At 38.8% G+C, this 287,260-nt stretch overlaps 18 protein-coding genes, 1 long non-coding RNA gene and 1 pseudogene across 28 annotated transcripts; 13 read left to right on the top strand and 7 right to left on the bottom strand.

Moving 5' to 3' along the window:
* Window positions 1-1,742: 1,742 nt before the first annotated feature.
* Window positions 1,743-11,184, top strand: LOC143848192 (kinetochore protein). The gene is made up of 4 exons (XM_077357075.1): window positions 1,743-2,980; window positions 3,440-3,686; window positions 10,163-10,309; window positions 10,636-11,184. Exons 1-4 carry the CDS (start codon window positions 1,881-1,883, stop codon window positions 10,921-10,923), a joined length of 1,782 nt encoding a protein of 593 aa, XP_077213190.1. The 5' UTR covers window positions 1,743-1,880; the 3' UTR covers window positions 10,924-11,184.
* Window positions 11,185-13,515: 2,331 nt separating this feature from the next.
* LOC143848234 (uncharacterized) lies at window positions 13,516-46,486 on the bottom strand. Of its 2 annotated transcripts, none has more exons than XM_077357118.1 (14): window positions 46,137-46,486; window positions 36,777-36,853; window positions 33,443-33,601; window positions 30,305-30,518; window positions 27,966-28,052; window positions 27,695-27,834; window positions 20,882-20,962; window positions 18,893-18,957; window positions 18,478-18,653; window positions 16,300-16,430; window positions 16,109-16,193; window positions 15,654-15,867; window positions 14,933-15,039; window positions 13,516-14,800 (listed from the first exon to the last, which is right to left on the bottom strand). In XM_077357118.1, the coding sequence occupies exons 1-14, from the start codon at window positions 46,302-46,304 to the stop codon at window positions 14,237-14,239; spliced, it is 2,268 nt and encodes a 755-aa protein (XP_077213233.1). In that variant the 5' UTR covers window positions 46,305-46,486; the 3' UTR covers window positions 13,516-14,236. The 2 variants fall into 2 exon arrangements, with proteins under 2 accessions (XP_077213233.1, XP_077213234.1); XM_077357119.1 differs by having other exon boundaries at window positions 13,516-14,770; window positions 46,137-46,481.
* Window positions 46,487-61,126: 14,640 nt separating this feature from the next.
* LOC143848541 (uncharacterized) lies at window positions 61,127-79,200 on the top strand. Of its 2 annotated transcripts, none has more exons than XM_077357492.1 (9): window positions 61,127-61,811; window positions 65,963-66,175; window positions 66,363-66,605; window positions 67,548-67,614; window positions 67,705-67,896; window positions 68,161-68,252; window positions 73,902-74,084; window positions 74,167-74,303; window positions 78,664-79,200. In XM_077357492.1, the coding sequence occupies exons 1-9, from the start codon at window positions 61,317-61,319 to the stop codon at window positions 78,860-78,862; spliced, it is 1,821 nt and encodes a 606-aa protein (XP_077213607.1). In that variant the 5' UTR covers window positions 61,127-61,316; the 3' UTR covers window positions 78,863-79,200. The 2 variants fall into 2 exon arrangements, with proteins under 2 accessions (XP_077213607.1, XP_077213608.1); XM_077357493.1 differs by having other exon boundaries at window positions 74,167-74,253; window positions 78,664-78,849.
* A 1,577-nt stretch (window positions 79,201-80,777) lies between these two features.
* LOC143848907 (uncharacterized) lies at window positions 80,778-83,010 on the top strand. The gene is made up of 2 exons (XR_013235505.1): window positions 80,778-81,175; window positions 81,297-83,010. It is a non-coding gene; the product is annotated as an uncharacterized LOC143848907 (long non-coding RNA).
* A 4,477-nt stretch (window positions 83,011-87,487) lies between these two features.
* On the top strand, window positions 87,488-98,626 carry LOC143848148 (O-fucosyltransferase family protein). 2 transcript variants are annotated; one of them, XM_077356996.1, is made up of 12 exons: window positions 87,488-87,831; window positions 88,285-88,383; window positions 88,667-88,766; window positions 88,906-88,973; window positions 92,199-92,287; window positions 92,383-92,563; window positions 92,679-92,807; window positions 92,910-93,043; window positions 93,156-93,369; window positions 97,600-97,784; window positions 97,909-97,977; window positions 98,057-98,626. In XM_077356996.1, exons 1-12 carry the CDS (start codon window positions 87,679-87,681, stop codon window positions 98,208-98,210), a joined length of 1,575 nt encoding a protein of 524 aa, XP_077213111.1. In that variant the 5' UTR covers window positions 87,488-87,678; the 3' UTR covers window positions 98,211-98,626. The 2 variants fall into 2 exon arrangements, with proteins under 2 accessions (XP_077213111.1, XP_077213110.1); XM_077356995.1 differs by having other exon boundaries at window positions 87,490-87,831; window positions 97,882-97,977.
* A 2,224-nt stretch (window positions 98,627-100,850) lies between these two features.
* On the bottom strand, window positions 100,851-106,384 carry LOC143848133 (histone H3.3). The gene is made up of 5 exons (XM_077356967.1): window positions 106,170-106,384; window positions 105,458-105,529; window positions 105,265-105,341; window positions 101,413-101,503; window positions 100,851-101,327 (listed from the first exon to the last, which is right to left on the bottom strand). Exons 2-5 carry the CDS (start codon window positions 105,527-105,529, stop codon window positions 101,157-101,159), a joined length of 411 nt encoding a protein of 136 aa, XP_077213082.1. The 5' UTR covers window positions 106,170-106,384; the 3' UTR covers window positions 100,851-101,156.
* A 1,496-nt stretch (window positions 106,385-107,880) lies between these two features.
* On the top strand, window positions 107,881-111,712 carry LOC143848287 (pentatricopeptide repeat-containing protein At1g20230-like). Its single transcript, XM_077357190.1, has 2 exons — window positions 107,881-109,119; window positions 109,772-111,712. The coding sequence occupies exons 1-2, from the start codon at window positions 108,315-108,317 to the stop codon at window positions 110,731-110,733; spliced, it is 1,767 nt and encodes a 588-aa protein (XP_077213305.1). The 5' UTR covers window positions 107,881-108,314; the 3' UTR covers window positions 110,734-111,712.
* Window positions 111,713-113,685: 1,973 nt separating this feature from the next.
* Window positions 113,686-123,355, top strand: LOC143848458 (protease Do-like 1, chloroplastic). Of its 2 annotated transcripts, XM_077357412.1 has the most exons (8): window positions 113,687-114,168; window positions 114,527-114,649; window positions 116,155-116,326; window positions 117,477-117,514; window positions 121,958-122,156; window positions 122,304-122,456; window positions 122,654-122,788; window positions 123,005-123,355. In XM_077357412.1, exons 1-8 carry the CDS (start codon window positions 113,729-113,731, stop codon window positions 123,080-123,082), a joined length of 1,338 nt encoding a protein of 445 aa, XP_077213527.1. In that variant the 5' UTR covers window positions 113,687-113,728; the 3' UTR covers window positions 123,083-123,355. The 2 variants fall into 2 exon arrangements, with proteins under 2 accessions (XP_077213528.1, XP_077213527.1); XM_077357413.1 differs by lacking the exon at window positions 114,527-114,649 and having other exon boundaries at window positions 113,686-114,168.
* Window positions 123,356-124,399: 1,044 nt separating this feature from the next.
* Window positions 124,400-126,205, top strand: LOC143847871 (pentatricopeptide repeat-containing protein At5g66520 pseudogene; annotated as a pseudogene).
* Window positions 126,206-131,143: 4,938 nt separating this feature from the next.
* On the bottom strand, window positions 131,144-134,860 carry LOC143848491 (WEB family protein At3g02930, chloroplastic-like). The gene is made up of 3 exons (XM_077357446.1): window positions 134,534-134,860; window positions 133,686-133,812; window positions 131,144-133,573 (listed from the first exon to the last, which is right to left on the bottom strand). Exons 1-3 carry the CDS (start codon window positions 134,548-134,550, stop codon window positions 131,468-131,470), a joined length of 2,250 nt encoding a protein of 749 aa, XP_077213561.1. The 5' UTR covers window positions 134,551-134,860; the 3' UTR covers window positions 131,144-131,467.
* Window positions 134,861-139,843: 4,983 nt separating this feature from the next.
* On the bottom strand, window positions 139,844-146,943 carry LOC143848925 (alcohol dehydrogenase-like 1). The gene is made up of 10 exons (XM_077357973.1): window positions 146,707-146,943; window positions 146,412-146,548; window positions 146,257-146,303; window positions 145,834-146,159; window positions 145,304-145,386; window positions 144,814-144,889; window positions 143,485-143,549; window positions 143,271-143,366; window positions 141,130-141,291; window positions 139,844-140,125 (listed from the first exon to the last, which is right to left on the bottom strand). Exons 1-10 carry the CDS (start codon window positions 146,747-146,749, stop codon window positions 140,009-140,011), a joined length of 1,152 nt encoding a protein of 383 aa, XP_077214088.1. The 5' UTR covers window positions 146,750-146,943; the 3' UTR covers window positions 139,844-140,008.
* A 9,033-nt stretch (window positions 146,944-155,976) lies between these two features.
* LOC143848583 (VQ motif-containing protein 9-like) lies at window positions 155,977-163,589 on the top strand. Of its 4 annotated transcripts, none has more exons than XR_013235423.1 (3): window positions 155,977-156,991; window positions 163,223-163,280; window positions 163,361-163,589. XR_013235423.1 is itself a non-coding variant. In XM_077357547.1 (2 exons), the coding sequence occupies exon 1, from the start codon at window positions 156,196-156,198 to the stop codon at window positions 156,982-156,984; it is 789 nt and encodes a 262-aa protein (XP_077213662.1). In that variant the 5' UTR covers window positions 155,977-156,195; the 3' UTR covers window positions 156,985-156,991; window positions 163,361-163,589. The 4 variants fall into 4 exon arrangements, 1 of the variants encoding a protein (XP_077213662.1); XR_013235422.1 differs by having other exon boundaries at window positions 163,211-163,280; XR_013235421.1 differs by having other exon boundaries at window positions 163,168-163,280.
* Window positions 163,590-169,791: 6,202 nt separating this feature from the next.
* On the bottom strand, window positions 169,792-172,140 carry LOC143848314 (14-3-3-like protein). The gene is made up of 4 exons (XM_077357222.1): window positions 171,546-172,140; window positions 171,356-171,478; window positions 170,312-170,428; window positions 169,792-170,225 (listed from the first exon to the last, which is right to left on the bottom strand). The coding sequence occupies exons 1-4, from the start codon at window positions 172,014-172,016 to the stop codon at window positions 170,175-170,177; spliced, it is 762 nt and encodes a 253-aa protein (XP_077213337.1). The 5' UTR covers window positions 172,017-172,140; the 3' UTR covers window positions 169,792-170,174.
* Window positions 172,141-179,730: 7,590 nt separating this feature from the next.
* On the top strand, window positions 179,731-195,975 carry LOC143848311 (serine/threonine-protein kinase SAPK2-like). Of its 2 annotated transcripts, none has more exons than XM_077357221.1 (11): window positions 179,731-179,842; window positions 179,964-180,158; window positions 180,271-180,345; window positions 185,013-185,114; window positions 185,243-185,296; window positions 185,399-185,491; window positions 185,565-185,657; window positions 185,759-185,863; window positions 185,983-186,081; window positions 186,172-186,460; window positions 195,596-195,975. In XM_077357221.1, the coding sequence occupies exons 2-10, from the start codon at window positions 180,039-180,041 to the stop codon at window positions 186,451-186,453; spliced, it is 1,023 nt and encodes a 340-aa protein (XP_077213336.1). In that variant the 5' UTR covers window positions 179,731-179,842; window positions 179,964-180,038; the 3' UTR covers window positions 186,454-186,460; window positions 195,596-195,975. The 2 variants fall into 2 exon arrangements, with proteins under 2 accessions (XP_077213336.1, XP_077213335.1); XM_077357220.1 differs by having other exon boundaries at window positions 186,172-186,465.
* A 626-nt stretch (window positions 195,976-196,601) lies between these two features.
* Window positions 196,602-200,440, top strand: LOC143848357 (small ribosomal subunit protein eS6-like). Its single transcript, XM_077357282.1, has 6 exons — window positions 196,602-196,759; window positions 196,842-196,906; window positions 198,938-198,995; window positions 199,073-199,181; window positions 199,428-199,700; window positions 200,045-200,440. Exons 1-6 carry the CDS (start codon window positions 196,754-196,756, stop codon window positions 200,281-200,283), a joined length of 750 nt encoding a protein of 249 aa, XP_077213397.1. The 5' UTR covers window positions 196,602-196,753; the 3' UTR covers window positions 200,284-200,440.
* Window positions 200,441-202,897: 2,457 nt separating this feature from the next.
* LOC143848035 (uncharacterized) lies at window positions 202,898-209,993 on the top strand. The gene is made up of 11 exons (XM_077356808.1): window positions 202,898-203,244; window positions 203,777-204,288; window positions 204,473-204,562; window positions 204,679-204,918; window positions 205,202-205,423; window positions 206,776-207,091; window positions 207,167-207,471; window positions 207,733-207,851; window positions 207,981-208,087; window positions 208,437-208,510; window positions 208,636-209,993. The coding sequence occupies exons 1-11, from the start codon at window positions 203,079-203,081 to the stop codon at window positions 208,723-208,725; spliced, it is 2,241 nt and encodes a 746-aa protein (XP_077212923.1). The 5' UTR covers window positions 202,898-203,078; the 3' UTR covers window positions 208,726-209,993.
* Window positions 209,994-211,446: 1,453 nt separating this feature from the next.
* Window positions 211,447-214,901, bottom strand: ABC4 (UbiA prenyltransferase family protein). 2 transcript variants are annotated; one of them, XM_077357042.1, is made up of 10 exons: window positions 214,586-214,901; window positions 213,745-213,848; window positions 213,529-213,600; window positions 213,293-213,431; window positions 212,900-213,006; window positions 212,715-212,814; window positions 212,589-212,627; window positions 212,375-212,485; window positions 212,206-212,271; window positions 211,447-212,106 (listed from the first exon to the last, which is right to left on the bottom strand). In XM_077357042.1, exons 1-10 carry the CDS (start codon window positions 214,883-214,885, stop codon window positions 211,972-211,974), a joined length of 1,173 nt encoding a protein of 390 aa, XP_077213157.1. In that variant the 5' UTR covers window positions 214,886-214,901; the 3' UTR covers window positions 211,447-211,971. The 2 variants fall into 2 exon arrangements, with proteins under 2 accessions (XP_077213157.1, XP_077213158.1); XM_077357043.1 differs by lacking the exon at window positions 212,206-212,271.
* Window positions 214,902-217,128: 2,227 nt separating this feature from the next.
* On the top strand, window positions 217,129-235,077 carry LOC143848230 (uncharacterized). The gene is made up of 15 exons (XM_077357116.1): window positions 217,129-217,313; window positions 217,561-217,649; window positions 218,715-218,781; window positions 218,873-218,988; window positions 221,855-221,921; window positions 222,124-222,172; window positions 223,644-223,729; window positions 223,961-224,265; window positions 224,764-224,819; window positions 227,204-227,289; window positions 230,935-231,027; window positions 232,019-232,442; window positions 233,043-233,629; window positions 234,369-234,600; window positions 234,705-235,077. Exons 1-15 carry the CDS (start codon window positions 217,149-217,151, stop codon window positions 234,974-234,976), a joined length of 2,694 nt encoding a protein of 897 aa, XP_077213231.1. The 5' UTR covers window positions 217,129-217,148; the 3' UTR covers window positions 234,977-235,077.
* A 1,095-nt stretch (window positions 235,078-236,172) lies between these two features.
* Window positions 236,173-241,561, bottom strand: LOC143848231 (ras-related protein Rab11D-like). The gene is made up of 3 exons (XM_077357117.1): window positions 241,431-241,561; window positions 241,057-241,293; window positions 236,173-236,782 (listed from the first exon to the last, which is right to left on the bottom strand). The coding sequence occupies exons 1-3, from the start codon at window positions 241,478-241,480 to the stop codon at window positions 236,338-236,340; spliced, it is 732 nt and encodes a 243-aa protein (XP_077213232.1). The 5' UTR covers window positions 241,481-241,561; the 3' UTR covers window positions 236,173-236,337.
* A 9,178-nt stretch (window positions 241,562-250,739) lies between these two features.
* Window positions 250,740-285,789, top strand: LOC143847870 (uncharacterized). The gene is made up of 17 exons (XM_077356667.1): window positions 250,740-251,729; window positions 253,640-253,719; window positions 254,171-254,635; window positions 256,442-256,528; window positions 256,626-256,748; window positions 256,961-257,155; window positions 257,495-257,581; window positions 258,681-259,355; window positions 261,889-262,103; window positions 277,307-277,758; window positions 278,000-278,079; window positions 278,398-278,862; window positions 282,738-282,824; window positions 282,921-283,043; window positions 283,253-283,447; window positions 283,786-283,872; window positions 284,974-285,789. The coding sequence occupies exons 1-17, from the start codon at window positions 251,396-251,398 to the stop codon at window positions 285,652-285,654; spliced, it is 4,431 nt and encodes a 1,476-aa protein (XP_077212782.1). The 5' UTR covers window positions 250,740-251,395; the 3' UTR covers window positions 285,655-285,789.
* Window positions 285,790-287,260: the final 1,471 nt, after the last annotated feature.

The following is a 287,260-nucleotide window of genomic DNA, read 5'->3' as shown; positions in this document are numbered from 1 at the left end:
GAAGGAATTTTGGGATTTCTATGGTACCGTAATAGTCTAAATGTAACCATAGTATAAAATATGGTCAATTGACTCGTTCTAATTCATTTGTTTAATCCAGTATAAATCTAAGAATAAGATGGGATCTTCCTACAAACATGTATAGATAGATACTATATTTTTTTTGTTCTAAATCTTTTTAAGAAGATAAAAAAAAAAGATAAGAAAAAAATATTTTTTTATCCCCCAATCATCGAAGGAAGATATTTCTTTAATGAAAGTATTGTATTTTCTATTTAGAATTGATTGGTCTTACCTGTACTGTAATAATAACCCCTCTCTCATAGCTTGGAGACACTAGTTTATCATGGAAAAAATTCTTGGTAGCCAAGGCTACCATGATTTTTTTTAATGACGAATCGGTGCCTCCAAGTGGCGATGAGGGTGAACTAGTGGCTAACAATCGGGAAACAAAACACAGGAAAGTAGTGTCTTCAAGTGATGAGAAGTGGCAAAAATTAGGAAACAAAAACTCTACTCAAATCGGAGCGGCTTTTTCCTGAATAACTGCCATTTCACACGCTCATCTCAATCGTGCCCTCTCAAAACTCTCTCCTTCTCCCACTGCCCTACCCCTCTCTCACCACTTGGAGAGACCGATTCATCATGAAAACATATTCCTTGCATCCAGACATGGCCTAAGTGTATGTAGTAGAGAAAAACTCAGCCACCAAGAGTTCACGACAAGAGGGAGAAAGTGATGAAGAGTTGGAGGCTCAAACCATGGTTTTAAATTTCGACCGAAATTTCGGATTTTGGTTCTGAAATTTGATATTTCGCGAAATACCAAATTTCAGCCGAAATTTGATATTTCGCGAAATACCAAATTTCAGCCGAAATTTTGAGAAACTGGCATTTTTTTTAAAAAAATAATAAATAAATGTTACAAAATTTCGGCCAAAATTTTGGAATTTCGGATTCCAATTCGAAGCTTAATACCAAATTTCGGGGTCTGAAATAGGTACTGAAACCGAAATTTAAAACCTTGGCTCAAACATCATTTGAAGTTAATATTGCTGTGAGATTCTTTTACGACTGTGGAAGATGTGGATTTTTCATGAGTACCATGGCAGAGGAGACTCTATGGATCAATGCTTTAGGATTTTGCACCAATGCTCTATGTGCGAAGATTGACCATAATAAGGATTGAATCTTGAATTATAGTTGCCCAAACTAATATGATGGGTGATGAGAATAAAGATTTAAACATGCGTCTATATGATGGGAACCAATCTGTAGTGACTGCCGATGATTCACATATGAGAGATGTAAAGATTGCTAAAAGATTTTTTTGGAAAATGATAAATTCGCCCCTTTTCTTTACATGGGACAGGCAGCTGCAGTGTATGTGGCAATCAAGAATGTTGAATCCTTCCAACATGAAGTACATCATATCAGCCCCTTTTCAGTCATAGATACACTGGAGCTGGCTATCCCAAGTAAAATAAGGAGCGGATATATCACTTCCTTTTAAAAAAAGGTCAACAGCAGTGCCTCTCCAATGAACGGTTTGGATCAATCGAAGGTGCGACCCACAGTTAATGAAAGGTTTGGATCAAATCAAAGAGGAAATGATATATCACTTCCCTATCATCTCACTGTTTTTTATAACATGCCACTCCTTTCTTTATTTTACGTTGCTCTAATTATATGTCAAGAGCCCTTATAATTCCCAAAGATCTATCAACAGCAATGAACCCGTTGGCAATTTTCATATTTCGGTGTCACCCATTGGTAATTTTCCCTTCACTCCCAACATTTGAAAACTAGGGTAGTCTAGAAAAAACTCTCAGGCGGGAAAATTAGTTCAGATAGAGAGAGTCAGAGAACCATCACCAACCATGAAGGGACGTCGACCGGGAAAATCTACCGCCGGCACAACTCAGGCAGCACCCCAACCGTCCAAGTTCTTCTCCGCCCGTGACTCAGACGCGAGCTACAGTAGCCGTCCATCCTCAATAGGCCCCACACGCTCCTCTTCCATCATCCCTCCGATCAATGATCGCTCCTACCAAACCTCCGCCATCCGCACCATCAATAATTATCTCTCCTCCCACTCCTCTTCTTTCCTCCTTCGCCCCCCTCTTCCTTCCGCTCGCGAAATCACCGAAACCCTAAAATTCATCCTCTTCCATCTCAACTTCACAGAAACCCTAAATTCAAAACTCGAAGATGAACTCCCAATCATCCTTCGTCTCCTCTCTTGCCCTTACCCTCTCAAACCCTCACTCCTCAAAACCCCTTCTACCCCACACGCTTGGCCCCACCTCCTCCCCATCATCCATTGGCTCGTTGAAATCGCACGATTCTCCGATCACCGTTCATCTGATCCCCCCAATTTTTATTCCGACGGTAATGATCTCCTCCCTTACATCCTCCAAGCCTACTCGCATTTCATCCATGGGGATGATGATTCCATGACTGCCCTAGACGAAATGTACATCGGAAACCTTCGCGAACAAACGCTAGATGCATCAAATACTGCCAATTCCCTATTTGCCACTGTACAAACCCTAGAAAACCAGATCCAGAACATCAGATCTACGCCGTCCAATCGGCAGAAGCTCGAAAACGAGAAATTAAATCTCATAGAAGATGAACAAAAATTCCATTCGATTGTTGATAGTTATTCGGCGAGTTGTGTTGCGAAGGAGAAAGAGTTGAAGGAGAGGGAAGAGGAGTTGGTGGTGAAGGAGGAGGAGATTTTGAAAATTGGGGAGGAGAATAAGGAGTTGAGGAAGCAGAGAGAGATGCAGAGTTTCGAGGTGAGGGATGCGGAGAGGATGAGAAGGGAGATGCAGGCGGTGGAGCGCGAGATTGATGAGGCAAAAGATGGGAGGGATGCGTGGGAGGGGAAGGTGTTGGATCTTGATGCGACTATTAGGCATAAGTTAAAGGAGCTTGAGAGCCTCGTCGATGATTGTAATCAGGCTGTTCGACGGTGAATTATTACTATCTTTTGCTTTTACTAAGGATAGATTGAATTTTAGAATTTTGTATGATTCTCATTTGTGCATTTTGATAAAATTGCTATTGTGGTTGTTGTATTTATTTTTTTCTATTAGGGAAGTAATCACCATGTGAGTTGATTGCAATGCAGGTTGATATTCGAGTCCGTAGTGGTTTTAATGGGCTCTTCTCCCCTTTGATTGAACTAAATGTTCAGTATTTAATCCATTGAACCTTATATTTCTGTTGGCTCCACTTTACTGATGATGTTCTCCAATGTTGAAGTATAAATTGATTAAATAACACCAACTCTAACCGCTTATGCTTTTGGAGTAATCGATTGATTCATATACAAGACCTTTCTACTCTGTATTTTTGTTCATCCCTGGATTTTTTTGTGTTTTTATTCATTGTCATTGAGTAAGAGCCTATTTCAATGGATATTTTATAGGTTGAAGCTTAGAGGTGATTTTCAGTACTTGTTGAATCCCAAAGGATCAACACGTGCCGAAGTATTGGGGATTGATTACAAGTCGACGCTTGAACCTGCATTTGCTGCTATGGCTGATGATCTCCAGAAAAACAAATTGGTGAAATCACAAGAATTGATTTCCCTTGAACAACAGTTGCAGGACTATGAGAAAAAGTTAAAAGTGGAAAGAGAACGCCTTGTCCATCTTGAATCCAAAATTGACGAAGTAAGTACACAAGAGTAGTAGGCACCAGTGGCCATTGCTCTTTTAATGAATGGCCAATCTTGCACATAGAATGTTTGTCTTTCCTGGTTTTTTATGCATAGATATAACAGTAGACTCACCATACTTCGTTTGGAATTGTTCAATTTACACTGCATTGACTTTACTTGAAACTGCTTATACCATTATAGCGTATGCAATGCTTGGTGTCCTCTACATGCAATTGCAAATAATTGTTATAGATTATCCAACTACATAAGTGCAAGATTTGGAACCCAAAAAGCATTAGTATTAACTCCACTCCCTTTGCCATTAAGGCTGCAAAAGTTTAACTGTGTTTGGATGGATTTGATTGATTGGTACCTGCTCAACTCAACTCAACTAAGCCTTTGTCCCAAAGTAGTTGGGGTCGGCTAATGAATCCTTTAGCTTTGTTCACTTGTTTTCCCGGCAAAGGAAAGGAATCTGACGTGGCGAAAAGGAAAGGAAAGGAAAAGAAACTGTGATTTTCCCTTGCTTTCTCGCTCTTCACCTGCGAAGAAAGCGAGGGAAAATATGCAGGAAAGTTATTTTCTCACTGTTCACTTGCCCAGAAAGCAAGGGAAAATATACAGAAACCCATATTAAACTTATTTTGCACAAGATTTTTTTTTTGTCATTAAATGCTACCACATAAACAACACGTACATAGTATGATCCGAAATTAAACATAAGTTATAACATTTCTACCAAAGTCTTGGTACACCCAAAATATAGATATACACACATTTTTTGACATATATAGACGGTTCAACAAAAAATACATAAACATCACAAAGCCAAACGGCGCAGAATGCGCCTTAACATCTCCACTCGATCCATCTCGTCCAGAGAAAGGAAGGCCTCAGCTTCCTTCTGATGCCCATGCAGGTGAACATAAGCATCAATGAGCTCACCTCTAGCAAAACCATCAATGTTCAACACGGCATCTTTGAGGTCAGGGAGGCTGTGTACCTCACAAGTAGTAATTTTGGCATCAACAACCATTTTAATGCCCAGTCTGCATATAAAACCATAATGTGAGTCAACATACCTCATAAACAAGTGGAAAAAAGTATAAAATGCTACTGTCATAGGTACTAACCCCACACCAATGGCTAACCCCAAAAACCAAGGAACACTGTTGATGTCTTCTTCACGCTTGTCTTTCAAATCCTCATGGCGCTCAATATATGCATTTAAGGCTGCTTCTGCCTCCTTCCTTATGGCATAGGAGCAATAAGATGCTCCACTATACCTGTTCACTTGAATGTGACAGTCTGCCCAACTCTCGAATATGCCCACCTGTCGTCCCTTGAAAACCACATAAAACTTATCCTTCGCCATTACCTGGTACCACATAAACAACACATAATATGGACTTTTTCCAACAACAAATGGTAGATAGACAACGTTTACTTAGATGAGAGGCAAATATCATCCATAGATAAACAATGTTTAGCCAAAGATCCCAATCTTCACATAAATCTAATATATCTAAACATTACACCCATCCATAAAACCAATAGTTTCATCAAACTATTACACCCATAGTTCCATCCATAAAACGTAGTTCCATCCACAAAACCAACAACACATAGTTCCATCAAACAAATACACCCAAAATATATATAAAGATAACACATACATAGTTCATAAGTAAAAGGTTCATAAGTAACTCATAGTTCCATCCATAAAAAGACCCAAGAACCAAAAAAACCATCAACCGAAACGTTTCAAGACATAGACCCAGCCAAACGGCGCAGAATGCGCCCCACCATCTCCACTCGGTCCATCTCCTCCAGAGAAAGGAATGCCTCAACTTCCTTGTGATGCCCGTGCAGGTACACATAAGCATCAACGACCTCACGTGCGTAATCATCATCGCAGACAGCTTTCATTTCTTCGTAGAGGGGATACCGTTTGCTAAAGAAGCGTTGGTGTTCTGGATGCAACTGTAAAAAAAGAAAGGAATTGTCACGGAATATTATTTAAACATGTAACTTATAAATGGAGGAAGCGATATATGAAAAATAAATATTACCCTCAATTATTCATTCTTCACTTCTTCGTCAACCGATAACTTGCATATGGTTTCATCCCAGCCAAAGCCACTGAGATTTATGATAGAGTTCAGAGTCCTGTACGTTGTCTTCAGTGTCTTCAACCGATTTTTCGCATGCTCTTTCGTTAGGGTCATGTTCAGGACAGTAACCAGTTCCTGCGCAACAGCAAAATAAGCGCACTCTTTGAACCCAGCACCGGTCTTCTGCCCCTCCGCTATCTGATTCTTAAGGGCTGCCAAGAGAGCCCCATCCATAGTCTGATTCCATGAGACATTGACCTTCTTATCCGCTGTACCTGCAGTTGCTGCCATCTCACCTGCAAATTTTCGAAACACTTCATATAAAAAATATTCAATCATAGAATTATAGATAACCAATAGGCATAAGTAATCATAGAAGTTACATTAACCAATACTGTAGCAAACATAGAAATTACATAAACAGATCTCAACCAAGCACACCAAATGAGTATCTATAAAAATAGTACACCACAAAGAAAGGAATATAAGCTACAATTCCAACAAAGTACACATCGAAAATGTAAACAGAAGTGTGCAACTGTTGCGTCGTCGCCGTTTCCTAACGACGACGTGCTTGGAAATCATTCCACATCTGATTCATGATTGTGGTTCAAATGCTACGACCTTCCCGTAAATCCTCGGCCCTGGTCATAGGAGGAGGAGGAACAGGTCCCTTCCTCCTCTTCCTCTTCAGGTGGAAGCAATGCCAGCTCATTATCAACATCCTGAATGTAGGCATCATCAGGCATCTCCCTCCTAATGTGGTTGTGGACGCAGCAACATGCCAACACTATGTCAATCTGCTTGTCATATGAGTACATGGGTGCTGAATTTAATATGCTGAATCGCTTCTTCAGGACACCAAAAGTTCGCTCGATTACATTCCTCGCCGAAGAATGCCTTTGGTTATACAACTCCTCGGGTTTTCACGTTTGGCCCTCTAATCTGATTGAGATGGTAACCAATTCCTCGGATTGGAGTTATAAAATGGGACAGGCACGGATACCCTGCATCACCAAGGTAAAACTTTCCTACAATCAAAGAAAGGATTATACTTTAATTAGCTATGTACTACGGGAACTGCATCGGTAGAAACGAAATAATAAGGTAACTATTACCTGGCAAAATAGGAATCCCGTTCTGCTTTGATATGGCAGATGCTAACACCGTTAGTCCGATGCCGACCCCTCCCACCCACAAAGGACGTACGTAAACTTTAGGTCAAAGTCAGACACCCACATTAAAACCCCCGAAAAAATACAAAACCCTTCTTTACCAATTGCCGAATAAAACGGCAAGTAAACTGAAAAATGCAAGCAAGCATCCACCGAGGTATTATATATTGAGAACCATGAAAGAGGCATTATATATTGACACCCCTAATTGAAGCCTTATTTTCCAAAGTACTGTAAAAAAAATTAACAGATAAACACTACAATAAACTTCAAAAAAACCGAGCCCCTACTAAAATCAGTACAATGAAAGCCTAATTGAAGCCCTATTTTCCAAATTCCGAGCCCAGATTTCCCAAATGCAAGCCCTATTTTCCCGTTTGCTAACCAACCCACGTTCAATCCTAACACAAACATGGAAAAAATGAAAAAAAAAACACAGAAAGGCGTATTTGCAAAAAATAGGAAAAAAAAAGAGAAAAGGAGGGGCGGGAGACGAGATCTAACCTGTTTTTAGTTGGCCGGAGGGGAGAGCTCGTCGAAGAAGGTGATAGCACCGGCCGGATTCGTCGAGAAGAGGACGACCTCGTCGAGAAGAGGACGACCGTACAAATCCAAATCCTATGAACCGTAAAAAAACAACACTCAAATCTGGATTTGCAGAAAAAAGGAAAAAAAATGACAAAAGGAGGTAGAGCTATACGAGATCTAACCTTTTTTTGGTTGGCCGGAGGGGAGAGCTCGCCGGAGAAGGTGATATCGCCGGCCGGATTTGCGAAACCTTTTTTTGGTTGTCAAAACCCTAATGAAAAAAATACCCAAAACCAAACTCTCAAAGCAGAATAAACCCTAAAAGATTACAAATCGGAGCCCTAACAACCTTAAAAGCTTATAAAACTTTTAAAAAAATCAGCACTAACCCCACAGAAATGAAAAAAACAATAAGGCATTCCACATTTGAAGAAGAAAGAGGAAAAAAAGGAGTAAATGAGAGAGAGGGAGAGGAGATCTAACCTTTTTTTCCTCGCCGGAGGGGAGAGCTCGCCGGAGATGGTGACGGAGCCAGTGGGTTTCGTCGGAGGGTTGTAGCGAGAACGAATGTTTCGAGGAGGGGAGCCCGACGGATTTTCCCGAGAGTTTATCCCTCCCTTTTTCCCATCTATTTCGTGGGAAAATTGCAAAGGAGTTGGAGAGAAAATTTGACTTTCCACGTCAATTTTTTACGTTTCATACATTTTCCACGTCCTCCTACCTACTTTCTCAAGAAAGCACGCGAACATACGAAAAAATGGTTTCTCGAGAAATTTTGGGTTACTTTCCCATCCTTTCTTTTCTTGAGAATACAAGTGAATAGAGCCTTAGAGAATTTTCATGAAGATTTGATTGATTGGAATGCGGATAAGAAATTGTCCAACCTTTTCTTTTCTTGTTTCTGTTTACTGTGTTTTCTCTGTTATTTTTTTGGGGCTTGAGCAATTGTCATCGTAGTAAAATAATTTCTACATACTCATGTATTTGTATGTTCATGCATTGCAGCATGTAGAGGAAATATACCCAGCAAGACAAATAGACAAATAAGTAGAGGGAACACCTATATATTCTTATGAATAATACCATCCCAGACTTTAATTAGACTACGTATTGTGAAATATGAAATTGGCCTTTTACAGCTTCCAGACACCTCTAATCATCTACCCTCCAATATTAACTGCAAACTATTGGGTAGTCAAGTGGTTTTCCTACCAACTGCTGCTTTTGTTAATAAAAATCCATCAATTAATTTGCTTTTTGTTGGTCACTTGGGAAAGAAAATTGGAAAAAAAAAAATGCTTGCAGTGGATTCCTTGTCAAATTGACGATCGACTTAAATATGCTTTGTTATCTTGTGGAAAACCTATTTGTTTAACTGAGCTTTTATTATCACTGAAAATGTTCTACATATTATGGACACCATGACCAGCTGGAATAACCAGACACTAGTGTGTTGACAAAGTTGCTTTACACTTCGTTATTTAAATAAAAATCATAAATTTCATGTTTTATTCTTATTGATGAGCAAGTCACAAGTAAACACTGAGAAATTTTTTCTCAACCATCTGGTGTCAAAGTTCCATTGTGCTTAGCATCACCACAGCCATAGTTCTATGTATACAATAGTATGGAATACTAAGACATTGACTGTACAAAAGGATGGGATAGTATGATTCTGAGGTCTAAGATTTTATGCATTTACCATGGATACTAAGAATTAAGATCGACCATTGCTTATCAAATAGCAGCTTTGATATGGTATCATTAATTTTACCTGCATATCTAAGCTCTAGCCCTCTAGGCTCCAATTTAGAGGTTTTGCATACATTTATATCCACTGAACTGTCATTATTTTCATTTCTCATATTTATTTGTCAAATTCCATGAGCCCAGAGGCTTCTATGGAAGTGAAGTTCTGCATTATGTATTCTTCAGCTATAGGTTTAGTAGGTGACGACCTTCTATCATCCATAATATGAACATTAAAAGAAAAATGATATCAGCACAACCATTCTAAATATGTTTCAAGATGGAACTCCTAAAAAGTTGTCATAATTGTATTTCACATCTTTGTACCTTTATTTGTTGATTGCTCCTGAAAATAGTTACATGTGATGCTCCTAAAAGGTCAAATAGGATCAAGGTGAATACCTAAAATTGCCCCATAATAATAAGCTAAAATGCCGGATTGCTTGGTTCACATTCTAGAACGTGAATCCAAACTTGGAATGATAGAGTCCAAGGAGTATGGTCTGAAATGGTTTTTATTCTGCTGGGTGGGTAATTCAGGTGATTATCACAACTACGGAAGTATATTATTGTTTGTTTTGCAAGGTTAAGCTAGATTATTTAACAGCTCTTTTTATCTTTAACCTTGAGTTTAATATTCCAAATCTCCACTTAGCAGTTCAGAACTGTATATATACTAAGGAGTGAAACTTTAATGACAAGGATTGGGTGTATGGATCCCTCTAAATTCAGTGTTATCTGAAATTATCCATGTCTGGGATTTAATATGATATCTCAGATACTCCGGTGTTTTAAGGATCTGCATATAATATATTTGGAGAAACCATTACTGAAAGTAATTTTTATTTCCAATTGTGCTGTCTGTCAGTTGCACATTGAACTTTCACTTGTTAATCCTACCGTAAATCACTGATATTTGTCAGGTTGAAGCTCAAGTGAACTTGATGAAGAAGGAAATTGAAGATCACTTATATAAATGTGCAACAGAAGCTGAAAGACTACATAAAACTGTTGAGGTAGAGACACACAACTTGGTCATAACAGAAAGAGAAGCAGAAGAGACTCTAAAGGTATTTTGCTCATTTTGGTCATTGTACTTATCAGAACCTTTTTTTGTCCTGGGCTATGCCTAGGATGTTAGACCAATGTAGTTTTAGGGTTTCTTTGAACTTTCCTAGGCAATCTCAGGCTCAGTTATAACCATGGTTTGAAATTTCGGATTTTTTTTATTCAAAAATTTACTAATGTTCCAAAATTTCATTAATTTCTTCCGAAATTTTGAGATCGTGGCCGAATTTTTACCAAAAACAAAATTTAAAACCTTGGTTATAACTAATGGAAACGATAGAATGGATAGAGCTGATTCTGATTAACCCAAGTTTTGTTTGATGTACAGAACTGTCAACAAAAATTGCAGTATACAATCAAACAAAGCGATGAAGACGTTCAGATGTGTGCTCAGGAGCTCCTGGCTCTGATTGATGCGGTGTCCCAGTACAAAGAGCACATGGAGTCACTAGTCTCAACAATGAGGACAGAGCTCTCCGAAACTGCAAGATATGTTGCAGACAAAGCGGAGGCTTATAAGAACTCCTTGACAGCAATGTTGCTTACTGACAAGAAACTAACCCCAAACATTCAGCAAATAGACAACAAAGCGGCAGGTGCTCTGCATGTTCTGTGACCACCTCACTTGCTCAACTCAACAAGTCTGCGTCCTCTCACCATTTTGTACAGAGGAAAAATCTGTAAGGCAATTGGATAGGACCCTCACAGGTCTATCTAAAGTTCTTTGATGGATTTGAAATACATCTAGTGGCTTTTAAATGTTTTATGAAAAATCTAATGTTTTCTCTGACTAGTTATGGCTACGATAACTCTATTCTTGCAGACATCACTTTCTTTCTCTTCTATATTTAATTAACATGTATGTCTTGAATTCTCATTTCTTGCTCTTAGCTTTCTTAGAATAGAACTCTTACATGTTAGTTGCTCTGATTTTCCTTCTTTCTACATATTCAGCTTACTGGACGACTTATTAAAACAATACTTTTTGTATTTTGTTTTTTGTTAGAAAACTGATACTGGTACTGGCACCCCTGTTGTTTTGAGTTTCCTTCTATTTTAAGCGTCCTCATTGGCTGTTAAACTTTGCGACAGGCTATAAATTAGTCAATTATTCAAGTTAAAATAGATTGGGTCCTGATATCAAAACAAGGGTTAGGCCTATCAACTAGTTTTTACTGTGGATTGTAAACAGGTGCAGTCCTCCACCTGGCCCCACCATCTCCCATTTTCGAGTGAACACCTAACTTTTGTTAAATGGGAAGATTTTTTTTTTTTAATTCCCCATTGATTATTAGTTTTCTGTGTTCATTTATCAGATAGTTAATCTTCAAAGCATCTTATACACAAGCTTTGCATTTCTTCTACATCTTTGTTTTATGCATGAATATTTGAAACAACACAGAAAGAAAAACACATTAGTTGTTAATGTCCTTTGTATAAAATAATGCTACTTAGGTATGGATTTATGTATAGGTAGTAGATTCCCAAGCGAATCTCTCTTTGTTTTAATGTATAAAGAAATTGGGGAAGTGCCATGTGCGAGTGACATGCACGAGGGTCTTGATTCTCTTAATTTAGTTGTTTGTTAAGTTATTTACAAGGGGTCCACCTTTATGGGCGGGTGCGGGGCGTGAGGAGGCTACCAGATAGATCCCTTCACCTTCATGAAAATTTTCTTAAGTATTCATTAGCCAACCCCAAGTAGTTTGGGACAAAGGCTTAGTTGAGTTGAGCTGAGTTGAGTTATTTACAAGGGATTGCTAGGGACCATCGCAAAAGGCATTTCTCGGAGCGGCTGTTGCACGAGAGCAGCCGCATAGAATGAATAATACAAAAGGTGGCCTATGTGGTTGCTCTCTCATGCAACAGCCGGTCCAAGTCTGTGTTGGTCCCTGGCAAATCCCTATTTATAATTAACTTAACAAACAATCAAAAAAACAAAGATGCTCTCAAACGCCACTAATTACTCATTCCTAGTCAACTTATAGTATTACAATTTGTGAGAAACTCAATTTATGCTACCTGATTTATTAGCTCGAGTTTGGGATTTGTGATTTGCCTCTGAGAGAATTTTTTTTCCTTTCCAAACTTTTCCAGAAAATTCCTGCAATTAAACAGGGCCTTTAGATTTTACTTGAGTTTCCGTGGATGGGTTTTGTAAAGTCCTTTAAATGAGTTTTGAATATAAGGAAACATGTGTATAAAGCTGGAAATTGATGCTCCGGTGCTCGTGACGGAGTAAGCTAGAGATATTGAATCTCCAAGATCAATGAGAAAGATCATCTCAGATATTAAGAACTTAATTTTCTCATGGACACTGATTTGCGAGGCCTTCAGATAAATTTCTTAAGAAAATAGATGGAGATTAGCTACAGCAAGAAGCACAAAGAGAAGATAGTGGTCTAGTGGAATGCACCCCTCTCCACTGTTAAGCTAAATTTTGGGCCATAGTTCTGGCCCGGGGAGGCTCACACATCAGATAGATAGAACCTTCAATATGTGCAGAGGAAAGGATTGTTTTTTTCTAGAAAAATTCTTTCCCTGTAATAATTCTGTTTTTCATGTTAATGAATAAGTTCATTGTTCGAAAAAGAAGAAGAAGAAATAAAACATGGAGCCAACCCTGGCGGAAGGGGCAGCCGCATTGTAACCAAGGTTTTAAATTTCGATTTCGGCAAAATTTCGGTTCCCACCGAAACCATAGAGGATTAAAATAATAATATTTTATAGCAAATTTCGGCAAAATTACCAGCCGAAATTTCCAAAATTTCGACCAAAATAATTTACATTTCACCAATTTCAGATTTCACCAATTTTGATTTTGGTCTTGGGCGAAATCCGAAATTTCAGATTTCGGTCGAAATTTAAAACCTTGATTGTAACCATGGTTGAAAATTTCGGTTTCGGTACCGGTTTCGGACCCCTGGAATTTCGAAATTTCGGCCGAAATCCGGTACCACAAAGAAAAGGGTATCTATTTAATATTAAATTTCGGCCGAAATTACCAAAATTTCGGTAAAATTTTTAAATAATTAAAAAAAAAGATTTTTTTGGTTTAAATTTCGGGCAAAAACAAAATTTCGGCCGAAATAAATGACCATTTCGGGGAAAGGCCATTTCCGTGTCGGTCTCCCTCCACCGAAATCCAAACTTTCGGTCCAAATTTAAAACCATGATTGTAACTACAAACATCAACATATATAGAAGGTACCTCGTAGAGATGAAAGCTTTCCTCTTTGAGCTCAAATCTTCTGGACAAACAAAAATACTCACACCTACAATATTGGCTGTAACTTAGATTTGGACAAATTCCAACAAATTTTAGGCTACAAAGATATCCATCAAAAGCGATCTTGCTTCAAGAAGGATCACAGCGATCCAAACAGCCACTTATCTAAAAGTTCAGAAGAGTTACAAGAAAGTAATTTCAATTTTTGCATTCTACACTTTCCCTGTATATTTAGGGAGTAATATCAAGTAAAGAACCATACACTATAACAAGATACTTCATTTCCTGGACGAAACAATTCACGGCCGTGTTCAACTCCAGCATAAGATGAGATGACAGTTGCCAAAGCGTAAATGCTGATTTGGAGTTTCATTGCCAAATTTACAAATTACAACCCATTCAATTGGTTCACGGCACAGACAGAGGGTCATCAAAAAGTACGTAGGTGGGATATCAGAACCCTGTTGTATTCTCTGCTACAAAAGCTGTTTCTATATGTAAGTTTAGTATAGCAGAACCTCATCTGTGGCAGCAAATCCAGAGCAAAGAATATGGCAAATGGCAATTCGTCTCTGAAACTGTACACATCTCGTCGCGTTTATGAGATCAAAACTGATTTTCATCCGAATTTGATTTCTCGAACGTTGACATCCAAATAACAAAGTGGGCTAATTTAATTTGCAACTGAGAATGGCCGGTATTATCCGCTTGGCCCTGAATTCCTCAACTCCACGTCACTGACATTGGCATCACTGTAATCTCCATTGTGGTCATTATTTGGGCGCTGTTTCAATCTCAGAAAAATTTCATCTAAGGACTCCGAGGAAGAGACGCGCGAATGAAGATTTGGTTCCTGAACCTGACGCAAAGGAAGGAATTTCTTGGCCCCAATATTAGTTTTGAAACTTTGGAAACTTGTCTTCATTGATACCCATGTTGAGGCTAATCCATAGGGGGGCCTCCCCATAGTGTTAACAGAGTTATTCTGGGTCTGAGAGTTGCCTGTATCAAGCAAAGATATTGTAGCTGGAGAGAGACTGCTTTTTTCTGCTGACCCTGTTGTGGATGATTGTCTCCCTTGATGTTCTCTTATAGTCGCATATTTGTTTGCAATAGTTTCTTTGTTGTTTCCATATTTCCGGTTCTCTTCTTTTGAAGGTTTTGTTCGAATCCCATTTCCTCTCTCCTTGTTGGATAAACTGGCCGTTCCATTCATTTCCACAGCACTCTTATCCTGAATAAAATTTTCACCTTTAGCAGTTCTCTGACAAAAAATTGACTGAGTTATCATGTAATAAATTAGTAAAATAAAAATTTACACTTTCTAATAGATGATTAAAGAAATAGTATGTCCATGATACCACCATAAAAAAGTATGAAGCTAAGGGTGACATACCAGGGGCATGCTGCTAGATTCAACATCCACACTCACACTGTGAAAGTTTCTTGCCAATGGGATAACGTGTTCACCAACATTAAGCCCTTGTTCAATCCAAGATCGCTCTGAAAAGGTCACATAAACAAATCAAATATAAATCTATTTAAGTATCATTAAGCAAATCAAATGAGTGCACAAGTTGAGTCCTGAAGCTCTGCACAGCCTCACGCTAAAAAATTAGAGTTTGTCATTTAATAAACACAGCCCTACCCATGGTTTTAAATTTCAGCCGAAATGAAACAAAATGGCCGAAATATTTCAGCCGAAACGAAATTTACATGAAATCATTAATTTACAAGACTTCGGCGAAATTTAGCAAAATTTTACTGAAATGTCGCCGAAAACTTAAATTTCGTTTTTACCCCTTCTTACAAAATTTCCAGCGAAATTTTAAATATGACCTTCAAAACTTTAAAAATGTGCACTGAAATGTCATGATTTCTACCGAAATTTAGACATTTCAGTGCAAATTAAAAAAAAACGAAATTATTATCCTATTTTTACATGATTTCGGCCAAAAATTCCACCGAAACAGAAATTTAAAACCTTGGCCCTACCCAATCCACACAGACACAGACACCAGAAAAGAAGAGAGCAGGACAATGTGGCGCTTCACAAGTGAACCCATCCATTGAAACAAGAAAGTTGGGGCTACAACTGATGAAAATTATATTATCACCTTTTTGGAGGATAATTAGACCAGATGGATCAAATCCATCCATATCATCTGCTTCATTTTGGAACCTGAACCTTTTCCAGCTTCCGAAAAAATCAATCACTCGATCAAAGAAATTGCTTGCAACCAGCAATGTGTATATAACCATAATCAGTGGATATATTCTGTTAAAGCCTCGTCCAAAGAAAGGGACAGCATCATCAATATTCCCCATTCTCTGCATCAAATCAAAAGATCATCACCCTATAGTTTAACTAAATGTTTTCCATGTTGTAATATTTCAACAATTTAAAACTATCTATCATTAGTTGAGGAAGCAAACATTTATTTATCAATTAACTCAGAAAAACTGGTGCACTGACAGAAATAGGATTGCCATTTCCATTTTTTGAGTGTGAGTAGCGTTTTGCACACAAAAGAAAATAGTAATAATAGAAATTATGATATAAAAAGCTCACCTTTTCAAAGATGGTCTTGGTTCCACCAAGACGAATGAGATTTAGGAAGTTGTAAGAAATTGGAGGTGCATATCGAGCAACCATTCTAGCAGAGAAGTTAGATTGATTTTCAATTGTCAATTTTTATTCAAGTACAATGATCATAAAACACAATTGATGTTGCAATCAAACAGCGGATCGGAAAAACTTACGAGCATATCATAAGCAAGCTGACTGAGCTTGTTTGTCTTGGAGTTAGTGAGTAAAACATGAGCATTCCAATCTTGAACAAAGAATAATATGTGCAAATGCACATGTACATCAGAGGAACAAATGCTGCTATCTGCAGAATATATAAAATAAGTAAAATATGTAATAAAAAAAAACATGATATTGTCAGAAGATGTGGACTGAAGACTTGAAACATCAACATCAATTAAATTTAACCCGTGAAGAATCAAGGCACTTTACGCCAGGGTTCAAAAACTGAATCTACATCTGATTAGATGACTCGAGTTTGGATAGAATTCAAACCTATGTCACAAATATCGTTCTTGGGAATTTCTCGGCAAAGCGAAAATCTCAGGATTTTTTTTTATTTTTTTGGGGGTTTATATTGGAAAAAATGCTAAAAATAAATTAATTTACAAATATAAAATATGAAATATATAAAAAAAAAATTAATTCGGAATTAGAGTTAGGTAGAAGGTTTTAGGATGTTTGAGAGATTTTTAGAGTGAATGAGAAGTCCAAGATAATTTTTTCAAGTCAACTCCCTAATTTATCGCTATAATTCACGATAAAATCGTGAGAAATTCTTTCTCGCTATATAATTCATGATAAAATCGCGAGAAATTCCTCTCGCGAGAAATTCAATTTCTCACAATAAAAATGTATTTCATCGTCTAATCAAAATATCGCAATTTTCTCACGAGAAATTGATTCAATTTCTCGCCGCCAATATTTGTGACAGAGATTCAGAGACCAAAAACTCGATCAGCTGTGGAGTTTTAGCTGCAAATTCGTAAAAAAAATGAACAAAAATAATTAAGCACAAGAATCTAGCATAGCAGGAGTGAAGTATAGGACCACCAATTGTTACGTTTATGACTGTATTATTATCTGTACTACTAATCAAGAAAAAACTAGAATCCTTAACCAATGAACATCATCAGTTTGATTAATCATAATTCATTCCCTAAACAATGCAGAGTCAAAATATTTGTGATAAATACCATTAGTTGAAGTTCAGAGAGAGTTAGTTAATGGAATGTTTTTTACTGAATTCCCTTACTTCGGGCTGAATTTCGATTGCTGATTGTAAAAATCAAACTCCAAATCATAATTCTGTTATGCCACTTCTTGTTGAAATTTGTAGACAAAGCTTTTACTTGACCCAAATTAACAGTTTCCCAGCCTTAAAAATAATAGAAAGCTGAAATCTGCTTGTTCCCATTCATTCCACCATCTCATACTGATATGCCACATGAAGACCCATTTGAGTTTAAATTCAGCCATCCATTTTCAAGTTTGATCCATTTAACCTGAAAGATATGAGGAGTTGTCTTTCCTTGGTTTACAAACAAAAAAAACATAATGAGTTGTTTTCTTCTGATCCTTCCTCGAGCTGACACAATATTTGTGCACTAGATAACATTACCTGAAGGGCATGTGATTTGGCATTCTATATTTTCCATGAGTAAATGAGGTTGAGATCCCCTTGATTTTTTCCTCTTTTTATCTCGCTTTGTATCCCATTTTTGTTGTAGTTCTTTCTTTGACCTTCTCTGTCGTTTTTAATGAAATTATTTTACCGTTAAAAAAATGAGGTTGAGATCCAAATGTATTCAGAGTTTCCCCAAAGAAAAAGATGCAGAATTTCCCCCTCCCCATATGCATAGAAGGCATTTGGATACAAGATTGACAACCTTTATATTTGATGCAAGTAAATCTACTAGAAATTCACCAAGATTGACAGCCTTAAAAATAATATAACGCTCATGCATGTTCATGCAAAACAGTAGCATAAAAACACAAGCACGTGTGCAGATATATATATATTATAATTATATATAGGGTAAACATTTGGCCCAGATGGAAGTCAAAGGTATTTGGGCGAAAACTAACAAAAAAAATCATTTTAGCAGCACAAAATAAGCTTCAGATATAAAATCTTTGAGGAAGTCTTAAACTGAAGGGCGCCCTTGCATAAATAAGGTGAAAGGGCGCCCCCATTGGTTGAAAGTTGTCAGAGGGCATTTATGATACAACAGAAAATGTAAAGCATTAAATGCACTCTGACAACTTTCAACAAATGGGGGCGCCCTTTCACCCTATTTATGCAAGGGTGCCCTTCAGTTTCGACTACCTCAAAATCTTTTTACAATTACCTGCACAAGCACCTCTTGCTTCCCAACGGCATTTATAAGAATGGAGAAAAGAGACAAATCAACTCCCCTTGGCAAAAGTGTAGCCTCTGCTAAAAGAATAGCGGCTGACATGCAACCAAGTATAATGGCCAAAAGTTTCTCAAGCTGCTTCCTAAGTATACAACGCCAAACCAACTCTGCAAGACCCACCAATTACCAAAATTTCCAGTTAAACATAAGAAACATCTCTCAGAATTACTTGGTAACACATTTTCTGTTTATATCATTTCACATAACACTATGAAATAGAAAATAGTAAATCCTGTCATGTAAAATTATCCAATCATCAGAAGAAAGAAATCACAAGCATCAATAATAATTTAAATATGTCTATTTAATAAAACACAACAATTTTAATAATTGAGTGGAAGATTACCCATCGTATCAAACAGTGCCCCTATTTTGCCAGTACGACCAGCTCTGAAACTTGAAACATATTTCCTACAACAATAAGATTATGGAAGATTTATAATTAAAAAAATAGTTTTTTTAATGGAAGCAAAAAAAATAGTTATAAGCAAAAAAAATATCATAAAGTAATTATACCAGTTCATGACTAACTAATAACCTTTTTGTTAAATACAAATGATAAAGATTAGGGAGATGATATTTTCACTCTCCCTGCATTACATGCACGCTCCCCTTATAAACTGATTTGACGTGAAAAGTGGGCAACTTTATGTCAAATCACGTTATAAGGGGAGCGTGCAAGTAATGCAGGGGGAGGTGAAAATATCATCACCCTTAAGAATGCAAGGGGGGTGCAAGTAATGCAGGTATGCCTATTAGCACTTGTTCTGTATCACGGGGTGCAAGTACTTGCACCCTTAAGTAATGCAGGGGGGGGTGAAAATATCATCACCCTTAAGAATGCAAGGGGGGTGTGCAAGTAATGCAGGTATGCCTATTAGCACTTGTTCTGTATCACAGGATCCATGCAAAGAATAGTTTCTAATCAGAAGCAAAATCCTACAACTTTGACAATAATACTGCATAAGATTAAGCAAAGTGGAAGCAGCAGTGAAAAGAAAAGAAATGATTCCAGAACGCACTTTAATAAATTTATGCAGAAAGTCACTAAAGTGAAAAAAATAGAAGTACGGTTCATTATATATTATCTGACTTGTAGCATAGGCAACTATTACTCCGTTCTGAATTTAAATGGGACTGACAAAAGAGGATTTCTCATGTAATGAACATCATGCACCTCATAAAAATTTATTGAACACGAAATTATACCCTCTAAAATTGTAAGACTGAATGAGAATTATTCATGAAATGAGTCGGGAATGAAAACCAGCTTTCATCAAACTAGTAATGAATAGACATCCATGCATAATATATTTATAATAACAAAACTAAATATTTGAAATAATGAAAAAAAAAAAAAAGAGAAAAGAAAAAAGAAGTAATTTTGTTTGAAAGAAAAGAATGGGTACATTTGGACATAGAACTAATAAAAATACATTTACCATAGAAAAACATAAAATAAACAAACAAGCAGAAAATTACATATGATATTAAAACATGAGATTTAATATATTGCTCTCATGTAAGCGGCTATGTCACAAATATCTCCGATATTTTCAAAATATAGCGAATTTATCGCGATATTTTGATAAAACGACTAAATTTCAAAATAATCTTGAGAATTTTTTAAAAAATAGCGATAATATCACGATATTTTTACTATATTTTTTACTTTTTTATTTTTTCTTAATTTATATATTATTAAGTTATTTTATTTTATTTTTTTCCAGATATAAACACGAAAAAATAAAATAAAATTATGATATCCCGAGATTTACCCTTGCCGAGAATTCCCGAGAACGATATTTGTGACATAGGTAAGCGGTACAATGGAAGCCACCCTTGATATTTGATCCAACAGCAGCCTCTTAAAAACTGCGTTGCTGTTGGATCAAATATCAAGGGTGGTGCCTCTTACACGAGCATGCCCGCTCGAGCACCATATAATTTCTCTTAAAACATAACCTTCATATAACTATAGTTAAACTTTTGTCCTGCAATGAAGCTCAAAAATAAGAGAACCAGGTTTCCCCCATGCCTCTTAAGTGAATAATAAGCCAGTTTATCAATTGAAAAAACAAAGCGCTCATAGTAAATTCAAAGTATTCATCTAGCTTCTAACTTAAACAAATCTGATTTTACTTATCCCAAAATTGGGTAAATGTTTCCAATATGTTATCTCAACCAAGTTTTATTCTAATAAGTTGAATATAATATTATTGATTGATAGAGAAGGATGTTAGGAAGCTGAAGGGCATACACAAACAGAATGGAACTTTATCAAAAGAAATAAAAAAAGTGAAAAAACTGTTGAGCATGTAGGTGAAGAACAAACCATCCAGTAGAACTGCGGCGCTCATAGTTTTTAATAGTATCTTCCAGCTCAAGGGCCTCCAAGACATAGGTCATATACTCACTGTAAAATATTAAGAAAGTATATCAGATAAAGCTGTTAAAGAAATGAAGCAGCACCACGAGTGTAGGTATTAAAATAATAAAGATTGTTTTCCTTGACATTTATATCATGAAGATAGAATGCTTTTCAATTGATAGATGAATGCTCCAAACCAGTAGAAGTGTTATCAAATGAATATACTAAGGACTAATGATACAACACAGTACCATCTTTTAAAATCATAACCCCTAGTGGAGCTTTTGAAAGGAAACAAACATGAGCTGACACATTGATGGGGACTATCATAGGGCTTACATTTTGATTTTACATGTTTGTTAAAGAAGGGGTGTCAATATCAATTAAGGAAGGAGCATTAGAGCACCTTTGGGGTGTCCTTATCAAATTTACTAAAAATAGTAATTCCGTGTTTACTAAAATAGTAAGTTCTCGGGTTGAATAAAAAATGGCAAGTTCGGGTTTTACTAAAAATAGTAAATGTGGGTTACTAAAAATGGTAAGTTTCAACTAGGAGTTTTAATTTGTGTTGAGTTGTTATTTAAGTCATAATTCGATTAGGAGTTCCAGTTAGACTAGAAATCCAAGTTTTATTAGAAATAGGGGGTTTCTTTGTCTACAAATGCAAGGCCTTTGGCCACTTTTGAGATAGAATAGAAGATTGATTTTTGCTCCCAGCATTGGCGTTACCTTGCTTAGGAGAAGACGACTCATGGGTGACTCTTCTCTCTCCCCTCTTCTCTCTCCCCTCTTTTTATTTTTTCCAATGTGCAACCTACAGTTCTGAAACTTACAAAGTCAAGGGAGATCTCAAGGACCATGAGATAGCCGGTCTATCCCACGTCCCCCCAATTGGATGGCTAAAACTCACCGGCTGACATTATTCGGAATTGTGGCATCATATACTACCGGTTGACAACATTCGGAATTGTTGCACCATATACTCACTGGTTGACATCATTCGGAATTGGTGGCCAGTTATATGGGACCGAAGCGTCAAAACTCAAAATCTAGACCATCTCCTTGCTAAAACACCACCCTATTCGATGGCTAAAACTCAACTTCAACGACGGCGCAAAAGGCAAACCGAGTCAGGCAGGAATTGGAGGTCTCATTAGGGATTCAGATGGCCATACCTTGCTCCCCATTTTCCGGCTCCACCAGGATTGTGAATCAAACAAGATGGAAGCGAGAGAGCCTTATTATGGGGCCTCGGTAGGTCCGTATCTCAGCTCTCTTGCCTTTTGATCATGGAGGGAGACGACTCCAATGTCATAGCTTGGGCATCTGGGGCGGCGGCGGGTCCTTGGAAGTTGGCCAGCATTATATCCAAAATCCATGACTATTGCAAGACCATTCGCCTCGTATTTTGCACATGTTCATGTCCGCTACCTAAAAGTGGATGAATGGCTAAGGCTGGAGTTGACAAACCACAGATAGAGGTGATCCACCCATGTACTGTCTAGTTGTTCGTGGCAGCAGTGGGAGGATTTTTCAACCCTCACCGTTTTTCCATTGTGATTATTTTTAAGGTTTTTTTTTTTTTTTTTGGGCGGGGGGAGCATCTTGTCCCCTGCATCTCTTTGTATTCATAAATCTTAATAAAGTTACTACTTTCAAGAAAAAAAGAGCATATCTTGTAATTCAGCTTCTCAAGCATGGAAGAGCTTTCATGCGTATCCATTCGAGGTGTTCATAGATTGTTTGTTCCACTATATATGGATGTATGCACACAACATAAACATAAACAGACCCAAGGCTATAGCAAATTTAGTCATGTAGAAAAATATACCCAGAAAATCACACAGAAGGTGAAATGACATCCCAATACAAGCAATGACCTCAAATCAAGGGAGTCAACATGTCATTCACCTCTCTTACAAGATTGTAAAAAGAAACATTTAAAATATAGAATTCAACATCGTGAAAAGAAATCTAAATTGACCCAAAAACCGCATCTTATCACATTTAGCGAGTTGCCCTTTGCAATAAGAGATCTCAACAAGGCCGAATAGAAAATTGTTATTTGTTAAACCCCCAAATAAAATTCTACCTTCCACTTCATTATAGTCCTCAAGCTCCCAACCAGAATTTACCAACTTTCCTCTTTCACCTCTTATTCTTCTCCCACTAGCAGCCACTATCTTTCAATCTCTCCTATGACCCCATGGATAATGGAAATTTTGACTTGTTCCACTATCACCTATACAATTCCTATCACTCCTTTCCTTCTGAAGGGCCACACATAAACTCAAAACTTTAAAATACAACCTTTGACATGAAACAGACCTTTTGTCCAACCACCAATCCAATACCTTTGACCACTAACACTAAAAAACACTTTTGACCACTATGCAATGAATAAATCAATTATTCATAAATTCCTTCATCCCTTTGCTGATATTCACATGTAATAAACCTTGCTTCCTATGCTAGAAATAATCAAGAGTGAGAATGTTGTCAGAAGGGCCTCTCCTTCCCCAGCCAACCTACCTTTAATCACGTTAAAGGTTCAATTTCAGAATAGTATAGTTCCAAGGTTTTTGTTAGAAGGTGTATATGTTCCTAAGGGTACTCTTGTCTTTGTACTCATTCTCTCTTTATATAAATACATAAGTGAGGGGGAATTCTCTCCAACCCACTCTCTTCTTCCCAAATTTCTATCCCAACATGGTATCAGAGCTCGCCCTCCTAATGCGGGCTTTGCACACCCAAGTAGTTCACCTACTACCCTTATTTCTAGCTCTGGGTCCTGGATTATTGATTCGGGGGCCTCAAACCACATGACTAGTAACTCTTCTCAGCTTACCACTTTTCAAGCTTTTCATTCTGTCTCTCAATCAATTACACTTGCTGATGGGACTACTACTCCCATCTCTGGTGTTGGTAGTATTTCTCCTCATCCTAGCCTTCCGTTATCTTCGGTTTTATATGTTCCCAAGTCTCCTTTCAGTTTACCTTCTGTTAGTCAACTTACTAAAAGTCTCAATTGCTCAGTCGCATTTTACCCCTCTTATTGTTTCTTTCAGTTTCAGGATCTCTCGACCAGGAGGAAGATTGGCTCGGGACGTGAGGTGGATGGGCTCTACCGTCTGGATTGTAGCACGCCTACAGCTGCCTTACATAGTTCTATCAATGCCTATCGGCGGCTGCAGCAGACGCATATTGTTCCGGGACTTGTTTCTCATTTTCAGTGCGAGTCATGTGAACTCAAGAAACACCATTGTGTGTCTTTTCCACCCCGAGTAGTCAGTAGAGTATCGAGTCCTTTTCAGTTAGTTCATTCTTATGTATGGGGACCCTCTAGGGTCGTGTCTTCTTCTGGTTACAAGTACTTTATTATTTTTATTGACGACTATTTGCCTATGACGTGGCTATTTTTACTTAAAGATCGTTCTGAGACTTTTTCTGTCTTTCGTGCTTTTCATGTTGAAATTACAAACCAATATGATTGCAATCTCAAATGTCTACGAACTGATAATGCTAGAGAACATTTTTCTCGGTCGAATGGTTTCCAGGACTACCTCTCCACTCATGGCATCCTTCATCATTCATCTTGTTGCTACACCTCTCAACAAAATGGTGTTGCAGAGAGGAAACTACGATACTTATTGAGGTGGCCCGCACTTAGAAGCACGAAGCGGGTGCGGGGGCGGGAGCGGAGGCGGGAGCGGGGGCGGGGAAGCGTGGGGTCTAGAAGAGTCTAAGTTTGGGAGCGCCGTGGGAGCGTGCATGTAATATTTTCTTTATATACCTTTCAAAATTCAAGTACATAAAAAAATAATAGTTTCTAACCATTTTTCATTTGTATCTTTCAAAATTTAAGTACATCTAAAAGCTAATTTCTAACCATCTTCACCATCTTCATTTGTGTGCACTCGTTCCTTGTGCCTTCTGAAGATGTACAAGCCTTTGTGCTTGCTCAAATGAAGTACTTTGAAGAGTTGGAGGAGTTTGATATAAGGAAGTTGGTGATGGTGGGACTTATAGAGTAATAGAAGCAGACTGATGCGTCATTAGAGCGGTTCCCGTCTCTCTGGGGTCGCGTTCCCTGGAAGCTCCTTCCTAAGGAGCGCCGAATCGAGGTTCCGAGGTGGGAGCGGCACCCCGAGAGGAGGTTCCTGCTTCTAAGGGCCCGCACCTATCTTTTCAATGCAAGAGCCTAAAACCTATTGGAGTGATGTTATCCTTATTGCAGTCTTTCTCACTAATCGTCTCCCGCCATCGGTCTTTAATGGTGACTCCCCCTTCATGGCCTTACATCCTGACCGGGACGCTTTCCCTCCTACCCCTCGGGTATTTGGCTGTGTTTGCTTTGTTCACAATTTAGGTCCTGGTCGTGATAAGTTAGACCCGCGGTCGGAGCGTTGTGTCTTTCTAGGTTACTCTCGTACCCAGAAGGGATATCGTTGCTACAATCCTTGTCTTCGACAATGGTTTGTGTCAGCTGACGTGACCTTCTTTGAGTCTGAGCCCTTCTTTGCTTAGTCACATGAGTCTCGTCTTGTTCTTGAGTCGACGCCTTCTCTTCGTCTTCCGGTTATACCTAACCCGGTTGTCCTGCCTCCTCCGCCTCTATCTGTGTCAATGGATGCACACACATTGACCCCTATACCTACACCAGTTTCGACCGCACCAGGACCTCCTGCTACTACAAAAAACTATCATCAATGTCGGCGTGCAGATCCCACCCCACCTCCTCTCGAGGCGTCTTCTCTCCAGCCAGTGATCCTGGCATCTAACCCTCAGGTATCATCTCTTCCTTCTTCTGTTGAGCTATCTGATTCTCCTATTGCATCACGTATCTGTTCTTATTCTACTACGCATCCTATTTCTAACTTTGTCTCTTATGATAATCTAACCCCCCTCCTTCGAGGCTTTGTCTCTTTTTTGGCTTCTATCTCTTTACCACAGTATGTGGCCAAGGCTCTTGCTCAACTTAGCTGGCGCACAGATATGGATCTAGAGATGGGTGCATTTCACACCGATCAGACTGGGATTTGGTTCCCTGCCTTCTAGTGCTCGTCCTGTGGGATGTCGATGGGTTTTCCCTATTAAGTATTTGTCATATGGTACTGTTGAGTGTTTGAAAGCACGATTAGTGGTTAAAGGGTATACTCAAACTTTTGGTGTTGATTACACTGAGACGTTCTCTCCTGTTGTGTGTTACTTTCTTTGGCTATTAATCATGGCTGGCCCCTATATCAATTAGATGTGAAGAATGCCTTTGTCCATGGCGACCTCACTGAGGAGATGTACATGGAGCAACCTCCAGGATATGTTGCTCAGGGGGAGATGTCCTAATATGCGTGTCGCCTGCGGAAATCTCTCTATGGTTTGAAGCAATCTCCAAGAGCATGGTTTGGGAGGTTCGTTGAAGCCATCATGCGTTTTGGCATGAAACAATACGCCGTAGACCATTCATTTTTCAGTTATCAGTCTGCGGCTGGTTGTATATTGTTGAGGACATTATCATCACTGGCAGTAATTCAGGGGGCATAAAGAAATTGAAGAGCTTCTTGCAGAAAGAGTTCTCCATCAAGGATCTGGGTCACCTAAGGTACTTTCTTTGGATAGAGGTAGCATATTCTTCTCGAGGTCTCTCTCTATCACAAAGAAAGTATGTGTTGGATTTATTAGATGAGATAAGAAACCTTGGAGTGAAACCTGCATCTGTTCTAATGGACCCCAATGTAAATCTTATTCCATAAGAGGGGGGACTTGTTGGACGACCCAGGCAGATATAGGAGACCAGTTGGTAAGCTCATATACCTCATTGTCACTCGCCCAGACATCTCATATGCCGTAGGGGTAGGTAGTCTATCGGTATATGAGCTCCACACGTACCTCTCACTGGGTTGTAGTAGTCCACATTCTCAATTACTTGAAAGGCGCTCCAGGGAGAGGCGTGTTGCTTAAAAGGCATGGTCATATGAAGATTGAAGGCTTTTCTGATGCAGATTGGGCTGGATCTCCAGCAGATAGGAGATCAACCACTAGGTATTGCACCTTTGTAGAAGGAAACTCGGTATCGTGGAGAAGCAAGAAACAAGATGGCATAGCCAAGTCCAGTGCTGAAGCCGAATATAGAGCCATGGCACACACGAGTACAAAGCTTATCTAGCTACGTTCATTGCTCACTCTAATGTGAGATTGGTATTGTTCCCTCTTCGCATTCTCGATTGTATTGTGATAACAAGGCTGCCAAACATATTGCTAACAATCCAGTCTTCCATGAACGAACATAACATATTGAGGTGGACTGCCATTTTATTCGTCAAAGAATCCAGAAGAGGGAGATATGAACTGTTTTTACTAGATCAGTGGATCAGTTGGCTGGTATGTTTACCAAGCCCTTAAGTAAAGCCTAGTTGAGTGACATTTGTAACAAGCTAGGAATGTATGATAAATACATTCCAGCTTGAGGGGAGTGTTAGGTGTATATGTGCCTAAGGGCACTCTTGTCTTTGTACTCATTCTCTCTTTATATAAACACATAAGTGAGGGGGAGTTCTCTCCAACTCACTTTCTTCTTCCCTCATTTCTATCTCAACAGTTTTCATGTATCTCAATTTTCCTTTCAAAATACCTAAATAACATATTTAGTCGCTGACATGCACTCTAAAATGGATGTGAAATGAAATTTCGATCTCTAAAATGGATGTGAAGAAAAATTTCGATAGATAGATGGAAACAGTCCACAACCTTTATATCTTCACCGAATGAAATAATGCATACCTTTTGTATCGGTAGTACTCCTCACGAGCTCTCCTAAGCTGACGTCTAAGTGTAGCCATTGATTTCTCATCCGTATCATAGTCCATATCATTTTCTCCCAATCTTCCCCCTGAGGGTTTGAAGGATGGATCTTCTTTTAACTGGAAAAAGGGAATCAAATATTTTTTCAAAGAAGGAAGATTGAACTGTAGGAAATCACAAAAAAAAAAAAACACCATATTACAGTGTTGTATTTTATTAACAATAAACTTTGTAAAGCCAGCAAAAGTACCATCTGATGCAACATGTTGTCAATCACATCCATATAGGGTCTCAAAGGATCACGCTTGGACATTTGATTGGACGTTGCTTGAGCGACCTAGTGAAAAATACCAACATTAAGTGAGAAGCACTAAAAACTTACCAAGCAATGATATTTGATGCATATCAACAAGATAATCGAGAATGGCACCAATATTTGGAAATCAATGACGTGTCGCTAATTATTACTTTGATACAAGTTGAGACACATGTTTAATGAGAAGCACAAAAAACTTACCAAGCAATGATATCTGATGCATATCAACAAGATAATAGAGAATGGCACCAATATTTGGAAATCAATGGCGTGTCGCTAATTATTACTTTGATACAAGTTGAGACACATGCAATATTAATATACTTACATGCATACAACCAATCAGGTGCAATATTAATATACTTGCATACGACGAACGCAATATAGTATAATTCAGATTATATAAAAGGTCCACAGCAGGATTCTAAAGTGATTTTCTTTGTCTAATTCTTAGATATATACCCTATCAGACTTCTTTTTAGGAGCTGGAAATGCAGAGAGCTTGGTAAAAAGTGTAAGATCTTGAGGACCGTCAGTCCCTTTGCAATCCTTTGGATTTATTTGGAACAAACACAAAAGTATTCGACCTCTGAGAAGGAATCTAAGTTCGGTCAAATGCTTATTAAATTTTATTTTTTTTGAATGGAATAAATTTCATTAAAAGAAGACCGAGATGGTCCAGAACAGAGAAAAAGACAAAGAATATAGAATACAATGGAAAGGAAACAAAGAACTAAGGAGGCAAAAAGTCAGAGATCTCCAAGCCATCCTTTTCAGCCCCTTCCCTAGCTAACTTATCAGCTACTCCATTTGCAGTACGACGCACATGCTATAAGACAATTGAAGAATTCCTCACCCGGTCTTGAATTTCAATAAAAAAAACTAGCAAAACCACCAAGGGCAACGCCGAGTTCCTTTAACCCATCGGATCACATTTAGAGAAACTCCTTCCACAATCACCTTAGCAGGCTATAATTCTCAAGCATTTTACAACCTTGATGCACCACCCGAACCTCAGCATCATTTGAGTCTGTTATACCAAACTGGACAGATTCGGCCATTGATAACTTAAGATGTTGGAAGGAAAATCACCTCTATCAAAATGAACTTTGATGGTAGTTCAAAAGGAAATCCTGGTATGGTTGGGATAGACGGCAAGATCGGAAATGAGAAGGGGGAGGTGAGCAAAGCTTTTTCAGGCCACATCGACATCGCAGACTCTAATGAGGCTAAAATCAAAGCTCTTCTTCAAGGTCATATCTTGCTCAAGACCTCTCAAAATATGGACATTTGGATGGACATTTGGGTGGAAGCTGATTTTTCTATTGCGAGTTCTTGGGCTTCGAATACCAAGACCGGTCCCTGAGGTTTCTGAAGATCATTTCAAACATTAGAGACCTGTGCCAGTCTATGCGTGTTACTTATAATCTGATTCCAAGATCGGCCAACGTTAATGCTAATGAGTAATCTAAAATCTAAATCAGGTTCTGACTGTGACAGTCTTTTATTTCTGATTGTGTTATTCTTGTTATTTAGGGTCAATGTGCCCTCCTTCTATAAACCTAGGGCCACATCGTCCCTAGCCTTTTTGCTTCTTTGGTTTAATAAAATTTCATTTTTTTTCGAAAAAATAAAAAGGAACTTGCATCATTACAATTTGCTCTTCCTAGCATACACTCTTTATTATACATTCCCAATCCCATTGCTACCAATCAATTATTCAAGTATCAAAGGTCCGGAATCTCGTCAGAATTAGTTCAAATGGTGAATATAGTACCTCTTTGCCAAGTAAATAAATTGTAAACAAAAACATAAGTGAATTTATGGGTAGACACACACAACAATAGAAGCAAAACTATTCTTTCATCATTCTCTACCTTCATTCCTTCTAACCTTTCTTTCCAAATTTTTTTAATATTTTTCTTTGATTTGCTATAGTCTACTGCATTTACTTGCCCAGGCCTGTAGGTAATGTCCATTCCAAATTCTGGTTCTTAAACAAAAATTAGAAAAAGCTTTACTGTCTAAATTATGAAACTCATAAATAAACCGGGAGGAAATACGAACCAAAAACTCATGGTAATCATAGAAACATTAAAATACAGATCGAGGCAGCATGATAATAACAGCACATTATGAGTGCAAGAGAGAACATGTTGTCCTTGCCAATGCAAGAAAAAAAAAACGCTAGCGAGGGTAGTAAGTTTAAATTTGAATGTGCTCGCATAAAATTAAATATAAAAGACTTTAGTCCATTAAGGAAATATACTTACTACGATTGCATTTGAAAGTTCTTGATGAGCATTGTCAAGATTTAAAGCCATTTTAGCAACCCTATGAGAAAGAACCTTTTGGCGATTGCTCCAATCTGCATTTCTCCAAATGCTCTTCGGGATTTCGCTCAAACCAAAACCAAGAAGAAATGCACCTGTAACAAGTCCGAAAGTATTTGAGCAGGCCATGGCTAAGCCTACAAAACCTCCACTCCTGCCAATCAAGAAATCTGGCTTAAAGAAGTTGAAACTTGAAACAAAAGAAAATAATCAAGGTTTTAAAGACAACAATGGGAACCATAAAAATTGGGTTAAAACATGTGATCATCGAGGTTAGGAGGGAAATGAAAGTTTTCAAAAGAACAAGAGAGATGTTACTTAATATAACAAAGTTCTTTGACAGCCAGGTAGGTTTCTATAAAGATTTAGCTAACAATTTTTTATTTTTTTTGATATAGAAGATTTAGCTAACAATTTTTAGAACCATATTATCAACCACAGGACGTAAGCATTTGGTCGGAGGTCAGAAACAATGGTAATGGCAACCATGGTTTTAAAATTCGAAATTTCGGGTTTTGGTCATGACCGACACCAAAATCACAAATACCCGAAAAAAGACTTCATTTCGACCGAAATTTCGAATTCCGAAATTTCGTCCAAAATTTTAGGAAATTCAACGAAAAATCTTGATTTTTTATTTTTTATTAATTTCCTCAAATTTCGGCAGAAATTTTGTAATAAGGAAAATATTATTTTAAAAATTTCGACAAATTTCGGCCGAAATTTCAAAAATTCGGCTAAAATTTCAGTTTCGGTGAGGTCCAAAACCAAAATTTAAAACCATGATGGCAACACTGCCTTGACGGCACAGCCTAGAAGGAACTGATTATTTTCTTCAAGAATTTCTTACATAGACCTGGTCATTCATTTTGCAAAAAATTGCACAGCAATCCTAGAAAGAATATGAAGGCATGGATCGAACTAAGAACAATTCTCAAAAGAAACAATAATAAATTAATTTACTTCAGAACTGATTTCTTATTCATTCAATCATGTATTGTAAGGCACATGATGAATGCCTAAATCCACTTCCAATTCTCATTATGCTGCTCCAATAATGTTGCTCTCACAGCCTCAGACAAGCTGTTGCTCAAAGTAGTCTTTTTTTCTGAATAGTAGCAGATTCACAATCTTTAAAAAAAAGTAGCAGATTCATTCAAAATAAATGGGAAGACCGAGGTGGTCAACCAAATTACAAAGGAAAAAACAAAGCAAGAAACAAACAAGATACAAAGAAAAGAAGAAAAAGATTAGGGAGATAGAAAATCAAACATCTCCAACTCCTGTTTCCCCACACCATCCCTGGCCAATCTGTCTGCCACAAAGTTGGCGGACCTTCTAGTATGCTTAAAGATATGGAAGACCCTTCTAGTATGCTTAAAGATATGTAAGACCCTTCTATCTGATCTTGGATCTCGTCAAAGAACTGGGCGAACCTCCAAGGAGGAACAACCGACCCGCTAAGCCACCTGATGACATTCATGGAGTCTCCCTCCACGATCGTCACATCCATGCACTCTTTATTCAAGCATTTTATCCCATGGTGAACGGCTCTAACCTCCGCTTCACAATCATCTACTCTCCTAATAGGACCAGAGAAGGCCCAAATGACCTCGTCATTAGAATCTCTTAATAGCCCCAGGAAATATAGAAATTTCGTAGGACTTTTATAAAGAAATATGTCAAATAAATATCAAGATGAGCACAAAATAAAACACACGCGCACGCGCGCGCACACATGATATTTCAAAAGTGCTACCTAAGTTACACACATAATTGTTTTTATTCAAAACGAACGTAGCATCATATTTCATGGGAAACCCCAAGAAAAACAAATGCCATTTAAGAATCAAAAGATAGTATTTTGAGTACTTCATGAAAGATTAGAAAACATTTTGTTTTAAAAAAGAAGGCCGCATCTATCAATGCAGGCCTTGGGGGAGAAAATAATGCTTTTTTTTTTAATGGTGAGACAAAATAATGCTTGAAAATACAAAAAACTAACAACAAAGTATTAAAAAAAAGGGAATTGCTAGCGTCCATCGCAAAAGGCATTTCACAGCTGGTCTGTCGCATGTCAGATCAGCCACCTCGTGAATGGAGACAAAAGCTGTTGTCTTCATTCATGAGGTGGCTGGCCTGACATGCGATGGACCCTAGGAAATCCCTAAAAAAACCTATTTGACAGGACAAAAGGATTGAGCATAACATAAAAGTAGAAAAATATTAAACAATATACATCATTAAAATTTAACCAGATTGATGAATAACATCAGGAGGCACGTCAAGGCGTACCAACATTCATATCCAGGTTAATACTTATTGTCGCAGCAGAAAAAAAAAATAGAAGGGGCATTTCATTGCAACATAGATGTCTAGCTCAATATGTAACAGCCATGATGAATCATGAAGGGAAAGCTTGGAAGTGTGGCCTCGTTACTCTGAAAAAACAGATGTCAAGCTCTAAATGGAACAGCCAATCACTTAATCCCTGCTGCACCTGCAGTGCTAAGAGAGCAATATTTGATGTTGAGATTTAAGGAGACCCACAGAGTCGTTTTTCATCTCTCCATCACTTCCTTAGTATTAGATCACTCCTGAAAATTTCAAACCAAATTCTTCAAATTCCTTCCCTACCCACCCATTTTTCCTCAATATGGTCCTTCCCATTTCCTAGCTTATTGCCTGGCAGAGCTCTGCTATATTTTTTTTTTTGAATGGAGAGCAGAGCTTTGCTATTTGTGATGAAAATCTGAATGTCTCCACCCTTTCCAAATAGATCACAGTCTACCTCAAACTTATTCAGAATGCTTTAATCTGAATTTCAGTTATCTGAATAGTTCGTAGTCATATTGACATACTCAAAAAGATAAAAAAAATATGACCAGGGGTACAGGCGTACAGCTATAATGAGATGAGTGAACTTCTAAGGTGAAATGTAGTATGACAATTTAAAATATACTGTCTTGTCGTTGATGCTTCTAGAGAATTCCTAATTCAACAATCTAAAGGTGACATAGCTACAAACAAGGATCCACATTTTACAAAGAGAAATTTAAAGAGGGTTGAGAAACAAACCATTTTCTGTGCATAATAATGAGGAGAGCAAGTCCAAAAAGGCCAATAAACCCCACACTAAGATAGAAGACTAGGTTCCCCTGTATACTAGTCTTCAACCTTTCCGTCACTGTGAAATCTCCAGCATCTTCGTAACCCTGGATAGTGGGCACCACAGCCCTGCTTAGAGAAATAAGGTAATATAAACAATGAGGACATGCAATATGTGCATCATTGAGTTACAAAATAATTATAACATTTCCTAAATCACTAAAGGAATATAACCAACTTATACAGATAAAAAAAGCAGAAAGCAGAACCTAAAACCATACCAGATTATATAGAACAACAAAAAAAAAAACATAATACATTAGTTCCTATGAATTTCTCCAGAGCTTGCGGCAGATATACATAATGCCGGTCCATAGAGCAGTAAAGAACAAAATAAAATTTTCCTGAACTTTGCCAGAAAAACCACTTCAAAAATCATATCTTGATTTCAAACATCACTTGGCTATATAAAACAGGAAGGAAAACAATGCACGAATATGGTGCTACTAATAATTTCTAAAACAAATAAAAAATATTTTTTCTAAAATAAAGATGTGCACCATTCAACCCTCTTCAACACCTATTTTAGCACAACACAGGTGAATTTCGCCTGTGCTTTTCATTGTTTTGTCCATCACTGGGAAGACAAAGCTGTCTGCTATTGTCACGCTCATGCCCATTTTCCAGTCAAATACGAAGCCATGGGCAGGATTACAAAATGTAGCCTACAAAAAAAACAATTAAAAAATGCCTATTGCAATCTGAATTCTTGTACTGCAACTGAAGATTCAAGTTTGTCGAATTGGTGTGCAAGAAAAAGAGGCCAACACAACCAGATCTCAACAACAACATCAAGCATCTAAATTCTGAACAAATCAAATCACGGAATTATTGATCCTCAGAACAATAAACGTGTTCAGATTTACAAACCAAACATAAGAAATATTGAAAGAGAAAACCAAGTAGAACCTAGTGCAAGGACACATCTTCGAATAAAATTGGTGTGATAAAATAAAAAAGGTCAAGTGATGGATTAGTGCATATTTTTGTTTAGCATTTCTTGCACAGAAAAACAAATTAGCATGTGCTATCTATTGTTAAGATATTAACAATCAATCTCTCATCATTGTCCTCCAGCCAAAGGCCTCAACTTAAGGAGGAGCATGAGCACCCCACACCATCAAGCAAGGAAAAGGAACAACCCACCCTAAAGGATTGAGCATGAAAGAAAGAGTTGACAGACAGTGAATCACGACTCCCAAATCCAAACCCTCATATCGCTCCCTAGACCTAGTAATATAATTCATAAAATCTTCCTGAGAACTCCATTGATCTTTGGAAGTAATAAACATCATTTCACTGTGTAATTTAATGGTGGAGATTAAACTGTGGAATGATGCTTCTTGCCCCCTAATCATTGTCCCCACTCGATATCAAGTTTTCATGGTATTTTATCTTTTGCAAAGAGTAAATTGCCAACTCTAGAGAAAATAAAAGACAACGAAGTTTGTTTTTTTTTGAAAAATGTAAAAGACAACGAAGTATGAAAATGCCAAGCTCACAAAACTTATAATTTATTGGAATAGGACAGACATTTATATTACAAAGCGTACATGCATACATTTCCAATGCATCAGTCATCATCTCATTCACAAAATGTACCAAAAACAAGCATGCATGTATTTTAATAAAATATACACAATAAAGAAAAAAGAAACATAAAAAGCAAAAAAGTGGGAAAAGGATAAAAGAAAAGATTACAAAATAATATGAACCAAAAATCCATGTAGAGACTATGGCTGGAACCATATACTCATAAATTCTTAGTAGATAAGCGTGAAGATTGAATACTGTGTTGTATACATAAGGCCATCACCGGTGGGCAAAGGATAAAAAATCATAGAAAATAGCACACAAGGGCATGGTGAAAATAATGTAACAATGTGCACTAGAAGTAGTGTAAAACATGAATTGGAAAAAGAATGTATTCTGTAATCAGGTACTAAAAGGGTAAAGCAGTAAAAAAGCAAGAGCAAACATGATACATGGTTTGACCTAGCCCAAAATATAATTTTTTGATATGTCAAAAATGAATTTGAAAGATAGCATAATATGTGAGTAAAACGGAAAAAAAAAAAAAAAAAAACAAAGAACGAAACATGGATCTACCACAAACATGCATGGAGCTTGCCCAAGGGGGATCAGCGTGTATTTGGAAAAAATAACATAAATAGCATCTATATATATGCAACTATATACATATGTAAAAGAAAAGGGGGCAAAACATAGACCTAGCGCACAAATGATTGTCTGAATGTTTTAAAAAAAAAAAAAAAAAAAAAAACTATTGAAGAAATACAAGTGAGAGAGGTAGACTTGTAAATGAAAAAAACACATATCATGAAATGTATGATCCAACTTCAATCCATGTTCCCACCCCTTTTCCTTCTCAGCTTCAAGTAAGCGGAGAAAACCGACTTAGAGATCATTTTTTACCATGCATGTTACCCCAGATATGCAGCGGATGAGTCATGTGTCACTCGTTCCAGAACAAACATCTATTGCCCCATGTACAACAATATCTGTTTCATAATGAGTAAGTCCTAGCAGCCTAAATTGGAGCTGATATATATGGTGCTTCCGACTAGCTTGGATAAAGTTCCAGTACAACTCACCCAATAAGAATCTTATCAAGAGTTTAATCCTTGTTATCTTGCTCTCATATATTTTAGCTTAAACCTGTTATTTTTGCTCCAAAATATCAGGATTCTTCATTTACTTCAGTAACAAAGTTTCAGAGTAATGCCTACCATGGATTCCAAATTAAAAGCTTATTATGCACTCACCCGCAAATCCGCAAAGGGTGAGTGGTTGACTAGTTTATCTGTAATTCATATGCATCAAGATGATATTAAAAGGTTTAAACTCCAAAAGCCAACTGTGCAAATATCAGTATGTAGAACAGATGCAGAGCCTGCAGCCGACCATCCATAACAAAAACAGGCATTATGAATAATTAATCAAATTCGATGAACAGAAAAGGTATAAAAAAGATAATCTTAAAGATATGGACCACAATAGGACATATAAAATGCTCAATAGGCAGGTCAGTTATTAAAAGGAGCATATTTGTCTAAGAACACGTCTAATAGATATATAGTCCATCTAAGGACAACTCGTTGCTATGAATCCAAGAATCCACTTGATCAAATGAATGTTGATAATTTCTTGCCATAGTGGCAGCATTGCTATGAGCTTATCGTGAAAAACTAAATATGGAACTCTGAGTTCATATGAAGTATACCATGTAAGTGCAAAAGTACTCCAATATGACCAGCTCCAAAAGAAAGCAATGCCCCCTTTCTCATGACCAACTATTGTCTGTATAACAAATAAGACAACCAATTAATCCCCACCATTGAGAGAGAGAGAGAGAGAGAGAGCAAATTAATCCCATTAAACCACAGAAACTCTTTTAGCAAAAAAAAAGGTTAATTTCAAGAGTTATGGATGTTTCGGAATGAAACCAATCATAAATATCAGTTCTAGTATCATATACACATGTATGTACATTGCAAAATTTACTTAATAAAACAAGAGGAAGTCTAAACTGAAGGGAGCCCTTGCAAAAAAGAGGTGAAAGGGCTCCCCCATTGGCTGCAAATCACCATCATGTTTGACTTTTCGGCAGTTATTAATGCATGATGGTGATGTGCAGCCAATGGGAGAGCCCTTTCACCTCTTTTTTGCAAGGGCTCCCTTCAGTCTAGAATTCCTCATAAAATAAACATGACAGAAAATGAGTTTACACTTTACAGCAAAAGGCAAAAATGTAATGTATAGGACATCCACAACAAACAGCATGCATGAAATCATCAGATTTTGAATCCCAAATTCATTTTGAACAAAATCCACCTAAGTACGATCTGCCAGAGAAGATACCCAAAAGGAACAGATCTTTAGTACCAACAAGTGAAAAATTATAGCTCCATAATGTTTGAGAATTTGTGTCATTAAGGTTACTTTTGTAATTATGTATGCCATTAATATGTGTAGTAGCACTTGGTCAAGTTAATGAGAAACGCACTCCACACTCCATGATTTGGGTCTCCTTCATCCTGCTCGTGTTCTACACATGGATTGAAATGTCGGTTTCGGTGTCAGTTTCGTCCACAACCGAAACCGAAATTTTTCAGTTTCGGACGAAATTTCGGCCGAAATTATGAAAAAAAAAATAACAAATTTTGGTTTTTTAATTTCTAAAAAAATCAAAAATGAATTTCAGCCAAAATTTCAGAAATTGAGGCCGAAATCCGGACCGATATCTTTCATCTTTCCCCATCTCTTCCGGATTATTTGAAACCCTAATATTCTTCTTCTACCCTCCAAAAATCCTAATTTCAATCATCTCACTTTTCAAACTCCCAATCATTCTGTTTTTATCAGTAACCTTAAATCAACCCACTTAAAAAAGGATCAAATGTCCCAATAACAAGCCCTAGATAGCTCTAGCTTCACTTCAAAACCCCTTATTTCCTTCCCCCCTCCCCCCATTTCTCACCTTCAAACACCATAACCCCTGTTACCTATCCTCAAAATCACAATCTTCACTAATGGCTGCATCTTCACCCCCGCCCACTCCCCTCCCCTACTTCCTTTCCTATCCTCTCTCTACTCATCACCATTAAGCTTACCAGTGATAACTATCTTCCTTGGACAGGTTAGATCCTACTGCTACGCATCCTTGCACATCTTGAGGGTCTCACCATTCACATAGAAATCTATGTGAAGGAGCTGATACAAAGGAACTTGTGATAGGAATCAGAAGGCACTAAAAACATACCAGAGGAGGTCCAAAGATGCTACAGGTCATACTCGTTTGGCATGAAGATGAAGCTAGAGGAGAGTTTTGTTGACGTATGGGTGCCATTATCAAATTGGGCATCAAATGGCAATGGGTGCCATTATTAAAAATGGGCCATAGGTTTTTGACACTTAAAACCACTTAATTGCACGTGGGCTCACTAACTATTTTAGTTGGAGACTTTGTGAGGAGCCCAAATTAAGTTTCGAAGGTGCCCTAATTGTGTTGGTTTTGTTAATTAAGTCTTAATAGGATTAGTAGTTTAGAATCCACCAAAAAAAATATCATTAAAAAAAAAGGATTAGTAGTTTAGCCCTTGTCATAGTAGGATTAGTAGTTTAGCCCTTGTCATAGTAGGATGAGTAGGTTAGCCCTTGTCATTGTAGGATTACAGTTCTACGGTCCTTTTGAGATATTAGAATGAAATGAGATTTGAGTTGCTCCTAAGCTTTGGTGACGGCCAAGCCAGGAGAACAACTCAGTTATAGCTTTTCTTTAGCCCTCTTCCTCTCCTCTTCTCCTCTCACCCTCCTATTTTCTTTTTTCTTTTTTTTTGCACGACTGCAAGCCCAAGACGCCCTCTTCCTCTCCTCTTCTCCTCTCACCCTCCCACTTTCTTTTTTATTTTTTTGCACAACTGCAGGCCCAAGACTGCTACATGCTGCCTTCACCCTTACCCCAACACCTAAAGGCTACGACCAAGATTTTAAATTTCAGTTTCAGTTTCAATTGGAAGTTTTGGTGCAAATCCTACAAAACCAAGGAAACATACGAAAAGATACCATTCAAAAAAAAACATATGAAAAGATATGCCAATGATAGAATTTTAGGCTGTAACCTTGGAAATGCTAGAATAATAACAAATACACACTTAGAAATCATTACATAAGCAAGAAAACCACTCCCGATGGTTTAATAACATCGAATGCCTATTGACCCGCGAGACAACGCATGTCAGATAATTCAATAATATCACTTATATATTTAATTCTTATAAATATTTATACATAATACATTCACCACATTTCACATGCAATTCAAATAAGAATAATTATGTAACATGTACTGATATAATATACCACTGATGCACTTAAGATTTTGGTTTTAGTATGCGTTATGATTTCAATGTTGTTTCGATGGGGATGGAAATGGAAATATTTTTGTCATTTTGTCGGTTTTAATGGAAAGTTAAAACCATTCCTATGAATGCCCTCTAGCTTTCCCACCTTCCATTGCTAATTATCGACCTGCAACACTATTCCAATTCACCATGCCTTATACCCCTAAGTCTTGCACCTATATACTATCTTAGAACCCTTCAACCTAACCCTTTTCTAACCAACAGTCAAACTAGACCTCTTTTCCCTCCTAAACCCACATCAAGATCATCCTGAACCAAAACCTTATTTCCGAGGACCTTTCTCCCAACTAATCCAGCCTCCAGCAACCTTAATTAATTCTATACCGGAAACCCTAAGGCAACCTGAACTTCACCCGTCTCATCATGAACCTCTACAGCTTTCAAGAATCGACCTGAAACCACCCCACGCTCCCACCCCCCCCCCCCCCCCCCCAACCAACCAATCCATCACCTTTGTAACCTCACAAGTCACAACAGCTCTGCAAATTCAACTTTGTGAACTGCCCAGACTATAAAACCTGCAATCAGTTCTCGTGTAATCCGTAAACACACTAAAGACCCTAGATAATCCCTTAAAAGCCTTTCTCATTGAACCTTGAACCAGTAACCTTCCTATTAACCTACAAGCCCTTGCAGTTCATATTCATTAACTGTTACCAGTTTTCTCCTAGAAATCCATCATGTACCCACCAATCATCTTGCTGAATGTAAATCGGTCTAGAATTATTTTCTTCTGTGTAACCTTGTAATTATGTGTTGTAAACTTGTAATATGGTAAGAGTGTCATTTGTCGTGTGTCCAACTCTTATTAAAGGGGAGCATCCAAATAGTTATGTCGTGCCATAACCATCCATTTTCCAGTGTCATTCTCTCTTTTAAAGAGAGAGTCTCAAGCAGTTGCCCAAGTAGTTATGTCCAATAAAAAGATACCTTTGCCATGTGTCATTCTCTCTTTTAAAGGGAGTCCAAAGTAGTTACCTAAGTAGTTGTGTAACCACCAGAGCCTCTAATCTAACTACTATATATAAAGGCAAAATGATGGGTTAAGTTCTTCCACCCTTTGCCGTTATTTCCGCCTGTGTCCCACTGCCATAATTCCAATTGTATCCCACATGTAAGGGCATTTGTGTCATTTGCCGTTATTTCCCTTGTGTCCCACCTTTTGATCCACACGTCAGCATTACTCCTTTACCATTAACTCCTTTGTTGATATCCAACATCTGTCTCTATGACAAATTATGTGAGCGTAAAATCGTAATCTACATACGCAAAGTACCGACATAGGGTCCTGTCTATGACAATTATGGTAAAAAACTACCAAGTAGAGGTAAAGACATATGGCAATGACGAAAGAACCACTTTATATTACTCATGCAGGACAATTGCAAAATATTGATGGATTTCGGGCACCTGAAGAGGAACAACAATTATGGAAACCCCTATCGATTGGAGGGCTAGGATCAACCTACGGAAATGGTTTTACGGGCACAACCGATTGATGTTGTGTGCCATCACATGGACGGTTTAGATCAACCTATAACCCTCTATAGATCGGACGGTTCGGATCAACCTATGAAAATTATTTTTGGGGCACAACCTATGTAGAAAGTGGCCCATCAAAAAGAAATTTCTTTTCTTTTTATCTGGGATTTACACGTCAGCATTACTGTTTTACCATTAACCCCTTTGCTGATATCTAACAGCTATCTCTATGAGAAATTATTTCAGGGTAAAATCGTAATCTACATACGAAAAGTACCGACACAGGGTACAGGTCATACCGTAAATTTTAATAGAGTGAGGAGTGCAATCATCAAAATACGGTGAGTAGTGCCATTATAAAATATGGTAGTAAGGACATTAGCACTATATATATGTGCCCGTAAAACCATTTCCATAGGTTGACCTTAGCCCTCCAATCGATACAAGCTGATCCTAGCCCTCCAATCGATAGAGGTTTCCATAATTGTTGTTCCTCTTCAGGTGCCCGGAATCCATCAATATTTTGCAAGTGTCCTGCATGAGTAATATAAAGTAGTTCTTTCGTCATTGTCATATGTCTTTACCTCTTCTTGGTAGTTTTTTACCGTAATTGTCATAGACAGGTACCCTATGTCGGTACTTTGCGTATGTAGATTACGATTTTACCCTCACATAATTTGTCATAGAGACAGATGTTGGATATCAGCAAAGGGGTTAATGGTAAAAGAGTAATGCTAACGTGTGGATCAAAAGGTGGGACACAAGCGGAAATAACGGCAAATGACACAAATGCCCTTACATGTGGGATACAATTGAAATTATGGCAGTGGGACACAAGCGGAAATAACGGCAAGGGGTGGAAGAACTTAACCCGTCATTTTGCCTTTATATATAGTAGTTAGATTTCAAACCGTCGTTCTTACTTGAATGTTCCCACATAGGTCGGGTTCAACTAACCCGAATTTGGGTTGGGTCGGGTTAAGCTTTTTCGCAAATCGGGTTGGGTTGGGTTGGGAAAAATCAACCCCAATTGGAAATCGGGTTGGGTTGTCGGGCAACCCGACCCGACCCGAAACCCGAATTTGGGTTCCATCTGAAGAAGTTTTGTATATGTGTGTTTTTCTTTTCCAACATTCAAATAGTCTCCACAGTCCACAACGGACGGTTTGGATAATCCTAAGGTGCGGCCCATACCGTACTTGAAAAAGTGAGGAGTGTGATCATCAAAATATAGTAGTGCGTATAATATTTCCCATTGTTAATTGTTAGTCCCTGTTTGGCTTGGATTTTGAGAACCGATTGTGAGTTAAAAACTGATTATTGGTGACTCACTATTGGTTCTCAAAATCCAAAACAACCCGGCTTGAGTTGAGGTGGTAAACAATTGGTACCATATCAAATCGGGTCAGCCCGACCCAACCCAACCCGAATTGGGTCGGGTTGACACCCAAGTTGCACCCCTAACGATGACGAAAAAAGTACTTTTCCTTATCCACTATGTGCGGGTAAAATTACAGAAATGTCGATATTACGAATGCAGGACACCAGTAAAAATATTAACGAATTCTAGGCACCTTAAGAGGAACAACAATCATGGAAACCTCTATAGATTGGAGGGCTAGGATCAGCCTATGGAAATGATTTTACAGCCACAACCTATTGATGTTGTGTTCCATCACATGGACCGTTTAGATCAACCTGTGATGTGGTCTGTACAATTTTAAATGGATAGCACGTGCATTGCCCGTGCATTTTTACTAGTCACTTAAAAGAGAAAGTCTTGCACATTGTGAAAATAGGATGGAATGAAATAAAGAAGCTTTTGCTCTTGGTAGATGTGACTTCCATTGTTCAGACATGGGTGTGATGCTCATGTTACAGTCATTGGTATGATACCTTCAGTGTCATTGCTGTGAAGCCTTTGGCTAGTTAGTGGTTCGACGCCCCAACTCCTATCCTTTCTTAAGTTCGTTCTATTTTCTTTTCTCCAATCACTATTTCTCTTCTATTCAAGCATACTATCTTTTATGGCCTCCAATATATTAATTCCTTCTTGTTGTTTAAAATTCAAGCACTTACGATCATTGTCAACTATTGATTTCATGCAATCAAATTCAATAAATTGATCATAGTTGTTGATCTAATGGTCAGATCTCCAAGAAATTAACCATCCCCCAAGCTGTCCTACATCATCGACTTTGATTTCCGATATAATCCATGTCAATAGCTTTGTCTTCGAAGATCCTAGCATTCCTTTCCAAATGTGTCAAATAATTGCAAAAGGGACTAGTCCCCAAAGGGAACGACCCATATTGCCGAAAGGGCCACCGTTCCAACATAAGATAGTCTTCCTATTGGAACTATGAAAAACCCCACACCATCCCAAAAAAAAATTAAAATGGTTCACCAAATTCTTTGCGCAAACGGGCAATTTAGAAGAGCATGGTCGAGGGATACTGCTTACAAAGGATACACTAGCTACCCATATGAAATTTTCTTCTTTTGAGGAGCTCTTCGGTCGCTAGACAACCAGTTAAAGAAAGAGCGAATGGATAAATAATCAGAAACAGCAGGGGTCCAAAATCTATGGTCTGACCAGGGGGTGAATGATAATTGGATGAAAGGAGACCTAACAATGAAGGAAAGGTGACAACCTCAATATCCTTAAGGTTTCTTCTAAGTTTGATAAACCATATACTTCTCTCCATGTAATCGCACACTCTAGTCTCTCTATAAAGTCGCTAACAAGTATTGGTACCGGAAAGCATGGCATAATATGGACTCACCTAACCAGAGATCTACCCAAAAAATGAATCCCTTCTCCCTTCCTCACTCTGAATCTGATATGGGGCTGAAACAAGGGTTTGAACACAAAAATGGACTTTTATGCTCCCGAACGTTTGCCTAAACCAGGATTCCTACACTCCCAATCCCCCAACCTCACCCATACGTATCCCCGATGATTTTATACCACAGTGCCTCTTTCTCCCCATATCTCTGGAGCCATTTCCCCTACAAAGCTTTATTTCTCAATCTTATTCTTCCAATTCCAAGGCCTCCCAACTTTTTTTATCAACACGCCTTCTCCCAACCCATAAGATGTTTTAACTTACTCCTCGATTCGCCATATTCTCATAGGAAATCCTTTGGAGCTTTACAATTCTTTTCACTACCTTGGACAGTATTTTGTACAGTGACATAATACACCAGCAAATTTACAAGTGCTGCCTTGAGGAGGGTGATCCTTCCCCCAAGGATAAATAGTTCTTCTATGTAGCCACTTTCTTTCCATTCACTCGGTCACCAAATCCCACAATACTGCTTTGGGAATACCATATCCCAACAGTAATCCCAACTACATAATGGCCCAATTTTCCTTCCTGCAACCAACTATTGAAGCATGATCTCACACCTCCTCTTCGTGCATATTGATCCCTACTAGAAGGCTTTTGCAGAAATTGATTTTTAAACCTTATGTCATTTCAACAGTAATCCCAAATACATAAAGACCATTTTTAGATTTCTGGATAATCTGGATCCTCTTGAAGGAAAATGAGTGCATCATCGGCCGACTGAACATTCCTGGTAGGCTTCAGTCCCTTGATATCCGATGCTGAAAATAAACATGTTTTTATCCATTTCCTCCATATCCCTCCAAAACCGATTCTTTCTTGGACAAACTCCAAGAAATTCCAATATACATGACCATATGCCTTCTCCATATCAATCTTGCACATTACCCCCTTCTCCTCCTCCTGTTAATAACTTCATTGGATACGAGAATTCCATAAAGAATCTGTCAGACTTATGAAAGCCCCTTGAAATTGTGAGATTGTGTCTCCCATTATTTTTTTAAGCCTTCTCGCTAGAACCTTTGCCAAGATTTTGTATGCACTGTGGAAATATTTTAGTTCCGAAGCACCCATTTTTTCCGAATAAAAGTGATGAATGTTGTATTCATCTTCAAACCCAGCTTTCCTCTGCAATGGAATTCCAGCATGAATGATAGAACATCATTTTTAATCGCTTCCCAATAATTCTGATAAAAAACCACTGGAAAGCCATCCGGACCAAGGGCCTTATCTTCTTCATGCTGAAAATACTGGCGCGGATCTCCTCATCTGCAAACTCTCTTTCAAGCCATTTAACTTGACCGTGTTTTGGCTGCTTTAACACCAAGCCCCAAAGCTTGGGTCTCCAGTCATGATCCTTGGCATACAGCTTGGAAAAAATTTGCATGATCAAACTCTTTACCGGCTCTTTCAATCCTACTATTCTGGATTTATGCATCTTCAACATGAGTGCGAGACAGCTTGTGCAAACAATTGTTAGTCATGGCCAACTCCCTGAATTACAATCTCTTGAAGTGGGAACTCAAATACGTACACAAGCAACAATTAATGCTACACCTCCGTCTACACAGAACACGGTATTCATTGCACAAGGTGATAAGAGACAGCCTTGTCCGTGCGATTTATGTAAAAACCAATGTTATGAATGGAAAGAGCTTGAACATCTGTCCTTAGAAAGGTCAATATTGCAATCTCAAGCTAAGGCCAAGATGTAAGCCTTGTTGAAGCCCCTCCGAAATGTCGGAATAACCAACAACTAACATCACCAACCATTATATCTAGAATCTCAAAATCAATTAGGAACGCACACCAATACAGTTAAGAACACAGGCACTTAGTTACATGTGTCCTTTGGATGCCCAATTTTCTTAAAAGGCCGTTAATTTTAACATACCAACTCAAAATGTCTGCCCAAAACACCACTCATTCAAACTGGATCAACATTGTTTCCCAAAAATTAACATACAACAAAATCCAAACCTCTCCATCCTATTCTAACATTAGAAAAGTATCAAATGCACTAAAGAAAACTACATTACAACGTAATCCAACTAAGACTTCATCGACCAATGAAACCCTAACCGACAATTAAGGGGAAAAAATTCAAAACTGAATTTCCCAAATTCGCACAACATGCAACCGATCAATTCCAGCAAAGAATTTTAAAATAATAAAAAAAAAAAAAAACAATCCCAATAGAATTAACAATCAACCTTTGCATGCTTTGAAAACAAGAAAACGAAGACAAAGATAATTCTATTGGTCCGATCTGCCATAAAATGGGAAATTCGAATAGAAAAAGGAAAGTGGGGAAGCGAATCTGACCGTCCATATATCAGCGGGGACGAGGATGATGATGGAAAGGGAGCAGAACCAGGCGTATCCGACGGTGAAGATTACGTATCGGGGGATGTAGGGTCCGGCAAAATACTTGAGCGTCACGGTAACCATGCCAAGGGTTAGGGGAAGCGATATTAGGTAGAAAACCCACATATCTCTCTCTCTCTCTCTCTCTCTCTCTCTCTCTCTGGGGGGAGAAAGAAAGGGAAAACAAGAGGAAGAAGGGTAGGTTTCAGAGGTTTTTTTTAAGAGGAGGACCCGGTCAAGCGGATCCAAAAGCGAGCGAAATTGCGTGTGTAATTGTGTATAGGTAGGAGAAGCTCTGTGTTGGGGGACAAAGGGGGAGATTTAGTGGTTTAGAAGTCTACCAATTGAGGTAGTCTTCTTGCTTCTCATTGGTTAGAAGATAGTATTTATGAAATGGAATATTGTATTTCCACCCCCACATTTGGCTACCATGAATTTTTTTAAAAAACTTGCTAAAATCACGAAACTAGCGATCAAGTGGTGAGAAGTAGCTAAAAATCAGCGGATTTTAGAATCCAAGTTTTTAGTTTGAAAACAGTGTAAAGAGGGTTCATGATCAAGCTGTTGTATGCTGTCTTGATAGAGTTTCTTAGATTTTAATTGAGAAATTCATGTTTTAAAAATCTCTCGTGCATCCTGAGATTTCTAAAACCTAAAAATATTGGAGGATCTGCTACTCTATTGCTGAGGGAAAGAAGGTCGAGAGGTCAAAAATGACGGCCGGTCCGCTTCTTCTCTTGTTTCTTAGCTACAATTTTAAAGAAATCCCGGATTCTAAAATCTGCGTATCCAAACGGCCCCTAATTAAAATAGGATCAACTTTTTATTGTTTTTTAGCTAATTCTTAGGCTCATCTCAATCGTGCCCTACCAAATCTCTCACCTTCTCCCTGTGCCGGTAAAAAAGAACAAACAAAAGGAGGTGGAAACGAAGTCATTTCTAGATGAGGAGAGAGATTGTTATTTGTTGGGCTCCTTCCTAAAAGCACTTATCAGCCCCACAACTGTGTCATATACCTGATCAGATCAGATCCGTTGGATCAACGGTAACTATAAAATCCGGTCAATCACCTGTGAGAACAGGCTAATATTATCAGCCTAGGTTCTTGATCCATCAAGCCTCATTTTTGGGTTCTGTCAAGAAAAATTAAGTAGATGATTTTTGTAGTCTTAGGATGTGATGGGACCAGCGGGCAAGACAATACAAGATCAACGGTCTTGAATTCACATACATCTCCCCGTGGGACCCAAATTTTGTCTTTTACCAACGATGCTAAAAGTGACTTCCTGCATAGCTGGTTTCGTCACATTTTCGGTAACTCCATGATGCTCTTTTCAATCCATGTGATAAGAGACTTCCAATGTCCTCGAGGTGATCAGGGAGAGGGACAAAGTGCCGACCCAAATAGGAGCACTGTCGACGTATTTAGAACATATGACATGCATGAAAAACTATGTTGCATGTGTAGGACAATTTCTCCATATTAGAAGAGCTCCAGTAAAGTTTGAGTCGTACTAAAATTATAAGATCTAATAAGAGTTACATTAGGACTTATCTTAGATGGAGTTTGAGCATCCAATTGGATTCGAACTCACTTAATTAATGATTTTTAGTGAGTAATTTTACTATTTTTGAAAAGCTACTATTTTTAGTTAGTGCGCAAATAGAAATTGAAGGAAACTCCTACTAATGGGATAAAAAAAGGGATTTCATAGGGAAAACCCGTAAAAACGTCGCTTTAAGTAACCCCGACGGTTTGTCATGGCGTCGGTAATTTCACCGTGACTAAACCATTTTACCGACATTTTTAATAACCGTCGTGTATTGCTTTATACCGACGCTTTGAAACGTCGGTAAAGTGACAGAAAATTGGCTTGGAAAGAAACATTCACCGACGACGGTGGATGGAAACGTCGGTAAATGTATTTTACACCGGCGGTCATGAGCGTCGCTAAATGGCGGTAAATGACACTTGGATGGACTTTTCCTGTTTCTATATACCGACGGTTTTATGACCGCCGGTGAATAGTATATATATTTTTTATTTTTTATTTTTGTAAACAAAGCAGCAAATTGAGGAACTTAGAACCCGTATAAATCCTGTACCCATTAGAAAATAACATGAATCTGTTGGCATCTAAACAAGAGAAAAATAAGGCGTCCAAAGTCATCAAACAAATCATTTCCATGTAAAATTAACCAAAACATTTATCCATTAGAAAGTAACATGTACATATATATTGGCATCAAAACAACATAAAAAAAGGCATCCAAAGTCATCAAACAAACCATTTCCATCACTACAACAAAAAGGGTCTTTGGCAGCGGTCATAACCGCTGCTAAAAGTCACCAAAACCGCTGCTGGTACTTTTAGTAGAACCTGTTTATAAACTTCCTTACAATATACATAAAACCTGTATACGAACATCACATTCACAAAACAATAACAAAAACAATAACCCAGTCAAAAATGTAATCCAATCACTTCAAAAAAGCCTTGGATATATGTTCCTCTCTTGTGATTTGCTACACAAAAACTTCTTGCATATATTCCCATGTCTTGACATACAGGATACAAATAGATAAACCGAGAGAGTAGACGTGATGATACAAACTCCTCACATATATTTGTCAATCGGATTAATATCACATCCTATGCCCCCATATATTTCCACAAGTTCGTCTCGCTCCTGTGTACCAAAAATCATGATATTAGATAACATAAAAATATATAGAGAAAGCATTCATGTTCATACATAAATAGGAAATAATCTCCTGCATTAAGACATGAATACCATAAATACATAAGAACTACAAATAATACATCTTGATCCATTCCAACTAGAGATGCACCATTTCATCGAAGATAAGGCTATATTTGAATCTTGTACATAACAACAAATAATTCAATAACTCTATAAAAGAATTTGACATGAGTACTTCACCTATTCAATAGAATCTGTGAAACATGGATTACGAGCAAAATGGGAAAAAATGCTAGTGTATCCTCTCTCTCTTTTTTGAATGGTAATGCTAGCGTATCCTTACAAGAAAAACAATAATGGACATCTAAGTTGTGGTGGTGTTTGAGATAACATACTTTCGAGAATATTATGCTTAATCTTAACCACGAGATTACATACGATCTAAGGACTACGTTGCTCTTGATAAACATGCCTTAACTTACAACAAAGATACGTGATAAAATCCATATAAGAAAAAGCAATAGATATCATTTTTTAATTAGTAGGAAAGAACTGTGCTTTTGATACCATACATGGTGATGGTGACCAAAGGAGCAGAATCCTTCACTACAGCCAAGTGCTAAGGAGGTTATTAAGAAGAAGAAGTGTGGAGAATAGAGTAAGGATAACTATGATCCTACTAAAGGCAACTAGATTTAAGACATTCTAGAGAATTAAGATAGAACAGTAGTTTTATCATTAAACGAGAGGAAAGAATCTATTTAGAGAAGAGTGAGAAGTAAAGGAAAAAAAATGCTACTGTCCTAATCCATTTGGTGGTACAGAGTGAAAAAAAAAAAAAAAAAAAACAGCAGCTTGATGTTGTTCTAGGAGCTACGATTCAAGAAGGCTTTAGGAATTTCTTCACAAAAGAAAAACAGATGACTCGTTACTAAATGACAAAAACTGTAGTTGTAAACTAAAGATTGTGTTCACTTGGAAATTAAGAATTGGATCTCATTACTTCTCGGACTAGTTTCTGACGAGTTAGGATGTGGTAGATTTCCAAACAAATTGAATAGTTGTAGCTAATCTAGGTAGAATTAGGAAGTGAAGGAAATGAAGTTGAAGGGGAAAAGAAATGCTATTCTAGTCCAGATAGTGGCATAGATCTTGATAGTAGAACCAACCTATGTTTCTTCTTCCTAGGATCTCATGATGCAACCAAGATCTCATGCAACAAGAGGAAGAGAGTGGAGAAATACCATGCATTTAAGAGGAATAAAAGCCGTCATTTCGTGCAAGGTGCTGCTCAATAAGGTGAGTGTACTAACATACCATCCTTGCACTAAATAAAAGAAGAAATATCATAGTAGCTTACTATTCTAGATGGAAGTAAAAAGGGAACCTGCTAAAGCTATAAAATACTCTTGCATTCTAATTGAGACAAGAAAAGGGACCTACTATAAACCCAAATAGCTATTACCATCTAAAGATCACTTCATCAATTCTGTTTGATCCTGGCAGTTAGTAGTCAACGATTCGTATCCAAAAAATGGAATCAATGCTAGCAACTTCTTATAAAGTCAATTAACAATAGCATTTCAAAGTATAACTACCAATCTGCAGGAATGAATTACATGAAGAATAAAGTCTTTACAACATATATGATCAAGGACTTCACCCCTTGCTTTGTAGAAAGTGGCTAACTAGGGGGGTAGTCATTGTCGCTCACACAAGGACATGTATGTGTAATCAAGATTGTTGATCATCTGTAGACCATCAATGTGAGGAAAATGACAGCTCATCCGTAACATAAAGTACTAAAACAATCATCAACTTATCTTTTCTAAGGCCCTATTTGTTGTAGATTCTAAGAATCCATCTTAAGTCCAAAACTGGTTATTGGATTCAAAATTGATTCATAGAATATCTAAAACAAACAATGCCCAAGAATAACCCCAAGCAAGGTTGATGGATTAAGAGGCTAGTATCATCCAATATGTTAAACAAAGAAATGACAAGCTAAACTATCAATAAAAAAAATTAGAACAGATTAATTAAGACCGAGGATGATGCTTGCTACTTACAACAATACGAATGGTACCATCACCGGTGATGGAGACTACATATATCTGCATATCAAACAAATCAAATGGACAATGGTAAGCTAGTGGTTAAAATGAATGAAAGATTATGAGACATTTTGAAAATGATAACATGAACCGATAGAATACTACAGTGTAGATTTTCATCCTTTGGGAATTCAGCACCATTTGTAGAGATCAATGCACTGTTTGTAGTTTATCTTAATGAATATAACTGATTTGGTTCTTCATAGGTGCTAGAATCACTAATTCGATTGGCCCCCAAATGGCATGCTTTATAGGGATAACAACAAGAGGGTGAAAGAGAACTAACCTTGTTTTTACCTCAATTCTTGATCCCAGACCAGCAGTAAAACAATGAGGAAGATGATCAACCCGTTGGGAGAAATGGTGAGAAAAGATTTGCAGGTGAATAAGACACATTTAGAAGACAAAAATCATGATATTCGTTTGAAAAATAACAACCCATGAAAATCCCAACAGAAACCCCATAAAAGTTTCAAAATCACCCATGATAATTCCTAGAAAAACCCAAATTATTATATGAAAATAGTTCCCACATTCTACCATTAAAAATACCCCATGATAATAAGAAGAAAAAAACCCAATTCCATTGGTTTGAAAACGAAAACTCATTGATAATCCCTAAAAAAACCCATATTGACATGAAACAACAGATGATAAACCCCAAACTGAAACGCGAAAAAATAATCAAAATATTAAATGCATTAGAAGAAACCGTAGCTAGACTGAATAAAATCGAACAATGACTTTTAAACTATATATATAAGCTAAAAATATGACTAAATGCATTAAAATAAAGCCCTCACAACTAAGAATGGAACCTCTAAGAATGGAACATTTATCAAGCCCTCACAACTAAGAAATGCTCATACCCAACCACATCTTAAATTTTTTCTCTTGCTGGAACATTTTTTCTCTTGAAACCCTGAACAAATAAAAAATGCTCATACCCAGCCAGATCTCAAATGAGTGTGAATTTATCACTGCCCAAAACTTCGAACCAAAAACTGAAATATATTATCTCATCATCCACTCTATTATCATCTTCCTCTTACACTTTTTGAAATTGAGAGAGAAATGAATGCAACACAGACGATACAAAGACAAAAACAGAGATCAAATAGCAAGGCTCAAAGACATCAGCAAACGACTAGGTATTAAGAAAATAGAAAGCAAATAGAAGTCCGAAAGGGGATCTGTAAACAACATAAACAAATGACAAAATAAGAGTCGAATTAGAAAGGAAGAATGATAGGGATGTTACCTATTTCGTTGTCTTATTCTTGTTGGAAGGAAGGACGATGATATGTGAACAACATAAGCAAATGACAAAATACTCATTGTTGCTCAGATTAAAGTGATTTCTGATGAAGCGAAATCGGTTTGGGGGTATTTCCAGAAAAAAATGGGGTCTGATGGAGGTGGAATGGTTTGATCCCTGACTTTGGGAGATGGGGTTTGTGGCTAGTGGTGGTGGAGAGGCACGGAGATGGAGGTGGTGGTGGAGGCCGTGTGTTTTGGGGGTTCCAAAACCTCTTCTTCTTCCTTCAAACCCTAAAAACCCTTGCCAACCTCTACTTCAGAAAGCCCTTTAAACGAAAAAAATAGGTGATACGAAATAGGGAGTCTTGAGGATTTCAATTTGGAGGGGAAAAAGGGTCTTTCTAGGGTTTCGATTTCGAAGGGTCTGTGGGAAAATTAAAATGGCGTGCGGGTGCGAAAACATGATCGACTTTTGATCGACTTTAATCTTTATTTGATTCACCTACGTTCAATTAATATCGTCGGTGGTTCTTACTTCACCGACAACTATCTAATGTCAGTATTTCCCAACGCAATTACCAAATTGATTACCGACGTTTTATTCACAAAACGTTGGTGAATACATATATGTAGCGACGTTCAGTAAATGTTGGTAAATATATACGGGTATCTTTTTGGGCGTGAGAAGTTAGCAGCGCGGAAATAACCCTTCACCGTCGTTTTGTTTATGAACGCTGGTGCATATATAGTTTTAGGGATGTTTTTTGTTAACGCCGGTAATAACCTTTTTTCTTGTAGTGGGGGTACTGGGACAGTATACACATCGTGAGGGTTTGGAGAAGAACAAGAATATCCCCCTCGTTTGAAAAGAAGGCACCATGTACTGGGACATAGGTCTAAGAATGAGGAGTATCGTTCCCACTTTTTTTTTCTCCTCTGTCTATTTTCTTTTCTTTTACATTGTAACATTAGTAGATTCTTTGTGTTCATTCCATAATAAGTGTGACATGTAGACAAAGTGAGTTTTAGCCTTTGGTATTTTTTGTTGGATTTTTTAATTATTTAAAGCCTCCAAAGCTTTTGACATTTTGAATCAAAATTTATGTATATAGCTTTACAACGTTCTGTCTTTATGAGCATTTATACATTACTTAATGTTTTGAGAGCTTTTTACCTAAGTTTTGAATGCTTTATACATTTTGCACTTTATGCATGTATCTCTTTGAAAACGTTTTTTTGGATTGGGGAGAGAAAGACAGACGGTTGGAATGGGAGAGACTGTAATTTTACATGTCAGAGGTCACTCTCCCATGAGACACATACAAAAAAGGCCATCTCCTCTATTCCTCTCTTGTCTGTCTTTCTTTTTACTTCTAGACTTGTATTTTACCAGTTTAAATATTTCAAAACCTTTGCAAAATTACTTTTTATTTGGTCAAACTGTTTGGCATAGATTGTGTTCGCAAGGTCCAAGCCGATGCGTGCACACCATCAACGACAAGGATAGTGGTGTTTTATTATGAAGATAGGTCGCAAGGAACCCGATTGAATATCGATTGCAGTGTGGGCGATAATCTATCTCAAGGTAGCGTTAAAGCGTTAAATCTGTAATGTGCCTCTGCCACTCAAATTTTATTTACTTTTTTTTCTATCTTATTTTGGTTTGAATATTGCCTACAGATTTGTGGATTATGAAACTACTAGTAACTCCAAAAAGCTTAAGCGGTTGGAGAAGGTGTTATTTTATCTTTTTTACTTTAACACTCTCCTTCGCATGTGGCCCCTCTTTCTTTTGGTTGGCGTACGCGTGGCACATGTGACCCCAATTTTTGGTTGACCATTGCATGTGAATTTTTGACAACAAAGAGGATTGAACTTGGGACCTCTGGCTTTGATACCATGTGAAACTACCATTTTTGGGTTGACTATTGCATGTGAATTTTTAACAACAATGAGGTTTGAACTTGGGACCTCTGGCTTTGATACCATGTGAAACTACCAGTAACTCCAAAATCTTAAGTTGTTGGAAAAGGCATTATTTAATCTTTTATACTTAAATGTTGATTACATACACTGTTGAGAGTCATCGTTGACTCGTATGCAGCCAGCTTGGGTATTCTAATTAGATCAGGACTTGCAGTAACTTGTTTATCTAGTTTAAAACTCTTTTGTTTTTTAATGATGAGCTTTTTTTTTCTCATCGTAATATTTGATTTAAATCTTACATGCGGATTTGTGTCTTCCATATATTATTATTGTGGTGATTTCGTAATCTTCAAAATAGCACGTTGCTTGATTTCTCACTTAGATTGTTGAAACTGATCCACTTAACCCAAATATACCCAAAATTGGAGAAATTATATGGTGGCCGACCGTCAAGTCTCTTGTAGGTGGTACGATAGAAGTACCATCCTCGATATTTGATCCAACAGCAGCCTCTTGAAAAGTGGTCTGCCGTTGGATCAAATATCAACGGTGGTACCGCGGGCACCATATAAAAGCTCCCCGCATAGTTGCTCTTCTTATTTATGCTTGGGAAGTGATATATTCCACCTTTCTTCCCCAGCCACCCCCCTCAAGTGTATTTATGACGGCTTTTTTTTACACTAAGAGGGGTGGCCTAGGGTAGATCTCACCTGTGATTGAGATCAAACCCCTTAGCAACCTAACACGTAGCCATCACAGCAAAACCAAGACGCCTGCATACCTTACACTGTACGTCAGACACCCAAAACCGACGATCTAAAATTTCTTTTTTTTCTTCTATGTCCTGGTACTTTCTATGTAACAGTTGATTACACCTTTTAACTCATATACTAGACTATAGAAGATTCTCGACTGACCATGAAAGCTTCTCCTTCTTTCATGGCCTCTCCTTTTTCTTTCATCGTCAAGATGGGTTTCTTTTTTAGCCTCTTTTAATAAGGCCTCAAGATTCTTGAGGCACCCAAAATCCTTTACTTTGGTTTCTTATGCTTCTTTTTCAAAGATAACGAGTAATTAAAAAGCATCCTTTAGTTACTAAAACCAGCAAATCCCATTTGCTAGCGATTTGCCAGCATCCATCGCAAAAGGCATTTCGTGGATGGTATGTTGCATGTGAGAGCAGCCACCTCGTGAATGAAGACAGAATCTGCTGCAAAGTAAGCCTGTGTGGACGCTAGGCTTTTGAGGTGGGCGCTAGCAAATCCCATTTTCTTAACATTTTTTTGGCCAGCACCGAACTAATCAGTTCTTCTTAAAGTTGTTCTTAAAGCTTGGTTTCTTTCATCTTAAAATGGGTGTAAAATAAATTTTATGTCTATTTTTAACTCCAAGATAAAATCATTCAATGGCATATGAGAATCAGATATATAGAATGGATATCTGATTTTAAAATTCACAAATTTATAAATAGCACTAGGGTTCTTATAATAGACATAAAATATTACCAAAAAGAAGTGCCTAAACAGCACTAGGGTTCTTATAATAAAGTATTACCAATCTTCTGTAAGGGCCCGTTTGGATACCCCTTGGATTTGGATTTGGAGGTGAATTTGGATTTCCAAAATCCATGGATTCAAAATCCTGAATTTTAAAATTCACAAATTTATAAATAATGCCGTTTGGATGACCACGCATAGATTTGGATTTCAAATTTAAATTAATTTTTTTTATTTGGATGCTCTTTGGATTTGAATTTGAAATCTAACAAAACCAAAAGGCCCTAAAATACTTGATATAAGGGCATTTCAGCCATTTCGATCCAGGGGTATTCTAGTAATTTTACCCTACATGGGGCTATTTTGATCAGTTTTTATGTCATAAGGGTGTTTTGGTCATTTTCCATGACTCAGGGTATTTGGTCATTTTCACCCGGCATAGGTGTATTCCGGTCATTTTGCATGATCTGGGGGTATTCTAATCATTTTACCTAATATGACGTATTTTTATCTCATAAGGGTATTTTTAGTCATTTTTCATGAGCCATGTGTCATTTGTACTTGATATAGGTGTATTTCAGTAATTTTTCATGATATTGGGGTATTCTAGTCATTTTACCCCATATGAGGTTATTTTGATCATTTTTATGTTATAAGGGTATTTTAATCGTTTTGCACAACTCGGGGGTATTTTTCATTTTTACCTGGTATAGGGGTATTTCCGTCATTTTGCCTGACCCGGGGGTATTCTGGTCATTTTACTTAATATGGCATATTTTTATCATTTTTATCTGATGAGGGTGTTTTTAGTCATTTTTTTATGACCCATGGCTCATTTTTACTTGATATAGGGGTATTTCAGTAATTTTTCATAATCTTGGGGTATTCTAGTCATTTTACCCTATATGAGGTTATTTTAATCATTTTTATGTCATAAGGGCATTTTAGTCATTTTGCATGACTCAGGGTATTTTTGCATTTTTACTTGGTATAGGGGTATTTCGGTCATTTTGCCTGACCCGGGAGTTTTCTAGTCATTTTACCTAATACGACGTATTTTGATCATTTTTTAATGTCATGTGGGTACTTTAGTCATTTAACACTTCTTTTGTATATTTTGGTCATTTTAACCTCTTACGGGTCACATTTAGATTTATAAATAACCTCTTGCAGAAAGGATTTATAAATCCAAAAAATTACACTAACATGAGGAATTTGTAAATCTTGTGGATTTCACTCAAATCCAAATCCAGATGTCGTAAAGGCTTGCCAAATGCCGAATTTGGATTTAAAAATCCAAATTCACCTCCAAATCCAAGGGGTATCCAAACGGGCCCTAAATGCTTGCAAAATTAAATTCAAAACATCCATACACATTTGCTCACATATTCGTGTCATTTGTTCCATAATTTACTCCCCAAATATCCCTCTTCTCAAGGAAAAATTTACTATTCTACCCCAATTGTTTTTGTCATTTGATCCCAAACTGCCCACTCAATATTACTTTACAATTTAAGTACAAATTTATAGCACTTATCCATTTAGGTTGTGTTTTGGGAAAATGTTGCCACCCAATGAGGAGCTGACACGTGACACATGGAAACCTAAAGGCGCCGAGGGTAAAAAGGGTAACTTCACTGCTCTTCCAGAAACGCTAGCTGCCTCAACAGGATAAACTCGGAATCCGATTTTCCGGAAAACCAGCCTAATCAAAAAAGGTTGCCAAAAAGGCAAGTTTCTTAAAAGGTTGGAAACTTTAGTCTATAAAAGGGAGACCAGAGTCCAAATTAGGTTCTCTTCGTGACACTGTTATGTGTTCGCATGTTGTCTTTCAGCTCTGCACAGTTCGCTTTCCAAGAGCTTAATCTAGATTTCAGCAGCACCGGGCTGCATATATTTCCCTCCATATTTTAGCATTTATTTTAAAATGCGCTGGGGCATTAGAATCTCATAACCATATTGAAATGTAATTTACAACTGTCTCTTTGATCCGATGACAAACATATCCCTAATTTAGTACACATTTTTCCTAAGGCTATGACTCCAACCTTAAAGAAATATTCCATGGGCCAAGTGGAAGGAGGAGAAACTAAAGAGGGTGGGAGTGAGACCATTTGCACCATCTCATTCCCCAATCTATGGTCCTATTTGGCTAAGGCCTTGTTCGTTTCAGATTGTGACAGCCGATGGAGAGGACCCAACTGATTATTAGCCAAAATTATGTTTAATTTTGGGCCAATAATCAGTTGGCGCCCTCACCATCGGTTGTCACATTCTGAAACGGACACGGCCTAATTATACCACCGGTTTCCCAAAATAACCGCATCTACGGAACGACAAAATAAGCCCATCACTTTTATTCGATAGTGAGAACGAATGCTGAATAGAGAGGACCAGCATCTCATTGATTTGATATGAATATATATGCCAAAATATCCAGATTTTTTCCCCTCAGCCGAATGCCATTATGCTAAAAGAATAATAATAATAAAATTGATCCCGGAACGTGAGTTTGCCGAACACAATTGTGTTGCCAGAGCACTAAAAACAATGCATTTCAAGTCTTGATTTCAAAATGAGAATCACTAAAATCACAATTGTTCATGCATTTCTAATAATACAGTTGAGGCCCACTTCATAGGATGCGGATGGACCGTCCTACGAGTTTTTTGTTATGCTGTCTTAGCTTGAAGTCCACTATTTTTCAAAACTACGGGGCGGGAAGGGGGGGGAGGCTTTAATTTCATTTGTTGGCCTTCAACGTATATAGGCTGTACCACAGCGGCACAGCCTATAGACCGTGTCCAATGGATGATCCTAAGCATCCCATCTACATGGGAACTACTCATTATAGAAACTTCTATAGATCGGAGGGGTTAGAATCATCCTATAGAGATGATTTACGTTGTGGAAGAGGAAATGAACGGTTGGGATCGATCTTCGAAGTGGGGCCCATCGTACTTTTTTAAGAGTACTACTTCACGTGCACACAGCATATAAAAACTCTTCTAAAAAAAATAGAAAGATTTTGGCGGCATTGTTTGTCAAATCATATAAGCCTTGTACTTAAGTCAGTGCCTTCTCATCCTCAAGGAAAATGCCAAAAGTAAAATACACGGGAGGAACAGGGAAAAGGAAAGGCTTTTACCTGCTAAAGCAGAGGAAATGTACTACGTGTTGAAATTTTGAAAAGGGTTTCTGCAGTGGAACTCTGCTTCATCTTTACACATTATTTTCAACAGGCTTCCAACCACTTAAATGCACAGTGGGCCTCACTTTCAGTTGATCTGAACCGCCCATTTGATATGACCTGCCAGGATTAATAATGACCTCCAACAATGGCAATCAATATATATATCTATAGTTTTTGTTTTCGGGTAAATACGAAAAAACATTATATTCTTAGATGGGAATTGCTAGCATTCATTGTAAAAGTCATTTTGCATATGATCTTTGTAAAAGTCATTTTGCATATGATCTGTCGCATGTCAGACCAACCACCTCATTCTCTTGAATGAAGACAACATCTTTGTCTCCATTCACTAGGTGGCTGGTCTGACATGCAAGAGAACAGCTGCAAAATGCCTTCTGCGATAGATCCTAGCAAATCCCTTATTGGGTATTAAGATTATTCAAATTCAAACCGGGAATAGTGGGATTTCACCGTGCCGTACTGGAGCATTATTCCATAATACTAAGTAAACATAAGGGTTGCTGTCCTTAATTTAATCACATAAATTTTTGTATTGAAGTTCACACTCCGACCATTTAAAATATCTACAACTGGCTATTAGATTCTCAAACAAGTTGTGAACAGCCAGTTGGAAATGTTTAAAAAAAAGAGGGGTGGAAATATAAAAAATGCAGGGGAGAAGCATAGTTGTCGTTCAATACTCGACCATAAGCTCAAACTACCCACACTACTCAAATTTCAAGTTTGAAACCCTTTTTTACAATTTACATCGATGCTACGAGTACATAATGCCCGAATTGCCCTGCTCATTAGATTGCAATTTTTTTCAATATTTGTCCTTCCCAAAATTCTTCTACTAAATTGCAAATTTTCAAATTAAGCGAATCTTCTTTTTTTTTTGCCTGATTTTGATATTAACATCCACTTAATAGAAACCAATTTGTACCCTTTACCCATGGACTCCTCTTTACATATATGTCCAGCGAGTACAATACAAAAAACATCACAGGGGTAGTTTGGTCATTTCATACTCAAATATACTGTGTGGCTTTAGTGGCCTGAAAATAACATGTAACCAGCATTTTCCATAGACATGGGCCACAGAGACAATTGTGATTATTTTTTAAGCACGCGGTATGTTGTGCTTGTCTTCTTCATCAAAGATTTTTCCTGTTTGTAATTTACCTTCTTTGATTAAGTCAAATAGGAGTTTGGTCCATAAATCATGATGACAGTGATGCTCCGTAGAAAATAAAGAAAAAGAGGGAAGGGTGTGAATATCAACACAATGGGATCCTGAATCAGTTCCTAATCGTCTATATTCTACAAAAACAAAAATATTCATGCACGAGACTCAATTTTTTTTTAAGATAATGCATGTTGATTCCATTTGAAGAAATTTAAAGCTGGCCATTGATTGCTATTAGCCAATTCTATTTAAAAAAGGAAGAGAGAATGATGATGCACGAGGAGAGAACTCTTCAGGTAATTTGTCTTATTTATTTAATTTATACGAGGTGGCAATTCTGTCCGGGTACTACAAAATTGCCTGAGGTGGATGTTTATTATCATGGATTTGTTAGACAGTTTTGTAGAAAGCCATTCCGCAGCTCACTTGTTAGCATATTTTGTCTTATTCATTTGTTCATCTGAGTTGGCTGTTCTCTCCTGCAAAAGTTAGCTGCGAATTGGCTTTCCATGAAACCACCTGGAAAATATCTTAAAGTTTATATTATAGATAAATTGAAGTAGTGGGCTGGTTTGATGTGCGACATACCAGCTGCAAAATGCCTTTTGGCGATGGACGCTAGCAATTCTCACTGAAGTAACCCTCCTATTTTTTTTGTAGGTACACTCATCCCTTCTATTCACTAACCAATTCAAGCAATTACATTGGCCAGTCAAAATGATAGTGGAGATGGGAGAGTGTAGATAAATAAAAGGGCAGTGATATCATATGTTATGGACCCACAAGAGGATCACTCTTGACAACGAAAACGATAATGAGAAGTTGGTCCGGATGAAAGGAAAATAATGATTCACCATCCGTTTCCTCGCGCCAAAAAAAGGTCTAATCGATTGGCTTGTGCACGTTCTAGGCACGTCTAATCTAAGTGGGTTCCACAGCTGGACGGTCCAAATATCACTCCCACAAGTCTCACTACTACCCACTCTCTGGGGTAAATGTGGGACCCGCATTGCATCTTACGTTCTAGAAAAGAAAAAGAAAAAGGAAAAAAGAAAAAGAATTCATTGAAAAAGAAAATCCTTCTCTTGTACTTTTCTTCAGTCGCCGCCACTCTGTAAGTAAAAAAACCGACTCCAAACCAACAAAACAGAATTCTTCCCCCTGCCCTCCATTTCCGGGCCGAAATAACAGCGCACTCAACCACTCCCCGGCGCACATGACCCCCGACAAGACGTCGCAACGCTAACCTGCGCCATGGGCGAATCCACCGCTGCCGGCAAGACTTTCCGGTCACTGGTCGAGAAAGCCGACCGAGAGTTCGCTAGGGTTCGAGACCTCCCTTCACACCAAACCCTCTGCCGTGGGTCCCACCACTGCTTCCAAAAGGTCTTCAAAACTTATACAAAGCTATGGAAATTCCAACAAGAGAATCGCCAAAAACTCGTGGAATCGGGCTTGAATCGGTGGGAAATCGGGGAGATCGCGTCTCGGATCGGACAGCTGTACTACGGGCAGTACCTTAGGACGAGCGAGGCGAGATTTTTACTCGAATCGTATGTTTTCTATGAGGCGATCTTCAATAGAGGGTATTTTCAGGGCAGTGGGAAGGATTTTGGTATCAGGTGTAAGGAATTGAGGTTTTACGCTAGGTTTTTGACTGTTTCGTGGCTTTTGAATCGGATCGAGATGGTACGGATCATTGTTGATCGGTTTAAGGCTCTGGTTGATGACAGCAGGGCAGCTTTTCCGGTAATTCGATTGATTTTTAGCTCTTAGATGCGAATTTTGTTGAGATTTAGGGTTTTGATGTGTTTTTTGGGGCGGATTCGCCGTTTTTGTCTGAAATTGGGGGATTTGTTTGGTCTTGGAATGATTTTTAGTGTTATTGCTGCTTGATTTGTCAATTTAAGGAGCAGGATTGCAAGTGCTTACTTTGTAGAGAGGAGTCTTTTCTGAAAAGGAGTGATATTTTATTTGTCATTTTTTTGTTGATTGAAATAAGGTCTGCAAGGAATTTTTATTTTATTTTATTTGTTCATTTATCTTGAAATAGTATTTTCTATTTGAATTATAAGCTGTTGATTCTCAGCAGCATGGATATATTTTGTTGCTATTTCTCGCAGTTATGTTTTTTTTCTTCTACGGATATTATGGCGTTTGTTATAGTAAATAATATACTAAATTGAAATAGACTTTCATAGATTCTCATAGTGTGGATATCTTTTGTCATTGTCTGTCACAGTTATGGTTTTTTCTATGCATATAATGGCGTTTGTTATGATAAATAATCTAGTGAACTGAAATAGACTATCATGCTGTCATTCATACATACTTTGTAAGAAGATCATAATTAGATCCATAATAATATCAGAAATGCACACAACTTTATATAAGTAAGGAAAAGAGTAAGTACAAACTTTTTGGATAAAATAAAAAGGGAAAAAGGAAAATGAGAAGAGTGGCCCCTGTTGGAGCTCCAGTAGGTCTGTATCATATTGGTGATCTGGTTTGCTCATGGCACTTGTTTATGGACAGAAAAATAGGGAACTGACTAGGATAGACCTGTTCAACAATCTTCTAAAACATCCTCTTACTCTAGTGTGGCTTCCATAGAATATTGATTGCTTGATTTAGCATCTTATTGGACAAGTAACCCATGAACAAGGAAAAATGAACTTCTATTGTAGTGGGAATCGATCAAGTAGCCGATACAACACAGAAATCTTACAGAGAAACAAAAGGGCACGAGATGGCACCAATACAATAAAAAACAGTGACAATCGATAAAGTAACCCAAGAAAGTACTTTTTTCAATGATGCAATGGAAAAGGATCAAGTTCCCTATATATTAGCAACATGAATATGCATACCTTCAAACAAATCTGATTTATATCCATGAGCTATAGCCTTCAAAAGGCCTTCACAAAAAAAGTGAAGAGATAGCAAACACAAATGAAGTTCCTAACTAGCACATGTCCTTGGGCCTTGAGAAGTAATATATAGGTGAAAGATGACTAGAAAGGAGGCTTAGAGGTGTATAAATATCATGATAGACACGTCACATTTTTGTGATAGATAGCCAAAAAGAAGACCTATAAGTGTTAAGGTCAATATTGATGTGTACTCAAAACTCGATTGCGATTAAAATTCAGCCTTGGCAATTTCGAGTACACGTTTTGGCTCTACCTAGTAAGCCATTGACTCCGTTGAGTTAAGCTAGTCAATAGAACCTACAAAAAACAAGTGATGAATCCCTCCCCCCCCCCCCCTTTTTTTTTTTTTAACTTTGATGGACCCTTTTTGCTACAAGATGATATAATTTTAATCTTCTCCTTTTACTTTTTCTTTTCTTGTTATTATGTTTCTTTGTATGGCGATTGCTTTCTTTTGCCTCTTTTGCGAATGAAAACATTAAAAGGCGGTGAAAAGTAAATGAAGGAGGTTTTTTCTTCTCTTTGAACTTGAGTTTATTTTTAACTCTTAAGGCCTTAAGAGCTTACATGTTACTATAAAAAGAAAGAAGAAAAGGGGGTTATAGGTTCCCTCTTTGGAGTTAAAAGAGAGGAGAGGTGACGAAGGAGGGGGCGGCGAATAAGGGGGACCACACCCGAGCTTCCAAGATTGAAGGCACTAGGTTAGCGATTGCTGACGAAAAATAGGGTCTTGCTTGCTACCGAGAATGACAGCTATAAGGATGTAAATGGCGATGACGATCGAGATCGTTGAATTATGGAAGTGAAAATAGAGAAAAATCTGGGGAGAACCTAATGATCCGGTGAGGAATAAGCTCATGAAGAGAGGAATCAAATATCTTTTTTTTTATTCGAAAAATCTATCAAATATCTTTTCCAAATGGGTGATGCAAACCTAGGGTTCTCATGCGACTTTCTGGGAGTGACGTTCAACTCCGTGCCTTCATCGTTCCCTGTAGGACGTATCTGAGAGAGGAAAGAAATAGTGTGAGAGAAGGAAGGGCTGATCTCGGCCAAGACGCGAAGAAATGATGGAGAAAATAATAAGATCAAGAAATATCAAGATTATGAAGAGAAAGGACAATCAAGATCCGTAAAAGATCAAAATCAAGAAAAGATCAAGATCTCGTAAAGATCAACATCACGGTCAAGAAAAGAAAAGGGGATCACGATCCAAGAAAGATCAAGATCAAGAAAATGCAGAAAGAAAATCAATGGGGAGAAAGATAAGGCGAAAAAGGGAAACGACTTATAAACCCAATCTAGTATGATGAAAAAGGGGAAAAGATGGAATGATTTATAAACCCAACGGGGAAGGGTGACAAGGGAAATAGAGATAATGGTTTATAAACTCAATCGGGAAGGGTGAAACGGGAAAAAGGTGGGAAAATGAATGTAGGTGTAAGAAAGGAGAAAGGGAATGACTATAATATAAGAAGAAAGGCAAGAAATGGAAAGATGAAGAAGAAAGAAGGAGAAGAAAGAGAATAGAGATACCTTGCGGCCAAGGGAGAGTTTTCCAAGACTTCCGTGACTTATCTAGGGTTTCCTCCTTAAAGTCTTTTATATGGGAATGCGAGGTCTCTGACCAGGTTTCTATTTTCTAAAAATAGCAAGTTTATATTTACTAAAAATAGTGATTATGTATTTTGAATGAGTGATGTGTGAGCTTGGGTAAGTGATGGTAGGCCAGATTAGGTCATAATATGTGGTTTTAAAGGGGTAAGTGGGCCATGGGAAAAGTGGCATGGTGGGCCATAGGTGATGTGGACATCTCCTATATCTAGGCTGAATAAGATGCTAATAATTTAAATACAATACTAATAAAAGAAAGTAGCACATGGCTGATAGTCCAATTGGAAAATAAAATAAATCTAACAGATACCTGTTCTTTTGAATGATAAATCTAACAGGTATTATGATACTGGATCACATTAGTTCTCCCCCATGTGGTTAGAATTCAACTCCGTCGAATAGAAGTCGGCTATATTGCGAAACACATCCTCAGACATTGTAGCTGCTTTGCATCAATCCATGAACAATCAATCAGCAAATGCCCTCGTCAACGAATGGGGTATCTCCAGTGAAATATAAGGTGCATCTCCATTGTCCTGACATGCATGTTGTAAACTCTTAATGAAGCAATGATAGTAAGCTCTGGCATATCTCCAAGGCATGTATGATGAGTGAATCCAATCGCGAACCAATCGCATCAGAGGAATGTGGTCACTAGAACACCCACGCTGTATAAGTGATCTCCCTGATGCTGATCATCGATCACCTCGTTCCTCTCAATAGCCAGTTGCAATGTCTCTAACACCTCTTAGCGAACCAGCACTAAAGTATCACCCTCAGTACTGGGCTTCCTAGGACATGATAAGAGTATGATTTAGGATATGTGGAAGGAGGATAGATGTATTTCTCTTTTCCATGCTCCAAGGGTGGCCAACATGAGGCAGAGAGCCTAGCAAATTCGGGCTTGTAGTGATTCTTTGTATATAGGGCAACCTCTTCCTCGAATATAAAAACATCTTTTTTTGAGATTTTCTCTTAGAATTGTATTGGTGAATGACTCCCATTTTGGTTTCATATCTGATTATACTGAAACTGATTCATGTTGGCTGAAATATGATTCCATCTAAAAGGGATTCAGATATTTTTTTCTTGTCATTTGAGTGGACTTCGTGTTTAACATTTTGATTTGCCCCGCATCCTTTTCTCCGAAATTTTAATTTCTGCTTTTTCGCTAATAATTTCCTTGTTTGACGTATAATTATGCCACGAGAACCACCAAGCTTGACCTTGTGTTTATTCTTCTTAAATTAATTACACGCTACTTTTATTAGATCATTCATCATTTTTTTCCTTTGTAAACTCTCTCTAAAACTTTGTTGCTCTTGAAGTAATTTTTGGACCATGTCTTACCAGGAGACAAACTTTAAAGAATGGAAGCAAGTGGTGCAAGAAATTGTCAGGTTTTTGAAAGTTGACACAGATTACATGAATATCAGGCCTTTACGGTATTGCATGCAATTTGATTCGAATCCAGGTTCCCTTCGACATGTGGCCCATTTCCAGGCAAAGGCTAAGAGACTTCTGAGGCTTCAGGAAGCGTTGCTTACTAGTTATCATCGGAATGAGGTTAGCTATGCTTATTAGTAAATGTTTTAAGAATAATGGATCTTTCAGTTAGAATTCACCTGGTACTGTAAGCAATGTTGGTTATTAAGTTAATCATACAGAGACTTGTTGGAAAGTCATGCATTTCATTTTTTTCTAGCAATTACATGTGTCTGTCAGTTATGGCTGTTTTATTTTGCTCTTTCAGGTCAAGTTTACTGAGCTTACACTGGACACTTTCAGAATGATACAGTGTTTTGAGTGGGAGCCCAGTGGAACCTTCTACCAAATGCGTACAAAAGAATTGAGTGATAATGGTGCGATTAGCAATCAGTCTGGAGCCTCTGGACTCATTGATATAAACCTTGCTGCTGATATGACTGATCCAACTTTGCCTTTAAATCCACGGAAGGCTGTTCTTTATCGTCCTTCTGTCACACATTTGATTGCAGTGAGTGTCAAAACTACATTTGTTATGTTCTTTTCTATCTTTTTTTTGTTTGCCTTTCAATTCGGTGTTCTGGACTGTCATTTAATTCTTTTGGAAGTTACATGTCGCGCTTCTCATTGACTCTCCCAACTATAATTTAGTATTTTGTGTCTAATGCTTATGCTGGATAACGAAGATTATTCATTTTGTTCGAATTAAGCAGTATGAATCGACCAACTTGCCACATAGTCAAGTCTACACAAGCGAACAAATTATGGTTGGCGAACCTTATCAGGAGTGCACGATTTATATTTTGTTGGGTCATCTGCACTATGTTTCCCCAAGAGTTGAGATCCTGTAAATCTATATATCTATATTGGGGGACATATTGTACCAGATGCCCACAATATGGTTCTCCAACAGTAGAATATCACATTTACTTATATTCTTTACCATTATAAAGAGAATAGCATGTATCCTATTTGGGATGGTCACTGCGGGAATAGAAATCCTTGGATAATAAGCTGTTCCTGGGATTGGCCATTCTACCAGGATAAGTTTATCGTTTCCAAAAAAAAAAAAATGAAAAAGTTTATCTTGAAATTATCTTGTCCGCAATTCCCCAATTATTTTCTGGTAATATTTTTGCTAGAACAAAGGTCATTGTGAGCAGAGGATAGCAAATTTATCCATGGATAAAATAAACCCCGGCTTGCTATTCTCATTGTGAACAGCCCCATTAGGCCTTTATTATAATTATAGTATTTGGTGAACAATACCTTGCTGTAAGATATAAACTGTATGCATCAAATAAATATTTCTTGTCCCCTTCAGATATGCCTTTTTCTTTATTATACTTATAATATAGCTTAAGTCACCTACTCTATTCTCTTCTGGATATATGGCACTCATGAAATTAAGTATGGTTGGAACTCTTTTAAAGGTTACTTGTTGCATGGTCAGGTCCTTTCTCTGATCTGTGAAGAGCTCCCTCTGGATAGCATTTTGCTCATATATATATCAGCATCAGGTTTCTTGTTACTTCCTTATTTACTGCTTCAATAATCCGCTAATGATTGTCAAACCATCCGTGATTAGTGACTCCAATGCATATCTGCAGGAAAGACTAGTCATAACATTGCTTCTCAGATGGAGATTTCTGGAGCTTCCAGGAACTCTTCAAAAATGACCAGAATTTCTCAGAACCACCACCAACATGATAGCTCACTACCTCAACACCCTGTGCAAGATGAGGGATATTTTACTGACTGTCATGGGGCTTATCTATGCTTGGGTTCTCGAGGAAGTGGAGGTATGTAACTTCATGCGGTTTTCATACAATGTAGTACATGTTAGGACTGGTTCTTTACTGTCGGAAATATTTCTTTTCTCTGAAACATGATGAATTCATTTCCCTCTGCGTATAACTTTTTTGAAAATAGTTGGATTTTCCAGCAGTTTCTATCCAAATTTCCAAGTTTTATCTTGGATTCCTTGCTTTTTTTTTGCAAATTGCTAATTGATCAAGATAGTCATACTTCCTGTTCACTCTTACGGAGTTTTTTCTGATTTTCAGGTTTGAACAATCTTTACCCTGGTGACATAATTCCTTTCACGAGGAGGCCACTTTTCCTAATTATTGATAGTGACAACAGCCACGCATTCAAGGCAGGTTTGTCAAAACTTGTATTCTACTTTCTAAATCTTGGGCTTTATCTTGAAGAACCCTATCAATTGTAAATTTAGCATTCCTTTGTAATGTGGATACAAAATGCATGTCACTAAAAACTTTCTCCTTTCTTGCTCATCTATTTTGTGCCTCATAATAGTCATCCAGACTTCTTTTAAGGCCATATGGGAGAGCACAATAAAAGCTATTTAAAATGTAGCTATTGAAAACTGTATATATATGGGATCTGCTAGGCAATTTCGTGGAGATCCATTTCACGACTCACTTTTGCATGAGAGAACAGCCACACAGGCTGTTTTTTTAGAAGATTATCTTTTTCATTTAATTCATCCAAGGTCGCTGTGCAAAAGTCAGCCACGAAATGGCATTCCGCAAAATGGCTTTCCGATATTTGCACTACAATGTTTTGATAATGACAAAAACTCACTTTACCTTGTCTCTTCTTATTTAACCAGCTGTCAAAAGCTATTACAATTCCCCAAAAGCTGTCTGCAACTCTGCATCCAATTAAAAAGGAAAAGACAAGTGAATTTGTGTCATTATCAAAACATGGTAGTGCAAATATCGGTAGCCTATATATATTTGAATAGTGATAATTGTATATTTTTCATAAGAATTTTATCATGATCAGTTCGAAAAAAAAAGAATTTTATCATGATCCGCGAATATACTGTTACAAAGAAGAGTATTCTATGCGATATATACTTCTTTGGTGATCTACTGAAAGCGACACATTTGGGTTCTTATTTTTCCTCGTGTCAGTTCTCTTTACTTTTTTCAGCCCTCTACAGTTTTTTAATGTAGTTGGTTTCACAGTTAGAGGGGTGCATAATTGCAAACTATTTTACTAAAATGTTAATCATATATTGCTACACTTGGTACTTTAACCCATGATTTCAAAACTCTCCTGAGTTATTGTAGACTCGCCCGAGTCGACTCCCTACTCCTTTGTACATTGGATGCATTCTTGTCCAAGTTTGCATTTTTCCCTACAAAGTCAATCAAAACTCCTTTGACTCTGCCGAGTCCCGAGTTATGACCGCGTCAAACTGAGTGTTTAGCCGCATCAACCGAGTACTTGCTTGTGTCGTGCCGAGTTAATTAGAATTTGCTTTGGCCGCAATTTTACACGCATCAACATTTTAAAATACTGCTTTAACCGAAGCAAAGAGGAGTTAACAACCAGAAACACAAAAACAAAATACTGTGATTGGGTGTGACCGTAAAGTACATGATGCTTCAAACTCTTGTTTACAATAGTGTTGGTGTTCAAGAAGCTAGACTTGCCATACTAGATTAATCTTTTGTTCCGCTATATATCATTTGGTGTTCATTTATTCTTTTATCTTTTTTTTCTTCATAGAATTATTGTTCATGTTAGAGGTATCCTATCTTCCATGAGAGAAAAGATGAGAAGTGGAGAAGAGTTGAGAGAGTTGTTTATCTCTACCGCACGAAAATGATTATATATGTGGATGTAAAATAAGGTTACATGGAAAGTACAGAAATACTCCCACATAAGTGGGTCTAAGTAATACCCCCACTCTCATCATACATACCCAGCTTGTTACATAAGTCACTCAACCTTGCTTTGCTTAGGGGTTTGGTAAACATAGCTGCTATCTGATCATTTAACCTCGTGAATACTGTGCAAATCTCCCCTTTTTGAATCCTATGACGGATAAAATGACAATCCACCTCTATGTGTTTCGTCCTCTCATGAAAAGATGATTCTGGGCTATATGAATGGTGGACTTGTTATCACAACGGAGTGAAGCAGGTGATGAGTATGGTAGCCCAATCTCCGACATAAATGACCTCAACCAAATCAACTCGCACCCTGTATATGCCCTGGCTCTATATTCTGCCTCTGCATCTGCCTCTTCACTCGACGTGGAAACAACATCTTGTTTCTTGCTCTTCCAAGACATCAAATTGCCTCCAACAAACGTACAATAATCCGTAGTAGATCTCCTGTCTACAAGAGATCCTGCCCAGTCTGCATTTGAATACCCCTCGATCCTCATATGTCTATGTTTCCTGAAGACCAGTCCTTTACCAGGAGCTTTCTTCAGGTATCTCACCATCCGGGTGACTGCTGACCAGTGAGACATCCGTGGTGTACTCATGAAGATTAACCACACTAACTGCATTGGAGATGTCTGCGCGTGTGACAGTGAGGTAGATTTGCTTCCCAACAAAGCATTTGTATATGCCTGAGACCTCCAGAAGCTCCCCCTGATCAGGAAAAAGCTTGACGTTTGGGTCCATAGGTGTCTTAGCCGGCTTTGCTCCCAGTAGGCTTGTCTCTTCCAATATATCCAGTGCGTACTTTCTTTGTGACAGAGATAGGCCCTCCCCAACCCCCCACGTGCATAAGCTACCTCTATCCCTAGAAAGTATCTGAGACGACTAAGGTATTTTGTGCCAAACTCTTTCTGAAGGAAATCCTTCAGTCTCTGCATACCTGTACTATCACTCCCTGTAATAATGATGGCATCTACAGAAACAACCAGGAAGATCTGACCATCCTTAGACTGAGAGCTGAATACAGAATGGTCCACAACATACTGGGTCATGCCAAATCGTACTACTGCCTCACTGAATCTCCCAAACCAGGCACGGGGATACTGCTTAAGGCCATACAATGCCTTGCTCAACTTACAGACATCATTCTTCATGTAAAATGGTGGTTACTCCATGTAAACCTCTTCCTGGAGATCATGAAGGATTAGAAGAGTATTAAAATGGGATTAAAGACTGATGAGAGTAGTAACGAAAGAAATTAAAAGGAATAGGGTTTGGGATTGGACAACAATAGAGACAAGAGAGTGGGAGGAGGGGTGGTTAGGGTGTGGGGTTGAAAAACACATAGGTTAAGGTTGGGAAGTGGCGGCTAGGGTGTTGGGTGATGTAAAACAACCAAAAAAAGGAAACATGGAGGGGGCGGTTAGGGTTAGGGTGTGGTAAAAGACAAGGAGAAAGAAAAAGAAATGGGAGAGTTAGGGTTTTGGTAGGGATTAATGAAAAACCCAAATGAAAGAAGGAAGAAAAGGAGAGAGGGAAGAGGAAAGAGAAATGAATCTTCTAACCTTTTTCAATGTTAATGGATGATCCTCTAACCTTTAACTCTGATACCATGTTAGGGGTATCCTATCTTCCATGAGAGAAGAGATGAGAAGTGGAGAAGAGTTGAGAGAGAGTTGTATATCTCTCTCCCACACGAAAATGATTATATATATATATATATATATATATATGAGAAAAGTTTCTCTAGTCGGCCGACTAGAGAACCTTCTCTAGTCCGCCAACCCAAAACACAATGGGCCCACAATGTTTGGATGATCCAAAGCATTCATTTGATAGGCCCTCACATAGATAGGGTGTGCCCAAAAAATCAGTTCCATAGGATCATCTTAACCCTTCGATTTGTGGAGCTAAAAATTGGACAAATTAGTGAAGTTTTATACCCATCCATTTTAACCTCCACAAATCGTAGGGTTTGGATGATCCTATGGAGCTGATTTTTTGGGCACACCCTATCCATGTCAGGGCCTATTAAATGAATGCTTCGGATCACACAAAAACTGTGGGCCCGCACTGATTTTTTGGCGGACGGACTAGAAAACTTTTCTAGTCGGCCGACTAGAAAAATCAACCCCATATATATATATATATATATATATATATATATATATATATATACACACACACACACACACACATAAGTGGGTCTATGTAATACGCCCACTCTCAACATTTCATTTATGCCTTTCTTTTCTTCTGTATATGCTGGCTCCGTGAGCTCATTTGATGTTGATGAGATTTTATTGTTCTGTTTGGTACATCACTTCTCCACACTATTATCAGCACGACTTGGCCCTAAAGGGGCCTTTGACTCATCTGTAACATGAAACAACCATGAGTCAGATGCTGTTGCAATGAACTTTGCTGTTAATTGGTCACAGTCTGGGCAGATAAAGGGTGTTCCATTATTTTAAACTTTTATATTTTGAGGGAATATATCTTGTTGGTCTACTGATGTAAGGGTTGCACAGGAAAAAATTCTACTTATTTATAAGGTTCAACCTTTACTCAACTTAGCCAGGGGTGCCTAAGAACCAAAATCTGGGCTTCTATTATTTTTTGAGGAAAACTTCCGTAATTGATTGAGTACTTCATTGCCTGTAACGAAAAAGAGTATTTAACTTACCTAGTGATTGATAACAATTTTCAATTTTGAGTGGTTTGCTCCATAGTTTTAAAACTCCTCCGCGTTCGCATCGAGTCCTCTGAGTCAACTACCTTTTACCTTGGCCACATTTCGCGTTTTGCCCTACAGAGTCAATAGAAACTCCTTTGACCATATTTATTATTTTCAAGTGGGCCTATTTCCTCTAGTGTTTTTTTTTAGCCGTCATGAATTTAATGTCCAAGACCTGAACATTGACTAGTGATGTTATGGTGCGGCCATGGGTCCGCTATCAAAATCCACTTCAGCTATAGCATAATGTCTCGGTCAAATAGGAAAATGCCTAATATTTTGATTCATTTTTCGATTATCTATGTGCACTGTAATCTGTTTATTTTATTTTTTGGATAGGTGCATATTATGTCATCTGCATATCAAATAGTCCTTCAAGTTTTCCTGCAATTGATGAAATTGGGTTCTAAAAGGGTCTCTTGAAGAGAACCTCAAGCAAACCAAATAAAACTAAGGAAATCACTCTCTTAGGAATTCACATAAGTAGAGAAAGATATGGGGCAACTAATTAGACCAAACACAACAATAACATCAGTAGTTCTTAGCTGCTCAAAGCAGTCACCAGATTTTTGCTTAAACATGGGTTTGGTTCTGATGTGGTTAGACCAAACGATATAGAAGGAAAAAATATGCAAAGTTAACCTCCTCATCCTTTACATCGTGGATTATGATTAGTCATATTTATTAAATGCTAAGCTTTCTGAGCTATTAAGTGTAATCATCCCCATGTTAATTAGAATTTCGAACAGTATATGATCTTCTATATAAAGGAACCACAAGCATTTACATTCATCTCTATTAAGTCACATTGTAGTCATTGTTAGCTTCTTGTATATTTTCTATGTATTCTTCTCTATTACCTTTCAAAATAAGTACGTGGTGTTCTCTGTTTATTCTTCCTCATTCTTGAGCAGGAGCAAGCATTTTCTTAACAGTATCAAGCAATGTTAAAACGTGTCAAGTATTGGGCCTCTTTAGGTGTCCTGAGGAACACAAATCGGATGATAGGTCTATCATCTCATTTGATTTTTGTGAGGCCAGTGTGTTTTCTTGTCCACGAAAATTTGGGCAGAATGGCTTTTTGGTGCTTATTTCCACCCTAAATGGGAATACAATGGCATTAGCTCCGAGCTAAAGTCATCTAATCCAGGAAATGGGAATCCCTATATGACCCCATTCCCTAAACACCAGGACCCCCAAACAAGCCTTAACTAACTTCTCTATGAGGCCCCCTTATTCAGTTTTCCGTGTTAAGTGCTTGCAAAAAATTGTTGTTTCTTTTTAAAGGTTCTTATTTATATGCAGTACATTCTTATGAATTGTTTTTTCTTTTTTAATGTTCTCATATTTTAAAGTTTTCCAGGCTATACATGGTGCAGAAAGGGGTGAGACAGCTGCCCTTCTTCTTTCTCCTTGTAGGCCAGCATTCCACGACCCTTCTTCTGCTGACCTAACACAGAACGGAAGTCAGTTCACATTTTTTCTAACTGCTCCTTTACGAGCTTTCTGCCAATTGGTTGGTCTCTCCATGTCCAATATGGATATGGTAAGTTTTAGCTGAATCTTGAAATTTTCTATCAAATATCCGTCTATTTACTTTGCTTGATAGATTCTGTGGGCACTTTCAGAATGCGTACAACAATGCTGACACCATACTTTCCTCGGCCTTCTCCGACTGGGAAGTTATACTTTGTACTTCGGATTGCCTGGATCAGGTTTGGGCTCAAGTTTTATCTGATCCATTTCTACGACGGATGATTATTAGGTATTTATGGTTCTATTTTCTGATGACAAAGAGTTTTTTTTATTACAAAAAAGCCTACTTGAGTTTTTTCTTCTTAGGTAATGGTAACCCACGTTGGAGTGAACTAAAACCATGGCCTCTTGTTTGTGAAGCCAAACCTGCATTTGCTACTTTTTTTTTTATGACATAGGGTATCCCCACGCCAATTTTTTAAGGCGGGACTATTCCCTAAGGATGCGCGCAATCAGACGTAAACCATGCGCATCGGGGAAGCCCGAGGGGACTTGAGCTTGCATCAATGGGGAGCATACCCATGACTTTAAGCCAAAGAGCCATACCCGTACGGGTTGACTTTTGCTACTTTGTGCTTCAGTATTGTGCACTTATAGAAATCTGGTTCATCAGCCTTTGATATGGGGAAATTATCAATGTTGCACCGTAGAAAAATGATTGAATGGAAAAAACAGAAATCCAAAAAAAAAGGTAGAAAAAACTTAAAAAACGAGAACTAAAAAAGAATTGGGAGAAAGAAATGGATTTAAAACAACATCGTGTTAATGAAACGTGATAAAATAACTTGTTTATATCCATCCAAAATTTTAATATACTTGTCGATACATGTCATCAAAATTTTAAATTCTAAAATAGTAACCCATGATTCCTATGTCATATAATTTAATTAAATTATACGTAAAATTTAAAACACTTTAAGACTTAACAAATAGCGGAGTGTTCACTTGGACAGAAGGATTTGAACTTCAGCTCTTCACCACCTGAGACTAAGAATGATCACCCTACCTATGGTTCACTTAGAGCTTATCAGAATTATAATTGAATTATATCATTTATATGCAGACACTAATTCAAGTAATCTAACTATATCTTTTATCTACACCCGACTCTAGCTCTCAAGTCCACACATCTCAGTTCACCGAAGAGGTTAGGTGAGTTTGAAGAGCCTTATTCCTTTGATCTTAGTGAATATTGATGCTGCTCGAACTTGTGCATGAATGCGAACGGTCCGGATGTGCCAATCCTGCCTTCTGCTAGGCTTAGGGGGCGGGCAGTTCGACCTGTGACGTGCGCCCAAAGACAAAAGGTTAAGGACCACCCGGAGTCAAAACTCTGGGAAACCCTTCGACAGTCAAGTCAGGTAGAGGCACCAGGAAAAGGAGAGCTGAATGGAGGAGAGACGAGGAGTCACTGTGGGCTAAGGGTGGACACGTGCAACACTCTCTCATCCCTTTGACATTTTTGGTGCCGTTTGTTGCGTTTGAAAGAAAACTTCAAGATGAGCAGATAGAGACTGATTTCATTTGATTTGGACTTAAAACGAGAGAGTTATGGATGTTTTATTCTATACCTCCATGTTTTTACTGAACATACCATAACTCTCTCATGCCTTTGACTTTTTTGATGCCATTTGTTGCGTTTGAAAGAAAACTTCAAGATGAGCAGATAGAGACTGATTTCATTTGATTTGGACTTCAAATGAGAGAATTATGGATGTTTTACTCTACCTCCATGTTTTTACTGAACAGACCATAACTCTTTCATCCCTTTGATGTTTTTGGTGTCGTTAAACGACCACCTTGGAGTTTTCTTCGCTGGGTCGTTAGAGAAGAGCGAGTTCAATCGGAGTCTCAACTACCACACAACTACTATACCACTACCACTCCACGAGTGGATTAGTTGAGTGACTAGACTGAGACTCTCTTTGATATCAATCACTAAACTAAACAAAGTTGCAAAGCGGAACGACGACTGGTGGATCACTGTTCATCCCTACTTCTCTTATCCGTGACTAGCTCTACGCTCTAGCCTTTTTTATCCGACTGCTGAAGGGGAAAGATAGAATGATTTGCCAGCGTTGAAGGTTGGGATCATGCCTAGTAGAGGAGGAGTTGCCTTTCTTTTTTTTCCCTTCCACCGAGGAGTATTGATTCGACTAATCCCTAAACGGGTAGGCCGCCCACATAAGACGATGGATACCGCCTCAGAAGCGGGAGACCGTCCCTAGTAGTCGAGTGCTCATTTCCCGCTGAAAAGGAAGCGATTCAACAGTAAAAAAACCCTCACTCCGCTCGCCTCCCTCCGGTCGCCTCGCTTCTTAAGATGAACAAAACTATCTTTCACCCTCACCTCGGGCGGGTGGCTTAATGTCAGCTGGCAACTCCTTGGGGAACATATCCTCGAACTCCTCAAGGAGGGGTTGGACCACTTCAGGGATAATACCAACCCCTGTCTCTTCCCGGCCCATAAGAATGTATACTACACCCGACTCGGCCATGGCTTCAGTGAACTTAACCATCATAAGAAAGTTGGAACCCTCCCCGGATTTCTTTAGCCGAGGGAAACGAAGAAACCTTAGGAGTAGAGCGCGAGAGATCAGGCAAAACCTCACAAAGAAGAGATTCCGGATTTGGGTTCCTTCGTCTCTTCAGGGATGATTGAATGAAGTGGCTAAGAAGTTTCAAACTTTCTATTACATATTCTTCGTGTGGGCGAGACTTTGACATATTAATGTGCCTTACTGCAGGGGCTAACCACCCAATCGTAATGACTGTTGACTGAAACACTGGCCGAAGTCCGAAGCCGGAGTGTGGTTAGGAAGTAAGACTCACCATCACCATTAAACAAACACCCTTATTGCCAGCAATCACACTTGGATTCACAAAGGAACGGATCTGCCCGCCTCGATGGAGGGCAGCTCCCAGACCAAGCGAACGATCGGGAGAAAGGATCCAATAGCGTTCCGTTAGATAGGAACAGATTTGATAAATATTGAAGACTCTCGGATGGAGTCTTAGAACATCATATAGAAGGGAAATAGGCTCTTCTAGAACTCAAAACTAAGTCCCGACCAATGATTCTTTTAGCTCCTTATCGCTGTGGAGGAAAATCGGACTGAGAATATGTTTACTGGACGGGATGAGCATGGTTGGTCTGTGGACTGGGCAGATGGCAATGTATGGATCACTAGAGGAGTCTGTTTCTTGGGTGGGGGGTTCCCCTTTAATATGGAGGTTCTGAAATCCTTGTGCGATGTGATGGTGACGTGGCACCATGTATATCGTTGTAGATGTCATCGTTGCAGGATATGTGTGTACGGTCTTGGAGAATGATGTGATGGGATAGGCCGTCTGTTTCTCTAGGTGGTGGCAAATTGGCGGCTGGAGGTGTAGAGTCTTGTACGTCAGAGATGGGATTTGATACGGTTGCTGGTGGTGGCAGTGGGAGATGATGGTAAGACATTAAGCGGTCTTTCGAGAGATGTCATCGTGTGGCTTGGAAAGCTTCCACCTAGGGGATGGCCAGACGAGGGCCCAGGCCAAGATCACTCGGCCGCCCTGGAGGTACTTTGGTGTGGATCATCTGTCGGAGGGACCGTATGCTCTTTTGTTTGGTCGGGTGGTCTCATCTTGACGATGGTGTTATGTGTAGGCATCGTGTTAGAGTCCGATTTTTATCCCCAACAAATATCGTCAACGAGAACAAAAAGGAGAAGACCAGAAGAGGTAGAAACGAATCCCGAGGTGAGACATACCTGTCCACTCTGAAGTCCTTCTGAAAAAATGTATAGAACGGAGGTTTTTTTTTTTTTTTTTTCTTTTAAATTTTGAAGTTTTATGAAACTATATTGAAAAGAAAACGTCAATAAGCCATTCCCAAAAAAATGTTAACAATGTGTTTCTGGAAAAATGGGTTAAAACCTGTCTCTTGGAAAAAAAACAAACAAAGTTTTACTTACATAGGTTACCCTAATGTTCACAAGTTGCGTGTGTTCAGAGGGTTTCAGAATGATCAGGTGCATTTCCTAAATTTTCCTCTGCAGGATAGTGTATTAAGAGCTTCCCAAAAAGTCAATGTTAGATTAAGTTATTTATGTCCAGAATACTCTAGGCATAAAAAGACTCATCGGATTCTATTAAGGATGAGTGTGTTCACTATTGAGTGCATGGCCATAATTTATTATCTCAGGAATAGTGGATGCCCAAACTTCAATGAATAACAAGAAAGACTAAATAGCTAATACCCATCAGAGTTTACCAAATCTGAACGTTAGTATTTTTGTATTGTCTTCTAATTTTCTTTGTGTTTGTTTGCTGTCTTTTTCGGATCGACTCTCTCTGTCGCCCTATTTCTTTTTAATGAATTCTTGTTACCGTTCAAAAAAAAAAAAAAAAAGTTTACCAAATCTGAGGTGTTCACCCAGACTATATACCACCCTGACTGTATTTTTAAACTTGAATCTAGTGACTTCTGTTTGACTTACAAGCAGAACACTACATAATGGCCTACAAAAATCCCTTATTTATCTTTATATGATTGTATAATTTTATACATTTTGTTCTCTCATTTTTATGATGTCTTTGCCCAGGTTCATATTCTGTCGATCCGTGCTTTCTCTCTTCTGCCCTCCAGAATCTAACAGTCAATATCTACCCGATTGCCTACCCCGTCTTCCCAATTCCGTCTCTCCAAACTCCGCAGCAGTGCAAAACAGTGTCATCCGCCTTGCAAAGAACCTCGGGGTCGAAAACCATTTTCACTTCCCATTAGAACCAGAAGAGATTTAAGAAACGTGTAGATAAAATTGTGGTCTTATATCCAATTTTTTATTAATTCAATGGTCCCAATACTTGAAGCTCAAGAACTGGGATGAAGCTGACTGGCACACGGAATCCTGCAATGTATCAATATGTATATCAGATGAAATTATGCTCTGGTTGTTTCAATACCAAGGGACCTCCAAAGTCTTGAGTGTTTTCTTAATCATCTTAGTTTGTTGTAATATGGTGGTCAAGCTCTGTTTTCTATGTTATAATTTTCCCTGTAATAGAAGTAAACATCTTTAAATGGGGTTAGTTATTTATCTTCCCCTACCATAAATTCTGTTGTTATTTTTCAATGCCAATGTCAATTTCTTCGGTTCAAATTGGGATTTGATCATGAAAGCGAAGAAAGGTGGGAAATGTCAAAAAAATAGGAGGAAAGATGGGATTTCAATGCACATGTACTGCCACTAGTAAATGTTTAAAAAGTAGTAAAGCTTTTTGGTTCATGTGTGGAACAACCACTTCTGAACTTCTCTGCATTTTCTGTCTTCCTGTATTCTACAATCCGTTTAGTTATTTCCATCCCAAAATTCATAGTATGCTCCTGAACAAAACGAAGTAGCAGTAACTGAGAGTTATATCAATTAAATTTTGACTCATCTACAAAAATTGAATGACAGTCCTCCATATGGTTCTGAAGTCGCACTCCCAATTGAAGTCTACGCCACTCATATTGGTAGGGATGGTACCCACGCTATGCTACTTTTTTGTGTTGCAGGATCTGTGAGACTATCTGTGCGAAGGACCACTGAATAGTCCTTGTTTAAGGACAAGATTTATTCTCCAATAAGTGCAATCTATCTACTGATTGGTTGGTGTATATGAACGAAATTTATGGTAAATTGTTTATGGGACCAATTGCGATTTTGGGTCCCACTGCTTAAATGTGTCATAATTCTAAAGCGACCCTTTGGTTCCTTGGGCCACCTCCTTTATTCAAAGGGGACGGCATATTACTTCCCAACTGTAAATAGAGCCTCGTGTGAGAGGACATTATACAGTTGCTCCATGCTACATGTCACTAGCTGTCTAGCTTATTTGTGACACATGGCACGTGCTTTGCTTAAAGTCGTTCACATGATAATGATTGCTGATGAAATGTTGAAGTCACCCAGGCCATGTACTGTGTGGCCCCACCGATTGAACCAAGGTGGGGTCCCTGTGAGCCCATCATTAATGGGTTACTATCCAACTATTGCACAAATCAAGCATCAAAAAGCAATTACAATTGCAATATGCCAATATCAATATTTCACACACACAAGCCCCCAGCGTCTATATATCGAATTTGAATCATCAGCCTTTCCATAAATAAGACATCACCTTGTTAGTATCCTCATGTGGCGTTTTCGGTTTTTCCTAACCTTTTCAGCTTCTCTTTCTTTAATTGCAGCCTTATCTTTTGCTATCTTTCTCACATTTCTCTCCCCATATTTTTCAAGTCCGAGTGAGGAATATTACCATTGCCATCTGGAGACACCTCATTTTGATCGAGCCCCAATAATTTTGTTTAGGTTAAAACCCTAGTGAATTAAAGTTTTTGAGTCCCAAATTCTACCCTAAGCTAGGTTAGGGTCTCACGAAGATCCCATAAAATTTCGTCGAAATCCGAACGCGTTTGTCTAGCGACAAATAGAGACAATGAGCGTAATGCAATTGTAGAAAAGGGGGTGGTTTATTATGAATAGGGGGTGTACTTATGAAAATGCAGGTACTTGAGTTTGTTTTTTTTACTAATAGAACAAAGCGGGCGGGCTTGTTTATCAAACCGCGCACCCATCAATTTTGGGGGGTGCCAATATCAGTAGTCTTTTCATGGTATAAATTGAAATGATAAAAAAAACTGGGGGAGATTTTTCATTTTTCGTTAGAAAAATCTGAGAGAAAGAGAGCAAGAGATAAGAGAGAAAATTAGGGCTTTTCCTTTCTTGATCATCTTCACCGGCAAGATTGCCGGATCGCCGCCCGGATTTTTACTCTAATGATCTCGTATTCTTCCCTTGCAAGCTTCGATTGTCATCCCTTTCCTTTTTCCCTCATCATCAAAGCTCCAAATCCTAGATCTTGCCTTTCAAACCCTAACCTTTCCACCATTTTTTCCGATTAAGTTTTTCTTTCTCCGGTCAATTCCGACTAAACTCTGGCCAAACCTCAACCGAATCTCCGATCAAGCTTTGATTCAGTAAAAAATTCCTGTAATCTACTCTGCAAATTCTGGTAATTTCAATCAAGTAACTCAAGCGCTTTGAAAAGCTCTTCACTTCAACGATCCAGGTAACTTGTCTCTTGTCTTGTAATTTTCAATTATATTACGTGTTGTGTTGTCATTTCATATAGATCATCATTTTTTTTGTTAAATCTGGTTGATCAATGAAAGTATTCTTTACAATGAAAGCATGGTTGAGCCTGGCAGCAGAACTGGGCATAGATAAGTTGACGGTTTACAGTGATTCGCAATTGGTGGTTGAACAAGTGAAAGGGACATACGAAGCAAGAGATCCTGTAATGAAAACATACCTCGAAAAGGTGAGAGAACAGTTGAAAGGAATAAGAAAAGTTGACGTTCAGCAGGTGCAAGGGGAATGAACGACCGAGCAGACGCTCTCTCCAAGATGGCCTCAGAAGAGACATTTGATTTTGGATATGTGTACACAGAGATATTACTTCATCCCAGCATCGACGAAAAGCAAGTGATGGAAATTCCGGCCGAACCAAGATGGATGGACACCCCATTGTACAGTACCTGCGAGACGGGATACTACCTGAAGACAAACTAGCGGCGAGGAGATTGATCGTGAAGGCAGCACACTATGTACTCCACGGGACAAAGCTGTATAAGCGTTCCTATACATGGCCCTACCTACGATGTCTAGTGCCCTTTGAATCAGAGTACGCCTTGAGAGAAGCACATGAAGGAATTTGCAGTGACCATGGGGGCGCGAGGATATTAGCACAAAAAATTGTAAGACACGGATATTTCTGGCCAACCATCCTACAAGATGCCCGAGATTTCGTCAAGAAATGTGGCCCGTGCCAGAGGTTCGCTACCGCACCTCACCAGCCCGCTACCCCGTACACCTCTATGCTAGTCCTATACCTTTCGCCATGAGGGGGATGGACCTGGTTGGCCTATTCCCAAAGGCCCCAGGAGGGCATACGATGATGTACATAACCATTGACTATTTCACAAAATGGGTTGAGGTCAAAGCTGTGGTGAAGCCTAACTCTCGAAAGCAATAGAAAAATTCTTCTATCACGACGTTATTTGCCGATTTGGTTTCCCGAAGGTTCTCGTTACAGACAGCAGACCCCAATTCGCAAGTGCCGAATTTGAAAGCTTCTGCGAAAAGCTCAGCATTGAGCACAAGTTCGCCTCGGTAGCGCACCCGCAAGCTAATGGACAGGTTGAAGTCACGAACATGGTATTGGTCCAGAGCCTTAAAAAGCGATTAGAAGAAGCCGGGGATCTTGGGTAGACACCATGCCCAACGTCTCTGGGCCTAATGAACCACGCCCCGGACCTCCACTGGAGAGTCCCCTTTCAGTCTAACGTTTGGGGTAGAGGCAGTCATTCCCGTAGAAATTGGGATTCGATCCTTTCGTGTAGATAACTTCGACGAGCGGGAAAACTCCGAACTCCTTAGAAACAGCCTCAATCTGATCTTAGAAAAGAGGGAAAGGGCCAGGCTCCGAATCGCCTCTTACCAGCAGGGGATCACACAATACTACAACTCCTGGGTAAGTAAGCGCTCGGTCCGACCAGGAGATCTAGTCCTACGACGCTTGGAAGTCTCAGATCCCAGAACTTTGGAAAGCTCGCCCCAAAATGGGAAGGCCCCTACCGAATTGTTCGTACGCTCTGACCCGGAGCTTACCAACTAGAACATCTTGGTGGGACCCCAGTCCGACAAAGTTGGAACATGGATGACCTACGAAGGTTTTATCAGTAGAAAGGAAGGTTAAGTATTGTCTTTTTTGATCCTTTTCAAAAAAAAAAAAGTATTGTCTTTTTTGAAAAATTGTTATGTGTGTAGCTTTTGTTTTTTCTTTTTTTTCAGAATAAAGCCGATGTAAACTCCTTCACAATTAATGAAATGACGCTTTCTACACACCATGCGTATCTCCACCCTCCGGCCCATGCCGTGCGCTGGGCCGGAAGGGCACATGAAGTGAGACAGAGGTAACATCAGAATTGATCCCCTAGATAATACCCTAAAACGCTTTCCATGAAAAAAAGAAAAGAAGTCATGTCTAGGGGTGTAAACGGATCGAATTCGAATCGGTTATGGCTATATCCGAATTCGATTACAGTATACATCGAATTTGACGGATATTTAATATCTATTACCGAATTCGTATCTGCCGGATATTGTTCGAATTCGGATATTATCCATATCCGTTTATCCGGTAAATTCGAACATTTATTGCAGCACTTTATCTTTCTTCTCCTTCTTACTCCTCGAATGAATTTTCGAAACCCTAAAACCAAACCTCTACCTTCTCTTCACAAAATTAACTCTCAAACTCTAGAATATATGAGATCCACTTCTTCCTTTTAAAACAAAGGCAGAGAGAGAGAGAGAGGCGGTGGGGATGAATGATGGTGTTGGTAGGGTCTTTGGGTTTTTTTTTGTATACGATGGAATGGGTTTGTGCTATTTTGAATAGGGGAAGTGGGGGTGGGGGGAAGTGGGGTGCTGATTGTGGAAGATGAAGAGAAATGAGGATGGAGATGGGGATTGGGTTAGATATGGAGGTGATTGGCGGTGATGGAGATGGCTGTGAGAAGGTGGAGAGGGACGGCGGTGGATTTTGGTGGGGTTGGAGGCACCAAGAGAATGCCGAAGATGGTGTCTCGGCCTGCTCCTTTCTCCTCTCTCTTGCTTCTCCTTGCAAACCTTAGAAGTCCCCTCATCTTTTAATTGTATTTTGGGTTTTTATATAACCCTAAGTTGAAAAATTGATCTGAGCCGTCCATTTACCATCAATGACCTAGATAGCCTTTTTGCTTTAGAATTCTCTAGAAACTATGACATCTTTTAATCACCATCATCCATTTGTCTCTTTCATACTACAGCCCACATTTGTTGCTTCATAAAGAAGCCATGTCAAACTCCAAGAATGCCCTTAAATTGAGAGATTACTTCATTTCTTACCCAAAACACTTTTTGTTTTTGTTTTTTTCTAAAACGAAAATTCACTTTTCTTTTAGAAACAAAAGATAGTGTGTCATTACTAAAAATAAATATTAATGATAAATAAAAAAGGATTTACTTCTCGGATTCGGATGTTAACCGGATCGGATATACTATTTACCAGATTCGCATCCGCTAAGAGCCGGATATCTCATAAACGGATTCAGATAATTTCCGCTTGAAACAGATCCGGATAATATTCACTTTAAACGGATTCGGATGCCGACGGTAATCGAATTTTCGAATATCCATTTACACCCCTAGTCAAGTCCTTTCTAGAGGGCAGGCAGGTACATCAACTTTGAGCTGATCACTCGAGATGAAGATGACCTTTCTACAAAAGAGGTGCCCCGACGCGGTGTCCCCTAAGGACGCGCAGGAGGTACCCCTTCCTACCATGTCAAAATCAACGCAATAGTGAAAAGAAGAGGGAGGGAACTGCACCGATCTCCACAAAGAACTGATTGCCATGGATAGTTCAAAAAAAACAAGAAGAAAGGGGAATGAGAAGGGAAGAGGCCCATAACCAACCTGGTCTTCAAAGTTACTTTTTTCTTCAAAAAAAAAGAAGACGAATGAGGAAGGAGAAGAAAGAGCCTCGCTACAATGAAACTCGCTGACTGCCCCTCCCCCGAATTTAGTCCAAGCGACTATCCGGGGAGTTCTCCTCATCCGAAGACTCCTCATCATCCGCCCCCTCCCCCCAGAGAGCTCTCCATGAAAGGGTCCGACTCGTACTCTAGCAACTGCTCGTTGAACTTGTAAATCTTGTCCTTCATCTCCCGGTTCTCCAGTCGCAGAGCGGCAAGCTCCCAACTCACCTCCAGATAGCGGTCACACAATCCCATCCCTTGATGACGGGCATACGAAAGAAGCGACCGTTGCTTGGCCACAAAGGCCTCGGGAGATTCACCGCCACGGGGAGGAGAGGGAGGGCACCTAGGAGGGAAGCCTGGAGGAGGACCAACATCTTTCTTGATTTTTTTAGGAGGCATCACATACACATCTGAGTCAGACTCTAAATCAGGATCGCTAGAGGATTCAGAAGAAAGGGGGGCTTTGCCCTTGCCCCGTGTGGACGAGCCGGCGAAAGACTTGGACATTTTCTTAAAAGAAAAATGCCGGGAAAAGGCAGAAACGACTAAGGAAAGGGAAGAAAAAGGCTCATAGGGAAGAAGGCTAAATTTTTTTCTTTTATAAGCTTAAAGGGACACCCAGGGGTCGCGAAACAGAGTAATCCGGCATACACGTGTCCTTTCCCAATTGGGAAGTCAACCGGTGCCTCATAATTACTCTATGACCCCTCGAGAAAGAGCTGCTGCATGAAGTGACACGTCCGTTCGCATTCCGAGATCCCCATAAATATCCTCGTCACTATATTCTATGACCGGTTAAAATAACTTACTCCCTCAGTCCACTTAATGGACCAAAGGAGTTGGGGGGGGGGGGGGGGGGGGGGGTACTATGATAGGGAATAAATACGGTAGAACCGCTGGATCTCGCCATGTGTCGCTCTTGTACCAAATGAATCTAATCATGATTAAGAAAGGTATTACGGCATGGCATAGCCACGTGATCCTGCCACGTGTCGTCTCCCCGCCACCAAAATCTTAGGAATGATTATCCATCATTACGATTATAGAACCGCTGGATCTCGCCATGTGTCGCTCTTGTACCAAATGAATCTAATAATGATTAAGAAAGGTATTACGGCATGGCATAGCCACGTGATCCTGCCACGTGTCGTCTCCCCGCCACCAAAATCTTAGGAATGATTATCCATCATTACGATTATAGAAGAGATTACACTACAAAGCCATGCGCGCTGCCGAGCCAGGGGGCAGTCCAATCCAACAAAAAGAAAGCTTTCTCTCCAAAATGATGAAGGAAGTCCGCGTGGCGTTCAACAAGAAAGACTCTGCATGCATGGAAGAGAGATAAATAGGCCACTAAGCCCCTGAAAGAGGAGGCCGATTCAACCCAATCTGGGGGGTTAGGAAAAACAGAAGTTTAAACTAGAGAAACAAAACACCATTAAAGGATAACCTTAACTACCTATAAAGACCGCTCGACTCCAAGGGAAAAGGAGGGGAAAAGGTGCTGGACGCCCGTTCCCTCCTTCCCACCCCACTACCCAACCCACCCCCCGAGGAAAAATCCGTGTATCATTCTTGGTAAACCCGGTCACTTCTCATTTAATCTTGCTGTTTATCATACGATTGGTCCAAAATCTGACTTGGGTGTCGAAGTGGTCATCCGGGACCCACCCCGGACCTCCCTGACCCCTTTGTTTGTGATTGCAGACACTAGCGGAGGCCCTCTACCCACCGTGCAATTGTAGACCCAAATTCCGCCCCCATCAAGGCCTGATTTTTTGCAAAATAATCTCCTTCCCATGCATGCAGAGGGCTCACCATTTAACACTTCATGTTTTGATGGTTGCATTGAGCCACCATTTTACTCTAATGGTTGGGGCCCACCTTTTCCACCCAAACCTATTCGCAAGGTGGGGACCACCATTTTACATCTCATATTTGGATGGTTGTGTTCCACTATCTCCACCGAAACCCATTAATATGGTGGGTCCTACTATTTTACACTTCATGTTTTGATATAAAATGAGCCCACTATTTTACTCCATTCTTAGTAGGGGGTGCAACTTGGTCAGGCTGAGCCCGAACCCGACGGGTTCAACCCGATTTTGGCTCGGGTTGGGTTGGGAAAAGCCAACGTGATTTAAATTCTAGTTGGGTTAGGGTTGAGGCGTTGGCAACCTGACCCGACCCGAACCCGACCCGACCCGAACCCGACCTCCATCTTTTAATTTTATCATGATTTTCTAAGGATTATGTTTTTCTTTCTTGTATCTTTCTGTTTGGTAGTAGAGATTAACACGATCCCAACCCGACTCAACCCAATCCCAACCCTACCCGATTTGAAGGCAGGTTGGGTTAGGGTTGACCATCCTCAACCCGAGGCTCGGGTTAGGGTTGAGGGAATGCTATCTCGGGTTGGGTTAGGGTTGGCCTCAACCCGACCCAACCCTACCCGAATATTATTTCTTAGTGAGCCGTTTCTTTGTTGGTCTCTTCTGTTTTTTCTTTTCCAAACAACCCCTGGCCCTAATGGTGTCGGTCATCATCACCATCCACGTAGCAAAACAGTCCAACGATCTAAATCGTCCAGATTTGTTGGCCAGCATAATTAAATAATTTTGGTTTGGCCCACTTCTGAAGTAGGTCCCACTGTGGAAAGGTCAAAATGGATGAAATACGAAAGAGTCCGTGACAATCAATCACCATTAAGATCAATTTTCAGTGGAAATGCATGCGCAATCCAGACCGTCAATCATGCACCCGTTTCCCTTTTTATCTTCCACTTTCTAATTCCATTTCGGCATTTCCCCCCTCTTAAATCTCTGTTTTCTAACAGAACAAAATCCAATCTAGAATCAATCAAATCCAAACAGAGACTAAAAAGAAAAGGAAAGCAAAGCAGAAAGAAGAGCGAAATAACCAACCCACTACCCTTTTTCTCTGTACTCTTTCATCTTCTCAGTCACAATACAAGAGAGGAAGGGAGATGCAGAGGCGCAGGTTAAGGCACGTGTTCAAGAGCAGCACGCTATCTCTACTGCGGTTGTTGCTAATGTGCGCCATAGGAGCCATCGCTCTCGGTGCGCTCCTCTCTGCCCACGTCTTCCCTTCCTCCTCCAAAGTTCAAAAACTTCCCGAGGTAAAAATTTCAGATTTTTTTTTTTTTTTTTGGTTTTTGTGTTGTTATTTCGGAAAAGGGTTTCGGGTTTTTCTTTTCTTGTGAATTTCTGTTTTCAATTTTCTTCAGATTCTTGTAGTTCATAATAGTCAGTATTTATTCGGCAATAATCGATTCCGTGCAAGTCGTTTTATTTTTATTGTCTTTATTTATTATTATTATTTTTTTGGATTTTTTTTTTTTTTTTGGATTGTTGTAATGTTGAGAAAATTAAGGAAACTGCCGAGGATCGGTTTTTATTCTGATATAAGCCTCTGTTTTACTAGTTTTTAATTTTGTGTAACATGAGTTTCTTCAGAATTAGCTTTTCTTTGAATTTTTTTAGATCTCGTTTCTTTTTAATTTTTTTTTTTTTTTTTTAACTTTTTTCTGTTAATGGTGAATGATAATTGCTGATCTGAGATTAGTATGCAGCAACACGAAATCGGATATCAGAGATGGAGTGGCAAGCTGCGTTGGACACGGGAGTTCGCCCCTCCCCAATTGTCTAAAGTTCCTTTGCCATCACAGAAGGTTTATTTTTACTTTTATTTTGTAGAAATCGATTTAATTATCGTTTTAGCAGCATTTTCCAGTTGATTTTATCTGTAATATGTGAACATGTGCCCATGATTTTTTCTTACTTTTCAAATTTATCACATTCTGCTTCTATGCAATTATAGTCGTTGTACTATTTATTAAGCACTCGTTGAGTTTGCTATTAAAGTGTGTGATAGATTTTTGGGTTTTAAGTGTATATATCGATGAGAAGTAGTCATGCATCTTCTATGATTTTTCACTCCTCTAGAATTGACAGTTGGATGTTGCGAATGTGAGATTGGAATTTGCGAAGCTGTGGAAATCTCCACTGAGTCGCAATTTCGTGCCCTGTCTTGAACCTAGCGACTCGTACTCAGGTAACCAATCTGGGTTTTCTTTCTTTCTTTCCTTTTTTTTTTTTTTTGAACGGTATCTGGGGTTTCTTGTTATTACACAGGTTTGCAGTTCCACATTGTGAACTTATTGGTGCTAACATTTTCCTTTTTGTTTCTTCAGCGCCCGCAGAATCACGGGGTTACTTGCTCGTTCATACCAACGGGGGCCTTAATCAAATGCGAGCAGGGGTAAGTAAAACTCCCTATTTCTCCCTCATAGATGTTATAATGATCAAGGGTCTTTGTAAGTTTAATCAATATTTTACTTTATGCCTTTGAGCCCTCATAACCTTGGATGTAAAAACTATCCGATCCGATATAAATTGCCTGATATGTATCTGTTTTTTTTAGGAAGGCTATACCAAAAACCCATGTGTATCGCCCAATACACACATTGCATATGGAACTTGTATCTGATGATATTGATTTGAGGGGCAGGACGATGTGATACAGAAACCGAGATTTAACCATTCCTCATAACCCAAAATGACTTCAATGACACTTGAACTCAGTTACATGTCATTGCTAACACTAAAATGTCACAAATAATTTTTGATTAGTAGAAAATCGTATGCTACTTTCAAGACTCCATTTCAAGATTCCATCTCAGGCTAGTGAGTATATATCTTATTTTCCCAACCAACCAACTTAGAAATAAATTATGACCTTGTAGGTTAAGGAACCATTTTAGCACTCTTGTATTTGCTGAGTATTTGATTTTGTTGATCTGTCCACAAAGCTGGATCACCTTCAACATATTTGACTCTTTTATGGAGGAATGGACTTGAGGCAATGCATGAATTTCTGGTAACGTAGTGAATGAGCACGGGACTATCCGATATTGTGCATCCATGAAAGCTCACATGCTAGAGACCTGGCCAAGGTAGTTTGGTTTCTTTCGTTATGCATCGCACTATCTTTTACTCCGAGAGTTTGAATTATCATCACTGAAGAAAAAATGCAGTACAATGGATTTCCTTTCATTTCCTGACCATTCTTAATTTGCGTGTGTAGATGCTGTAACTTGAAGTTCTTAAGGTATAGGAGATGTTACCCATTATGATTTGCGTTCCGTAGAAAATGATCGCGTCAAGTGCATTAAGGCATTGCTTTGCATTTTGCATGCCCAAGTGATGCCTGCTCTGGTGATGTGGAGGTGTAATAGGCATCCTACAAACCTCTTGTACATAGTATTGGTAACACATCTCCTGAGTAAGTGGGGAAATCTCCGCTTACCGAGAATCCATGTCTTCAGCAAATACGTATGCTATTTTGAGTCCCTTGATATGTGTACCATATTAAGAATTGTTCGAAGGATAAATATTACATGGAAAATAGATATAGAGTAGCCATATATTACATCTGTTCTACAGTAAGTTATGCCCCCAAAATGTAAAAATGATTCCTACAAAGATACCCATTTAGCTAAATCTTTAGATAACTCAATGGAATGAGCATCCGTGTGGGTATGAAATGTTGTAAAGGGCACTTCTAACCCCTCTAGAAGGATGAGCATGGTCCTCAGTAATCCACCTAAAAACATTTTTTTAAACGAGATATAAACTTTGATAAAAAGAAAACAGAAGATATACAACAGATACAAGTCCAGAATATTTTCACAAGGGGGCAGAGATTTCTCCTCAAACAATTACTCCCTCCCCGCACCCCTCTTTGCGAGCAAAACAACAACTGCAATTTGGGGAATATGGGTGAATGTAATACCGACCATACCGCTGAGATCCAAAATCTCATTGATAAGGGCTTCCAGGGCCCAACAAACTCCTTCCTCTCCAAGGAAATAAAGATTCATTGAGTGAGCAATGCAAACGCTTCAACTTCATTCAAATCCTTCCAACCAATTGGACATGAGAAAGCACACATAATGTCCCCAAACTGATTTATGAAACCCCTTCAAGACCTACCTGCTGCCTGACCCATAAAATGAGAATGACTCCCCTTTGATTCTTTTGGGTGTAAGGTAATCTTAGTTCATCCTTGATTACAAAACAACTAACCTAGTTTACCTTACACTAGAATTAAGTGGATTACAACTGCATAAGGTAATCTTTGGTCATCATTGATTATCAAACAATTACTGCTTCACTTAATTCCAGTTTTCCTGAGTAATCTATGAGTGCATACAAACCCTTTTTCACCAACCGGATTAAAATTGTGGTCTTAGTGGCCCAAATAATCAATGAAATCTACTGCTTCCGGTTTTAGACACACTTCCATCCTGCGATTCATCCCCTTTGGCCTTTTCACAACCAATTGTCATTACTGTTGCACGCTTCTTGGACATGGGTTAGGCGTTTCTCTTGGTCAGGAGATCTTGAAACTCCTTGATAGCTGGAAACAAGGTTTTAAATTTTGGTTTCGGTCATCAGCGAAACTGAACCATTTCAGTTTCGGTACAAAATTTCAATCGAAATCTTGTAAAATCATGGAAACATTTCGGTACAAAATCATGCCCGAAATGGTATTTCTTTTAATTTTTTGTCCTTTTTTAGAAATATCTTAAAAGAATCTCGTTGTTCTTCTCTTTTTGCGAGTGAAGTTGATTTTGTCTGCGTTTCTATCGAAATGTCTTTGTTTCTTTATTTAAAAAGTTACATGTTTTGTATATTTCGACTGAAACATTAATGAAATCCGGAAATTCAAGTCAAAATCTCGAAATTTCCGTCGAAATCTCAAAATTTTCCTAATCCAAGTGTATTTCGTTTCGGTAGTAGCAGAAATCTAAATATTTCGGCCGAAATTTAAAACCATGGTTGAAAAAAATGGATAGTCATCAATATATTCGCTTTATTCATAATATTGCAATTTTATCCCCACATTTTGATAAAATGACAAAATCCCGAAATAATCTAGAGATTTAGAAGATGTCGCAATATTTTCATTTTAATCATTTACTGGAGAAAATATCAGGATAATTTTATGACATTTTTTTATACATTTTCATTTTTTTTAAATATTCTATTTTTCCATTTTTTATGCCAAATATAAACCTGAAACTGAAAGTAACAGAAAAATAAAATAAAATCTCCCGAGATATACATTTCCCGAGTAATTCCCGAGGCAAATATTTGTGACCATGGTAAAATGTACAAAGAATTGGATAAATGTTCCTGTTTTGCTTCGTCAACTATATAGTATAGAATCTTGCAGTTCAAGTTTATGTGGTTGCATGTGCTATTATTCTCTTATATTTTCAGTTAGTTACGCTTCAAATACATCATGATGAAGTCATAACTGTATGAAAATCTGTGCATAGTCCAGTACCACATTCTTTGGACCTCACTGTCCATGCTTTTATACTTATTCTATCTACTGTTGTGATGCAAAGAATAAAATCATGACAACACTGATAGCCCTAATGTAGAACTGAGAGGAAATGTCATCTTTGAACGACAGATATGTGACATGGTAGCAGTGGCCCGCATCATAAATGCTACTCTCATTATTCCAGAACTTGATAAACGGTCATTTTGGCAAGATTCTAGGTATGGGTGCTTCTCATGTGCTAGTTTTTTTTTTTTTTTTTTTCATGTCCTTGTATACTTTACTACTTATAAAAAATATTTTATTGGAATTGCAGCAATTTTTCGGATGTATTTGATGAAGAATATTTTATAAATGCTTTGGCTAATGATATCAAAGTTATGAAGAAACTTCCAAAAGAACTAGCAAATAGTGCTAAAGCAGTTAAGCATTTTAGAAGCTGGTCTGGAGTAGAATACTACGCAGACGAGATAGCTCGTTTGTGGGATGATTATCAGGTTGGTGGATAATTATTTCATTTGTTTATTATTTTATTTTGAACGCTTTTCCACATTTAATTGATCCAAGTTGATCACAACATTGTGGCCTGTTGTAACCCGTCTTTTTGCACAGGTTATTCGAGCTGCTAAATCAGATTCTCGCCTTGCAAATAATAATCTGCCTCCCGATATTCAAAAGCTCCGTTGCCGTGCCTGTTATGAGGCCCTTCGATTTGCCCCCCGCATCGAGGCATTAGGAAGAGTAATACCCAATCTAATATTCATTTTAAATTTATACTGTGGTAGTATCTTTGCTGACTTCTACAATTAATTTCACCTAAGTTTCTAGCTGTTAACCCTGCAGTTATTGGTGGAGAGGATGAGGTCGTATGGTCCTTACATTGCTTTACATTTGCGGTATGAGAAAGACATGCTTTCTTTTAGTGGATGCACATATGGCTTGTCCTCGGATGAAGCCGACGAGCTAACCAAAATTAGGTAAACCATTCTGGGGACAGGCTTTATAGGAGTTCAACTGGCTGTACTCTTCTTGGGACAGAAAAGCTTACCTTTTTCAACCAGTTTCTAAACCTTCATTCTTCTTTGGTAGAGAGAATACTCCATATTGGAAGGTAAAGGACATTGATGCCAGACAGCAAAGGGCCAAGGGATATTGCCCTCTAACTCCAAAGGAGGTTGGGATGTTCCTCACTGCCCTTGGATATCCATCTACTACTCCTATATATATTGCTGCTGGGGAGATCTATGGTGGTGATTCTTGTATGGCTGATCTTGAATCCCGCTTTCCTCTATTAAAGAGCAAGGTAAAGATTACATATTTTTCTGTTGGTTAAAGTTTCTTGGTTTCGATCTGTTTCACATTACTCCTTGCATTGTCAGTATCATGCCCTTGATATTGAAAAGTTAGGGTTATATGTATTTCTTGGGAAATCAGATTATCCATAAAATTTTACAGTGCAGCTTACTTTATTATTCTGCTGTAGGGAAACCCTTGCCTATTTATAATTCATGCGGGTAACTCCATTGTGTAAGACCTTATAATAGTGATAGGAATCATCTTCTTTCTCTGGAATTGTAATTGAATATGGAGACTCGCTTTTTATTAATATTTGGCCCTTTCTTCGACGCAATCATTTGTAAGCCAAAGAGTATAAAGCCCGTTCGATTTTTCTTTTTATTATTGGTCAAATGAATAAAAGATCAGTAGTTTGTCGTCGTGGCTGAAGGGGGGAAAAGTTTTAGGTGATGCACTTCTACCAAAGTATTTTTCTGAAATTTATTTTAGAAGTAGTATTAAATATGCAGCTACACCACAGAAGAGATTAAACAGGTCTTGAAATTGAGTAGATTGGAATTGTTGAGGTCCATATTAAACAGAGTCATCAATTGAGAAAGGAACCTCTGTGGTCAATGATAGACCAAACAAGCAATAATGAAGGATGAGCAGCTAGATGGAAAGTCGACCATTCTAATGAGCTTGAACCATGACATATGATTTTTTGGAAAGTTGTGAAATGTATCATTAGTTTATCTTTGACCATCTGATTTTCCTTAGTTGTTAGGCCCATAGTTTTAAAACTCCCTCGCGTCCACGTCGACTCCCTTTAACATTGGCCGCGTTGCACCGCATCTGTGTTCTGCGTTTTTCCTCATAGAGTCAATAAAAACTCATTTGACTCCCGAATTATGACTGTGCCAACCGAGTACCTAGCCGCGCCAACCGAGTACTCGATCGCGTCGTGCCGAGTCCACTAGGATTTTATTTGGCCGCGTTCCGCGCCGCATCCACATTTTTAAACACTGGTTAGGCCAGTCCTGACTTGGTCATAACCGTCTGGTGCTCCTCTAATACACTAATGGCAAAAATTGAAGCACGGAGTCAGTTTGCACCTTTTTTCAAATCTATTTTAATCCTTAAATGAAGATCAAAGGCTTAGCCGGAAGCTCTTTCAGTCCCGATCTAGCTGAAACTCTATGACGCCAATCAATGAGTCAGATTTTTTTTTATGCCCTATATTGATCTATCAACGAGTCATTAGTACTATCGAGGCCTTCATTTTCTTCTTCCAAATCAGGCCGACGTATAGTGCTGGGATGGGGATCAGTACTGGCCCAAACAAAAGAGATTAGCCTCTGATCGATCAATTGATTGGATCAAAGTATGAAGGGGTTGATTGAAGTGTGAGATCTATCAGACCGAGCAACTAGTTGTTGTAGGCTTGTACGTCTATCTATCTTACTACGTCAGTGACAGAGGTAGGATTGCTCTTCTGAGAGGAACCCATGTACTTACTTTTGCAGGTAAGAATTGGAATTTTCATGGTTTGTGACGTAAAGTTTCTTCTCGCTTCATAGGCTGCTAAAAAAGAAACGAGAAGTTTTAAGGGGGTTCCCATCTCGGAGTTCTTTGGAAATGGAGAGAGGTGTTGTAGGATGGAAGGCAAAGGAGGGCAGCTACCTAGGTACTCCCCACGCCCATGAAACTGGTTGGGGGACCTGGTCTGGCTGGTGTGAGTGGAGTTTTTAGAGACAGTGCGGTGCCACCTTATGGTTGTTTTCTGGCCCCATTGGCACAAGATGAACACTAGCCACAAGATGAACACCGAGATTTATGTGGTTCGGAAAGATGCCTATATCCACGGGCGAGAACACGATCTTTTTTTTTTATGACATAGCATATCCCCACCCCAATTTTTAGGGAGGGACTATTCCCTATGGATGTGCGCAATCACCCGTAAACCATGCGCATCAGGTAAGCCCAGGGGGATTCGAACTCGCGTCACTGGGGAGCATACCCAAGACTTTAAGCCAAAGAGCCACGCCCGTACTGGAAAGCAATATACAAGGATTACAATGGATTAACCCAAACCCGCAAACCTTCCTCTTTTTTTTCTCTTGTGAAGGCGTGAGATGTGCGAGAACACGATCTTCCATTATGAGAAAAGCAATATACATGGATTAACTCAAACGCATAAACCCTCCTTTTCCTTGCCCTCTCAACCAAGACCGTACAGGAGAGTAACCCGAGAAAACCCCAAGAGAAAACCAGAGAAAAAACCCAAGAGGAAACCTACTCTCCCTTCTCTCTCCCTCTCATTCTCTTTTCACCCTTTTGCAGCCGACACACAGAGAGCATCTCACGCCTTCACAAGAGAAAAACAATTAACATCAAATATCTTTAATTCTTGTTTTTCATGGTTGAATCTACTAGATCCATATTGATTGGGGTATACGACCTTAGATCAAGAAAAATCCCTTTGGAATTGGCAAAAGAACTGAAAAAAAATGTCAGAGGGTAATCACGTGGACATAACACGATACCGACCCCTTATGGGTCCCGTATCACTTTTATTGCTTGACACCCGAATCATCCGTATAGGCTGATACACATGCATTTTTTGGGAAGGACCGATACATGGGGGTGGGGGTGTTGTTCCATATCGTATTGAACCCGCCAATGCACATATTTTGAACAAGAGTGAAAAGAAAATGCATTACATGACCTTATATGTTATGCTTTCTGCCACTTGATATATGCTGTTACTATGGAAGCAAAGAAATTGTGAATATCAAAGATAAATCTCTTTTCAGAATCAGATTGCTGAGAAACACTGTAAAAGTTTCTGGGTGAGAAAGGCACTTTGGAATTATAGGCTGTGCAGACAGGAAGCTAGCCTTGAAAATTTTTCAGACATTCTTTCTTTCAGAAAGGCGACCCCCACATGTTAACATAAAGCGTAGGTGGTACTTTAAAGTAATTTTCAAGTTGATGGCCTAAATGGCTAAACCAATCATTTTTCTTTTGGAATAACTATCAGTGAAAATGGTTAAATGGTTAACTCCGGCCTTCACTTGTCGGATTTGTATCTGAAAGTGTGTAAATGTAAACCTTAGAGTTATTTCACATACGTTGTTTCAATGATTCATATGTTCCTTTTGATGAGAGTAGGATTGAGGGGCAAGGATTGGCCCCATTTGGGGTGTAAAAGTTTGTGCCTTTTGATTGGGTTCTTTTTCCCAAGACCATGTCCAAGATTAGGAAAGTAGAGGGAGGCTTCTATCTATTCTGATGCTGCTGTTGAAATATTTGCATCTGACTGCAAACTTTTGGCATGAGAGGGGGATCATCCTTAAACAGAAGGGGTTATGAAGGTCACCGGATCTCGATTGTGTACACTGGAAAATGGTAGGTTTTTTTTTGGTGGCGTGGGTTGTTCACAGCTTTTCAGTTCCTTGTTGTCCTGGGTGATACCTCTTTAGAGCAATCGAAGACTAAGGAACAATGAGGAAAAGGTTGACAACTGACAAAATTCTGCTATCTTTGGGATCAACTTTTTCACCAGAGGATGGCATTGAAGAGTGATATTGCCTGACAGAGAGTGAACATCTGAGCATCAGCTAACAATTATCACAAATGTTGTTCCGTATTAAAACCAGTGAAATCTTCTGCTTTATGAGCTAACTATGACATTTGGGCACCATTCAAAAAAAGAAAACCCTATGACATTTGGGTGAACATCAGTGAGTTTAGAGCTGTACAATCTGCTCTCTCCCATCCTTCCCACTCACTATTTTGTGTCACGGGCCTCATGGCAAAGTTTTCGAAGATGGAGACTTTATAGTAGCATAGTTTCCTGAAATGAACAAACCCTTTGAAACAGCTGGGAAATCATAGGGAGCAGTTATGGGCGTTGCTGGAACATGAAAAGGACTCTTGTAGGCAAATAACAATAAAGGGACTATGGAGAAACCCCTTGAAAAAAATATTTAGGTTTTTTCCAAACCGTATCAAATCCTGATAAATAAATACTTCTAACCATGTTCGTCACTAAGATTATCTTGAATTTTTTATGATATAAATGCACTAGTAGTCAAGCATAAACCAAAATATTTTGAATATTTTATCCGCTGTGAAATGATAGTATTCATCATAACATTGCACCGACTCAATTCAACGTCAAAACGATACTATCATCTTGTTTCTGTAGTTGATGCGATGTTTATTTATTCACTGGTCATTGACATTTTGGCAGGAAAAATTAGCATCAGTGGAAGAGCTTGAACCCTTTTTGGATCACGCATCTCAAATGGCTTCATTAGATTACATTGTCTCAGTGGAGAGTGATGTCTTTGTTCCTACATATTCCGGGAACATGGCGAGGGCCGTCGAGGGTCACCGCCGTTTTCTTGGTCATAGAAAAACAATTTCCCCCGAGAGGTAAGATTATACAAATTACAAACTGTCTTTTCCTCAACCTCTTTGAAAAACTTCAAACTATTGAAATTCTTCTCTTTTGCTGTTCTTTGTACATCAGAAAAGCGCTTGTTCATCTGTTTGATAGGATTGATCGCGGTTCTCTCAAAGAAGGGAAAAAGCTCTCTGATCTTGTGGTGGAAATCCATAGAAGACTGTAAGTGAATACAAAAAAAAAACTATATTGGTACTCTTTTTATATGGATATTGGACTTCATTGTATTGGTTGCACACAGGCAAGGATCCCCACGGAAGAGAAAGGGTCCAATTTCTGGAACAAGGGGTAAGGAGAGGTTCAGATCAGAAGAACCATTTTATGAGAATCCCTTACCAGATTGTTTATGTCGGAGGGAATTGCCCGATAGAAACAGTTCTCCGGCTAACACATAGATTACAATCTACCCGAAACTATTGGTTCTTTGAGAAGCAATTCGGATTGTCTTCGGCTTCTAGCTTAGCACATAATTTGTTAATTTTTTTGAAGCTATTGGAGCTTGTTGAGCCATTGTAGTTGAGGCAAGGAATGAGTATATATTTGAGTCTGTGTAAGTTTGAAAGTAAATTCAAGTTTCGATGAAGACACGCTGACAACCACCACAGATTGGGGAAGGTTACCACGATGCAGAGGATGTCCACAGAGAAGGCCTTACATTTATTTTTATGTTTGTATTTAGCTGGGAAGACTTCATGGGTGTTCCTTTTTAAGGGGCTATTTTGCTCTGCTGGGAAATAACAGGCTCTTGTGTATCTATTTAATTTGAGTACAATGAGGAATAAAAAGGAAAAGTGATCTTCATATTCTTTGATTTCTCTCTATTGCCAACCAGTTGTAGGTAGAAAGAGATTTTGTGGCTGCCTTATATTGTTAATACGTTTCCTCGAGGCTGAATCCCTCTGTGCTCTCTGGTTACTCCTTATGAAAGCTGGGTTCATTTTTGTGAGGAAAATAAGCAGTAGTTTAATGCCAACCCTGGTTCCGTGATAAGGGTTATTTTCCTTTGTCATAGGACTACTGTCGGTTCTGGTGATCGGGACCATTCATCCACCATGAGACTGCGTCGCACCATCCTGACCCTCTAGAGAAATGGCTGACTTTGGATAATATAGCCAACTGCATGAACGCCTTTCAAAGAGAAGCTTTTCCTAAGGGCTGAAACTAATTTCTCCCTCCATTTTTGTAGGACAGTAATTTTGAGCAAGTGGATTGGAAACATGGCCGAGGACCCACACAAGAATGATCTACAGACTGAAAATTGGCAGTGATAAGATGATCTTAGCTGTTAGATCAGCGGCCGAGGTTAGAAAATTGAATACAAGATGAGCAGGTCCCATTAAAATTACTCTAATTTGATGGTTAGGATGGCAAAATCATCGTGATTTGATAGAATCTCTTACTGCAAAAAGCACACTTATGAGATAATATACTGCTTGGTTGATATAAAACATGGATGATTAATCTTATTGATATAATTTATTCCATAGGGTCTCTTATTGATATAATTCATTAAAATTGATCCAACTGTATGGTTAGGATGGCAAAATCGTTGTGATTTGATAGCATTTCTTAATGAGAAAGGACCCTCTTAATATGATTGGCTCAATCCCTTCAATGAGATATTATTATCAGAAAAATACATTGGAAAGAGGTGAAAATCCCCTGCCACTGTAGCCCAATTGATCAGTTATTGGAATTGATCCCAAGTCCTCTCATTCTTCATCCCGTTGATCGACTCCATGGATTTTCATGGAGAATCCATGTCAATATTCACCTGTACTAATTAGAGAGCCAAGATGGCTCATACTTTTTTTTTTGGGTAGGTATGCTGGAATCGAACCTCCTGCCTCCGGGGTTGAAGAAGAGATGGCTATAATACACCTTCACTGTATATGATTTCACAACAAGCATGCTCTAATTGGATGGCAAAATCATGCCCAATGCTCCAGTAAGATACTCTGCCATTGTTAGGGTCCATCGCAAAAAGCATTTCATGAGAGAGAGAGAGGGATGTCTCGCTGCTGCGAGAGCAACGTTGAAGAGCAGCGACGGTGAAGGAAGTTGCGACAAATATTGATTTCCAAATAATGTCTCGCGAAACAGATTTGAAAATTGGAATTTTTTGCACTGTTGTAGCTGATTTGGAAATTTAAGGATCTAACCCAGTTCAAAATATCAACTAAATCCAAATCTAAATCTTGTGGGTATCCAAACGTGGCCTTAGTTATCTTTTAAAATACACATTGTTTGGGTGATCCAAAGCATTCATTTGATGGGCCCTCACTATGGGTGCAACTCGGGTCGGGTTGAGGTTAACCCAACCCCGACCCAACCCGAGATTTTTAGCTTAAAAATTTTTAAAAAAAGTAAGGTCGCATTGCCCAAGCCCTCAACCCAAACCCAACCCAACTTTTTCCCGGGCTGAACCTGTTCGGGTTGAGCCCGTCCTAAGTTGCAACCCTAGCCCTCCTCACATATATAGGGTGTGCACAAAAAAATAGCTATGTAGGACCATTCGAACCTTGAAGGCAAAAAATGGACAAAGTTGTGAAGGTTTATACACACCATTTTGCCTATAGAAATCATTGGGTTGGGATGATCCTATGGAGCTGATTTTTTGGGCAAACCCTATCTATGTGAGGGCCAATCAAATGAATGCTTTGAATCACCCAAACAACGTGGCCCCACTATATTTTAAGCTAATGCATAAATAACTTATCTACACCGGTGTGCAGGCACTCTTCTATCATATATTGATGGTGTCCATTGCAAAAGGCATTTCGCGGCTGGTATGTCACATGTCAGACCAATCACCTCGTGAATGAAGACAAAAGTTTGGTTGGTCTGACAGGCAACAGAGCAGCCGCAAAATGCCTTTTGCGGTGCAAAATTTGCGACAGACCAGCTGAGAGGTAGTTTCCTCAATTTAAGCATCCCATTTTTTTACCATTGTACGATAGGAGAGTGACATTCACACTCATACTTCGCACCCTTCAAATGTTTAGCGAAAAGATGATCAAAGGAAAAGCAATCAATGGTCTAGGAACAGGTATATAGTAAGGAAACTACTAAATGTGCAATGACACAAAACCAATAACACGTCTTGGCAACAACATCAGACTAACAGAAGTGGAAAGACCCTCCTCCCCCAACCAACCAACAGACAGCAAACACATCTTCAAAAGAACTAGAATAGAGAACCAACATTCATAATCCAGTTTTGTAACCAGTAAGGTAATCCATCTGCCTAATGTTAATATATGCATAAGATTAACAGAGGGAAGAGAAGTACAAAAGGGCGGGGTGGGGTCGAGTTCAATTATCCATGTTGTGAGGAAGGATCAAGCCCTCTCACCACGGATCCTCCTGGCGAGCTGGATATCTTTGGGCATGATTGTGACTCGCTTGGCATGGATTGCACAGAGGTTGGTGTCCTCAAATAGACCCACCAGGTATGCCTCTGCAGCCTCCTGCAGGGCAAGAACTGCATGGCTCTGGAAACGCAGATCAGTCTGCAAACCAAACAACAAACACCATTATTAGAAGAACTAACAGCCAATGCACACCCCAACTACAATCAAGATTTCCTCATCTCACCTTGAAGTCCTGAGCAATTTCACGAACCAGCCTCTGAAATGGCAATTTCCTGATAAGGAGTTCTGTGCTCTTCTGATACTTGCGGATTTCACTGGAATAAACAAATTAAGCTGAGAAATCAGAGCTACCCAATAACAAAACAAAATGCAGGAAACAGCCACAAAAGTGGGCTTTCCCTGAGATTTGGTGTGGATTTAAAGCACTGCGCATTTCGAACTGTTTCAAAGACCCAACATGCATTTTTTCGCATTGGCCTCTTTCATCAACTGATAGAAAGATCAACGAGTCCACCATATTTTTTCTTGACAGGAAGATAACGTGATTAGCTCCATGTGCTCTGGATTCATTATTTGTATTCTCATCCAGGAGCAATACGTGTTTCAAAGAAGGGCTAAACACCACATCCTTGAACCGGAAAAGGCCTCAAATTCAGATGTAAAACACAGGAAATTTCTCCGCTGCAGGAATCACCACTACCACCACCACCACCTCCACACTGTAATTCCAGCCAAAACCCCGTGTCATTAAAAACTGTGTCTGCATATAATGGACGTTGAGAATTTTCTCTGCTCCCCAGTGGCATCCTCGGCTTTGAGATCCCTTTGTTTCACGGGCCGGTTTGAATTTAACGCTTATGAATCGCCAGAGAAGAAACATTTGAGACAGCTGAATCAGCGAAGAAGACCCATTTGAGACAGACAAATTGCAAGACAAGACCCATTCGAGAAAGATGAATTGCCGGAGAGGAAGACCCTTCTCAATTAAAAACCAAGAAAAAGACAGCAAATGTAATGGGGATTTTACAAGAAAGGAAAGGGTATGAAAGTCCTTTTTGTAAAATCCCTGGAGTACCTATTTTGTAAATCAAACAGCAGAACCCAGGTAATTCTGTTGTTTTAGGTAAATTCTGCTGTTTTCCAATTCCTGTCTCCTCTGGATTCTACTTATCCTTGCACTGGACCTGTGTCCAAAAAGACCCCCTAAGTAGTATTTGGTTGCATGGTACTTGGAGAGTCGGGGAATAACTAGGGGTGTCATTACCAATACAAAGAGAAGATTATGATATAGAGAGTAGAGGGAAGAAAGAGAACGAGCACCATTCCCAAGAAATGCCGAACAAATTCAACTTTTGTTCATTTTCAAAATATTCAACCGGTTATAAAGAGGGGACAAGAATGCCACATCACCAAACAAGGAATAATTATCCAAGAGACATCCCTTGGACCTTCAAGGGTTCATGCTATTTGGCAACCAAATAAGGAATTTTGCTGACATGGAACCGAAATCCCTAAGGGAGTGTTTAGCTATACATTCTCTCCGTAGCCATCAGCATTTTGAAGGAATTTCAAATGCCATTCCTCGTTTGGTTGACATGTTTCCTAGGTAATTATTGCATAAATGCCCCTCCGTAACTTTCTTTTTTGAATAGTATGCCCCTAACTTTCAAACCAAATTCTACAAAAAAAGGTAGGAATTTGGTTAAAAATGTTGGGGCCCCTAACTTCAACCAAACAACGTGGGCCCCACTGTGTTCCTTGTCGATGGACCAGATAAGTTACCTGGTCGATCAGAAACACATTCCCTATACATATAAGGAAAGTGTCTCTGGTCAATCGACCAGATAAGCCATTTGATCCATCGACTAGATACACTTAATGTGTTCCATTTGTTTTCATGTTAAGTGGGTTCTCAGAAGTAATTCTAGACAAATCCAATGCTTGTCTTCATGTTGACTTCTTATTCCACTACTCTATGCAGCCTATGTTGTGCATAGGCGCATAGCTTAAGCCACCTTGGCTTTTGTGCAACCCAACACTACCACTATTCTCTAACGCCCTATGATGTGCATCTAAGCAGAGCTTAAGCCACCTTGGCTTTTGTGCAACCCAACACTACCACTATTCTCTAAAGCCCTAAGATGTGCATCTAAACATAGCTTATGGTACCTAACACTACCACTATTCTCTAAAGCCCTATTTGGTTGCACAAATGCTCGGCATTCATTAGAAATTCAAATGCCAATGAATGTTGATTCCTTGTTTGATTGCCAATATTGCATTAAAATTCCACTTGTCTCTCCAACATGTTTCAGACATAATTATTGATTTTTCCCCCATATGGCACTAATGTCCCGACTACTCAATTTCAAACCATATTCTACCAAAATGGTAGAATTTTGGTAAGAAAAGTGAAAAAGGTTTTGTCTTTTCTTTCTTTCTTCCCTATCTCTCTCTTCACTCTATATTAGTAATGACATCCCTACTTTTTTCACTACTCTCAGAGAGGGGACTAGTGGTAATGACATCCCTACTTTTTCCACTACTCTCCGAGAGGGGACTACCACACAACCAAACACTATTTACCACTATTACACTATTCTTCTAAACAAATCAAATGCTTGTCTCCTTCCTTTGGGTGGCTTAGAGAGTAGTAAAATAAGATGTCAAAAGGGAAGAGAGAGAACAAAGAAAAGACATAACCTTTTTCAACTATTCTTCTACCAAAATTTTACGATTTTGTAAGAATTTGAGTAGGAGACGTTAGTGCAACAAAGGGAAACAATAATAATGATGTCTGGAACATGTTGGGGAATCGGGCGGAATTTCAATGCAATATTGGCAAACAAGCAAAAGACAACATTCATTGGCATTTGAAATTCCAATGAATATCGAGCATTTGTGCAACCAAACATGGCCTAAAAAGAAATTCCAAGCAAATCCAATGCTTGTATCCTCTTTGTTAACTACTCAGTCCACTACTCTCCGAGCCTACGCCACGCAACCAAACAGACACAACGAGTGTTTAGTTGTGCAAGATTCTACAAAGAGGTGGTGTTTGGTTGCACAAAATCCCGACATATTTGGGATGCAATTCCTCGTTTGGTTGCCAATATAGCATTGAACTCCCCAAAGACTCCCAGCATAACTCCTAGGTAATTGTTGCATGTCTGCTATTCTTGTTCCCTCATAACTTTCAAACCAAATTCCACAGAAGTAAATGCAGAATATTGATTTAAATGAGAAATTATATGATGCCCAACCGTGAGAATGTAAAGGGCGGTAAGAGACAAAACCTACTGCCTTGGTTTTTGAACCAAGGAAAAGTTAAAAAAAAAGGGCTTTCTTTTGGATTAAAAACCAAGGGAGAGATGTTTTTCTCTCCCTGCCCTTTATAATCTCACGGTCGGGCATCATATAAGTTCTCGCTCTCTCTCTCTCTCTCTCTCCTCTCTATATTGATAAAGACCCCCACCCACCCACCCACACACACACACACACTTATTCCCCTATTCTCCAAGTCTATGTCACCCAACCAAACACTACTTACCACTATTCCCTGAGGAAATCCAGGCAAATCCAATGCCCGTCTGCCTGTCTCCTCCCTGTTGACTACTATTAATTTTGCCTTGCATTTGGGTGCCATGTCAGCAAAAACCCATGTTTGATTGCTAATATAGCATTGTCATCCCAAGAGACTACTGAGGATGTCTCATGGTTAATCATTGGATGTCTAGTGATGTGTCACCCTTGTCCCCTCCCAACGAAATCCGTGCAAAATTCCACAAAAAGGTGGAATTTTGCATGTATTTCTTGGAAGCAATGCTTTATCTCACTCTCCCCCTCTTTTTCTCTCTCTTCTCTGTATTGGTAATGACACCCCATACCACTACTCTTCGAGGTTAACCACACAGTAGCTGCTATTCTCTGAGTTAAGTTCCTAGTAAATCCAATGCTTGTCTCCTCCCTGTCTGACTACTTAGACCACTAATCTATGAGGTAAATACTTGCAACCACAAAAAAGATTCCTTCAACCACAAAACAAGGAAATGGGAAACAAAAACATTTAACCTACCGAAGAGCAACAGTTCCAGGGCGGTATCTGTGAGGCTTCTTCACACCACCGGTGGTGGGAGCAGACTTACGGGCAGCCTGAAACACAGACAGATATTTAGCTCGAATTCAAATAGAAAAAGTAAGGAAAGGGCATTTGTAACTCGAATTCAAATAGAAAAAGTAAGGAAAGGACATTTGTAAGAGTAACTGGCCTTTGTTGCAAGCTGCTTTCTCGGAGCCTTTCCTCCGGTAGATTTACGAGCAGTCTGCTTCGTACGAGCCATCTGAGAATACAATATTCGTCATCAAAATTCAAAAAAAATAAAATTAATTAACTATCCACGGTCAAAATTAGTACGAGATAAATTATTCTGATTTGGAATGAAAAATCAGTCAAGAGAACCAGCCAAGGAAATGAATAGTGAAAAGAAAGGAACATAAATCTTGCAAAGAAGAGTCAATAGAGAACAAATCTTTCACAAATGAGCTTCTTCCATTAAAAGTTTTTCCTAAATCTACTAGACAAACTTAAGCAATTTCACACGAAAATCAGAGAACCTGAAAGATTTCTGGACGTCAATAGGGTTTGAAATGACTTCAACAAAAAAAAAAAAAGATGAAACAAGACAAGGAAGATCAGATAATAACCCTACGGGTAAAAATCAGATAATAAAACATAAAAAACCCTAATTCCATCAGAAAAATGCAGGAACATAAGAAACCCTAACCCTAGCTCCCCAGATAGATACCAAAACACTAATAAGAAACTTATGTTCAAACCGAACAGAAAACAGACACGCAAGTAATAAAACCCTAACCCTAACCCTAACCCTAAAATTTTGAGAAAAAAATGTAGACAGCAACAAAGAATATCCAAAATCTTCTTAAAAGCAGCATTCAAAGCAAAAAAAAATCATTGCTTACCTCTAAATTTCCTCAAGGAAGACGGAGAAGAACGCAAAATCAAGAAAATTGGAGAAAGAACAGAAAGAAGACGTGAAGTTGTGGTTTTATAACTTCTCGGCAACGGGTTGATGTACGAACGGTCGATCTGAATTCGTTCTTATCGAACGGCCAAGAATCGTTTTAGCTGTGTTTCTTCTGCTGGAGATCTGACGGATAAACTCTCCTCCAGTTGTTCTTCTTTCTTTACATCGGACGGCTGACTTTTGTTTCGTGTCCTCTGTTCGGATCGTGGTGCCTTTTTTTTTAATTTTCAAGGAATTTTATTCAACCATGAAGACCATTTTTAGGCTTCGTAGTTAGGGGTGTCGAAGGGCGGACCCGGTCGGTCCGATGGATCCAAAAAGGGTAGTGACCTGGATTTATGCACGACTACTGAATTTGTGTTTGAAAACATTTTAGAGGCGTCTTAATTAGGGTTGTAAGAGATGGATCCGAAGGATCCCAACGTTAATGGCCGGGATTTAGGCACAACAACTGAATCTGAAAATGTCAATTCGATCCATATCCTAAGGTCTGAAATTATTTTTGATCGGACCCGGATATATCCAAAAAAAGTCCAATGAATGAAGCCTTTTAGATCCGAAAAAGTACTCCATTGGATGATCTGTTTCAAAATGGGCCATGACTAGGGGTCCAACTCTGGCGGGCTCAACCATGAGCCAGATGAACCCAGAAAAAAGTCGGGTTGGGTTGAGTTCAGGTCGGGCTCGGGCTCGGGCTCGGGTTTTCTCAACCGGGGTTGAGTTCGGGTCGTGTTTGGGTTGAGGGCTTGGGCAACCCGACCCGAGTGAACCTGACATTTTTAATTTTAATTTTATTTTTTAAACTTAAAATCTCGGGTTGGGTTGAACTCGGGTTCGGGTCGGATTCAGGTTGAGCAAATGGTTGCTCGGGTCGGGTTCGGGTTGGCCTCAACCCGACCCGAGTTGCACCCCTAGCCATGACCCAAACTCAAGAAATTGGATCTGAAAAGTAATGCAAAAAAAAAATGATAGGGAAACTGGACAGATCGTGGCCAGGACAGGTAGATCCAATCTGGAATGGATCCATTGACACCCCGATCTTAATTGCTAATAATTAGGTGGGCCCACTTGTTGGACCCATATCTCTATTGTTATTTGATTAGACCAAGTATGTTCGATTGACGGAATTTTTAGGTTGATGATCTTTTCAAATTCAAATTCAAATTCAAATTCAAATTCAAATTAATTTGTGAAAATGAATTATTTAACAACATACCTACAAAATTTACAAAAGGTTAAATAATAAAGAGGGAAATGTTATCCGCACTACTGTTTTTTGATGAGGACACTCCTCACTTTATTAAAAGTAAGGTATGGCCCGCACCATAGGATGATCTAAACCTTCCATTAGATGGGCCACAACCTAAATATGATGTTCAAAAATCATTCCCATAGGAGGGTTAGGATTAACCTATGGAAATGCTTGTTGGGGCACAACCTATTTAGGCTGTGACCCATCTAATGGAAGGTTTGGATCATCCTATGGTGCGGGCCATACCGTACTTTTAATAAAGTAAGGAGTGCCCTCATCAAAATAGAGCAGTGTGGATAACATTTCCTAATAAAAATCATAAAAATTTACAAAATTCAACCACCGCTCTTCCCCTATTCTCCCTAGACAACTCCCACCTCTCTTTTGACTACTCTCTCAGCCAATCAGGTCTGTTGAATTCTTCCCATGTCACATGTGAATTACGTATGCTCCTCTGCATTCATAGATACACTACATCTGGCTGTCCCAAGTAAAAAAGGGGGCGGATGTATTTTTAATATTAAAAAGCATACTCAAAACCACAAATAATTTTTCATTTTCGTTCTTTCTAAATGACAATTCTTCTTTCTCTTGAGAGAGAAGGTAATTTTTTTGTAATATCACAAAACAATTTCCCTTTGTCATTATTTTCTCATTTTCCTTGTGTGCCTTCCATTTATCAGCATTGCTAGCACCACTTGCGTATGTAGAGAATGGTGCAGCACAGACTCTCTCTTTGTATCCTTCCCGCTTAAAGTACATCAGCCCCACACAAACCAATTAACCAAACAAAGCACAAAAGCCCAACCCAGAGCTCTTGCAATACCAATGCCCAACCTCCTCTCCGGAATTCAAATTCTCCTCCGTACGATCTCCCCTACCCTCCACACACTCGACCGTTACTATTCCCGCCATTTCCTGCAACTATCAATCAGGGCCATCTCAACTCAAGAAGTGTTTGCTTCCAATGTCAAGATAGGATATCTCGCGCGTGCAGGCAGAATCAAAGCTGCCCGCCATCTGTTTGATAAAATGCCCATAAGAGACATTGTCTCTTGGAATGCAATTGTTGCGGCCTATTGGCAGAATGGAGATATAGAGGAGTCAAAGAAACTGTTTGACTCAATGCCAGAGAGGAATGTGGTTTCTTGGAATTCGATGATTGCCGGTTGCATTGAACATGATAGAGTTGAGGAAGCTTGCGAGTATTTTCGCGAAATGCCCAAAAGGAATATCGCCTCTTGGAATGCAATGATTTCTGGCTTTGTAAAGTATGATAGGATCAAAGATGCTGCTCGGCTTTTCGAAGAAATGCCTCAGAAAAATGTGATTTCTTATACAGCCATGGTTGATGGGTATGTTCAGAAAGGGGAGATTGAGATGGCCCGGAATATTTTTGATCACATACCGCACAAAAATGCTGTTTCTTGGACTGTTATGATAAGTGGGTATGTGGAGAATGGGCAATTTGAGGAAGCAAAAAAATTGTTTGAACAGATGCCTGCTAAGAATGTTACTGCATTGACGGCTATGATTGCGGGGTACTGTAAGGAGGGGCAGGTGAAAAATGCTAGACTTTTGTTTGAAGAAATTCAACATAAGGATCTAGTCTCTTGGAATGCCATGATAGCAGGTATGCATGATCAAAGCAACTTGTGTGCACTATGCATGCTGACTCTTTGGTGACAACATTATTTCTAGGTAGAACAACAAATTCTCTTGTACTGGGTGAAATTTATCTTTGAAATAGGGAATTGGTCAACAATTTAATGCTATGAAACAACCAATTACTCCAAAAACTTGAGCTTTTAAAGTTGGTGTTATTTAATCATTTATATTTTAACACTCACCTCAGGAGTGGCCCCTCTTTTTTGGGTTGGCCGTACACGTGGATTTTTAATATCTAGGAGTGAGCAATAGCTCTGATACCATGTGAAACAGCCAATTAATCCAAAAGCTTAAGCTTTTAGAGTTGGTGTTATTTAATCATGAGTGCTGCTAGGGAAACTAAGAGTGGAACCGAACATATACGCCCACACCACATGGCATAGGAGGGGTGGTTCTGCCATTTTAAAGGAAACAAAAAGCCAAAAAACAAGAAAAGATTGCTAACGTGGGAAAAAGTCTATTTGTTCGGTTCCACTCTCGGTTACCATATCATTATTCTTTAATCATTTATACTTAAACAAATGTTAGGGAAGACATATCCCTAAGTCCGTATAGGAGCATCTTAACTTTTTTTTAAGGGTTCTAAGAGCTTCTAATTTGTGTTCTCATTTTCACAGGTTACACACATAACGGGCAAGGCGAGGAGGCATTGAAGCTACATATTGAAATGCTAGAATCGGGTACAAAACCAGATCATTCGACCCTCGTTCTAGTTGTTACCGCATGCTCTGTTCTCGTTTCATTACAACAAGGGATGCAAATTCACACAATTGTTATCAAAAGTGGGTTCGAGTTGAACATCTCAGTGTGTAACACTTTGATCACCATGTACAGCAAATGTGGTAGCATTCGTGATTCAGAGTGTGTGTTTGGAGAAATCCTAAATCCCGACATAGTTTCATGGAATACCATCATGGCCAGTTATGCACAGCATGGCTACTATGAGAAAGCAATCAGTTTGTTTGAAAAGATGGGGATGAATTGTTTGAAACCAGATGGTATCACTTTTCTTATCGTCTTCTCTGCTTGTGGGCATGTGGGGAAGGTGAAAGAGAGCATGGATTTGTTCAATTCGATGACCAAAGATTACGGAGTTGAACCAAGGGCTGAACACTATTCTTGCCTGGTTGACATATTGAGTCGAGCGGGGAAATTGGAGAAGGCGTATGAATTTATCAGAGAGATCCCATTCGAAGTGGATGTTTCCGTTTGGGGTGCTTTGCTTGGAGCATGTCGAATCTATTCGAATGTGGAATTGGGAGAATTAGCTGCTATGAAACTGGTTAAATTGCAGCCTTGGAACTCGGGGACTTATGTTTTGTTGTCGAATATATATGCGGCCGCTGGTATGTGGGGGGAGGTTACGAAAGTAAGGGGACTGATGAAAGATCAAGGAGTTAAGAAGCAACCTGGGTACAGTTGGATGGAGATTGGAAACAAAGTGCATTTGTTTGTGGGAGGGGATATATCACATCCAGAGATTGATAAGATTCATTTGGAGGTCGAAAGGATTGGTTTGCACATGAAGGCAGTCAGTAATGTTAGACAATGTATCAATATGGAGCTGCATGTATGTTAAAACTGTCTGAAGATTAGGTTAAACATTCGTATCTCCATTTTAACCAAATTCACATCGGCAGGAATGTTTGTGCTAATGGCAAAGGGAGTTGTTCATTGAGGAAACCCACTTGTGGAAGCTTGATATGTGTGACATTGAGTCTCCAGTGAGCTTCAAAGCAGCGTTTCAAAATGCGAATGCGGGTCAAAACGCGGCCAATGCAAATCCTAGTCGACTCGGCACGACTTGGTTGAGTATTTGGTTGATGTGGCTAAATACTGGATTGACACAGCCATAAATTGGGAGAGTCAATGGAATTTTGACTGACTTTGTAGAACAAAATGCGGACTTGGACAAGAATGCGGCCAAGGCAACAGGGAGTCGACTCAGGGGAGTCAACAATGACACGGGGGAGTTTTGAAACTACGCTTCAAAGCATTAAAACAAAGCAAATTCTTTAGGGTTGGCTACATAGTGAAGATTCAGGTAGATATCATCGATTAAGATGACAAAAATATCAACATTCACCTTTGGTAAAAAAACTAGGGATGAACCCAAAGTCGAGGAGGGCTTGAAAGCTGAGAGGCCATTACAGAGGGAGGCCGTTAGACCACTTCCTATATATCAGTACACAACAAAGACAAATGATTTTCAGAGTTCATATGAGGATTGATTTGTAAGTGAAGCTAACAAATGGAAGAGATGGGATGATGAAAAGAAGCTGCATGAGAGTGACTACTGGCATAAAACCAAGAGGTCTGCTTTGTGTTAACACATGTTTCATGATCAGTGGCACCAGCAAAGAAGCCAAAATTTTATTTGCACATTGCTCCGAATATGACTCTTTGACAGTCCCACCTCGTTTAAGAAACAAATCCTTCATTTTATTTTGAGTAGTTATGTTAGAATATTATAAGGAAATCTTATGCATTTCTGCACATATATATTATTATTGATGTGTTTCGCTAAAAAAGAATTGATGTTTGAGAATTATATCCTGGAGAGCTGATGGAACCACAGATTTTTTTTTTCTCCTTTTTTTAAGACAAATGTTATTTTTCTTTTTAAGCAATAAAAATAATCCACTAAAATCCCTACCAAGTTGAAGGGAAAGTTCTATAAGACAGTTGTGAGGCTAGCCATGCTGTACGGCTCAGAATGTTGGGCCACCAAGAAGCAGCATGTGCATAAGATGAGTGTAGCGGAGATACGAATGCTTAGATGGATGTGCGGCCACACAAGGTTAGATAGAATTAAAAATGAAGACATTCGTAACAAGGTGGGGATGGCACCAATTGAGGAGAAGATGAGAGAACACCACTTAAGATGGTTTGGACATATCCAACATAGGCCTTTGGATGCTCCAGTGAGAATAGGCGACTCGTGCCAAGTTGATGGAGTAAAAAGATGTGGGGACAAACCGAAAACAACTTGGGTAACAAAGAACATAACCTTGGATATGATAGAATAGAAGAAAATGATCCACGTAGACGAACCCAACTAGAGCTAGGATTAGAGTCGGGTAGATTCCTTTCACCTTCGTCAAGAAATTTTTCTAAATGATTCATTTAGCCGACCCCAACTAATTGGGAAAGAGGCTTTGTTGAGTTGAGTTGAGAAAAATAATCGAGTAAAGCAAAGATGGGAGGATTTCTACAACCTGGATTTCTTACTTAAAAGCCAAGAAATGCTGTCAAACTAAAACCTGGATTCTAAAATCCGTGTATCCAAACAGCCCCTAAGAGTTGAATTATAGATCTTGAATGGTCTATTAAAATGCTCTTTGCTAGAGCTTAAGTGGTTAATAAGATTTTAACATTCCTAATACTCTTACCAATTGGGGCTATCCCTTCTTAGAACATTTTTCTATCCATTTTGTTCCAAATCTTCCACATAATTGCAAATGGAGAAAACCCCAAAGAATGTACCCTATATCAACAAGAATTATTATTTTTTGATATATGTACCCTATATCAACAAGATGACCACCCCTCAAAATTTTTAAGAAGATTCAAGGCAAAATCTAGAAATACATAAAGGTTGTCAAACCAATTAAGGAGCCACATCACTCACACTCATTGCTTGATATCAGGGGTCTTTATTTTTTACCTCGACGACAAACGCATGTGGCACCCTAACATACTGTATGTTAAGACTAGCTTGATCTGGTGCAACTCACCAACTTCTCCAAAAGCTTAAGCTGCAGGAGAAAGAGGTTATTTATCTTTTATACTTTAACAGCCCTAATGGCCTTACATGTCCAATGAGATCTTGTGCCCTCATTGAAAAGCTCATGAACTACAAGCCACTCGAGCCACCCTTCCTACTAGCTTACCCTTGTTGTGCACTACGTTAAGCCCACTTCCTGTGAGCTACCTGTGTCAAGATCCCATTGAACACAAGACCCTCAAGCCCTCTGCGAAACTGTCCAATTACGAGGGATGTTCATGCCAAGCACGAATCTGCTAAGTCTCATGATCCGACTGTCCAATGTATAAACCCATATCATGAACCAATCAGCTAGACCAAACTCTCTTATATTCATTAGCCATGCCTTGTTTAGGTTTGGAGTTGGGGAACCATCGAGACTTGGGTGTGGGAATATCAACATTCGATTACTAAAGAAAGGTGTTTTATAATTTGAGAAGTGTGTCACGTTAAGAGTTTTAGTAGAAAGATACTTAGAAGAAAAGTGTTTTGTAATGTGGGAAGTGCCGTTGTCAAAACAAAGGAGCGCCAATATCATTAGAGGCAAACGATACAAAGACACGCTTGTGTTACGGTTTTCTCCCACACCCCTCCGAACATTGCCATATGTAATCTACATTACCTGTACTTTTCATTTTATCAAAGACAAGGGGTGTTTTTGCATTTTAGTGTACGAGGCCCAAAAGGGGTTTGAATCATCCTAGAAGGGGTGCGAATATATCATTGCCCTATGTATATATATATCCAAATATCTTACACAAGACACTAGTACTCGTTCTCCTTGCGCAAGCTGTCCTAGAACTCAGCTATGGCTACTACTTCCCTCATTTTCTCCCTATTCCGTTCCCCTTCCACCCAACCCTCTCTCTCCCAAACAAATAAACCTCTCAGATTCCTCTTCTCTCGTTCTCTCACCCACAAAAACCCTAACCCCACTTCACTTCCAATCCTCCTCATCCATCTCAACAACACCAGCAAGAACAACCTTTCCTTTTCCTCTTCTTTCTCTAAATTCATTTCCAACAATGAAACCAGTTCAAATCCATTCATCTCTTCACTTCTCGATTCGTTCTTCCTCTTCTTCACCTCTCTTGCCTTGTCTTTCTCTCTCCTCATCACCAATGTCGATTCCGCGGCCGCATTTGTAGTCACCCCTCCTCGGAAGCTCCAATCCGACGAGCTCGCCACCGTCCGTCTCTTTCAGGACAACACTCCGTCGGTCGTCTACATTACTAATCTCGCCGTCCGGTAATTCTCTCTCATATACCCTAGAATTGTATTGAATTTCAACAATGGCAATGATTGGCAAGCAACATCATTTACTTTTTCCATTAAGTTCAGTTTATACAAATGCTCCGTTTGAATTAATTCATTCTGATATTTGGGGTGGGTATTATACTGCATCATTTTATTGGGCCAAGTTTTTTTTTTAACTATTGTTGATGATTTTAGTCTTGCTACTTGAGGTTTCTAATTTGTAATATTTTGTATATTTGAGTCCTAATTGGTTGTTTTTGCTTTTGGGGTCTGGTGATTGATTAGGTTTTCGTTGTTGGGTGGATTTTAAAATTTTCTTTTTCTATTTGTTTTTTTTTTTTTTTTGAAGACAAGATTCATTTACGCTGGATGTACTGGAGGTGCCACAAGGGTCCGGATCGGGATTTGTTTGGGATAAAGATGGGCACATTGTCACGAATTATCACGTCATTCGTGGCGCATCCGATCTCAGGTTTTCTGTATTTGTATTCATTTTACGTGATCATTGCGTATATTTCGTCTTAATTTGCGGCATGGTTTGGTTTTTCTAGGGAAGAAAGTAAAGCTACTTAGCGGATAAATTATTCTGTGTTACTGGTAGTATAAAAACAGTGGATATATGGGTTATGCCACTACTGATTACATTATTCGAGTAATTGGAGGTTGTAACTTCTGTACCTTCTGGTAGAAGGAAATACTTATTATTAATTTTTTTTTTAATATTTTAAAGTTGGTCTAAAGTCGCCCTTTTCAGGTTGCTTAAATGCCTACTTCCTGAATTTTTTTAGCACTTATTGTGGTGCTTGCCACTTTCCCAGCTATTATCAGTAACTTTTGAATTGAAGAATTCTGAATTTGGGTTTGATGAAAAAAGTGGGTGGTGAAAAAAAAATGTATTTAGTGTCTTATCAAATGAAACTAAAAGTTTTCACAGGAATTCCTCTCAAGTCTCAATACTGTGAAAACTTCTAGTTTCTATAATCTTTTAGAGACTTTGACAATTATTTGACCAACTCATTGGAGGAGATGTATTGGATCGTTAGGTGGATGATACAAAGCCTAAATTCATGTATTGCTATTACATGCACCATCCAAAAAATTTATCACCGAGTGAATGTTTATTTCAAGCAATTTGGGCCCCTACGTGTTGGAATTTGCGGTGTCCAATACATGTCCAAAAATTGTCAACTTGGACGGTGGAGCTCCCTTCATCCAAGAAACAATATGGTCCGAGGACAACATTTGCTTGTGGTTATTCGGTCCAATACATATGTATTTTGAGGAGTATGATATGTATCTTAAATCCGATGCTTTAAAGCATGCTACAATGACATATCGTGGATAGAGTTGCCTTTGGAATAATTGTCCTGGTGGAGGGTTGAATTCTTGTCCTCGATACTCGGTAAGACTATTCCACAGTATTCTTGTTATGGTATGACCATTGAGATGATTGGATGCTGTGACTTCAAATAGATCACATTGATGCAGAACTTCAATGTTGTTACCCTAATAGTTTGTGAAAGACGGGGTAAACGTGTTTCTATAGCAATGTGTATGCTGAGCTTAGTAAGTATTTTATCTGTGAAGTATTAGTCTCATATTAGTGGCTCAAATCATTAGATGCATTAATCTGAGGCACTTGCCTGGCAAAAGATGTCATTTCTGAGTGACAGGGCGCTCTAGTGTGCAAGGGCTCATGATTGACTCTTCCATTTAAACCTGCTACTAACCTACCAAAATGAAATAAGAAGTCTACTTCAATATTCTGACATGTTGTTCTTCTTGTTTTTAATGTTTCGTTCTAGTGTGTGATGCATTTCCGGTTTTTTCGGTGCAATATTTTGTGTCACATAGTATTCTGGTGTTGAATTGTTTCTAACATTCGCATCATTTTACGTAGTAATATTGTTTTGTAATCAAAATTTTGGAAATTATGTACAAAGGGCACCATCTTTATTTTTCTATCGGTATCTACAGGGTCACTCTTGCTGACCAATCAACATATGATGCAAAAGTTGTTGGATTCGACCAAGATAAGGATGTCGCTGTGTTGCGTGTTGATGCGCCAAAAGATAAACTAAGACCCCTACCTGTTGGTATTTCTGCCGACTTGCTTGTTGGACAGAAAGTATATGCTATTGGAAATCCAGTATGGTTTCTTCGTTGCTTGTCAATCTTGCTGCATAGTTAAACATGGTCATTTCCTTTTTCTGTTGTCTTTTTAGCTTAGATATTTCCACTCCATGCCATATGATATGCTGAGGCTATCTTTACACCTGAAAAGAACAACAAAGAGCTTTTTGAAATTACTATGTCCCACTGTAGTATCTTCAAGTTCGAATATGTTTCTGTGATCTGCACCATTTGTTATTTTTCAAGAAATGTTACTTGCATCATTGATTTTAAGCTTATGCCGCATTGGCAGGTTCTTGTGTTGACTTGGAGGAGTTTTTTTTTTGTTAGCATTTATATTTTGAACCTGCTTTAACGGTTACCCTAGGCCTATATTCAACTGATTTTCACCTAAACCTACCAATTCCTAATTCATCTTTTAGATTATAAAATATTTTCTTAGAAGTGCTGGGAAATCTCTCTCATCACCACCTGAGTATTTGAACCATTTCACGGCTATAGGGGATGAAACCTGTAGTTATCACCCTGAAACAAGCATGCCTGAGTTCCTTTTCAAAACCACCAACAAATTTGTCTCTAGAGAGCACTTTCCTGTTCCTTGTTTTCGTCATTTCCTTCCAAATCTCCAGTGCCAAAACCAAATATGGAACCTCTTTGAAACTATAGTCGGAGTATGCTTCTTAGCTTCTAAGTACTGATGTGTGTTTTACTGTGAGTTAGTGCGTGGTTTGTTAAGATGTCCAAATATGATTTTTTTATAGGTTTTCATGCTTATTTCCTGTCATTTGTTTGATTGCATAGGAGAAAAGAAAATGGAGATAGATACAATTGGTCAGTATTTGCTGTTAAATTTGTAATCCTGATAAGTAGAGTGATGCCTGTCAATAAATTACAGGGTGATTAAATTTTGATGCTGTTTCACCGACACTGGGTGCAGTTGTTGTTCTAAATCACGTATTATTATTATTATTATTATTATTTGAAAAGAAAATCTAAATCATCTATTATTAATCTGCCTCTACCAATTTCATCTCTGTGTTAGTTTGAGGCTTTGTTAATTGTATTTGCTCAATGTAAAAATTTCACATAAATGGCTAATGCTGTTTCGATCTACATAACTGACCAGGGGACTGATGTGTTTTTTTTTTACTTGTATGTATTTGCAGTTTGGCCTTGACCATACACTTACAACTGGGGTTATCAGGTCGGATATTTTTGTAGTTTAATATTCACCTCGTCTTCTTTTTGTAAAAAATGGGAACATGGGATATTTTCTGATTTATCTTACTAATCAACAAATAAGAATTTATTGAGTGAATTGAATGTTGATGGTGCTGATGTCTGGCTGTACTAGTGACAGTTATTGCCACTAGTAATTAATTTTATCATAACTGATTTCATTAAATATAAAGGGGGATATAATGGAAGAAAATAAGGAAGAACAAGAAGCTGTTTCATTCAAAAAAGAAAAAAAAAAACAAGTTAGTCACTAGTGTCACGAAGTAAAGAAGATGGGTTAAAGTGTCACTAGTCAACTCATTACCCTAGTAATCTAACATTATGTGATTTATATCGAATTTATTACCAATACCTTACACAGAGCTAATAAGGATATAAATAAAAAAAAAGAGAACAATCTCCCAATCCTTACATGTGTTTGTGCGTGTGTATCTGTGTGTATACACACACAGCATGGGAAGAGTTTTGACCGGATATAATGTACATAAACTTCATTCTTTTTCACTCTTTCTTGGCAATCCACTTTACTATGTTATGTTCTCTCATGAATCACTGAATTAGAGGTTATATGAATTGCTGCATGATTATCAGAATAGAGTTTCAATGGAAGTCTAATCATAGCTCCCAATTCCACTAATAAAGTTTTGGGACGTATCAACTCCCATGTGCCATGTGTCATAGATCTATATTCAATTCCAATATCGATTCCAGCCACTACAGACTATATCTTCCTTTTTCATGTTTTGCTAGATTATCCTCCTATAAGTCGTAATGTCTTTCGCATATGCACCATTAGTCTTCTACATCCGTGTGTCTATGCTTAGCATACAAGATCCTTTTTCCCGGGGTAAAATTCAGGTATCTCAAGATACGGTAAACCACATATGTTGCCATGTATAAGGAGGTTGCATAATTACCTTACCACACATACAACATAAACTATATCTAGTTTAGTGGTGGTGAGAAAAGCTATTTTCCCGACTATTCTTTGGTACATTCCCTTATCTTTAAGAGCATTACTCACCTCTATATGAAGAGAGTGATTTGATTCCACATAAGTATCAGCTGGTTTAGTCCTAAGGTTTCTCTATCTGATTCACAATGTCAAGGAAATACTTTGTGACATTAAAATGCCCTTTGTTCGAAACAAGTTTTATACGCATGAATGCGTGATGTTGAGAAATCTACTGGGCAAAATCCGATCCGATCGTGCACAAGGAAACATAATGGTAGAAATAAAAGCAAACCACAATATGAACGCCGACATCTACGTAGTTCGGCCAAGATGCCTATGTCCCACGTGCGAGAACACGATCTTCCACTATGAGGAAACAAAATACAAAGATTACAATGGATTATAGTCCCAAACCCACAAACCAAACCCTTATCCTCTCAACCACAACCCTGCACAAGACCACCCAAGAGAAAACCAAGAAGAAAAACACAATTTTCTACTTTTTCTCTTCTTCTCTCACCCCATGCCTTGCCCTTCATGTAGCCATTACACACATAAGAGAAAAAACCCTATCTCGGTTTTGGCTTCCACTCTTAGTCTCCCACAAAGTGTCAAATATCTTAAATTGTTTCCCACACTTTTCTATTTTGGCTTCCCACCAAAATGGCAATATCATGGGAAACAAGACACTTTTTTTTGAATGATCACCAATTTTATTGAAAAATAGATCGAGCTGTTCAAAATACAGAAGTGGAAAAAAAATCATAAAATGAATCAAGGTACAATAAAGACACTTTCCCAACAACATTATATGAGAATCACACACACACACACACACACACACACACACAACTCATTGTGATCAAATTTTCCTCTTGCATGAAGTGGTTTTATCATAGTTACCAGGGTGGGAAACGAATTCGGGAAATGAAACGTAAAATGGAAATGGGAAACGCATGAAAAGAAATATAGGGGAAACGAGAAACGAGAAAACGATAGAAAATCGTATGAGAAACGTCTTAGGAAACGCTTTAGAATCCACGGAATATGTGGTTTTGTAGATTTAAATTTTGTAAATTTCAAATTTCTATTTGAATTTTTATTTTATTTTTTATTATAATGTATGCTATTGTTTTGTTTTTTAATATCTATTCCACAATTTTTTATGTGTTCTTTCCAAAATGATTTTCGTAAGTTTCACACATGTTTCCTATACGTTTCACATGTGCTTTCTACGAGTGTTGCATACGTTTATCATGCGTTTCACACATGATTTACATAAGTTTCTCATATATTTCCCATGCGTCTCAGAAATATTTCTCTAATTTTTTTTAATCATGTTTCGGAAACGTTTCCGAAATGCGGGAAACACGTTTTAGGGGAAATGGGTTTCCCACCTGCGAGAAACGCGTTTTTAGGGGAAACGGGTTTCCCACCCGCCCAAGGAGTTTCCGGAAACTATGGATTCTATTAAATTGGTCGGGACATACACTTTCGTCTTAAACTTCTGTCTCTAACGACCGTTAATTACATTTCTTCCTTGAGTCGTATTGTTTACTCTTCTTTTTTAAATGGTCCTCATCGAAAAATAAATCCCGAATCATAGGGAATATTAATAAATTTGCTTTTGATTTTGCTTTTGTAAGAGAGTCCTTCCGGAAGAGGAACTCTCTCGAGTCCTAAATAATAGTAATTCAATTAAGGATTTTAAGTTTCTTCATGGAGGAAAGAAATTTTCATCTTCTTCCTTCCTGAGGAGAGAAATCCTCTTCCTTCTTGGGGAGAGAAGTCTTCATCTTGGATCTCTCGGAGGATAGAAATCTTCTTCTCGGAAGAAGTCTTCTTTCTTCTTCTGGTGGAGAAAACTTTGATGATGTATCTTCTTCTTCCTGGACGAAGTCTTTTTTCTTCTTGAACTTCCCGAAGGAGAAAACTTTGAAGATGTATCTTATCTCGAATCTCTCTAAGAAGATAGCTTTGAAGATGTGTCCTCTTCATCTTGGAGGATGCCACTTTTCTTCTTCCCCCAAAAGAGAAGAGTCTCCAAGTAAGGAAACTGTAAAAGCGAAAGAAAGAAATTAGGTAAAACCTTTTGTCACCTTTTTTTTTCCTTTCTTTCTCATCTGCTTCTTCTCCTTGAACGTAGCCTTTCTCCCCAAACGATATAATCTCCCCCAAAAGAATCTCTCACTTCCTATTTATAGAATTTGGAATTTTGTCTTGGGGTCGTTAGCAACTACGATTACCTCCCTTTCTTTTGGTTTCATATCCCTCAATTTTCTCCTTCATGGGAAGTTGCGCAGCTTCCTTCTTTTAAATTGGAGATGACTCAAGTCCTTGCCCCGCAAATGTTTCCTTTAAACTTTTTACTTTTCCTTAAATTTAGTGATTCCCTTTCTTAGCTTTAGTGTAGGTTTTGCGACCGCTTTTCATTTCTTAATAAAGCCTTTTATTTTCCTTTTCTCTTTTCTGCTTTTTCTTGAATTTAGGGATCTTCTTTTTAACTTAAAAATAGGCGTGTGACCAATTTTCTTTTTTATCAAGGGTTTACTCTCTCTCTCTCTCTCTAAATTTTCTACTTCAACACCTGTCAACGCTTTTTGAATGTCCAAAAAATATTCTAAAAGACCCAAATCCTTAGTATCAGACTACTCAAATATTTTTATGGTATCTTTTCCAGTAACAACAATGAGAGTAGTAGTTTACTTCTTTACTCAAATAATGTATAGTCTACACTTACTCCTAGAACTATTCTTCAATGTAGCTGCACTAGTTCTTGCAAACCAGGCTCGAGGTGAGCAATCCATGGTTGCCTCTCTATGTGCTCCTCTAATACGAAATGGTAAAAAAGAATAAAAAAAATAGAAGAAAAAAATGAAGAAAGAAGTTGATAGTGTCTCGAGAAAATAATATCAGTTAGTAAGTTTAATCAACCCCAACTCAACTACATAGAGATGTGCTCATCTAATACGAAATGGTAAAAAAGAGTAGAAAAAAATCGAAGAAAAAAAAAGGGAGAAAGAAGTTGATAGTGTCTCGAGAAAATAATATCAGTTAGTAAGTCTGCTCGACCCAAGTCATCTATATAGAATCTACATAGAAGGCCTTACACAAATGTAAGAAAAATATATATCAAGTGAAAGGAACGGACTCCCAACACTTATGAATCCTGTAGGCTTATTGAATTGCTGATGTATTTTCTGTATTAACTGTTAACATTGAGTAGATAAAGCCTTAACATCTGCTGGTGCAAATTTCATTAACAGTGTTTTGATGAGAAATATTTAATCATTTTCTCCCTCTATGTTAATAGTTACATGCAAGTTTTCCATGGGGATTTATTATGACACATCTCCCTTTTCTATGCCAGATTCAAGTGATTGATAATGTCTAAATTTCCATTAATATGATCGTCTCTTGGATTCACTGAGGCCTTCTATATGTCATCTGCAGTGGACTTCGCAGAGAAATCAGTTCCGCTGCCACTGGACGACCAATACAAGATGTCATACAGACTGATGCGGCCATAAACCCTGGGAATAGTGGTGGCCCACTTCTTGATAGTTCCGGAAGCTTAATCGGGATTAATACAGCTATTTACTCTCCGTCCGGAGCCTCCTCTGGCGTGGGATTTTCAATTCCAGTTGACACAGTCCGTTATTCTTCATATTTTGACTTTCATTCTTTAGAAGATAAACATGCCTATAGATATCATGTTATTTTTTTCTTTACGACAGAATTCTTCGTATTTCACTTTCCGATAAACCATTGAGCAGCAATTATTTTTTCACTTTTGTAGGTGAGTGGCATTGTTGACCAGTTGGTGAAGTTTGGAAAAGTCACTAGGCCTATTTTAGGGATTAAATTTGCACCAGATCAGTCTATGGAGCAACTTGGGGTAAGTGGGGTCCTCGTCCTAGATGCTCCCGCTAAGGGTCCAGCTGGCAAAGCGGTAAATTCTTTATCTTCTATTGTAGCATTATCGCTTCATCACTTTTTTAGGTGTGTAACAATAAGGAATGACTAAGTGTAATGTTTTTTTTTTTTTACATTTTCAAATAGATAAATTTTGGTGTGCTTTTATGTTTCATTTCAGATGAAGCTTAGAACTTTAAAGGCTTTAGTACAATATGGCTTCTTTTTTTTCAGGGTCTGCTACCAACCAAACGAGATGCCTATGGCCGACTTGTATTGGGTGACATCATAACATCTGTGAATGGGAAAAAGATCAGTAACGGGAGTGACTTGTATAGAATCCTTGACCAATGTAAAGTAGGCGATACGGTATGATTTTCATTTTATGTTCTAATATCTCTGATGTATTATTTTCTATGGGCCTAACATTATCGTACTTGTTTAAACTCGACTCTGCTGAAACCACAAGTGGATGCTCAAAGAAATGATTAATATGTTATAATTGAAGATGGGTTTTTGTCAAATTAAATGCTGGATGAGTGGAAAATAATTCACTATTGATTTTTATTTACATCTAATATTTAGTTGACGGTGGAGGTCCTGCGCGGCGACCATAAAGAGAAAATCCCAGTGCTCCTTGAACCAAAACCTGATGAATCCTGATCATCTCGAGCAAGGAGAATCAACGGTTGATCCAGGCTCCCTTTTAGTTTATCAGTACATGTAAGTACACATTGAATGGATATCTATTGCTCTGTGTATTCAATCGGTGCATATCTGGAAAATGGATTTCTATTGCTCTGTGTATTCCGTTTGGTGCATTTCTGGAAACATGTATTCAACTCTTGGTTATGGAAAATTCAGGTCTGCTAGAGAATTTGTGTAGACAGGTTATGTCACTGTGTATATATATGGAAACTGGGCTCATCTCATCCACCTATGCATCTTACATGTCCTGATCTTAACATCTACAGAAATGCTTATATTGTGGGCCCTACCCTAACGGAATATTTTAGATTGTTGATCAGGTCCTGGGATCAGTCTTTATGTAGACTACTGGGTCCCTCGAAAGGCTGTTGGTCTTCTATTCCCAGACTGCCTCTTATCCAGGTTTTGTACTTTGAGTGTTTGCTTTAGTCATTAGCAGGGAAATGGGATTATCGAACTTCAGTCCTGTATAGTATGGTGGTGGCCAATTGGATCAACAGCCCTGATTTGCCGATTTGTATGGTGAGACAGAGAGAAGACTCCAATTTTCAGTTTGAGTGAAAACAAATGAGGGGTATGTGACTTACCCCTCTCCTCCTTCATTTACCCCAAAGTGGGTTAAGCAGGGGTTTTCACCGTGGTCCAAATAATCTTACCGAGAAAATGATCCTAGTCCTACCCCTACTTGTTGTAAAATGGCTGGGTCAAAAAGTGTTATACATTTGCCCTCACAACATGTGGTTACCTAGAACATTGGAAATCAAATACTCGCTTAGTTTCCATTACAGGCTGAAATAACAACAGAAATTAGTTCTAGAGTCAACTAATATGAGGAAAGTAATTCCTCTAAAATGGTTTACCCTCAAGTGTGTTTTTGCTCTCATATTTACCCTCTCACCGGAACTAAATCATTAACAACTGACCCATAAACCTCACTCAATAGCTGTAGTGATAAATGCAGAGTTAAATCTAGGTAAATGGCGTGAATCCAATGAGGCGCCCTTGCAGTTGGTTTGTTTTGTAAGGGCGCCTTCACTTTAGCAAGGGCGTTCTTGTTTCTTGCAAGAGCGTCCCATTGGATCAACGTCAGAAGGTACAGCTCATAACATAACCTAACTTCAACGGGTAGGGCCCCCGCCACTACTTTTGCCCAAACCAAGCCTACTGGTACAACGTAAAAACGGTTAAATGGTCTGAAGTTCTTTACCGAATAAGGGTGTATCTACCGAAACAAAAGGAGTGTTGATAACAGTTTCGTTGTCGTGTGCATGGATGAAATTGAAATCCTTAAACCTAAAACAACTCCAACAGTTCCACGCCCACGCCATAACCTCTGGCCTCGTCCTCGACCCATTCCTCGTCGGAAACCTACTCGAATCCATTATCCAACAAAAACCCAATCCCAAAACCCTAGAATATGGCCGCCTACTCTTCTTCCACGCCCCTAAACACACCACTTTTATGTGGAATACCATCATCAAAATTCATGTCTTATATGACCTCCCAACACATGCACTCCACCTGTTCGACGAAATGCTCCAACGAAAAACCCTACTCAATAACTTCACATTCCCTTTGATTTTCAAATCTTTCTCTCAGTTGCAAGCCCTCCGTGAAGGAGAATCTGCCCATTCGCTAACTATTAAACTCGGATTTGATTCCGATACGTTTGTGCAAAATGCACTCGTCCATTTTTATGGGGTTTGCAAATGTGTTGCGTATGCACGCCAACTGTTCGACGAAATGCTTGCACCGAATATTGTCACTTGGACCTCTCTCCTTTCTGTATATGCAAAATTTGGGGATTTGGGTGTGGCTCGGCAGTTGTTTGATGTTATGCCGGAGAGGAATTTGGTTTCTTGGAGTGCCATGATGGCTGGATATGTGCAAAATGGGCGGTTTTTGGAGGCTCTTAGGCTATTACATGAGATGCAATTCTCAAAGATTTGTCCAAGTCCGTCGGTGTTGGTTAGTGTTTTGATAGCAATAGCGGAGTTAGGTGCACTTCAAGAGGGGAAATGGGTTCATGGTTATATAGATAGGAGTAGCATGGGATGGACTCCAAATTTGAAAACTAGTTTGGTGCACATGTATGTGAAGTGTGGGGATGTGGTTAGTGCATGGCAGTTGTTCGGTATAATGCGTGACAGAGATTTGGAGCTGTGGAATGCTATGATTGTTGGGTTAGGTTTACATGGGAGAGGTGAGGACGCATTAAGGATTTTCTCTAGCATGGTGAATGAGGGATTGAGACCAGATGATGTAACCTTCATTGGGGTTCTATCTGGATGCAGCCACGCAGGGCTTGTAGATGAGGGCTTGGAGTTTTTCTCTAGCATGAGCCGAGTGTATGGTGTTACGCCAAAGGTGGAGCACTATAGTTGTGTTGTGGACCTCTTGGGACGAGCTGGGATCATCAGAAAGGCCTTGGAAGTTATTGAAAGAATGCCGATGGAAGCAAATGCCAGAGTTTGGGGTTCACTGTTTGGTGCATGTAGAATTCATGGGGAAGTCGAATTGGGAGAGAGCATAGGGAAACGCCTCCTTAAGCTGGAGCCCTATCGTGCTGGGCGCTACGTGCTTTTGGCGAACATGTATGCGTCCATAGGGAGATGGGAGGACGCCGTTGGAGTGAGAGAGACGATGAAGAGAAATGGGGTTGAGCTCGAGCCAGGGTGTAGCTTGATTGAGGTTGATGGTGTCGTTCATGAGTTTCTTGTGGGGGATAGGGTTCACCCTAGGACTAGAGACATTTACAATATGTTGGATGAGATGGTTAAATTATCTAGGAATGAAGGGTATGTTCCAAGTACAAAATATATTTTGTTTGATATTAGTGAGGAGGAAAAGGAGGGTGCATTATGTTGGCACAGTGAGAAACTGGCCATTGCATTTGGGTTGATATCTACTGATCCGAGGGCAGTGATTCGAATCGTGAAGAATCTCCGCATTTGTGGCGATTGCCACTCGATGACGAAGGTTATCTCTAAGGTTTACGATCGGGAGATAGTAATTAGAGATCGTAGTCGGTTTCACCATTTCGAAAAAGGCATATGTTCTTGCATGGATTATTGGTGAGTTGTTTCATCATCACCATATTCTACGTCGACGCTGTTTTTATGGGTTCCCTGTTGTCCCATTTTACCCGATGATGCATTATTCTGCCAATGACTCATGGCTTGGAGACATTGTTGGGCGTGAAACAACTGACATCAATGTAGAGAGGGGTACGTTTCGATATTGAGGAACTACGAAGTGGTAATCTCTGAAAGGAAGGCTTACCAGTGTTGACCCCGCAGTGGGTGCCACCGCCGGATGGGTATTTTAAGCTGAACTTTGATGGTAGCTCTTTTGGGAATCCCGGCAGGGCAGGATTTGGAGGATTGATCCAGAAGGCCGATGTCGCAGTCCTTAAGACCTATGAACAGGGGCGGAGGCAGATATAGCATGAGGGGGGCCATGGCCCCCCAATGACTAGCAAAGTCCCTTATATTTGCATGGCTGTACATGCATGATTGGCTAGTTTAGTGGGCATGGCCCCCCCAATGACCAATGCTTAGCAAGTGTAAATTAGTCCGGCTCCCCCAAGTGTAAATTCCTGGCTCCGCCCCTGCCTATGAATATGTGACGCCAATGAGGCGGAGACCATGGCCCTTCTTTTCGGCCTTAAAAAGGTTCAATACGAACAACTTCGGACCTCTCATCGTTGAAGGAGAATCGGTGAAGACAATAGCATAGGCATCCAATCGATCCTGAGGCCCATTGCATATTCCTGACACGATCAATGCAATCCGTGACATGGTTTAAGCGATTCGCCCACAAATTACTCATAGGCGCAGATCGGCTAACATCTTGGCGGACGGGCTGGCCAAGGAGGGCGTGGACTTGATCCAACCAAGGGTCTTGACGACTGATCTTTTTAGAAGGGATCATTCTTGATTCTGGTTTTTGTTTTTGTCTGTAATTGACGTGAACAGTTGTGCCCTGCTTTAGGCACTATGACCCTCGGGTGACTCCTCGTCCCCCGCTAATGTCTTTTGGGATTATCAATAAATATGTTGTCTTTCAAAAATAAAAAAATATAGAGGGGTAAGGTGCGTTAAATGGGATGGAATATCTCAAGGCTACGTTTGGATGCGCGTAGGCATTGTTTGGTTGCTCCAAAACCAGGCAACCGGCATGTAACTTTAGTGGTCTGACATGCCACATCAGCCTTTAGTTGTAAACGGTTTGCCCCTTTTGACCCTTGGGGCTATGGGGTATATGTCCGCTTAGCCGGCATGCTAAGCGCTTCCCGACGAAGAATCTATGAGAATTCGTATAAGACAAACTACCTTTACTTTTCTCCTTTTCTAATAAAAGACAGCTGACATGATACGTCTGTATTATTTGGGATATGTTTGTATTTTCAGAAGGGAAAATGTTATTAGCACTACGGTATTTTGATGAGGGCACTCCTCACTTTATTCAAAGTAAGGTATGGCCCGCGCCATAGGATGATCCAAATGGACCATAGCCTAAATAGGTTGTGCCCCAAAAATCATTTCCATAGGTTGATCCTAACCCTCTGATCTATTGAGGGTTAGGATCAACCCTTTAACATTTAGATCAGAGGGTTAGGATCAACCTATGGAAATAATTTTTTGGTCACAACCTATTTAGGCTGTGGCTCATCTAATGGACGGTTTGGATCGTCCTATGGTGTGGGCCATACCTTACTTTGAATAAAGTGAGGAGTGCCCTCATCAAAATACAGTAGTGCTGATAACATTTCCCTTTCAGAAATTGTTACCTTTTTGACGTTTTAAAGCAAACAGGGAAAATGACAAGTGAGCCGAGGTAAATTCCTGGAATTCCTTAATCTTGTCTCCCCCTTTTGACCACTTATCCTTGGATTCTATGCACATTCAAATGTCGCTGTAGAGTCCGCGGATAAGTAGTCAAATGAGGGTGACAAGATTAAGTAATCTCATGAATTTACCTCAGCTCACCTGTCATTTCCCCTGTTTGGTTAAAAATGTTAAAAAGGTTACAATTTCTGAAAGGGAGATCATATCCCCCACCCCCATTACGCATGCACTCCCCCAAAAAGCGTTAAAGTTGCTCACTGTTCATGTCAAATCACGTAATATGGGGAGCCCATGAGTAATGCAGAGGGGAGGGTGTGAAAATATCATCTGCCTTTCTGAAAATACAAAGGTATCCCAAAAAATGCTGGCGTACCCTTTTTTTCGAATCAAGCGAATAAGTTGGCTCTGTCTTGGATAATTGATGGCAGAGCATCCCACATCTCCGAAGTGTAATGCTATGGACAGTTATAGAACACCCCAATTGCTTGCAGGGCTTCATTGTAATTTTTTAGGACAGTAAGGAATGCATGTTTCGCATAGGTGAGCGCAACCTTTGCTTGCCCTACTCTATCCACCTAGCAGCAGTGCAGCACCCACCTTATAATTGTGCTCCCCTATTTTGTTATCTACACCCATCTCTTTATGTTAAAACTTCTCCTACAAACTCCGGAGGGTGTGGCTCTTAGGCGTAAAGTCATGGGTATGCTCCCCAGTGACGAGCGTTCGAATCCCCCCTTGTTCAACCGATGCGTGTGGTCTACCGGGTGCCTGCGTGCATCCCTAGGGACTAGTCCCGCGGGGATACCCTATGGCATAAAAAAAAAAAAAACTTCTCCTACACACATTTATAGTAGGGGGATACCAATTTCGAAACAAGGATCTCCACAAACAATTTTTGTAATCATGAGAGGGTTGATTCAGTAGGGCGCGGCATCATTGTAAAACAATGTGGTGCCCCACAAACCCTCTGATTGATCCGAACCGTGCTTTGGATCTCCTACAGACCAATAATCCAATCCCAACATCCAATAATATATAATTTTTGTGTGGAACACCGGCGGTCAAAAACTAGATATAAGCAATGGTTCACATTCAATAACAAAATATAAACATCATTCGATGTTATTATTGTGTGATCAGCGTGAATTTTGGGCCACTGGATATCCAAATCAGTTATCAAATGAATGGTTCAGATCAATCCAGTATGCTGGTAGGGGCTCCACATTGCATTCCTCTGAATACTCATTATGAAGAAGATTCCTTCTTTCCTCTATTTAACACAATTTTCTTGTCTTTTTTTCATCACTCGCATGACTGTACCATCTTTCGTTTTCAATTGAATTTAAAACTCACTTGCACCACAAATGTGGGGTAAACAAACTTAAACAAAAAGCCATTTTAAATACTCCTTTGATTGCTCTTATATATGTAGGCAACAAAAACAAATTAGGGAATGAATGTTGCCCAATGTTTTTCTCTTTTGGACAGGTATGTGGGAAATTAAAGTGTATCTTTTGTTGCACCATTTTGAATCAGATTTTCAATCCCTATAAGAGAAATTGACCATGCATGAATTTGAGTCCAATAATCTGTTTTGGACTCGATCGGTTCTTAAAATTCAAAATAAACAGAGCCTAAATGCCAATTTGAGTCCAATAATTAGCTTTCAACTCACAATCGGTTCTCAAAATCCAAAACAAACAGGGCCTTAGTTAATGACCACGCATAAACTAACTCAAATAATTAGATTTTATTTTATTGATGGGTACTATGATATTTATCTTAATCAAGGTGAAATTCTTTCTCTTATTATAAGCATATGATTCCAAGTAAAATTGAAATCATCGACATTGTCATAATAAATAAGTTAAGAGATTGTTATTTGCACCCCCTTTCTTAGTATTAAACTTTCTCTCATTGGCTGTTGCAATTTCCAACAAGTTGTACATAGGCAATCACAAAAGTTTAGAATGAAGTGGTGGGAATATGAAAGAAAGGGGGAGAGAATATCGTCTCCTCTAACTTAACTACTAACTTGGCAGACAGGCAGCAATTTTTAACGAGTAATCGGTCATCCGAACGATTCTAACTTCTTTGTTTGTGTTTTTCTAATCTTGGTGAAAGAAACAAAATAATTATGAGTTAAATATCATACCTGAGTTCCTTTATATCTTGATTTATCGATTTATTTATTTGTTTATTGTTACTGTTGAAACAGATTAGAGCTTCGGAATAAACATCAATTAATAAGAATAAAAGAAACTGTCTGATTCTCTAATGGGAGATTTATATCATTATGTCTGGATCAGAACTTTTCTGATTAATGTTATCAATAATTCAATATCTAATCCCTCTCTCTGCTGTATTGCAGCTTTCCTTTCTAGTTATATTCTGTAGTCAGCTTAGATTTGGGTTTTGGTTCTCAATTCAGAGGGATATATGATTTCATATCCTTTCTTATGCCTAGTGGATCAAAAACGCAAAGAGAAAAGAAAATGAATAGGAAAACCTTCTAGATACATACAAAGATTAAGAAAAAACAGAACTATCAGTATTACCCATGTGGAAATGATTGTCCACTACTCAAATTATAAAACAAAGACACCACAACCAATGACAGCATAACATGTTCAATCAACTATGTCAAAATTTGATATGGATGATGCCAAATTTCTAAAGCACTGTCAACCTCTATGGAGACTAAAAGCTGCAATTTAGGTTAGTAACTCCTAAATCCTAACTTCATGGTTACATACACAGGCATAGTATGAAGAGACTTTGGTGAATTTTATCCCACTTCAATTGATTTACACTTGAACGAACAAATGCATGCCATGAGCCAAATGTAACATATTTTCATTTATGGTAATCAATAATGAATTTATTATATTGTAATCTACATTTGTTTGCAGCCCCACAATGCCACTTGAACAAAATGTAACATCTTTCATCAAGACACGATATTAGCCGAAGAAAATCATTACTATTACTCGAAGCAAAAAGGGCAGTATCAGAAGTACAAACAAAACTAAAACAGCTTTAGCTAGAGGATCTTTGCAGTTGCACAATTATTCTCAATATAAAAACTAATATATATAAGCCACTAAAACACAGTATCAGAAGTACAAACAAAACTACAACAGCTTTAGGTAGAGGATCTTTGCAGTTGCACAATTATTCTCAATACAAAAACTAATATATAAGCCACTAAAACATAAACAAATCTACGCCGTATTTAACTAACATCACATCCAATGAGTTCAAATATTGAAATGTACAATCTGTGAGTTTCCTCGCAATCAAGAGATGCCGGCACAGGCAGTTCCTATTCCTATTCTATGCCATGTTACAACAACAAACATGGTAAACCATTGATGAAACAAAAGGATTCATAAAAACAATATTTGAAAATTTTTTAAGCACCATCTTAATCAAACATGCTAACAAAATACGAGACAAAAGACCTGACATAATGATAATGCGGCGACTCCTACTTGCTTCTTTTCCTCAGCAGATCCCCAAATCTTCGAAGCAATGCTTTTTTCTTTCTAGGCATCATTGTTGAGCTTTTGTCATCCTCCGTCCCAACAAATTGAGCCCCATCTATATGATAGAAATCATCAGAGTTCACTGTTTGTACATCATCCATGTGTGCCGAGGAAAGAGCTTTCCGATGAAACACTCTATTACTGGACGCAAGATTGTCATCCTTGACTGGTGAGTCCACCATAAATATTGACCCCTTTAAGATTTCATGGTCCATGCTCACATCCTTGTGTCCATTCTGTAATCTTGGATTTTCAAGGTCGAGGCTAAGACTTTGATGTTTATTTGGATGTTCTGATCGATTTTTTTCTACTTTCTTACCATCTTTAACTGCGCCATTTGGTTTTTCTTTCATAGCCAACGAACTTCCATTTTGGACCGCGCTCATAGTTGGTGTCGAAGCAAGCAACCTCTTCAACTCCTTGACATTCTCAAGAGATGCAGCTCCGTTGATCCTAAGATTTTCATTTTCTTCGGTAACGCTTTGCAATTTACTTGCCATATCTGATAGGTTATCCTTGAGTTGAGAATTCTCAGTTCTAGCAATCTCGGCACCTTCTTTAGCGACTGTTGCCTCATTTATGGCCTGTTTCAAAATGTCCCGCAACCTGCTAGTTTCTTGCCTAGCGCCCTTAAGTACTTCCTCGGACTCTCTTAGTGACTCGACCAATCTGACATTCTCTTGTTTTTCAACAGCAATCTCCTCTTCGGATACTTTCATACAATGAACAAACCCAACTTCTTTACCATTCCAAGACGCAATCGATTCCTCTGATTCTAGCTCCAATCTAACAACTAACTCTTTAAAATGCTCAATCTCTCTTTTCGCCTCATCCAAAAGTTCTTGATACTTCTCTTCGGTGCTCGTTAAGGTAAGTTTCAAATTCTCCGCTTCCATCCTTGCATTCTCTAGTTCAGATTGGGATAATGCCAGCTGTTCTTTGACTTGGTTGGCCTCTGTTGTGACTTCTTTAAGGGCTACTGCAAAATCATCCATGGCCTTTTTGCTCTTCTCTTCTGCTTCTGTAGCCAACTTGAGCTCATTTCTAAGCACACTTGTCTCATCGGCGAAACTAAATTCATTCGACAGCACCTGCTCTATTCTTGGTGCATGAACCAAATCTTCTTTAGCTATTTGAAGGCCAGACTTGGGGGCTCCAATGGTTTGGACTACAGAAGAACTCAATGTCTCATGGTACAGTTGAGATGCACTGAGATCCCGACTACTTTGAGCAGTTGAAACCTCTGAGCTTTTGATATTCTCATGAAGAGAAGCAATTTCAAGCTTGGCTTCTTCGAGAGAAATCTTGGTTTCCTCTAGTTGTTTCGTTAGGGATATCAGTAACTCAAATGTTTTGGTTTCTGATTCCTTTGCCTGAGCCTCGGACTCTCTCGCATCACTCAGGTCCACTTTCAGTTTCTCTATTAGTGACTCTCTTTGAGCCAATTCCACCTCAACACCATTTGCCTTTTCTTGTTCAAGCTCCGTTGATTGAACCACTGAACTTGCCGGAATTGCGAATCCACTAGCTCCACTACTCTTGAATTCCTCATTGGGACCACTCAACACGTTCTTCTCAGTAAGCAAGTGAGAAGCATTAGTTGAGTCAAGTGATTTTTTTACAGAATCACGCTCTTTAAGAGCTTCGTTTTTCTCTTTGAAGGCCAACGAGATTTCTCCTTTTAGCTGATCGAGCTCTTGGGTGGCCGCCGAAAGAGCCTCCATATCTGAAACATGTTGCTTTTGAATGGCCTCAAGCTCAAGCTGCCATGCCTGATCCCTCTTCTGAGCTGATTCGATACTCACCCGCTCCAACTCGTGGACTCGAACCTTCTCTATCTCCAAATCCATTTGTGCCTGTCTCTGAGCCGACAGAGCCTCAATAAGCCTCAAATTTGCATCCTCAGCCACCTTTTTTATCTCTTGTAGCTCGTCAAGAGCTCGGGTTTTTTCCTCCGCTGAAGCTGCCAATTGATCCTTAGCCTTCTTAAGATCTTCCTGAATCTGACCCAATTGTTGCTGCGTCTCCAATCCCCTCGCGATCCGCCTCTATGTCAAATAGCAAAAATATATAATTAAGAAACAAGAAGGACACCGTTTTGCGATTAATTGAATTCGAAGATTCGGGTAGTTAGAAACAGATAGTAAAAATGGGGAGTACCTCAGCCATAGATGCTAGCTTGTTGGATGAATTTCGTTCAAGATATTTAGGTGTTGAATCAGAATCTAAGGTCTTTGAATTAGCAGCTTTGAGAGAACTTTTTATGGCCATTTCAGAAGACCCAGTTCTAATAACCAAAAACATTCAGAGACTTAATATGATATAGATGAGATTGCACTAATAAATAAAAGAAATGATGAAATAACAAAACCCATCAAAAGTAAAAAACAAAAAACAAAAAACAAAAAACAAACAAGAACAGATGAAAGAAATGGAAAATGAAAAACCAAATCCACAAAACTGGGGTTTTTATTGAAAAAAGAATAACAAAAATTCAGAGGATTTTAAGAAAGACCAATCAAAGCCATTATAGAAAGACCAATCAAAGAGAAACAGATAGAACGAGTACAAACGAAAGTAAAATGTCAAATTCAGACAAATACAATTCTGATTGGAAAATGAAAAATCAGAGGGTCTCAAGAAAGACCATCAAACCTAAAAAAGTGATAAAACAAGAAAAAAAATAAAAAGAAAGAAAAATGAAACTCCCATTCAGAAGAATGGATTTTTTATTGAAACTAACAAACACCCATACAAGGTAAAGAAGAGAAAGCAAGAATAATTACATTGAAAGTAGCACGAATAAACCCAAAACTCATAAGAGAAAAAAAAATGAAACCCCCATAAATAAAATGGATTTTGATTAAAACAGAATAATTACAGTATTCTTACAAAAACCCATAAAAGGTAAAGAAGACAAAGCAAGAACCTATGAAAGAAGCAAAAAACCCAAATCAAAAAACCAAAATTTTGATTGTAAAAACAAAAAATTGATGATTTTTTGTTACCTCTTGGAAGATTGCATCGTCGGTTATAGTTAGGTGGTTGTTGAGGGCGGTTCTTTTGCAACTTGTCGGTTCAGAAATCAGAAAAGCGTGACACATAAAGGAGACGGCTAAAATTTAGGGGCAAAAAGAGAGATTTTATAGGGTCTGCTTTTGTGGAAGCCTCATGACTCGGTTCACCTTACGAATTTTCTCCAAATTTAGGCGCGTGTCTTCTCTAGAAGTTTAGATTTAGTCGTAAACTTATGAGGATTTACGAGGTATATATCTGAGAGAGATGACTTTGGATTCAGCTTTGAGTCTTTGGCAGATGAAAGGGAGAATCTATGTCAAGGAACAGATGGCGTGGTGGGCGTGGGGCGGGGGGGGGGGGGGGGGGGGGGGGGGGCCGGGGGCGGGCGGTGTCAAAGGACCCCACCAGATGGACTATCCGAATCCGAATCCGAACTTAAATGGACGCGACCCTTTGTCTTTGAATTCTAAATTCTTACCGATCGGATCCAGACAATGAACAAAAAAGCCGGTCGGACGGTCTTAAATCCGATTTTATTGTACTATTTGACGGAAATACCCTCTATTTTTTAATAACATTAAGTATAATATTAAGGGTATTTTAGTTCGACTCTCTCTCGATCTCTGGTCATCCTCTTCTCTTACTGCTCCCTCTTTTGATCAGTTCGTTAAGAAAGACCTACTAGGACACTCCAATGGACGGTCCCGATTTGAAATGGATCGTGAATGAGACACAAGAAGTAGTATCCAACACTCCGAATCTGATCAGTTCGATAAGAGATTTGAATGGATCATGACTAAGACATAGGTGGATCCGTTGACACCCCTACCGAACAGAAAAATTAGGGGGCGTTGTGTGGCCCTATGATTGCCGAATGATTATGTTGGGCCCCACCATGATAGGGTCATTTTTTAGGGAAGTGCTGTATTCGCCTGCTTTTCTTCCCAGGGCCACCCCAGTGTATTTATGACCATGGTTTTAAATTTCAACACGGATTTCCGTAGGGACCGAAATCGAAATTTCTCGAAATCCGGATTTCTTTATTTATTTTTTCAAAGAGAAAAGTGTTGAGCGCACCATTTTTTTGGTGCGCTTAAGTGGTTATAATGCCTCCCATTAGTTCACTTAAGTGGGACCCAAATAGGGGTGTAAACGAGCCGAGCCGAGCCGAGCTTGGCCAGGCTCGGCTCGGCTCGGGCTCGAATCAGGCTCGGGCTCGGGCTCGGCCAGGCTCGCGAGCCTTACCGAGCTCGGGTTATATTATGTTCACACCCCCTCATCTTCCCTGGACAGCCCTACTAGTGTAATTTGACTACTTTTTTACACTATGGGGGGTGGGTCCTAGTAACAAATGGGATTCCAAAAATGAAGTGACATATTTTGCCCCCCGCTTTCACTCCCTGGACCACCCTTTTAATGTATAAATTAATATATAATATATATATTTAAATATATTAAATTCTTAACGAGCCGAGCCTGGCCTAAATTAGGTTCGGCTCGTTAAGCTTAACGAGCCTGGTGAGCTGGCTCGGTTCTGCTCGGCTCGAGCCAAAATTGACACCCTTAGACCCAAACATTTAAACGAATGGGAGGCGTTATAACCACTTAAGCGTACCAAAAAAATGGTGCGCTTAGTGCACCAACATATTCCTCTTTTTCAAAAACGTATTATTTTTCCGGAATTTTGGCCGAAATTTCTGAAATATAAAATTAATCTTTTGTTACCGGATTTCAGCAAAAATTTAATTTAAATCCATGTTTATGACTACGTTTTTACACTAGAGGGGGTGTTCCAGGGAAGAAAAGGGGAGAATATATCATTTCCCACAAAAGGGATAATCTAAGCTTCTGATCATGGGCCTTTAGGACAGAAGCAAGGTTTGATGGTCCGGCCATATCAAGCCATTTTGGACCCCCTCTAATATTGATAAATCAGCCTATATTTGCCTGCCATGTTGGGAATATTCTGAAATATTCTCTAATATTTTGAATGTATTGTTTTATTGGACCCCTCCGGTATTGATATCTATCGATGTATCAGCCAATACATAGCAATAATTAAAAGTTGGCAAAAGTCCACCCATTAGAGGGATATGATTATCTTATTGGGGAGATTTTTGGACCACCACCAATCTAAAGTGGGCCCTACAACATATTATTATTAGATTGCAATATGTCGACTACCAAAGTCGGCTTCATAATAAGACCAAACAATCGAGGTTGAGTTCTTCAACTCTTCTATTTTCCGTCTATCAAAGCGCGTGAAATGGTTGGAATTAGGGCTGCAACTTGAGCCGGGTAAAACCCGACCCGCATCGACCCGACCCGAAAATAGCCTGGGTCGGGTTCAGGTTTCATGGGTTTCGGGTCGAGCCGGGTTCAGCATTCAAAAGCCCGCATGAATCTCGGGTCGAGCCGGGTTTGAAGGGGCCCGACCCGACCCGACCCGACCCGAGTTACATAAGTTATAGTATGTACATTTTTTTCTATTGTTAGTTAAAAGTTAAAGGGATAATTACATTTACACCCCCTCTAGTTTCTGACACATCCACTTCCACCCTATAGTTTAAAACGTGACAAATACACCCTTGTAGTTTCAATTTGTTTAAGGTAGGCCCCCTCAGCTGAAGGTTCGTCCATAGATTGAAGGGTTAGGATGATCCGATGGAGCTGATTTTTTGGGCACACCTTAACTATTGCAGGACCCATCAAATGAACGCTTTGGATCATCCAAACAATGTGGGCCCACATTATTTGGATGATTTTTTGGTAGTGTTTGGATTCGGGTAGGGGCCCACATTATTTGGATGATCCAAAGCGTTCATTTGATGGGTCCTGACATAGATATGGTGTGCCCAAAAAATCAGCTTCATCGGATCATCCTAACCCTTCAATCTATGGACGTACCTTCAGCTGAGGGGGCAAACCTTAAACAAATTGAAACTACAAGGGTGTATTTGTCACGTTTTAAACTATAGGGGTGGAAGTGGATCTGTCAGAAACTAGAGGAGGTGTAAATGTAATCATCCCAAAGTTAAAAGTGAAAACCCACGCACCCACTGTTACTGTATGTGAGTGTAATTTCTGCTTCTATGAGTTGAGTTGATTCAAGTGTTTGATTCAGCATTGTTTGATTGTAATTACAACATTGTTTGATTACAGCATTGTTTGATTCAAGTGTGATGTGAGTGTAATTACATCATTGTTTGATTCAAGTGTAATGTGAGTGTAATTTCTGCTTCTATGAGTTGAGTTCCCTTGCCAAACAAGAATTTTCCTTAAAAATTTGCGTTAACGTGAAAAAACCCGACCCGACCCGAACCGACCCGAGATTTATCATGGGTAGGGCCGGGTTTGGGAATCGTGGGTTTTCCGAAAAAAAACCCGACCCGACCCGACCCGAGATATTTCTCGGGTAGGGTTGGGTTCTCCAAAACCCGACCCGCCCGACCCGAGTTGCAGCCCTAGTTGGAATACTTCTCACATGTTCCTTCCAATGAAAGGCCTCTAGGATAATTCGCACCCCTTTTAACTTGGATTGTGGGCCTGGCAGACTTTAACGCCTTTTGACGTTTAAAAGGGGTGCGAACTATCCTATAGCACAATTATTTTGATGGCGATTTTCTAATTTCAGTTATCAAAGTCGATGTTGTAAATTGGGCAGAATTTTGCTGAATATCCAAAATTTTAGCAACATCTCTCCAAAAGATGAGAGATTATCTCCAATACAATGAAAATGAGGGCCAGTAGGAATAAGGGAATCCATTTTGTACGGAAAAATGAGATTAAGTCTCGTGACTAGTGCACAAGAGCCCTTAAAGGGGGGTGTATTATATTGAGGGTAGCTTAGACAGGAAGACCAAGGCATTTTGGGTTGTGTGTAGCCATTAGAAATATCAAGAGTCTACTTAGAAAGGATGTTCATTACAATGAAAAATGGGTCTTTCTAATTGTAGCTTATAACTCTTATGGGGGTGTTTGGATCCAGGGAGAATATTATAGAAAAAATCCATGGATAATAATATTCCATAAAAAAAATTCCAGGTTCTAGCAGATAAGCAATTTCCTTGGAAGAAAAAAAATGAACAATTCTTTGGTATGAAAAAAAAATCCATGGAAAATAAGTTTGCCAAACGATGGATAGCTCATTTTCCATTTTTTGAAAAAAAATAAAAAATAAAAAATCAATACATCCAAACAGCCCCTAAATTGCAATCTAAAGGACCCACAATATGCATTTAGGGCATGTTTGGCAACCTTGAAAGAAAAAAAATCATGGCATCCTAATTTAGCTAGTGTGAGAGAGGAGCAAAGAGAAGAAAAGAAGGAGATTGTTATGTTAGTGATGCGAAGAGGGACCTAGAGCTAGTTTTATAGTAGGTGGAGTTTCCATCAATCTCTCCTCCTTTCCAAATATTTACTCTCTTATGCTCAGCAGCTAGATAAATAATTTCACCAAAATCGTACAAGGCATTTTCCATTGCCAAACCTCACAGTTTCTAACTTTAGCAAGAGTACACGATTCCCTTTGCCAACCTAAGAATGGCTCACGCAAGGAATGGAAACATTCCAAAGCTTTCTTCTTCTTTTTTCTCTAATTTATAGCCCTCATGTTTTCTTGTTCTTCCCCTCTCAAATCTCTCTCACTCCCAAGTCACAGCCTCTTATGCCTCTCAAATATTTCATGAATTTTTTTTTATCATGTCTGCCAAACATGGCCTTATTTTCTAGGAAAGAAGGAAAAGGTATCCCTTAAGGGCTTGTTTGATCCACAGGAAAGGTCTTTCCACCAAGGAAAGGCTTTCCAGGAAAAAGTCTCTCCTTTCCTTTCCTTTCCAGTTTTCGTTGTTTGGTACAACCAAGATAAAAAGCTTTTTTTCCCATAAAGGTATTCCTCCCACTTGACATGGCATTTCCACTAAGGGTGTCAATTTTGGCTCGGGCTCGGAAGCTCGCTCGAGCTCGGCTCGACTCCTTAACTAGCCGAGCCGAGCAGGCTCGGCAGGCTGGTTAAGCTTAATGAGCCGAGCCCGATTTAGGCCAGGCTCGGCTCGTTAAGGCTCATTAAGAATTTAATATATTTAAATATATATATATACACTAAAAGGGTTGTCCAGGGGGTGAAAGGAGAGGCAAAATATGTCACTTCATTTTTGGAACCCCATTTGTTACTTGGACCACCCCTCATAGTGTAAAAAAAGTAGTCAAATTACACTAGATAGGGCTGTCCAGGGAAGATGAGGGGTGTGAACTTAATATAACCCGAGCTCGGTAAGGCTCGCAAGCCTCGCCGAGCCATATAATTAATGGGCCCCACCAGAAAGCTTTCATGGGCTTCATTTCAATCATACTCAAAAATTCATTGTGTCTGAAATTGTAGCTTTGCTGCCATTCAAATGTCTTCTTTCTTATCATTAATAGGTTTCTATGAAAAGCTCCCTAAGAAGAAAAGAGGGGGTTAAAACTCATTTATCCATCCATATAATGCAGCGGATGCTCTTCCCTTGGGTGAGTAAATCAAATGCTTTGTTTATCTCTTGGAATCCCACCTCGTGTGTTATGAATTTGTCCAAATGAAGCTCCTACAAGAAACAAATCAACGTGTCATGCAATAGAAATGTGAATTTGGGAAGCCGGGAGGCGAAATGTGAAATAAGAAACACAAGGAAAAAATAGAGGAAAAACGAGAAACGGAAAAAAATAGAAAATCGCATGAGAAACACATTGAAAAACGTCTTAGAAAACGCATTAGAAATGTTTCAAAAACAATTGAGAAATGCAAATAAAAACACAAGGAAAATATGAAATATATCGCCTTGTAAATTTAAAATTTGGTAATTTCAAAATTCTATTTAAATATTTCTAATTTTTTTATTATATTATATGCTATTGTTTTCCTTTTTAATATTTATTCCACAATTTTTGGTGTATTTTTTTCAAAACAATTTTCGTGAGTTTCACACATGTTTCCCACACGTTTTCAACGAGTTTTCCTTACATTTCTCATGGTTTCACACATATTTCACATAAGTTTCTTATATGTTTCCCATGTGTTTCCCACGCGTTTCGGTCCCCAAAATTTTCTATCATACCGAAACATGTTTTAGGGGAAACGAGTTTCCCATCCACCCAAGAAGTTTCCGGCTACTAATGGTCTGGAGTGTAATTCTACAAGTCTCATCATCCATCCGAGTTTTTATTTGATGTCTGGAGCGTGTATTTTCCACAGAAAAAAAATATTGGTGTATGCTAATAGTCAGAAAATTTTCAAGATATCATGATTTTATTCTAGACATTTTGACATAATGACAAAAACCCAAAACTGTGTAGAGATTTTAAAAACTATTGCAAGATTTCAAAGTTTATTTTTTACTATGATAAGTTCTTGATTTTTTTTTTGTTTTTCTAAGTTATTTCTAAAATTTTATATTTTGTGAGTTTTCATTTTTCCAGTATTTTTCCCCATGCAAACCCAAAAAAAAAAATTTAAATAAAAAGAAATACAATTATCGCTTACAACAAAAAAATTCAGTGAAAGTGATTACATCTTATTATTGAGTATGATCTTAAAAATGAAGTTAATTACCTTGTTCATGTACTGTTTTATGAGGAGAGGGATATCGGATTTAGCTTTGATTCCTCCAAATAGTGAACCTGTAATTGTTTTTCCCCTTAAAATCTCAAAGGAACTTAAGGATATTGGCGCGCCATGCATTTCCACACCTAAGATGATGGTTTTGCCCCATCCCTGCATACCACAAAAATGAAAAAAATTAGAAAAATGAATTCATTTTTAGATTGCATGTGGGCCCGGGGCCCATCATAAATTAGTCATATAATGCAAATTATACGACGTTTTGGCTGTGCATAGAATGCGCCCTTTTTTAATAATAAGTAAAGTAATGGATTATTTGTGATTTGAATTTCTATTTAGGCCATGCTTGGTATAACCATGGTTTAAAATTTCGACCGAAATCCGACCGACACTGAAATTGACCAAAACCGAAACGGTCATTTATTTCGGCCGAAATTTTGGAATTTCGGTCAAAATTTCGGTTTTTCCGAAATTTGACCCAAAAAAAACTGTTTTTTTAATATTAATTTAATATTTTACCGAAATTACCGAAATTACGGCCGAAATTTAATATTAAATAAAATATTCATTTCGTGTTTTGTACCAAATTTCGACCGAAATTTCAAGTACCGAAACCGAAATTTTAAACCTTGGGTACAACCATGAAATTTTTTTACACGGAATATTATTTTATCAAATAGCTAGAAAGGGGAGAATGAGAGACTTGACTGGACATGGTATGGAACAGGGTGAGAAGTGGCTAAAAAACAGGGAAAAAATAAGTTATATTTTGAGTGGAGTTGTCAGTTGTTTGTCCTTGTTTTTCAGCCTTTTCTCACTCCTCTCTTTAAATCTGTCCCTCTTTATGATGGATATTGTATGGGGAAAAAATCCGTTGTTGCCAAACATGGGAGCTGTTTGGATTTAAGGGAGAAAATCTTATTTTTTCCATGGATAATGAAAATTCAAGTGTTTAGTAAAATATTTTCTGTGGAATTTGTTCCAAGAAGAAAAAAAAAATCTTACTTTTCAAGAAAAACTTCAAACCTACTCGACCCTGGAATTTTATTTTTTATGGAATGTTTTCCATTATTTTCTATTCCCTGCATCTAAACAACCCTCTAGGAGTAGATTAATCAATAATAATTAATAATCTATCATGCTGGTCAGTGAGGCTTATTTGGGTCATGTTATAAATGCTCTCGCTAAACCTAATGATGGGAGAGGTAAAATTTCAGCTTCTGAATCTCGGTTAATTGAATATCCCGTTGTGGGTATTATTTCAAGACGTTCCGTAAACAGGGCTTCACCCCCTTATATGGGATATGTATTGATCAGGGATGTTGTGGCTATAATATTCCATGTTCAATGGGAAAATCCTCATTGATTGGATGATCATGACCGTTCGATCAGCAAGATTTTGAGGGCCTTGTCCATTAGATGGACAATCTGAAATCAACGGATCATTTTCCTCGATGTATGATTTGGTGGATCAGGCAAAAAATAATTTTGATAATTCAATTATAGTGATACTAGCATCACTTTAGCAAGTGAGATGGCTTTTCTCCTAGTGTTTCACTGGGGCATGCAGTGAGGGCATGCTTGGGAACCATGGAAAACTTTTCTAGAAAAAACTTTCCTTGTAAGATGATTTTTCCAAGTTTTGTAGGTCAAATTTATTTCAAGTAAAATTTGCAAAAAACACAAAGTTTTTCTTGGGAAGTAAATTTCAAACATGAAAGTTGAAAGGTAGACTAGTGAACATTGGAAAAATAATTTTCCAATGAAAAAAATTCAGGAAAAATGTCCAAACATGCCCTTACTGTCGCAGTGTAAATGCTGGTTGGTAGCTAAGGCCCTGTTTGTTTAAGATTATGAAAACTGATTGTGAGTCAAAAACCAACTATTAGACTAAAAATTAAACCTAATTTTGAGTTCAATAATTGGTTTTGAACTCACAATCGGTTGTTATAATCTCAAAATTAAACTGAGTGGGCCTGATAGAAAGGCTAATAGTGCCATATAGAGCCTATTTTAAGGCCCATCTAGCAGCTAAGCTGGGCCTATGTGAACCCAACTTATTTACACAATTCGCGAGATTTTTGGTGAATCACTATTGGAATTATATGAAAAAAAAAAAAAAAAAATCTAACCCCTCGGCTGCTGTTGAATGCGTCGCTCATAACAGATGCCAACCCGATGCATTCGAAACAATAATCCGCACCACCGTCTGTCATTTCCATAATTACCTGTTTAATGCAACAAAATAAACCAAATTTAACAGATTAGTAGCTTGATTTTCAGATAATTTTGTTAGAAAACACGGTGCGACGTTGATTTACGTGTTTGAACACTTAAAATCCACACCTCGCTCACAGGTTTTTCCCCACAATCTTTTGGGTTAACAAAATCCGTGATGCCAAATTCCTTCCCTGCATGAAAAAATAAATCAAATTTTAATCATGTTTGGATTTTCTTTTAGAACATGATAAAAATAAAAATCTAATGATGCCACAACAATAATCCCAATTTTTTACAGACATATTGCAATAGTTCCTTATTTATTTCAAATTTTTTTTTTTATAGGTATGCTGGGATTGAACCTACCACCTTAAGTTTGACATACAAAGCCTCAACCAATTGAGCTAAATAGGCCTCAAAATAGACCCACATGGCCCAATTTAGCCTTTATTTCAATATTTGCATCTGAACATAGACACTTTAGGAGAGTATTATATTGTAACACATGGACCCAATCCCAAAAAGACTGCAATATGCCTATTTTTTTAAGGATTTGTTTAGGCAATTCCATTGTGGGTGGTCTCTGGAGCAGACAAAGCAATAAAATTTTTCCAATTTTGTCTTATTCTAAAAATCAAAGATGCTTCTTCTAATTTTTTATTTTAAAACCATGAAAAATTAGAAAAAAACTTTTTTTTCTAGAACGTATTCGGACCGGAATCAGCCTAAGACTTTCTAGGTTCCTTCCAATAGAAAAAGGACAAAAATATAAAACAGCTAAGTTGGAGTCATATGGCAGATGGGGGGCTCCTTTCGATATCAACCAAAAATATATGGTTAGGTCGAGTGGGACCCACTCACCTCTCTTTCCATATAATTTGTAATTTTTCAAAATTTAGGACCAACTTCAGTTTTCAATGTTTGATTTGATTACTTGCCACTAAATTAGTAAATTGACATTGATGGGATGCCCAGATTTCAACGTTGGCCAAAATTGGCCCTAAGAATAGTTATTGGACTTGGCATGTGGTATGTTTGGAATTTTTTTTACTTTGGATTGCCGTAATCAGGCGCTGGAATCGGCATCTTTTTCAAGTTTGTTTAAGAAATACCCAAGCAAAATTAATAGGAGGAAAAAAATGTTGGAAACTATTTTCCACCCAAGTGTGGTCATTATGATAAATGGGCAAAATTTCGTTGTTAATTGATGTATTGGAATCTGTTTTCCAACCAAAGAAGTGGACAGAGTGGTGGTATTCTGATTCCACCCTGGTTGGAATGAAGTTTTTATTAGAACTTTAAGTCTTTAAGTAAAATTTAATTTTTTTACCATTTTATTTATAGTGAAATTGGAATAGGATGGTGATTCTGATTCCTGAATACGACAATCCAAACCCAATATAGCAATGAAAATATACATTTCAGTAAAAAAAACAAAACAAAATAATTACTTACCAATCTCAAATTTATCAGGGTTTAAATCCACACCGATGATTTTCGAAGCCCCACGAAGTCTTGCTCCCTCTGCAACCTGTTAAACACATTTCATGCAAATTACATTAAAGAGATGATCAATTTTTCATTTTCAAAAAAATAAATCAAAATGTTCAAGAACTTTAAACCATTTTATTCATGTCTACTGTTAACAGAAAATGCCCCAGAAATCTTCACATTAGGACGATTCTAACCATTCGTATAAGGCTGCTTTAGAAACTAATCTTACAAAATGCTCTACAAATCGAAGGTTTAGGATTTTAAAATGCAAGAACATACTATGTAACAATATTTCAACAACAACAATGCATTATCAATATACTAAAACAAAATATATTTTTGCGCGGTTCGATCGATCACGATGTCTCGAGATTGACATTTTCATATTCAAAGAGAAAAATGGGGGAAAAAAATGGAAAATGCTTGGGCCACTAGTGCACTTGCCACTTACAGCAAGGCCGACAGCTCCAAGGCCAAAGATTGCGGTGGTGGATCCCTCTTCTACCCCTGCCACTTTCCAAGAAGCTCCCACTCCTGCAAATCCAACCCTTCATTTCATTATCATAACATAAAATTTCTTAATCAAACATTGGATTCATTTGTTATCTACAATCCTATGTATGAACAATGCACCTAAAGTCGGTGTATTAACTTTCTCCGGTCCCAATCGCTAGATGTAAAAGCCAACAATACCATCCAATCAACATGGTCAATTCTTTGGACACTTATTCAAAACTTTAGCTTATTATCTAATAATCGATTGATTTGACGGTCTACATCTGATCAATCCATGGATCATTTCGATTCCGTTAGTAACAAGGATTCGGAATGTCACATATTGAACAATTAAACAGAGATTCAGCAACTAAAGAGAGATTCATTCTTTAGGATTCTTCTTTTCTTCTTGTTATTCACAGAACATGAGAAGTTTATATACAATATAATTGACGTTAACTTGTATAAATTATGTTTTTTTTTTACCTGTTGATACTCCACAGCTTAGCAAGCATGCCATCTCCGGCGGAATTTCTCGACTGATCTTAACTAAATGACCCACATCCACCACGGTATATTCGCTGAAACTAGACACATTGAGAAAATTGTGTATGATCTCCCCTTTAGAGTCCTTGAAGATGGTCGCCCCGTCTCTCGGCATCCCCGGAATGATCCGGAAAGGAAGGCCTGAACAAATATTGCTCTTCTCAGACTTGCAATCGGTACATTCTCCGCAATTCGCTAAGAACACCGGAATCACGAGATCGTCTTCCGCCACCTCCTCAACCTTTTCTCCCACACTTTCTACAACACTGTCACAATTTGATCACAAAAATTTAAGACACCCCTGATAGAGATTAATTAATTTTAATAAAATTAATATAAATTTAATTTCAATTTAATTATTACCCGACCGCTTCGTGGCCAAAAATCCGAGGAAAAAATCCAAGAGGGCCCTAAATTTAAAAAAAAAGAGGAAATTATTTTGTTGTAGATAATGTTATATAGATTTGAAGGATTGAAATTAAAAATTGTGTGATGGGTATTTGAGTTGGGTTTCTTACATCCATTTTCCAAAACGTTATATCGCTGTGGCATAGAGATGTGCATACGATTTTTATCCGAACTTCCCAACCCTTGGGTGGAGCTACTTCCACTTCCTCTATCTCTAGAGGTTCTCCTGCTTTTCTACAAACGGCAGCTGAAATTTCATTGAATTTGAAAGGTCAGGAGGATAACAAAGAAAAACAAAAGGGAAAGCTTGAAGCTGCAATTTCATTGAATTGAAAAGCTTAGTATGATAAAACAGGAAAACAAAACAAGAAAGCTTGAAATAAGAGAAATACAGTGATGGATTACCTTTGCATCTGATGGGTTTTCCTATATGGGTGTTTTTCTCCATTATCTGTAGACTTAGATGCTCTCTCTCTCTCTCTCTGCGTGTGTGCGCGTGTGTGTGTGAAGATATTGGAGGAAGACAAGGGATAAACAGGAGAAGGAAGGACTCTTGATAACTTTATGTTAAAGGGTCAGGGATGGTAATGGAAATTTTTGGGTTGTCTTTCCTTTTCTGGGATTTCAGTATATGAAAACCAAATCAGATTTATCTATGTATTTTTTTTAATGAAAACGCCCTGTAGTGACTTCCGAAATCATGATTTTTATGACTGGAAAGTCTCTAATTTAGCGTTTATTATATTAGAAACGGTTGTACTTGTAATAACGTTTTACCTTCAGGGTTACTTAAGAAGGCATTTTTGTAAAAAGAAATAAGCATTTAATGGATGTTAAATAGTAATTAAGCACTTGATAGAAATGTTTTTTATTTAATTTTTATACTAAATCATGATTCTCGATGACTAATTGGTATAAATTTTACATGGCATTATTCACATGTGTAAATCAGGGCTGTTGATTTTGGTTGGTGTCAAATGACCAATTACTCCGAAAGCTTCTGGAGATGGCGTTATTTAATCTTTCATATACTTTAACACTCCATGTGAAACAACCAATTACATTGAAAGCTTGAGTTTTTGGAGATGACTTTATTTAATCTTTTTTACTTTAATAGTTGGTCACTTTGCTTTTGGGTTTTTTCTCCGTTAAAGGATGTGATTGTGTAAACACTTTGGGGCTGTTTGGATAGGCAGATTTTAGAATCTGGGATTTCTTCAAAATTGTAGTTGATAAACAAGAGAAGAAGCTAACCAGCCGCCATTTTCTGATTTCTCGCTCTTGTTTCCATCAGCAAAAGAGTAGCCGATCATCCTATGTTTCCAGGTTTTAGAAATCTCAGGAGGCGGGAGAGATTTCTAAAACTTGGATTTCTTACTTAAAATTCAAGAAACACTGTCAAGACAGCATACAGCTTGATCATGAATCCTCTTTTATACTGTTTTCAAGCTAAAACCTGGATTTTAAAATCCGCATATCCAAACGGTCCTTTGTGTTGAAGCAGATTGACGACTGCGATCACCACCAAAGGAGGGCAACAATGCTTGGGATTATGAACGATTGTGATGCTCTTAAATTCAATTATTTGAAACCATTTTATTGTCTACTGACTGACCAATTTTTATTTTTTTTGGTAGGTCTGACTGATTTGCTGCTGGTGAATGGAGGATTAAATCTAAACTTCGTTATTTTGATTAGGACACTCCTTTCTTTTATATTTTTCTGATTGGCAATATTATAAAAAATCTTATTATATTGATATTGCTGCCTTACGTGGCTATGATATCATTCTGTGTATATGTCAACCACGTCACCCTCTTGAAATACAGTGGATTTCTTATATATGATGGTTAGATTCCCCCACCCCCAGTTGTCTGACATCAGAATGGGTTCTCAAAGAGAGGCTAATACTCGACGACTTGAAAAATTTCCACCAAATAGCTGGAATTACTAGGGGATTCTTCAAATGTCATTTCTCGGGTTCAAGGCTAGAGTATTGACCTATAGACATTAGGTAAAGTTTGTTGATGAGAAGTAGACCTGGCAAAAGCGATCCGTGCCCCCGCTGGTCGACCCGACCCACCTGCAAATTTGCGGGCACGGGTCTGAGTTTTAGTGACCCGTCAAAACTAACCCGCGGGTGACCCAACCCGCAAAAACACGGGTCGGGTCGGGTCAACCCGCGGGCACCCGCTTTTTTAAGGGTGGTGATTTTGTTATGCTAATCTAGTTAGATGGCTTTTTTTTCTAATGCCAAGGATGGTGATTTTGTCATGCTAATCTATTTTTTAAGGGTTTGATGCCTGAATAGGTTATGGCTAGCACCATAGGTTGATCCCAACCCTCCGATTTGAATGTTAGAGGGTTGATCACTTGATTCTAACCCTCTATAGATCGGAGGGTTAGGATCAACCTATTGAAATGATTTTGGGGCAACACCTATTTAGCCTGTGGGCCATCTAATGGACGGTTTGGATCATCCCACGGTGCCGGCCATACCGCCCTCATCAAAATCCAGTGATAACATTTCCCAAAATAAGCAACAGGTTGAATTTGCGGGTGACCCGCGGTTTGACCCGGCTCACCCGCAGGCCGCGCGGGTCACCTAAATTCTGACCAGCAAAAATGCAGGTCATTTCCTCACCCGACCCGTGTGACCCGCACCCGCGGGTTGACCTGGCCCGACCCACCAGTTTGCCAGGTCTACCTAGAAGTGCCAATAATCTAAGGAATAATTACCAATGGGGGACGAACATTAGGCAAAATTACCAACAGGACCCATGCTTTTCAAAAATTATCAACGAGGGACAAAAGAGGTCTTGTCAGTAAAAGCTGGACGAAAATGCCCTTTGGCATTTACAACACGTTTTGACCTTGTTTTTTCCTTCTTCCCTCTTTTTTACTTTTCCATTATCACCTTTTTATTTTTACCCTACTAGTCATCTTCCTCCTTGTTCAGCCACCATTGTTGCTTGCAAATCTTGAAAATTTGAATGTTGAGTTCTTACCATCTATCTCTTTGTATTTAGGTTTTGTTTTTCTTTTCTTTTTTAGGGTTTTGCACTATTTTTCATTTCTCTGTTTCTGATTTATCTTGTTTAGGGCTTAAGAGATTTGTATTTTAGGGTGAGTTCTGGAGATAATGCATGAATGGCTTCACTCACTTTTTTGGAAGGCAAGTGGTTGTATAAGAAAAAGTTGATGTAATACATGAATGGATGGCTACACATTTTTTGATTTACTTAAATCTTTTTTTTTTTGTAATACACAAATTGGGATGTAATACATGAAGCACATTTAATGAAAATAACATCCATTTCTTTTGTTATTTCTATCATGAGCAGAATTGTAATGCCATTAGAAGAGTTACTATAGGCATGGGGTTTTGTAGCAGAGGGGGTTTATCAACTCTCTGGAAGGGGGTTAGTAACTCTTAAAAGTAGAGTTGCCTATTTTTGAATGGGCTTATCAAGTGCTTGAAAATTGGCCGAGGGTTTTCAAGTCTCTAGGATTGGAGTTATCTAGTATAAAAAATGGGGTTACCAATTTCCGAATGGGGTGATCAAGTCCCTGAAAATTGGCCGAGGGTACTAGAGTTTTGGAAGGGGGTTTTCAAATCTCAGAGATTGGAGTTATCTAGTATAAAAAATGGGGTTACCAATTTCTGAATGGGGTTATAAAGTCCTTGAAAATTGGCCGAGGGTACTGAAGTGTTGGAAGGGGGTTTTCAAGTCTCTGGGATTGGGGTTATCAAGTATCAAAATGGGGTTACCAATTTCCGAATGGGCTTATCAAGTCCCTAAAAATTGGCCGAGGGTAGTAGAGTTTTGGAAGGGGGTTTTCAAGTATTTGGGATTGGGGTTATCTAGTATCAAAATGGGGTTACCAATTTACGAATGGGCTTATCAAGTTCCTTAAAATTGCCCAAGGTACTGGAGTTTTGGAAGGGGGTTTTCAAGTCTCTGGGGTTGGGGTTATCCAGTATCAAAATGGGGTTACCAAATTCCGAATAGACTTATCAAGTCCCTTATGAACATGTTTTTACTTCCTGTTTTTTTTCACTCGTTCATTTTCACATTTTTTTCTTTCTACCATACGATTCATCTTCCTCATCCTCCATTGAAAGGGAGAAGGAGAAATGCAAAACCCTAAAACAAATGAGAAACAAAACCTAGATATTGAGAGATAGATGGGAATGAACTCACGTTTCAAATTTTTGAGTTTTCTCGCCTCCAATGGTGGCTAAATGATGAAGAAGATGACTGGTAAGGTAAAAAAACAAAGTTGAAAATGAAAAACAAAAAAAAAAGAGGGAAAGAGGGAAGAGGGAAAAGTGGAAAAGCAAAACGTGTTGCTTAAGAAAAGGGCATTCTCATCCAGCTTTTAATGACATGACCTCTTTTGTCCCTCGTTGATAATTTCTGAAAAGCATGGGTCCTGTTGATAATTCCACCTAATTTTTGTCCCCCATTGATAATTGATCCATAATCTAACAGACCTGTTGGCTAAATCCGAGAAACTAATGCTCTGTTTGGTTGCTTGTAGTTGTCCGGGAGATTAGAAGAAGAAGAAGTCAAATGGGAGATCAAAAGAAGATCAAAGAAGATCAGTCAACCGGGGGGTGTAGGGAATGGTGTTTGGTTGCTAGAAGATCTGTGGGAGATCTCTAGAAGAACTATTGTTTTGGGCATTTGGTTGCAAGTAGATTAGCAGATTAGAATAAGAATACAAAACCAGAAACCCACATCAAATAAATCAGCAGATTAAACGAGATTTAATATTAGATTTAACAAGGAGAAATGGAATGGTTTTTTCCCCACATCAAAACCAGAAACCCACATCAAATCCACATCAAAACCCACATGAAAACCTAGAAACCCACATCAAATAAATCAGTAGATTTAGCAAGGAGAAATGGAACTGTTTTTTACCCACACCAAAACCAGAAACCCACATCAAAACCTAGAAACCCACACAAATAATCAACAGATTTAACAAGAGGAGAAATGTAATGGTTTTGAATTTTGGTAGAGAAAAAGCAGGAAAATCGATCTCCCCGAGATTTTCTCCTAAAATTGCATCGATTTTGCAAAATTTGGCGAGAAATTCTCGAGGGTGCCACATCACCCGACCGTCGCCCAACAACGCTGGTGGTCAAAGACCTAAAAAAGCAAACCAAACAGCTTCCAGTAGATCTCAAGAAGATGTTCTCCCCCTATTTTTCTTGAAATAGGCAATCAAACAGAGCATAAGGGCACATTTGGCTACCATGATCTCTTTTTTTTTTTTAATGACAAATTGGTGTCTCCAAGTAGAGATGAGGTGAAGTCTCTAAAAATCTGGAAACAAAATCCTGGGTACTTGCGTGTCATGTCAGCCAGACATAGCCTAAAGGGAGACGGTTTACTCTAGGTTATCTCTCCTCCTAAAGAGAGACGGTTTACTCTAGGCTATCTCTCCTCATTGATGTGAATCTGTAATTTCTTTTGTGCTCTTAACATAGTAATCTTTCTTCAAAAATTAAAAAGATTCACCAAATCTAATGCATACAATTGGCACATCCATATAATCTCAAAAGTTGATTTCCTTATAGACAAGTTCACCATATTGTGAAGGCAAACACAACGAGGGAGAGTCACCACAAGATGAACGCCATGATTTTACCTGGTTTGGCCAAGATGTTTACATCCACGGACATGAACACGATCTTCTATTGTGAGAAAACAAAATTACAATGATTACAATTAGACAAACCTGCAAACTTGCAAACCTTTTCCTTGCCCTCTCAACCAAGACTATACCGAAGAGTAACCTTAGTGAAAAACCCAAGAAAAGATCGGATCCAAGAAGAAACTCTATCTCGTTCAAGTCCCCTCCCACTCTTCTACAAACAACGGCTTTTATATTAGGGTAAATCACTGTTGCGTGTCAAAGAGTTGGAAAAATTACCTGCAAATGCTAGTTGTTTTAAAAACTCATATAAATGTTATTTTTGCAAAAAAAAATAGAATTTGAGGATGAAAATGCCCCTAGCTTTGACTAATTTTGGCTTCAAGTAACTCGTTTTTGGCTTCGAGTACCTATATTGGCTTCAAGTAACTCATTTTTTACTTCGAATAACTCATTTTTCGCTTCGAGTACCTATTTTGGCTTCAACTAACTTTTTTTTGGCTTCAAGTAACTTATTTTGGATTCGAGTAAACTATTTTTTGCTTCAATTAAGCATGTTTGACAACGACTAGCATATTTTTCGCTTCGAGTAACTCATTTTTAGCTTTGACTACCTATTTTGAGTTCGAGTAACCTAATTGGATTCGAATAAATTGATTTTGGCTTTAACTAATCATTTTTTACTTCGATTCACATATTTTTTGCTTCAACTAAGCATTTTTTTGCTTCGGTTAAGTTATTTTTGACTTCGACTAAGCTATTTTAGCTTCGACTAAGCAATTTTTAGCTTCGACTAACCTATTTTGGCTTCGACTTGGCTTCAACTAAGCTAGTTTAGGCTTTGAATAAGCATTTTTTGCTTCGACTATGCAATTTTGGCTTCAATTAATCTATTTTGGCTTCGACTAAGCATTTTTGGATTCGACCAACAGCTTTAGCAAGTGTAAATTGCAAACTTAGGGATATCTTAGGTGGGAGGAATCTAAGTGGATTGTGGGTGATCTGCTGTAGTTTTTTACAATAGATGAAGCCAACTTTAAAAGGAAAGTTTTAACTCCAAGTAGTTTAATTACACATAAAAAATACAAAAAGTTTGAAAAGTTAGCTGTTATGAAGGTATTTTGTAGGGGTGGCCAGAACCGAACCTGAACCGAACTGTAAAAAAATATTTTTGGTCCGGTTCGGTTCCACTGATGAAGAACCGAAATTATTCGGTTCGGTTCCGGGTCTAATGTTCTCGGTTCGGTTCCGGAACCGAAGAACCGAACTTTGAATATATATATATATATATATATATATATATATATATATATATATATATATATATATATATATGGGGAAAGTGATTGTGAGCGGCCCCTCATATAAGCTTATATGAGGTGACCGCTAAAAACATGGTGGGCCCACATTTTTGGGGTGATCCGAACCGGTCATTTGATAGGCCCTGACATAGATAGGGGGTGTCCAAAAAATCCGCTTCATAGGATCATCCCAACCCTTCGAACTGTGGAGGAGAAAGAGGGGGAAATGGGCGGGTATAAATTTGCCCACTTACCCGTCCATTTTCCCCTCTTTCACCCCCACAGTTCGAAGGGTTGGGATGATCTTATGGAAATGATTTTTTGGGCACCCCCTATCTATGTCAGGGCCTATCAAATGATCGGTTCGGATCACCCCAAAAATGTGGGCCCACCATGATTTTAGCAGTCACCTCATATAAGCTTATATGAGGGGCCGCTCACAATCACTTTCCCCTATATATATATATATATATATATAATAATTTTATATTTCTATTATACATATACTTAATAATATAAATTACTTATAATATTAATAAGTAATAGTTAATACTATTCTTATAATAAGAAAGTAACTTATATTATAACTTTAATTAAAAGTTTTTATAAATTATAATTAATAATTAATAATTAGCCATTAGAACCGAAGAACCGGACCGGACCGAACCGATTATGTTCGGTCCGGTTGGGTTCGGTCCTACTGTGTACTACGGTTCGGTTCGGTTCTTACGGTTCATGGAACCGAGAACCGAAAAAAAAGGAACCGAGAACCGAACCGGTTGGCCACCCCTAGTATTTTGTGAACATGTTCTTATGTTCTAATTGGAGCATAATGAGTCCTATCTGCCATGAATTGAGTCATGCCTCCACACTTGCTCATAGAATGCCTTCATGTGAAATATGCAGCCCATGAATTCAACTGAGTCCTCAAACTTGCATCTATAAACTTCATGTGTTTGACTCCACAATCAAAAGCTTGTTCAAGTAAACAATTATTAATTCCAGAGGTCTTCCATTCCCAAGTTCAAATCCAATTTCTTAGATGGGGCCACAATTCATTACCACAAGTCATTCCTTCATTTAATTTTATGATAGTCGAAGTGAAATTTTCGTAGTCGAAGTCAAAAATAGGGTAGTCGAAGCCAAAATAGCTTAGTCGAATCCAAAAATAGGTTAGTTGAAGCCAAAATCAGTTAGTCGAAGCCAAAAAAATAGGTTAGTAGCCAAAATAGGTTAGTCGAAGCCAAAATAGATTAGTCGAAGTCAAAAACAGGTTAGTCAAAGCCAAAATAACTTAGTCGAAGCCAAAATAGCTTAGTTGAAGCTAACAATAGCTTAGTCGAAGCCAACAATAGCTTTAGTTGAACCAAAATAGTTTATTCAAAGCCAACATAGTTCAATCGAGGAGCATTTTCGTCCATGGTTTTCATTTTTTTAATAAAATAACATTTAGACGAGTTTGTCCAAAAACCAACATTTTTACCTTATATTTCTAACACTTTAGCACACAACAGTAAATTACCCTTTATATTATACGATTGGTTCTCCAACAACCTAAAAATGCGCTTACCTATTTTTGGTTTCCCAAACCTCACCAATCAGTAAACGGGAATTGCTAGGGTTCATCGCAAAAGGTGCCAGCTGAGAAATGCCTTTTGTGATTGACCTAACGCTGCAATCAAACAACCATTGTGGTCTGGGATAATTCCACCAGCACCAAACTCGTTGGAATTGCTTTTAGTTGTCCAATAAAAAGTAAGCTTCATTTGAATTGCTTTTTGTTGTCCAATCAAAATTAAGCTTCACCCAGCATTGTGATGGAGGTGTCCAACAAACAGATATTCTAACTGTCAGCTTGAGGTCAATTCTAGTGCGTTGTAACAGAATACTAAGGCTCTGTTCACTTGTTTTTCCGGGAAAGGAAAAGAAAATGTTTCCCGGGAATCTGACGTGGCATTAGGAAAAGAAATCCAGGGAATCTGTGCAGGAAAAGGTTTCCCTGGACTGTTTCTGGACTGTTCACTTGCGCAGGAAAAGGTTTCCAGGGAAACTGCTTGCCCTTCTTTTTGCACTAGTTTCCCAAGGAAACGGAATCCGTGTGTTTTTGGTCGGATATGAAATCCCTGAAAGGGGGGGAAAATGGGCTTTTCCATGTCATTTTTTGACTTATTGCAGAAATTCCACATGTGTAATTCTATTTTCACTGGAAAGCAAGTGAACACTAGAATTCTGTCTTGTCAAGGAAAAAATAGGCTGTTTTCCATGGATTTGCTTTCCAGAGAACGCAAGTGAACAGAGCCTAAGCTCATTCTCATTAGCATAATCCTTGACTGAGGATAAGTTGGCCTAACAAATTATTTGAGCAATAGAGGAGGGCCATTGAGTCTGAAATTGATTCATCCTGTCTAAAAAAGAAGGGATTTGGGTTTGGGACTTGAGGGTAAGAAGGATCAGTGGGTCCTTTTATATTTATCTGGGCTCATCAGCATTGTTGCTTGCAAATCTTCAATAGCTCTCATATTACCTTCCAAGTCTACCCAAATCATGAAAATACAATAAACCCCATTAAAATACAAATCATAACCTTTTGGATTGTACCTAATCCAGCCCCACAATGTTTCCAAGTCAAAGAAAGCTTATCCCCATCTCCATCTCTTTACAATATAAAACTCTCATACACATCCTACAACAGTACAAAAAACCACACATCATCATTTAATTTCTCCTCCAATCCACATGTTCTCTCTCTCTATAGAAAGACAAACAAAACCCACCTACTCCACTGTAACAAAAAGAAACCCGTACATTTCAGACCCAGAAAAAAAGAAGAACAGGGCCCCCCTCTCATCACACTAACAAACCCATCTTCCCTTTAAAAAAAAAAAAAAAAAAACAACAACAACAACAGAGGAATACAGTACTAATGGAGAAAGGCTGTCATTCTTCTGCAGAAATCACCACCAACAACAGCAAGAAAGATCACTACCTCAAACAACTCAATAAAACCTCCCATAAAATCTCCAAACCCACCACAAAAAACCCATTTGAACACCCCCCTCAAAACCCCAACAATCAAAGAGAAACACCTTCTCACCAAAACCCTAGCAATCAACAACCACAGCCTCCAGTTTACAACATAAACAAAAACGATTTCCGAAACGTAGTTCAAAAACTCACAGGCTCTCCTTCCCATCACTTATTCTCAAACCCTAACCCTCCCCCAATTCACACCCCAAAACCCCAAAACTCCCGCCTCCAAAAAATCCGCCCTCCACCCCTCGTGCACGTTAGCACCAACCCCCCTACAACCCCTCCATCAAACGATCCAAGCAATCCTAACCGTGGATTTTCATACGCACGGCCCAGATCGCCTTTCTCCCCTCTCCCACCCTTCCCAACCGTTAATGCGTTGGCCGAGTCCCCCATCTCGGCCTACATGAGATACCTCCAGACCTCCGACATGGAATCTCGCCGGAATTCCGGCTTCTCGCCGTTGCCGGAGTGGAACGCCGGGAATTTTCCGGCACCGGCGGTTGCCATGTCATCGCCGGTGGGTTTCGGACGCCTTTCGTCTCCGAGATCGCCTTATCCGTTGCTTTCGCCGAGTTTTCTGTTCTCGCCGACGTCACAATTAGGGTTAGGGTTAGGGTTTCCGCCACTGCCTCCGTCGCCGAGATTGCAGGTTCCAAGCCCTAGGTGGAGAGGCCTTTGAGGGTTAGGTAAGGGATCTTTGTTAAGGGATTTTGGTAGCTAGATATTTTTGAGTGTATTTTTGTATATAGGTAGGTATTGTATTCATCACTGATTAAAAGAATCTAACCCTAGAATGTCTAATGGTTTTTTGTAAATGTATCATGAAACTTGGAACACCTGATTTTTTTTTCTTCTTCTTTAGTTGTGTTTCTACATATTGTGGAGATATTTAGAGTGATTTGAAGTAATTCTCTCTGTTTGCAATCTCTTTGAGTTTGTTTAATTTTTCTTGACTGTTGAAAAATATTGATGCATTTAATTCTCATATATGTATTTTTTTTTAAGTCTTTTACTTGCATTGGAATTTTTTTTCTTTTTATTTGTTTATATAATTTTTAGCTGTGTACTGTGATCTTCATCTGTTGGGAGTCAATTTTGCAACAAAAACAGGGTTTGGGAGGATGAATCCATGATGGTTTAAACTTGATATTTTGAAAAAAAACGACAACTTGTAATGTTAGCTTGGATAAATCCATGTATCGCAAGTACGTTCAATAAACCCAATAAACCTAAACAGACCAACTGAATTAGCTCCACATTGTCTTGCGCTATGTTGAGCTAAGGTCTAGCGTCGATGTATAGTAAATGTCTTGTTAGATTATCGGAATTAGTATTTTTCTAGCGAGGACTTTGATTCGTTTGTCCCGATAAGCTCCAAGTGCATCACAGTAACTGCAAAAATAGGGTTCTTTCTCAGTCCAAGTGGTGAAGAGCCACATCAAGGTGCCAATCCTTCTATTAATATAAACCATCCATTGCACTTTAGACTAGTGGATTTCCTGTACATGAATTCAAATTTGCTTCATCCATTCAATCATACCAACTAATAAATAATTGTTATGAATAGCCGTGATGTTTCCAAATGTAATCATTAAGAGCTACTGATAATAACAATCAACATGTTATATGATAAGAATCAGCGCCCATAGATCTAAAGATACCAGCATCACTGAAGGGTGCAGTACAAAGAAATCAGTATTAATTTGGCATGAGAATGAAGGTGGAGGAGCTTATTTTTGACAAGTTCTCTAAATGGGTGCTAATATCATTTTAAATGATATTCATAATATGCCTTGGGTGCTGTTATCATTATTGTCCCTATTAATTTAAGGCCCTATGACATATGCATGACAAAATACTTAGTGGTCACGTTATGACACTTAAAAGGCATAATGGCCTACCATCCTATTCTATGAGGAATTTATGCTATTAAAAGAGTTAATTTCCTTATGCAACAAGTTTAAGTTACTAAAAGTGTTTGTTTTCTTTTGCAATGCGTCTAAGTTACTAAAAGAGTCGGTTTCCTACTGTTGCAACATGTTTCCTAAGTAGGATTAGTCTCCATTTCTGTTTTAAGTTTCCTGAACTCCCCCCTAGGATTTTCGTTGGGTTTACAATGAAAGAAAATATGAGTTTGAGCTATTCTCCTAATCTTGGTACTAGCATTGCTCAGGAGAAGGATCTAGGTTTGGGATTTTCTTTCTTATTGCTTCCTATCTTCTTCTCTTCTCTTCTTCATCTCCTATGCTTTCTTTACTTTCTTTTGATCACCTACAATTTAAGAACAATCATTAAAAAAACAAAACAAAAAACTACAACTTCCTTCAAACCTCATCACCGGGCCCAAAGACCCTACCTAAACCCATCCATTACCTTGCCCTCTACTCTAAAACCTTCACCTAAATATTTACCAGTTAAATCACATTGATTGTAACAACATTACAACCATCTACATCGATCACATATTCTTGACACCTTTCAATTACCCATTCACACATGTAACCAACTTTGGCACCTATCAATATCCTTAGCACCTGTTATCATCTATAACCTGTAACAGTCCTCAATAATCATTCCTAGGAAACCATGAACCTCACAGGTTCAAGACATCCTTCCCCTACCTGCTGATCACCTGAAATCAGCTTTCACCCTATCTTGTTCTTCATAAATAAAATCAGTCCCTTAATCACCTACCTGTAATAAAATCAACCTTAACAGCTCATCTTTAGGGACTGTCCATCCCTTAACACCTGTAAGCAGACATCCATGCTATGTAAAACCCTTCGAAACCCTTTGACCAGTAGCATTCAAGTATTTTGTAAGTCCTTACAACCCATTGTCTTTGACTGATTTCAAGTATTCCCCTACCTGCTGATCACCTGAAATCAGCTATCACCTTGTCTTGTTCTTCATAAAATAAAATCAGTCCCTTAATCACCTGCCTGTAATAAAATCAACCTTAACAGTTCATCTTTAGGGACTGTCCATCCCTTAAAACCTCTAACCAGACATCCACGCTATGTAAAACCCTTTGAAACCCTTTGACCAGTAGCATTCAAGTATTTTCTAAGTCCTTACAACCCATTGTCTTTGACTGATCACCTGAAATCAGCTATCACCTTGTCTTGTTCTTCATAAAATAAAATCAGTCCCTTAATCACCTGCCTGTAATAAAATCAACCTTAACAGTTCATCTTTAGGGACTGTCCATCCCTTAAAACCTGTAACCAGACATCCACGCTATGTAAAACCCTTCGAAACCCTTTGACCAGTAGCATTCAAGTATTTTATAAGTCCTTACAACCCATTGTCTTTGACTGATTTCAAGTATTCCCCTACCTGCTGATCACCTGAAATCAGCTATCACCTTGTCTTGTTCTTCATAAAATAAAATCAGTCCCTTAATCACCTGCCTGTAATAAAATCAACGTTAACAGTTCATCTTTAGGGACTGTCCATCCCTTCAAACCTATAACCAGACATCCACGCTACGTAAAACCCTTTGAAACCCTTTGACCACTAGCATTCAAGTATTTTCTAAGTCCTTACAACCCATTGTCTTTGACTGTAAGCCACCCTAGACTCTTTCTTTTATCCTAACGTCCTTGCACATCCCTCCTTTACCTTAAAACCCTGCACTTACCATCCCATACCTAAACCTAAACCTAAACCAGAACTAAATCATCTACTACAGGTAATTTCAGGCATGTTACAGTAGTCTTTGCACCTCAACCAGTCCAAAATTATCTTGTTATAGATAATTTACAGATCTGTTGTAACGTTCTTAAATATCATCAATAAGGCCTGTACCCATTAACCTAAACCTAAACCCAAACCCAAAATTTTGTCCCATATCTGCTACCTGTTTACCCAATTTTTACTTATCTTTTCAGATAGGGAAGTGATATATCCGCCCCTTTTGATTAATTTGGACGCCCAGGGCCAGTGTACGAGGCAATCAGCACCATTGAATCCTTCTAACGTGAAGTACATCAGCCCCTCTGCCGTCATTGATACACTGCTGCTGGGTGTCCCACGTAATCAAAAGGGGCGGGTATATCACTTCCCTTTCATATATTTCAGTCGTTTAAACCTTGTCATAGTGGTCTTAATATCCCATCCCTGTACTTATCTCAATCTGTTCTAAAATCTAAACCCTTACCTATGGCCATCATCTATTTAGCCCAAGTCTAAGACTGTTACCTAGACATTAAGTGTTATTAGTTGTCATTGGCATCAGGAAATGGATAATCCCTTTGAACCTGTGCCCAGTCATGATGTTGCCCCTATCACTAGAGCGGCCCCTAGAATCGCTCAAGCAGCAAGCCTCAGTCCTACCACCGCACCTGGTTATGAGGCACGTGATAATTGGGACCAGAATAGATGTTATTACATAGATCAACTGAATGATATCGCTAAACATGTCTAAGTAGAAGCACTCAAGTTTGAAATTGACACTAGGCCTCAGAACCTGTGCCCAGTCATGATGTTGCCCCTATCACTAGAGCAGCCCCTAGATTCGCTCAAGCAGCAAGCCTCAGGCCTGCCACCGCACCTGGTTATGAGGCACGTGATAATTGGGACTAGAATAGATGTTATTACAAAGATCAACTGAATGATATCGCTAAGCATGTCTGCGTAGAAGCACTCGAGTTTGAAATTGACACTAGTCCCCAGACAATCTTTGATTTGCTTGGAGGCTAGCAGACCTGATTGAAATGATACTTGATCCCACTTATGATTAGCAGATTTAATTCATCCATATATGATGGAGGGAAATTTGAATGCTGACTTGTTGACCACAGGAGGAAGAATCTTGTCCTATGTAATCAATTACATATTTTAGAGGAGGTTACATAGGTGTTTATTGTAGCACTGGGTGAATGGGCTTGAAGAGACTTATAATGTGTTCTCTTTCTGATGTTGACATCCAGTATACCTCCACGTAAGATTTGGGATGTTTCATGTTGTAGTTGGTCATATCATCCATCCCGTACGGGGAGCTTAGGGGTCATCAATTGATCCTGATGGATCACTGGAATCAAGGCTTGTTTGTATTTACATTCTCTTGGTGTGAAATCTTGTCCCCCTTGTTGTAATGCCTTATCTTATCAATAAAAGTCATTTTTCAAAAAAAAAATGTTGTAGTTGGTCATTCATGCTTCATTCAGCTGAGTAAATAGATCAATACTATGATTTTAAACTTATTTCTTGTATCTATCAGCAAAAGTTTGGTGCTGATTTTGAAGTACACTGTATACTAACACCAACAGATGGTTGTACAAAAAAAAACTTAAAAAATTTAGAAATAAAATAGCTTGTGGAGTGAAACTGTAACTCAAGGTTTGGTCACTTGATTATAAGGGTAGAGAGAACAAATTCTAGTCCTACTCACCCAAGAACATATTCTATGATTTTATAGATAGAAGAAACAACCAAGCTCTAGAAAATGATGGGAAAACTGAAATTTTAACTTGAGAAATGATCGCACTGACACTTGTGCTATCTTTGGCATGCAATAATAATGACCAGGGGAAAACACCCCTTGTCTCTCTTTTTTTTATTTTAATGTTTTTAACTCCCACGTGGTGATGACGCCTCCTTTCTCTCATTCTCTGTTCAGATCATAGTTGTTTACAGTGAATATTGTGCTTTGAAATTTTTATACTATTAAGGACTATTTATTATTTCACATAAGTAACCAAAAATAGAAGGGGAACACCATGGATGGCAGTCGTTCGCTGTTTAAAGAACAGCTGCGTTATCCTAGCAGGGAACTTCTAACTCCAAAATAAAGCATTTGATACACTGAAACCTTGAGATGAAACTTTGGGGTGTTTAGTATAGACCCAAATTGCAGTTTGTGACTTTTTAGATTGCAAAAGTATATGTAAACTGAACTAAAGAGGCCCAAATGGCACAAACTTGCAAATTTGGTGCTGTTTAAAAACATTAACATTACATTCCCTGAAAATTAAGGACTGGTATCAAGTTTGTATGTGGTCTCTAGAACATCCAAGTTGACCACATATTATATTTCATACAACAAAACCTTCTGATGAGAGCTTTTAAGAGGAGGATTACAGAGCATAACTGGCAATTACTTTTTGGGTTAGAGACTGTCTTGATTAGTCTCTAAAAGCTTACTTAAGAAAATAAACCACCTATATTTGTATTTTGAATTCAAGGTCAGAAATTCAGAATTCAAACAAACAGGCAAAGATATATACAGAAACCTCAGTACAGAAATGTATTAATAAAGGAGACAACCTTATCCAGCTTACAAGTCCAACTACTGCTTTCTAGACCAAAGCATGCCCCTCATATGTGTAACAAATAGTTAGGCAAGCATTCCTTAGGAAAATTAAGGAAATTCTCTGACCAATGTAATGGACAAACCTACCCTAAGAAAATTTCTTAAATGACTGAAGTACCATTGAACTTCCTACACACTTTTACTCTACCTAAACAATGCAACTCTTAACAAAACATTTCACTCACTAGTTGCGTTGTGTGTTCACTAATTTACACTCCTGTTGGTTTACTGATTAAAATACAGAAACCAGTTGGAAAAAATGCCATTGGAGTAAAGATAAACGCCTTAAATCAGTTATCATCTAACTAAACAGGATTCACAGACTAACATTGAGAGTATGCTAGAACCAGAACCCGGTATGTATAAGAGAATTATCAGGAAATAAATGCTTCCATTGTTCTTCTTAGAGACTGGAATATTCTGTATGATTATTTGATTCTGACTTTATGTCAATATCTTTATTGAACAATGCCATAGATTTTTCTCTAGGCAGGTATATGTATTGCAGGGGAGTTCTATGTATGATTCTTTGAATTTGAACTCTAGGCAATATCTTTCTTGAACGTCGCCATGAATTATCCTAATACAGTTTATCTGTAAGAATGCGGATCCACGTACCACATGTATATTGAACGGACCAGGACAAGAATGAAACTTGGGTGAGTGGCATCAGCATTCCTCTGACCAGAATCGATGCACATGCCGATATTTCTTAACTGTTCGATAATATCTCTCACAGATGATCAGTGAAATATATGGGCAGAAATCTACAAAAAGGACCGCTGACCAATGGGTAGCCACCGCTCAATCATCGGCTAACTAGTATCAGCCATTGATGCTCTATAAAATTAGTTCTTTAGGAATGAATTTTCCAAGGATCTAAACAAGTGGATTGAAACGACCCATGTCTAAAATTTTCATATATACAATCTTTGAATTGTTATATGATGCATGTGCTTATTTTTCGATGGAATGCGCGGAAAATTACAAAAGGGTGTCACTTGTTCAATGATCCAAACCATTTATATGTTAGGTGTCCTATTGATCGCCCGTTCGCCAAATTGATTCCCCTTTGATTTTTGAAAGTTTCCCTATGAATATACGTATTTGTTTTCTTATTTTCTAACCATCCATTTGAAGGTAACAAATTGTAGGGTTAGGATGTGGAAGAATTTTTGTAATGCTTTGGTTTCATTGAAGAAGTTACCCCACTTCTACTTCACCCTTCTCATATGTTATCAAGGAAAATATGGATACGAAACATGAATTGAGTTAATTGGTTTTCCTACCTCTTTATTTTTTTCCGTTTAGTCTTCATGAAGGAGCATTTGGATGCATTAATTGTGTATTTGGTGAGAGTTTCAAATCCATTGAAAGCTTAGGTGAGTTTCATGAATTTTATGTTAAATGCAACCAAACAAAGGTTCTTGAAGTGGATTTTAGGTTGTTTAGGTGAGTGTCATGAATTCTATGTGAAATGCAACACCATTAAATCACTACGCGGAAAGCATGTAAGATAAGTATTCGAAAACAAAATTCTATCCAAACGTCTCCTGATTGCATAAGAATCTCTCCAACCTGGGAAAAAATATGTCCTATTGATTAGTGGTGCAACTGGGGCCAGGTTGAGGCTAACCCTAGCCCACCCCAAGTTTGCATCCCCTCAAAACTAGCCCGACCCAACCTGAGGCTTGGCTCAAGGAGCAAATTACAAATAGCCTCTAAGTACATGTTTGGCTACCATGATTTTTTTTTTCCATGATAAACTAGTGTCTCCAAGTGGTGAGAGAGGGGTAGGGTAGGTGAAGTGGATAAAAATTAGGGAAGTGGTGTCTCCAAGTGCTGAGCAGTGGCTAAAAATCAAGAAACAAAAAGGGATCCACTTTTTCCTGATTTTTAGCCATGTCTCACCCTCATCTCAATGGTGCCCTCTCCACATCTCTCTCCTCCCACCACTACTACCCCTCTCTCACCACTTGGAGACACTAATTTATCATGAAAAAAAATTCTTAGCTGAGAGACATGGCCTAAATCTCTCAATCCTCACCCAATCCGGTTGGATTGTGTACAGTTGGCCTGGGACCCCCAAAAAAGAAAAAGCATAACCCTCAGATTTTGAAAATTATGATAAAATAAGTGGACAGGTCGAACTTGGGTCGGGTTGGGTCGCCGGGGCGGCAGGGCCTTTATCCCAGCCCAACCTGAAATTAAATTGGGCTGGCCGGTTCGGGTTGACAGGACCTTTATCATAGCCCAACTTCAAATTAAATTGGGTTGGCATTTTCTAACCCTAACCCAATCCAACCTGAGGAAATGCCAACCCACCATGTGCCGAAATATGGTTGAGCCTGGCCCAAGTTGCACCCCTAGTATTGATACTGTAAAAATGGTCATGTTGCATCGGACGAGTCATCCATTGAGTTGGGTGAGTTGATCATTGAGTCGCCTAACAATGTCGAAGTTTTCTGTTTTGTTTGGGGACAGCCTAATTCAGTTACCAACCCAAAAAAAAAAAACCCTAATTTAGAAAACTTGCAACCCTCAGACAGGGTGGACGTTCTTGTAGCTGACTAATCAGGAGGCATGCTTTCCTTCTTTTGAGTCAGATCAGTCTTTCATTATGAAATGAGGATAAGTACGATGACAAGGAAAGGAATACGTTGTTCTTTCCAAATATTTCTATAAATTTGTCTTTGCTTTCTTGTTTCCTTCTCTACCATGGAATATGCATTCCCCCACAATCTGTCCTTCAATCCACTAGCCACATGTTTTCTTATGTTTTTAAAAGAAATTTCAAATCTTCAGGATAAGAATACAACTCAACTTCCACGAACGTGACTCATGCACAAACAAGCAATGTGCTCAACTTGCAAAGAAGATTATTTTTAGGTAAGCTTATTCGCAAATGGGACACTGAGGCTTACTTTGGAAGCCCTTTAACTAAGGTAGGCATATAAGATTAGAGAGCTACCATACAAAAATCCACTTTTATGATGTAGTCCCACGAGGAGGCATGGGAGAGGGCATGTAAGCAAAATCAAAACCGTTCATATTTTAGAACATCATGCATAAGATAGAGGGGTACAAAAATCAACAATTTAGTTTTTCTTGGAGTCCTACACAAGACTTGGATGGATCAACACTCTAACATTCAGATCAGTGGGTTAGGATCAATCTATAGAAATGGTTTTTGGGGCACAACCTATTTAGGCTGTGGCCCATCTAATGGACGGTTTGGATCATCCTATGGTGCGGGCCATACCGTACTTTTAATAAAGTGAGGAGTGCCCTCATCAAAATACAATAGTGCTGATAACATTTCCCTTTAGATATTGAAATAATGAAATTAGGTTCAAGGGATATCCAAAGAGGCCAAAAATTTACAAGTTGGAGTATCCAGACAACCATCTTGTTAAAGGGATTTGCTAGGGAATTTTGTGGATAGCGTGGGCACGATGCACAAGACACAATGGTGCTTTGCGTGCAAAACATCAAAACAGAACCGGCTAAGATGGATAGTCTTTTCCTTTCATTTTTTACAGAAGGCTAAACATACTGAGGAAGGGCAGGGATACGAAATTTTAACAGATTATTTACAGGGTGTAAGTTTATTCTATAGGATTGAGATGGTTTTGGATGTTTTTGGAAATGCGAGACGGGTTTGGATGTTATTCCACACTAGTAAAAATGCACGTGCTATCCATTTAAAATTGTATAGGCCACATCATACGTTGATCTAAACCGTCCATGTTATGGAACACAACAACAATAAGTTGTGCCCGTAAAATCATTTCCATAGGCTGATCCTAGCCCTCCAATCTATAGAGGTTTCCATGATTGTTGTTCCTCTTAAGGTGCCCAGAATTCGTCAATATTTTTACAGGTGTCCTACATTCGTAATATCAACATTTCTGTAATTTGACCCGCACATAGTGAATAAGGAAAAATAGCTTTTTTGTCATCGTTAGGGGTGCAACTTGGGTGTCAACCCGACCCAATTCGGGTTGGGTTGGGTCGGGCTGACCTGATTTGATATAGTACCAATTGTTGACCACCTCAACTCAAGCCGGGTTGTTTTGGATTTTGAGAACCAAGAGTGAGTCACCAATAATCAGTTGTTCACTCACAATCGGTTCTCAAAATCCAAACCAAACAGGGACTAACAATTAACAAAGGGAAATATTATCCGCACTACTATATTTTGATGATCACACTCTTAACTTTATTCAAGTACGGTATGGCCCGCACCATAGGATTATCCAAACCGTCCATTGTGGACTGTGAAAACTATTTCAATGTTGAAAAAAAAAACACACATATACAGAACTTCTTCATATGGAACCCAAATTCGGGTTTTGGGTCGGGTCAGGTTGCCCGACAGCTCAACCCGACCCAACCCGATTTCCTATTGAGGTTGATTTTTCCTAACCCAACCCAACCGATTTGCGAAAAAGCTTAACCCGACCCAACCCAAATTCAGGTTGAACCCGACCTGCGTGGGAACATCCAAGTAACAACGACGGTTTGAAATTATATATAGTGCTAATGTTCTCACTACCATATTTTATAATGGCACTACTCACCGTATTTTGATGATCGCACTCCTCACTTTATTAAAATGTACGGTATGGCTCGTACCCTGTGTCAGTACTTTTCGTATGTAGATTACGATTTTACCCTGAAATAATTTCTCATAGAGAGCAAAGGGGTTAATGGTAAAAGAGTAATGCTGAGGTGTAAATCCCAGACAAAAAGAAAAGAAATTTCTTTTGGAAGGGCCACTTACTACATAGGTTGTGCCCCAAAAATAATTTTCATAGCTTGATCCAAACCCTCCGATCTATAGAGGGTTATAGGTTGATCTAAACAGTCCATGTGATGGAACACAGCATCAATCAGTTGTGCCCGTAAAACCATTTCCATAGGTTGATCCTAGCCCGATCCTAGCCCTCCAATCAATAGGGGCTTCCATAATTGTTGTTCCTCTTCAGGTACCCGGAATCCATCAATATTTTGCAAGTGTCCTGCATGAGTAATATAAAGTAGTTTTTTCGTCATTGTCATATGTCTTTACCTCTTCTATGTAGTTTTTTGCCGTAATTGTCATAGACAAGTACCCGTGTCGGTACTTTTCGTATGTAGATTACGATTTTACCCTCAAATAATTTCTCATAGAGACAGATGTTAGATATCAGCAAATGGGTTAATGGTAAAAGAGTAATGCTGACGTGTGAATCAAAAAGGTGGGATACATGGGGAAATAACAGCAGATGACACAAATGCCCTTACATGTGTGATACAATTAGAATTATGGCAGTGGGACACAAGTGGAAATAACAACAAAGGGTGGAAGAACTTAACCCACCATTTTGCCTTTATATATAGTAGTTAGATAGATTACTCCCTAAACTACTCAACCTAGCATTAAAAAACACATAATCTAATCATCTACTAAACAAACATTACAATGTCTGCCTATAAAAAAAAAACATTACAATGCCCTTGTGGCCCCCCTATTTTGTAATGTTTTTGTTGTTTAATATATCTGGTCGGAGTCCTGCCTAACCCCAGCTTACCTACGACAAAAAAAAAAAAAAAAACATTACAATGTCCAAACGGATATCATCCCCATAAAAAAAGGAAAGAAACTGCGTCTGCAATGTCGTTTTGTCAGGGACAGTGTGAGGACAACTGACATCTTCATGGACCTATAATTTTCCCTTTGTTTACATTCCATTCTGCTGTTTCTGGGGAAACTAGGTTTTCTGGATTTCTTTTCTGAAGCACAATAACTCTAACAAGTGATGCCATGAACCTTATCAATTCTTCTGGGATATAAGGATTAAATGGGGCAGTGATATTCCGCCACCCCCCCCCCCCCCCCAACAGAAATCGTTAGGATAAACAAAGGGGTGAAGGAGCCACCGTTATCCACTCGATGGTCCATTTACGAGAAAAGATGACAGACCAGTTTGCAGAAAAAGATCCCGGGGATCCAAAATGGAAGCTTCAGCTAATTAAACATCTCAAAATATAAGTTCAGTTCAATTTACCCCTGTTTTCTCAAATCTACATTACTACTGAAACTAGTCAAAAAGAGGGTTCTCAGATCACTTTTGCAAAGCTAGCATAAAATCCTATAACCTATTAAACAAACATTGCAATGTACCATCAAGTGGATATCATTACCAGAAAAAGGATCTTGGGCCACAAAGGCTACTGAACATAGAATTCCCTAGAAACTGTTATTTCTGTGTATGTCAAGACTGTGTGGCAACCTCTAACCTCTTCACTGACCTATATCTTACTTGGCTTACATTTCATTCTGTGTTCCTGGGTAAATAAGGTTTTCTGAGTTTCTTTTCTGCCGCAATATAGCTCAACATGGGGTACTACCATTCAAAAAACAAAGAAAGCAAACAAGGAGTCCCAAAGCCTCATCGACTATTCTGGGATTTGGATTGAATGAAAACCAGCACCTTGTAGTTTCACAAAAGGAGACAAGGACTCAGCGATATGGACTCAGCGAATAGAGAAGGCAAGAGACATCTACAGCTTGTTTTATGTAAGGCGGATACCGAATGGCAATGAAGAAGTGTTGGAATTAGCTTAATCATTGAACAAGTGGCATTGCAATCACATAGAATGAATTGTTGATTACAGAGGATGCTGTTTGAAGAACCAAACGAACAATAATACAGCTAAGAGAAGTAGATCCTGTAGGTATTTAGGCAGATTGCAAGTGGGCTAAGGCACCAAGTATCATCTCCAGGGAATTGAGATACCTTACCCTCTAAGGTAAATATGTGCCAAGGTAGGATTCGAGATGTTAGGGAAGAGGCTTGTTGTAAAGATGCAAGGATGTCAAGTAATTAGGGCAAAGCTCATCGACACATACAGCTTCTCTACGACACATACAGCTTCTCTATAATTACACCTCTTTCTTTCCTGTATTTACAGAGCTCTATTTCTGTTCTCTTGCTAAACAGCATGCATTGTTTCCACTGCATAATCCTGAAAGTGGTTCATTCTCTATTTATTGATGAAATGAAATGGGTTTAGCTTTTTACTCCCTTTACATACAAAAATCAGTGGAAATTGCAAAAAAAGAAAAAAAAGAAAAAAACAGGTCTCAAAAACATTAAAAGGGAAGAGAAAGAAAGCAGTATATAAAAAAAACAAAGAGGGCAATATAGAATATATGTAGGCAGCAGAAATGTTTCACAATTACAGATCATCATTAAACCCATAAAAAGGAAGGCGTTGACAACAACTTGATAAAAAAGAAGGCAGAGTTCCAACATGTCAATTCAAACATAACTTCAGACTTAGCAAAGGGAGAGAAAAAAAACCAAAAGAAAAGATAGAAATAAGGATAAAAACCACAAACTAACAAAACTCTGTACCTCATAGGTTTCATTGGTTTGGGAATTTGAACTGAAACAACTAAAAAAGTAAAAAGTCACAAACAGTGAAAGAACGGTAATATCTTCTCTCATCCTCTTCAAATCATGCGGATAAGAGAAACCCAAACAGGAAACTGGATCACTCTGCTACTGTTCATCATCACGCTTGGGCGCTTCTTTGATCTCATCACCATCATCCTGAAACATAAACAGCAATGAATTCAGAGTATGCAAAAGAACAGATCGAATGTATGATATAGGGATGATCAGAGCAGATCCAAGACCTGCATATCTGAAGTCCATAAGGTGAGATTATCACGAAGAAGCTGCATTATCAGAGTGCTATCCTTGTACGATTCCTCCCCTAGAGTATCCAGCTCCGCAATCGCTTCATCAAATGCCTAATCAAACAAACAAAAAGCAAAATTTGAAGAAAAATAGAAACTAGAAATATTTCAAGATCTACTACAATCGCCACTCTGTATCAGTACCAGAAAACAAAACCTAGAGTAACAGACCCTGACCCTAGAGATTCATTTCATATCTCATCCAACCCGAACCAAACCCTAAAAGACAAAATCAACTCAAAACTAAGATCAAAATTCAAATCTGTTTTGGAGAAATAAGAGCCCAAGACAATCAGATCAGATCAATTAAAAAACAGCATCAGAAACCAAACATCTACATTTATTAAAAATAAACGTCATGAATGAAATTTCTAGCCTAAATCTTAGTTTATTTCCCCGATTTTTCTATTTCCATCAAGATCACCTACCAAACTACCCTAACAAAAACATTGTTATCTGCAGAGGAGACCCTAACCCTAGAGATTCATTTCATATCTCATCCAAGCTGCATGAACCCTAAAAGACGAAATCAACTCAAAGCCAAAATTACAATTCAAATCCGTTTCAGAGGAATTAAAAACCTAGACAATCAGACCAGATCGATTGAAAAAATCATCATGACGAAATAGACATCTACATTTATTAAAAATAAGCATCACAAATCAAATTCCCAGCCAAAATCTTACTTTATTTCCTTCATTTTTCTACTACGATCAAGATCAGCAACCAAACTACCCTAACAAAAACATTGTGATCTACAGATCAGAGAGCACTCCGTTCACAATTTTTTTTAAAAAATGAAGAGATAGAGAAAGAATAGAGTTAGGGTTTCAAGAGCCGGTCCGATTCTATCCTCACCTGTTTGGCGAGAGTACATGCTCGATCTAGATAATTCAAGATCTCAACATTAAAAAAAATGAAGAGATAGAGAAAAGCGAGAGAGAGTTAGGGTTTCAAGATCCGGTACGATTCTATCCTCACCTGTTTGGCGAGAGTGCAAGCTCGATCTGGAGAATTCAAGATCTCGTAATAAAAGACAGAGAAGTTCAGAGCCAGCCCTAGCCGGATCGGATGCGTTGGAGCCAGCTCCGCAACCGCAATGTCCTGCAACCAAAGAACAAAATCAGATCAAAGAAAAAGCAAACCCTAACCCTAGCCCTAATTCACAAACCTGTGCGGATTTGTAAGCAGAGAGAGTGCTCTCAGCAGCCTCTTTCCTCTCAGCACCGATCTTAAACTCAGCAAGATACCTATGATAATCTCCCTTCATCTTCAAATAAAAAACCTTAGAATCTCCAGATGAAGAAGCAGGGATGAGACGCGAATCGAGCAGTTTGAGGATTCCGTCACAGATCGAGGTGAGTTCGGACTCGATCTTGGCCCGGTAGTCTCGGATCGTGGCCACATGGTCTTCGTTGCCACGACTCTCCTCCTTCTGCTCGATCGAAGAGATGATCCGCCACGAGGCCCGACGGGCTCCGATCACGTTCTTATAGGCCACAGAGAGGAGATTCCTCTCCTCTACAGTGAGTTCCTCGGCCTCTACTGAGGCCGTGACCTTCTCCATAAAATCTACCATCTCTTCGTAGCGCTCGGCCTGCTCTGCGAGCTTTGCCATGTACACGTTCTCTTCACGGGCCATTGATTCTGGTTCTGGTTATGGTTTGGTAAGTTGATCTAAACAAAGAGAGAGGGAGGGAAAATGGGAAGAGAACTGAGGGGTTTTGTTTTGATTTGTATCTTTGAGGTTCTGTTTTTTTGTTTTTAATTCTTTACCTTTTTGCTTTTCTTTTTGGGAGATAATTTTTCCGTTTTTCGCCCCCACTGTAGGATTATGCGCCCCTTTTTCCACGCGAACTTTGGGCAGACTTTGACGCTTTTTGACGTCAAAATTACGTTAACAGTGGGGCGCATAATTCAACAGAGGGCGAAAAACTCATTGCCCTTCCTTTTAGAGAGAGAGAGAGAGAGAGAGAGAGAACAGCTGGCAGCAACTTGTGGTGGGCCTTTCGGTGATCTGGCAATTTTTATTTCTGTTTTGGTAGATAATCACATATTGTTAGGCATGTCTGCAATAAACAGAGAGTCCTAACTTTGATTGATCCGGACCGTCCATCTGATATTTTACGATGAGATGATTGGCGGGATTTTAGATTTTTAGGATGAGATGATTTACGTATTTTTGGGATCCATAACAGATGTAAAGCGAGGCCTATCAATTGGACGGTTATGATTGCGTGTTCTGCCGTGGCATTCAAATCATACCATGAATAACCATTGACTCCTGTTCGGAGGGAGAAGTTGAATCATTCAATGGAGCCACGATCACCAGCGATTCAAGTCATTGTGGGGGTGTTAGAAAGAAACCACCGCCCGACGAAACCTAGATGAGAATCATCTAGATCTGGTGCGATCGGTCAGATCTGAGATAGCTTCTTCTTGCTTGATGAGCACGTAAGCCAAGCCTTCACTTACATATTCTTTTCTTGAATCTCCATCTCCTTGTTTGTTGAATCAAAACTAACAGGGCCTAGGGAGAATCTCCCCCCCTTATTAGGCCTATTGTCACGGGGTGAAATCGCTCCTACACAAAGCAACCCGTGATAGCACTAAGTTTGCCAACTTAGTAAGCCAAACACACACTCAATGCACAATGAGGCTCTCTCTCTCTCTCTCAAGAAGAAGGGACAAATGCACAGAAGAAAATCAGCAAACAAAAGCATATGAAAGCATACAGAAGGGACACTAATTTTTAGCATGGTACGGCCAAACAGTACCTACTCCACGGGCAACTCCATTGTCATTCTCTTTATTAAATTCACTCCAGGCCAAAGCCTTTACAAGAAGGATCTCTCACACAAAAACACACTCTTCCCCATTGCCCTAGTGCTTAGGGCGTTCACATATAGGGTAGTTTTAGCAACCAACTCAAGGCCATTGCCCAATTTACATAGTTTTTTTTTTTTAACGTAGTGCCTAAAGGCTATTAGCCAATGTACAAAAAACATTCAACAATCCATGTGCATTTGCACTTACAAGTCATGGGCCAGCACTTGGCAAAACCAACCAAAACCGTCCAGCCATGTTTTGCATTCAAAATGCCATGGTTTGCCTCCAAAATTTGCATGTGCACACCATTTTGTCCATTCATGAGGTGGCGGGTCTAACATGAGACTGACCAGCACCGAAATGCCCTTTGTGATGGACCCTAGCAATTCCCAATTTTGAATATGACAGAGTTGAAGCACATGACTATAGTTTATGGGGAGTGATATATTCACTCCCTTTTCTTCCCCGGGCCACCCCCTTGTAGTGTAAAAACATTATTCACAAATACACTGAAGTTAGGTGGCCCACGGAACAAAAGGTTGCGAATACATCACTTCTGTAGTTTATAGCTATCCGAATCGTTTTAGGCGTGGGCGAGAAGTGGGCCCCACGTGCACTGGACTAAGCAGTGAGAGTTTTTCAGCCTAACCTTTTCAAGTCAAAAGGGCTCAAAAGGAGATGACGAAGGACTCATGAAAGCTAACGAAGGAAAATGGGACATTCGAACATGGGGCTGTCTGTCGCAAAAATGGAATCCAACTCATTTACCTCGTTTACATGTGCGATCCGATGATAATTTTATGTGGGTGATCTTGACCGTCCATGCGGTGGGCCCACATCGTAGGTGCTATCCGCTTTCCGCAGCAAAAATCTATTTTGTTTGGCTATGATTGTTCACGATGGCGTCCATTATTCTAGCCATGTAGTACATGCGGTCACGTGAATATGGTCGACCGTGGTCCCTTTAGTAAAGGCAATGGTAAAGACATAGTCTTCTATCGGTCTGAGGGACACTAAGAACTCAACGGTCAAGGCCGCCTTTGTTCTTCACCTCTTTTTTGCAAGGGCTCCCTTCAGTCTAGAATTCCCCAAATTGTTAAGATCTTTAACAATTTACAATCTACATTTACAGTTCACAACCAAGAACCATAGCTTTTGCATATATTCTCTTCGTATGGGGATTGAAAACACGGTGTAATATTAAAAACATAAACTATATTCTCGTATGTACGAGACTGAAAAACAGAGACAAACAACGTGGGTCTGTTGAAGTGTCCTGAGTGAGACAGGGACAGAAGCCTTTGTTTAGTTGCCGTCCTTATTCATCAGTTCGTCATTCGTTGGTCCCTCGTGGACTCACTTCTTCACTCTACCGATTCTCTTATTTCCACTGTGTCATTGTTCATCAAACTGCTGAACTGTCACTCTTTACCCCTTTGGTAAATCGTTGTTGTTTGGCCATTTGCCAGTTGCTCCTCTTCTTCATCAAATCGATACCATTTGAAAGTCAATCTCATTTGTCAACCTTCTTTGCCCTTAGCCCTCTACTCATCTTCCATCGGTGCCGCTACCACGCCTAAGTCTAGAGAATGTTTCATCTGTGCCTATATAAAGTATGTACTGTGAACAACATTATTATTTAGATGCATATACTTTGAACATTGTTTTCTAAGAAGGTGCTCTGTTATATTTAAAAGAAGATATAATTACAGTACTAAATAGCTATGAGAAAAATCCTTAAAAATACTTTATTTTGGTAAATTTCGTTATAGGTATTAAATAGGTTAAATAGCAAAAAAAAAAAATCTAAGGAATCTATTGATTATTATGCACTGTATTATAATAAGGTTTGAATGTATGCAGATACTCTACCATCCACTACTCTATTCCTAAGCATGTACTGGTTTACAATCTACATCTTTTGTCACGGATATTCATGGCTAATCCTGAAAAGGTGATCAAGTCTATATTATTTCTCTTTTAAGGTGCTATACAGACCCAAAAGCAGTAAAACATGTCGACGGCCTGAATGTAGGGAGGAATTTCATTGGTGAATGTGCAGATCACATGGATGCAGTTGCAGACCTTGAAGAAACTGAATTAAGTCTGGTTTTTGTTATGGATTTAAGTATAAGGTATGCACACAATTCAGCAAATTCCTTCTATCTTTATCAGAACTAGCACTTTTTTTTCAAAGAGAAGAAGCATTAGTTTTTCTCCACCGAAATTAGTTAAACTCGAAACATTACAAAATTTTGACAGAAATTTTAATTATCCCTGAAATTTCGGTCCGAAAATCTCCAAAAAAAAATGGGGTTTATTCTTTATATAATATTTTCCCAAATTTTATACGAGATAAAATATTATTTTGTATGATCTCGTTAGATTTCGTCCCTGAAATTTCAGTTTCAGCGAGGAACAAAACGCATTCCGAAACCGAAATTTAAAACCTTGACTAAAAGTATGCAAATCAGTGGAGCTTGATTGTTCTGGTCATAGAAATAAGGTTGGTATTCATTTTATGACCATTAGATTCGGAAAGGATCATGTGAAATCTGCAAAAAGAGACCCTTACTATAAAAAGCGACTTATAGTACTCTCCATCTATGCAATAAAATTACAAAAAGACTTGCTAGGGAGGCGAAAACCAATATTTATAAGCTGGTCTGGACTTGGTTTTGGCCCGGCCTCCAAAGCCCATGAAAAGCTTCTACTAGTCTGCCCAGTCATTTAGAAAGTTATCAGGTGCCTCATCCACTCTCCCAACTCAACCCAGTTTTGTCGTGGACAGTTCTAGATTGAATATAAGGTTTTAAATTGGGCGATGATATTTTCACCCCCTCTGCAGTATGCATTCGCCCCCTAATAACGTTTGACTGAAACATTTGCTAACACACAACTAATACCAACTATGTTCTTTATAGCCAATCCACCTAATAACTTGGTCAGTTTGGAGGCACGTTAAGTATAGAAGTAGAAGGAAAGTAACATGAAGTCATTTTCCAAGTAAAAACAAAGTAAAAGTAAAAATCATGTTTACTTTCCCTTTCTTCTTGTTAAAGACGTACTATTATTTAGAAATTTTCTTGTAGACAAAGATAGTAGAATGAACAGTGCATGAGAACCAAATTAATGTCCCGGGGAACGGAAAAATGATGTCATTTTACTTTCTTTTCCCAAGAAAACACTATTTTATTGTCAACCAAATGGACCGGCCCTTAATGCTCTGTTTGGTTGCCGGGTTTTTTTTGTGCCTGAGAGTTTTGTGGGAGAGTAAGTTAAATTTTGGTTCCATCCCATGTTTGGTTGCCTTTTAGCACTAGGTTTATTTTAATCCCACTCTTGTAATGATTACTTGTGGGGTGAATTTTTTAATCCCACTTTTGTAATGATTGCCTTTTCATCCCATCCCAAGATAACCCCAGGAACAAAAATAAACTCAGGAACCAAAAATAAGCTTGAGAAGAATTTTTTTCTACCCAACAGTTCAAGCAACCAAACAAAGGTTTTTTTTTCTCCCACCATATCTCCCAGGGTATTTTTTTCTCCCACATAACCAAACATGGGATTTTTATTTTACCAGGATACTTCCAGGACTCTTTTTTTCCCACCTATCTCCCAGGGTATTTTTTTCTCCCACATAACTCCCGGGAACAAAAAAAACCCGGCAACCAAACAGAGCATAAAGGAAAATAAATAGAGAGAAGGAAAGGGCCGGAGAAAACAAAATGTCCTGATAAAGGTAAAAAAGAGAAGGGGTTTCTCATCTCTGTAATAGCAAGACAAGGTCACCATAAGAATTTATTAAAAAATAAAATAAAATAAAATGTATACATACCCTGCAAGTTTTTTGCTTTCTTAATTGATATCAGTTAAGCCCAAGGAAATGAAAGAGAATATAGAGTGAACACAGTATTAGGGAAGCATATTTTGAAGAATTTTAGAGAATTTCTATTATTTTTGAATGAATTACAATGAATCTCAAGGTGTACTTATATAGAGCACATACAAGATAAACATAGAAAAAAATAAACATAACCAAGGCAAGAGATAATTCTATAAATCCTACCTACTAAGATTAGCCTAATTGCTAATTTAAGCTAGCTACCTAATCTAGCTAGGTTACCACATTTAACCCACCTGCCTAATCTAGCACCGTGGTGATCCAACGGTGTGAATTCAACATAATCTGGCTGTGAGATCTCACATATTCTAACATAGATCTCACATATTCTAAATATTTATATAGGAACAAACAAAACAAAACAAATTAACTTACAAGGTAAAAACCAAGTTTTTCATGAAACATGCACAAATTTTATGTAATTTTGCTTTGCTTTGCTTTGTGTGTGAGAGAGAGAGAGAGAGAGAGAGAGAGAGAGAGAGAGACTGTGGGGACTTATTCCATGCCAAGTGGGAAATTAATTGGAGCAACCTAAAGACTTAAAAGCTAAGTCCCTATTTGGATGTCTCTAAATCAAGGATATGGTTACATATGCACATGAAGGGTTTCCACCTTTGCTACCTGGTTCCACTCGTTCCTTGTTTTATTGTGAACCAGTACGCATTAACTGTTTTGTAATATGGTTCACGATGGCAAATTACAAACTTGCATAAAAAAATATGCAGTTCAATGCCTAATTCCAACTTCCAACTTTCATTAGTTCATATTCCTAGCTCTGCTATATATTTTTCACCTCCCTCTTTAGGGGTCGTTTGGATACGCAGACTTTAGAATCCTGGATGTCCTCAAAATTGTAGTTGGGAGACAAGAGAAGAAAGAGAGCAGCCATTGTTTTCTGATTTCTAGCCCTTCTTTCCGACAGCAAGAGAGCTGGTGATCTTCCCATGTTTCCAGGCTTTAGAAATCGCAGGATGCCGGAGAGTGGTTTTCTTACTTAAAATCCAGCTGCCAGGACAGCATACCAGCAGCTTGATCATAACCCTCTTTTACACTGTTTTCAAACTGAAACCCTTGTTTCTAAAATCCGCATAACCAGTATCTACTTGTCATCTCTCATGTATTTCACGATGGCAAATTACAAACTCGCATAAAAAAATATGCAGTTTAATGCCTAATTCTGACTTCAAACTTTCATTAGTTCATATTCCTAGCTCTGCTATATATTTTTCACCTCCCTCTTTAGCATCGATCTACTTGTCCTCTCTCATGTATTTAGGAACTTAAAACGAATTTGATTGGTCTTCCTAAAAGACAATGGACCTGTAAAGATCAAATTATATTCATCATATTACGGTAGAGATACCATCAATGAATTGATTATTAATCTTTAGCATATTTGAAAGAGAGAATGACTTGAAGACATCGGAGGAGGACGCTAGGGCCGGGATGGCCTCTGCCTACGTGCGATGTGGGTAGACTACTCGCACAATTTGGCCTACACGTTGACATCGACTCAATAAAAAAAAAACTTCACCAGCGTTCTTGGCCCACATGCTGGGCCCACCCATCAAAACATGAGGTGTAAAATAGTGACCGCTCTACAATTCAAAATAGTGGGATCCACCCCATCAAAACATAAGATGTAGATGGTAGGCCCCACCCTATGCATGGGCTTGGGTGGAGATTATGGGACCCACCCCAACAAAACTTGAGGTGTAAATGGTGGGCCCCACCCTATGGACGGCTTGGGTGGGGATTGTAGCAGGACCCCCATCAAAACATGAGGTAAAATGACGGGCGCAATCAATGCATGGGTTCAAGTGGAGTTGGTGACACACACTTCATCAAACCATAGTGTGAATGGTGGGTCTCACCAAATGGATGGATTTGGGTGGAGATGGTAGGTGTAAACTGTAAAATGGTGGGCATCACCCCATCAAAACATATTATAAAATGATGGGCCCTACCATATCCAAACATGGGGAAATGATATATTTGCCCTCATTTCCTTACTTGGGACAGCGTCATCTATTGAGTACTGAAAACCCCTCCTCCCATGATTTTTATCCATTTTAAAGGCCCCTTTTTTCTACTTTCCCATGGACCAAATATCAAGGGTGGGAAGTTCTGTCTCTCTCTCTGCCATTGTTACTACTCGGTCGGCCACCATATAATTTCTCCTCATTAATACACGAAATATGGCGGCCGTCCCATGTATAAGAAAAGGGGCGAATCACTTCTCAAAACATAAGATGCACAATGGCAGGCCGCGTCAATACTATGCATGGGCTGGGCGTAAAATGATGGGCCTCACCAGATGAGGAATGCAAAGTTTAAGGAATGATAAATGCTATTGGTTGAGGTTGATCAAATGGGCCGCCCTTCTCTTGGTACAATTTCAGGTAACCAAGTTTGTCCACGGGCTCAAAGCCCAGCTCATACAAAGTGCAATTGAAAGTGAGGTCCAAGCCCATCACTAACCGGGCCGGTAGTTGCCATGGGCGCAAGACCCTCTCCACCCACGCACCTTTAACCGCGTTGGAGTGCTTTTGGGGTGGGGTCCACCCAATACTTTTTTTAAGCAACATTATTGGTAATACTCTGCACGAAAATTCCTTGTGAGTTGTGAACCGTTGTTGTCTCGGGAAGAAGAATTTTTGTACCTTTCACACTTGACCCTTGAGAACTGAGAACATGTGCACTCAGGTGGCCTTTTACAAAGGAGAACATGCCACGTAATACCAAGTTTATGTCCTCTTCTTAGATTTACCTTCGGTAAAATATTTGTACGTCAAGTTTGATCAATCTCAGTAAAGTTTGATCCTTTATTTTCTTCTTCTTCTTCTTATTCCATAGATAAAAGCAGTGAACTGAAGATTTTCTCTGTTGGTTAGAAGGTGAGTTTGGAAAGGTTGTTTAGCTTTTGAAAGGATGGAGCGTTATGATTGTTTGAAGGATATTGGGTCTGGAAATTTTGGGGTTGCTAAGCTTGTTAGGGATAGAAGGACTAATGAGCTTTTTGCTGTGAAATGCATAGAGAGAGGGCAGAAGGTGCTTCTATTTCTATCTATTTCTATATTAATTTGTTTTATGCCTTTCGGATTTCTTTTCACTTCTCCTCATGTGGGTTTTGTTTGCTGAGTTGGTGGTTCTGTTGTGACAGATTGATGAGAATGTGAAGAGGGAAATCATAAACCATAGGTCCTTGAGACATCCTAACATAATTAGATTCAAGGAGGTAATTGTTGTTATCATAGTGTTTGGTGTGCTTTTTGTTATAAGTTTTTCTTTATGTGAATTTGTATTTAGTATGAACCATTTTTTTGGGAAGCAAGGTTGGAATGTTTCTGTTCAATTTTATTTGTATTTTACTATATTATATGATTTCTCAGAGGATAGAATAGAGTATGGTTAGATTCAATGTTATCATTCGTTCATCAATATAATTTTAACTAATTTTTTTTTTTTTTTTGTGGAGTCTTTTTTTTTTTGGAATAGTTTTTTTGTTTTGGTGGAGTCTATATTTAGTCTCAGCATTTTTGTGGCGTAAGGTAGAAGTACCCTTGTTGGGTTTTATTTCCTTTTTAGTATAAAGTCTGCCAGAGGAAAAGAAGAGTCTATTAGAGACAGAATATATCTTTATGAATGCTTTGAGATTTGAGTATATCATCAGGTTCTTTTTCATTTTTACTTCAAATTCCATGTGGCTGTTTCTCAGAATTCACTTTTCATCTAACCAGTAGTAGGTTCTGGATTTATTATGTTGGAACCAGAAATTTTTATATAGAGGGGGAGGTACTGTTGGTTAAAGGTTGTGTGGATTGTTAAATAACCAATTACTCCAAAAGCTTAAGCTGTTAGAGATGGTGTTATTTAATCATTATGCTTCAGCACCCCCCTCATGTGTGACCCCACTTTTGGGTTGGTTACGCATGTGGATGTTTAATATAAAGGAGTTATTGCGTTTTGAACCCTGGACCTCTGCTGCGAGGCAATGACCCTGATGCCATGTTAAACAACCAATTACTCCAACAGCTTAAGCTGTTAGAGATGGTGTTATTTAATCATTTATGCTTCTACATGGTGTAAGTGTTCATCACAATAGGAACACGTGCAACGGATCTTAGCGATCCAACATTGAGAAATCACAGTTAACAATATGGTTTTGAATTGAAACAGAAAAGGGAACATACCGTGCTGTCACTCGAATGATTCCACTCGGTAGTTCTCCTCGCTCCACAACAGACGGTGATGGGGACCGACTTCCTCTCTCTTTTTGCCGTGGATTGCCAAGAGAAGGATGTAGAAATTGTTGTGTGCAAGCAGGGACCGGAAGAGAGAATATATATAGATGTTTGTGGGAAGGAATGCAACTCCTCATCACGCTGATCCCTCTCCCCAAACGTCTCTTTACACTTTACACCTTTTCACTTGATGGCTTTTCACTTTATGCCTTTTCATAAAAACAATTAACTAACTGAAATGATCTGGGCCGTTGATCTTGCAAAGGCCACATCCACCGTTAGGATTAATTCCTAACACATGGATCATATACCAGTTAAAGAATAGGACTAAACAGTTTGCATTCACTGGATGAGAAAAAACAAGTGTGAATATGGGTTCTCTATCTCCAATTGTGAGAATAAGAGTGTTGATCTTGTATTTATGACTGTGTATGAGAGTATAGGGCTTTTACGGGGAGATTCTCCTATCTCCAATTCTGAGAATAAGAGTGTTGATCTTATATTTATGAATGTGTGTGAGAGTATAGGACTTTTACGGGGAGATTCTCCCTAGATATACATGTTGGTTATCCCAAGAGAATAGGAAACTGAGTTTAAAGATAGATATCAATCGAAAACATCAAAAAATTGATGGGTGGTGAATTCAGAAGATATGGTAAGCTAGGTTTTGTTGGAAATTGTAAATCAAAATCAATGTGTCTTGTTTTGTGAAAAGTCTTTGTAGTCTTCTAGGGTAGTTAGTATGTGTGTAAAATGTAAAGAGTCTTTTGTGTTTTCTAGAGTTCTTAACGCCTAGGCTAGAATATCAAAGAGTCAATGTGGATTTCCTATGATGTTGCTTAGGATTCGTAATAGACTCATGGGAACTACAACTATGTGTTTAACGTACTTAGCTATTTTAGGTGTGTCTTAGTCTATAAGTATGGAGTCATTTATGTAGAGATTGTAAGCTTAAAGTCCTTCGAGGGTAAGCTTAGAGAGAAGCTTCAGAATAAGTGTAGAGATTTCTTGTAAGTTGTTCTGAGATATATAAAAGTCTTTTTTTATTTTGGTGTTACATTTGTATTTGGTGGAGCTCTACACGGGCCCTTTGGCCGTGTATCTGCCAAGCTCCCTTACCTTGCTCTTATGATCACAACAGTGCATTATCGACCCATTCAAAGTGGGCCAACAAGTTGGTGATTGAAAACCCATGCTTGGTGGCATCAATCTTGGAGAGATTTTAGGAGTGGAATGCACTCCTCTTGCATGACTATCCTTCACAGCTTTGCATGGAGTTGAGATTTGAAAGTAGTTTAAGGGTGTAACAAAGGAAGGAGGAAAAGATAAAAGAGGAGAGAGATATGGAAATGTTGGCTTAGGAATCAAATGATCCCTGGCCCCTTTATAATATAATGAGAATAGATAAAGGGAAAGGATCCCCTACAGGCAATACAAATATACTTAGAAAAAGGAGGGAAGAAGAAAAATATAAAACACACAATATTCTCCCTCAAGCTGGAGCAAAGATGTCAATCATGCCAGCTTGACTAGAGTCGATAGGAAAAGGTTTCTTATACAAGATTTACCGGCATCTGGAGGTCATGTGATATTATGTTGTTGATTGGGTGGGACCACCAACTGACAAGTAATCTACTAGTGGCTATTGTACATTTATGGGAGATAACTTCGTAACGTTGAAGAGTAAGAAACAATCGATGTTGGCTCGATTATAGATCCATGGCGATGAATGTAATGAGTTAATGTGGCTAAGTTTGTTCGTGACTGAGATGAGACTTGAGGTTTCTTTTCTTTTCTTTTTCTTTTTTTGGGATGATGAGAGTTGAGGTTTCTACTCCGATGAAAATCCATTGTGACAATCACGCTACCATTCACATTGCCTCTATTTGTTTGCTCTACCTTCCAATTGGCCGATATGATGCTTTGGGCAAGCTGGGCATGTATGACATATATGCACCATCGATGGAGTGTAGGATAATCAGTGGGGGACCATCATTGCATTTATCTTGTGGTTTATTTTGTACATTTTGTGGGGACTTTCTAGGTTTTTATGTGTACATGGGTATTATGAAAATTTCACCTTTCATATGTTTGTTTTTAACTCAGACATTTGAGTGACTTGCTGCACCCCCCTCCTCAAAACACACGCACGCGCGCGCACACTCCCTCCCTCCCTCCCCTCCAAATCACCACTTTCTCCTATCGTTTCCCTGTGGGATAAAGATTGTGTCCCTACGGTCCATTCCAGCACCGCCTAGAGTGTTTCTTTTTGTTGGACAATGGGATGAGTTGAAATCCCCACCATTGACCCCCTTATCAACAGGAACTATAGGGTTCAAAATATCTGTTTTATATGCTTGGTGGCAAAAGAATCTGTCAATCACTTATTGATTCACTGCTCAATTGTAGCAGAAATATGGAGTATTATTTTCTTCATGTTCAATTATCAATGGGTAATGGCAAAATAGATTGATTCCTTTATTGTGGCACAGAAGTTTATGCATGCTTGATGAGAGCGTAGTGGAAGCTGTCTACCCTCCACATTGTGGACGATTTGGTCGGAAAGGAATGAGCTGACTTTTAGAAGAAAAATTAGAAGTACTATGACACTAAAGAATGGAATTATTATTTGAAGAGTGCCGTTCCTAAGTTTAAGATAGTGCCTAGGTGGAAACCTTCTCCATTGGGGAGTGTAAAGATGAATCTTGATGGAACAAGCTGGGGGATCCGGGTTGAGCAGGAATAGGAGGAATCATAAGAGATGGGAATTTTGTGGTTAGGCTCACATTTGGCAGGGAATCAGACTTCTGATTCCTTTTTAAGTAAGGACTCATACGTTGAAGGTGATTCTTTAAATGTAATTAGATGGTGTAGTGAGGGGCAGGGATACCTATGGAAGCCAGCGGATGTTTTTGAAGAGGTTCTTGAAAGAGGGTCACTGATTTTTTTTTGTCATGTGAAAAAGAGAGGCTAATGAGGAGGCTGATAGATTAGCCAATGAAGAAGTATCCTGTCCTAACCTGATATTAGAGATCATATGCCTGAATAGGTAGATTATAGCAGTACTTTATAATTTTTATATTCAGCCTAATTTTCTTTCTTTTCGAATGGTAGCCTAAAATGTTTTGTTTGCATTGTGTCTGCTCTCTCTATATATGATTTTGGTCTAATCACCTCAATTGGGCCCTTCTTTGTATTACTTTTAGTCTGATTAATGAAATCTGTTGCTATTCAAAAAAAAAAAAAAAAGGTTTTTGGGATTTACTCGTAAGAAACGGTGGCACTGTTACTATACGACATGTTAGTTTATAGCGGAAGTTACATAATTGTTAGCACTAAATTCTTAGAAGTAATGTTGGGTTTGCAAGAACAAACGTCCACGCAAGACGCTTTCACCTACTTACACATGAACTGCCCTTCCTCGATCTTATGGGATTTAGGGGCCAACGCTGCAGGGATAAATAATAGGATTTCGGAAGTACTATGGTTTTCTCACAGATAACCTTCTCAACAAGTATGATTACTGAAGTAATCAATGAGGACTTTTGTCATTGGGTCAGCTTAGTTTTACTGAAAATCATTTCTTTCGTAGCTTATATTTCTCAAAAACAGCCATTAAAAAAAATTCTCAAAAACAAATTAATGTCGCTGCACCTTCCAGGTCCTGTTAACACCTACTCATCTAGCCATAGTCATGGAATATGCTGCCGGAGGCGAGCTTTTTGAGAGGATATGCAGTGCTGGTAGATTCAGTGAGGATGAGGTATATAATTCAGATTTTCAGATTCAAATTTACCAATTTATTTTACGTCATTTGTGTATTGCAATTAAACTCCTCTCATTTTTTGTTGTTTATTCATTTGGTGGTCTTGACTCTTGAAAATGGAACAGGCAAGGTTTTTCTTTCAACAATTGATATCGGGAGTCAGCTATTGTCATTCCATGGTATTTCCTACCACCTTTCTTGTCTAACCATTTTATAGGTCTCTTTTGTCATTCCTAAGCAAACACAATAGTAATAGTATTTGTTTAATCTTTTCCTTTTAGCAAATCTGTCATCGAGATCTTAAGCTCGAAAACACTCTATTAGATGGGAGCACAGCACCCCGTCTCAAAATATGCGATTTTGGCTATTCCAAGGTAATTAATAGATCGTTAGTGCTAGATCTTTTAGTTATAGTCCCAACTGCGAATTACCTGCCTGGTATTGTAGTCATCTGTATTGCATTCACAACCAAAATCAACTGTGGGAACACCAGCTTACATTGCTCCAGAGGTCTTATCTAGAAAGGAATATGATGGAAAGGTGATTATGGTTTCTTTTTTTTTTCCTTGTTATTTTTTGGATTTTCATTGCAGGATTTTGTTTTTTAAAACCTGTTAATATATAATTCATGAAAACTGCAGATTGCAGACGTTTGGTCTTGTGGGGTGACCTTATATGTAATGCTTGTTGGGGCTTATCCCTTTGAGGATCCAGTTGACCCAAGGAACTTTAGGAAGACAATTGGGGTGAGGGAATGGTGTTGCTTTAAAGTTATCAGTTAACTAGTCACTTTGTGTTTCTTTAAAGTAATCAGTTTATTATCCACTCCCTATTAGAATTCACTAAGAACTTCTACTTTTGGCAGCGAATACTGAGCGTCCATTACTCTATTCCCGACTACGTGCGAGTGTCCATGCAATGTAGACATCTCTTGTCACGAATATTTGTGTCTAATCCTGAGAAGGTAAGCAAGTCTAATCTTATTACTCTTTACTGCTTTTATACATTATGAGCTCATCTTGATTGTATGTTGTGTTAACTGGTCTCTTTGCAGAGGATAACCATTCCTGAAATTAAGAATCACCCATGGTTTTTGAGTAATATGCCAATAGATTTGGCAGTTGGAGATGACTGGAACTCTGAGAATAGTGACATAAACGCTCCTTGCCAGAGGATCGAAGAGATAATATCTATATTACAAGAAGCCCAGAAACCAGCCGAGGGTCTGAATTTAGGTGGGCATTTCATCGGTGAATGTGCAGACCTAGATGACATGGATACAGATTTAGACATTGAAGACGCTGAAACGAGTGGGGATTTTGTATGTGCGCTGTGAATTAAGTGTAAGGTATGATCTTATAACTACACAAAGCAGTGAATTCTTTCCACCATTATTGGAAACTGCATTTTGAGTATGAGCTTTTAAACAATGTGACGCAGAATAATTGAAGAGAGATTGAGGGGAAGAGGAAGAGAGAAGAAGAATTAGGGGAGAAGAGAGAAAAGAATAGGGGAGGAGAAGTAGACGAATAATAGAGGGGAGATAGCAAATTGTTTCAATTCAATTATCATGCAAAAAGTGAGCCTAAACGTGTGGTTTAGGCCTATAAATAGTCAAATTACAACCCAATAAAATAGAAAGCTACTAAAACTAGAACTCTAAGAAATAGAAACCTGATAAACATGAACTATGACTAAAATAACCCTAACTAAAGCTGAAAATAACAAAAAGGTCCTTGTGGGGCCTAAATAAGAATAAAAACAACTCTATGGGCCTCTCGGAGGGCGGGCCCGTCTCGAATAGACGCGCAAAGGGTGCCGATCTCCATCACACTGACAAACAATTATTAACACACAATGAAATCCAATTGTATAATTTGCATGGAAAATCTCTAAGAACTCAAAAACTAGAGAAAGAAGACCTTACAAGCAAGTGTATATTGCTCATGCTTTATAGCAAATCCACGCAATAACTTGGTTTTTCTTGTATCATGTTGTTGGTCTTCAATGTGTACGGCACCTACACGGAAGAACAAAAATGATAAAAAGGAAATTAAAAGAGATGGGAAAAGGTTCGAGCTGAATAGGATATCTTGATAAAGCAAGAAAGAGAAGTAGGGGTGGCCAAAACCGAACCAGAACCGAATAACCGAACCGGAACCGAAGAACCGAACCGGAACCGAACTGTAAAAAAATATTTTTGGTCCGGTTCGGTTCCACTGATGAAGAACCGAACTTATTCGGTTCGGTTCCGGGTCTAATGTTCTCGGTTCGGTTCCGGAACCGAAGAACCGAACTTTGAATATATATAATATTTTTATATTTCTATTATACATATACTTAATAATATAAATTACTTATAATATTAATAAGTAATAGTTAATACTATTCTTATAATAAGAAAGTAACTTATATTATAACTTTAATTAAAAGTTTTTATAAATTATAATTAATAATTAATAATTAGCCATTAGAACCGAAGAACCGGACCGGACCGAACCGATTATGTTCGGTCCGGTTCGGTTCGGTCCTACTGTGTACTACGGTTCGGTTCGGTTCTTACGGTTCATGGAACCGAGAACCGAGAACCGAAAAAAAAAGGAACCGAGAACCGAGAACCGAACCGGTTGGCCACCCCTAAAGAGAAGGCTCTTCTTGTTTCCCTAATAACAAAACATTATAATCGGAAGAAGCTATCTAAAAGAAAGAAAAAAATGAAGACATACTCCACAAGTTTCTGACTTCTTAAGAACTGAACGAGAAATAGAACATTAGTATGGGAAACAGGTTTTAATATGATTAACACAGCACGATACCAGCTTAAGATAAAAAGTATAAACCAAGTCTCTTGGAGAAACATATTTGAATAGGAACCAGAACAAACAAAATACCAGTTTAAGGTTAAAACAAACCTTTTTGGGGAGTGTCTTTGCGCGTGCGTGTGTGTGTGTGTGTGTGTGTGTGTGTGTGTGTGTGAGAGAGAGAGAGAGAGAGAGAGAGAGAGAGAGAGAGAGATGTTTGTTTGTAATGATAACCTATTCAAATCATGTGTTTCTTTTTTCTTGTGTCGGGTGCATTTGCATTGCTTAGGAGTTTTTAGAGGCTGAGGAGAGGTTTAGCAAGTGGTCTGTGGGTTTTGGTAGTCTTCCAATTCAATGGTTGTTGTCTTCTCCAAACTCTTTATTGCCCCTTCAAATGCTAACCAAAACCACAGACCACCCCAACCCCCCACCCTCTCTCCAACTGTAATCCGTAACCCTTCTGACCTTCAAACCCTCACTGCTACAATTCATTCTATGGTTTTCTACGCAGTCCTTTTGTGCATTTGCCATGCATTCCTTTGAAGCCTCTCTCACATCGGGAATCCAACTCAATGTGTTACGAACCCAAATCGGTTCGCAACGGATTTGATCTCCTAGAGGGAAGATCGGCCTCTTGACCCACTTCAAGGGAATGATCAATCCTCCTTTGTGCACAAGACACAATTTCTGTAACAAATTTCTTCATTAATTTAAAAATATTGGCTACATCTTATTTATAAATAGAAAAGACAATTACCGCTCCATCTAAAACTCCTCCCAAGTCAATCTAGAATCCCTAATCCTTATCTCTAAATCTCCTACACATAAATCATAAAATCTAAACTAATTTAAAATCTAAACTATTTTATTTCAAGATAAGTGGGACCCATTTAGTCACGTAACATTCCACCCCTCTTGAAATCAACCTTGTCCTCAAGGTTGAAGATTAAGTGATGGCTAGTTGGAGGACAATGAGTTCTTGCACACTTTCTTAGAGTCATTTTCCTTCTCCCTCCTTTTCTTCTTCTCCGTCTTGCGATTGGTCAACATTTCATGTGTAGTCATCCGAGGATGAGCCACCTCCCTTTTCAAATCGCTCTCGTCGCACCGTCCATCAAAGATCCTTCGTTGTGTCTTTTTGAAATGATTGGGACGTTGACACATGGATGGCCATGGGTAAGGATCTTTTCGATAGTGTTGGATAGTGTGAGAGGAATGGTAGACTCTTCGGCGACGAACTTTCTTTTGTGGCTTTTTTGCCTTTTCTTCTAGTTGGATTTTTGCTCTTTTCTTCTTTTCTCCTCTTTTTTTGTTTCGCCATTTCCTTTTCATTGTGCACGCCTTTTCGATCGTTGTCCCGATTTTGTTCAAGCCTTCCACAAACCGTCAATGTCCTTCCATCATTTCCATAACAAGTGCTTTGATCTCCTTGATCTCCTGCAGATCTTCACGTATGGCTTCCCAAAGCTCCGAAGACGCAGCCATGGTGCGAGATGGACGGCTCTGATACCACTTGTTACGAACCCAAATCGGTTCGCAACGGATTTGATCTCCTTGGAGGGAAGATCAGCCTCTTGATCCACTTCGAGCGAAGGATCAATCCTCCTTTGTGCACAAGATACAATTTCTGTAACAAATTTCTTCAATAATTTAAAAGGTTGGCTACATGTTATTTATAAATAGAAAAGACAATTACCCTTCAAAAACTCCTCCCAAGTCAATCTAGAATCCCTAATCCTTATCTCAAAAACTCCTACAGATACTAAATGCTGCAAAGCAAATCCTAAAATCTAAACTATTTTATTTCAAGATAAGTGGGACCCATTTAGTCACGTAACACAATGGTACTTTTTTTCCCTTCAAATTTCTCTCTTTCCTCCTGTAACCCATTTGTTCTTTCCAAATTCTATCTTCTCAAACCTTGCAGTAGTATCTATAGAGTTTCTGCTATAGATTTTCTAAGATGCTGGAGATTTCTTATTTTGGAACAACCTTGTTCATCAACTGCTGGCGAATAAAAGTCAGATCCTGTCTTCCCTGTGAGGCCATTTTTGCTTCAATTTTTTGCTCCCCTCGGCTGGATCCCAATTAAGAAGCTTTTCATTAAAGTGATTGAACGAATTTTTTTTCTATAAAAAGGCACATATTTTTATCTTCTTCATGGTTTTTCTATGTCGATATGGATTGATTATCTAAACTCTTCAGACAGTTCAACAAATCAATTCTGCATCTTGTTTTCTTGGTTGAATTGTAGGGATTTTCATGCCACTTAGGGGCCGTTTGGATACGCGGATTTTAGAATACGTGGATTTCCTTAAAATTGTAGATGGGAGATGAGAGAAGAAGGAGAGCAGCCATCGCTTTCTGATTTCTTGCCCTTCTTTCCGTCAGCAAGAGAGTAGGAGATCATCCCATGTTTCCAGGTTTTAGAAATCTCAGGATGGGGGAGAGATTTCTAAAACCTGGATTTCTTACTTATAATCCAAGATTCTAAAGACAAACGAAACGGGCGGTCTCCTTCTTCTCTTATCTCCCATTCAGGATTTCGAGGAAATCTAGGATTCTAAAATCCGCGTATCCAAATGGCCCCTTAAAGTTGTAATTGTTGGTATGAACCATTTGCATGATTAGGCCCTTTTTATGAGTTTTTTAAAGCCCTTATATTCCCATTGTTGCCGAATTTAGTTGGCACTAGTTTGACAAACTACATTAATAGTCAAAAGAATTGGGCTCTAAAAAGTCCTAAGCTTTTAGATCTCTAGATATCTGGACTGATTCTTATTTCTTTAATCTCCTCTTATGTGCTTGTAAGATGATTTCATCGACTGTTTGTCTAGAAAAAGTTGTTAGAATTATGTGGGCTTTTGCTGGGATGACTTCGTTTATTTTAAAGCTCTCTTTCTGTCAGATTGGGTATCTGTATTTTTTTAATATTTGAAAACCAATTGTGGATCTGTTTAAAGTGCACAAAATTTTCAAGTTTAAAAAAAAAACAAAAAATTAAGAGAATGCTTTTAATCTTTATTAGTGGTTCACATACTTCAGTAAATACAGTTCATCTAAGCCTCCAATAAATTTTAAAATTTGCTTTTTAGCTCCTCTTTTTACTGGACGAGCTGTTTCGGACAAGAATTCATCTTTTTTTGGACCGTTAATGTGGCTGCTAGTGAACACATTTATACTCATTTTCTTGAGAGGTTTGTGGTTGGGTTCTAAAAGTTTTTTCTTCTGATTTCAATCATAATGCACACATATATTTATATGTTTCCCATTGTAGTGTTTAAAGTCTTTTTTTTAATGGTGTAAATGTGTTTTTCCTATTATATGTTTCAATCATATGCATGTTTCCCATTATAGTGTTTTATGTCTTTCCTGTGTATAAAGTATAAACTATTATATTTTATAACGCTTTCTATACTTGTTCAGGCTCGATTCAGCATCTATTAGCCTGGCAAAAGACAAGATTTAATCACCTTACTCCCCAACTAGCTTACCTATTGTGTTTGAGTCGTTTGACTCATTGTGGTTTTTGGTTTTATTACCCATATCCAAAACACCACATGCATTTCCTCCATACGTTTTGTTGATAATTTATGAATTGTTGCCTTATTGTTGTTGCTGTTGTCATTGTGAGCAATCAATGACAACAGCATTAGGTGTTAGCTTTGGACAGCATCCATATTGCCGTGCAATGTTTTGTTGATAATTTATGAATTGTTGCCTTATTGTTGTTGCTGTTGTCATTGTGAGCAATCAATGACAACAGCATTAGGTGTTAGCTTTGGACAGCATCCATATTGCCGTGCAATTTGAAGACCATGTCCCAGGATAAATTACCTAAATATTTGGTGTAAGGATATTGTGATTTGATGGTATTGTTGTCATTTCTTTCTATTTTTAGGTGTTTTTAGATCTTAAACAGATGCGTTGTTTTAACATGTGGGGAGCTGAGCCAATGAATACAAACTATGAATGTTAGTGATCATGGATTTTTGTGTGGAATTCCAAAGGTCATGGGAAAACTCAAATAATACAGAGGATGGTTGAGTTGATGTTTTTCTATTGCGATGTTGAGCTATTTTGGGTTACGAAAGTTGGTGGGCAGCTAGAAAAGTTACAGAAAATTATAATGTTATCAAGAGAGTTTTTTTTTTTTTTAACCCGGAAAAATAACGACCCCGGGGCGGATCGGCAAATTTATATATAAAAAGTTGGGACCATACAAGAGGAGGGGAAACCTCCTAGCCATCAATACAGGAAGCCATATCCCTAGAAAGAGAGTGAGGAGGAGGGGAAGCCTCTAACTCGACAAAATAGCAAGCAAAAGCCATAGGAAAAAGACAACATTCAATGCTTATAAGAAAGAGTGCCCTTAGTTGATCTTGCTTCTGATGTTGGGAAGGCCAAGTGCATCACATCTTGCTGCCCCTCTTGCCAGGCGAGGCATGGAGGCCCAGGAGGGATAGAACAAATTGGATCTTGATGAGCAGCCAAAGTTTGCAAGGGCATCTGCAACTGAGTTTCCCTCTCTGAAATGGTGATTGCAAGTGGGAGACAAAATGCAAAGGAGTGGTTGAATCTCTTTCCAGAGATATTGGATTGCCCAAGGGATTTGTCCTTTCCCGTCGATGAGATCGATTAGAACTTTACTATCTGATTCCACGATCATCTTGCTCATATTAAAGGCCTTGCAACAGCGGAGCCCATCCAAGAGCGCACGAGATTCCGCAACCATGTTAGTGCCTTTCTCGTAGTAAAGAGAGAAAGCTAAGATAACCGTTGATTTTTCATTTCGAATAACTCCTCCTCCACCTACTTCTCCAGGGTTCCCCTTCGAAGCTCCATCTATGTTGAGTTTAAGAGTTCCTTTAGGGGGTCTCTTCCATTGAATCCAGCAATCCTTTTGAATCCTTGGACGGCAAGGAGAAATGCAAAGCTGTGACAGAGAAAGAACCTCTAACAAGTTTGGTTCCTTGAGAGGAGAATGTCTACAATCCAGGTTTCTGATACCCTCTGAAATGGTGTTGATGATTCTATTGGTGGAATTAGATTTTCCTTCCATTCGTCTACTACACCGCTCTTTCCAAATTTCTCAAGCTATGATGGCCGTTGTGAGGCTGAATAGATGGGTTGCTTGAGTTTTTCTTTTAGTTCCTGCTTTCCACCAACTTATAATTCTAGTCTTGATAGACTGAAATTGGATCAGATTGAAGTTCCAAAGGTTGGCAAACTCTGACCAAATAGATCGAGCTAACTCTCCTTCTATGAATAGATGGTTCATGGTTTCCTCTTTATGGATCGAGCAACAAACACATTTGGATGGCGCCTGAATGTGCTTGCTTTTTATTCTTTCATCTGTGGCAATGGCTTCCTGGAAAATTTTCCAGAGGAAACAACTGATTTTTGGAGGAACAGATCCCCAGGTTGGTGCGGCCCAGTTCACATTACTATTTCTAGTCCTGTTGACGATCCATGCTGAATTGGTGCTAAAGGTGCCTGATGGGGAGGGACACCAAATCAGAATATCTGGAGATTCATTCAATTGGAGCCTGGTGTTGAATAACGCCTCAATCCAGACCGTCGAGAGGTGTGGTTCAATGATTTCCATGTTCCAGCCCCCTGATGGAAGAAGCATGTCTTTGATGGTAGCAGTGATGTTTATGTCTTCTCTATTTTCAGCCAAGAAGAATAATGGGGTGCTTCCCATCCAGAGATCAGCCCAAAAAGAGATGGATCCATTTCCAACAATCCATCTCGAATTTTGAATCCAAGTAGCTCGAACAAATAAGATTTCTTTCCACATTTTTTAACAACAACGAGTTGGTTGGATTAAATTCAAGTGATGTTTTCTGCAGTATATCGATCTGATAAGGGAGCTCCATAACGAGTTGTTAGAGTGAAGGTGGTGAAGAGACTTTAATATGAATGCTGAGCTTAGTTCCGAAAGGGATTTAGTTGCCAGGCCGCCCTCAACTTTGGGCTTGGATATGCGACTCCATGATACCGCATTTTGGCTCCTTGATCGCTGCCCCACCAAAAACTAGACAACAAGTTCTCTATTCTCTTTAGGACCGCTTTAGGAGGACACATTGCTGATAATGTGTGAATAGACGACAGGACATGATTGACAAGAACTAATCTCCCAGCTTGGAAAAGTAGTTTACCTTTCCAGCCCTCTATCTTTCTTCTTATCTTCTGAATTAAATCATCTAAGAAGCTGGATTTCACACGCCCTACATAGAGAGGTACTCCCAAGTAAGTGATTGGTGGATTTTATTGGTGAATCCAGTTATACTTGCGATAATTTTTCTTCTAGATGGGGAGGTCTTCTTAGAAACAACAAAGCAACTCTTTGATTTGTTAACTAGTTGGCTCAGCTTGCTCGTATCTACCGAGGAAGGACATGACTTGCTTGAGGCTATTTTTACTCCCATTTGAAAAGATTATGGTGTCGTCCGCGAACAAGCAGTGGGTGATCGGGATGCTGCCTCTACTCATTTGAAAATATGTTGCTCGGCCTTCTCTAAAAATAGAGGAGAGCCCTCTGCTTAGAACTTCCTCTGCTAGAATAAATAGGCAGGGCGACAGGGGGTCTTCTTGTCTCAATCCTCGCGAGGATCTAAAGAATCCATTGGGCTCACCATTCAGGATGACTGAGAACCAGCAACTTTGGGTAGCCTCCTCGATAAGCTTTCTCCATTGGTTAGAGAATCCAAACCTTTCTAACACATCTTGCATGAATTTCCAGTTGAGTCTGTCAAATGCTTTGGCCATATCTATTTTTAGCATCACATTGCTTCCTCTTACCTTTTTCTTCAACCCTGTCATCATTTCTTGAGCGATTGCTATGTTGTCCAAAATGAACCTGCCTTTGACAAAAGCTCCTTGTTCTAGGGAGATTAGATTTGGCAATACTTTTGCAAGTCTTGATACAATAACTTTGGAGAAAATCTTATAACAAAAGTTACAAAGGTTGATGGGTCTGAAGTCTGAAAAATCTTTTGGGTTTTCCAACTTTGGGATCAATGAAATGAATGTAGATGAGTAATGTTTAGTTAATTTACCTCCCGCCAGGAAAGCTTTGGACGCTGTCACAAGATCAGATTTGATAGTGTCCCAACAAGTGGAAGGAGAGCTTTCCTGAGGCATGCTGAAAGTGGCGACTTTGATTTCCTCCTCTGAGGGAGGGGCCAGTAACATTTGGTTGTCCTCGGTAGAGACCATCATGGGGATGTGAATAAGCAATTCTTGATTCTGCCTTGAACCTTTTTCTGATAGGGCCTTTTCAAAGTGTTTTCATGTTATCAAGAGAGGTTGTGTACTCTATATTTACTAACTTGTATTGAAATTCAACTGAGCCTAGAATTTTCTTTTTTGGGTGGATTGCACACAGATCTTCTGTAAAACCACCATGGGATGATTTTAACATTCTAATCCATATTTTGCAAATGAACTATTATTGATTTTGAGTTAATTATTCATGTTCGATGAGAAGTCTCATGGTTTGGATTTTCCAATGGATGACATTTTCAGAAGCAGCCGTACTAGGCTACCTAATATTTTCAAAGAATTGAATTTTATGTCGAATACCCATCGGAATTGTCAATTTCTTTTGTTAACAGATATTATCATCAAAATTGTAAGCCAAAAAGCTGACATTTTATCTCTTACATGCAGATCGAGAGACGCGAAGACAGTGATTCGAGCTCCAACTTTCCGATGAGCAGAGTCGTGGACTATGCATCTGATCTCTTGGAACTGTACTTTGGCATATTCCTAGCAATTCAACTAGTCAGCTATGTATGTTTACAGGGAGAGGAACACTGTATTTTTGTGTATTCGTAGTAATTCACGCTATGTATGTTTATAGGGAGAGGAACCGGTGCCAGATCTTTTGGCGAGGGATGTGGCATCAACGAGGTCTAGTTGCATTTGGAGGGGGATCATTCCTAGAATTCTGATAAAAAAAACTACTCTGAATGATGTATCATGACTAGTTTATCTTCAGTATAAATATTTTTCTCTTATTTCCACAAGAGAAAAGAAAGGTTGGTGGATGCCCAAGCAAGTCCTAGAACATCCAAGCCTCAATGCAACTTTACACCAAAAGCATATTGGAAAGTTATATAGTGATATGGGGAAACTAAACTGAACTGAACCAAGTGGTGAAGATTGAGAAAATTATTATAAAGTATGATTTCATTTTGTAAGTAATGAGAAATGATTTTGAATCCAAAACTGATTATTAGACTCAAAATTAAAGGCAGTTTAGAGTCCAGTAATTGATTTTGGGCCTTTTTCGTACGTATGCTAACACCTGGCTCTTGATGCTTTTCCGATTCTCATGATAAGCCTTTTTTGCTATTGGACTCAAAATTTTGAGTCCAAACTATCAGTTTTGGACTGAAAACCAATTCTCAAAATCCAAAACAAAAGTAGAATGGGCCCCATTATACATTATTAACGGCCCACGATCATTGGCGGTTCTTGCTACCGGGCATCAATCATGCGGCTAGGATCTTCTTTCAGTTGGTGCAATTTCCCTCCATGGCCCACCCATGGCCCACGCCCAACTCTTAAATCATGCATGCAGATCCTCTCAAGGGCCCACGAATTGGTCGGCCCAAGCCCAACTCTTGGCTAGTTAGATTGAGGTTAAAGCGATCCATAATTTTGGAAGGTTCCGCGAGCCACTAAGGACATTTTGTCATAAATATAAGTAGCGCGACGACTAACATCAAACGAAACCCTAATCTGAAAACCCTAGCACAAGGAGTTCTTTCTCTTCCCAGTTTTCTCGTCTGCTCGTAGTAGCAGACCAGAACTCCATTAACCATGAAGGTATCATCATCTACAAAATCCAGATCTCTTTATATCTCTATCTTTATCTATATTCCTCTTGCTTAATCGTTTGTTCTCGCAGTTCAATATCGCGAACCCTACCACGGGATGCCAAAAGAAGCTAGAAATCGACGATGACCAGAAACTGTGAGTTTTACTTTTCTACTATAATTCCTCTCCTCTATCAAAAATCAAAATGAACTTTAATTTTTCTTCCATATTGTATTTGATGTGTGTGTGTGTGTTAGATCTCTGCATTTGGATTTCCATATTGTATTCATGGATTTGTGCTTAGGAGAGGTAAGAGCCTAAAAATTTTCGATTTTTTGTGGTATGGCTTGGTGTGGTAAAAAACCGGTTTTTATTGAGGCTCGACTCGTTTTTCTGCGAAACCCTAAAGGAAAAATAACGGGAAAATATAAAAATGTGGGTTAAATCTTGAAATTAAAATTCCACCATTTCAAAAAATAAATCTTAATTAAAAACTATATTTAACACGTTTTGATGATGTGGTGGTGACTATTTTTAAGCTACCATTGAATTGTTGCAGCTTGCGGTCTCTATTATTTGATGGTAATTAGAATGTAGTCATGATAAAGGCTGAAACTTTCTAAAAATAATATAGTATCACTAACCTACCATTAATCCAATTCATAGATATGTGATACTGAATCCATGGGTTTATGATGTTTCTCACAGATAACCCAGAAAAATTTACATATCTTTTAACATTAGAAATTAACAAAAAGCACTAAAGGTCCATGAATATGATGCTAAAATGGAGGAGCTATGATTTGTGTGGATTTAACTCCAATATAAAAATATTAAATAGAACTGACCTCGAAAGCCCAATTCCCAAATATCTTTATATTTTATTTTTCTTATGTATAGTGATCTACATGTCACTGGATCCTATAGACCTTGCGAAGATAAAAGTAAAACACATTGTAATTAATTGCCATTTTTATCTATCAAATAAAAAAGAAATCAAACTCATATGTAGAGTTATTATCAAGTTGGTGTATCATGGTTAAAGGCGTGAGTAGGGATAGATGCATGCTTCTCATAGGGCATGATTAAAGTTGATAGTTCTAATATAGTTGTGCAATTGTGGGTTATTATCTACTGGTATTTTGGAAGTTGGGATGTCACACGTTGGTCATTTTATAATGACTTTCACAATAGAATATTCTGTTTAAAACAAAGCAATTGAATGGCTAGGCATCTTCCTGTGGTAGTATCTGGAGTTGTGTCTTTCATGGGTATGTTTAATTTTAAAGCTATGTTGTCTTCTAATAGTTCATGAAAATTTTCTAAAGGATTCATTAGTTGAGTTGAGTTGTGTTGTCTTCTAATAGTCGCTGTGTGGCTTTTATATAATTGAGTTGAATTTGTTGGCTCTAGTTAAGGGAGTCCTGGTTTAGCAGTGATTTGTGGCATTGGGGTGGGCGTGGGGCGTTGGGGTTGGGGTTGGGGATTGGATTCATGCCTTTAATAGTCTTTACCATACGGTTTCTTCATACCAATAAACATTTATTGTGGTTGTTTCATCGATCTTACATCTCAACAATGCTACAATGCCGGATCAAAATGTTTCATGTCTTACAGCTAAAGATCCCTGTAGTTACATTCCAAAGCCAAAGTTTCCTTTTGTGTGGGTTTGCTTTTGATGGATTCAATAGCCATGCTTCAACCTTTGTTGTGTCAATCTAGACTACGTATAAAAATGATGATGATGACAATTCAACTCAACTCAACTATGACCATTGATGATGTTAAATATATCTTGTATTTATTTGACAATTTACACTTGATGTCTAGCTTGTGGTGGATAAGTTTTCACTGTTGTGGTTTTGAGTCTGACATGATGTTTTAAGAGCCCGTGTCATCGAATTTGTTTGACCTGAATTTAATGGTCTGCGGGTGCAACTGCCTAGTCATTTTAAATCCGTGTCACTTGTACTTGTAAGTTGAAACCTGGCTTAGCTGCTGTTGAATGTGGTGAAATGAAACTTGCTAAGGCTGGATTTTATCTACAAAAAAGAAGGTTTTTTACTCCTTTTATCCCAGTGATCCAAGCAATTTGCTGTACTATTATTCTCTTTCATTTTTCATAGCATTTTATGCAAAATTATATTAATAGTTGAGCATCCCTTTATTTCATTTATAATCATACAGACGAGCATTCTATGACAAGAAGATTTCACAGGAGGTCGTTGGAGATGCTTTGGGCGAGGTATGATTTTTCCACACAATTTTAACCCTAAGAATTTTGTAAAAGAGAGAGATCTTCACAGTTTGGGTATTCTGCAGGAGTTCAAGGGTTATGTCTTCAAAATCATGGGTGGATGCGACAAGCAAGGATTCCCAATGAAGCAGGGAGTACTAACTCCTGGCCGTGTTCGTCTGTTGCTGCGCAGAGGTTTGTAGATCCTTCTCTTGTAGATAAAAAATGTTGAAATTACTTTGTGATTAGTGAATTATGCTATTATGCTCTGCGCAACTTTTTTTTAAATAATCTTTGCACAGCTTTCACTGGGTTTGAAAATTCTGCGTGGTTACATCCATTCCTTCAAATATTGGAGTTCTTGGCAGTTGGCCTTGGTTTTATTAATATTATATGTAGCCTTTACTATAGAATGCTCTTTTTTTTCTTTTTTTTTGGCAGGCCAACCTTGTTTTCGTGGATATGGGAGACGCAATGGGGAGCGGAGGAGGAAGTCAGTTCGCGGATGTATTGTCAGCCCTGACCTTTCAGTTCTGAACCTGGTCATTGTGAAGAAGGGCGATAATGATCTTCCTGGATTGACCGACACTGAGAAGCCAAGAATGAGAGGCCCAAAGAGGGCATCCAAGATCCGAAAACTCTTTAACCTCTCCAAGGAGGACGATGTTCGCAAGTATGTGAACACATATCGCCGAACGTTCACAACAAAAGCTGGTGGGTACCTCATCTGATTTCTAAAAACATTAGTTTGTTGCTGGAAGTGTGTCTCTACTGCAAAATGACTCGTTTTTCAAATATGTGCATGGCAATATAGGCTATAGTGTTTATATGTGAACGCGTAAGGGTCTGTTAATAATTTCAAATATGAGTTTTGATTGCCTCACCAAGGCACATATTAATTTTGTTTATTAAAAAAAAAAAAAACCCCATTTTCTAGGTGCTTTTGGAGAATGACGTTCACAGAAAACTTTTGCTTGACTGTTGATTTAGAAAGAAAAAAACAGCTAGAAACTCCCAAATTTTATTGAATAACAGAGGAGCATATATGGCATTGACAGGGAAGAAATGCAGTAAAGCTCCAAAGATACAGAGGCTAGTCACTCCCTTGACCCTGCAAAGGAAACGAGGGAGAATTGCAGAGAAGAAGAAGAGAATCGCGAAGGCGAAGTCAGAGGCAGCTGAGTATCAGAAGCTTCTTGCAACCAGACTCAAGGAGCAGCGAGACCGCCGTAGTGAGAGCCTAGCAAAGAAGAGATCCAGACTCTCTATTGCTTCTAAGCCATCTGTGGCAGCCTAGATCGATTTTACCATGCGAGGTAATATTTACTTTTCTTCTATTCTATCGTAAGCAAGTATGGATGTTTTGAGGATCTTCTCTATTTGTGTTGGGATTCGGTTGTTGAATTTTGTTATGTTGCAATATTGAGCTGTTATCTATATTTGGAATTTTTCTATTTGCTGAAATGTCATGGGACAGTTTATGCTACCTACTGAAAATCCAACCCGAGATTTCAACCTAAAAACTGACCCAACTCGTCCCAACACCTGTTTTCTGAACCAGGCCCAGTGTATTTTCACGTTGGGTGAAGCCTGACCCAAGTTGCAACCTTATATGGGTGGACCATGGAGCAAAATCTTTTCCGTGGTTGATTCTAACCGTCAAAGACCACGAATCTGAATTTATTTTTTGTTGTAACCTGAACCATCTATTTTCCCAACTGCTTCCCTATTATGTCACTTACCTAGGGGTGGACTCGGTCCTGTTAGGGTTGAGGAGTGTTATCCTAACCGAATCTGCCTTTCTCAACCCAACCTGTCTAATCCATTTTTTTCATGTTGGTTCAGGTTGGCCCGGGGATGAAACCCTAAAAATGTATTTTAAAAAACAGATACTAGGTTTGGAGTCAGGTTGCAATAAAATCACTATAAAAATAGGACTACGTAATCAGGATTGGGTTGCTGTAGGCAGGCCTTAACCCTAACCCATCCTCTCAGGAAGAATACACCATAGGTGCAGAGTGCAAAGGCATCAACTAAGTTGGTGCTTAGTATCAATAGATAAGATTTGACTAGTAGTTTGCAAGTTTCTGTCAAAACTATGGATTTTTTTTTTTTTTTTTTGGAAAAGTTTGGAAAGGAAAAAATATATCTATAATTTCAAGGAATGATAGATGCAAGGGCCAAAGAAGGGCTCTTGATTTTTAAAGTCGGTTGAGAAACTGTATTCGGTTTCACTTAACGACGTGGATCTATTCAAGGGCCCTTCTTTAGCCCTTACGGAAAGAGGGCCCTGCGTCTATCATTCTAATTTTGTACTTTATTTACACGAGAAAAAAAATAACTTGAATGAAACCCTATTCGATTCTTACTTAGAGGGACCTTCAATTTATAATATCACCCCTCTAAATTAACAACAATCACAACTCTATTCATTTTTCACTTGGGCTATGTTTGTTTTGGATTTTTAGAACCGATTGCCAGTCCAAAAACAATTATTTTAACCAACCCTACTCGAAGTTATATTGATCGGTCTAATAATCAGTTTTGGAATTGCAATCGGTTCTCAAAATCCCAAACAGACAGGGCCTTGGACTCTTGGAGGGACCTTCTATTTATAATATTATCCCTTTAAATTAACCACAATCATATCATTTCCTTCTAAATTATTGAAAGATAAAACTTTTCGAAGGAAATTTTTTCCTTCAAAAATGTTTTTATTGCAATGCAAACATAGGGCCTGGGGTTATATTCAAACAATAGGGAAATGTTATCAGCACTACTGAATTTTGATGTTCGCACTCTTCACTATTAAAAGTACGGTATGGTATGCACCATAGAATGATTCAAACCGTCCATTAGATGGGCCACAGCCTAAATAGGTTGTGCCCCAAAAATCATTTCCATAGGTTAATCCTAACCCTCCGATCTGAATATTAGAGGGTTATCAACCTATGGAAACAATTTTTGGGGCACAAGGCCCATCTAATGGACGGTTTGGCCTATGGTGCGGGCCATATTGTACTTTTAATAAAGTGAGGAGTGTGATCATCAAAATACCATAGTTCTGATAACATTTTCCAAACAATATTGGGAAGTGATATATTCGCCTCTTTTTTTAACTGGGTATAGAGGGAGCTGTCGGGACTTTTGTGGATTTTCCACAGGAAACTCACGTTTGGTTGGTGGGCCCAAAATAATTCCAAGAACCAAAATAACCCCGCATGAAACCCGAGAAAGGAAAAAAAATACTCCCAGGAACCAAAAATAAGCTTGCAGAAGAATTAATTCTTCCCAACAGTTCAAGCAACCAAACAAAGCACCCACCGTAGTCCGGTCAATCAAACATGGGATTTTTATTTTACCCGGATACCACCAAGGAGTTTTCTTTCCCACCAATCTCCCAGGAAGTCTTTTGTTCCACAAAAATCCCAGGAACCAAAAAAAATTCCGGCAACTATAAGAAAAGGCAAACGAAGAAACAGCAAAGCAACTTCTCATTCTCGTTAAAGAGCGGGAAGGAATCCAAGGAGAGGGACGTAACTAACTAAAAGGAGGGCACTAAAACTGGTACGGACACCCCATTTTCTTTATCTAAACTTTCTCTACTCAGTCGTTCAAGTTACAGGCCTTTTTTTCAACGCGGAATGGTACCATGAGAAACTTCACCCGGGCCCACCTAAATAAAGCAAACATAATCTAAACCGCTCATCTAGTGGGCGCCGCCAAACCCAGATGTCATCATATGATACGGGCTCTCTATATGATGAAGGGTCAAGATCATCACGATATCATATAGGTGGCCCCCAATGAAGTTTCTATTGCGCTTCTCTAGAAAGCGATTCTCGCTCATCGCCCCTTTTGCACGTATAGACAAGGGGGTGCCAAAATAGCTAAAAAAAGGGCGTGTCAATAGCAGCGTTAGGGCCTTTATCTTGATAGGAGCGCATCCTGCCCTAGATTTCTTTGTCTCACTTCGCTCCCCTTCGAGTCTCATACATAAAAGGGTGCCTGTACTAAAAGAAGGGGTGCCAATAGCAAACTAGGGTTTTAGCGAGCGCAATCCTGCCCAAGATTTCTCTCTCTCTCTGCAACATGCCGCCGCGAGCAGTGAGGCGACCTTCAACAGCCCCGGCCCTAAAGAAAAAGCCTCCTCCCAAAGAAGAACCAAAGGAACTCGAAACCCTAACCCTAGATCTCGAACAGAAGAACGCCTCGCCCTCGCCTCCAGATCTCCAAGATCCCTCTCCCCCACGCAAAGGTAATCCTCTCTCTCTCTCTCTCTCTCTCTCTCTCTCTATGTTCCGATTCTGCTAGTGTAGCTGAAATCTCTATCTTTAGGATTCTTACACAAACCCTAGCTCAAATCAGAAGAAAAAGTTTTAGACTTTGCCCTTATTTGGATTGCAACAGCCTTATTTCTGACGGAAAATTTTATCTTTCAACAATTTAGAGGAAATTGATATGATTATGGTTAATTTAGAGGGGTATTATGTAAACTTGAAGTTTCCTCAAAGTAAATGAAATCTCTTACTTTAGGATTCTTACACAAACCCCAGCTCAAATCAGTAGAAAAGTTGGAGATTTCGAGTGTTTTCTCTAAATCAGGGCTTTGATTTCATACGTATCAGTGGAGGAGTATGTTGCTTCGCTCATCACGATGTCAATTCTGCTCGTGTAGCCGAAATCTCTTTCTTTTGGATTCTGGCACAAACCCTAGCTCAAATCAGAAGAAAATGTTTTAGACTTGGAGTGTTTTCTCTAAATTAGGTTTTTTATTTCATACATATCAGTGGAGGAGTATGCTGCTTCTGTCTATCATGATGTGGACAGATCAGAAAGGTTAGATCTTGATGACAACGAGCCACCGTCTGAAACCGAAGAGGATGCTGGAGCAAACTTAAATTACGAAAACGCCGGCAATGGCGGCCAAGACGAAGAGCAACAAGAGGACGTGGAAGGGGAGGAAGAGGAAGACAATGAAGTGCGTGAGGAAGGTGATATGATCGAGGACGTGGAGATGGAAGTCGAGGAGGAAGATGAGCTTGTGGATGGGGAACACGAAGAGCAGCACAACTTTGCGCGGGAGCGAAGGAAGCGGAAAGAATTTGAGATATTTGTTGGGGGACTGGACCGATATGTGACGGAGGAAGACCTACGGAAGGTGTTTAGCGAGGTTGGAGAGATCGTCGAGGTGCGATTGATGAAGAATCCATTGACCCAGAAGAACAAAGGGTTTGGCTTTTTGCGGTTCGCCACAATTGAGCAAGCTAGGCGTGCTGTCAACGAATTGAAGCATCCGACGGTATTTGCCTCAGTCCTTTGCATTTGATTCTGTTTGATGATATAGGTAGTTGACCTAATAAATTTGAGAAATTGTTGTATTTTTCTATTCGTAATCAAGGTATATGTACTACAAATCAGTCCCTCATATCAAGGGGTTTTTGGTTGGGTAAGTTGTGTGACCACTGTTTGTATTCGTTCTTCAGATTAATGGAAAGCAGTGCGGAGTTTCTCCGAGCCAGGATAGCGACACCCTCTTTGTTGGTAACATATGCAAGACGTGGACAAAGGAAGTTGTAAGTACTGTGAAACTATATAAGTCGATTGAGCGAGCTTGTTCAGAGCATTTCTTTATGTCGTGATATATGTGTGTTTTTTTTTTTTTGAATGGTGATATATGTTTCATCTACAGCTGAAGGAAAAGCTTGCAAAGTACGGGGTCGATACGTTTGAAGAATTGACATTGGTAGAGGATACTAAAAATGAAGGGATGAATCGTGGGTTTGCTTTTATTGATTTTCCTTCTCGTTCGGATGCCTTGGAGGCCTGCAAGCGCTTGCAGAAAAGAGATGTTGTGTTTGGGACTGAGAGAACCGCAAAGGTTGCTTTTGCAGACACTTTCATCGAACCAGATGATGAAATCATGGCCCAGGTATGTGGAAATAGCTTGCATTTTGTTAGTTTTTCTAACAAAATTATCAGTTTCAACTCTCGACAGTGATTTTACTTTAAATTACTGATAATTAATAGTTTTGTTGGCTTCTGTTCATGAAAACATATTTATACCTCTTTTTGTTCAACATCTATCTGATGTTTTCTGGCATCGTGAATTTGCAAAACATATCCGTGTGCTTGTAAGCCCAGTGACTGCAATGTCTGATAATATGAAAGAGTTCTTGAGAGTTCTGTGGAATGCTCCATGTTTTCTATTTCAGGTCAAAACTGTATTCATAGATGGATTACCTGCCACCTGGGATGAGGATCGTGTCAATGAGCATCTTAGAAAGTTTGGGAAGATTGAAAAGATTGAACTTGCAAGGAACATGCCAGCTGCCAAGAGAACAGATTTCGGTTTTATAACCTTTGATACACATGTTGCTGCAGTGGCTTGCGTGGAAGGTATTAATAATACTGAAATGGGCGATGGTGAAAAGAAGGTTAGTTCCTATTTCAACTTTCAATTTATACTATGTACAGAATTATGATGTTTCTGATCTTCAGTAGCTTAGGTTTTTATTAAATACACTAATGCAATCCAGGTTCCTAATTTGAAAATAGGGACTCTGACTGATTTATCTCAAGTTTCATTAACTAAATAACCAGAAATTTCTGAATTTCTGAATTTGATTTTAAAAGTTGAAACTCCGCTTTATAGGTGATCAAACAAGTGTGCCTTCAGTAGTAACAATACGGTAGATGAATTAACAGCTTGAAATAAATAGAAATAGCTCTGATATTTGAGCAACTAAAATAAATGATTTCAGAAATTTGTGTAACTAAGAAAGTGATTTCATAAATTCATATGTTGCTGAAAGCAGGGAGTGACTTTTCATATTTGTAGTCTAATGTACACCAACTCCTCATGCTCCAAGGTTCAACGTTATTCTAACCTTAATTACCCTTTTGTATATAATGGTAGTGTAATCGCGAACTGGAAATTCTCCACACAGAAGTTAACACAAAATAGTAAGGTTATATTCTTTATCCTTTCTTATTTTAATAAAAAAATTTTTTAATAAATTTCTTTATCATTAAAAAAAACGTTCTTTATCCTTTTCTCTTCCGCGTTTCTGCATTTTTTTGCGATGAACAAAAAAAAAAACAAAAAACACCATTCAAAAAGAAAAAAACAATGGTGTTCTTCAACACTGACCCCTTTCTTTTATTTCGGACTCTCCTGCGGAAATTTACACTGATTTGCCAGAAATTCTGGGAGCGAAGAGGAGTCGCTCTACCTATTTCTCTTCTTCCCGCTTCGCCCGCTCTAGAGAAATGGTGAAGAACACACCCTACGTTTATGCGTTAAAACCCAGAATCAGTCACATATTCCAGCTAGAAATTCCATAGAAAACTTTCATAACATTTATTTTAATCTTTCTGATGCCCATTCTAACTTGATTTCCTCTTCGAGCATCCAGATATCATCTTGAACTCTTGTTTCCCCTTGAATTTCTGCCCAACTTCATATTAAACCTAAATTCTTGAGTCGCAGGCTGTATGATCATGCATAATAGAAGCCCTTCAAATCATCTTAAAGCCCTCCAATACTCTAGTGAAATGCACCACAAATATCAGCATAAAAAAGGGCAGCAAACCCAAGTTTTGTTCTGCATCTACATGGAGAGGCCCACATGCAGATTTCAGTAATTGTCATGTTTAATCATCACCTGGTCCCCCTTTTTTGGTCCAAGAATTTCAGTTCCTTCCCTATTCTTTCTCCCCGAATATGTGTGAATGATTCTAGTTGCGATTAATTTGAGGCTTAGGATTTTCTCCCATTCACTTGCAGGTAAAAGTTAGAGCAAGACTGTCAAGGCCACGCCAGAGAGGTAGATCAGGAAAGCATGCTCGGGGTGGCTACTCAATCGGTCATGGTGTTGGTCGAGGTGGCAGGCCTTCCTGGGGTATTGCATCTCACGTGGACTCCTGGAGGTCTTCAGGGCGCAGTGGACGAGGGTTTCAAGACCGTTACTCATTCGGTGATGGTTTTAAGCGGCCGCTTGGTGCTAGAGATAGACATCTGGTTGCCGATGTGGTCCCTGACAGGATCGGGAGTCGACAACGCTTGCCTCCTCTGGAGAGATCCTTGGATCAGAGGTCTCCTGGTATACATACTTAATATTATGCCATTTTTGTTAGGTTTTATGTTGTTTTATGGGTTACATTGGCAACAATTCCAGGTTATGGAAAGGTGAGTTCAAAGAGGGATTATATTCGGCATGACGAACCATATCCTAGGGCATCTGATTTTGCTACTAGATCTGCTACAGAGAGACGTTCATCCTATAGAGATGCTTATACATCTCGTGGATCTGAGTATGTTGAAAGTTCACCCAGGAGTGTTTCCCGCAGTGCTACTCGTAGACCGGCTCTTTATGCAGAAGAAAGCTATGGTCGACGTATGGAACGACCCTCTAGCTACCGAGATGGCCACACCCGTGATTACAGTTCTATCTCTGCCGCAAAGCGCCCTCAGTCTGCTGTGGTTTGTGACTTATTTGCGATTCCATCATGGATTTAAATTTCGATTTTTGTTTCCAAGTTTCGGTCATTTCAGCTAAAATTTTTACACTTTTAATTTTGGTCGAAATCCAAACCGAAATGCAAAATTTTCAGATTTTGGTCCCAAGCGAAATCCGAAATTGCCAAAATTTAAAACCATGGATTCGATGCTTCTTATCAGTTTCTTGACATCACCTTTATTGAGATTTTTCTAATTATGATAATTCTTCTGCTCTTTTCATAGGACGATCTTCATCCACGGTATGCTGAGTCAGCGGGTAGACAGACAAGAGCCCGCATTGACTATGCAGGAAGTAGTGCTGCTTTACAGTATGGTGAAAGTGAATATTATGCAACTGAGAGGTTTATCAACTTGGGCCTCAGGAGCTTATTTATTTATGCTGCTGCAATTTTTAGGCTAACTTTTGTGATTAATATTAGGCTTGGGCCTCAGGAGTTCTCTTTTATGCTAACTTTTGTGATTGATATTAGGCTGGGACGTGATTCTCATCTAGCATATGACGGTGGCAGCCGGAATTCTGCTGGACACTCCCATGGGTTGTATGAAGGTCGCACATCGAGCATGGGGTACAGCCGAGGTATCAAGCATTGTGTTTCAATCGTTCTGATCATGGTTTTAAATTTCGGAGGGAACCGAAACCGGTATTTGGCGAAATTAGAAATTTCGCCATTTATGAAATTTCGGAATTTCTGTCCGAAATTTCAGTAATTTCGGTTCGGTAATTTCGAGAAAATGCATTTTTTATTTTTTATTTTAAAAAGCGTTACAAAATTTCGGCCGGAATTTCGAACGAGAGTACCAAATTTCGGTCGAAATTTCTGAAGTCCGAAATCAGTACTGAAATCGAAATTTTAAGCCTTGGTTCTGATTGGGTAAGAGTTGTTGCACTGGGTCATGCCTACCTTCACCGTGTGAAATTTTTGCAGGTGGAGTGAGCAGGGGTGAAGCGGGAGGAATATACTCCAGCTATGGAAGGGATTACATGTCCAGTGGAGAAGACGTGAGTTCTTTTAGACTTCAGCTTTACCTATGGTCCTCAATTTATTTTTTATTTCTCAGGGTCATTTCCGAATTATGTGCCTCACAGGAGTTTCCTTCACTCTGTTTTCTTTCATTTTTTTTCAGTTGGGGGCTGGTACGTATTCATCTCTGTACTCCAGTCGTGGCCTCAGTGATGACTATTTAAGTGGTAGGGGTTCTGGCTCCTATTATTAAGGTGAGGTTGCCCATGGGTTCCTCTGAGTTATTACCTTCAGTGGGCACCTGAGATTGCACCGTTCAGGCAATTGAAAGGATTTCGTAAAATTTAGAACACTTTTGGAGGGTGCTTGTGGAAACACTTGGTTAGAGTGCCTACTTTTATTTTTTACAACATTTTCCTTTATGAAATAGACAGGCTTCATGACATGGATATAGGCTCTAGATATTTGGAGACCTTTCAAAAGCTTATTGGCTTCAGCAGTTTGTCTCCTGTACTACTGAAATTGAGTGCTTTTGAAATTTGAGACTAAAACATATTATTCTTCAAGGGTGATGAGATATTGGGAATAGCTTTCTAAGATGAACGGAGAAAGATGGTCTCCCGTTTGATTCTGTTAGCGTTTGAATAGAGGAAGCATATCCTTTTATGAATGAAATGTTGATGCTATTTGTAGGGCTATCTGTTCCAAACTGAATGGAAAGATAAACTGAAGTTTTATAGGTTTAGGTACTTTTGCATGAAGATATGAATAAAGTTACATGACTTGTGAGCAGTGACATGGATTGTCACTATTAGGTATCTATGGGGTTATTTTAGCAATGGGGGGGATATCTGATGATATCAAACTCGAATAAATATTGAAGTGGGAATACAACTTACACATGAACACATGCAAAATTCTGTACCATGATTTAGTCTGAAATGGAAGTGACTCTGGTTCATATTTTAGCATCCCTCAATCGGATGGTGATTTATTGAGTTGCTAGTTCGATCTTAGCTTAACTGCCAAAAAAGAAGAAATAACCATCCATCAATATTTCTATATACCTATCTATGCTGACTTATCTTTCAGCAAGAAGGGAAGGTCTTTTATGTGAGTGGTTTCATAATTGCTTTAGACTTGTTGACTTATTCTTTGAGCAAGTCCTGAAGGAAGGACTTGCTGGCCTTCAGTTTTTGGACTCAAGGCTGGCAACCAAGATTGATGTTTGATTGACTGATTAATACAGCTGGAGATGTAGGACAATTTGAAATAATGATGTATTCTGGAATGGAGAACTCAGATTGCTTTAGGCGGCATGGGTTATTATTCTTGATTCACCTGATTGTCTCTTATTGCTATAAACTGAGAACTAGTTTGGTTGCATTGGCAGATAAATTTACTATAGTGCAAGTCTTCTGGGCTATTACAAAACTTACTCCAGTTAAGCTGTTCTTGTATTTGATTCATGGCACATTTGTTCTTTATAATTTCCGCATGCAATTACATAGCCATTGCATTTATGAATGTGTTTTCAAAGAATTGGACATTAGAGAGACCCGGGTTGTGGGTTGTGCTCCCAAAGTGTATTCTGAAAATTGTGATTCTTGGAACTCTTTCTTTTTTATTCTTTAACATCCAGATAATTATTGAATACCAACATGTTAAATAGACCGAAATGGAATTAGATCAGGCATATAAGATTCGCTAAGAGGATCATGAGTGGACAGCTGAAAGATGATATGTTTTGACCTCCATTCGTATCTCTGTCCGTTACTTTTTGGTTGTGAAGAGGGTGCATAAGCAAAGATTACTCCCATTCACAGGGCCTGTAGAACTTTATTTTTCTCCTCTTTTTTTATGTAATTGATGATGCTTGGGTTTAGGTACATCTAGGGGTGGCAATCCAACCGAAACCGAACCGAACCGAAAATTCGGTTTCAGTTTGGTAAAACCAGAGCTATTCAAATTTCGGTCTACCAAACCGATTCAAATTTCAAACTGAACCGTTGCTCCCGATTTCCAATGATTATGAGTAAGGGGTGGCGAAATTGGCCGAACCGAACCGAAAATTCAAATTTCGGTTTGGTTTCGGTTCGGTAGAACCAAACCGATTCAAATTTCGGTTTGGTTCGGTTTGGGGTGGTCAAACCAAACCGTTGCCACCCCTTAGGTACATCATAGCTGGTCTCATGGTGAATTAAAGATCATTGATCAACATTACGGCTGCTTCATTTTCTTTTATAGCAATTTGACAGCTTGTGTGGTTGAGGCATGTTGCATTTGGAATTTCATTTGATATTTCGTGATTCAAGTTTGTAGTTTTAGAATTTCAGAATCATCATTTTTTAATTCTATTATAAATTGTTTTATTTGATAGGTTTTTTTTATGGGGTGATTTGTTTTTATATGTTTAGCAAATTGAATGGCAAAGTCTTTGGGATTTATTTATTTCTCAAATTTGTCGAAATAAATCAAGTTTAGAACTTAGTGATTTTGTTGAAATCAATTTCCACAAATTTTTTAACAAATATTAATTTCATGAACCCAGCATTATTTTATTTTTTCCAAAAAATTTAAGAATTATCTTTATATTTTTGTGAATTTTTAGATAATTTTATAATGGGTCCATGGGTAAAATTACTATCTAACTCTTAGATAAGATCCAATATTTAATTGCAATATTTATTAGGAATTTCCCCCTTTTATCCATGATCGAATGTGCAGAATGTATTTTTATGGCTGTTTTTCTTGAGATGAATGCCTGGTATTGGTAATATTGAACTATTTAGTGGGAACTCTCTCCTGATCGACCTCATGCCTTTGTAAAATAACAAAATCTCTGGCTCTTTGTAGTGGTCCGGAAATCTTCTCCATTGGATGATCCTAACTGTCCTACCCGTGTTAGTTTTAAAATGAGTGGCACCAAAAATCTTCTCCACAGGAGGATGATCATAACTCACCGACACCGCCATAGATCAAAGGGCTAGAATCATCCTAGATTATTGTCATAAATGCTGGCAAAAGATTGTGAAGAGTTGTCTGAATACAATGCAGTAGCTTCTTATTTGGCTGGTTTCATAGTTTAATGGTGAATGCAAGGATGAAATGAGTTGAACAATGTGTTCAAAGGTAATTCAAATCAGGCATGACTTTTACTTCTGCACCAAAGATCTTCAATGCTTCTCTTTCCCGTTTTCAGACCATGTGGAAGCGAATGTTGTGGAGCGACTACGATTCGCTCCTAGAATTTGTTGCAAATCACTGATCATTTCCGATCGAGGGTAGGAAATAAAAGAAACAGGTAGAAACGGTCAGTGTTGAAGAACAGCTTAGCATGTTTCACTGCGATTAGTTGTATCTGTTCCCGGCAGACTGTTTTCAATCCTACAAGCTCCCATGACCAAATGTTTAATGTGTCCTGTGTTTGCTTCCAAACAGCAACAGCTCAAAACTTTCTCTGTTACCTCAATCTGCACTCATCAATTCCGCATGCACATCAAGAGGGAAATAGCATTGGCAGGTTTGCTTTGGTCACAGTTCTACCTGCCACCAACCCAGCTGCTAATGCCGCTCCGAACAAAGAGTGCAATCGCACGCAATAATACTTGGCCATGAAAATCTTGATTTTATCCTGTAAATATGAACATTGTCAAAACCAGAAAATCCACAACAAATTCAGAAACAGATGAAAACAAGGTGGGGGCGTCCATCTGGGTTTCTCGCAACTTACATTATGATTTTCTTCAACATAATTAACAACCAATTTCCCAATTGGCAGGGTCAGTGCACAAAGAAACTGGAACATACACCGTGAAACAATTTACACAAGAAAAAAGGAAGCAAAGAAAAAAGGAAGCAAAACTAAAAGATAAAATTTACCCAGGTCATCGGAAACTTACGATACATGTCAAAGGAAGAGCCTTCAATATGCCGAGGGGAACTAGTAGGAGGTAGAGTGTCAGGATTGCAGATTTCACCACCTCAGAGCCTGTTTTGGTCCCCATCCTAACCTGGGTATGAGAAATGAGAGTGCCGAGGTGAACTTTCTTCGAGCAACAGACTTTTCAGAAGTGTTGATTTAAAAACCGACTAGTCTAGATTCGAGCTCTTTACCAGAGGAGACATCTTTCCAACAGCTAGGTCTCCATCAATCTGAGTTGTTTCTTGCTCAATAAGTTAGACCCTTCATTTTGTCAATTATAAGGTCATAAACAAATCTGACAGGATAAGAGATTGCACCTGATGAAAATGGCTGCAAAAAAGAATCAGGGCAGTTGTGAGGCCAACAAGGACGGATGCAGATAGAACCGCCCCAGTAAGAGGAAGACGATATGGTACACTGATTGAGCCAACACCTTGGATCAGATGGGGATTCCAATCAAAATATGGAATGTAACAGTAAGCAATTCAAACACTATTGTAACCTTTTTGTGCTCTGAGAAAAATAGAATGCTGTAGTTGCAAATGGACCGAAAGCCGCAAAACACAAGGGTTCTCCCAAACCTTGGTAGCTCAATCTAAATGGGGGGCACTGAAACATATATTTAGAAAACATTATGTTCTTGTTTCTTTTGAGGCATGCAGGCAATCTCAAACACTCCCTCGTTTCACTTTTCTCTCACAGATTTCCCATATCAATCCATGTATAAATGAAGTAATAACACATGACATGCATTCAAGATTTCTAATCCTATACTTCTTATCCCATTTAAGAACTGACTGATCCAATTGTAAGTAGTTTAGTTAGCCGAATATTGGGTTTCAATGTTTCTATAATTTAAAAAATAACATAGATAATACTAGAAGTAAATTCATACCTGGTAGACATAACCACATAAGATCGCACAAGTCAATAGCGATATGCAGCGGATATCTCCTGCTCCGGCAGATGCCCAGATAAGTCCCATGAATCCAATGGCAAGTAATGCATTGGCAGCTGAAAGGGTCACTGTACGACTTCACATACACACAAGAACAAGAAAGTTATTAAGTGCATGCTATTCATGGATAAAGCAAGCCAAGCATGCTTTGGTGTGAGAGAAGCAAAGCTTACCTGCCTACTAAGTTAACTACGGATTCTTTCTTGTCCTTGTCTGCCCCTGTATCAAAATCGTAAACATCGTTGCTGCCCATAAGAAATAAGCATCTTTTGAGAACTTGACACAGTTTCAGATGAGTATAGAAAGCATGAATCCAACTAAAACACAAATCTAAGGGACACATTAAAGCATATATGGCGTAGGTAGCTAAATACACCAATGCATCTCACCTCAAATTGAGCCAAGTAATGATGAGAACTGAGGATGATAGGAGCAAGAGATAGCGCCTTGTGAAGAAAATACCAGTCTGTAAATAAGCTGCAGCACTGCCTACCTGTTACTGGAGAGTGTAAGATAACCCATCCCAATAAGGGTTGAAAGCTGAATAGGGTCGGTCAGGTTGAGTTTTCCCCAAAATATGAATCAGATTCGACCCAGACCCAACATAAGTAAAATGCAAAATATCGACCAGAAAAGAAGAATAAATTGTCCAAAAATTCAGTCATCAATCCTGATGGTGGGAATATCTACTTAATTTGAGTTAAACGTAGAACGCAGAACACAAAAATTAGTCGAAGGATGTGAAACTGGAAAGAATACTTAAATGGTTAGAAACTTTTCAGACATGTACTTATGTGCATATGCATGCTTACAAGTTACAACTACAATTCATGTCTACTAATTTTCGAAGGGATAATGTGGTGATCTCCACCAAAGTAGAAGCGGGGTTGTTCTCGCCCTACAGTAGATGGGTCAGAGAAAAAAAGGATCTCCTGTATCGAACAATCCCAACCCTCCATTTTGTTGAGACTTATACTTCAAATATACCCATCTCCATTGCAAAAATGCTTCTGGGTTTGTTAAGATGCACATCCAAAATGGCAATTGGTGCCAAAATTGCTGTTTTGGGTCTACACCAAATCTTCAAAACACAACCACACTGAGATTTCAATGTCAGAATACTAAGAAGTACCAAAATAACATAGCTAAGAGGCCAAAGAAGTAAAATTTCTGAAAAGAAACCACACTTTCAAACACTAAACAGTACTAAGTGAAGGTAGAACAACGTACGGTGAGAGGGATTACGGCAACAGAGTAGATAGGCAATTTGATAGCCCTCCATATCAAAAGGGCCTTAGAAATCTCTTCTTTTTCTTCTACTTTGAAACCCTCTGTGGGAATTTCTGAAGAAGAAGAAAACAACTTTGATAATCTGGGGTTCTCGTCTTTATTTGTGCTGGAGAGGGACTTGGTTGGGATTTTGATGTTGAATGATGTTTTATGGTGGTTTGAGAAGAGAAATGGTGCTCTTGAAGGAGGTGTAGAGAAGGGAGAGATGGGGAGAGCAATAGCGATAGCAGAGATGGCCATGTTATGTTATCCACAACAAATTCTCTTTGCCTTATCTTTTGGGAAATGATATTCGCACTCCCTTGTTCTGATATTGGCACACAACAGCTCTATAAATTAGCTGGTTTTATTAACTGTTAGCATCTGTTTGTAAACTCTTAACAGCTAATGACAATTAAGTTAAAGACGAAGAAGAAGCTGCCCTAGTTTTTATTTCATCTCTTTTGAGTGCACAAAAAGCCTTAATGTATGATGGTGGAATCTTACTTGGGCAATAGTTCTTGTTAATGGAAAACTTGGATAGTTATGCAAAAATAATGAAAAACCTTAAAATGAAGACAAGGAACGGTTTAATAATCCTAGTTTTTTATCAATGGATATTTGCCATCTAATCTAATCTAATCTAATCTAATCTATATCTATATCTATATCTTCTATCTAACATAAAGAGGAATGAGGTTTACTGTTCACCGCTGAGGTGGCAGCCCTCCCCTTCCTCCCCCAAGTCTATGTGGCTATTTATTTCCATCGTGGCAACTCGGAGAAACCCTTTGGTTATAAACGTTTCCACTTCCTATAATTAAGGGATTTACCCTTCTTAACAGCCCCATTAATTAAGGGATTTGAACACAACTCTCAAGTCTGTTTACGTGGCTTCTAAATTTCCTACATGGCACCTTTGTATCCCCTTTTTAAAACGCGTTTTTCTTTAGATGATGTTTCACTCCTAATTTATTTCCATAAATATTTCACCCCAGATTTTATTACTGAAAGATTGAAAGGTATGTTCTTGCTAAACTTTTTTTTATATCATTAGCTCCGAGCTGTCCACATATTAGATGTTATCTTGGAGGGTCTTTTCGATAGATTTTTTTTTTAATTGCAGCGGCAGAAGTGGAATTTTAGCAGTTTTGTTTCCTTCTCTTAAAATGATGCTATGCCTACATTTGATTGTGCAGAGGTTAATTTCTTATCTCCTTTTTTAAGACTATAATTCCTTATCTCTGTTTGTGTGTATAATTTCTTATATTTGTATGTGAGATTCAATTATGGTATATGTCTTTTTGAGTTGAATTGTACAAAGATTGTGCTATTCAAGGTTGTATTTTTCTTTCTTGGAGGTGTGGGTTGTCGGATTCTATATCTAAGAATAATTTTAAAAGTAAATATCTACGAAAAATCGGAATACCAAAAGCCACTTTCTATATATTCTATTTTATGTATTTTTTTTAATTCGTTCTTATCATATTTGTCACAATTACCTTTTATCTAGAGGGATTTTTTTGGGTCTAAAGGTGTTTGATAGAAAATCAACCTTCACAACGCACCATATATGTTTACACCAACACTCATGCCCCGAGAGAAATACGTGCTCACTTGAGTTTCATGGTGATTGATATGGAAGTCAGGAATTATGTTGTCCATTTTAAAGTTTTCTATCGTCATAACCTGCTTGGCAACTTGGAATAATCCATTATTGAAATTCTTCTAATTTTTGTGTTACCTTCTTTTTTCTGATATAGTGACTGAAATTCTTCTAATTTTAAAACATTTTTAAAGCATATTTTGTTCCTCGCCACGGGTCTCCAACTAGTGTATTATGGTTTATTAATTTGTTTTTCTTTTTAATCGTTTGTTTGAAGGCAATCCATTGGATAATTAAGCCCCCATTTAATTTGAGTCCAAAACCGATTATTGGACTCAAAATTAAAGCCGTGTGTTGTTTTGGGTTTTGATAGCCAATTGTATTATTGGACTCAGAATTAGTTCTAAAAAATCCAAAAGAAATAAGGCCAACCCTAACCCAACTTGAGATAACATTCCATCAACCCTAACCCAACCCAGGGGTGAGGTTGGTCAACCCTAACCCAACCTGCTCTAAAGTCAAAATTTCTCAACCCTAACCCAACTCATCTAATTAACCCGAAATCGGATCAGGTTGGGTTGGGTTCGGGTTCACCTAAGGCCAAACAGAAAAATATAATAGCCTAAAGAATATCAAGATAAAATTAGAGGATGGCGGTCCCGTTCAGGATCGGGTTGCCAAGGCCTCACCGGCTCACCCCTAACCCAACTTGAAATTAAATCGGGTTGAACCTGTCGGGTTCGGGTTGAGCCCGACCCAAGTTGCACCCCTAGACTTCCGGAGATCCTCAAAGCCGTTTTCACCCAATTTTCTCTGAGGTCCGAGTCGACTCAGTAGGTCTCGACTGGACTAGTTTTCAAACACTACCTCAAGCTCCTATAAATAATAAACCCAAAAACCTAGTCTCTCTCTGTGAGAATGGGCAGGGGAAAAGGGGGGAAGAAGCGCGGTCGCACGCAGCGCAGAGACTTCCAACAGAACCGAGAGAACGTGTGGAAGAAGAACAGAACCGACCCTTCTTCTCAGCACTCCCCCTGGCAGCCCTTCGCCACCCAAAACTCCGCTTTCGAAGAATACTACAAGGTACTCTCTCTCTCTCTCTCTCTCTCTCTCTCATTTTCTCTGTAATTTATATTCATGTACTTGAAGTTTTCTGCTTGGAATTTCATCGAACGAGAACTGTTCATTCCAAAATTCGATGGTCCAAAATCTCTAAGACCTAAAAGCCTACGTTGGTGGGTTTTGAGGCTTTTTTGTTCCTATGGAATTGTTTACTCGATCGCTATTTCTGCATTATATTTTCATCATCTTTAAACCTTTGTTTTTGTAGGAACAATGCATAGTTCCTGAAGAAGAATGGGATCAATTTCTTCAAGTGCTCCTGAAGCCTTTGCCTGCTGCATTTAGAATCAATTCCAGGTATTCTGGCAATGACTAGCTAGGGTTCAACTGGGTTGAAATTGTAAGTGTTGTGGAGTTGTTAGTTTCTAGTTCTGTCTTGCTACTGATCTTCTGTTCTTTCTACATTTGAGTTCATTTGGTCTATATAAAACATGGGGCAGTTGATTGAATAGGGAACCATTAAGGAACTGTGTTTTCTATCTTGATAAAGTTAAAAGAAAAAAGTTTAATCTGATACACATACATGTATACATCTGCACTTTTATATTTTGTTAATGGCGCTCCTCACTTTGTTAATCACTTTTCTTATTCTATGTTGATAGTTTTTGGGAATTTGTAACTACCCCTAGCAGCTAACTAGAAAAGTATAAGTTGAAGACAGGGACGTTATTGAATTTGGAGGTGCAAATATCGTCTCTCTCTCTCATGACCCCATAGCATAAGGGGGAAGAAGTGGACGTTTCTCATGATCAATCAAGTGCCCCTCCTTGGGAGGGTGGGAATAACTAGTATTGGTCTTGTTTCATCAAAAAATCAATGTTTGTTTGGTTCTCTCTTCCCCTGCGGGAGAGCTTAGAAGGAATGGCCCCTGGTGCACATGGTTTGGTAAATTTTGAAGTGTCACTCTCTTTTGTGATAGGAGAAGAGTTCATTGACAGTATATGCTGAAGTGCAAGTAGAAGGCCCTCCTCAATTTCTCTATTGTTGTGGCACCTCTTCGTGTGTCTGCATTTACTTGAGTGAAGAAGATGGACCTTCTCGAGTCTGATTTGATACGAGTCGCTGATGACTGGTCAGAGCCAATAATTTTTGGAGTTCAACATAATTTGATTCTTGAACTGTTTTTGATGGAAATATCTGTTTGTTGTGGCTCTTGAGAGTGACAAGACAAGATTCAATATACTGATTTGCTTTCTTTGCATATCTTTCTGGTAATCAAATGTCTTGGTGTTATGTGTTATGTTGTGTTATTGTGAAGATGTATTTGAGCAAAGCATTGCCAATTCTCTTGTTGAGTTACTATGAGTTCATTATAGCGATTCCTATCATGGTGATATCTTTTTCATTTTCTTTATCATGTAGTGGGCAGTTTTTTCAGGACATCCGATTGCAGTTACAAAATGATTTTATGAAATCTCTTGAGGCTGAGGTAAATCTTTGTTCTACCATTGTCACTGTAACTGTGAGTTCTCTGTGCAGTTCTTTATAATTGGGCTCTGATTGTTTTACATTGTTAACAGGTCACTAATGCAAGTGAAGTCGAAGCTATTAGACCTTTGCCTTGGTATCCAGACAATCTTGCTTGGCATTTAAATTTTTCTAGGATGCAGCTTCGGAAAAACCAAACTCTTGAGAGGTAATTGGTGCACAAATTCAAGCCCTAATTCATACCTTAAAAACAAATTAAATTTTAAATTGTCTTATTTTCTTTTTCTATGTTATTGCACTAAGTGTTATAGGAGCTAATGCGTATGAAAATCCAAGTTGAGGGCTTGGAGTGATGAAATTTGATTCAATTGTCTGGTATTAATAAAAGATGAGAGCAGAGGAGAGACAATATGTGGGAGAAAGATTCTTTAACTATACCTTGAAACAAAAAATAGAATGAATGGTAGAAGAACCTTAATGAGGTGTAGCATAATCACGTGTTAGATGAATATTTCTAACCCCCGCTGCATAAGTTGAACTATTCCCTGGGACATGCACAACTTGTCAATCAAATGTGAGTTGTGATCATTGCTGAGACTTTCAGTGTTGAAACTTAATTTTTGCTTGAAACAAATAGAGGAATGATCTCACCACACTCCACTTTTTTTGTATAATCGACACCAATACCCTTCAAGCGCTCCACGATACCATCAAGATGATATTTAATGCCATACACTGATACACATATGTTAACCGCCAAGTATTATTTTAAAAAATGGCTGTCATCTCCTCATCCGTGACACCTTTACACCCATATTGCATCATAGCTTGTTGATATGACCCTAGAATAGTAATAGGAGACGAAAATATGGCAAAGAAATAGTAAACGGGAGGCAATCGATGAAAGGACACAGAATTAGCAATAGGATGATGAGCGCAAGACCGAGTACCTATACGTGATGCAATGGATAATGGTAGCTAAGAGGAAGTATTTGCAAAAGAATTAGATGATTGTGCAGTAGGCAGTGTGAGAGCTACATGTTGTGATGTCAGAGATAGCCGATATATTTCCGGAGGCCTCTGCCGATATAGGTATTAGTCTTAGGCGGGACCCGCTTTTCTTTGATAGTTATACCTTTAGCGACCACAAGAACAAAAATAGGAATGGTAGAAGCAGGGAGGCTCCCCTGAGTGCAAGTAAGTCTACATCGAGATGCTAATCTTTTGTAGAAAAATAAGTTGTACCCTCAAAGAAGGTGACATCAACTCAAAAGAAGATTGAAGATATGTGAGTTTGCTAACGGAAAGAAGACTAAATGGAAATTGAGGTGCAAAATACGCAAAAGAAAGAGAAAAAGATGAAGTGGACTAACATTTCCCTTTCCAGTAACAGTTAGAGAAGACCCATCAATATGCACAACAATAGACATAGAACAAGATGTATCCAGGGTAGAAAATAGAGTCAACTTCCCATTCCTATGGGGGCATTGCTCTTAAGTAAATAACCCAAGGAGAAGACTGCTGAGAGGACATGCAATAGTACTTGAGTGAGCTAATGTGGCAGTAGATATAGGCTGTCCGATAGAGACTTGCTGAAATTGCTGTAACAAGGAGTTGAAACTCCTCATAGGATATTGGCCCAGATCCATTTACACCAGAGGTGGCTGATTGCATATGAGTCTGACAACATATGATGTGGATTTTCTGATCCATAGCTAGTATAAACCACTTGATTTGCTTCTGCTACTTTACCCCACTTATTCTAGCATTTTCAACTGAATAGTTGCTTCGGCTACAATGTGTATATTTCTGGTATTCACCTGATCCATGGTACTCATCATAGCTACTGCCTATACTTCTAGTGCTAGTGCCTCTAGCACCTCCTGCACAGTGCTAGTGCCTCTAGCACCTCCTGCACAACCTTTAAAACCATTCCCTTCTCCCAACATGATGTTCTCTGTATCTTCCCAAAACCGGGATACAAGAAAGAGATGGAAGAGACAATTTTAAGAGGATTAGGATGGTTTCAAAATCGTGGTGAAAGGTCACAAAGAGCTCAACATTTAGGCCGTCACATTTCGCAACAAACATTAACCCAACAAGTGGTCTCTGAAGCTAGGTAGTCTCCTATGAATAAGCTCTGACATTTAATTTGATTCCCACATTCTCGTTCTCATGACCAGAACTCTCGCAATTGATTGGGAGAAAGAGTGAAAGTGAGAAAGATGGATTGTTATCCATTAGAAATCATGATACTAAAGTAGATCTCTCTTGAATAATGGACACAGAGGATGTTTGGGATGGAAGAGTAGCACTCTGCACTAAAAAAATAAAAATACATTGCTAAGTGAAGGTGAAGTGTCGTTGAGTAGAATCCGAGTCCGAATGGGCTGGAAGCTAGGATATAGCCCTGATAGAATACTTTGCCAGCTGAAATCATCCCTTTTTTTTTTTTTTTTTTTTTGGTATTTCAATATCATTGGTGAGAGGCTGATAGGGACTGAGCTCTTCTGGGATGCCTTTGAGAGTGCAATAGTACTCACTAAAACATTTATCTCCTTTTGCACAAGAACATATTCACATATATTTGATAGACCCAAGATATATTTTGATCCATTGAATACGTCTCACGTTTAACCTGCCAAACATGGATGTATTCACAAGCATTACATTAGCACTAACGGTTGATTCCGGTGCTATTCAATAGAAATGTCATGACTCGTGAACGGATAATCCTTCTGAAGACATTCCTCATACTTGGTCTTATCATCTCTTTGAGGGGTATCAGCCAAAAATTCAGTTTGCCACGAGCACCCATAAATAGTTTTACAAATTGAGCCCAAAGTAAATAATTTGTACCATTCAATTTTACAAATGTCATTTGAAGACCAAAAGTGTCAGAGGGGTTCTGAATTGAAAGATATGGTTCACTACTTGATGCCATAATTCCCGCAACACATATCAGAACCTTAGAGGGCAGAGGTCTCTCACCAAAAAGTTATAAATTTGCACACAGTACATTTTAACAGGTTATATTACACTGTTTTTTCATGATTTTGTCTAATAAATTTCAGGTTCCATGAGTTTTTAAAGCTGGAGAATGAAATCGGGAACATAACAAGACAGGAGGCTGTTAGCATGGTGCGTAACTTCATCTTATGTTAGCTGATTTTACATTTCTTACTGTAAACTTCTGTTCATTGTTAGTGCCATAATCCAATTGAATGTGGCTTTAAATATTCATAATTGCATTGTTTCTTTGTTTTTTTGAATAGTAACTGCATTGTTTCTTCTAGCGTCTTATTGGTAATTTTTATTTTCTGCAAAATTGCTGGTGATGCAGGTACCTCCACTGTTCTTGGATGTACGTCCGGATCACTTTGTACTAGATAGTGAGTAAGCTAATTGTGCATTCAGCAGTTGGCTCAATTCTACTTAGCTCTTACATGTTATCATAATTCTCTCTTTTTTTAATGTCAAGGTTCAAATGCAAACTGTGATGAATAAATAAGAAGAAAAGAAAAACTATTCTCTTATGTATCCAACTGTTAGTTTTATAGATTCTCATTGTGTTATACAGGTATGTCACTTACATTTCATGAGGGACAGAAAATGTTTTGAAGTCTCAAAAATAATAAATTTAAATAGTTACCTATCTACACAAAATACAGAAAATGAAATAGATGCTTTCTAACTGTAGTTGAAGACAAAACATAGCAGTTTGCATTTTATTCATGGTTATATTACTAAAAATAGCATGCTGGAGCTGCGTCAATAATTTGAAGAATCTTGGCTGCAATGTTATAATCCATTTCGAAGAAACCAATGAAACCTCTCAAAATATATATCAGCCGTTTGGGCATCTTGATAAGGGTGGGAAGTATAGCTGGGTCCACGAGTCTTTTGTTATGACTTCACATTTTAGTACAGTAACCATTACAAGATTATGAGTTTTTTTTCTCCAACTGATTGGCTAGTTTTCCATGAAATCTTAACCTTTTTTTTCAGAAATATAATAAATGAAAAAGATTGTAATTCATTTGGCCATACAACTGGTTACCTAGTTGTGTCTTAATGAATTGGTAGTCCTAATCACCATCTGAAAGAAATCAAGGGACTTAGCGACTTGAGAGTCCTAATCGTCTCTGTAACTAAAGGCACCTATCCCTATTGAGACTTGAGAGTCCTAATCATCTCTGTTACTAACACAATAACTAAGTTGAAACCTCAATTTAATATCCCTTTTTGAAGAAACAAGTCTAATTTGCATCTTGGTAAGGTAGATACGACATTGTGAAGCTCATGTTGGAGAGACTATTGCAATGATGTCTGTTCAATAGTCTCGGGGGGTTACATTTTGTTTCTTCTCATGGGCTTTTATGGTCGAAACAGTGACACCCATCCCTGTTTAGTTGAACACGCTTAGTATGGTCGGGTCCTATCATTTCCTTTGGTGGGAGTATGCAGGACTAAATAGATAGCATGTGGACTACATTTTCTCCTTCTGAAAAGAAGTTTATTGGTTTTGGCTAGTACATTTTCCCTTTCATCCAGGGGAGTTAGTGACTGTATAAATCTACTCAGCTTCGTTGTAAATTCAGAAATTCATTTTGTATAAGAAATTTGTAAATTTTCTGGTGTTTTTAGCATTTCGCATATGAGTTTCATAACAAACTTCATATTATGCGCAGCTCTGTTGTAAATTCAGAAATTCATTTTATATGAGAATCATGTGAATTTTCTGGTGTTTTTTAGCATTTCATATATGAGTTTCATAATGAACTTTATATTATGCTTTATGTATTATTATTATTTATTATACAAATATATGATACATCTTAGATTCTGTCTACTTTAATCCAGTGTGTGCAGCTCCAGGTTCAAAAACCTTCCAATTACTTGAGATAATACACCAATCAACTGAAACTGGATCATTACCCAGTGGATTGGTAATGTTCTTTTGTTTTCTTGCTTTCTTCTATTTTTGTCCTATTTTCAGTCTTGATATAGTCGATTTTCTTGGAGATGTAATGTTCTGCGTGAACTGTAACTTGACATTTTATTGGATAGCAATATCAGCTTTCTTTTGCTAATGGTTCTATGTAATAATTGATGTGGATTTTCTTTCACCCCAATACGGTTCTGACTAATCATGGTCTCATTTTATTGTATTTCTTCAGGTTATAGCAAATGATGTTGATGTCCAAAGGTGCAATCTTCTCATCCATCAAACAAAGAGAATGTGCAGTGCGAACTTGATAGTAACAAATCATGAAGCTCAACATTTCCCCAGTTGCCATTTGAATAAAAATTGCTCAGAGACATCCAAAATGGGTAGCATGGATGGTGGGTTACTGGGTAGCCCTCCATCAGAAGGACCGAAGGAGCCAGGGGAAAACCAACTGCTATTTGATCGTGTTTTGTGTGATGTTCCATGCAGTGGAGATGGTACACTTCGCAAGGCTCCCGACATTTGGAGGAAATGGTAGATACCTGTATACATATTTTTATATAGGGATTTGCTAGCGTCCATCGCAAAAGGCATTTCCCGGATAGTCTGTCGCATCTGACAGCAGCCACCCAGGCTCTGCATCTGACAGGTTTTGTCTTCATTCACGAGGTGTCTGCCGTCAGATGCAACAGACCATTCGCGAAATGCCTTTTGCGATGGACGCTAGCGAATCCCTTTTATATAATTATATTGATTGGCACATGGTTTTAAATTTCGGCCAAGATACTGAAATTCATCAAGCCCGAAATTTGGGGAAATTAATTTTTTTTTTTTTTTTGAAAATATTTTTCTGAAATTTCGGCCGAAATTTTGAAATTAAAAATCAAACCTTTTTTTTACAGGATTTCGGCCGAAATTTCGGTTTCGACCTCGCCAAGGCCGAAACCGAAACTTAAATCTATGGATTGGCATTCTGCCTTAAATTATTTCACTGGATATTTTTTGGCATTGATATTATACATTTATAATCAGGAATGTGGGAATGGGCAATGGGATTCATCGCCTCCAAGTGCAGATTGCTATGCGTGGTACAAGTTTTGGAGAACTTTGGGCAATTTGAGTTTCTCTGGCAATGTCTCTTTGTGGTGTATAAAGTCACATAATGCTTTCTAATTGAAAATCCACACTTATGTTTATATATTCATATTGTGCTTCTCCTGATTGTGACTTCCACACTATGAAATTTAGGTTAATTGTTAAGTAAATGATATCTTTTGTTGATCTTTGTCAAGCTTGATGAGATGATGTCCATTTGTTTTATATACGAGGAAAATGATTGTGTAAGCTTGGCGCACGAAGCTTAGGTGAGCTTGAGGGCCCAAACATCATGGGTCCCACATTTTTTGTGGTGATCTAAACCTTTCATTTGCAAGGGCCCATCATAGATAGGGTGTGTACCAAAAATCAGCTCCATTGGATCAACCTAACCCCTCCAAAAGCGGAGGGAAAAAATGGGCAGATTTGTGGCAAACAGTGTCTGTCCATTTTGCCCTCCACTTTTGGATGGGTTAGGATGATCCTATGGAGTTGATTTTTTGTACACACCCTATCTATGTAAGGGCCTTTCAATTGAATGCTTTGGATCATCCTAACAATGTGGGCCCACATGAGTTTTGGGCCCTCAAGCTCACCTAAGCTTGGTGCGCTCAAGCGTACAATTATATATATATATATATATATATATATATAAAGGGCGGCCTAGTGCACGAGGCTCCCGCCATTGCGGGGTCTTGGGGGCTAGATGTACGCAGCCTTACCCCTGCTTTGCAGAGAGGCTTTTTTCGTGGCTACACACACACACACAAATTTGCCAACAAGTGAGAATACAATCTTGCTGTGATTAAAAAAGATGGTTTTCTGACAACACACCACCACCACCACCAATAATTGAAGACTTGAAAACTATATCTAAGTCAATAAGAAGAGCCACCAGAAAGGCCTATATGGAAAAAGACCATTGGGATACCAAATGCAAACCTCTCACCATTTTCAAGTGTAGAGATGCAAAGGAACTCGAACTCTAGAAGCAAAAAATGAACACGATCCAACTCATCTTCTTGGGTTTCCTCTTAAAACCAACTCCCACATGACCTTGTTCCAACCCTACTACTTCTTAACACACTTACCCTTATGGACAACTGACTGAATATTTAACTAAATTTAACAGAGTACCGTTCCAAAAAAAGCAGTAGCTGACAATTTATTGATTATAAAATCTACGAAACTCGCATTCTCAGAACTTATATTGCAAATATGCAGCACTAAAAAAATAAAGAATCCTGATAGTTATTCGAGAAAAGTGCTATACGCTTGAAGCAAGATAGTTAGTTCAACAAATAGAAGTATCCATGAGGTGCTTGATACGAGTATCGGCGTGGTACTTATTGATGTGGTGAGGCCGGGTAAAGTGTTCCAAGAACTACTGATTGATGTTTGGTTTACCAACTATGCTGCTAATTTAACGGGTTGTAACTGACATCTGACTTGAATCATCTTATTCTCTACAAAACATGCCAACCTTTTTTTTAATGACATAATGCCAACCTATTTTACTATCTCCAAAACTTGCATTCTCAGGAAAAGACAAGAATCCTCATATTCAAGAAAAATGTTATATGTTTGAAGCATGGAAGTTAATTCAACAAATAGAAATATCTATGAAGTGCTTGGTACTTGTATCGGCATGGTATCCTTACTTAATACGTTCGATATGGTGAGGCTGGGTAAAGTGTTCCAAGGACTACGGACAGATATTTGGTTTATCAATTATGTTGTTAATTTAATGGTTTGGAACTGATATCTAACTTGAATCATCTTATTCTCTACGGAATATGCCAACCTTTTCGTCCGAGATCCAAATTTGTCGGGCATATGGATACATCTTCTCCATTGGGTTATCCCCAGTAATTTCTCTGTGTTACAGAAAGATTTTGAAGATGTCACCCTTTTGGACTAAAATACTTTGATGTAATATTCAGTCATTGCTTAAATTGAACCATAGCCCAAAATGTCATTGTGCACTTCAATATTTCACATGTGAGACAATAGAACACAGAAAATGTACCTTTACATATTCTTGTCTATGCTTCCTTGTGTTCTCAATCTTGTGATTTCCGTATTTGAGCAATATTTTGTGGATCTAAATTTAATTTTATCCAAAATCTAGATCCAAGCATTTTGTTTAAAATGATTAGACCACTTAACTCTGAGTTAGTTTTATGCTGTATCTCTAGAATTCGAACTTGAAGCCTCTTTTGTTTCATTAGACTCCAGTTAGGTAAAGTGCCCTCACCGAAGCAAACTGATGGATAGTTGAGAGTGGTCTTTTCATTAGTTTATATGGGACCCGTATTGATGTAATCACTCTTCTCACCCTCCCAAATTTATTCTGATGGGATATAGTTCTTTGCAGGCATCGAATTGCTTAAAGTGGGCGGGCGGATGATTTATTCAACCTGCTCAATGAATCCAGTTGAAAATGAGGCTGTTGTTGCTGAGGTAATTTAATATCGACGAGAAATGAAGCTCTTATCTTCATTAATCATTTCTATGTGCATCATCCCAACTACACATCCTCCTGTTACTTATGTTCTTTTTGTCTGCTTATTTTTATATGTGTGTGCGTGTGTCGGGGCGGGGGGTTGCTAGCGTCATTTCGCGGATGGCCTGTTGCATGTCAGAGCAGACACCTCATGCATGAAGACAAACTCTGCTGAAAAGTGAGCCTATGTGGCTGCTCTGACATGAAACAGGCCATCTGTGAAATGCCTTCTGCGATGGACGCTAAAAAAATGTGTCAACAAGCCATTTTGGAAAAAAAAGTTTATTTTTCCAAATTTTCCAGAAAATTACTGCAATCCAAGGAGGCCTAAATACAGACACTGAAAGTAATTGTTCTGTTTAGATTGCAGGAATTTTCTGAAAAAAATCTGGAAGGGAAAAATATTTCTAATAGTTGTTGAGTTTTTAACAATGGAAAAGCAAGGAATTTTGGAAAACATTTTTTGTTTAAAAAATTTTCAGAAAATTTCTGCAATTCAAAAAGGCCCTAAATACAAAGAAACTGGCCTGTTTGGATTGCAAGAAAAACAGTTCTGATGGAAATATTTTTCCTGTAAAATTTTGTTCTTTTCACGATTTAGAGGAAACAGACATGATTATGGCTAATTTAGAGTGGTAGTATCATAAATTGGAGGTCCCTCCAAATCAAAGTTGTTGCCTTTCTCTTTTCAAATTGTCTCTTTTCATCATATATAAATATTTTTTAATTTTAAAATTTATTTTACTTTTTAATTAATTAAATAAAAAATGCCGAATCTGAATCCTTGTTTTTTGGGTTAGCCGAACCCGACACCTCGAATCCGTGTCAGATTCTGACACTCGAGTCCGAATCCATGCAACATAGTATATAGGTAATCAAATGATATTACTTCCATAGAAAAAGAGCCAATCAAGTGATATTCCACCACCACTGCATCAAAGCAAATAATGAAGAATCCTTCCATGCCAACCACCCATTATGGCATTCAAGTTCTATAAATAGAAGCACTCCTCAAGCATCAAGGAAGAGAACAACAGGAGACTAAAATTCACATCCTTAGAGTTCTTCCAAGCAAGCCTCTTTCCCCTTAGCAATATAGCCTCGTACCATACACCCTTAACCCCTTAGCCTTGTACCTCTTCCCCGTTATTGCATGTGCTTCTGAAGTTAGAATCTTCACAAAAATAAATTAGACCAAATCTATGTTTATGAATTCCATTTTGTTCTGTTTCGTCTTGAAGTTCTAGAATGGAAGATAGAATAGAATGCATAAAGAAATTTTCTGCTCTGTGTTTCATTCTCTTTAGGTACATTCCATTTGTAATTCAAAAATGTTTTTTTTTTCCATACATTTTTTGGGATTTTCCTTTTTTACTCCCTTTTAATGCTGGTTTTATAGTCATTTGAGGGCATTTGATGTCACGGGAAGGTTAAAAATACATCAAACTCTCTCATTTCACACGTTTGTACAACCCATTTCTTTTAATTTTTAACTATTAAGAAAATTACACCTGTCGCTTGTCGTAGCGTCTTTTTTGGAATGAAACACCGAAACAAATGAAACATCATCAAAACAAGACGCTCATCTAAACAGAATTAATACCACATTCCAAATATACTCTTATATAATGGAACATTTGTGGTTTATGGCCTTTTTTTTGTCGTTTGGAGCAACCATAATAAAAAAAAGGGCGGACCAGTGCACGAGGCTCCTGCCATTGCGGGGTCTGAGGAGGGCTGGATATACGCAACCTTACTCCTGCTTTGCTGAGTTGGAGCAACGGTAATAAATTACAAAATTGCCATTACTTTAATGACAAAAATACCCCGATTATAAAGTGAAAAAAAACCTAAATCTTTCATCTTCTTATCTCCTTTCGTTCCCCTCTCCCTCCCTCCTAACCAAAACCCTAACGAAGATGATACTAGATCTCACGAGCATAAGGCAAACACGCCTTGAACTCATCTGCCACTCCCAATGCGGCCAGCACTGTAGCGTATCCAACATGTCAAACAATGACAAGTGTCCGACCCCACCCCTCATGATATACTGCTCGTTGATGAGAAGCCTTTTGATGTTTAGCCCCAACGGTGGCCGAGTCTTCGACACCGTCAGATTGAGTCCATATAGGATGATGATGGATCTTGATGAGGAAGAGAATGATGGTGTTTGATGGCAACAAGTGGACAGGGAGCAAATGGAGGCAGTGGGGGTTAGGGGTTACTGGTGATGAAGACGATGCTGAGATTGTTCATGACGCAACTGCTGGTCTAGTAGAGGGTAGTGATGAGTGCCCCCCACCACCTCTTCTACCACGAACTCCTCATTGGATCTAAAGCCTAGCCTTCTCCTTTCAAACCCCAACCAGCTCTCCAAGGGCAACACCACACATTCCAGCATACTTGTGGACCCCACCAGAACCGTGAACTCCTCCAGAACCGTGGACTCCACACGAACTTATCCTCTGCTACAATTGACCAACTCGATTTGGCGGGGTGATTTACTCGTCCCACAATGGACATGTCGGAGGGGGAGAGAGGGGGAAAGAGTGGCAATTTCTATATATTTAACTCAAAATAGGGGTAATTAAAACAAGATTTGTAACGGAAATTTTGTCATTATAACTTGCCTATATAATAATGACAAAAAAACCATGTTAAAATTACTTATTTTACAAACAACCAGGGATAATTTCTGTCCAATACATTCATTTTGTGTGTGTGTGTGTGTGTGTGTGTATAAACTATTGTACTTTGTTAATTTGAATTTACAAAATTGTTCTTTCACCTTTGGTTATTTTTGCTTGCTTTTGCAATTAAGTGTAGTAGTTCGTGAATAACCAGTTACTCTCTAAACATTCAATTCCATCTTTATTCTTTGGTTGGGCTAGGAATAAACATGACCTTAGTGAGAGCACGCTGTTCAATCGAGTTAATTCTTTAGCCTTGTGAATCCAATGAGTATAGGTCGTTCATCTTGCTTTTGGAGGCTGTATTCGGTATTTGTGTAGTTGGTCAAATAAATCCCCGTGCTTGTTTTGTAATTTTATACCGAAAAGGTATCTTAAAGTATGTTGCATTGCATAGAGGCTATGATTGAGCTGACACTTGGAATTTTCATCAGCCACGTGTGTTGACACATATTGACACTCCTTTCGACACTTGTAAACGTACCGTCAGAACTGCCAGAATTATCGTGGGCGCGTCGAAACATTATTGTACCGTGTCAAGTGAAATACCATTTATTATTAACTCTTCTTTAACTAATATTTGTTGCTATCCTCCCTCTAAACTCAAAACACTAAGCGAACACTTCCAATATTATATTCATTTTATCCTATTGGTCTGTCTTGTTGCGTATCGGAGACTGAAAATAACTATTTGATTATCTGATGTTTCTTTGAGACTTATAGTTGCTTTGGAGGCTTGAGCCTATGTATAAAGTTTCTCGCATCTCACTTTTTTTAATAGTTCGCATCTTTCTCACTTGCATTTATGTATGGACTTTATGTTTGGGTGTTGTTTCTACTCTTCTTGGTTTCAGATACACAATCTTTGTAACATTTCTTTTTGTGTTCTATGTTCATCTGTCCTCTTTTCAGATTCTTCGAAGAGGTGAGGGGTCTGTCGAGCTTCTAGATGTCTCTGCTGAGCTTCCCCAGTTGGTGCGTCGCCCAGGTCTTAGAAAATGGAAGGTAAGCTACTCATATGATTGGTTATATGTGGATATTTCTCTAATACACACACACACAGTTAATATATGTGACAGGAAGTAGGCCATCAGTTCTTAAGTTTTTGCACAGTTGGAGTCTTATTAAATGTATGCATGCACATACTTCCTGAATTGCTTACTTGAGGCATATCACATTATTGGAGCTATGGGGGCTCATACATCAGGATTTCCCATATTTCCCATATTTCTTCTTTTTCTTGGTAGTATTTATGTGATCTCAACCACTATTTAAAAACTCCCCGAGTCAATCACTGCTTTGCCCAAGTCGAATCCCTTTTACCTTGGGTGAGTTCTGGTCCGAGTCTGAGTTTTACCGTACCAAGTCAACCAAAACTCCTTTAAGTTGCCCTATTTAGTGAAAAATTGACTGCATCAATCACCAACGCACTTGAGTCGATTCCTTTCTACCCTGGCTGTGTTCTCGACAGAGTCCATTTTTTGAAACTCTGATCTTATTGCATTTCTATTTCTCTTTTATCAGGACATCTCATTCCTCTTCATGGATCTTAGATTTCATTTAGTCACTGAAAGCTCTTATGTTTGAAAAAATCTTAACACATCTCTATTTATTTGGATACATATATTATACTTAACATGTAACAAATATCTTTATTTAGATATTGCTGGGTATTTCAGGTTTCCTGAAATTCATGCTGACACCTCATGTTTCCATGGGCTGACACTACTTTTTTAGTTTTTTTTTATTCTACTCGTACCGTTAAGAATGTAACTCAAAAGCCCTTTAGAGTACTCTTTGGATGTGGGTCTCCTGCGAATAATTACTCTGCTATTAAGAATGTTGCCTAAAGCCCTTTAAAAGCCCTTTGAAAGTGCTTCTGCTGATTAAACATTCATAGGAGCATCTTCACTGCCTATTCACCTTAACTTTTCTTTTCTTTCCTTTTTTTTTTCTGATGCATCTATTTTTATTCCCTCACATGTTAATGTGGCAGGTTCGAGATAAGGGCCTCTGGTTAGCTTCTTACAAAGACCTTCCAACAAACAGGAAGGGGGGAATTTTGCGAAGCATGTTTCCTTCTGGTCAAAGCTGCGAAGCAGAGGAAACCTCTGATAGTCTACAAGAGGATATAGATACACCTGGCAATGGCGGTAAGATAGGAAATGCCAGCACCTTGGATGAGAGACATCAGAATGGTGGCAATGTAGAAAATCATGTGACTCCAAGTAGCATTTCTGAAGCTGAGACTGAATTGACGGGAACCCCCAAAGAGCATACATCACCAAAGGATTTGGTCACTGATTCCAAAGAGGAAGCATCAAGTTTTCCACTTGAACGCTGCATGAGGATACTGCCTCATGATCAAAACAGTGGATCCTTTTTCATTGCTGTTCTTCACAAGCTTTCTCCTTTGCAGGGTAACTTCTATTTCCAGTTGTTTATCATAATACACAGTGGCCATGTATGTCACAAATATCTCTGATTTTTTCAAAATATTGTGTTTTTAATGCGACATTTTGATACAATGACAAAATCCCGAAATAATCCCGAGATTTAAAAAATGTAGCAATGTTTTCATTTTTATCATAAAATATCGATATAAGAAATCGTTGATTAATAATAAGATAAGCCAATGACTTTTTGAACCCCAACGACCCAATTGCAAGAGCGGAGCTCTACCAACTGAGCTATATCCCCCCGAGCCAAGTGGAGCATGCATGAAGGAGTCAGCCAGATGACGGAACGAAGAGACCTAGGATGTATAAGATCATAACATGAGTGATTCGTATTTTATATTTTTTCTTAAATTTATATGTTTATATATTTTTAATAATTTTATTTTTATTGTTTTTTCCCATATAATCTTGAAAAAAATAAAAAAAATTAATACATCCCGAGATTTTCTCTTGCCAAGAAATTCCCGAGAACGATATTTGTGACATAGGCACATATTTGTTTTTCTTAATATTTGCCAGAGTAAGAGTGGTTCTAATCATGTGACTAATTTTTTCCTGCAGCTGTTTTGGAGAATCCTATTAGTCTTAATAGCTCCTCCTCTCATAGGAGACATGTATTGCCCGAGAAACGATCAGACAATATAGTTCAAGATACAAGTATTTCAGAGATAAGTCCATCTAAAGGTTGCCTGGAGGCCCTGGACCACCACTTAGTCCAAGCTGAAGAAGCTTCTGATGTGAATTTACTAGATAGACCGTCTATAATACCCATGGAAGTTCCTGTTGAAGTAGACTCCCATGAGCTTTCTGCTAAAGACAATACTTTTGAGGAAACCAAAGCATGTGATAACAGGGAGAGCGACCAGGAGCGTGGGAAGGTAGAAAAAAGAAAGTTACAGATTCAAGGCAAGTGGAGAGGAGTTGACCCTGTTGTATTTTTCAGAGATGATGCCACAGTCAATAGCATTAGGTCATTCTATGGTATCAGTGAATTTTTTCCATTTGACGGTCACCTAGTGACAAGGAACAGCGATGTCCACCATGTGAAGAGAATTTACTATATATCGAAATCTGTTAAGGATGTTCTCAAACTAAATTTCCAAGTTGGGCAGCGACTGAAGATCACTTCACTTGGGCTGAAAGTTTTTGTAAGTTTCTCTTTTGCTATTTTTTTTAACTTATCGTTCACTTGCTTAGGAAAGTGTTGGGCAGTGTTGCCTAAATCCACAACTCATAAAAAGTTGTTAATTTCTTGAATTTGATGTACTCATCCATTGTAGGCTTCCACTATTTACTTCTAGAAAAGGGCTGGTGTGTCCGTGTGCGTGTGCCCGTACATGTGTACCCGTTTCTAGATACTTGAAATACTTTTACCTTTTTATGAATATATGTCGGTGACTGTTATCTGCGTGGCTATGTTTTTATAATGGGCCGACTCACCTTTACTCTTCTCTAATTGGCTGCCGAGAGTTTTTGGGGAATTGTTATAACTTTCGACAGCTGGTTAAAAAAGTTTAAAATAGGGTGATTCTTCTTATTATCAAAACATGGCCGTGCGGATATCAGTCCCCTTTGTATATAACTCTGGAACGTGGATGCTGATGGACTTTTGATAGCCAAACTATCAATTGATAACTTTCTAGCCACTATTAAATGCCTGCCCTTGTCTGTATTGTTAAACTTAAAAAAACAAATGGAAAACGGCATGGATGACAATCACTACTAATCATATGATTAATGAAAAAATACCCACTGGAAAACTCTCCAATGTTGCTCAAAAATGGGGGAAATGACTATGGAATAGGACTACTTTGACTTCTGATCATCTATATCTAGATCTGCCTATACAAAGGGTATCATTATTTCTTGCTTTGTACTTCATTTCAGGAACGACAGACGTCAAAAGAAGGTTCATCACCATGTGCATATCGGATATCATCTGAAGGACTGCCATTGCTGCTCCCCTACATCAGCAAACAGATATTATCTGCATCCATAGTTGATTTTGAGCATCTCTTGCGATACCGGCACATCAAATTTGGAGATTTTTGTGACTCTTCCTTGAGCGAAAAGGCATCAAACTTATTGTTGGGTTGTTGCGTTGTTCTGTTGAATAAAGGTGAGGTTCTCATACCTGATAGTCTCTTGTTGGATTCCAGTCCAGATATGGCCAATCATGTTTTATGGGACTTGGACACATTTTCACCTTATCGTTCTCTGCAGAAGACCCACCAACCTCAGATGCCATTGTGGTAGATTCTTCGACAATTGCTGTTGGATGCTGGAAAGGTAAGAGCAGCTTGAGTCTTATGCTCTCGGAGGTGGACAGTCAAGAAATGCTTGAAAGACTTTCTATTCGTCTGGGGAGGGGAAAATGTACTTTACGGCAGGAAAATCGACAGGATAACTCTGAGCTGGATGTTGGAGATGGGAACGCGAAGGATACTGGATCCCTTAAAGAATTTGAAACAGATGAGAACTTACTGGTTGGTTGAGGTAAGTATGAATAGATTAGTTTCAGAAATTATCAAGAGGGATTGAAAGGATTTTTGTAATTTTTGAATTGGATCTTTCTATATTATTAGTGTATTTTTAAGTTCGCGATGCAGTAGGATGTTTTATGATAAACTTGAATCCCTTTTTGTGTGGAGAATAAATGGGAGTAATAGGTAAGAAGCAGAAACAAATTAGATGAAGAGAAGGGACACAAATCACACACTGAGAGAGAGAGAGAGAGAGAGAGAGAGAGAGAGATATGATTGAAGAACTGAGTCATATTTGAACACAACCATTCTCAGCAAAGCCGTCTTGGAACCTTAGGCCATGTTTGGATTGCACGAAAAACAATTCTGAAGTGTAATATTTTTCTTCCATGATTTAGGCCCTGTTTCATAAATTATGGGCCGATAATCAGTTGGGGCCCTCACCATCGGTTGTCACAATCTGAAACGAACAGGGTCCAAGGGAAATGATATGATTATGGTTTGTTTAGAGGGATATATCATAAATTGAAGGAAATTGAATAGAGTTGGTTCAACTTGATCATTTTTTTTTGTGTAAAATCAGACTTCTACAAATATTTTTCCATTCCAAACTTTTCCTTCAAACTTTTGCAATCAAAACAGAGCCTCAAGCCATGCATGGCAACCATGAACTATTTTTACAGGGAATATTGTTTTCCACATGGTGCGGTAGAGGTTGAGAGAGTGGCAGGAGCAGGACGTGCTAAGCGGCTGAAAATAGGAAAAATAAAGCTCTAGTATAGTTTTTCTTCTCTCTTTTTTCATTCACTTCTCACTCTCTACTCTCACCCATGCCCTCTCAATTCTCTTCCTCTCCTACCACCTCTAGATAAACTAATATTCCATGGAAAAATATGTTCATGGCTTCCAAACATGGGTCTAAGATATCAAAGAATATTGTTTCTGAAATTTGGATAGATTTATTTATATAAGCTCATCAGCCTGCTGTTGAAGAAGAAAGTATGGAGGAAGAAGATGGGAACCTGCAGGAAATCACTTTCTCTCTTTTTTTTTAATTTTTAAATTTTTCCCTAAATCTAAATTTGAATAAAAAATAATGATAATGGAGACCATTAAAAACATGGAGACCAGAAGGTATTCTCTGCACTAAATTTCATAGACGCCGAAAGTTACTGATTTGTGATTTAACGGTATTATAAGCAAGCAAATAAAATCAATTTTAGCTCAATTTCGCCATTCCCCACCGTGTTTGATCACATTTCTTGGATATTTACCCTAAACACGAAATTGAAACTAAGATCAAAATATACAGAGGCAAAAAAAAAAAACCCAGCAAAACCAAGCAGAACCAAATCACACCCCCCAAAACCAAATCAAGACCTACAACACATGCTGTTCTTTGCTGGGATTACTTGTGCCGGCCCTGGGACCAGAATCTTCTTCCCTGTCAATGATCCTACATTGCTCTTGCCTTGATCCTCCCCAGCGGCAAGGTTCTTTCTGTTCACGATGTTGAAAATCTCAGTCAACACGGTCAAGAAGGCGGTCTCCACATTAGTAGCTTCCAATGCTGATGTCTCTAAAAAGAACAGCCCTTCTTTCTCTGCGAATTCTTTTGCATCTTCGGTGGGCACCGCACGCTGGTTTTCGAGATCAGTTTTGTTTCCTATCAGTATAATCACGATGTTTTTGTCGGCATGGCTTCGCAGTTCTTCCAGCCATCGTGGTATGTGGTCGAAGCTCTGACGCTTAGTTATGTCGTAAACTAACATAGCTCCAACTGCACCTCTGTAGTATGCGCTTGTGACGGCTCTGTATCTGCTTGTTATATCAATCAGAAACAAACTCTCAGAACTCTGGAGCTTAAACATGATGTAGGTAATATAGTTCTAGAGGCTAATGAAAAAATCATAAAGCAAAATCTAAGAAAAAGTTTTTACCAAGTTGTAAATGAAAAGATCCTGGTCTGTGTGTGACAGTAATAATCATACGGGGTTAAGAGGGATTACAACACTAACTACAAGATAATCTATAAACAGGTATTGCTAATCAGGTGGTTATCTGGTTAATTTCCCTTCTGAGTCTTTTTTAATTTTAATTGCATTAACAACGAAGAAAAACAAAAGCAAAACGGAAAATACAAGGAGATTGGTGAGAGAACATTGAAAAAAACAAGGAGCAAGCAAAAAAATTATAAAATCAAAGACCGAGGATCCACAGGGACGAAGAAAACTGAGACTACATCTCTAACAAATCCGGAAGGAGCAAGCCTATCTGCTTCACAGTTAGAGGATTGCCAAACATGTCTAATCTCAATACCATGACCATCAGTCACATTGCAATTGTCTTCAATTGCGTCCACAAATCTCCCTGAGTAGGCAAAACCATCTCACCCATCTAACAAAACTGAGTGAGTAACCCTCAAAGATAATGTGGTCAAGGAAAATCTTAACTATTCTGCCCATTTTTCCACCCCACAAATGGACACCCTATGGTGATCCAATGGAGCTGATTTTTGATGGACACCCTAGGGCCCATCAAATGAATGCTTTGGATCTAACCCCCCCCCCCCCCCCAAAAAAAAAAAAAAAAAAATGTGGCCCACCCCTGTTTCTGTGCTCGAGCGCAGGAACCCCTCTCTCTCTCTCTATATATATATATATATATATATATATATAGAGAGAGAGAGAGAGAGAGAGAGAGAGAGAGAGAGAGAGAGAGAGAGAGAGAAAACGGTTCCTACACATATGTGTAGATAAGTTATCTACACACTAGCTTAAAATACAGTGGGGGCCACATTATTTGGGTGATCCAAACCATTCATTTTTAAGGCCCTCACATAGATAGGGTGTCCACAAAAAATCAGATCCATAGGATCATCCTAACCATTCGAACTGTGGAGGCAAAAAATTGACTAATTTGTGAAGGTTTAAAGACATCCATTTTACCTCCACAAATCGTAGGGTTGGGATGATCCTATGGATCTGATTTTTTGTAGACACCCTATCTATGTGAGGGCCTTTAAAATGGATGGCTTGGATCACCCAAACAATGTGGGCCCCCACTGTATTTTAAGCTAGTGTGTAAAGAACTCTCTACACATATGTGTAGGAACCGTTTTCTAATATATATATATATATATATATATAAGCTATATGAGGTGACACCTTAGGAACTCTATTCTCATATATATATATATATATATATATATATATATATATATAAAATAAGAAGAAAGCATTAGTAGTTTAAAATAGTTTGATAATGTCACTAATACACTGATAAGCAATTAAGAATCACATTCAGTAGCCATGTGCGTGTAAGCAAGACCACCACTTTGAGTAGCATAATTTGGTATAAATAGATCGAACCAATCTCACCAGTAGGATTAGATGAATAGTGACCTCATTTTGTTCTGCCTGACCTAAGATTAGTCAGATGTTATGATGAACAATTGTGTTTTCTTAAATGAGTCAGATCATCTCTTGAGTCAAAAGACCAAAAGAATAATTATTTCAAAAGCAACCCTAGAAGATTTGAACCTCCAAATATTTAGTTATCCCATGTTTAAAGCATAGGTTTTACGCCATTCTAAAATGTACAAAACCCTTCAAAATAGTGCAAAATACCTTTGGGAGATCAGTTTGAAAAAATTCCCTAAATCCCTTAAAAGTGCCCTAGATTTTATGCACTTTTGATAACCAAAACTATCAATTGACAACATGGGCCATCGATCATTGAAATGACATGTCGATCGATGCCAGAGCCAGTAAGTTGCGGAATATCAAACTTAGAAACTCTCCAAACCACCTTCAAAGCCTTTGTTTCTAATTGGAATTCTTTCTAAACATCCATTACTGATAAAATAAACCTCTAGGAAGGTCCAAACTCATTCAATATCCTAACTTTGATTTCTATCCATTCAAATTCCACTAAAAATCAAGTTCTCCTGCCTAAAACCCATTTCTACAATTCAAACATTTTCAAACTACTTTCAAAATTTCTCAAACTAGCCTATGCACAAATTTTAGTCCCAAAATGTTTAGACACATAAATTCCCAAGCTCTCTACTCTGTAAAAGTGTAACTAGGGCCCTATTCAAGAAAAAGGAGTCGAAGCCTTTCTCTCTCGTCAGTTTGGCTTACTTAGCCTTCTCCCCCCTTACGAGTTGGGTTCTTAAAGACCAGATCCAAGAGTGATTAAATGATGGTGTCATTGAAATAGAACCTCCTAAGCAACCTGGACATGCATCAAGAACTACAAGAGAGACATACGATTTTTCTCTCAAAGAAGACTCAAGAGCTTTGAAGGGACTCCTCCAAGTTCAAGTTCATGAAGCTTCTACAACTAGAAGAATGAGGTAAGAACACGTCCTCACCCTTTCTTCCTCCAGTTAAGTGAGCATTTTCATGTTTTATTTTAATGTTATCTTCGTTTAAGTATTTTAATCTTGCATGCTTAGGATGTAGTTAGTTTCTTCGCAATAGTTTAATGTTCTTTCATGTTTTAGATTAGCTTCTTTCAATCTGCATGATCTAATATAGCTTAGTTTAGTTAACATACGTCAGTACCTTTTCAAAATCATATTAATTTGAAAATCTAGCGTGAATTAGATCTTTCAAACTTCCATTCAATTTCCTTATTTCCAAAAGCATAGTACTTTGAAAATCTATCATATTGCTTGTCAATTACCCAGGCATTATAACCTGATTAATCAAGTATGCTAAGGATCATATAAGAGGTTTACAGACATTATTAGGGACCATTTTTTGTCGGGCAGGGTTGGTCCCTGACACGTTCCAACCCGCAACTTGATTTTGAACCCCCTATGGTGTCGAAGATCGATCCATTGTGATCAGTGTCATTATCTTGGGTACTAGGCCTTAACCTAGGCTGTGAGTCTTCAAATAAAGAGTAAGTTAATCCCAACTCAAGAACCCCTCAACCAAATGCAAGAAGGTGAGTATCGCTACAAGATTGAGCATATAAGATACCAACAGAAAACCAGAGTCCCCCTACTTTATTTTGGGTATTGATGTGTTTCTTCAAAGTCAAGAAGCCTATGTTACCTCGACAAGTTCAAGTGGGTTTGACTTTGAACATGTGCTAAAGACCTCAATTCTTAAGTGCCAATGCCGTATTGTGACCCATTCAAAAGTAACAACTCTGGTTGCTTTGGAAGTAATGAATATACCCATAGCATTAGAATAATTCTCAGGAATTACACTGAAATGTCCAGTCTAACATAACCGCAAAGATTTCGAAAGTTCAAAGCACACCCAAAAAAAAAAAAAAAAAAAAAAAAAACTTCAGACATGTAAAAAAATCCCTTCGAAAACCAATTGTAACCTCTATTGCTAGACAAATTTAAGATTGCAAGACACGTGATTACAAATGTGGATGCCTACTACAATTAAATCCTACAACATGAAAACATTAACCAAGATAAAGCTGCAGCTCTAACACCGCCAAATGATCCAAGGAAAGTTCTTGCCAAATTGCCTTGGGTGATGAGCAACATCTTGTTTCAAACAATGGATCGGATGTAAAATGCACACAATGTCATAAATGTATCTATCTACACAACATATGATTTTCAATTTCATCTATCAAATTAAACAAAATCTTCTACACCAGTTCCCATTATTCGCTGTGTTGTTCAATTACCATCCTCAAATCACAAAAAGGTAAGGGAACATACTATCCTCCAACTGAGTTAACATTGTCATCAAATGAAAGATCTTAAAAATGTCACAAATATCTTCTCCGAGATCCGACTCTACTCAGAAAATGCATCAAAGAATCCAACAGGAATTCCTACCAAATGAAAAGGAAAAAGAAAAAGAATCTAACAGAAATAAAGATCGATCATAAGAAAAAGAAAATAATATAACAGAGATAAAGATCAATCATAATTCCATCATCATCAGGACTATCAGAATAACCTAATCTAGAAATCATCACTCCACAAACGAATTCATCAGAATCAAAGAAAAATAAAGCAGCAAAAACTGAGAAACCCTAGATCGGGCTCTAAAGTTTACAGAAAAGAGAAGAACGAGAGAGATACAGAGGATATGTAGTTCTTTTACCTTTCTTGTCCAGCAGTGTCCCAGATCTGAGCCTTGATACTCTTGTGCTGAATTACTAGGGTTCGAGTCTGGAACTCAACACCAATAGTGGCCTTGGAATCCAAATTGAACTCGTTGCGAGAAAAACGAGCGAGGATCTGAGATTTTCCCACGGCCGAGTCTCCGATGAGAACGATCTTAAAGACATAGTCGATCTTTTGGCTGTCTCCGTACCCTCCTCCGCTCGCCATGAAAGCTCTGCTACAAAGAGAATCAGATCCAGTGAGACAAATAGAAAAGAAGAGAGAGAAGATGGGGTTTTAGGAGAAGTCACTGTGGGAAAGCGAGATCAGAGCGCGAGGGAAGCGTGAATATAAAATGAGAACGAAAAGTACGGATAGCATTCGCTCTCTGTTCTGTGTTCTCTGGTAAAATGATACGGCATATCTCCATTGATTTGGCCTTTCTAAAACTAAAATGTTTCATTATGGAGTTACCATTAATCTTTCTATTTTTACCGCATGGGAAATATAGAAAGAAAGAAGTAGACATCATATGGAAGGAATGTTTCTCAATTTTTAGTAGATTATTAGAAGCATCATCAGTTGGATCAAAGACCTCCCTTTGATGCACAACCCTTCTAAATAAGGTAGTATTAATGAGAACATGGGGATTGGACAAATTCACTTTCATCCAAAGGCTGCTTCTCCTAAGCAAATATCCTTGAGCCATTAGATTAAGCCTAAACCTGATTCCAATCCAAAAGTGGTATTTACTTTCTCAAAGGATTCTAATGCAAAAGTAGTATTTACTTTCTCACTGACATAACACTGTTCTATCAGAAAAGAAAATAGAAAAGAAGATGAGAAAGGGTGAGCTAAATTCGAGGAAACTCGACTTCCAATATGCAAACTGCACAAATTTTGATTATTCCTTGCTCAAAAGTCATACGGCATCTACATTATATAGAAATTACGGAAAGCAAAATTTGAAAACATAAATCATCATAATAGAAAAAAGGAAATAAGGAAATCCTACTGTAATATTGAGTTTTATTATCATAGCCGTGTTTTTTCTTTTGGGATAATTACATTTACACCCCCTCTAGTTTCTGACACATCCACTTCCACCCCTATAGTTTAAAACGTGACAAATACACCCCTTTAGTTTCAATTTGTTTAAGGTTTGTAGTTTCAATTTGTTTAAGGTTTGCCCCCTCAGCTGAAGGTTCGTCCATAGATTGAAGGGTTAGGATGATCCGATGGAGCTGATTTTTTGGGCACACCCTATCTATGTCAGGACCCATCAAATGAACGCTTTGGATCATCCAAACAATGTGGGCCCACATTATTTGGATGATTTTTTGGTAGTGTTTGGATTCGGGTATGGGCCCACATTATTTGGATGATCCAAAGCGTTCATTTGATGGGTCCTGACATAGATAGGGTGTGCCCAAAAAATCAGCTCCATCGGATCATCCTAACCCTTTAATCTATGGACGAACCTTCAGCTGAGGGGGCAAACCTTAAACAAATTGAAACTACAGGGGTGTATTTGTCACGTTTTAAACTATAGGGGTGGAAGTGAATGTGTCAGAAACTAGAGGGGGTGTAAATGTAATTATCCCTTTTCTTTTTTGTATCCTTCTTGTGCCCATGACCTTCTTGGTCTTGGCTTCTCTTATCTAATATAATACCATCAATTCTGAAAAAAATAATAAAACAAATTTTATGCCCCATTTTAAGTGAAAAAGTTGGCGTAAGATTTGTTTTACACCCATTTTATGTCAAAAGAAACATATAGTAGGGAAAGTTTTTCTTCAAGAAATGTTTTTCCTGCAATCCGATCAAGGCCTAGGAAAATAATATTCCCCCCTCTTTTGCTTGTTCTTTCCTAATTCTCACTGTTGAAAAGGTGCTAAAAATATCATTCCCCATAAGCTTTCATGCAAAATTATACAAAGAGGCCCTAAAGGGTTACCCTGAGAACAATACTAGAGCTTGTAAGTTCTTCCCTCGTGAGAGATGCACTCTACAATATGAGGAACGCTAGATTGAAGGGCGCCCTTGCAAGAATAAGATGAAAGGGCACCCCCATTTGTTTGCTATCACCAAAGGGCATTTATGATATGGTCCATACAGTACTATTTTTAAAAAAGGCACTATAAGGGCTTGCACCATATAAAAACTCTTAAATTTGAACTATTTTGAAGTCCTCTAAAAAAACATCACACACACATGCCCTTGTATGGGACTCACGTTACACTTCGAATGCATTGTATGTTTAATTTCACAAACAAATGCCCATGCTCATATTCCCTTGTCTTTCCCAGAAAATCACTGCATTTTCACTACTTTCTGTCAAGTTGTGAAAGTTTTTTTTTCCATGAAATATTGGTCTATCAACTCATGGGAGAGAGGCAAGGAGGGTCAGAGGGAGAGAATTGAGAGGACTCGTGTGAGGAGATTACATTACACGAAGGGTTAAAGATAAACCGATGCCCTCTTGAGATTCCCCGCAACACACTATTTGGCTGGCATTTTCATTAAAATAAGAAAGGATGCCAGTGTGTTTAGCATGTAAAAAAAATGGATTGGAGGTATCTTGCATTACAGTCAACATTTACATGTTTGTCGACAAATAGAGAGAAGTGCCATACAGATAAAATCATCACTAAAAACAAATAGCAGAAGCTATGGACTCTTGTGCCCGGATATAATTTGTAGATAGAAAAGCATTCGAGAGCCTTGGTCGTTCCCCATCCGTGCTCGTCATTCCCGAATTCATCTAGCTTTCCTCCTCCCCTTTCGTAAACCGTCTGTCTCATGGGCTATTCCAGGAAAGAGAACCATCACATTTAGCTACTGTGATTGCATCTGACAGCGGTGTGACAACAAAAATTGCTCCATATGTTCTGCCTCAGTATTCTACTACAATGGAGGGCACACCGAGGGTATGAAAGAATGGCTGGGTTTGCATGCGTCTGTAAGAAAGGAAATATTTATATAAAAATGTTTGTATGCGTTAGGAAATGAATTGAATAAGGAATAGCAAAGGAGTTCTTTACAAATAAATGCTGACGGTTCCAATGGGATCCTGGGATGAAATGAATTTTTTTAAGGCAATAATAATGCCATAGAGCCATAAATGGAGAGGTTTTTTTCTTGGCAGATTCCCATTAATTCCTTGGTTAGTTGGTACTCAGCCATAAATGGGTAACATTTCCCATTTAAATCAAATTCTATTTGGTGTGAGAATAAAAGTAGAAGGAAACTCTCTGAAAGGGGATTGGAAATGAATCTTTGTTAAAAAGGAAATCAATGGTTGTATCCGTTTGGAAAGGAAGAGGCATACATTTCCAAAAACGTATTGAAATTATGGACAATAAAAATTGAATACTTATTGAACTTCTTTGACAAAAAACGGGATACAATGGCAGGATAGAGGAGGTGTTGCCACGTGCCATAGCTTGTAGGATTCTTCTTTACATATATATATATATATGATAAGATCTTTCCGGATCTTTTTATGTTTATCTTTGAGTGCTTTATATAAGCACATGCTATTGTGATAGAAATCAATGAAGAAATCATATTAGAAATTAGGGCTGCAACTCGGGTCGGGCGGGTCGGGTTTTGGAGAACCCAACCCTACCCGAGAAATATCTCGGGTCGGGTCGAGTCGGGTTTTTTTTCGGAAAACCCACGATTCCCAAACCCGGCCCTACCCATGATAAATCTCGGGTCGGTTCGGGTCGGGTCGGGTTTTTTCACGTTGACGCAAATTTTTAAGGAAAATTCTTGTTTGGCAAGGCAACTCAACTCATAGAAGCAGAAATTACACTCACATTACACTTGAATCAAACAATGATGTAATTACACTCACATCACACTTGAATCAAACAATGCTGTAATCAAACAATGTTGTAATTACAATCAAACAATGCTGAATCAAACACTTGAATCAACTCAACTCATAGAAGCAGAAATTACACTCACATACAGTAACAGTGGGTGCGTGGGTTTTCACTTTTAACTTTGGGATAATTACATTTACACCCCCTCTAGTTTCTGACACATCCACTTCCACCCCTATAGTTTAAAACGTGACAAATACACCCCTGTAGTTTCAATTTGTTTAAGGTTTACCCCCTCAGCTGAAGGTTCGTCCATAGATTGAAGGGTTAGGATGATCCGATGGAGCTGATTTTTTGGGCACACCATATCTATGTCAAGACCCATCAAATGAACGCTTTGGATCATCCAAATAATGTGGGCCCCTACCCGAATCCAAACACTACCAAAAAATCATCCAAATAATGTGGGCCCACATTGTTTGGATGATCCAAAGCGTTCATTTGATGGGTCTTGACATAGTTAGGGTGTGCCCAAAAAATCAGCTCCATCGAATCATCCTAACCCTTCAATCTATGGACGAACCTTCCGCTGAGGGGGCCTACCTTAAACAAATTGAAACTACAAGGGTGTATTTGTCACGTTTTAAACTATAGGGGTGGAAGTGGATGTGTCAGAAACTAGAGGGGGTGTAAATGTAATTATCCCTTTAACTTTTAACTAACAATAGAAAAAAATATACATACTATAACTTATGTAACTCGGGTCGGGTCGGGTCGGGCCCCTTCAAACCCGGCTCGACCCGAGATTCATGCGGGCTTTTGAATGCTGAACCCGGCTCGACCCGAAACCCATGAAACCTGAACCCGACCCAGGCTATTTTCGGGTCGGGTTGATGCGGGTCGGGTTTTACCCGGCTCGAGTTGCAGCCCTATTAGAAATTGTGTCTTTTTGCACAAAGCAGGATTGATCATTCTCTCGAAGTGGATCAAGAGGCTGCTCTTCCCTCTAAGAAGATTAATCACGTTACGAACCGATTCAGGTTCGTAACAACCATGGCTACGTCTTCAGATTTGATGCGCGAAGATTTTCAGAAGATCAAAGCTCTTGTTTTGGAATTGATGGAAGTACATTAGCGTTTTACATAAGGCTTGAACAAAATCAGGGTGGCATTTGAGAAGTCTTGTATGATAAAAAGTAAACGGGGAAATAGAAAAAGAGGAGAAAAGAGGAAGAGAGAAAACAATCAGCGAAAGGAAAAGGCAAAAAAGCCACAAAAGAAAGTTCGCCGCCGAAGAGTGTCGTTCCTCACAAATTATCCAACGCCATTGAAAAAGTTCTCGCCCACAGCCATCAGTGCGTCAGCATCCAGATCATTCTAGAAAAATACAAAGAAGGGGCTTTGATGAATGCCGTGTTGACTTTTTATGTGAAAAAAGTCTTTGTGTAATTCAAACTTACAATGTGGTGTTTTGAGTCATTATATGTATACTTTTGGACTTCCCTCCAAAAAGACTAAAGTCATGAGAAAACTTTAGTCCTAGATGGGATGTGTGAGAGGATGAGAGTGGCCATATATATACTTTCACTTTCTTAGCCTTGTGAATGAGCAAGAGGTCATGGGGATCCTACGCGCACGGATTGCCCACTTGGGTCCGGTGGGCTTTTGATCTTACCACACGCGCGCGTCGCCCGGCCGCGCGCGTGGACTTAAGGCTTTTCTTTTTCTATTATTTATTTTTTTCTTTTAACGATCAAGAATTTATTTATTTTTGTTTTAACTCGTTTTTACCGTTTGAGATTCCTTAATCGTGGTTTAGTTACCGTTTGGAAAATGTCTCTCACGCACTAAAAGAGTGCGACGTTTCACCCTAACGTGTCGCTTACCTTTCTATAAAATTGGTTTTAGAGAAAACAGAAAGATATCCTTGACGGATTCTACTTCTGCTCTTTCTCTTCTCTGGTTTTCTCTCTGGTTTTCTGCTCAAGGCTTTTGGCAAATATAAGCGAGTTCTTAGGCATCCGGGCTGTGTGAGTGCACACCCCTGGAGCGAGAGTTGTTGTATCCTGGAGGCATACGCTGAGACGCCCATCTGCACCGTTGATTTGTCATAGTGGGGGCGAGATTTGCCTTAAGGACAGCGAAGATTCTTCGTGCCTCAATTTGATAAGTGATCTAACGATTTCTCTTTTTCTTTACAGATTATTATGGCAGAAAATAGTATTATTGATCTCTGTCTTCAAGTTGTGAGGTTAATTTGTTATAAGGTATTCTCGAATCCTAAATTACAAATTTGTACATCAATTTTCTAACATGCTGTGATGAGATCGTTTTGAAAATGGAGTTGTCTCAACCATTGATGATGACAAACTGCAAGACAAAGAGAAGAAGAAAAGGAGGAAGACGGAAAAAAACTTTTGGAAAATGCTCAAGATATGATTTTCACCCATTGGTATGCAATCTCCAACCTAGAGGACAAGGCTGGGGTGGAATGTTACGTGCTTAAACGGGACCCAGTTGTTGTGGAATAAATTAATATACTATTTTAGAGAATAAGATTGGATCTTACTAGATCTGATATATTTAGTAGTTAGGTTAGATTATGATAGTCTCTAATTAGCTATTTCTATTCTTATAATAAGATCTTTCCAGATCTTTTTATGTTTATCTTTGAGTGCTTTATATAGACACATGCTATTGTAATAAAAATCAATGAAGAAATCATATTAGAAAGTGTGTTTTTTTGCACAAAGGAGGATTGATCCTTCCCTCGAAGTAGATCAAGAGGCTGATCTTCCCTCTAAGAAGATCAATCACGTTACAAACCGATTCAGGTTCGTAACACCTTGAGTGCCAGACCATATGATGGCATGGTGATGGATGGCATGGTGATGGATGGTTTGCATATTGAGTTGACCTTCTACATTGCATGGATTGGATTCCATCTTAGGGGGAGAGATCTTCAATCAATGGTGGACATCTATATCATTATATCAAGCGAAGAGGTCTTGACCGTTGTATATTGTTTGGACTGTTATGGATGGCATTCCATATTTAGATGATTCAATCAATATTGGCCTTCCATACCGAGGGGTGAGATCTTTAATCTTAGTAGTGTATGCTTCAATGAATGATGGAGATTCCATGCTAGTAGAGCATGGTGGTCAACACTTGCTAATAGAAATGATGTAGCCCCCCCCCCCTCCCTCCTCTATTGCTTCTAAAAATTAAAGAATTCTTTATTGGATGTAAGAACAATAATACAAGATTACAAGAACAACAACAACGACCTACATAAGTAGGGCCATCAAGGAGATGAAGCCCCACGCAAACATGAAGAGACGTCCCACAAACGAACCAAAAGAGGGAACATAAACTCATATAAATAAGCAATCTGCCGAAAGAAAATTGAAATAAGCTAGACGCATTTTCTGCAAGAAACTAATATTTATCCTTGGAGGGGTATAGCAAAATGGCCAAAGGAGATGACACCTTTGTTCACAAACCAGTCTGCACATCTATTTCCATCACGAAAGTTGTGACGAATCTTCCAATGAACAAAATTTAATTAATACTTAGTTTCAAGACTCCATCATGAAAGATGTGACGAATCTTCCAATCAACAAAATTTAATTAATACATAGTTTCAAGACTCCTCTCCGGCATTGTAGACTCCCCTTGGTCGACTCCATTATGCCTTGAAGTCGATCAAAACTTCTTTAACTCTCCCAAGTTATGGCCGCACCAACCAAGTACTCCGCATGTCAACTAAGATTTGCTTTGGCCACGTTCTGGCCCTTGTCAGCATCTTTTGAAATACTAATTCAATATAAATTAAAGATCAAGTGATGAAGTAGGTGTAGAACTAGGGCTGCAACTCGGGTCGGGCAGGTCGGGTTTTGGAGAACCCAACCCTACCCGAGAAATATCTCGGGCCGGGTCGGGGTTTTTTCACGTTGACGCAATTTTTTAATGAAAAATCTTGTTTGGCAAGGCAACTCAACTCATAGAAGCAGAAATTACACTCACATTACACTTGAATCAAACAATGATGTAATTACACTCACATTACAGTTGAATCAAACAATGCTGTAATCAAACAATGTTGTAATTACAATCAAACAATGCTGAATCAAACACTTGAATCAACTCAACTCATAGAAGCAGAAATTACACTCACATACAATAACAGTGGGTGTGTGGGTTTTCACTTTTAACTTTTAACTAACAATAGAAAAAAATGTACATACAATAACTTATGTAACTCGGGTCGGGTCGGGTCCCTTCAAACCCGGCTCGACCTGAGATTCATGCGGGCTTTTGAATGCTCAACCCGGCTCGACTCGAAACCCATGAAACCTAAATCCAACCCAGGCTATTTTTGGGTAGGGTCAATGCGGGTCGGGTTTTACCCCGGCTCGAGTTGCAGCCCTATGTAGAACCACGAAAAATCTTCCATCCTATTTATTTTGTGAGGTCCCATATTGAAAAGTGAGATGGGAACGTGTTGATATTTCACCATGATTTTCGGATCCCAGATGTCGGTATGCTATAAGTATCTGGTACGAACTAATGAAAAGCCCAAGAGTACGAGAATTGAGAGGTGCTAATTAACCTGTGCATCCGTGTAGCTCTACCACAATAATTGCCTTTAGATGGGAAGTAATGGCCGCACCAACCAACTACTCCGATGTTGGTATGCTGTCAGTATCATTCATTTAATTTGAGGGGGAGGATAAGGAAGCAAAACTCTTTTTTTACTTCTTATCTTTAACAGTATCGTAGAATTGTAACATATTGTAATAGCGGCATTTCACCATGATTTTGGGATCCCAGATGTTGATATGCTGTAAGTATCTGGTAGGAACTAATGAAAAGTCCAAGATGTGAAACTAGTACAAGAATTGAGAGGTGCTGGTGGTGGAATTTAATTACACTCAATTATTGCTCTCAAATCTCTGACATCATCGTCTTCTTTGTGAATTTTTAGGAAAATGCCATCATCTCTGTGGCCTGCTCAGGTGGCCGCATTAAATTCTAGATCGATTCTCTAATGGCTGATTCACCTCATTTTCCGGTCAGACTCTCTTCTATTGCCCGTATTAGTCTTGACACAACTGTTGAGATAATTTTTCCATTCACTTGAAAATTAAGCTCTAATTAGGGGTATTTTTGTCATCTCGTTAGAATAATTTTTCATGATAATTGCCCCCTTTTTTTTTTCAAACCACATCAGTTTTTTTTTTTCTTTCTTAATATACTTATTTTCTAATTAAAATATGGGATTTGCTAAGCTCCATCGCAGAAGGCTTTTCGCGGCTGGTCTGTCGCAATTCAGACCATGCACCTAGTGAATGGAGACAGACCAGCCGCGAAAAGCCTTCCGGCGATAGATGCTAGCAATTCCCTATTTATTGTAACTTCATGAAAGAGACTCCTAGAAACGCTTATATTAAGGCTAGTAAATGTAAAAATAGATTGGCAGTGCTAAAGATAATTGTGAGCAAAAAAAGATAAAAATGTACAAATTGTGTTTGAAAATCATGAGTTTTGCATTTTTGGGAACAGTGAACTCGTGCAAGCATTTTTCACTTGTATAAAATCAATAATCAGCTTTTTTTGCCCATTCGGTATCTTACAGTATATATTTTGGATCGCCATTTTTTTTTGGCCCCTCTATATTGGCCTCACTTGTATAAAATCAATAATTATATGTGGGACCCATTATTTTTTGACCAATAGGTCCTCCTAATACATCATTGATTAGTGTAAGGAATTTAACTTGGTAGAACTCACCCCTAAAAGCTAGCTATTAGAGGGAGGGTGCCCATTCCCTTATAACTCGTCCCCATCCATTTCCGTGTTCTTTTTCCTAATAAGAGAAAGTGGATTGGAGAGAGTGTTCTTGGCTTTCTACAGTCATTTGGTGGTTCATCCAAGGCAAAATATAAGTATTTCCACATTGTCACATACCATGATGTACCACCTAAATCTTGTGTTTGCTTCTTTTGTTTTGTATCTCATGTGGCTTGCTGTGTTTTTAATCAGGTTTCCCAAATCATTTCAAGGGGGGTTCACAACGTTCCAAAGAAATAACATCAACTAATCTATCACTCCCACATGTGAACCTCCTTCTTGTTCTACTTCTGTTCCATCAATCTTTATATTGAAGGTGACACTGCTTAGAACGTACTCACATCAAGGTGAAAATGTAAACAGCTCCCTTGTTCAATTCTCTAGAGAGATTTCAACTCCACACCCTACAGCCACAAATCCCAGACAAGTACACGACATCATACATGTATTTCACACCTTTATGGCTTAATTATGACCGAAAACGTGTTACATATTTCATGATATTTTGGTAGCAAGGCCATTTCAAATTTCTTTAAATTCTACCATATTTTGTCCTTCAAGTCATCCTCCTCTCTCTCTCTCTCTCTCTCTCTCTCTCTCTCTCTCTCTCTCTCTCACAAGTTGCTTGCTAGTTTTTACTCAAGTTAGCATGGCTTCTCCTTCTATTAGCTCCATCTGTAACACGCCATCATTAGCGCCATCACACGGCAATATCGAAATGAGGAGCTCAATAGAGGTGGAATGTGTGAGTATGCCAAGCCATGAAGAGAAGGGGCACCATAAGTGGGGCACACTTGGGCCTGGTTTGGACGAGTATGGTGTTTTCTTGACATGGGAGGACTTATGGGTGACAGTTTCAAACGGTAATGCAGGGAATCGAGGTCTCCTTCAAGGGCTCACAGGCTATGCTCAGCCTGGTGAGGTCTTAGCCATTATGGGTCCTTCTGGTTGTGGCAAGTCTACACTCTTGGATGCATTCGTAGGTAAATATAATTGGATTTTTGTGACAGATTGTTCTTAATAAAGGACTAATTTGGGGTGCAAGTTTGGCCCTGCCAGCCCTGACCTGCCCTGAGCCCGAACAGGGTCTGGGCTGAATTTTCCAATCCTGAGGGCGGGTCAGGGTTCATTTTTTTAGACCTTGACTCAGGTCGGGCCGGGTTCTGGGTTAATGCCCCGGGTCACCTTGACCCGGCCCGACCCTAAGTTTTCTATTATAGAATTGAACCATCTGTGCATGTTTCTTTTGCTAATGTTTTCTATTATCTTGGCTTGATGTTTCTTTAGATTATTATTATTAATTGTCTCTGTTGCCCGTCATGTTGTTGAATTCATATTGTCTAATTTTGTTCTCTTTCTCTGTTTATTGATCATTTTGTTTTATATGATAAGTGGTTGCTTTATTTTTGGCACTCTTAACAGGTATTTGCACTAGGGTCAATTAGGGCCAGCCCGGCCCGGCCCTGCCTAATCAAGGCCAATCAGGGCGGGCAATGGGTTGAGGTTTTTCGGCCCTGACTCAGGGTCAGGGTGGGTCAGGGCCGAGATAATGGGATCCAGGGTTGGGCTTGGGTTTTGAAAAACCCGACCCAACCCTACCCTGTTGCAGCCCTAGGACTAATTTCTAAGCAATAGGATATATTGACATCAATAGAATAGTATTTAATGTAGTGATTAGACTTGGCAAACTGGCGGGCCGGGCTTGACCCAGCTGTACGGGTCCGGGTCCGGGTCAAACGGGCCGGGTCAAAATGACCCTGAAAATTTCATTGGCTGCCGAGAGCTTTTTGAGAGTTATAATAGCCTTTATAGTTGATTAAATAAAAAAAAGACATGGCAAGTTTATCTTCTTAATGATCAAAACATGGTACTGCAATTATCAAAACATGGTACTGCAAATCCCAGTTATATCAGTACCATGTTTTTTTTTTTATCAAAACATGGCACTGTCTGGTTTAGGGAAAATTATTCTTGGAAAAAGTCTCCCTTGAAAAAGAGACTTCCAGTATGGCGCCTCATCCTCGCTAAACAATCCCTGTACTAACTGGGATTTGGGCATCCAAACAATTCCTAAAAATTCTTAAATCAAGTAGTCCTGAATTTTTTATAGGGCAGTGATAAATCGACTCCCCAAATGGATAAATTGGCTCCCCATGTGTCTATCTCTCTGCTCTTTCTCTCTGTAACCTAGAGGAGAGAGAAAGACACATGGGGAGTCGATTTATCAATTTGAGGAGTCGATTTATCACTCCCCTTTTTTATAAATTTTTTCCAGGATCAAATTCCAAACGGCCATTAAATGATGTCATACTGATGATTGTTACTAAAGATTCTTATGGGTAAAAATGATCCTGAAAATTTCAAAATGACCCTCAAAATAATTACCAAAAGAAGCTAGCAATAATAATCATGAGGAACTAAAGCTTTGGAGGAAAATCACGAAAAAAGTGCTGTAAAGTAGCAAAATTATGGAAAAAAGTACCTAAAAAGGTACATTTATATGACAATTACAGAAAAAACTACAAAGAATAGGTCTGAAAATATGACAATTACTGAAAAACTACTTTGTTTTCACTTCTACGGCACCGCGGGTCCGGTTGGACCCGCTAACCGGACCCGCCAAGTTTTAACGGGCCAGGTTGACCCACGGGTAAACTTAGAAACGGGTCACAAAATATTGACCAGGACCCGGAAATTATGGGTGGGCCAGGTCAAACCGTGGGTCCGGGTCAATTCTTGCCAGGTCTAGTAGTGATATCTAATATATCTCCCATAAGGTGGATTTTTTGTAATTGATTGGTCCCAATAGACTTATTTCTTTTTGCCAAGATTTTCTACACAATTTTGGCTTTATTCAATGCATGAGTTTCACATTAGCAACCATAATTTGCAGGTAGATTGGGCTCAAACACTAGGCAATCGGGAGAGATCCTTATCAATGGTCGAAAGCAAACACTGGCATTTGGAACCTCGGTTAGTACATCATTCAATTTAGCTTATTCTCAGATGCAATGTTTGAATAGATGTATAAATACATATATGGTAATATCATTCAATACAGCTACCTTATGGAATTGAATGATAGACAAAGTATACCATCCTGAGACTTTTTCCGAGTAGGCCATGGATGATTGATACAACTAATTTAAAAATTCTTATAGTTAATTATTGACCCACCCAAGTTGACTCGAATTTTACTTCGCCAAGTTCTCGTCTGAGTCCGAGTTTTTCCCTTCCGAGCTAATGAAAAGCTAACCACATCAATCATTGAATCATCTGAGTTGACTCTTTTTTTTAATACGTTGGCGGAGTTTTAGTCAGAGTGGCTGACACAACGATTCAACTTATAATTCTTAACCCTATATCATGTTTTCACTATCTTTTGCAAGTTTTAACCAAGGGGTTTTTTTTTTCATTAATTCAGGCCTATGTTACTCAAGATGATGCTCTAATGACGACGCTAACTGTTAAAGAAGCTGTATACTACTCCGCCCAGCTCAAGCTTCCTAACTCAATGTCGAAATCTGAGAAGAAGGAGAGAGCAGAGATGACAATAAGCGAGATGGGGTTGCAAGATGCGGCGAATACTAGAATAGGAGGGTGGGACTCAAAAGGACTTAGTGGGGGACAAAAGAGGAGGCTGAGCATTTGCATAGAGATCTTAACACGCCCAAAGCTTCTTTTCTTAGATGAGCCCACAAGTGGGCTTGATAGTGCAGCATCATACCATGTCATGAGTAAAATTGTGGGCCTCGCACAGCACCATAGAAGAACTGTCATTGCATCCATCCATCAGCCTTGTAGTGAGGTGTTTGAGCTCTTCCATAATCTTTGCCTTCTCTCTTCCGGTCGAGCAGTTTATTTTGGCCCTGCTTCAGAGGCCAACGAGGTAATTGATACATAAATCAATCATTAGAGTTGTTATATATATATTAGGGCTGCAACAGGGTTGGGTTGGGTCGGATTTTGCAAAACCCTAGCCCAACCCTAGCATCAATTATCTTAGCCCTGACCCGCCCTGACCTTGAGTCAGGGCCGAAAATCCTCAACCCAATGCCTGCCCTACAGGGTTCAGCCCAACCCTTGCCCGCCCTGATTGGCCCAAATTGGGCCTGGCCGGGCCGACCCTGCTTGGGTCGGACCGAGCCGGGCAATTATACATGTTTTCAGTTTGTTTTATTGTCAAAAATCAAAATGCTTCCACACAATCTAAAATTCTAATTGATATATGATTTTTGGTGATAAACACATAACCAAAACCCAATATATGGAGAAATGAAAAACAGAAAGGCTCAAGGGTGGGCCACGGGTAAAGTGTAAACAAGGTCGGGTCGGTCAGGGTGGGCCGGGGTAAAGTGTAAAGGGGGTCGGGTCAGCCCGGGATATCAACCCTGAACTCGACCCAACCCTAAGTCAGGGCCAAAAAAATGTGCCCAAACCCGCCCTCAGGGTCCGATTTTCTAACCCTGACCCTGTTCGGGCTCAGGGCAGGTCAGGGCTCACAGGGCCAAACTTGCACTCAGAATATATATATATATATATATCATTGACACCCATATATTTGTTCTAATTAGTTAATCAAAAGCATCTTTCGACGTAAAATGGGAGTAAACTAATTTTATACATATTTTTAGGGAAAAATACACTTAGACCCCCTGTGGTTTCTGACACATTCAACTTAACCCCAAAAGTTTAAAAAGTTACAAGTAGACCCCTTGTGGTTTCATTGGTTTTTTTTTAACTAGACGGAGCTGACGGCGTGGGGGAAAAGACCAAAATGCCCTCATCTTCCCCAACTGAAAATTAGGGTTTTCATACTTGAAAACTAAAAATTGGGGTTTGATTCAAACCCTTGTTGATTTATCAACCTAAACCCTCCATTTAGGAGTTTTATTTGTCTTCATTAACATCATTATAATGATTTGCACAAAAACCTAATGTTTTAGGGCTTTATTTTTTGTTTTTATCAAAGTTTTTTTCTTGAAATGTGAGTTTGATGTAGCCATGGGGTGGGGTTCGATTGTTTGTGGTGGAGGTGACGACGGTGGCCAGAGATGGCGAATGCGGCGGCGGCGATGACGGCAGTGGCCAGAGGGGTGACGACGGCGGTGGAAAATGGCGTAATCCTAATTCCTCTGCAAATGAGGGTGTTTCTGTCCTCAAAATATTAACCATGGTTAGTTTTAGTCTTTCCGTCAAGTTAAACTGACGGGCAGTTGACTGAGGAGGTGTACTTGTCACGTTTTGAAACCACAGGGGGTCTACTTGTAACTTTTTAAACTTTCGGGGTCAAGTTGAATGTGTCAGAAACCACAGGGGGTCTAAGTGTATTTTTCCCTATTTTTTAAGTAGAAAATGTGACCTATACTCCAATTTAGAGTTGGTCTTATTTAATCATTTATACTTCAACACTCCCCCTCACATGTGATCCCTCTTCCTTTGGGTAAGTTGTACCTGTGGATTTTAATACCAAGGAGTTGTTGGGTTTTGAACCTAGCTCTGATACCACATGAAACAACCAATTACTCAGAAAACTTAAGTTGTAAGAGTTGGCGTTATTTATTCATTTATACTTCAACAAAATATGGGTGTAAATTTTGTTTTACGTCGAGCAGCAATTTATTTCGGCCCTGCTTTGACTGCAAATGAGCATAAATGAACTAATTAAGGATGCTTTGGATTTGATTTGCTGTAGTTTTTTGCATTGAATGGGTTCCCATGCCCATTACTGAGGAGCCCTTGTGATCACTACCTTAGAACAATCAACAAAGACTTCGATCAGGTGAGAAGGAGGCTTTTTTCTTTCACATATTTATGTTTTAGTAGCTCTTATCATCTCTTAAAGAAATCCTATTCAAATCCTTGGTTTTTTTTATTAGGACATTGAGCAAGGGATAGGGACCAAAACGGCTACTGAAGCAATTGACATTCTTGTGAAGTCATACAAGTCATCCATCACTCATCAACAAGTATCAAGATGGGTAGCTGAGATATGTAAAATGGTAAGCCCTGTAGTTGAACATACAAGTATTCTAAAAGCCCAAAACTCAATTCAAAACTTGTTGATGGGTAAGCAAGTCGACCCGGCCGCTAAGGTTTTCCTAGACTTGGCTTGGTCGAACAAGTTCATCGCTGCTTTAGACAACTTTTTATGACTTTGGTCTAATTATATTTGTGCTAATGACATGCTTACAAGGGCCCATTTGATTTGTAGGAAGGAGGATCTTTGGAGATGAAGGAAAGCCAAGCTAGTTTCCTTACTCAATGCGTTGTCCTCACCAAAAGATCCTTTGTGAACATGTACAGGGACCTAGGCTACTATTGGCTACGTCTTGCAATTTACTTAGGAATATCTTTGTGCATTGGCACCATATACACTAACATTGGCTACAGTTTTGGGTCAATTCAGGTGGGATTTATTAAGGCATTTATTTTATGTTTCTAGTTTACAAAGATATCATGATAGAAGTTTTTCAAATTTTTAGAAAATGATTCACCAAATGACCCTTATTTTGGTTTCGTTTTCTAAAGAGTCATTAATGAGTATTTTGGTATTTTACTTGTGCTTTAAGAAAACTTGTTTTTACGTCTAAATTTTTGTTCCACATCTGAAAGTTTTGAAAACTTAATCCCCTTGAAATGAAAACTCAAGCATATTATATCATGCTATAGAAAATCACCTACAACTCAAGAAAACAAGGATGAATATGTTAGCTCATATAATTTTGATTGGTTTTTATTTTTTCAGGAGAGAGGGTCAATGCTCATATTTATATCTTCATTCTTGACATTCATGACGATTGGCGGATTCCCATCTTTTGTAGAGGATATGAAGGTTAGATGAATTTAGTAAACTTCATTGTAGTATTTTCAAAAATTAAAAATCATGGTTTTCAGTTGAGAAAACCAGAAGATGAGAGTAATCTATGGTTAAGATCTCATAATTCTTAAAAGTATAATTTTCTTGATTAAAGAACTATATATGAACTTTTATTCTACAAAAGAGGAGAGCATATAAAAATACCAATGAACTTCACTATGTCTAATACTAATGAATTTTATGGGATGATCATTTCTTGAACCAAATAAAAATTTCTATGTATCTATAGAAATCTTTAATAATTATTGAGAAATAGTTTAATGATTTTGTTTGGTACCTAACCAATAAGCGAAAATCTCAAGAGCTGTTGGAATCCGTTAGGAAAGGCCCTTTAAACTTGTCCCGGCCCATACCTGGTTGGGTCCCACTTAGTCTCATACCTAGGAAGGCTCCCACCGAGGATCGTAACATTCCACCATGCTTTCGCATCCGATGTCCTCGGTGACTTACTCAGTGGCGGCTTTCACTTCTGGACTTTTTTTTAAGTAGACCTTTCCACATGTTGTCCCTTCCATGACTCGAACAAGTGACATGGTGACAGGCCCCCACGTAGGAACATAACAAATTTCTTACCACCTTGATTACTGTTATTCTTGTACCTTTTTTTTGATGGCTTACAGAGAGATTTTCAAATGAAAAGTTGAATGAATATTAGAGAAATGTTATGAGATGAGAAAATGGTGAAGAGGTAGTGCTTTGAAATTTCTTCCAATAAGAAATTCTTTTGTGTGACAATGGCAGGAATGATCTCAATCAATCGAATGAACAATTAAGGGAACAATTGGGTTTTTATAGAACCCTACATGTCCTTTGGCCTTCATGGCCTTTCACTCATGGTTTTTCACAATTCCCTTCACACCGTTTCATTCCAACGGTCACAGAACCGTTCATTCTGTTACATTTTTCATATCTTGGTATTCTCTGACTCCCATGACATGCTCGGTCATGATCTTTCTTTCTTCCTTTAATAAAATTCCACCATTTCAAAAACAAAATTGATTGTCACACTAATCATTTACACATCTTTTTTTCCTTTGGCCAACTTTAATTGTAGATCTTTGGACGAGAGAGACTAAATGGGCATTACGGTGTCAGTGTATTTGTTATTGGAAACACATTTTCTGCTATTCCCTTCTTGTTTCTAGTCTCTGTGATCCCAGGCGCCGTGGCCTACTACCTTGTCGGCCTTCAGAGATCGGTCGAACACTTCACATACTTTGCTTTGGTGTTATTTGTATGTATGATGTTAGTCGAGAGCTTGATGATGATGGTCGCAAGCATTGTACCGAACTTTCTCATGGGTATAATCACCGGTGCCGGAATCCAAGGGCTGATGATACTGAGTGGTGGCTTCTTCCAATTGCCAAACAATCTCCCCAAGCCATTTTGGAGATACCCAATGTACTACATTGCCTTCCACAAGTATGCTAACCAAGGATTCTACAAGAATGAGTACTTGGGACTTACTTTCCCTAGCAATCAAGCAGGAGGACCACACACCATTACTGGTGATGAAATTCTGAGAAATATTTGGCAAGTTGAGATGGTTTACTCCAAATGGGTTGATCTGGCTATCTTGGCAGGGATGGTGGTTCTATATAGACTAATGTTTTTGGGTATTATAAAGGGAATTGAAAGGGTTAAGCCGATGATAAGGGCTTTACAATCTGCCCCTTCCAAGCAAGCCATTCAAGTTCAAGTCATGGACCACTTATCTACCCCTTCACATGCTTAAATTGTTTGAAGTACCCTTTGTTCCTTTAATACTGCTTTAGGGACTAGTGTTAATCCAGCATGTAAAGTCCAATTATCGTGTACTCTTCAATCAATTACATGTTTTATACGATAATTGCCATGTATCTTTAGAAAATAGATCACTGGGCCATGACCCAAAAATCACGGAGAACAAACGATCCCGACTATTTGATTTGTGCCCCTAAATGAATAGCTAGAAAATAAGAAAGCGATGATCCACAATCATGGAGAAAGTTGTTGAGACCTGGTTAGAACTAGGGGTGCAACTGAGGACGGGTCGGGTTGAGGCCAACCCGACCCAACTTGAATAACCCTTTTTTCCAACCTGAAGTCGACCTGATCCAATTTTCAACCCGACGAGGACTTTTTTCCAACCCAAAATTTTAAGTTTAGAAAAAAAATTCTTAAAAAACTGTCGGGTTGAACTCTGGTCAGGTTGCCTAAACCGTCAACTAGAACCCAACCCGAACTCAACCCGGGTTGGGAAAACTCAACCCGACCCGACCCGACTCTTTTTCGGGTTGAACCCAACCCGAGTTGCACCCCTAGGTAGAACTCGGCCTTAAAAGCTATAGCAACTACACATTCATCTTCACTTGGAGACGCTAATTTATCAAGGAAAAAATTTCCTTATAGCCAAAAGAAACGGTAAATGCACTTTGTTGAGATTGACCAATGACGTTGCCCTTGTAGGTGGTTTTTTGCAATGGTGCCCTCCAGTCTAGGGCTGGCAATTTCACCCGAAAAAGCGAGGATCCGCCCCGTTTGGGGAGGGGATTCTCCGATTTGAGAGGGGAAGGGTAAGGGGAAGGGGATTTTAAAAATTCCCCGGTGCGGGGAGGGGAAGGGGATGGAGTTGTCCCCTCCCCACCCCTCCCCGCCCCGCCTCGCCCCGTTAATCAATGCCATTTTTTAAAATATTTTTAAGTGTTTTTTTTTTAGGAAAACCACTAGAAACTCTGTGGATCGGCTACAAGATTCCCCCAAACATAGACTTAGCTTGTATTTTCCTTTTAATTAGCTTCTGAGAGCATTTTGGGAACTATAATAACCTTTTGACAGATGTTGAAATAATAAAGACAAGTTGAGTGAGTGAGTGTATGCAATTATCAAAAAATCGTAGTGCCAACATCGGTAGCCAAAATAAATTGCATTTTATTATTAAAAGTATGGTATGGCCCGCACCATACGATGATCCAAACCATCCATTAGATGGGGCACACCCTAAATAGGTTGTGCCCCAAAAATTATTTCCATAGGTTGATCGTAACCCTCCGATCTATAGAGGAATAGGATCATTCAGTACCTCTACAGATCGGAGGGTTAGGATCAACCTAAGGAAATGATTTTTTGGGCGCAACCTATTTAGGGTGTGCACCATCTAATGGACGGTTTGGATCATCCTATGGTGCGGGCCATACCTTACTTTTAATAAAGTCAGGAGTGCGATCATCAGAATACAGTAGTGCTCATAACATTTCCCAAAATTAATGATCCAAAATGGGGTTTGGATGTTGGGTACTCTAAGTGGCAGGCTATGATACCACTTGATCTAAAATTGAAGTTGGATCGAATCCAATTAGCAATGTGTGGAAATCCCATCATCCAACAACAGATACTGTCGGTCTAATGGGTCCATCCATCCATCGTCCACACACAAATACCGAATATGGATCTGCCATCTCTTATTAAAGCTTCAAGTAAAAAAACACTGCAAACAAGTGAAATCTGGACGTTCGTTGCTGCCCAGCATTTCAATCAATATATAAAGAAGAGAAGACAAACTCCTTATACCAATCTCTTGCTAATTTAATTAACAGCTAGCCTATCGATTGTTAGTTTATAACATTTTTATATATTGAAATTGCATCAAGTTGATTAGGGACACCCAGCATTAGTGTATCAATGACTAAAGAGGGGGTGATGTTGGGGCGGGGCGGGGATGGGATTTTGTCCCCGAAGGATACGAGGAGGGGAAGGGGATTAGATATTCCCCGTGGGGAGGGGGATTCCCCACCATCCCTGCAGAGGGGAGGGGAAGGGGAGGGGGGGAATTCCTCGCAGAGGGGAAGGGGTAGGGGACCCCAACATCCGGCCCCGACCCACCCCGTTGCCAGCCCTACTCCAGTCTATCATTCGATTCATTCCTCTATATAATAACATGAAATCATATAGTGCACGTGCGTACCTCGAGGGAATGGAACAAAAGTAGCCTCTTATGACAAATGCTGCTCCATAATATATTAGTAGTAGGTACACCTATATAATTTATTAGCAGGCCTGTAAATCCTGCAACAGCATCTCTCTCTCTCTGTCTCTCTCTCTCTCTCTACATGGCTTCACCTAGTAAGGTTCTTAGATTGACACCCAACCCAACACCAACAAGATCACCTAGTCATGAACCCTTGGAAGCAACAAGGTTCACCTCCTCCTCCTCCTCATCCTCCTAAATTAACACAAGTTTCTCTATACCCATTTCTATTGCACCTTCATTAAGATCATTACAGGTAGAATCAGACATCGGGAGATCAGTACAAGTGACGGCGAATGGTGTTTCATTAACGTGGGACAATTTTTGGGTGAAGGCCATGAACGGAAAATCTGGGAGCCGTGTGATTCTTGAGGGTATCACAGGCTATGCTCAGCCTGGTGAGGTCTTGGCCATCATGGGTCCTTCTGGTTGTGGGAAGTCTACACTCTTGGATGCTTTGGCAGATACTAAGTAATTGGATTTTTGAACCTTTTTTTGGTTCCTAATCAAGGACTAATTATGTATTTCTTTGCTAAACATTGGATTTTTTTCATATAGAAGCAAGGTAGTACAGAGACCCACACAACAAAAAGCATTTGAAAAGTTACTGTGGTTTCTGACACATTCAACTTGACCCCAAAAATTTAAAAAGTTACAAGTAGACCCCCTGTGGTTTCAAAATGTGACAAGTACACCCCCTCCGTCAACTGTCCGTCAGTTTAACCTGACGGAAAGACTAAAACTAACCATGGTTAATATTTTGAGGACAGAAACACCCTCATTTGCAGAGGGATTAGGGTTATACGATATTTCACCGCCGCCGTCGCCCCTCCGGCCACAGCCGTCATCGCCACTTTTGGCCACCGCCGCATTCGCCATCTCTGGCCACCGTCGTCACCTCCACCACAGACAATCGAATCCCACCCCATGGCTACATCAAACCCGAAATTTCAAGAAAAAAACTTTGATAAAAACAAAAAATAAAGCCCTAAAACATTAGGTTTTTGCGCAAATCATTATAATGAAGTTAATGAAGACAAATAAAACTCTTAAATGGAGGGTTTATGTTGATAAATCAACAAGGGTTTGAGTCGAACCCAAATTTTTAGTTTTCAAGTATGAAAACCCTAGTTTTCAGTTGGGGAAGATGAGGGCATTTTGGTCTTTTCCCCCACGCCGTAAGCTCCGTCAAGTTAAAAAAACCCAATGAAACCACAGGGGGTCTACTTGTAACTTTTTAAACTTTTGGGGTTAAGTTTAATGTGTCAGAAACCACAGGAGGTCTAAGTGTATTTTCCCAAATAATAAATACTGATTATTGCCCATAGTGGTCCATTTTTCACAACAGTATATTGGCCTTCTTTGATTAGATACAAAAAATAAATACTGATTATTGCCCATAGTGGTCCATTTTTCACAACAGTATATTGGCCTTCTTTGATTAGATTTGACGTATTAAAAGCTGGAATCTATGAAAATTTGAATTTTCTAGACTAGATTATCAATATTTGCTTATTTTATTCTAAAAAAAAAAGAGCTAGGATACTCCCGCAAAATAAGACTTACCAATCTTCTAACTAGAGGAAAAAGTCAAAATATGTCAAAACAACCGATTACTCCGAAAGCTTAAGCTGCTGGAGATGGGCATTATTTACAAAAGGAGAAACTATATGATGCCCGACCGTCAAAATCACAAGGGCCAGGTGGCAAACCACCTGCCCTTGGATTTTGATTTGGTCAAAACACTCAAAATCCAAGGGGCAGTGGTTTGTCACCTAGCCCTTGGTCACCATATAAAAACTCTTTAAAAAGATGCCCATATTCGTCATGGCTGACTTTGCTTCTAGATTTAAATGACTAAAATACCCCTACACAATAAAATGGAAGTGATATATCCGCGCCCTCTGATCACTTGGGACACCCAGCAGCAGTTAATGTAGCTATCAACCCCATTGAATCCTTCCGATGTGAAGTACATCAGCCCCTTTGCACTCATTGATACACTGCTTCTAGGTGTCCCAAGTAATCACAAGGGGCGGATTTATCACTTCCCTAAATTTCCACATAATGGCCAGAAATATTTGGTGACCCAATGGAGCAAGTGCGCACATGGCCAATTTAACGCCATGTGATTCCAGCTGGCTATAAATCAGTGCAGAGGGGCTGGCAATAAATACACTCTCAAAATGGTAAAATCAACTGTCATGTGACGCCTGTTTTCAAATTTCCAAAGCGAAATCCAGTTTTCAAAGTGTTTTCCTTGGCTCCAATTTCGCTCTCAAATTGTGGTTGTGAAATGGGCAGTGAGAAAATAAAGAAGCAACGGTCTGGATTGACAGTCAAATTGATTTCAAATGAGAAATTTTATGGTGCATTGATTCCCGCTTGGGCATGCACATGCACCCCCAACCCAAAACAGTGGGCCCACATTTTTTTGGGCGATCCAAACCGTTCATTTGTTGGACCCTGATGTAGATAAGTTGGTCCCAGAAAATCTTCTCCATAGGATAATACTAACCCTCTGATCTGTGGAAGTTTTTATACTGTGCCGTCCATTTTAAACTTCCACAAATCGAAGGGTTACGAACATCCTATGTAGAAGTTTTCTTGGTCCACCTTATCTACATCAAGGCCCAACAAATGAATGGTTTGGATCACCCAAAAAATGTGGGCCCCACTGTTTTTTTTAGGGCCAGTGCCCGTGCCATATAATTCCTCTTATGAGAAATAAATAGGATCCAGATGAGGGAGAAGGTAACTCATTAAAGAGGAAAACCAAAGAGAAAAAGTAGTGCCACCTTAGCATTACTCTATAAGGCTCTGTTCACTTGTGTTCCCTGGAAAGCAAATCCCTGGAAAACAACATCTTTTTTCCTTGAGGGCCCGTTCAGTTGCGTGCAGGAAACGGAAAGGAAACGGAAATGACGTGGCAGAAGGAAACGGAAAGGAAACGGAAAGGAAAAGAAACTGCTAAGAGTGCGCATTTAGTTGTCAGGAAACGGAAAAGAAACAGTAAAGAAACAACATGAATGTGCATTCAGTTGCCAGGAAAACGGAAAAGAAACATCACATAAATGTTAAAAGAAGTGGAAATATCATTTTCTATGGGATAGGTAAAAATGCAAAAATGTTAAAAATGTAGAAATGTTAAAAGAAGTGGAAATATCCATTCTACCCTTGTGCTCTAATCTTGTTTTGCAAACGAACGAATTTAAGATAGGTAAAAATGCAAAAATGTGATTCTCTCTAGGCAAAAAATGCACGTTTTTATGACAATTTTGATGACCTAACAAATCCTATGAAATTTGTGTGGGTATAATGGGTCCCATACTTTTCTAGCAGTCGTCTATTAAGGCAATTAATTGGACGGTTAAGATAGTCCGATCCGAGCTCACTACTAAACTGATGGGTTTCACTATTGGATGGGCCATAGTAACAAAGTTGTACCTATTGGACAATCCTAACCATCCGTTCGAATGCCTAATAAGGTTAAAAGTTAAAACAGAATAGTAACATCATTTTACCTTTGTTTTTTATTTTGCTCTCTTTTCTTCGAAATGGGAAAATAAGGCAATTCTTCTCTAATCACAGAAAAGACAAGTATGAATTTTAAACCATCCATCCTCCGGTTAGGATCATCCCATGTGTATTTTGTACTATTGTTGAACTCCACAATATAAAGATCCAGAATTAAAAAAGTAGTAAATATTTGGATTGCTCGATCTTCTCGAAGCTGCTATTTGGCACATGGATTATCTGTGACTGTGGACACCCAGCACTAGCATATCTTGAATTGTTAAAGAGATTCTTAGCTTGAGTAGGTAAATTCGTAAATTCCCACCGAAACTGAAACTTGTTAACAAACTGAAGTTGAATCTGCCTCTCCCCCAGTTCCTGCCCAAGAGCTTGAGGCATGGATTAACACACCACCGTACAGTGATATCCATCACTTGAATCTCTCACTGGAATCACTTGGGCGGTTGTTTATTGTATTGAAGTGTACTGGTAATCAAAGACAATTAATGTCCTGAGCAAACTCAGGCCCTCGTTTAAGATTGTGAGTCCCCCCTTTAAGCCAATTGAAGTTGAATTCATGACATCTCAAGTACAGGTTTTCCCTGCACCATCCTAGCATCAGCTCCGCAATCTTAATCGCATCACGAGCTCATAGGCTCATCTGGTAATGTCAAAATTCAAAACCATCCATGCGGTAGAGTCAGAAACCAATTTTAACAAGACACTCCTTACTTCAATTGGCAATACCAATTATGATATGGATTCAATTGTGAATACCAACTGACATTAAAAAAAAGAAAAAGAAAATGTTAACAGCACTACTGTATTTTGCATCATTTCCAGAAAGTGAATCCAACTTGACCGAGAGCACATTCTAGCAAAAGCAAAACATGTAACTGCATTAGTGTCTGTTTTCTTATTACTGATTTACAACACCACATGAGCATTGGCTTCAGATCGACACAATCCAAGCTAAACATTCAAAAAGTATCACAACAAAACACATTTATTACTGATTTACACACCACATAAAGAATTTCCCTACTTATTTTCACCACATTAAATGTCAAAATACTCCCACGTCTGCAATCACAATATAAAGAAAGGTTCAAAACAAAATATTGTTAATAAGTACCTTAATTTGTTGAAAATACCAAAGCAGTGCTGAAATTTATCTACAAGGCTATGCATATGCATTCAAGAAGGCAACCATTGCACAACAAAAGCAGATCATAAATTTATCTGCGATCTTATCAGGCGAAAGACTGTCCTTCATAACCTCCATCAACGCAAGAGCATCACTCATCTTCCCATGTTTACAATACCCATCAATCAATGTATTAAAACCGATAAGATCGCAACTAATACCCCCACAATTCAACAGCCCCATCCCCCATTCAGCGTCCCGTAACAACCCTTTTTGACAGAACCCCTTAATCAACATATTACAACTAATTGTCCTTTTCAAAAAAAAAGATATTACAACTAATTGTAACAAAACAAATGCCATTTTTAACCATTTCTGACAGAAACCCAACCGCCGATTCGACCATACCTTCCTCACAAAACCCCCAAATGACAGTATTATAACTCACAGTATCAGTTTCTACAGTTCTAAGCAAATCTAAAGCCATTCTCAACCTACCCACTTTGCATAAAGCATGAATTAACACATTGTAAGTAAAAACATTGGGAAACACATTGCATTTCAGCATACACAACCCATACCTGAGAAATCAATCCAGAGCTATTGAATTTATATAAAATCTGATTCCATGAGTGCAGGTTTGGTTTTAGTCCATGCTTACGCATTGAGAGAAAAGCGTCTGATGCGAAATTTGAGGAGAAAAAGCAAGTTATGCCCCCTAAGCCTACCAAATAGTCCACTAATACAAAAAAATACTAAAAAAAACTTAAGAAGCAGATTTTAAAAGCAATATAATGGAACCAACAAGAAAGAGGGAAACCCATGGTAACACCCTCTGTGGCACCACCTTTGCCCTTTCATTTCGCAACTCCTCTACCTCCTCAACCCTTTCGCTGCTCCGATACCTGGCTCTCTCCAAATATGCGTCTAGCTGTGACTGAACCTCTGCCAACGTCCCAAATGAGCGGTAGCATGCTCCGCTAAATTTGTCAACTTGCTCATGGCACTCTGGCAAACTGTAGTAAATCATAGGCCTCCTGCCATTAAAGACAGCATAGTACTTCTGCTTCCCCATACTCACCTAACAAAAAGACAACATATTTTCGATGAAAAAATATCAAAGCATCATCCAAATGTCAAAATAGAAAATATGCACCGTCTGCCATAAACCGCCATCCAAATGTCAAAGATCCCATACAGATAATAATAACTACCGCCATCCAAATGTCAAAGATCCCATACAGATAATAATAACTACCGCCATAACTACTAACATCCAAATTAAAAGCTACCACCATAGCTACCAACATCCAAATTAAAAGCTACCACCATAGCTACCAACATCCAAAATAAATAACGACCATCCAAAATAAAACAAAGACTGTAAAGTTCATATAATAGTAACTACTACCATAACCACCCTCAATCATCCATCTGTTGCCTGATGAAACGAGCCATCTTCCTTCGGATGTACGACCTTCTCTCATCCTCCTCGTACATGATGAAAATATGCGCATGAGATGGATTTATTGTGAGGTACTTCGTGGTCCTCAACAAGATATCCTGCGAAAAACCCCCAACCCCTCTAACAGCTTCGCGAAGCTGTGCAAGGTAAGCAGGGGGACGATCACCTGTGAGGGCATCGGCAACCTTGTCCATGCTTGTTGAGATACGCGACATACTATCCAAATGTGCCCCACCCTGACGAGTCCTCTGTCGTCTGGTACCACCCCGTCCTAAGGGAGATGTCTCACTACCACCATTAGTAGGATCTGCTTCTGGAGATGGTTGGTGGTGAGACATGGGGGTATGGTCATCTGCAAAGTCATCCCCAATGTCATCAAGACTGACTGGCTGCGAACTTGCTATGCTTGGATTCTCACGCGTCCTAGCCTCGGCCCCTTTCGCGAACTCGTTTCCAAAGATTTTGCACATATCGTCATACAAAACATGATGGGTAGTGAAGTGTTTCTTATGTTTTGGATGAGCCTGTGAGAAGGAGCATAAAAAATAAGAAGATATTGGATATGATATTACTATAAGAAGATTGTATCTTGAGAGGAAGTGTTTCTTACAGCGACGTAGTCATCGTAGACCTCTCTCTCGCAGGTGACCATTTTGGTCTCATTGTCCCAACCAAAACCGTTTCTACTTAGGATGATGCAAACACTCTTGTATGTTTCTTTCATAGTCTTGATGCGGTTTTTTATGTGCTCCTTATTGAGTTGGAGATTGAAAAATGCATTCATTGCAGTGGCCGCAGCTACATAAGCATGATCCTTAAAACCATTTGGGATTTTGTACCCCTCTGCGATTTGAACTAGAAGGGTATCTACGACCACCTTGTCCATTTGGCCATTCCAAATGATATTCTTCCCCCTCTTCTGTGAGGTTTGTGGCGCACTTGTCATTCTGATTCAATATACACATATATGTTCGTTAGGAGTCATACATCCATATAACAACCTGAGATGTATAACAACTTGAATAAATACACATACAACCATCAAAAGACACAGCATACATCATCCAAAACAACTAGCTACTATATTCCTTCAAAATTTTAATCCATCACACTAATAAACACACATACAACCATCAGAACATAATAAAGTTACTCGAAACAGTAAAAGAGTCATATAACCAGTAAAAGAGTCATATAACGTCAATGATGTCTACTGAAATCATTCCACATCTATGTGGTAAGCATGTTTCTAATTTCCTCTCCTGCTCTTTTGTCATCATCCCTTGATTCAGGAGGATCTCGTGGTATGTCCTCATCTTCCACAGTTTGTAGTAAGAGTTGTCTAGCTAGAAAGTTGTCCACATCTTCTAGTATTGAATCATTAGGCATTAAACGTCGAATCTGATTATGGATGCAACAACATGCTAAGAAGATGTCAATCTGCTTCTCGATACTGTACATTGGTTCTTCATTAAGAATATTGAAACGCTTCTTCAAGACGCCAAATGTGCGCTCAATGACATTTCGACAGGACGAGTGTCTATGATTGAACAACTCATTACTAGTCCGTGGACGCCGCCCACTCCACTCACTCAGGTGGTATGCGGTCTTACGATGCGGGGTAATGAAATGTCGTAAGAGAGGGTACCTGCCATCGGCGAGGTAAAACTTTCCTACAAAAAAAAATATTCTATATCAGCAACTAGTAATAAGTGGGAACTTGTTTACTAGAATGTAACTATGTCATATACAATGTACCTCGAATAAGTGGAATCTTGTCAGCCCTTGTTAATGCATCCTCTAACACTCTCGAGTCGGAAGCCGAACCCTCCCATCCGGCTAGGATATACGTGAATTTTAAGTCAAAGTCACAGGCCGCCAAAACATTTTGAGCTATAAAATGCTTACGACAAAAGTAGGTAGGTTTGTCTTCATCCTTAGAGCATTAGCTATATATCGACAACAAAGATATAATAATCCTTCTATTTTTGGAATGACATTATGGATCGCTTTTCTTTATCTTAATCCCTCATTTCTCATTTGTTTCTTGAAGGTAACAATGTAGCTAATTCCTTAGCTAATGACACATGTTTATCTAGAAGTAATCGATCTTATAACAATTGGATGGATCTCCCCTCGTTGGCTAGACGGTCTTCTCGTTGTGGATATTTGGGGCTTCCTTACCGGAAGATGATTTTAGCCCCTCAACCCAAATGACTTTAATGCTTTTTGACATCAAATCAGGTTGAGAGAGAGGGGGGGTGGGGGGGTGGTTTGAAAATAATAATCTCCCATTACATTAGCATTAAATAGTAATATTTATCTTTATTGGGTTTTAGAGGCAAGGTGACATTCCCTCGTCTGATATCTCTCTTCTTTCGTTAATAAACTGAGGGGGACGCTTTGGGTTCTTAGATAAATTCTGAGTTAAAAAAATGAGAGCTATTAGGAAGATCTACGCTCATGAAGAAATATGATTATTTTTATAAAATCATAAAAGAAACCAACAAGTGAGAAAATCTGGTCTTAATGAGCAAATATGACAGTGATCCAATGCACACATCGCATATGTGCTTGGTACATGGGACAGTTGGTCTGATGGGCTATCATGGTACAACCTTGTGGGTCTAGGTATGATGCCGAACATAGACTCACCTCTTTTGCAAGATTGGTGCATACAAAAATCAATAGCATAACAATTACTCATGATCTTGCCATCTTGGCCATCCACGTGGCAATTTGCAATCCAAACCATTCAATTGTGGGGCAGGGTCCATATTACTCACTTTAAAATGGGTATCCGTTTCCGTCCTTTCCCTGCTAGGATTCGAAATCCTGTATTTTACATATCCATACGATCGAGTCTTTGGGCTTTTCAATTTACATTCAAGAGTTCTAATGTGTCCTCATAAACTCACCCTAATAAGTTCTTAAGCATCCAATCACTAGATAGATTTTTGCCGGTTAAAAAAATGTGGATTGTTTCTTATATTTGCTTTTTAACTGTTAATTTATTGGTAAATTATATTCAACTTCAAAACCATTTTCATATAATCATAGGCTCTGTTGGGATTGCAGGGTTTTTTGGAAAAGTTTGGAAAAGGATTTTTTTCCTGAAATTTCATGCTTTTACATGTGAAAAAAGTTACTTCTGCACTTCCCTCAATGTGAAAAAAGTTTGAAAAAAGTCTGGAAAAACTTTCCCTACTCTATGTTTCAACGTGAAATGGGCATAAACGAATTTTATGTATATGACCATCTTGTTATATCAGCTTTAAGGTATTGACGAGTCCTTAGAGATGAAAATGGTGCTACCAAGTGAGCATTTGCTAGTGCTATCATATTTAAGGATTCCAATGAGGTGGAAGTAGGAGCGGTTCTTTAGGTATTAGATTGTTGGCAGCAGATAAACTTATTGTGGAGGGTGACTCCCCTCAATGTAATTAGATGGTTGGACAAGAGATCTCCTCTCCCATGGAGATGTTCAAAGTTCATAGATGAGATTTTTGATCGAGTGGAAGGCCACGTAGTTTGTTTTATTCACGTAAGGAGGTCAGCAAATGGAGAGGCGGACAAGCTAACTCGGATGGGAATATCTAGAGTGGATTTAGAGATTTTTGATTTCTTACCACCTTGAGTTTTATTATCATAGTCGTGTTTTTTCTTTTTTGTATCCTTCTTGTGCCCATGACCATCTTGGTCTTGGCTTCTCTTATCTAATAAAATACCATCAATTCAGAAAAAAATAATAAAACAAATTTTATGCCCCATTTTAAGTGAAAAAGTTGGCATAAAATTTGTTTTTCACCCATTTTATGTCAAAAGAAACATATAGTAGGGAAAATTTTTCTTCAAGAAATGTTTTTCCTGCAATCCGATCAAGGCCTAGGAAAATAATATTCCCCTCTCTTTTACTTGTTCCTTCCTAATTCTCACCTGTTGAAAAGGTGCTAAAAATATCATTCCCCATAAGCTTTCATGCAAAATTATACAAAGAGGCCCTAAAGGCTTACCCTGAGAACAATACTAGAGCTTCTAAGTTCTTCCCTCGTGAGAGATGCACTCTACAATATGAGGAACGCTAGATTGAAGGGCGCCATTGCAGGAATAAGATGAAAGGGCACCCCCATTTGCTTGCTATCACCAAAGGGCATTTATAAGTTATAATATTACCGAAAATTGTAAAAGTCAAAGAGCAATAAATGCATATATCAGTAATAGCAACAAAAAGGAGCGCCGTTCATCTGATTTTTGCAAGGGCGCCCCTCAGTTTAGCATTCCCCAGAATCCCCTACAACATAAGCCCATTTTATGAAAGAAATAGAGCCTTGGAAAAACCCAACTGGGCCAACGGATACAAGCCCAAAACTGGACCCAGGAAATTAAAACCAAACAAGAGATGAAAGTACACAATGAAAAATGTTGCCCGGGTTTTCTTCATATCCGGGATGCCATTTGTGCATTCATTATATGGATATAACATTACATGTTTTTGAATTTCTTTACATAAAGAATGAGATCGAGGAGAATAATACAAGAAAAGGGAAGATGTCTTCAATCATGCATTAATAGGTGTTGATACGCGAAGATTTTCAGAAGATCAAAGCTCTTATTTTGGAATTGATGGAAGTACATCAGCGTTTTACAGAAGGCTTGAACTAAATCAACGTGGCATTCGAGAAGCCTTGCACGATAAAAAATAAACGGCGAAATAGAAAAAGAGGAGAAAAGAGGAAGAGAGAAAAAAATCAGATAAAAGAAAAGGCAAAAAAGCCACAAAAGAAAGTTTGCAGCCGAAGATTGTCGTTCTTCACAAATTATCCAACGCCATTGAAAAAATTCTCGCCCACAGCCATCAATGCGTCAACATCCAAATCATTCCAGAAAAATATAAAGAAGGCCGTGATGAGATCGTTTTGAAAACGGAGTTGTTTCAACCATTGATAACGACAAACCACAAGACAAAGAGAAGAAGAAAAGGAGGAAGACAGAAAAAGACTTTCGGAAAATGCTCAAGATATGATTTTTCACCCATTGGTTTGCAATCTCCAACCTAGAGGACAAGGCTGGGGTGGAATGTTACGTGCTTAAACGGGACCCACTTGTTGTGGAATAAATTAATATGCTATTTTAGAGAATAAGATTGGATCTTACCAGATCTGATATATTTAGTAGTTAGGTTAGATTAAGATAGTCTCTAATTAGCTATTTCTATTCTTATAATAAGATCTTTCCAGATCTTTTTATGTTTATCTTTGAGTGCTTTATATAGGCACATGCTATTGTAATAGAAATCAATGAAGAAATCATTTTAGACATTATGTCTTTTTGCACAAAGGATGATTGATCTTTCCCTCAAAGTAGATCAAGAGGCTGATCTTCCCTCTAAGAAGATCAATCATGTTACGAACCGATTCAGGTTTGTAACACCTTGAGTACACATTGGAGTGGTTTGACTTCCTCCCTCCTTGAGAGTTTTTTTGTGTCTTTATTTTTATTGTTTCTCGTGTACTTTCGGGAGTGGCCCTCCTCGGCCCGCTCCCTTATCTAATGAAATCATTCTACCATTTCAAAAAAAAAAAGCACCTTTAGTGCCATTCCATGACCATATGATGGCATGGTGATGGATGGTTTGTATATTGAGTTGACCTTCTACATTGCAAGGACCATTTTAGGGGGAGAGATCTTCAATCAATGGTGGACATCTATGTCATTATATCAAGCGAGGAGGTCTTGACCGTTGTATATTGCTTGACTGTTATGGATGGCATTCATATTAAGATGATTCAATCAATATTGGCCTTCCATACCGAGGGGTGAGATCTTTAATCTTGGTAGTGTATGCTTCACTGAATGATGGAGATTCCATACTAGTAGAGCATGGTGGTCAACACTTGCTAATAGGAATGATGTAGGGCCCACCCTATTGCTTCCAAAAATTAAAGAATTTTGAGGGGGAGGATAAGGAAGCAAACTCTTTTTGTACTTCTTATCTTTTACAGTATCATAGATTTTGGGATCCCAGATGTTGATATGCTGTAAGTATCTGGTACGAACTAATGAAAAGTCCAAGATGTGCAACTAGTACAAGAATTGAGAGGTGCCGGTGGTGGAATTTAATTACACTCAATTATTGGTCTCAAATCTAGACCTGGCAAACGGGTGGGTCAGGCCACGTCAACCAGTGGGTGATGCGGGTGCGGGTCACACGGGTCGGGTCAGGAATTGACCTACATTTTTGCGGGTTAGAATTTAGGTGGGATGATCCAAACAGTTGTTTATTTTGGAAAATGTTATCACTGGATTTTGATGAGAGCGGTATGGCCGGCACCGTGTGATGATCCAAACCGTCCATTAGATGGCCCACAGGCAAAATAGGTGTTGCCCCAAAAATTATTTCAATAGGTTGATCCTAACCCTCCGATCTATAGAGGGTTAGATCAAGTGATCGACCCTCTAACATTCAAATCGGAGGGTTGGGATCAACCTATGGTGCTAGCCATAACCTATTCAGACATCAAACCCTTAAAAAATAGATTAGCATTACAAAATCACCATCCTTTGCATTAGAAAAAAAATGCCATCTAACTAGATTAGCATAACAAAATCACCACTCTTAAAAAAGCCAAGTGACCCGCGGGTTGACCCGACCCGATCAGTGTTTTTGCGGGTTGGGTCACCCGCGGGTTAGTTTTGACGGGTCACTAAAACTCAGACCCGTGCCCGCAAATTTGCGGGTGGGTCGGGTCGACCCGCGGGCACGGGTTGTGTTTGCCAGGTCTACTAAAATCTCTGACATAGGCCCATGGAAAATTTTCAAGATGAGAGACGCATACCATGTGATTTGGATTTCACAATCCCCCTATTGACATCAGGTCATTTACGTCATATTTTGATTGCTAAAACTAGACTTTAGTTAAGTAGGTCATTAAAATATTTGGAAAGACACAAAAACCCTTGTCTTCTTTGTGAATTTTTAGGAAAATGCCATCATCTCTGTGGCCTGCTCAGGTGGCCGATTTATATTCTAGATCGGTTCTCTAATGGCTGATTCACCTCATTTTTCCGGTCGGACTCTCTTCTATTTCCTGTATCAGTCTTGACACAACTGTTGAGATAATTTTTCCATTCTACGGTCGAAACGGGTTGCAATTTCTTTGGAAAACATGGGAAATTTTAAATTGGTAAAGACAAAAATCTGAATTAGGACGAAATGAGTCATTTGTCATGTAGGGAGGACGCATTCAATTTGAATTGAAGACTGGAAAAGTGATGTGGTAGGAAAAATATGACCTGTCGGGAAAGAACTACGACAACCACAAATTGGACTATTTATGGGACTTGTAAAACGAAGAATTTCTATCTCACTAACGTTGTCACGAGAGTTTGTCTACGGATAGGATACTACTGATATTTGCACTACGGTGTTTTAAAAATGAGATGAACTCAGCTTGTGTAGTAGCTTTTGACAGCTAGTTAAATAATAAAAGACAAGGTGAATTCGTCTCATTATCAAAACCTGGTACTGGGAATCTCAGTAGCCTTAGATTTTTTTTTTTGTTGGATCCTCCATCGTCTATGTGGGCCGCAACTAATATCCAATTCTAAAAATATTCGCCCTTTTTTATTTCTATTTTTGCCATTAGGCCCCTCTATATTGGCCTCACTAGTATAAAATCAATAATTATATGTGGGACCCATTATTTTTTGACCAATAGGTCCTCTTAATACATCATTGATTAGGGTAAGGAATTTAACCCGGTAGAACTTACCCCTAAAAGCTAGCCATTTGAGGGAGGGTGCCCATTCCCATCCATTTCACTTATCCGATATGAGACTATTTGCTTTTGCGTGGAACCCCAACAATTAGCATACATGTGGGTAATTGTCTTTTCTGCCGGCCCCTCTATATAGACTCCACTCCTTACCTTAGATGTGTGCCCTACTGGGTTTTCGGCAATTGTCTTTTCTGCCAGCCCTCTATATAGACTCCCTAGGAAAAATATGACCTGTCGGGAAAAAACTTCCACAACCACAAATTGGACTATTTGATGGGACTTGTAAAACGAAGAATTTCTATCTCACTAACGTTGTCACGAGAGTTTGTATATGGATTGGATACTACTGGTATTTTGCACTACGGTGTTTTAAAAATGAGATGAACTCAGCTTGTGTAGTAGCTTTTGACAGCTGGTTAAATAATAAAAGACAAGGTGAATTCGTCTCATTATCAAAACATGGTACTGGGAATCTCAGTAGCCTTAGATTTTTTTTGTTGTTGGATCCTCCATCGTCTATGTGGGCCGCAACTAATATCCAATTCTAAAAATATTCGCCGTTTTTTATTTCTATTTTTGCCATTAGGCCCCTCTATATTGGCCTCACTAGTATAAAATCAATAATTATATGTGGGACCCATTATTTTTTGACCAATAGGTCCTCTTAATACATCATTGATTAGGGTAAGGAATTTAACCCGGTAGAACTCACCCCTAAAAGCTAGCCATTTGAGGGAGGGTGCCCATTCCCATCCATTTCACTTATCCGATATGGGACTATTAGCTTTTGCTTGGAACCCCAACAATTAGCATACATGTGGGTAATTGTCTTTTCTGCCCGCCCCTCTATATGGACTCCACTAGTGTACAATTCCTTACTTTACATGTGGGCCCTACTGGGTTTTGGGCATTAGATCTCCATCGATGTAGGACCCCACTAACATAAAACATTGTACCATATATGTGAGCCTCAGAGACCATAGTATAGCAATGAGTATAAGTGAAGTATTCATTTTCTTTTTCCATATAATAAGCATCCAAATGAGAGAAATACTTCTCTTGAAAGAGTTCTGCTTTTCATATTAATTGAACCAAACAGTTTAAGTAGTTTTCTAGAAAATATAGGAAAGGATAGGATTTTTTTAGGAAAGCACTTTCTATGTGGAAAGACCTTTTCTTCCAACCAAACAGGCGGGTCCTAAAGAGAGCATAGCAGTCTTGAAGTTCGACTAAACACACATGTATTAAAAGGATAATATTTTCCGTGTTCTTTTTCCTAATAAGAGAAAGTGGATAGGAGAGAGTGTTCTTGGCTTTCTACAGTCATTTGGTGGTTCATCCAAAGGCAAATATAAGTATTTGCACATTGTCACATACCATGATGTAGTGATGTACCACCTAAATCTTGTGTTTGCTTCTTTTGTTTTGTATCTCATGTGGCTTGCTGTGTTTTTAATAAGGTTTCCCAAATCATTTCAAGGGGGGTTCACAACATTCCAAAGAAATAACATCAACTAGTCTAACACTCCCACATGTGAACCTTCTTCTTGTTCAACCTCTGTTCCATCAATCTTTATATTGAAAGTGACGCTGCTTAGAACGTACTCACATAAAGGTGAAAATGTAAACAGCTCCCTTGTTCAATTCTCTAAAATGATTTCAAGTCCACACCCTACAGCCACAAATCCCACACAAGTACACAACATCATACATGTATTTCACCCCTTTATGGCTTAATTATGACCGAAAACGTTTTACACATTTCATGATATTTTGGTAGCAAGGCCATTTCAAATGTCTTTAAATTCTACCATATTTTGTCCTTCAAGTCTCTCTCTCTCTCTCTCTCTTTCTCAAGTTGCTTGCTAGTTTTTACTCAAGTTAGCATGGCTTCTCCTTCTATTAGCTCCATCTGTAACACGCCATCATTACCGCCATCACATGGCAATATCGAAATGAGGAGCTCAATAGAGGTGGAATGTGTGAGTATGCCAAGCCATGAAGAGAAGGGGCACAATAAGTGGGACACAATTGCGCCTGGTTCGGACGAGTACGGTGTTTTCTTGACATGGGAGGACTTATGGGTGACGGTTTCAAACGGTAATTCAGGGAATCGCGGTCTCCTTCAAGGGCTCACAGGCTATGCTCAGCCTGGTGAGGTCTTAGCCATTATGGGTCCTTCTGGTTGTGGCAAGTCTACACTCTTGGATGCATTCGTAGGTAAATATAATTGGATTTTTGTGACAGATTGTTTTTAATAAAGGACTAATTTCTAAGCAATAGGATATATTGACATCAATAGAATAGTATTTAATGTAGTGATATCTAATATATCTCCCATAAGGTGGATTTTTTTTAATTGATTGGTCCCAATAGAATTATTTCATTTTGCCAAGATTTTCTACACAATTTTGGCTTTATTCAATGCATGAGTTTCACATTAGCAACCATTAATTTGCAGGTAGATTGGGCTCAAACACTAGGCAATCGGGAGAGATCCTTATCAACGGTCGAAAGCAAACACTGGCATTTGGAACCTCGGTTAGTACATCATTCAATTTAGCTTATTCTCAGATGCAATGTTTGATATAGATTACCAGAGATGTATAAATACATATATAGTAATATCATTCAATACAAATACCTTATGGAATTGAATGATAGACAAAGTATACCATCATGAGACTTTTTCCGAGTAGGCCATGGATGATTGATACAACTAATTTAAAAATTCTTATAGTTAATACGTTGGTAGAGTTTTAGTCAGAGTGGCTGACACAACGATTCAACTTATAATCCTTAATCCTATATCATGTTTTCACTAACTATCTTTTGCAAGTTTTTTTTTCATTAATTCAGGCTTATGTTACTCAAGATGATGCTCTAATGACGACGCTAACTGTTAAAGAAGCTGTCTACTACTCCGCCCAGCTCAAGCTTCCTAACTCAATGTCGAAATCTGAGAAGAAGGAGAGAGCAGAGATGACAATAAACGAGATGGGGTTGCAAGATGCGGCGAATACTAGAATAGGAGGGTGGGACTCAAAAGGACTTAGTGGGGGACAAAAGAGGAGGCTGAGCATTTGCATAGAGATCTTAACACGCCCAAAGCTTCTTTTCTTAGATGAGCCCACAAGTGGGCTCGATAGTGCAGCATCATACCATGTCATGAGTAAAATTGTGGGCCTCGCACAGCACCATAGAAGAACTGTCATTGCATCCATCCATCAGCCTTGTAGTGAGGTGTTTGAGCTCTTCCATAATCTTTGCCTTCTCTCTTCCGGTCGAGCAGTTTATTTTGGCCCTGCTTCAGCGGCCAACGAGGTAATTGATACATAAATCAATCATTAGAGTTGTTATATATATATATATATATATATATATATATATATATATATATATATATATATATATAGAGGAATAAGATTGTACGCTATACCGTACCTAAAGTTAGGTACGGTAGAGTGCCAAATCACATGGGTCCCACATTTTTGGTGAGCATCTATACCATTCATTTGCAAGGCCCCATCATAGATAGGGTGCATATAAAAAATCATCTCCATAGGATCATCCTAACCCATCCATTTGTGGAGACCAAAATGGACAGACAATGTTTGTCCACAAATCTGCCCATTTTGGCCTCCAGTTTTGGAGGGGTTAGGATGATTCAATGATGCTGATTTTTGGTATGCACCCTATCTATGATGGGGCCTTGCAAATGAATGGTTCAGATGCCCACCAAAAATGGGGGACCCATGTGATTTGGCACTCTACCGTACCTAACTTTAGGTACGGTCGAGCGTACAATCCTTTTCCTCATATATATATATATATATATAGAGTTAAGTGAAGCTACACATACGTGTAGCTAACTTAGCTACACTTATTGCTTAAATACAATGGGCCCACATTGTTTGGGCGATCCAAACCATTCATTTGATAGGCCCTCACATTGATAGGGTGTGCCCAAAAAATCAGCTCCATTGGATGATCCCAACCCTTCAAACTGTGGAGGCAAAAATGAACAGATTTGTGAAGGTTTTTACACGTCCATTTTTGCCTCCACAAATCGTAGGGTTGGGATGATCCTATGGAGCTGATTTTTTGGGCACACCCTATCTATGTGAGGGCCCATCAAATGAATGGTTTTCATTACCCAAACAATGTGGGGCCCACTGTATTTTAAGCCGTCGGTGTAGCTAAGTTAGCTACACGTATGTGTAGCTACACTTTTCTCATATATATATATATATATATATATATATATATATATATATATATATATATATATATATATATATATATTAGGGCTGCAACAGGGTCGGGTTGGGTCGGATTTTGCAAAACCCTAGCCCAACCCTAGCAGCAATTATCTTAGCCCAGACCCGCCCTGACCCTGAGTCAGGGCCCAAAATCCTCAACCCAATGCCTGCCCTACAGGGTTCAGCCCAACCCTTGCCCGCCCTGATTGGCCCAAATTGGGCCGGGCCGGCCCTGCTTGGGTCTGACTGAGCCGGGCAATTATACATGTTTTCGGTTTGTTTTATTGTCAAAAATCAAAATACTTCCACACAATCTATTATTCTAATTGATATATGATTTTTGGTGATAAATACATAACCAAAAACCCAATATATGGAGAAATGAAAAACAGAAAGGCTCAAGGGTGGGCCGCAGGTAAAGTGTAAACAAGGTCGGGTCGGTCAGGGTGGGCCGGGGTAAAGTGTAAAGGGGGTCGGGTCGGCCCGGGGTATCAACCCTGAACCCGACCCAACCCTAAGTCAGGGCCAAAAAAATGTGCCCAAACCCGCCCTCAGGGTCAGATTTTCCAACCCTGACCCTGTTCGGGCTCAGGGCTCACAAGGCCAAACTTGCACCCCTAATATATATATATATATATATGGGGAAAGTGATTGTGAGCGGCCCCTCATATTAGCTTATATGAGGTGACCGCTAAAAACATGGTGGGCACACATTTTTGGGGTGATCCGAACCGGTCATTTGATAGGCCCTGACGTAGATAAGGGGTGCCCAAAATATCAGCTCCATAGGATCATCCCAACCCTTCGTACTGTGAAGGTGAAAGAGGGAAAAATGGACGGGTAAGTGGGCAAATTTATACCCACCCATTTCCCCCTCTTTCACCTCCACAGTTAGTAGGGTTGGGATGATCCTATGGAGCTGAGTTTTTGGGCACCCCCTATCTACGTCAGGGCCTATCAAATGACCGGCTCGGATCACCCCAAAAATGTGGGCCCACCATGTTTTTAGCAGTCACCTCATATAAGCTTATAAGAGGGGCCGCTCACAATCACTTTCCCCTATATATATATATATATATATATATATATATATATATATATATATATATATATATAGAGAGAAAAGTGTTCCTGTGCAGCTGCGCAGGGAGTTACCTGCGCATTTGGGGCTTAAAAAGCCACCGATTGGTTCGTATGGCGGGACCACCTTTGCGGGGTCCACAAAAAGCGACCAATCGGCGGCTTTTTAAGCCACTATGCGCAGGTAACTACCTGCGCAGCTGCGCAGGAACACTTTTCTCATATATATATATATATATATATATATGAGGAAAAGGAGTGTGCGGTCGACCGCATATAAGGTTATATGCGGTCGAGGGCCCAAACACATGGGTCCCACATTTTTTGTGGTGATCAAAACCATTCATTTGTAAGGCTCCATCATAGATAAGGTGTGTACAAAAAATCAGCTCCATTGGATCATCCTAACCCCTCCAAAAGTGGAGGGCAAAAATGGGCAGATTTGTGGCAAATGATGTCTGTCCATTTTGCCCTCCACTTTTGGATGGGTTAGGCTGATCCTATGGAGCTGATTTTTTGTACACACCCTATCTATGTAAGGGCCTTGCAAATAAATGCTTTGGATCATCCTAACAATGTGGGCCCACATGAGTTTTGGGCCCTCGACCGCACCTAAGCTTGGTGCGGTCGAGTGCACAATCTTATTCCATTATATATATATATATATATATATATATATATATATATATATATATATATATAATCTTTGAAACCCATATATTTGTTCTAGTTAGTTAATCAAAGGCATCTTTCGACGTAAAATGGGAGTAAACTAATTTTATACATATTTTTTAGGGAAAAATACACTTAGACTCCCTGTGGTTTCTGACACATTCAACTTAACCCCAAAAGTTTAAAAAGTTACAAGTAGACCCCCTGTGGTTTCATTGGGTTTTTTAACTAGACAGAGCTGACGGCGTGGGGGAAAAGACCAAAATGCCCTCCCAACTGAAAATTAGGGTTTCATACTTGAAAACTAAAAATTGGGGTTTGATTCAAACCCTTATTGATTTATCAACATAAACCCTCCATTTAGGAGTTTTATTTGTCTTCATTAACATCATTATAATGATTTGTACAAAAACCTAATGTTTTAGGGCTTTAGTTTTTGTTTTTATCAAAGTTTTTTTCTTGAAATGTGGGTTTGATGTAGCCATGGGGTGGGGTTCAATTGTCTGTGGTGGAGGTGACGACGGTGGCCAGAGATGGCGAATGCGACGGTGGCCAAAGGTGGCGATGACGGCGGTTGCCGGAGGGGCGACGGCGGCGGTGGAAAATGGCATAATCCTAATTCCTCTGCAAATGAGGGTGTTTCTGTCCTCAAAATATTAACCATGGTTAGTTTTAGTCTTTCCGTCAAGTTAAACTGACGGACAGTTGACGGAGGAGGTGTACTTGTCAGGTTTTGAAACCACAGGGGGTCTATTTGTAACTTTTTAAACTTTTGGAGTCAAGTTGAATGTGTCAGAAACCACAGGGGGTCTAAGTGTATTTTTCCCTATTTTTTAAGTAGAAAATGTGACCTATACTCCAATTTAGAGTTGGTTTTATTTAATCATTTATACTTCAACACTCCCCCCTCACATGTGATCCCTCTTCCTTTGGGTAAGCTGTACGTGTGGATTTTAATCCCCAGGAGTTGTTGGGTTTTGAACCTAGCTCTGATACCACATGAAACAACCAATTACTCAGAAAACATAAGTTGTAAGAGTTGGCGTTATTTATTCATTTATACTTCAACAAAAAATGGGTGTAAATTTTGTTTTACGTCGAGCAACAATTTATTTCGGCCCTGCTTTGACTGCAAATGAGCATAAATGAACTAATTCCGGATGCTTTGGATTTGATTTGCTGTAGTTTTTTGCATTGAATGGCTTTCCATGCCCATTACTGAGGAGCCCTTGTGATCACTACCTTAGAACAATCAACAAAGACTTCGATCAGGTGAGAAGGAGGCTTTTTTCTTTCACATATTTATGTTTTAGCAGCTCTTATCATCTCTGAAAGAAATCCTATTCAAATCCTTGGTTTTTTTATTAGGACATTGAGCAAGGGATAGGGACCAAAACGGCTACTAAAGCAATTGACATTCTTGTGAAGTCATACAAGTCATCCATCACTTATCAACAAGTATCAAGATGGGTAGTTGAGATATGTAAAATGGTAAGCCCTGTAGTTGAACCTACTAGTATTCTAAAAGCCCATGGGTCAATTCATAACTTGTTGATGCCTAAGCAAGTCGACCCGGCTAAGGTTTTCCTAGACTTGGCTTGGTCGAACAAGTTCATCGCTGTTTTAGACAATTTTTTATGACTTTGGTCTAATTATATTTATGCTAATGACATGCTTACAAGGGCCCATTTGATTTGTAGGAAGGAGGATCTTTGGAGATGAAGGAAATCCAAGCTAGTTTCCTTACTCAATGCGTTGTCCTCACCAAAAGATCCTTTGTGAACATGTACAGGGATCTAGGCTACTATTGGCTACGTCTTGCAATTTACGTCGCAATATCTCTGTGCATTGGCACCATATACACTAACATTGGCTACAGTTTTGGGTCAATTCAGGTGGGATTTATTAAGGCATTTGTTTTATGTTTCTAGTTTACAAAGATATAATGATAGAAGTTTTTTAAATTTTTAGAAAATGATTCACCAAATGATCCTTATTTTGGTTTCGTTTTCTAAACAGTCATTATGAGTATTTTGGTATTTTACTTATGCTTTAAGAAAACTTGTTTTTACGTCTAAATTTTAGTTCCACATCTAAAAGTTTTGAAAACTTAATCCCCTTGAAATGAAAACTCAAGCATATTATATCATGCTATAGAAAATCACCTACAACTCAAGAAAACAAGGATGAATATGTTAGCTCATATAGTTTTGATTGGTTTTTATTTTTTCAGGAGAGAGGGTCAATGCTCATATTTATATCTTCATTCTTGACATTCATGACGATTGGCGGATTCCCATCTTTTGTAGAGGATATGAAGGTTAGATGAATTTAGTAAACTTCATTGTAGTATTTTCAAAAATTAAAAATCATGGTTTTCAGTTGAGGAAACCAGAAGATGAGAATAATCTATGGTTAAGATCTCATAATTTTTAAAATTATAACTTTCTTGATTAAAGAACGATATATGAACTTTTATTCCACAAAACAGGAGAACATAGAAAAATATCTATGCATCTATAGAAATAAAAATACTAATGAATTTTATGGGATGATCATTTCTTGAACCAAATAAAAATTTCTATGTATCTATAGAAATCTTTAATAATTATTGAGAAATAGTTTAATGATTTTGTTTGGTACCTAACCAATAAGCGAAAATCTCAAGAGCTGTTGGAATCCGTTAGGAAAGGCCCTTTAAACTTGTCCCGGCCCATACCTGGTTGGGTCCCACTTAGTCTCATACCTAGGAAGGCTCCCACCGAGGATCGTAACATTCCACCATGCTTTCGCATCCGATGTCCTCGGTGACTTACTCAGTGGCGGCTTTCACTTCTGGACTTTGTTGTAAGTAGACCTTTACACATGTTGTCCCTTCCATGACTCGAACAAGTGACATGGTGACAGGCCCCCATGTAGGATCATAACAAATTTCTTACCACCTTGACTACTGTTATTCTTGTACCTTTTTTTTGATGGCTTATAGAGAGATTTTCTAATGAAAAGATGAATGAATATTAGAGAAATGTTCTGAGATGAGAAAATGGTGAAGAGGGAGTGCTTTGAAATTTCTTCCAATAAGAAATTCTTTTGTGTGACAATGGCAGGAATGATCTCAATCAATTGAATGAACAATTAAGGGAACAATTGGGTTTTTATAGAACCCTACATGTCCTTTGGCCTTCATGGCCTTTCACTCATGGTTTTTCACAATTCCCTTCACACCGTTTCATTCCAACGGTCACAGGACCGTTCATTCTGTTACATTTTTCATATCTTGGTATTCTTTGACTCCCATGACATGCTCAGTCATGATCTTTCTTTCTTCCTTTAATAAAATTCCACCATTTCAAAAACAAAATTGATTGTCACGCTAATCATTTATACATCTTTTTTTTCCTTTGGCCAACTTTAATTGCAGATCTTTGGACGAGAGAGACTAAATGGGCATTACGGTGTCAGTGTATTTGTTATTGGAAACACATTTTCTGCTATTCCCTTCTTGTTTCTAGTCTCTGTGATCCCAGGCGCCGTGGCCTACTACCTTGTCGGCCTTCAGAGATCGGTCGAACACTTCACATACTTTGCTTTGGTGTTATTTGTATGTATGATGTTAGTCGAGAGCTTGATGATGATGGTCGCAAGCATTGTACCGAACTTTCTCATGGGTATAATCACCGGTGCCGGAATCCAAGGGCTGATGATACTGAGTGGTGGCTTCTTCCAATTGCCAAACAATCTCCCCAAGCCATTTTGGAGATACCCAATGTACTACATTGCCTTCCACAAGTATGCTAACCAAGGATTCTACAAGAATGAGTACTTGGGACTTACTTTCCCTAGCAATCAAGCAGGAGGACCACACACCATTACTGGTGATGAAATTCTGAGAAATATCTGGCAAGTTGAGATGGTTTACTCCAAATGGGTTGATCTGGCTATCTTGGCAGGGATGGTGGTTCTATATAGACTAATGTTTTTGGGTATTATAAAGGGAATTGAAAGGGTTAAGCCGATGATAAGGGCTTTACAATCTGCCCCTTCCAAGCAAGCCATTCAAGTTCAAGTCATGGACCACTTATCTACCCCTTCACATGCTTAAATTGTTTGAAGTACCCTTTGTTCCTTTAATACTGCTTTAGGGACTAGTGTTAATCCAGCATGTAAAGTCCAATTATCGTGTACTCTTCAATCAATTCCATGTTTTATACGATAATTGCCATGTATCTTTAGAAAATAGATCATTGGGCCATGACCCAAAAATCACGGAGAACAAACGATCCCGACTATTTGATTTGTGCCCCTAAATGAATAGTTAGAAAATAAGAAAGCGATGATCCACAATCATGGAGAAAGTTGTTGAGACCTGGTTAGAACTAGGGGTGCAACTTAGGACGGGTCGGGTTGAGGCCAACCCGACCCAACTTGAATAACCCTTTTTTCCAACCTGAAGTCGACCTGACCCAATTTTCAACCCGACGAGGTTTGACCCGACGAGGCCTTTTTTCCAACCCGACCCGACCCAAGTTCAATCCGATCCAACCCAAATTTTTAAGTTTAGAAAAAAAATTCATAAAAAACTGTCGGGTTGAACTCCGGTCAGGTTGCCTAAACCCTCAACTAGAACCCAACCCGAACTCAACCCGGGTTGGGAAAACTCAACCCGACCCGACCCGACTCTTTTTCGGGTTGAACCCAACCCGAGTTGCACCCCTAGGTAGAACTCGGCCTTAAAAGCTATAGCAACTTCACCTTCATCTTCACTTGGAGACGCTGTTTGATCGAGGGAAAAAAATTTCCTTACAGCCAAAAGAAACGATAAATGCACTTTGTTGAGATTGACCAATGACGTTGCCCTTGTAGGTGGTTTTTTGCCAGGGCGCCCTCCAGTCTATCATTCCTCTATATAATAACATGAAATCATATAGTGCACGTGCGTACCTCGAGGTAATGGAACAAAAGTAGCCTCTTATGATAAATGCTGCTCCATAATTTATTAGTAATAGGTGCACCTATATAATACTGCACTAATTTTCTCCATTAAATAATCACTATTAGCAGGCCTGTAAATCCTGCAAGAGCATCTCTCTCTCTCTCTCTCTCTCTCTCTCTCTCTCTCTCTCTCTCTCTCTCTCTCTCTCTCTCTCTCTCTCTCTCTCTCTCTCTACAAGGCTTCACCTAGTAAGGTTCTTAGATGGACACCAACCCAACCCCAACAAGATCACCTAGTCATGAACCCTTGGAAGCAACAAGAAAAGATGACTTGGCGATAAATAGTTTTGATTCTGAAGAAGAAATGTCCAGTGTTGAAGGCTTATTCCCTTTTAGCACAGGTTCACCTCCTCCTCCTCCTCATCCTCATCCTCCTAAATTAACACAAGTTTCTCTATACCCATTTCTATTGCACCTTCATTAAGATCATTACAGGTAGAATCAGACATCTGGAGAACAGTACAAGTGAAGGCGAATGGTGTTTCATTAACGTGGGACAATCTTTGGGTGAAGGCCATGAACGGAAAATCCGGGAGCAGTGTGATTCTTGAGGGTATCACAGGCTATGCTCAGCTTGGTGAGGTCTTGGCCATCATGGGTCCTTCTGGTTGTGGGAAGTGTTAAAGATTTTTCAAAATCAAGTGTTTTTGGTCAAAACAATTTTTGGAAAATATTTTCTTTAAGTGTGTTTTGGAAAAAGAAAAACTTTTCTTTGG

Source organism: Tasmannia lanceolata, unplaced genomic scaffold, assembly GCF_043159265.1.
Source record: "Tasmannia lanceolata isolate RefF3 unplaced genomic scaffold, GAP_Taslan_0.1 ptg000016l, whole genome shotgun sequence".
NCBI classification, from domain to species: Eukaryota; Viridiplantae; Streptophyta; class Magnoliopsida; order Canellales; family Winteraceae; genus Tasmannia; species Tasmannia lanceolata.
The sequence above is the reverse complement of the archived record's forward strand: the minus strand, read 5'-3'. Positions and strand labels throughout refer to the sequence as shown.

Excerpts from the sequence above, each read along its gene's own strand:
- LOC143848287 (XM_077357190.1), top strand. The coding sequence starts at position 108,315 with ATGCCCAACCTCCTCTCCGGAATTCAAATTCTCCTCCGTACGATCTCC. Across the intron at positions 109,120-109,771 it reads TTGGAATGCCATGATAGCAG|GTTACACACATAACGGGCAA; the intron begins GTATGCATGATC and ends TCATTTTCACAG.
- LOC143848035 (XM_077356808.1), top strand. The coding sequence starts at position 203,079 with ATGCCGCCGCGAGCAGTGAGGCGACCTTCAACAGCCCCGGCCCTAAAG. Across the intron at positions 204,563-204,678 it reads AGACGTGGACAAAGGAAGTT|CTGAAGGAAAAGCTTGCAAA; the intron begins GTAAGTACTGTG and ends TTTCATCTACAG. Across the intron at positions 207,472-207,732 it reads AGCGCCCTCAGTCTGCTGTG|GACGATCTTCATCCACGGTA; the intron begins GTTTGTGACTTA and ends CTCTTTTCATAG.
- LOC143848925 (XM_077357973.1), bottom strand. The coding sequence starts at position 146,749 with ATGGAGAAAAACACCCATATAGGAAAACCCATCAGATGCAAAG. Across the intron at positions 145,387-145,833 it reads AAGCTGTGGAGTATCAACAG|GAGTGGGAGCTTCTTGGAAA; the intron begins GTAAAAAAAAAA and ends TTGGATTTGCAG. Across the intron at positions 141,292-143,270 it reads CATTCAACAGCAGCCGAGGG|GGATGGGGCAAAACCATCAT; the intron begins GTTAGATTTTTT and ends TGTGGTATGCAG.
- LOC143848231 (XM_077357117.1), bottom strand. The coding sequence starts at position 241,480 with ATGCCGTATCATTTTACCAGAGAACACAGAACAGAGAGCGAATGCTAT. Across the intron at positions 241,294-241,430 it reads ACAGAGAGCGAATGCTATCC|AGCTTTCATGGCGAGCGGAG; the intron begins GTACTTTTCGTT and ends TCTTTGTAGCAG. Across the intron at positions 236,783-241,056 it reads GACACTGCTGGACAAGAAAG|ATACAGAGCCGTCACAAGCG; the intron begins GTAAAAGAACTA and ends TATAACAAGCAG.
- LOC143848458 (XM_077357412.1), top strand. The coding sequence starts at position 113,729 with ATGGCTACTACTTCCCTCATTTTCTCCCTATTCCGTTCCCCTTCCACC. Across the intron at positions 116,327-117,476 it reads TATATGCTATTGGAAATCCA|TTTGGCCTTGACCATACACT; the intron begins GTATGGTTTCTT and ends ATGTATTTGCAG. Across the intron at positions 122,157-122,303 it reads TTTCAATTCCAGTTGACACA|GTGAGTGGCATTGTTGACCA; the intron begins GTCCGTTATTCT and ends TCACTTTTGTAG.
- LOC143848230 (XM_077357116.1), top strand. The coding sequence starts at position 217,149 with ATGGGCAGGGGAAAAGGGGGGAAGAAGCGCGGTCGCACGCAGCGCAGA. Across the intron at positions 224,820-227,203 it reads AGTGCAGATTGCTATGCGTG|GCATCGAATTGCTTAAAGTG; the intron begins GTACAAGTTTTG and ends AGTTCTTTGCAG. Across the intron at positions 231,028-232,018 it reads CAGGTCTTAGAAAATGGAAG|GTTCGAGATAAGGGCCTCTG; the intron begins GTAAGCTACTCA and ends TTAATGTGGCAG.
- LOC143847870 (XM_077356667.1), top strand. The coding sequence starts at position 251,396 with ATGGCTTCTCCTTCTATTAGCTCCATCTGTAACACGCCATCATTAGCG. Across the intron at positions 254,636-256,441 it reads CTGCTTCAGAGGCCAACGAG|TTTTTTGCATTGAATGGGTT; the intron begins GTAATTGATACA and ends GATTTGCTGTAG. Across the intron at positions 283,448-283,785 it reads ACAGTTTTGGGTCAATTCAG|GAGAGAGGGTCAATGCTCAT; the intron begins GTGGGATTTATT and ends TTATTTTTTCAG.
- LOC143848192 (XM_077357075.1), top strand. The coding sequence starts at position 1,881 with ATGAAGGGACGTCGACCGGGAAAATCTACCGCCGGCACAACTCAGGCA. Across the intron at positions 2,981-3,439 it reads TGTAATCAGGCTGTTCGACG|GTTGAAGCTTAGAGGTGATT; the intron begins GTGAATTATTAC and ends GATATTTTATAG. Across the intron at positions 10,310-10,635 it reads AAGCAGAAGAGACTCTAAAG|AACTGTCAACAAAAATTGCA; the intron begins GTATTTTGCTCA and ends TTTGATGTACAG.
- LOC143848133 (XM_077356967.1), bottom strand. The coding sequence starts at position 105,529 with ATGGCTCGTACGAAGCAGACTGCTCGTAAATCTACCGGAGGAAAGGCT. Across the intron at positions 105,342-105,457 it reads GAAAGCAGCTTGCAACAAAG|GCTGCCCGTAAGTCTGCTCC; the intron begins GCCAGTTACTCT and ends TCTGTGTTTCAG. Across the intron at positions 101,328-101,412 it reads AAATTGCTCAGGACTTCAAG|ACTGATCTGCGTTTCCAGAG; the intron begins GTGAGATGAGGA and ends TTTGGTTTGCAG.
- LOC143848148 (XM_077356995.1), top strand. The coding sequence starts at position 87,679 with ATGCAGAGGCGCAGGTTAAGGCACGTGTTCAAGAGCAGCACGCTATCT. Across the intron at positions 92,808-92,909 it reads GCATCGAGGCATTAGGAAGA|TTATTGGTGGAGAGGATGAG; the intron begins GTAATACCCAAT and ends TTAACCCTGCAG. Across the intron at positions 93,044-93,155 it reads GACGAGCTAACCAAAATTAG|AGAGAATACTCCATATTGGA; the intron begins GTAAACCATTCT and ends CTTCTTTGGTAG.
- LOC143848234 (XM_077357118.1), bottom strand. The coding sequence starts at position 46,304 with ATGTGGGTTTTCTACCTAATATCGCTTCCCCTAACCCTTGGCATGGTT. Across the intron at positions 33,602-36,776 it reads AGTACTTTTGCACTTACATG|GGCTGTGGTGCCCACTATCC; the intron begins GTATACTTCATA and ends TTCTCTAAGCAG. Across the intron at positions 27,835-27,965 it reads ACAACATGTTGCATCAGATG|TTAAAAGAAGATCCATCCTT; the intron begins GTACTTTTGCTG and ends CCCTTTTTCCAG.
- LOC143848357 (XM_077357282.1), top strand. Across the intron at positions 196,907-198,937 it reads ATCGACGATGACCAGAAACT|ACGAGCATTCTATGACAAGA; the intron begins GTGAGTTTTACT and ends ATAATCATACAG. Across the intron at positions 199,182-199,427 it reads TCGTCTGTTGCTGCGCAGAG|GCCAACCTTGTTTTCGTGGA; the intron begins GTTTGTAGATCC and ends TTTTTTTGGCAG.
- LOC143848491 (XM_077357446.1), bottom strand. Across the intron at positions 133,574-133,685 it reads AGCTAGCATCTATGGCTGAG|AGGCGGATCGCGAGGGGATT; the intron begins GTACTCCCCATT and ends TATTTGACATAG.
- LOC143848583 (XM_077357547.1), top strand. The coding sequence starts at position 156,196 with ATGGAGAAAGGCTGTCATTCTTCTGCAGAAATCACCACCAACAACAGC.
- LOC143848311 (XM_077357221.1), top strand. The coding sequence starts at position 180,039 with ATGGAGCGTTATGATTGTTTGAAGGATATTGGGTCTGGAAATTTTGGG. Across the intron at positions 180,159-180,270 it reads GCATAGAGAGAGGGCAGAAG|ATTGATGAGAATGTGAAGAG; the intron begins GTGCTTCTATTT and ends CTGTTGTGACAG. Across the intron at positions 185,115-185,242 it reads GTAGATTCAGTGAGGATGAG|GCAAGGTTTTTCTTTCAACA; the intron begins GTATATAATTCA and ends AAAATGGAACAG.
- LOC143848314 (XM_077357222.1), bottom strand. The coding sequence starts at position 172,016 with ATGGCCCGTGAAGAGAACGTGTACATGGCAAAGCTCGCAGAGCAGGCC. Across the intron at positions 171,479-171,545 it reads CTGCTTACAAATCCGCACAG|GACATTGCGGTTGCGGAGCT; the intron begins GTTTGTGAATTA and ends CTTTGGTTGCAG. Across the intron at positions 170,429-171,355 it reads CTTGCACTCTCGCCAAACAG|GCATTTGATGAAGCGATTGC; the intron begins GTGAGGATAGAA and ends TTGTTTGATTAG.
- ABC4 (XM_077357042.1), bottom strand. The coding sequence starts at position 214,885 with ATGGCCATCTCTGCTATCGCTATTGCTCTCCCCATCTCTCCCTTCTCT. Across the intron at positions 212,272-212,374 it reads CTCTTCCTTTGACATGTATC|TTTCTTTGTGCACTGACCCT; the intron begins GTAAGTTTCCGA and ends TGTATGTTCCAG. Across the intron at positions 212,107-212,205 it reads ATGTTGAAGAAAATCATAAT|GATAAAATCAAGATTTTCAT; the intron begins GTAAGTTGCGAG and ends TCATATTTACAG.
- LOC143848541 (XM_077357492.1), top strand. The coding sequence starts at position 61,317 with ATGGGCGAATCCACCGCTGCCGGCAAGACTTTCCGGTCACTGGTCGAG. Across the intron at positions 61,812-65,962 it reads ACAGCAGGGCAGCTTTTCCG|GAGACAAACTTTAAAGAATG; the intron begins GTAATTCGATTG and ends ATGTCTTACCAG. Across the intron at positions 74,304-78,663 it reads CTACGACGGATGATTATTAG|GTTCATATTCTGTCGATCCG; the intron begins GTATTTATGGTT and ends GTCTTTGCCCAG.